The sequence below is a fragment of the Bolinopsis microptera genome, chromosome 9 (assembly GCF_026151205.1).
Source record: "Bolinopsis microptera isolate Bmic1 chromosome 9, MBARI_Bmic_1.0, whole genome shotgun sequence".
NCBI lineage: Eukaryota > Metazoa > Ctenophora > Tentaculata > Lobata > Bolinopsidae > Bolinopsis > Bolinopsis microptera.
The window spans coordinates 11568268-11810146 of NC_087080.1; the positions used below are offsets into that span (position 1 = coordinate 11568268).

The window sequence follows — 241879 nt, forward strand, 5'->3', positions numbered from 1 at the left end:
GTTCTAGGTTTCTGATCATAACTAGTGGATAAGTGGATGGTTAGAATTTGGTTAGAATTTGTTGGAGTCACGACTATCTCCGTTTCAGTGTAAGCAAATTGAACAATTTTACCATTTTTGTACCATAATCTCATGCTCAAGAGCGTGCCTTTTTCGTGTTTATATCGGTCGTTTAAAAGGTTGGTTTAAAAGGATTAAATAATACCATATTTGGTCAATGGAAGTAGTTTGGTTCTAATACTGTGTAGATTAATTCAAGAATAAAAGTAGAACCAATCGCTTCTATTAACATATGCCTATGGTGTTGTTAAATCGTTTTTGAACATTTTAACCGACAACAAATTTCGAATCACCAACACAGTACACAGCGACACACAAAACCCATGAACATAATACGAAATACGAAATAGAAGTTTAAATTATTGAGTTAGGTTCAGTTTACTGATATTATAAAATGATACATCTTTTGTATATAATGGAGCATTTTCTTTTCTAAACGCATTCTGATGATTTCAAGTTGATGAAAAAGTAGAAGTAGTGAAGTAACATAAACAAACTGTCATACGTTGTGTGACCCGCCGCGCACGAAGTGCGCGGCTCCCCCTGTATCGTCAGGACGATAGTGACAAGTGAAACGACCGTGGGGGTCGCAACGTGATACAATAAACAAATAGGTCTGCAGATTACCAAGGGGATGCTTCTTTTTTCTGGAGTGTGCACAGATGACGACACTACCCCAGCCTCCAAACATTTCTATTTCTAACAAATAGTTCGATTCAGTACCAAAATTATGAACCCAAAGATTACGGGACTACCTGGCCAAAATATCATCGAGGTCATTCCGCCATTCATTCTTAGAGTCTATAAGTATAAACACTAGTGACTAAGCCCAGGTAAGGTTCAGTTTCACCACGTTACGTCACGGTTCTGCGTCCTCTAGCAAGGGTGTCACTGTCAGGTGAACTTTCAGCTATCTGCCGATAGCTATAGTGATGTACGGTTGGGCATAATTATTGACGGATGTTACTCGTCTAAATTTCTTCGAGGCAAGTGCTACGAAGTAGCGCGCGCCGGGCTAGTCCATTAACAATGGACAAGCATCAAGCATAGTTCATAGTTAGGCCGGTAGAATTGAAAATGAAGTCACTATAAATGAAATGACAATAATAAGGGTCACGACGTGATCTGATACAAGCAAGTGCTACAAAGTACTACTACTAGTAATAATAATAATTTGCCATTTGGTCGACCGCAGTCAGAAAGTTACTGGGCCGCGCTCAGCCTGTCATTCCGCCAAATCTTTATGTTAATGAACATAATCAATAATAGCCTGGGGTCCTCAGGTAAATTATGAACCCAAAGATTACGGGACTACCTGGCCAAAATATCATCGAGGTCATTCCGCCATTCATTCTTAGAGTCTATAAGTATAAACACTAGTGACTAAGCCCAGGTAAGGTTCAGTTTCACCACGTTACGTCACGGTTCTGCGTCCTCTAGCAAGGGTGTCACTGTCAGGTGAACTTTCAGCTATCTGCCGATAGCTATAGTGATGCACGGTTGGGCATAATTATTGACGGATGTTACTCGTCTAAATTTCTTTGAGGCAAGTGCTACGAAGTAGCGCGCGCCGGGCTAGTCCATTAACAATTGACAAGCATCAAGCATAGTTCATAGTTAGGCCGGTAGAATTGAAAATGAAGTCACTATAAATGAAATGACAATAATAAGGGTCACGACGTGATACAAGCAAGTGCTACAAAGTACTACTACTAGTAATAATAAGAATTTGCCATTTGGTCGACCGCAGTCGGAAAGCCGATTTCCCTGTCTAATTGCATTTCGGCCACGGTCCTTTCGGTATACAGATTTCCCTGCAGTATAGTCGGGACGCAACCCCAGTACAGGCATATACACTCGTGTTATTTTCGCAGCTCTAATGAAAGCCACTACTATTTACACCATGGTTTGGTAATTCAAATTGATTCACGATGTCGCAATCCTTTGCATCTCGCCGATCTGCATACTGTGGTTGCTAAAAGATGCGCGGCGCAGCCCAGTGGCAGTAGTGCATTGCGCTACAAAAAACGACTATTCATAACCTTTAATTTAACATTTTTGCTTCGCAAAAATTATGAACGAAAAAAATCAGTGTCGTATTTATAAGTGTATAACCTACCAAGACGCGCGCCGAATCAAATTTTGTACTCGACTCGTACCGTTATGCAGAAACAAATTTTTTATGGATCAGTGGTGCACCCGTTAATATCGAATTCATGATTTTGGTATTACCAGGAACAAAGAGCATATAAGTATAATTGTAGTTTGATTTTTTTAAAGATATTCGCGGCGCGGAAATTTAATTGACGATGTCAATTCATCGCAGCTCGGCGCGGCACAGTAGGGCAATTTTGAATTTGCCGATCTAGCGCGAGAAGCCTCATTGATCAGTGCGCGGCGCGGCACAGTAACGCATTGTAGGTTTACATGTTACAACCTACCAGGACGCGTGCCGAGTTCATGGACTCGTCGACGGTCCTGTATATGTATATAGTAGAGGCTCTTACGGGCATTGTCTGCTCGATACGTTAGGGACCCCAGATACACCTTACTAGACGTATTTTTGACCGTAGAATCGATTAAAAGTGGTTTCAAGATGATTGGACTGATTGTTCTGGGGGAAAATCGCAAAAAACCGATTTTTGGGCCAAAAATAGACCAAAAAACCATGTTTTTTGATATTTTGAGCAAGTTAATTTTGTTGGCATATCGGCAAAACTTGCATAAAGATAGCTAAAAGACAGCCGCACAAGATTGTATAAAAATAAAACAAATCCCTCTATTTGTTCTGAGGTAAAAATCCAAAAAAGTGGTAAAAATTTTGACTTTTTTGCTTGAAGTTTGAATAATTTTTTGCAGTTGTATTAAATCAACCCAAAAATAGTCACATCGTGTTTGCCTAAATTGTTCCTTTCCGAGAAGTACCCACTTCATATACTTTATCGAAGTTTGAATATTTTCACTCCGCAAGCGTTTTTGCCAAATTTTCGACGCGCACTACGCGCAAAAGCATTTAGTTGTTATCAATTGGCACCCGCGCGTTCATCATAAATTTCAAACAGATATAACTCAGCGAGATTATGTCCGTTCTAGCTCATATTTTCACACTAAATAGAAAATAATGTGATCTTATTGCTGACAAAATATGAATATGATTACTCTATTTGCCTTAGAGTAATAGACTGTCAAAGTTTAAAACGCGCATTGGTATAGCACGTGACTAATAAGGCCAAATTTATACTTCTTAACATATTATCGATCCTTAGACATCATACTATTGTGTCCAATTAGCGGTTAGGTCTCTAAACTCGTAGCAGAAAACACGTCTTTTTGCCCGTAAGAGCCTCTACTAATATGCAATATGGAACATATATTTTACGAGTATCAGTATCACCCGTTAAAGTAACACATCGCGCTACAAATAAACCGGAAATCTCCGCCAGCTGTTATACTCAAGTTTGGGCACCCTATTGTCATCATTAATAATTGACCTCCACAGCGCATCACACAATATATCCCTGCGATTAGTTTTATCATGTTATTGGTTATATTATCTTTAATTCCAGCAATAAATGGCACGGTTTTCAGTTATTTATTTTTAATTTCTCGTTCAATTTGATTGGCTCGTTCAATTTGATTGTGGATTGGCTCGTTTTTTGTTTTTGTAACTGGGTAATCGATGGTAATTTGGTATTAAAAGTAATCAAACCACAAATTCGACAATAAATCAATAATATTAAATTATGAAAACGTGTACACTATCGAATAAAAAATAAAAAATATTATTCATCATATCAATAAGATCAGATTACATGTTGGTGTCTTCTACGTTTTCAGTATGACCAAGATTACTATACTGATTGTTCGCTGTGGAGTGAGGAACATTGGCAAGTTCAATACTGGGAGCAGCTAAATTCTGCACAGTATCAACCACTAAAACCTTAGTCTCCAGCGACAAGCAGTTTTCAGCAATGTATACTGTGGGTTGTTTGCTTTTCTCACTAAGAGGATTGTCTGGTAAATTATATTTCATTTTCTCCCACATCAGCTGCACAAAGTTATCGTACAGTAGGGGGTTGATAACTGAGTTAATCGGAAGAATGACAATAGAGAAGGCAGCATACCAAGGGGAAGCGTCAACAATCCCACGATAATGAAGAAAGCTTGTGCACACAAAAGGAATCCAACACAGGAAATCTGTGAAGATTATTAATGAAACTTTTTTTGAAGAGCTCTGTTCCTGTTTACCAGGAATTTGTTTGCCTTGCTCTGGTTGTTTTTAGTCTTTGCAGCTGTAGTTGACTTGGCTGATCGCACTGACAGAGAATGAATGAAGATATAGCAGGCTGTAATGACAGCAAAGCAAATAATGTTAACAGACAGAATAATTGCAGTGTAGGTCCATTGTGGGTCGTCAGGTGTAACAAAGTATTTGAACAAGCAAACCCCGTCATTACCGTAGAAGTGCAGTTTAGTAGGCTTCACTCCACCGTAATCGTTAGTGAACATGCTCTCAATCAGCCTCCTTACTGTCGCCCACGTCATACCACTGCGTACATTGAAGGTATGATAGTAGCTGCTAATGATATTAATGTAGTGCTGCTTGGATGGGGCTCCTACAAATAATGGCTGATCTGGATAGTGCAGTCCATTAACGAAGAAATCTTCTTGGGATGGAAGAAGGGGGAATATTGCTATGAATAAGGAGATAGAGATCATTACTGTAATGGATATAACCACTTTTACAGTTTTGAACATTGTTAAAGATTCATTCCCTGTTATCCGTCTGACGGTGAAGGCTCTGTTCAGACTCAGATATGTCATGGCAAACAGTGACACCTGAGACCCGAATGAACTTATAATACCGAGTGTTGCGCAATTGTTACTGGTGAGCCAACTGTATCTTGTCCTGCAATATGATTCTCCGATCTGAACATTTACAATGGCGATCGCCACCAAGTAGGATCCGACGAGGAAGTCACCAAAAGATATCATTAACACCATTGTTCTGTTGATTAGTTTTATTGGACTTTGGCAGCCTTTTATATCCGTGATGGATCTGAAAATGATGACAAGATTCAACAGAATAGCTGTGGATCCTATTAACCAAGCAAAGAAGGATAACACTCTACTTCGTATTAATTTATTGTCCATTTTCGATGACCCTGAAGTTTGATCAACACATTCATCAGAGAAATCTGAGCAGTCAATACTGCCATCCCTCAGGCTCGTTATTGGTATAAACTCTCCATTCCCACATTGAAAGTTATTTACACACTTTACCTCGTCTGACCCGTCACCACAATCATCCACAAGGTCACAAACTTTATCATATGTTATACAAAATCCATTATCACATGCGAAGAGATCACTAACATATCTTCCCTCTCTTTGTCTTGCAATTGTCAGATATGAATTGTTCGCCAGAGTAAAGAATCGGTTTATTTTTATGTTGTGGCATGAATCATGAAGGACTCTTTTGACAATACATTCAGCTTTTTGGCAGGCCCCTAAACAACTAAGATAAACATACATCTCTCCATAAACATGTCTGCAGTCATACTTGGTGTTATTTGGTCGAAGTATTGGTTGAGGTAACACTCCAAACGGCATGTCCACAGCAACATATTCGTCTGTATATCCGGGAGAAATCTGTCTTTCCAGCTCATGTAAACCCGGAAGAATATGACCAATTCTTAGCCCATCTTTGTTCCGCAAGACACTACTAAAAACGTCAATTTTAGATCGAGAAGCTTTGCAGACAGAGCTCTCGTCTGGACACGATATTATACCATCACAGAGGTTGCTAAACTCAACTAACTGTTTGTTCTGACAGAGAAAAACCTCAAAACACGAAGCGTCCATCTCGGTGTAACGGGTTTTCCAGCCATATCCACAAGACTTCCACTGGGAGGAGTCTTCATCAACTCCATTCTGACAATCTTCAACTCCATCCATTACCCAAGACATCGGAATGGTTACCTCTTGTGTCCGTTTGTAGGACATTTTCCGCTGGCAACTTATTTTCGTCATTAAGCACAGTTCTTTGCTCTCATCAAGCCCTGAATTACAATCTTCATGACCGTCACAGAGTTGGTGTTTGTGTATATGACACCCTCCCTCGGCGGTTACACACAAGTTCTCAATTCCATCATCACACAAGTCAGTTCCCTTACAGAGAGCGTACTTTGACACAAATGAGGCATAACCCTCAACATTGCAGACCAGAGGAGATTCTAACGCATGAGAGCAGTTCAGCTGGTCAATGTAGTTGCTGCATACTTCGAACCTGGGATTGGGGACAGTGCACATATTTCCGGGGACAAGCGCTATCTTCCTCGCACCCAATAAATCCGAGTTTGTGCAATGTTTTTCTGATGAGCATTCCTGTTCGTCAGCTGCCAAAGGTACAACACAATCTATAAAACCGTCACAAATAGCCGCTGGTGGTACATACCAATTTGAGGAGTCTCCTATTTGATTTCCCATCCTTTTACTGTAGAACGTATTTTGACATATTGTGCCGGAGAACGAGGCATTGGTTGTGCACTCTAGTTCATCTTGACAGAGCATGCAGTCACAGTTTCCATCACACAGTTTATGGGAGTCTACTTTGTCCATGTAGCTGTGTTCGCACCAAGCTGTGTCATTGGAACAGACCTGTTCATCAATATCCGTGTTGAGGCAGTCTTTTATACCGTTACAGGCATACCGTCTTATTTGAGATCTTCCACCTAGATGTCGTAAACGTCTTCCCCATGAAGTGCTGTAAACCTTAGAGCAGATGAACGCTCCACATACCATCGGAGCCTCCTGAGGTATTCGTTGTTCTTCACACAGTGGAAACCCGCAGAACTGATAGTAAGAGGGATCGTTCTCACAAACGTCAGTGAATCCCAACTCGTTGCATATTTTGGGGTCGGTTTTGTAGGTCAAGTAAGTTGTGTTGGAGTGGGCGCATTTAATTTTGAATTTTCCATCGGTTTTACAAACTTCTTTGAGGTATCCTCTGACACTGATTATTCGACAGTCAGAAACTGAAATTAATAAGAATATTGAATGAAAAATAGTTGTTTTTATAACTTACAACTTTAGTTGGCCTTCAAACTGGTTTGTTGCCGTTCAATGACGGATTAGTGTGTAAAATATCCGATCTACCAAGAAAATATAAAAAGGAGCGTCAATTTTGCGATTTATTTGATCATTTTGTTTCAGGAATTAGGATTACTATTAGTGCACTCTTCGTGGGCAAAGAAAACTGCAAAAAAAAACAAGAAGGTTTTCAACTTACTTTGTGCAGCAAGCGATGAGTCACTCAAACAAAAAGCCCCAGAGATGAATATAACTGCTGCCTGGAGCCACATATTTTACATTAGCTCATCTGAAGATATAAATATAATACAATTTATGATGAGGAAATATTAGTACTTTATAGTATACTCCAGTAGCATAGAGGTGTTGAGTTTGCACTATGATGTATAGAGTTTTTTGCTATACTGGATATGGTCAAATAGGTCATTGGTAACTCAAATCACTGAGGGCCGCATGTTGTGTCGTTAGTCCCAACCCTGTGGAGCCACGCCCATATTTCATATCAGGTGCGTACATGGGAAATTTTTAACTCAGCTTCTAAGGTCTTAGAGACTCAAAATTGAGTTTAAAATGACCGCAATGCACATGTTTATATTGGTACTCATGTGAAGGTCATGAAAGCCCTAAATGCTTATTTTTGGAAAAAATTCAGAAAAACTGATTTTCACTTGGGCGCAAGTTAAACATCTGCTCTAGAAATTAAGTGAAATTAAGTATGAAGTTCAGTGTGTACAACGTTTATATAAATGCAGGATCCTTTGTACGGTCATTCTGCATCAGAATTGTTAAGGTACGCAATTCTATAACTAGTTTCAACCCAAGGGTGCAAAACTTCTAAATTATCCCCAGGCGCAAATATATGACTTCTCTATCTCAGCTTCTGAACGTCGTAGGGGCCTTTCTTTGAACTTGCAAACTAACTAAGTGGTCGTTCACATATTACGCAATCAATATTTCAGCAATTTTTACCCCCTCCCCCCTCTCCGTGATCAAACGTAATCAAAACCTACCCCCCCTCAATATCTTTTGATAAAATTTTCAGAATCAACGTAGAATTGCCTGATGTCCTTCAGTTTTGGAGTGGAATTTTGAGTTAGTCCTTTAAATTTGGCGGCCAAATTCTGAAATTTGCCGGGCATTTTTCAGAATTTGGCCGCCAAAAGAACTAAACTTGGAAACTAAACCCCCTCCCCCCTCTGCTGATTACGTAATATTTGAACGACCCCTAAATTAAAAATAACGAAAATAAAATAATAATTGATGCAATTTCGAATTGCACAGAAACTGGCTTACCACATGTAGTCATGTACACTATGTATGATTGGCAAAGAAAAATTACTCTTTTTATTGTCAAAGCTTACAAATCTGAGTCAGGTGTGTTCATTACCAGGTTTGTCAGCTGCAAATAATTTACTACTGTATTAGTATATGTGGACACGTTCATTGAAGTTTGAGGATATTGGTAAATTTCTAAAATAGCGTTTTCGACGATAGTGGCTTAATTTTAGAATCTATTAATCTAGCATGTTCATAAGTTCTGAACATTAGCCACGTGACCCATACTCCCATATGCACCGCTCAGAAATAAAATGTATTGCTTTTAGGCACTATAATGTAAAAAATGTCACATTTTTGTGACATTGTTTACCATAGCTGCCCGATCAGCATTTTTTGGTCTAAAATATAGTAGATTAGGTCAATATAACAATTATGATTCAACATTGGTTAAAGGGCAGTGATCGAACGGCTTTAAGGCAATATTTCGTAAACTTTGTCACACTCAGAATACGAGAACTCTTTTCTACTGTGAGGTGTCCTCAAAACCCTTTCAACTCATTATTTGATGGTTCTTCTGCCAATCATAGCCCTAAAATATGTTGTTTTAAAAAGTTAGCAAATATATACACTTGGTTATTGGGAAATGATGTAAATTCTGTCACATAATATGGAATTTGATATATAATCATTTATATCTGATTTTGGTTCGGAAGGCGGGAAAACTCTATATAAGGACGATACACGGATACAGTTGATTCAAGTATAGGGCAGTTGATGTAAACATCGTCACAAAATGATACGACATCGTAAATAGGTCACATTTTGCGGGGAATCTCTATATAAGGACGATACAGGGACACAGTTGATTCAAGTATAGGGCAGTTGATGTAAACATCGTCACAAAATGATAAGACATCATAAATAGGTTACATTTTGCGGGGAATCTCTATATAAGGACGATACACGGATACAGTTGATTCAAGTATAGGGCAGTTGATGAAACATCGTCACAAAATGATACGACATCATAATAGGTTAAATTTGGAAACAATGATTATAGAATGAAATAGTCTGTGATTAACATAATATTACGTACATTATAAAATGGGCAGGGGTTTTTATATTTCCTCTGTATTAATCTTTTCATACTGTAATTAGGACTGTTCACGTGCCCCTATTTTGAAGAACCATACCTCAGTTAAAATTCAATTTTCTTCCAGGAATTATTGGTTGATTATTGTTCAGCAAATTAGAACTCAAGTTTAACAATGCTGAGTTTAATTTTACTAAGTTACTGAAATGTGACGAAATTCACTTTTTCTGCCCCAACAGTATTATTTCAATGTGATGAAAAATTGGCATGGGTTTCTACATTTCTTGTATAAATCCATTCCAACTATAATAAGGACTATTGATATGAAAGAAAATGTATCTAAATTTTAAAATGACGTATGTGACGAAATTTACATTTTTTGCCCCCTATTTTGAAGAATCATACCTCGATTATGATATAATGTTACTTTATCACCATATTACCTATGTCGATAAACTAGTTATTTTGCCAACAAATAGCAAATAAAGTTATCATATTTTTTTGTGACGAAATTTACAAATTTTTACCCTGTTCAGGTGTTGAAATTTGTCCAATGTTAACATATCACTGCCATATAATAATTTATATGACCGGCGTATGGTTGAAATATTGTTAATTGATCCATAGTACGTAATATAGGGTGTTTAAGTTGGTATACTAATATTTACTCAATTTCACACATGTTGAGATATCATACAAATTTATGTGACTAAATTTACCTATTTCTGCCTTCTGTATTTGTATTTGCCTATAACAATGAAATATGTGAACAATTCCAAACACATTCAGCTCACAAAATAATGCTAGATTATTCGGCATTTCTTGTCAGGATGTCATAAACATCCCTCATATAAATTTCTTAAATGTGTGACGGAGTTTACATGATGCTACCATTTAACGTAAAAAGTCGCTAAATATGTAGATAATAGTCATATGCAACTATCCTATAAATTGGAAATTCGAAAATTTGGTCAAACACGGCAACAAGGGGTCCATATAAACTCTGTCACGTTTTTATAGTGTGACAAAGTTTACAACTCACTGCCGGCCGCATTTAAGCGATATCTTATCGTCTGATAAAGATATCGTTATGCGACAAAGTTTATCTAGAGGATGAAACGATTATCCTAACCATGAAGGGTTTATATAGTGTCATAGTGTGACACATTTTACATCATCGTGCCATTCAGTAGGGTCACTAATATTTACCAATATCCTCAAACTTCAATGAACGTGTCCATGTATATTTGTGAAGGCAACAAAATCAAATATATTATGGAACTAATGGCAATGCCAATTCTGCTGTTAGGAGAGAAATCATTGAATCGATTTAACGATCGAATTTAAAAGGAAATTTGAGCAGGTGCTTGTTCACTGGGCCGCGCTCAGCGGCAGCCGGCCATTCCGCCGAATCTTAGCCTGGGGTCCCCAGGTAAGTGCTTGTAGATTAGCTAAAATCATAGTGATATTTCAATAAAATGACATTATAAATTTTGTGAATAGGTAGCTGGTAGAATACTACTCTAACAATAGCAATTAAATACAGGTGGTTCTGCCAACCACCTCCTTTATAGAAACTTAATTAAATAGTCAAATCAACGCAGTAGAAATAGAATGACCTCTAATAAGGATTTCGCAATATCGACCATGACGTCACGCTCTGAACAGGTTTCTGACGATTTCGTTTTTTCTCGAAACCACGTACAGTAAAACTCCAATTTACTATTTTCTTTTCCCGCAAACTGTACGGTGAATCGGGTTTTTAGTGTACGTAGGACGTTAAAAACGGTTTGTGTGGGGCATGATAGATTTTTGAGCTTTTAAGTTGTCAGAAAACAAAATGTAACAAAAAGTAACATCAAACATGTACTCTCAGATTTTTTTAGTCCGAGATACCATAATTAAGTACATGTTTGATCATTGATGTTAATTTTTTATGATGCATGAAGGTTTAAACAGTTTTTAATGAATTTCTAAAAACTAACCACTATATACCCTGTGTTCCTTTATTATAGGTAGTTAGTACATAAATGTGGCCATTGCAGTTAGTTTGAGCTCAAAGAGAGGCCCCTACGACGTTCAGAAGCTGAGATAGAAAAGTCATATATTTGCGCCTGGGGGTAATTTAGAAGTTTTGCACCTTAGGATTGAAACTAGTAATAGAATTTGCGTACCTCAAACTCAATTTTGAGTCTCTAAGACCTTCAGAAGCTGAGATACAAATTTCCCATGTATGCACCTGATATGAAATATGGGCGTGGCTCCACAGGGTTGGGACTAGCGAGACAACATGCGGCCCTCGGTGATTTGAGTTACCAATGACCTATTTAACCATATCCAGCAGCAAAAAACTCTATACATCGAAGTGCACACTCAACCCCTCCCTGCTACTGGAGTAGTATAAGTACAATTTGTAACTTACGTAAGTAAATAGAAAATCGGTTCTTTTGCGATTATAGTCAAAACGCGACAACTAGCGCTGGATGGCGACAACTAGCGCTATCCAGCGCTAGTTGTCGCCATCCAGCGCTAGTTGTCGCTATCCAGCGCTGGATAACGCTGGCCAGCGCAAAATATATATGTTCGATAATTGTCGCTATCCAGCGCTAGTTGTCGCCATCCAGCGCTAGTTGTCGCCATCCAGCGCTAGTTGTCGCTATCCAGCGCTAGATGTCGCTGGCTATGCGACACTGTCGCACGCGATAGTTTGCGATGGCCAGCGCTGGCCAGCGCTGGCCATCGATATCCAGCGCAAAATTTTTGCGCTATTACTCGTCAGCCAGCGCTAGCCAGCGCTAGTTGTCGCTATCCAGCGCTGGCCAGCGCTAGCCAGCGCTAGTTGTCGCTATCCAGCGCTAGCCAGCGCTAGTCAGCGTTAGCCAGCGTTAGCCAGCGGTAGCCAGCGCTAGCCAGCGCAATGTATCAAAATCATATATTACTCGGATGATGATTAATCACTTAACACTCGACTGTCACGTGACTTTTTAACCCATTCTCTGACTCTAGCTGGTTCTGAACGACTTTTCGAAACCCTAACCCTCTAATTTGATCCCAACCCTAATCCTAACCCAATCCTTAACAAAAACATATGCTGAAACCCTAACAATAACGAGAAATTAGACTAACTTCCTTATACGGACATATCACGTGATCGATACATGTACAGTTTTTCGCCAATGCAATATCTCGTCAGGAGAGCATTTTAACCCTATGTCATGGGCCCATGGGGGTTGATTCGGAATTAGCGTCCGAAAATACATCGATTGAAGTTTCAAGTTGGTTACAACCATCGTGGGCCCTTTTAGAACAATCTCGAAGATCGACTGTAGAGTGATTTAGCACGCTCGATATTAGTATTACTCGTCAGCCAGCGCTGGCCAGCGCAATATAGTTGCGATATTACTGAAATTACTCGTCAGCTAGCGCTGGCCAGCGCTGGCTAGCGCTGGTTAGCGCTGGCTAGCGCTGGCTAGCGCTGGTTAGCGCTGTATAGCGACAACTAGCGCTGGATAGCGACAACTAGCGCTGGCTAGCGCTGGTTAGCGCTGGCTAGCGCTGGATAGCGACAACTAGCGCTGGCTAGCGCTGGCCAGCGCTAGCTGACGAGTAATAGCGCAAAAATTTTGCGCTGGATATCGATGGCCAGCGCTGGCCATCTTTTAGTTTTGCCGCCTATGGCGGTCGCGCGCTACTGCAAGCGAGAGGGCTCTGGTTAGAGCAAGCCAGCGCTGGTTATCGCTTAGCGCTGGCCAGCGCTGGCCAGCGCTGGCCAACGCTAGTTGTCGCTATCCAGCGCTAGTTGTCGCTATCCAGCGCTAGTTATCGAACTGTTTTCTGCGATGGCCAGTTGCGCTGGCCATCACAAACTATCGCGTGCGACAGTGTCGCATAGCCAGCGACAACTAGCGCTGGATAGCGACAACTAGCGCTGGATGGCGACAACTAGCGCTGGATGGCGACAACTAGCGCTGGATAGCGACAATTATCGAACATATATATTTTGCGCTGGCCAGCGTTATTATATCCAGCGCTGGATAGCGACAACTAGCGCTGGATGGCGACAATTAGCGCTGGATAGCGCTAGTTGTCGCCATCCAGCGCTAGTTGTTGCGTTTTGACTATCGCAAAAGAACCAGAAAATCTAATAACAGTATCGACAGGAATAACAGTACAACATACAAATTAGGAACCGACCGGATATCCTTCTAAATCCGGTTCCGGTCTTTTCTAATTGGTGAATCGGGTTTTTAGTGTACGTAGGACGTTAAAAACGGTTTGTGTGGGGCATGATAGATTTTTGAGCTTTTAAGTTGTCAGAAAACAAAATGTAACAAAAAGTAACATCAAACATGTACTCTCAGATTTTTTTAGTCCGAGATACCATAATTAAGTACATGTTTGATCATTGATGTTAATTTTTTATGATGCATGAAGGTTTAAACAGTTTTTAATGAATTTCTAAAAACTAACCACTATATACCCTGTGTTCCTTTATTATAGGTAGTTAGTACATAAATGTGGCCATTGCAGTTAGTTTGAGCTCAAAGAGAGGCCCCTACGACGTTCAGAAGCTGAGATAGAAAAGTCATATATTTGCGCCTGGGGGTAATTTAGAAGTTTTGCACCTTAGGATTGAAACTAGTAATAGAATTTGCGTACCTCAAACTCAATTTTGAGTCTCTAAGACCTTCAGAAGCTGAGATACAAATTTCCCATGTATGCACCTGATATGAAATATGGGCGTGGCTCCACAGGGTTGGGACTAGCGAGACAACATGCGGCCCTCGGTGATTTGAGTTACCAATGACCTATTTAACCATATCCAGCAGCAAAAAACTCTATACATCGAAGTGCACACTCAACCCCTCCCTGCTACTGGAGTAGTATAAGTACAATTTGTAACTTACGTAAGTAAATAGAAAATCGGTTCTTTTGCGATTATAGTCAAAACGCGACAACTAGCGCTGGATGGCGACAACTAGCGCTATCCAGCGCTAGTTGTCGCCATCCAGCGCTAGTTGTCGCTATCCAGCGCTGGATAACGCTGGCCAGCGCAAAATATATATGTTCGATAATTGTCGCTATCCAGCGCTAGTTGTCGCCATCCAGCGCTAGTTGTCGCCATCCAGCGCTAGTTGTCGCTATCCAGCGCTAGATGTCGCTGGCTATGCGACACTGTCGCACGCGATAGTTTGCGATGGCCAGCGCTGGCCAGCGCTGGCCATCGATATCCAGCGCAAAATTTTTGCGCTATTACTCGTCAGCCAGCGCTAGCCAGCGCTAGTTGTCGCTATCCAGCGCTGGCCAGCGCTAGCCAGCGCTAGTTGTCGCTATCCAGCGCTAGCCAGCGCTAGTCAGCGTTAGCCAGCGTTAGCCAGCGGTAGCCAGCGCTAGCCAGCGCAATGTATCAAAATCATATATTACTCGGATGATGATTAATCACTTAACACTCGACTGTCACGTGACTTTTTAACCCATTCTCTGACTCTAGCTGGTTCTGAACGACTTTTCGAAACCCTAACCCTCTAATTTGATCCCAACCCTAATCCTAACCCAATCCTTAACAAAAACATATGCTGAAACCCTAACAATAACGAGAAATTAGACTAACTTCCTTATACGGACATATCACGTGATCGATACATGTACAGTTTTTCGCCAATGCAATATCTCGTCAGGAGAGCATTTTAACCCTATGTCATGGGCCCATGGGGGTTGATTCGGAATTAGCGTCCGAAAATACATCGATTGAAGTTTCAAGTTGGTTACAACCATCGTGGGCCCTTTTAGAACAATCTCGAAGATCGACTGTAGAGTGATTTAGCACGCTCGATATTAGTATTACTCGTCAGCCAGCGCTGGCCAGCGCAATATAGTTGCGATATTACTGAAATTACTCGTCAGCTAGCGCTGGCCAGCGCTGGCTAGCGCTGGTTAGCGCTGGCTAGCGCTGGCTAGCGCTGGTTAGCGCTGTATAGCGACAACTAGCGCTGGATAGCGACAACTAGCGCTGGCTAGCGCTGGTTAGCGCTGGCTAGCGCTGGATAGCGACAACTAGCGCTGGCTAGCGCTGGCCAGCGCTAGCTGACGAGTAATAGCGCAAAAATTTTGCGCTGGATATCGATGGCCAGCGCTGGCCATCTTTTAGTTTTGCCGCCTATGGCGGTCGCGCGCTACTGCAAGCGAGAGGGCTCTGGTTAGAGCAAGCCAGCGCTGGTTATCGCTTAGCGCTGGCCAGCGCTGGCCAGCGCTGGCCAACGCTAGTTGTCGCTATCCAGCGCTAGTTGTCGCTATCCAGCGCTAGTTATCGAACTGTTTTCTGCGATGGCCAGTTGCGCTGGCCATCACAAACTATCGCGTGCGACAGTGTCGCATAGCCAGCGACAACTAGCGCTGGATAGCGACAACTAGCGCTGGATGGCGACAACTAGCGCTGGATGGCGACAACTAGCGCTGGATAGCGACAATTATCGAACATATATATTTTGCGCTGGCCAGCGTTATTATATCCAGCGCTGGATAGCGACAACTAGCGCTGGATGGCGACAATTAGCGCTGGATAGCGCTAGTTGTCGCCATCCAGCGCTAGTTGTTGCGTTTTGACTATCGCAAAAGAACCAGAAAATCTAATAACAGTATCGACAGGAATAACAGTACAACATACAAATTAGGAACCGACCGGATATCCTTCTAAATCCGGTTCCGGTCTTTTCTAATTGGTTATTTCTAAATCATCAAGAGACTTGAAACCATCATACGTTATCAGTAACATGCTCAATCATCAATGGGTGCTAAAAGAAATTTGTAACTATGAGTGGTTGTCGTAAAACAATTTTGGATTTATCTCCTCTATTGAACTGAAAGCTTAGGCTCATAGTAGTCGGGTGCCGCGCGACTTATCGCTCGGTCGACTTATCGCGACTTATCGCTCGGTCGACTTATCGCGACTTATCGCTCGGTCGACTTATCGCGACTTATCGCTCGGTCGACTTATCGCTCGGTCGACCGGCTTTCAGAAGAAAGACCGATAATAGAGTATGGAATGGGAGAGCCACATGTTCACGAGATTTGCCTAATTGTTGCGTAAATTTTATAGTGTTACCTTGCAGCACAGTATTGTTTGACCCATTGTTTTATGAACGATTATGTTATTAAGGCGGTAGCCAAAACTTTTGTGTGGCTCGAATACGTACATGGCTAATCAAGAAGTGTGGCATCGCGGGAACTAGCTACTAAGTGAGTTGGCAATGCACTCGTTGTTAGACTGAAAGCTGTAAAAGGTTAAAGTCATAATGACTAATGTGCTGTAAGATGTAAACATGTCCATATTATGCCATGAGTATTCCTACTTTCCTAGAAGTGACCCAGAAGGCTGGAAGGTAACGTACATGACCGAGAATGATACGATGATGCCTGTAGCCACATCTTTTACATTAGCTCATCTGGTGATATAAAAACACTCAATTATAATGAGGAAATATTAGTATTTTAGTAGCACAATTTGTAATTATTTTGTTCCTAAAATTAAATAGAAGATCCAACAAAAGTATCGACGATTCGACAGCAATAATAGTACACAGTACAACGGGTACAACATACAAAAATTATAAAAAGTTATTGATAAATGATGCAGGAGATCATTGGGGAAATATTCAACATTTGGGATCGTACTATACGGAATACGGATTGTATAACTAAATATAAAAATGTTGTTTTCAAGTTCCTGGCTCAGAGTTCAGGAATGAAACGATAACCAACCTTAATGAATATTATTCATATTTAGTTACTTAAAACTTACTCATTTTAATAAAGTAAAAATGAGGCAATATCGATACGTTTTACAAGCTTCAATCATACTGACTGTCCTAATGTCGATTAAAACGGTGTCATAGAGGGCTATATGCTCTGAAAATGACAAGAACAATACAGATCACCGACTCCACATGACAAAAAAGGAGCTTCAATTGACCATATGGTGCTGTAACCAGAGAGATCACCTCAGTTCTTTCCGTCCACATGAGGTGTCAACTAAATGAAAAAGCGAACTTTCAGTGTCAAATTCATGCCAAGTCACGAAACTGTCATCTTCATCCGGCCACAGCTGGTCAATTTATCCATTTTCGGTATAAAAGGAGTAAGAATTAACGTATGATACTATCGGATAAAACCGGTCGGAACAATAATATAGTTTCTCGATGAAGAACGACAGAAAATTATAAAATGATAAGAAATATTCCTTATTCTTATGGTTGAACAAGGTTGAAGGTTCAGACACAAAATGCAAACGAACCTCGGTTCGTAGTTTTAATGTGATATAAAGTTTAGTGTAGTCGTTATACGTTCCCGCCACATAGAATTAGAGATCAGAGAACTAATAGCACTGTAGTCTGGCATTAACGGCACTGTAGTAGTGAACTAGTAGTGAACTAGTAGTGAATGAGTAAACGATAAATGTTGCTGTCCGGCACAGAGTTTCAGCTTCACGCTTATAGCAACATCTCAAAAAGAAGTATTATAATACTAGCAATGGTATGAATGGTTGTATAGCGGAACTAGCAGTGGTGATATAGAGGTTACTGCCTTAGATGTTAATTCTCAACCCATTAAAACTTAGGTTTTTTTTGGAAAAGATATAATTTGAGCTGTTGAAAAATATCAGGTTGACTCTCAAAGCAAGAACAATGAAACACACTGCATAAGACTAAAAAGAAATTTCATTTGACCAGGTGCTCTAAATTTGAGATTGAGCGATATAACTTCGGTCTTTTTTGTTCGCAAAGTACTGAAGGTACCAAGGTAGTGAATGAAATCGCGAAGTTATAATGTCAAATTTGTGACCAAATTGAAGACTTCCTGTATTTTATAACATGAGCTGTTATCTAACATTCAAATGCCGACAGTACGCGATAAATATATCTATTTTCGGTATAGAAGAAGAAACTAGAAGTATACGGGTGAAAGAAATGTAACCTGAACTATCAATATTAAAGAAATAAAGATACAGTATACCTGTAAGAGGAAGCTTTTAACAAAACTTAATGCATATTGCATAGCTCTACGTAGCTTAACACGTGGTTTACACGTGGCTGTGACATCACTGCTAATAGTGGTTAACACTTGACTGTGACGTCACTGCTAATAGTGGTTAACACGTGGCTGTGACATCACTGCTAATAGTGGTTAACACGTGGCTGTGACGTCACTGCTAATAGTGGTTAACACGTGGATGTGACGTCACTGCTAATAGTGGTTAACACGTGGCTGTGATGTCACTGCTAATAGTGGTTAACACGTGGCTGTGACATCACTGCTAATAGTGGTTAACACGTGGCTGTGATGTCACTGCTAATAGTGGTTAACACGTGGCTGTGACATCACTGCTAATAGTGGTTAACACGTGGCTGTGACATCACTGCTAATAGTGGTTAACACGTGGATGTGACATCACTGCTAATAGTGGTTAACACGTGGCTGTGACGTCACTGCTAATAGTGGTTAACACGTGGATGTGACATCACTGCTAATAGTGGTTAACACGTGGCTGTGACGTCACTGCTAATAGTGGTTAACACATGGCTGTGACATCACTGCTAATAGTGGTTAACACGTGGCTGTGACGTCACTGCTAATAGTGGTTAACGCGTGACTGTGATGTCACTGCTATTAGTGGTTAACACGTGGCTGTGACATCACTGCTAATAGTGGTTAACACGTGGATGTGACATCACTGCTAATAGTGGTTAACACGTGGCTGTGACGTCACTGCTAATAGTGGTTAACACGTGGATGTGACATCACTGCTAATAGTGGTTAACACGTGGCTGTGACGTCACTGCTAATAATGGTTAACACATGGCTGTGACATCACTGCTAATAGTGGTTAACACGTGGCTGTGACGTCACTGCTAATAGTGGTTAACGCGTGACTGTGATGTCACGTGCTAATAGTGGTTAACACGTGGCTGTGACGTCACTGCTAATAGTGGTTAACACGTGGCTGTGACGTCACGGCTAATAGTGGTTAACACGTGGCTGTGACGTCACGGCTAATAGTGGTTAACACGTGGCTGTGACGTCACTGCTATGTCTAGTTTATTGCTAAACAGCAACTTAAGAGAAAGGATAAAACAGTAATTGCAGTAGAGCGAATCGAATGATACAATTTCACTTTTAAAAAAGTGCGGAAAATTGATATTGTTGTTTTTCAAGAATTCATTGCCTACTTCTAGGTCAGTCGTGCAGGAGTACAACATACAGATTCCAGCTGACAACCCAGTACTGATACATGATCAGCACTGAGGTCTCACAGATCATAATCAGTGTTATAAAGAGTAGCTGAGAGTGACATGAAATGGCGGCTCACTAGAGACAAGTGTCACAACAGAGGGTAGGTGAGAGAAATGGCGCCTCACTAGAGGAGAATAACCCACCTCGCGGACAAAGGGGAGTTAATCGTAGGTAGGTACACATAACAAAAGGACCTCATGACCTGTACCTGGTCCCTTAGTCCCTAGTTACCAAACTACTAGTCATTAGACTGTGTGAACCGGAACTGTGCTACAAAGAAAGGTTATGCTTATATTAATGTGAGACAAGCTTTGGTGGTGTCATTATGTCGGGAAGAAATTAGGGGATCAGAGTCCTGATTCAAATTCTGTTCGTCCTTCAGTTTTTTTCATTGCGCGACACGTGGATATAGGATCTCAAAACACGTGGATATAGTATCAGACCACACAATATGAATAAGTCAACAAAAATAGACACATTAATAATCATATTATCATCAAGTCGCTCGTTATCACAATCAATAATACAAGGTAAATTTGATCAATAAATCTGCAACTTTCAATCTCTTTGAATTACGTCATTTAATTAAACTAACGATCAGGCCCGTAATTCATATTTATGAGGAATAGAGGGAAACCTTTGCATATTGTCGAGGGATACAACTTACAAGAGGACCATTCAAACAATAATTTTTAAAACAAACTATGCATGAAACCCCATAAATAATTAAATAAATTACATAATATCTTTTAAACTTCTAACTTTCCAGAATAACCATTATATTGTTACCGTTTACTGCAGCTAAAAGAATTGAGAAACGTCACAATCGTAGCCGAACAACAAACAATCCACCTGATACCTGTCCTTATACCCCACCAACAAATCCCTATCTAGAGACCGGAAGTACGACTTCCACATTACCTCCCTGGTGCCTCCATTGCTAGTAGGGTTACTGTGAGCCTCAAACCCTGTGATATTGAGACCGTGCTGTCGTAACACGTACAAATTGTCGATATTCAGGGTTTCAAACTTGACTATGGAGGAGTAGTGGGAGTAACAAGGAGCACACCACTTCTCGTATACTGCCCAGTGCATGTCACGCTTGTTGTCATAGATAATGGCTTTTGAGAACTCGAGGAACGTGGGACCAAGGGGATTTGTAAAGGGATTATGTGAATCTTCAACGGTGAGGTGTCCAGATTTAACTAAATCATCTGCCTCGGCTATCATTACCTCCCTGTGTTCTGATGAGATATTAGACGGTATGGCCCGGTATTTTATCTTTGCAAATCTGCCAACTTTGTTGTAGTAAACCTTCTTGTCGGCTGCTTGTATTTTGTCCCTGTAAGCACTGACAACACGCTCGTAAGGGTGACGAACTACCACAAAACTCGCTAAACTGGTCCTCTGAGAATTATCAGAAATGTATCAAGTTTACGAAGTAAAGAGTCAGGGAGTCAAAACAAAAAATAAGTGTGTATTAAATTGGAAACATTTCACAGTTTAGCGACTAAATAGTGGAAAACAATGTAAAACACTAACTGTGTCAGAGTCTACGGCAGGGTGATTGTACCGTTGTAGCTTGTTATGTAGACAGCTTCCTCTAGCCCCCTCTAGTTTATACGATTCACACTCCCTGGAAAACACAAGACATTCGTTTTAAACGATGCATTTTAAAAGGAATACAAAATTTCATGGTTTTCCAGTTTCAATTTTGTTTTAAGCGTTGCACAATGTATGCTTGTTCGACAATTGGCAAAATCTTGACGAAACTAAATTTCACCTGTCGATGCCAGTGAGCCGAGTGAGATATTTTTTCCAATTACTACTGCCTGCTTTGTATATAGGACACCAACCCATTTTGTAGTCACTGTCGGATTAAGACAGTTAATCAGTCAATGTTATAACATATAAATGAGTGGTATCGTTATTTTTTATCTAAGGGTTTGTTTGCTACCATCTTGCTCGAACTTGCAATTCAAAACCATACATTTTCGTCACTATATCGACTCTACCAGGTGAAGACGAATGGCTATAGAGATGATAGATCTAAAAGTTGAAAGTTATAACCTAAAGACGTGAAAAGCAGAAGGTTTTCTTGTCAATTCCCTTCCTTGAAGATGTAGTAGGTTACAAGTTCTTCTTACTAACTCTCCTCTCTGGTCCATAACGTGTGATATCTGGTTTAGCTGAGAGAAAACTCAACTTTAAATTACATTATGTTTTAAATTTCTACCACCTCTTATTCTTTCCTTAAAACATTCTTCATGTTTTTCTGAAACGCAAATCAAGGATTCAAACCATGTCAATAGTTTTGTTATAATTTTGTATATATATTTGTACTCTGTATTCCAACCGAACGTAATACATATTTATGGTTCCGATTAATGATAACAGATTTATTGGCGATATAAGAATTGCTCTTTATAAAGCAGAAGCTAGGAATTTCAAAGCCGATGTAATTAAAAATAACTAGGCTTATACATTTTCAGGAACTCCGAGTTCCTGCCAAAGTTGGCCGACATTCTTCACGGACCATAGTCTCCGAGTAGTCACGTGTTCCCCGCTTTCAGCTGGAACGTTTGTATTTTCATCGCGGAGAAACGATTTGTTGATCCGATCGTAATTCCCCTTTCCATCTGCATCTGAAGTTTCAGCTTGATGCTTCACGATGATTTCTTTCAACCTGATCGGCTGGATTGGTGTATTTTTTGAAAAACTTTCAGGCCATCTCAGTTTAATGCAAATCAAGAAAATGACAAACAAAGTAATAAACAAGGCTTTAGTTCTTTTTGAAATATCCATCATCAAACATGGTAAAGCAAACGAACACAATACCAATCTGTTTATTATAGATATTTAATGTTAATTGCGATGTATTCATTTAATTGATTGGCTTGTTAAACCATACAATACAGCGTTTTTGTTTGGCAGCAGTTCAGTTGTTTTCATTTGGTGTACTTCATTTATCAACACTTAATAATAAATACAGCGATTACATTATTTGGTCATTGCAATGATACTGTCACAATGATGAATATAAATCCATCTCCCCAGTTTTTTAATTATATCGGATGTTAAATTAAATTTCAGGCGGTGCCAGTGGAAAATAAAATACATAGCGAGCAAAGGACAAAAATTCAAAAACATGAAATCATGAAAAAAGAAGCTTTAAGTTAAATAACAAAATAGTTGTTGACGACTTTGGCAGATTTCAAACTGATGCAGTCATAAAAAAGGTCTCGGGATGATATTTATGTTAGAAAATCAAAGCATATCACTCAAAGATGTATCAAACTCGTCAAAAATAAAATCACATTTCCCCCCACAATTCCTCAAATCGTTCTTATATTCATCTTAAAACTAACTCTTGACACAAGCAATCGTGTAAAGTAAAGGATGGGAGTGTCAGTGTCCCAGGCCCCTCCTCAGCAGCAGTCCTATCAAAGCATAATTAAACCAGCCCTTTGAGGGAACCATTCTCAAATATAATGATCATTGAAGACTTATCAAACAAGTTTTACTCAACCCACCACGATCCAGTTGTTCGACCAGTACTGTAACCAGTACTGTAACCAGTACTGTAACCAGTACTGTAACCAGTACTGTAACCAGTACTGTAACCAGTACTGTAACCAGTACTGTAACCAGTACTGTAACCAGTACTGTAACCAGTACTGTAACCAGTACTGTAACCAGTACTGTAACCAGTACTGTAACCAGTTATTTAACCGTAGAACACAACCATTTTATTTGTGTCCTGCCCATAACCCCAATCGTTCAGCTTCTGTCGCGATCCCAACCCTTGCAATTTAACTTCTGTCTCGCACCAAACCACAAGGGTTTTGCTTTTGTCTTCCAAACTGTTGGTTGTTTCTACATAACGGAGCACTCTGACTTCTTCTTTTTCTCCGGCTCCCCCAGCTCCAAGGCAATCTCGGCTACTCTCTGAAACACCTCCTCCACACCCTGCTGTTCTAGTGCTGACACTGCTAGGAAGTCTACAGCTCCTGAAAACAGTGGTATTTGTAAAGTTTTACTGGCTCTTAGGACTAACCCCCTACAGCTACAGTATACTAGTATCGTGCCTTGGCACAGAGTGGCTTAGGGTTACTAAGGAGATAAGCACCTCAGGCTATCCCAACACCGGGAGGGATAATCACAAGGAAGGACGTTTGAACCCCCCTCCCTCCAGAGCCCAGGCACGAGCTAAAATTTCATCAAGGTCTTACAAAAAACAAATGCTTGAATTTAGAAATGTTAACACACACCTATTTGATTAGCTATTTCGTCGATATATTCTTGCGATATAGCTCTGCCGCTATACTCACTATTCGTCCACAAATCTACTTTCGTCCCGACCAAAAGCCGTCTTGCTTTCGGACAATACTTATCTAACTGAAGACAACAATTTAATGATGTTGTAGTTAGATAAATTAAGTGTTCTTTATATTGCTCTTTAATGTTTAAATACATCTGTTTCACAATATAATAAACGCTTTGTCACGGATCGTTTGGCGGTTGAAAATAAGATTAAAGGAAATCGGACAATTACAAATAAAAGGGAAAATGGATAGAACCTGCAATCTGTAGCCGATGTACTGATTTAAGTTTTTTTTAAATTGTACATAATTACCTCAGGAGCCCATTTGTTGAGAATATTCTCCAAGGAATCTCTGTCAACCATTGAGAAACACACAATAAAAACATCAGTGTCCGTGTACGCCATGGGCCTTAGTTTATCGTATTCTTCTTGTCCGGCAGTATCGAACACTCCTGCATATTTATTCAATGAAAACCATTTGATTTCTCTGATTTCTAGCAAAAAAGTGTAAGTAATCTCCGCCCTCCACTGGTGGAAAAGTTTTGCAATAGTCTTATAAAATCACAGTCACTCACCAAGGTTTATCCATGTTTGCTTGTACTGAATACCGACAATCTTATTATCAAATATAGTAGGAACGTATGTTTCTTTGTATTCTTTGTTACTGAAGACTCCCACCAACGCCGTCTTGCCTGTGAGAAGACCAAATATTATAATACATTTATAGTATTATCACTTCGAGATGGCCAGGCCTACTCTCATGCTGTCTATATGTGATGATTAGAGCAAGAGACGCGAAATCTCGAGGTTCTGGGATCATTCCCCAGTTGTCCCTGGCTTTTCAGAGTTAATCATCACATATAGACAGCATGAGAGTAGGCCTGGCCATCTCGAAGTGATAATAATAATTAAAATGTTTCGCAGATTGGCAATTGATCGGTGTAGTTGGTGTTGTACACACTGCACTGATAATGATATCACGTTGTACGTGTAATGTAAATATAGTGTGGATAAATGCGAATATATATTCTAAATAACTGATAAAATTATATTCCACACAAAGCATGAAATTGTGCTGTATATGAGTGGTGATTTCGCTCTGAGAATCAGGGTCAGTAGCTCAATTGGTAGAGCAAGAGACGCGAAATCTCGAGGTTCTGGGATCATTCCCCAGTTGTCCCTAGCTTTTCAGAGTTAATCATCACATATAGACAGCATGAGAGTAGGCCTGGCCATCTCGAAGTGATAATAATAATTAAAATGTTTCGCAGATTGGCAATTGATCGGTGTAGTTGGTGTTGTACACACTGCACTGATAATGATATCACGTTGTACGTGTAATGTAAATATAGTGTGGATAAATGCGAATATATATTCTAAATAACATTTATAGTATCTTTATTTACTTGTTTATGTATAACGCAAAGACAAATAAAATGTACGTAAAGGAGGAAGTAAGGAGGGAGTAAGGAGGAAGTAAGAAGAAAAAGTTAGGAGGAAGTAAGGAGGAAATAAGGATTAAGAAAGAAGGAAGTAAGAAGGAAGTAAGGAGGAAGAAAGGATGAAGTAAGGAGGAAGTAAGGATGAAGAAAGAAGGAAGTAAGGAGGAAGAAAGGATGAAGTAAGGAGGAAGTAAGGATGAAGAAAGAAGGAAGTAAGAAGGAAGTAAGGATGAAGAAAGAAGGAAATAAGGAGGAAGAAAGGATGAAGTAAGGAGGAAGTAAGGAGGAAGTAAGGAGGAAGTAAGGAGGAAGAAAGGAGGAAGGAAGAAGGAAGAAGGAAGAAAGGAGAAAGTAAGGAGGAGTTAAGGAGGAGGAAATGAGGAGGAAAGGATGAAGAAAGGATTAAGAAAGGAGGAAGTAATGAGGAATTAAGGAGTAAGAAAGGAGGAAGTCAGGAGGAAATAAAGAGGAGGTTGTGCAATACTCAGTCCACTCAGTCTTCGTGTTGTACACAAAAAAGGATTGAAATATTAGTTTAAACAAATTCTAGTCAGGACATTGTAACTTTGTTACTTACATATTTTCTTATCCAAAAATAGCATTGGAAAAGTTCGTGCATGAGGGTTTTAATCATATCATACAAAATGTATAGATTAGTAAAACTAATGAATTTGACAAGAAGTTAACCATGGTCCATGACCAAACAGCAAACAACATCAGTCATTTCCAAGAACCTAAATCACACTCACCTACAAATCCGTCTCCGACGACAACACATTTTGTGCACTGCATCTACAACTTAACTCTACCACCACTCCGAAACTGACCCTCTACACGTTCACAGAGACACACCAAGTTAAAGCAGCTAGCAGGACTGTACTCTCCCTTATAGTACGGGTATCTAAGATACTATCTTATCTCCCTTTACAAGTCTCCGGATAGGGGTGATATCATCAGAGCGGATATCAGAGGACAGTTCCTTTACATTGCTGGTGTTCTGCAATGGGGGAATAATAAACCACATATAACATATGATAGTGCAATATTGGCAACAGATGACTGGAATCATCGTTTCCGGTAAAGTTGAAAGAAAACAAAACATCCTCCATATTTAGGAAATGACTAACAGTACGCGGAAAACACCAACTATCCCCTGCACGATCTGGCTGCTACACCAGCAGCAGCAGTGCTCTGAGATCTATCTCTCGATCTAATTCTATACAAGCTAATGCAAAACACAAAGGTACACAATTGGACGGTGTACATTGTCCGGATATAAGTATAATTTGCAGGGTTGACTGTCGTGGATCATTATTCCAATCTGACTGGTAATGAATAGGATGTTACTTAGCACTTACATTCGACTCCATCTGCACTGCTATTAAACTATTCTAATTAGTTACACTAAAGTTATTAAACCTATTCTAATTAGTTACACTAAAGCGGAGAAACAAAGCCAATATTGCAGGAGTAAATGTACGGGGGGAACTTGTGGAACTTAGGGGAGGTTTGGGAGTCTGGAACTGACTCTGAAGTTGTAATTTACTGGTTTACAGTGATTACTCTGTGTGGTGTACAGTGTATAGTGTACAATGCAGCAAAAATTTAATAATATGTTATTAGGAATTACTCAATGCTGTACATTATCATAGCAGTGTTAAAATGAACAGTAGAAAGACGAGAAGCTAAAATGTTGAATTGTTAGAAGCAGGAGTCATGCTTTCTATTCCATTATAATTGCCGCTCCAAGATTGTTGCCGCCCAAAATATCACTAACATGATATAGTTGCAAGGGACAGGTTCAGAGCATTGTTGAGCCTGGTCGTTGATAAATGTCATTGTGAAGACGGCGACATTGTAATATCACATAAGAACCATGTCATTACCATGGTAATGACATGGTTACCATGGTAATGACATGGTTACCATGGTAATGACATGGTTACCATGGTAATGACATGGTTAGTGGTTACCATGGTAATGACATGGTTACCATGGTAATGACATGGTTACTATGGTAATGACATGGTTACCATGGTAATGACATGGTTACCATGGTAATGACATGGTAAATGGTAATGACATGGTTACCATGGTAATGACATGGTAATGACATGGTTACCATGGTAATGACATGGTAAATGGTAATGACATGGTTACCATGGTAATGACATGGTTACCATGGTAATGACATGGTTACCATGGTAATGTCATGGTTACTATGGTAATGACATGGTTACCATGGTAATGACATGGTAATGACATGGTAATGACATGGTAATGACATGGTTACCATGGTAATGACATGGTTACCATGGTAATGGCATGGTTACCATGGTAATGACATGGTAATGACATGGTTACCATGGTAATGACATGGTTACCATGGTAATGACATGGTTACCATGGTAATGACATGGTAATGACATGGTAATGACATGGTAATGACATGGTTACCATGGTAATGACATGGTTACCATGGTAATGACATGGTAATGACATGGTTACCATGGTAATGACATGGTTACCATGGTAATGACATGGTTACCATGGTAATGACATGGTTACCATGGTAATGACATGGTTACCATGGTAATGACATGGTTACCATGGTAATGATGACAATATAGATTTCAGGTTCCATTGAGTGTCACTGCCAGATATCACTGTTTGATCACCGCTGAATTCGTTCAAGAGCGGAATCATTAGCACCACTGACATCACTAACAGGGTCATAAGCACCATTGGTGGCAGCCTCACACTTCAGTGTTACATACTGAGGTGGGGTTCAATACACCTCTTAGATCCTACGTTAACTTTAAGTGATCTGCAGTGAACTCTTTATACACCATGCGCGTCATCGGGCCTTTTTATCGTTTGCTTATTTGTCATAAAAATTGCAATGGATTCAATATCCAATCAAATTTATAGTCGGTATTTAGATAAGCAAAAATGTTCATTAAGCTCGAACAGATTGAAATGCATATAAGCACGAGTATTAATCAATCATAAACGTGTATCTTGATTCAATAATATTTAACTGACGATAAAATACTCGAGTCAAATATTCAGTGACGCAAGACAAAAAATACATGAAGGCACAATTATTTTTCCAAACAAAGAGATTATCTTCAGTATATTAAAGTCACTATTGTGACGGTACATTAGAACCAGACAGAAACAAAGTGTGAAGGGCCTGTATCAGCACAAAAATACTTGAGATTGAGGTCACGGTATATATTTGAGGGTGTTTGAAAATTCAGACTGCAGTAATGGACGAATAAGGCAAAGCGCGATGATAATGTGTCGTACAGTTCTGTGTAGAAAGGTGTAGTTAAGGTGTAGTAAAGGTGTAGTAAAGGTGTAGTAAAGGTGTAGTAAAGGTGTAGTAAAGGTGTAGTAAAGGTGTCGAATATAAGCTACGTATCTAAAGCTGTACCTCTCTTAGTTACGAGCGTTCCCGCAATCTGATTTCAATTCAGTCTAATCTTCTTTAATGTTTAATGTTTAAGTCGCTTTATACGCGATACATGCAGTATAGGGATTAGGGTATAAATCAACAAATTTGCATAGTGTTTGTAAATATGATTGACACAAAAACAGGATTATAAGTAGTAAAATACTAAAAAATAAACGAAAAGCTACAAATACAAAGCATAAAATGCGGCTGAAATAGCACAAAACTCACTTTAAGATACGCATTATATCAAATAAATACTAAGATCATAATATAAAATCGGACAACTCTATCTGCTATCTATAACCAAGAGACAAGATCACAAAACTACATTGACACTTATACCCGTCGGCATATTTAGCCATGGGGAAGCCTACACAGGGATAGTTGTATGGGATATGCGGGATGATTTGTTAGGAATCATGTTAGATCATAAGATAAGTGCTGCTAAATTTAAGCTGGCAGCACACGCTTGCCGTGGGAGAGAGAGTTCAGAGAGTCAGGGAGGGAGGGAGACTATAGACCTGATGATTGATGATGCAGTGATATTAAACGTACAAATATGTGTAATAATAATAATAGCTATACTTAGTTACCGATACTCAGATAACAGGAAAGTTGCCAAAAACACGGAGAAACAACTTTATGAGGTACTATACAAAACTGTGAAGGAGAGAGATAAAGAATTAAGGGAGGTTAAAACAGAATGCAACATGTCATTGTAAACTAGTAACATAATAACTGCTGGACATGTAAACTATAACAGTACATTTCGATATACACATGTAACTCCGGGGGAGTATATAAGGCTGTAAAAATGTAAAACTATGTGGATTGAAGGATGTAACTGTCTACAACACTTTAACAATAATGCAGAACTCCAAGTTTCTTGAAGCTCTCTCTCTCCCTCCCGGAGATTCTATGTGTTGACAGTTTGTACACGGTATTTTGACACGCGCTCTTAACTTCGTCCTATATGTGAATATATGCACATTAAATCGGGATATTATTATAACCTAGCGGTCTCATTAAATAGTTTGTAAGGTTATAGTTGAGAGCAGATATAAATCTCAGGCTAGGTTATAATAGATGTAGAAGTGTGACACCGAGGCGTAAACTTCTAGAATGGACTGAATGGAACATGCAGTTATAAATCTGAAAATGATGATTATATAGAATGTAAATGTTTGCCAAGTCCAGGATATAAAAAGTACACAAAACTTGTTGAGGCGTGGAAAATTCCGCGTAAACAACGCGTTCCTCAGTAAAAATGTTAAGCGCAGGGCGGGGCAACACAGACAAACCACTTGTATGTTCTTACCAACCGTGTATTTGAACAATCTGGAAATGTCAACAAGGAAAATAAAGGATATCGACATGACATGGAAGAGCTACTCTCTCTATACACGTATTAAAAGGGACTATTCCTACCGTCTCCCTCTTATTTTGCCTCATCTAAAATTCAAAATACAACAATTAGACACAAAGAAATAGCGCACAATGACACAACACAAGAGAGCAAGAGAAAGACAGAGAGAGAGAGAGGAGTAACAAATATAATAATATACAGTGTTATATAATAAATTTGAGAGAGAGATGGCGGGATGAACATTGAACAGTACGAGAGCGGAGAGAGAGAGAGAGAGAGAGAGAATTAATATTTGATTTGAGTAGGTGACATCGTAATGTCAGTGTAAAATTTCACTGAGTCTTATATCACACGTCACCCTATCACAGATCTACAGTGGAATATATATCTCTCTTTAAATGTATATTTTAGAGATTGTATTCGCAGGATGTATATTGTATATATTATACAAATTAGCTCTGTATGATATGATGAACACTGGGTGTACGATCACGTGATCAGAGTAGCTAGATAAGAGTAAAAGTTATGGTTTTGTCTTGAAACGGGAGCTGGTTAGGTGACAAAATACAAATAACATAATTAACCAATTAAAATATTCAAATATTTTAATTATTTGATAATTAACTTTCAGTACCAAATTAGTTAATTGCTCCCAATGATCCAGATTTAACCGTGGAGAATACTAATATATAAAAATATAATAACTAAGTCTGATGTCCAATTAGTTAATTAAGAAGCTATAATGTATAAACAGACTTTTCCATATTTGAAAGCAATGCAATTGTAAAACGTGCAGACGAAATAACACCAGTTATAAATTGACTGCCTGTTAAACTCAAAAACTTCAAAAAATTCTGTTGAACTTGTTGCCTTGGGTTTTGAGAGGGGAAAAAGGACATTTGACCCCTTCAAAATTTCGCCCGCATCAGTTTCTCATAATGATTTTGGGTTACAGTTATTGTTAGTGCATTCTTTAGGCTAGTCGTCATGTAAGGGCTAGAGCAGGGGATATAATAACCGATTTAGGGTTAGGTATGGGTGTTAGGTTACGGTTAAAGTTTTACGGCTCAATATCGAGCTACTAGGGGTTAAACATCGTGAGATGAGATTTCGACGAAAAATACCGTGCACTGATTGAAAGTGATCTTTAAAGTTATCATTTAAAAGCATCCGCGGAATATTACAGTTTGACATTATGTGCTCAGCTAACTGTTCAAATGAAATCATGTACTAATAAAAAGCATGAAAAATGGATTCCTAAGAGCAAAAGCCAAAAGTAAGTAAAATATTAATAAGTCATGGTTAAGGTGTGCGACGTGCTTGCAATGTATAATACGGGATGAAGAACTACAAAAGCTGATACGAACAGTGTCCGATAAGCTCTCCTATAATAACGCCTCACATCTCTCGCTAATTGTGAAAGTCGTATAAGCTGCCACCTAGAAAGCTAGAAGTAGAAATAGTTGCGGTCCAGAAATATGCAGAATCAAAATATCAGAGTTGCTCAAAAACACTGTTGAACTAAGAGATCGTTTGTATTACAATACGAGGTTAGTACAATAACGAACATGGGCTGATCAGAGGGAACCTGTAACACTGAGATATGTGGATTGCAGCGGGTTTGACATTATCAGCGGTAACATTACACCACTCACTAACCTGTCACAACTCACTAACACTCAACATATCAACCAACTCAACATAGCAACAAACTCAATATATCATTATCAATACATTAACATATCAACAATCTCAACATATCAATACATTAACTATCAACATATCAACATCTTCACGCTCAGCTCGGTTGAACGTTTGTTAACAGTCAATCATATAAATTGACAAAAGGGGTGAAGTCAAAATCGAATATTACAGATAAAAATCATCAGAGAATCAGTGGCTTTAGCATCAAGAAAGAAAGTTAGCAGCTGATTATATATACAGCTGATATAGGTGGTGCAAAATAATATGAAACATTGGAGTACATATTTCAACTTGGGAGTCAAATTTCATGATCACTGATCAGCCTAAGAAAGTAAAAGCCAATGCTCCTCCTCAACCACTAACTGTACAGGCGAGACATTCAGACAAGAGCGGATAGTAACGATAGGGAATCAGGAGCAATGGAATGTGCTCGAGTGTGAGGTCACAGGGCAGTTGGCACGTACAAAAACTATAACATTTCGACACTTCTTGAGCCTCCGGACAGTCAAGTATTATATTGTGTACAATCTCCGAACAGTGCGACTATAGTGTGTACAATCTCCGAACAGTGCGACTATATTGTGTACAATCTCCGAACAGTACGTGCGACTATACTATGTACAATCTCCGAACAGTGCGACTATACTATGTACAATCTCCGAACAGTGCGACTATATTATGTACAATCTCCGAACAGTGCGACTATACTATGTACAATCTCCGAACAGTGCGACTGTTCAGTGTTCAGGTTTTCTTGAAATAGAGCAATTCGGTATGTCGGTATCACCATGTCATGGTTAATGTTTTAGGATACAGAATCGCAATATACTTGTATTTAAATCGTATCATATTAAAAGTAGGCTTTTCTATTTCTTATCTGACGAACCTGTATTTGATTATATCAGATCTCCTTATCTGCAGAAGATATATAAGCTTACTATGTAAACAACCACTCTGTAAGCTAATCAGGAAACAGATACCTGCATCATGTAATTATCATGTGATTAGAGGTCAAGATAACGTTAAAGAGTGAAATATAGCATTAACCATTTCCTGAATCCTGATGGATACAGCTGTGATCATTGAGGTGAAATTGAATTAATTAACATCACACATGGTGAGTTCTAGTAAAAACTCATGAGTAAATATCAGTTATAATTGTTTGCACTTATTTACCTTTATTGATATTAATATTCTTATCAAACGCTTCAGTTTGCGATAAGAGGAAATGAGTTAATAGTGAAGTGGTCTGTGGTGGACCAACACTGGTGATCATCAGCTTGTGGTCCACAAGTGGTGTAGATTCGGTCAATTCTTCCTTTGATGGCGATAAGATCGAATGATCAGTTAATGATTAAGGAATGATGATCAACTTCATCGATATCATCTATATAAGTATAACTGGGTCATCCGAATTTAAACAACTTGTATTTTCTTTCTTCAACCATTCGCATCATTCTGGTTTTCTGATCTTGTCAGCATGTTATTTATATGACAATCAGGCAATCTTAGAAAGCTATTACCAAAAATATTAAAACTCTTTTTAAATTTCAGCTTGTTAATGCAAATGTTTTACAAGTTTACAATTAATCGTTCAAATAATTACAATTCACATTACTTGTTGAATTTATATTTTATGTTTTTTACCAATTAACCATCATTTTATTTAATCCAATAAAATTACCTATAAATTTTGTGACCAACGCACTTAATTGCACTTATAAACGCATTAAAAAATAATGGCTTCGTCAACGCAATTGTAGATCGATTTCTTTTTTATTTATTAAGGGGTCGTTCACATATTACGTAATCACTTTTTGGATGATTTGTAACCCCTCCCCCTCCGTATTCAGTTTTACACATAGCTGTTGTGCCAAAATTACACTACTACTAGCGTAATCCATAATCGTTTGGAAACCCCCCTCCCCCCTCGGCTAATTACGTAATATAAATATGTGAACGACCCCTAAATGCTTTACGTTTTATTTTTAAATTCCTATCATTAATTTTAGCTGATGTGGACTGTGGAGTTACTATAATCCAAAGTACATATAAAATTAATAACGATGGTGATGATATAATTTACCAGAATGCACCCACAAATATGCAAAAGTCAAGTAGAAGAAGCTCGTGCCAAATTTGGAGTACATCGAAAGTTTGAAACGTTACGCCGTCGATACATGATATTCAATTTCATTTTGCATCCTCCAATCATTACATCTGCACGATTTGCAAACTGCAAAGCCAAAGGTATTGCATCATGTTCACTTTAGCTCAGTAACATGACCCAGTGATCGCTAAATTTCATGACCAGTCGCTCAATCTCATGACCAGTCGCTCAATCTCATGAACAGTCGCTCAATCTCATGACCAGTCGCTCAATCTCATGACCAGTCGCTCAATCTCATGACCAGTCGCTCAATCTCATGACCAGTCGCTCAGTCTCATGACCAGTCGCTCAGTCTCATGACCAGTCGCTCAATCTCATGACCAGTCGCTCAATCTCATGACCAGTCGCTCAATCTCATGACCAGTCGCTCAATCTCATGACCAGTCGCTCAATCTCATGACCAGTCGCTCAATCTCATGACCAGTCGCTCAATCTTATGACCAGTCGCTCAATCTCATGACCAGTCGCTCAATCTCATGACCAGTCGCTCAATCTTATGACCAGTCGCTCAATCTTATGACCAGTCGCTTCATTACATGACACACTTTACTAAAACACCTGCTGTAGTGCTGTACATGGAACTCATCGCCAGTTTTCAACTGCCAGTGATTCATCAAACAAAATTCCTTCCAAAAAGCATTTCCGCTTCATGAAATCGCGTGAGTGAACGTAAACTGAGTAACTAACGTTTCATGTGGATGATAGTTTACCAGAATATGGAAGAATATTACCTTCGCACTTATATGTTTCATCATCTGTCGTATTTAAAACTATCGAGCATCGAGCACAAGCTTCGATTGCACAATAAAATTCCTTTTATCTTTTCATATGCACTGCCACTTAACGTGAAATAATATCGCCTGGTCAAAAATTAACAGCAAAGCAGTATTTAATGCATTTAATAGTGATATGATATAATATTGTTTATAAGGAATAGAATATAGATCTACATTATACACGATCCCCTTTTATTTACACCTATTATGGTTTTTTGTTCCATTTGTCGAAAGTTAATCCAAGAAATTTTAATCTCTTCGTTACACAAAAGTCCCCTTTATTTTAGCATTTTTCACGGTTTAATTTAGCTTTAGCCCACTCAAACAATCCAATATAATTACGATAGCTAACATGTAGTAACATGTGGTAAGTTCTCAACAGCAGGAGTGAGGAAACTTGCTAAATAGGCCGGTTAAATTCTCCACTCTCCCTGTCACGTGACTAACTTAAATACGTCCAGTAGGTGATTTAGAGGTAGTGTACAAAATGCATCGATCAAATTTTAATTAGGTTTCAACTAGTTGACGGAGGCCTATAAGATATCTATATTCGAAATAAAAGTGATAAAGCAATAAGCAAGCTCGAGCACTTTCAGTTTCTCAGCTTCAGTATTCATTCCATGAAGGAGATCATATCCGGCTCTCCTTATCTGAGGATATACAAGCTCACTTAGTAAACAACTAATCTGTATAGTAAGCTAATCAGGAGAAAGAGTCATCTGTCATACCCTTGGTATGTAACCCTTATAGTAACCTTAGACTTAGTCTTAAAGAAAAACTTGGGAGTTGTTGAAGACTATAAGTACAATAATTTCTAATTATTAATCTATTCAAACTGATCCAATTCCGTAGCACCTGGTATATCAGCCGCCAGTTTCAGTTATGAATTTGGAGCATATTATTTAATATAGGATCAATAGAATGTTGAACTAAGAGATTTAATGAGTTAATCGTGACGATGACTTAGATTAAACAAAGTAATCTTCTTATTCGGATTTCAACAAATGATCTATACTGTTTCCTTTTACACTGTTATATCATATTCTTGATATAAATCATCTTGATCCAAGTATTGTTCATCTATACAAATTGTTATTTTGGTTTTTCCTAATCTGTACTTTCCTATTTTCACTATTTCACTATTATTTTGATGTGGAATCCTTTTAATACATATTTCTATCTATAAAAAATCAGTCACATGATAATTTGTATAATATTGTTGTATTCATAAGCAATAATTTAGGTATTCCTGATACAATTGTGGTCGCATTTCCGACTTTTGACTGTTCCATTTTATTAGGATTGACTATTTAACTAATTTAGTCTTCTTGGAGATTTGTGAGCCCGTTTTTTTTTCAATTAAAACCTCACTACTGTGTAGAAATTATTTCGTTTAATTTCTAATTGCTGTAAACAAGGATTGGTTTATGATCGATGTAATAAACATTTTGAATACTAAAATCTTATCATATTTTAGATATTCTATTAAAAGAGTACAACAACAGGCGACATGCGGGTGTTTTTGTTATTACTGGGTAAGTTTGTTAAGAGAGTATTTAACAAAGGATTTATTTTAGATAACAATCCTATTATTATTAAAACGAAAATCGTGGTAGTTTCTTATTTGTCCAACCTCAATATAACACAAGGCTTTTCCTGATCGACCAAGTCTCACGTAAGATAAATCTTTCTTAATTTAACGAACTATTTTTCTGTTTGAGTGTCAATCGAGCATTCCTTGTTTTACTTTTAATACGTTAAATAATTTCAGCGATCGCCACCTTGGGCTGGACAGTATCAGCTGAAAGAGAAACCACCGATCAGAACCCAGATGACAACACTGATCAGAACCCAGATGATAACACCGATCAGAACCCAGATGATAACACCGATCAGAACCCAGATGATAACACTGATCAGAACCCAGATGATAACACTGATCAGAACCCAGATGATAACACTGATCAGAACCCAGATGATAACACTGATCAGAACCCAGATGATAACACCGATCAGAACCCAGATGATAACACTGATCAGAACCCAGATGATAACACTGATCAGAACCCAGATGATAACACCGATCAGAACCCAGATGATAACACTGATCAGAACCCAGATGATAACACTGATCAGAACCCAGATGATAACACCGATCAGAACCCAGATGATAACACTGATCAGAACCCAGATGATAACACCGATCAGAACCCAGATGATAACACTGATCAGAACCCAGATGATAACACCGATCAGAACCCAGATGATAACACTGATAAGAACCCAGATGATAACACTGATCAGAACCCAGATGATAACACTGATCAGAACCCAGATGATAACACTGATCAGAACCCAGATGATAACACTGATCAGAACCCAGATGATAACACCGATCAGAACCCAGATGATAACACCGATCAGAACCCAGATGATAACACTGATCAGAACCCAGATGATAACACTGATCAGAACCCAGATGATAACACCGATCAGAACCCAGATGATAACACTGATCAGAACCCAGATGATAACACTGATCAGAACCCAGATGATAACACTGATCAGAACCCAGATGATAACACTGATCAGAACCCAGATGATAACACCGATCAGAACCCAGATGATAACACTGATCAGAACCCAGATGATAACACCGATCAGAACCCAGATGATAACACTGATCAGAACCCAGATGATAACACTGATCAGAACCCAGATGATAACACTGATCAGAACCCAGATGACAACACTGATCAGAACCCAGATGACAACACTGATCAGAACCCAGATGATAACACTGATCAGAACCCAGATGATAACACCGATCAGAACCCAGATGATAACACTGATCAGAACCCAGATGATAACACTGATCAGAACCCAGATGATAACACTGATCAGAACCCAGATGATAACACTGATCAGAACCCAGATGATAACACCGATCAGAACCCAGATGATAACACTGATCAGAACCCAGATGATAACACCGATCAGAACCCAGATGATAACACCGATCAGAACCCAGATGATAACACTGATCAGAACCCAGATGATAACACCGATCAGAACCCAGATGATAACACCGATCAGAACCCAGATGATAACACTGATCAGAACCCAGATGACAACACTGATCAGAACCCAGATGATAACACTGATCAGAACCCAGATGATAACACCGATCAGAACCCAGATGATAACACTGATCAGAACCCAGATGATAACACTGATCAGAACCCAGATGATAACACCGATCAGAACCCAGATGATAACACCGATCAGAACCCAGATGATAACACTGATCAGAACCCAGATGATAACACTGATCAGAACCCAGATGATAACACTGATCAGAACCCAGATGATAACACCGATCAGAACCCAGATGATAACACTGATCAGAACCCAGATGATAACACTGATCAGAACCCAGATGATAACACCGACCAGAACCCAGATGATAACACTGATCAGAACCCAGATGATAACACCGATCAGAACCCAGATGATAACACTGATCAGAACCCAGATGATAACACTGATCAGAACCCAGATGATAACACTGATCAGAACCCAGATGACAACACTGATCAGAACCCAGATGATAACACTGATCAGAACCCAGATGATAACACTGATCAGAACCCAGATGATAACACTGATCAGAACCCAGATGATAACACCGATCAGAACCCAGATGATAACACCGATCAGAACCCAGATGATAACACTGATCAGAACCCAGATGATAACACTGATCAGAACCCAGATGACAACACTGATCAGAACCCAGATGATAACACTGATCAGAACCCAGATGATAACACTGATCAGAACGAGAGCGGCGTATGTCCATCGTGCGGTCAAATGGACTTTAGTCAAGCGACAATGACTTTCGAGAATATGACAATACAGCTAACTGATGTAATGGACATGTCTTCTTTCAATGGTAGTATAGTTGGCATGAGTCTCTGCTCTGAACCAGCAGAAGTAAAATGTGCTGCGTCATGTGGGACTGCAAAGATAATGATGTCGCTGAATATCTCAAACCCCGAAAATATTACCGAATTCATGGCGCTCAACAATATTGGACTTATCGTGAAAGAATGTGTGTTAGAAGAAATGACGTGTACCGACCTTCAGTCTTTAGTAACACAAGAATTAGATTTGGATTCAGGCATGTCTCCGGATGTTACAGTTACAATTTCAAGTTGTGACATAGACACTTGTGACAGCAAAGATGAAAACTGTCCTCAAATGTGCCATTACCCCAAGTACATCTCTGGTGGATTTAAAGAAAGTGAAGGTTTCTATAACCTTGAAAGATATGCTAGATACGCATGTTATCCACAATTCGTTATGACCCCCAACATGGAGGCCTTTATGGGATACTTGGAAGATATGGAGAAACCAAACGTTCAACAAGCTTACAAGGACCTGTCCCATAATGGGGTGTGTTACGAAGGAAAAGCCTATATACCATCGTGTACTCCACGAGGTGAAGCAGGACATTGTGGCTTACCTACTTACATAGAAAACGGTAAAGCAACGTACTTCGAGGGGAAATTCATGGATTCCATGACATACAATGAAACAGAAAATGAAGATTGCGAGGAGGTCGTGGCGATAAGCAGCAGATTACAAGAAGATGTCACGCTCGACATACTGCAGAATTGGTTTGTCGAAAAGAACATATATCTCAACCGTGTCGCAAGGTGTTCAAGAAATCAAGAACAGCAACACGTCGCACAAGTACATGAACAAATGGCACGAAAGAGGTATAATGACGAATACGAGCAGATGGAGCAAATGGAAGAAGAGAAAAAAGAGTTGATAAAAATGATGCCGTGGGCAGCAAGATACGAGTGTGATGAAGATCACGTGATACAGGAAACAATGTGGGGATCCTGGGGATGGTGTCGTAGAGATGGCACATACGAGTTACCAAAATGTGTGCCCAGTTGGGACTTCTATCGTCTAGAGTTTAAACTTGACAACGGTGACGATAAAAGTCTTGTAGACAGGAACGGGAATACATTTGGAGGAATAGTACTTGCCAGACCAGTTTCAGCAGGTGCTAAATATGTAGGCGAGTGGGAAGCAGCTTGTAATGATGGTTTTAACGACTATGCTGCAGGCGCAGTATGCCGACAGATCGCTTATCAAAAAGAAAAAGAGTGCGAAGATTGGGATTGTATTCAGGATGTATGGTATGGTTTCGAACACGGATCTAAGATACAAGCTAACACTAAAATGTTAACTGAAAGCAACAGAGATTACGATTTCGGCTGGACAAAGTTTGGTTGCACGCATGATGATACACTAGTGATAAGCGATAACTGTGACGTAATGCGTTATGAAGATGCAACAGAAGCAATGGGAATGAGGGCTCAATGTTTCGATTTCGATAGATTGGCTATCCAGTGTTTTCAGACTGCTGTGTTGAGTGTGGATGTTTCTATGGGAAAATCCAGAAAGATGGTCACCTGCAGAGCTTGGGCTGAAAAAGAGGAGCACTACATCAAATTGGGCGCCACCTTTGAAAGACTGACAGTGAGCTGGATGATGGACGATAAAGTAATGGATCTCCAGACCAAATACAAGGTGAAAAAAGGAAAATTCGTGGCACAAGCCAGACTTCCAAATATGAAAGGAGTTGACTTCGAGTGTATGAGCTGTGAGGTATACGCCGACGGTGAACTCTTGGGCAAAGAACAACATTGCAAGAGTAATATATCAATCACAGATTAGAAGATTGTAACAAAGCTGACTCGAAATGAACTTATTAGTAAATTATCTATGATAAAAACAAGTAGAACGAGAATTTCAACACCAATTTGAAAATTAAGTAGCTTAGAATTGATGAGTCGAATTTAACTTAAATTTAATATCAATAAAATAAAATACTGTATCATTTTGTTGCGATTCCTTTCTGGTCCGTAAATCAACATAATAATGGTACGATGCTACGTTATCGCGGCGGACATGCTTGATTTTAAACATAATGAAAACAAATGAATTATAAAATTGTAATCGAACAAAAATAAGATGAAATATAAAAACGTTACAAAATAGTCAGCAAAACATGTAGAATAAAGTGACAGCTGGAAAAAACAAGGCTTTTATTCAGTGAATTGAAATAAAAGTACGAAATGTTTGGGCTGAACATTTACTTCATAACTCCATCCAAAACATCAATATAAGTTGTGGAATAAAAGAGGACTACCCCAGTCCACAGACTACTACATCTAAATGAATATAAGATATGATAAAACAAATTAAAACACATCCAATAGGTATAAAATCTATTTCCCATATTCGAAAGTGACGTCACACCACGTGACGCTTCTATCCGGAGGCAGCAGCGAAGTCTACAGTCACTCGGTCACCCTCACTGAGTCCGATTGTAGGAAAGAGTCCTCCTTCAGGTATCGTCATAGAAACGTCGCCGACTTCTAACGAGTTTTTTGTGAAGTAAACCGTCACCTAGGTGTTACTAGGTGTTATTAATATACTTTGGGAATACGTGAAAAGATAAACACGTCATAAATTATCATAAGAGAAAGTGGTCAAAAGAAACAGTCACGAAGCAAAAAGATTAAAAAACTAAACAATTTTCGTAATTTTCATCTCAATATCGCACACACTTTTTCTCAATCAATCTAAATTGTTGTGGCCCACCTTTACCGTATACAACAAGGATTCAAGGAAGATTAGATTTAAAAACTCACCGTTTCTCCTTTTGAAGCGTCGCCATTGCCTCTTGGTATGTTAACTATGTCACGATCAGGAAACCGAATACCGCAACCCATTACGTCCCCCACGGCACAGGTTGGCATCACTGAAATCATTGTTTAAAGATGCATATTGAGCACTGTATTTCATATTTGTTAATCAGTTCGATCAAAAACGTCAGATACCTTACAAGACGTTTTCATAACGTACGAAATGCGACGGTTTTCCCGAAATTTCGCCATATTTTCGGACCGCCAAAATTTCGGTCGTCGTAATAGAATCCGTCGCATTATTTTTAGCTTATTCCAATAATTGTGGCTTCATCGATTCGTTTTGTTCTTGAAAAGTTAGTGATATGATGGTGGGACAAATAAACACAAAATTCCATGATGAATTTAATGTCAAATAATACGTTTTAAATTTACAATAAATTACATTTATGTGCTAACATAAACGTCTTATAAGAGACTAAGTCAAGATAAACAATTTAATACCAAACTCAATAAGTGAAACTGAAAGAGTCGAGCCGGACCCCTTAGAGGAAGATGAAGAAATCGATTTATAAGTTTCATTTTGTTTCAACATGATTTTACCGATTTTTAGAAAAATTTGAATTTCCTTTGTGTCAGAAAACAAAATGATGAAAAATACCCTTATTTTCTATAACGTCCGAAATGTGACGGTTTTTGTTCAATTTCGCCATATTTTCGGACCGCCAAAATTTCGGTCGTCGCAAATTGGTCCGCCACAAAAATGTCTTGTAAGGTAACTAAATATTTTGCTTGGTCACGTGATATAGCTTAGCGCGTTAAGTTCTCATCTGTGTGCGTCGCGCGCTACGCAAACTTCCAGAAATTTTGTGACGCTGGCAATTTACACACGACCAGTTTGAGGTTGCGAAACGCAAATAAGAATTATGAGGAGCTTCTTCTCTTTCATCACTGTATCATTGTGAAAATGATTAAGAAGAGTCATTTCATAGCCATTTAAGCGGGTTTGTCCGTTCGTTCAACAATGATCGTTTTGCAAATACATTAATTAATAAATAAATGCTCATTTTTGCAATTATGCACTTCTAAGTTCTAATTTCATAATTTCATCAATGATTGTAAATGGTTTATTACCCTTCAAATAACGCTACTATATATAGCAAGTAGCTTAACACACCTTTATTGTGATGTCCTTTCTTGTACAGTATACCATCATCAGAATGATAACCACAAGACTTTTTCTTCCAACCGGGAAACTTGCTGGGTTCATGAGACCTGTCTGCTAAACCGACCCCTACTGCTGAGTCAGCCCCACATTCTACTATCTTCAGCTGGGGTGTGGTACTTGTTAGTTGTTACATTCGGAAAACTAACTTCGGGTCTGTGATCACACTCTACAAAAAAACTCAATGTTGTCAAATCTTTCTTAGAAGAATTTTAATACGAAGATTGAGCGAAATGTAACAAATGCAGTACCTGGTAGAAATGGTGCTTAGCCGAAATAAGTCTGTCGAATATGACACTGCACGAATTTGACTCTTTGTTCATTGTATTAGAGATTGCATCTGAAGTTTGATGTAAAAATAAATAATATATCATTAACTGTGATTAAAATTGCAAGTCAGTTACTATCGGATTCTTATAGAAACCTAAGTTATAATTTCCGCCCTTCTCATACTATACGATCATCAGCCATGCGTGATTGGATCTCCCTTCAAAACAAACAATCGTCACCGAAACTTATGATAAATCTGAATGTAACCCCGAGAAATGAAGTGGGTGAGCACTGCAAATTTACACCTCATAAATATAGCTAACCTACCTAGATGGTAAGTGTAAGGGTCAGGGTTAGTGCAAGTAATATAGCTAACCTACCTAGATGGTAAGTGTAAGGGTCAGGGTTAGTGCAAGTAATATAGCTAACCTACCTAGATGGTAAGTGTAAGGGTCAGGGTTAGTGCAAGTAATATAGCTAACCTACCTAGATGGTAAGTGTAAGGGTCAGGGTTAGTGCAAGTAATATAGCTAACCTACCTAGATGGTAAGTGTAAGGGTCAGGGTTAGTGCAAGTTATATAGCTAACAACTCCTACCTAGATGGTAAGTGTAAGGGTCAGGGTTAGTGTAAGTAATATAGCTAACCTACCTAGATGGTAAGTGTAAGGGTCAGGGTTAGTGCAAGTAATATAGCTAACCTACCTAGATGGTAAGTGTAAGGGTCAGGGTTAGTGCAAGTTATATAGCTAACCTACCTAGATGGTAAGTGTAAGGGTCAGGGTTAGTGCAAGTAATATAGCTAACAACTCCTACCTAGATGGTAAGTGTAAGGGTCAGGGTTAGTGCAAGTAATATAGCTAACCTACCTAGATGGTAAGTGTAAGGGTCAGGGTTAGTGCAAGTAATATAGCTAACCTACCTAGATGGTAAGTGTAAGGGTCAGGGTTAGTGCAAGTAATATAGCTAACCTACCTAAATGGTAAGTGTAAGGGTCAGGGTTAGTGCAAGTAATATAGCTAACCTACCTAGATGGTAAGTGTAAGGGTCAGGGTTAGTGCAAGTAATATAGCTAACCTACCTAAATGGTAAGTGTAAGGGTCAGGGTTAGTGCAAGTAATATAGCTAACACTCTACCTAGATGGTAAGTGTAAGGGTCAGGGTTAGTGCAAGTAATATAGCTAACCTACCTAGATGGTAAGTGTAAGGGTCAGGGTTAGTGCAAGTAATATAGCTAACCTACCTAGATGGTAAGTGTAAGGGTCAGGGTTAGTGCAAGTAATATAGCTAACAACTCCTACCTAGATGGTAAGTGTAAGGGTCAGGGTTAGTGCAAGTAATATAGCTAACCTACCTAGATGGTAAGTGTAAGGGTCAGGGTTAGTGCAAGTAATATAGCTAACCTACCTAGATGGTAAGTGTAAGGGTCAGGGTTAGTGTAAGTAATATAGCTAACCTACCTAGATGGTAAGTGTAAGGGTCAGGGTTAGTGCAAGTAATATAGCTAACCTACCTAGATGGTAAGTGTAAGGGTCAGGGTTAGTGCAAGTTATATAGCTAACCTACCTAGATGGTAAGTGTAAGGGTCAGGGTTAGTGCAAGTAATATAGCTAACCTACCTAGATGGTAAGTGTAAGGGTCAGGGTTAGTGCAAGTAATATAGCTAACCTACCTAGATGGTAAGTGTAAGGGTCAGGGTTAGTGCAAGTTATATAGCTAACCTACCTAGATGGTAAGTGTAAGGGTCAGGGTTAGTGCAAGTAATATAGCTAACCTACCTAGATGGTAAGTGTAAGGGTCAGGGTTAGTGCAAGTAATATAGCTAACAACTCCTACCTAGATGGTAAGTGTAAGGGTCAGGGTTAGTGCAAGTAATATAGCTAACCTACCTAGATGGTAAGTGTAAGGGTCAGGGTTAGTGCAAGTAATATAGCTAACCTACCTAGATGGTAAGTGTAAGGGTCAGGGTTAGTGCAAGTAATATAGCTAACCTACCTAGATGGTAAGTGTAAGGGTCAGGGTTAGTGCAAGTAATATAGCTAACCTACCTAGATGGTAAGTGTAAGGGTCAGGGTTAGTGCAAGTAATATAGCTAACCTACCTAGATGGTAAGTGTAAGGGTCAGGGTTAGTGCAAGTAATATAGCTAACACTCTACCTAGATGGTAAGTGTAAGGGTCAGGGTTAGTGCAAGTAATATAGCTAACCTACCTAGATGGTAAGTGTAAGGGTCAGGGTTAGTGCAAGTAATATAGCTAACCTACCTAGATGGTAAGTGTAAGGGTCAGGGTTAGTGCAAGTAATATAGCTAACCTACCTAGATGGTAAGTGTAAGGGTCAGGGTTAGTGCAAGTAATATAGCTAACCTACCTAAATGGTAAGTGTAAGGGTCAGGGTTAGTGCAAGTAATATAGCTAACCTACCTAGATGGTAAGTGTAAGGGTCAGGGTTAGTGCAAGTAATATAGCTAACCTACCTAGATGGTAAGTGTAAGGGTCAGGGTTAGTGCAAGTAATATAGCTAACAACTCCTACCTAGATGGTAAGTGTAAGGGTCAGGGTTAGTGCAAGTAATATAGCTAACCTACCTAGATGGTAAGTGTAAGGGTCAGGGTTAGTGCAAGTTATATAGCTAACCTACCTAAATGGTAAGTGTAAGGGTCAGGGTTAGTGCAAGTAATATAGCTAACCTACCTAAATGGTAAGTGTAAGGGTCAGGGTTAGTGCAAGTAATATAGCTAACCTACCTAGATGGTAAGTGTAAGGGTCAGGGTTAGTGCAAGTAATATAGCTAACCTACCTAAATGGTAAGTGTAAGGGTCAGGGTTAGTGCAAGTAATATAGCTAACAACTCCTACCTAGATGGTAAGTGTAAGGGTCAGGGTTAGTGCAAGTTATATAGCTAACCTACCTAAATGGTAAGTGTAAGGGTCAGGGTTAGTGCAAGTAATATAGCTAACAACTCCTACCTAGATGGTAAGTGTAAGGGTCAGGGTTAGTGCAAGTTATATAGCTAACCTACCTAGATGGTAAGTGTAAGGGTCAGGGTTAGTGCAAGTAATATAGCTAACCTACCTAGATGGTAAGTGTAAGGGTCAGGGTTAGTGCAAGTAATATAGCTAACACTCCTACCTAGATGGTAAGTGTAAGGGTCAGGGTTAGTGCAAGTAATATAGCTAACCTACCTAGATGGTAAGTGTAAGGGTCAGGGTTTGTGCAAGTAATATAGCTAACCTACCTAGATGGTAAGTGTAAGGGTCAGGGTTAGTGCAAGTAATATAGCTAACCTACCTAGATGGTAAGTGTAAGGGTCAGGGTTAGTGCAAGTAATATAGCTAACCTACCTAGATGGTAAGTGTAAGGGTCAGGGTTAGTGCAAGTAATATAGCTAACCTACCTAGATGGTAAGTGTAAGGGTCAGGGTTAGTGTAAGTAATATAGCTAACCTACCTAGATGGTAAGTGTAAGGGTCAGGGTTAGTGCAAGTAATATAGCTAACCTACCTAGATGGTAAGTGTAAGGGTCAGGGTTAGTGCAAGTAATATAGCTAACCTACCTAGATGGTAAGTGTAAGGGTCAGGGTTAGTGCAAGTAATATAGCTAACCTACCTAGATGGTAAGTGTAAGGGTCAGGGTTAGTGCAAGTAATATAGCTAACCTACCTAGATGGTAAGTGTAAGGGTCAGGGTTAGTGCAAGTAATATAGCTAACTCCTACCTAGATGGTAAGTGTAAGGGTCAGGGTTAGTGCAAGTTATATAGCTAACCTACCTAGATGGTAAGTGTAAGGGTCAGGGTTAGTGCAAGTAATATAGCTAACCTACCTAGATGGTAAGTGTAAGGGTCAGGGTTAGTGTAAGTAATATAGCTAACAACTCCTACCTAGATGGTAAGTGTAAGGGTCAGGGTTAGTGCAAGTAATATAGCTAACCTACCTAGATGGTAAGTGTAAGGGTCAGGGTTAGTGCAAGTATATAGCTAACCTACCTAGATGGTAAGTGTAAGGGTCAGGGTTAGTGCAAGTAATATAGCTAACAACTCCTACCTAGATGGTAAGTGTAAGGGTCAGGGTTAGTGCAAGTAATATAGCTAACCTACCTAGATGGTAAGTGTAAGGGTCAGGGTTAGTGCAAGTAATATAGCTAACCTACCTAGATGGTAAGTGTAAGGGTCAGGGTTAGTGCAAGTAATATAGCTAACCTACCTAGATGGTAAGTGTAAGGGTCAGGGTTAGTGCAAGTAATATAGCTAACCTACCTAAATGGTAAGTGTAAGGGTCAGGGTTAGTGCAAGTAATATAGCTAACCTACCTAGATGGTAAGTGTAAGGGTCAGGGTTAGTGTAAGTAATATAGCTAACCTACCTAGATGGTAAGTGTAAGGGTCAGGGTTAGTGCAAGTAATATAGCTAACAACTCCTACCTAGATGGTAAGTGTAAGGGTCAGGGTTAGTGCAAGTAATATAGCTAACCTACCTAGATGGTAAGTGTAAGGGTCAGGGTTAGTGCAAGTAATATAGCTAACCTACCTAGATGGTAAGTGTAAGGGTCAGGGTTAGTGCAAGTAATATAGCTAACCTACCTAGATGGTAAGTGTAAGGGTCAGGGTTAGTGCAAGTAATATAGCTAACAACTCCTACCTAGATGGTAAGTGTAAGGGTCAGGGTTAGTGCAAGTTATATAGCTAACCTACCTAAATGGTAAGTGTAAGGGTCAGGGTTAGTGCAAGTAATATAGCTAACCTACCTAGATGGTAAGTGTAAGGGTCAGGGTTAGTGCAAGTAATATAGCTAACAACTCTACCTAGATGGTAAGTGTAAGGGTCAGGGTTAGTGCAAGTAATATAGCTAACCTACCTAGATGGTAAGTGTAAGGGTCAGGGTTAGTGCAAGTAATATAGCTAACCTACCTAGATGGTAAGTGTAAGGGTCAGGGTTAGTGCAAGTAATATAGCTAACCTACCTAGATGGTAAGTGTAAGGGTCAGGGTTAGTGCAAGTAATATAGCTAACCTACCTAGATGGTAAGTGTAAGGGTCAGGGTTAGTGCAAGTAATATAGCTAACCTACCTAGATGGTAAGTGTAAGGGTCAGGGTTAGTGCAAGTAATATAGCTAACCTACCTAGATGGTAAGTGTAAGGGTCAGGGTTAGTGCAAGTAATATAGCTAACCTACCTAGATGGTAAGTGTAAGGGTCAGGGTTAGTGCAAGTAATATAGCTAACCTACCTAGATGGTAAGTGTAAGGGTCAGGGTTAGTGCAAGTAATATAGCTAACCTACCTAGATGGTAAGTGTAAGGGTCAGGGTTAGTGCAAGTAATATAGCTAACCTACCTAGATGGTAAGTGTAAGGGTCAGGGTTAGTGCAAGTAATATAGCTAACCTACCTAAATGGTAAGTGTAAGGGTCAGGGTTAGTGCAAGTAATATAGCTAACCTACCTAAGATGGTAAGTGTAAGGGTCAGGGTTAGTGCAAGTAATATAGCTAACCTACCTAGATGGTAAGTGTAAGGGTCAGGGTTAGTGCAAGTAATATAGCTAACAACTCCTACCTAGATGGTAAGTGTAAGGGTCAGGGTTAGTGCAAGTAATATAGCTAACCTACCTAGATGGTAAGTGTAAGGGTCAGGGTTAGTGCAAGTAATATAGCTAACCTACCTAAATGGTAAGTGTAAGGGTCAGGGTTAGTGCAAGTAATATAGCTAACCTACCTAGATGGTAAGTGTAAGGGTCAGGGTTAGTGCAAGTAATATAGCTAACCTACCTAGATGGTAAGTGTAAGGGTCAGGGTTAGTGCAAGTAATATAGCTAACCTACCTAGATGGTAAGTGTAAGGGTCAGGGTTAGTGCAAGTAATATAGCTAACCTACCTAGATGGTAAGTGTAAGGGTCAGGGTTAGTGCAAGTAATATAGCTAACCTACCTAGATGGTAAGTGTAAGGGTCAGGGTTAGTGCAAGTAATATAGCTAACCTACCTAGATGGTAAGTGTAAGGGTCAGGGTTAGTGCAAGTAATATAGCTAACCTACCTAGATGGTAAGTGTAAGGGTCAGGGTTAGTGCAAGTAATATAGCTAACCTACCTAGATGGTAAGTGTAAGGGTCAGGGTTAGTGCAAGTAATATAGCTAACCTACCTAGATGGTAAGTGTAAGGGTCAGGGTTAGTGCAAGTAATATAGCTAACCTACCTAGATGGTAAGTGTAAGGGTCAGGGTTAGTGCAAGTATATAGCTAACCTACTAGATGGTAAGTGTAAGGGTCAGGGTTAGTGCAAGTAATATAGCTAACCTACCTAGATGGTAAGTGTAAGGGTCAGGGTTAGTGCAAGTAATATAGCTAACCTACCTAGATGGTAAGTGTAAGGGTCAGGGTTAGTGCAAGTAATATAGCTAACCTACCTAGAATGGTAAGTGTAAGGGTCAGGGTTAGTGCAAGTAATATAGCTAACCTACCTAGATGGTAAGTGTAAGGGTCAGGGTTAGTGTAAGTAATATAGCTAACCTACCTAGATGGTAAGTGTAAGGGTCAGGGTTAGTGTAAGTAATATAGCTAACCTACCTAGATGGTAAGTGTAAGGGTCAGGGTTAGTGCAAGTAATATAGCTAACCTACCTAGATGGTAAGTGTAAGGGTCAGGGTTAGTGCAAGTAATATAGCTAACCTACCTAGATGGTAAGTGTAAGGGTCAGGGTTAGTGTAAGTAATATAGCTAACCTACCTAGATGGTAAGTGTAAGGGTCAGGGTTAGTGCAAGTAATATAGCTAACCTACCTAGATGGTAAGTGTAAGGGTCAGGGTTAGTGCAAGTAATATAGCTAACCTACCTAGATGGTAAGTGTAAGGGTCAGGGTTAGTGCAAGTAATATAGCTAACCTACCTAGATGGTAAGTGTAAGGGTCAGGGTTAGTGCAAGTAATATAGCTAACCTACCTAAGATGGTAAGTGTAAGGGTCAGGGTTAGTGCAAGTAATATAGCTAACCTACCTAGATGGTAAGTGTAAGGGTCAGGGTTAGTGCAAGTAATATAGCTAACCTACCTAGATGGTAAGTGTAAGGGTCAGGGTTAGTGCAAGTAATATAGCTAACCTACCTAGATGGTAAGTGTAAGGGTCAGGTAGTGCAAGTATTATAGCTAACCGACTAGATGGTAGTGTAAGGGTCAGGTTAGTGCAAGTATATAGCTAACCTACCTAAATGGTAAGTGTAAGGGTCAGGGTTAGTGCAAGTAATATAGCTAACCTACCTAGATGGTAAGTGTAAGGGTCAGGGTTAGTGCAAGTAATATAGCTAACCTACCTAGATGGTAAGTGTAAGGGTCAGGGTTAGTGCAAGTAATATAGCTAACCTACCTAGATGGTAAGTGTAAGGGTCAGGGTTAGTGCAAGTAATATAGCTAACCTACCTAGATGGTAAGTGTAAGGGTCAGGGTTAGTGCAAGTAATATAGCTAACCTACCTAGATGGTAAGTGTAAGGGTCAGGGTTAGTGCAAGTAATATAGCTAACCTACCTAGATGGTAAGTGTAAGGGTCAGGGTTAGTGCAAGTAATATAGCTAACCTACCTAGATGGTAAGTGTAAGGGTCAGGGTTAGTGCAAGTAATATAGCTAACCTACCTAGATGGTAAGTGTAAGGGTCAGGGTTAGTGCAAGTAATATAGCTAACCTACCTAGATGGTAAGTGTAAGGGTCAGGGTTAGTGCAAGTAATATAGCTAACCTACCTAGATGGTAAGTGTAAGGGTCAGGGTTAGTGCAAGTAATATAGCTAACCTACCTAGATGGTAAGTGTAAGGGTCAGGGTTAGTGCAAGTAATATAGCTAACCTACCTAGATGGTAAGTGTAAGGGTCAGGGTTAGTGCAAGTAATATAGCTAACCTACCTAGATGGTAAGTGTAAGGGTCAGGGTTAGTGCAAGTAATATAGCTAACCTACCTAGATGGTAAGTGTAAGGGTCAGGGTTAGTGCAAGTAATATAGCTAACCTACCTAGATGGTAAGTGTAAGGGTCAGGGTTAGTGCAAGTAATATAGCTAACCTACCTAGATGGTAAGTGTAAGGGTCAGGGTTAGTGCAAGTAATATAGCTAACCTACCTAGATGGTAAGTGTAAGGGTCAGGGTTAGTGCAAGTAATATAGCTAACCTACCTAGATGGTAAGTGTAAGGGTCAGGGTTAGTGCAAGTAATATAGCTAACCTACCTAGATGGTAAGTGTAAGGGTCAGGGTTAGTGCAAGTAATATAGCTAACCTACCTAGATGGTAAGTGTAAGGGTCAGGGTTAGTGCAAGTAATATAGCTAACCTACCTAGATGGTAAGTGTAAGGGTCAGGGTTAGTGCAAGTAATATAGCTAACCTACCTAGATGGTAAGTGTAAGGGTCAGGGTTAGTGCAAGTAATATAGCTAACCTACCTAGATGGTAAGTGTAAGGGTCAGGGTTAGTGCAAGTAATATAGCTAACCTACCTAGATGGTAAGTGTAAGGGTCAGGGTTAGTGCAAGTAATATAGCTAACCTACCTAGATGGTAAGTGTAAGGGTCAGGGTTAGTGCAAGTAATATAGCTAACCTACCTAGATGGTAAGTGTAAGGGTCAGGGTTAGTGCAAGTAATATAGCTAACCTACCTAGATGGTAAGTGTAAGGGTCAGGGTTAGTGCAAGTAATATAGCTAACCTACCTAGATGGTAAGTGTAAGGGTCAGGGTTAGTGCAAGTAATATAGCTAACCTACCTAGATGGTAAGTGTAAGGGTCAGGGTTAGTGCAAGTAATATAGCTAACCTACCTAGATGGTAAGTGTAAGGGTCAGGGTTAGTGCAAGTAATATAGCTAACCTACCTAGATGGTAAGTGTAAGGGTCAGGGTTAGTGCAAGTAATATAGCTAACCTACCTAGATGGTAAGTGTAAGGGTCAGGGTTAGTGCAAGTAATATAGCTAACCTACCTAGATGGTAAGTGTAAGGGTCAGGGTTAGTGCAAGTAATATAGCTAACCTACCTAGATGGTAAGTGTAAGGGTCAGGGTTAGTGCAAGTAATATAGCTAACCTACCTAGATGGTAAGTGTAAGGGTCAGGGTTAGTGCAAGTAATATAGCTAACCTACCTAGATGGTAAGTGTAAGGGTCAGGGTTAGTGCAAGTAATATAGCTAACCTACCTAGATGGTAAGTGTAAGGGTCAGGGTTAGTGCAAGTAATATAGCTAACCTACCTAGATGGTAAGTGTAAGGGTCAGGGTTAGTGCAAGTAATATAGCTAACCTACCTAGATGGTAAGTGTAAGGGTCAGGGTTAGTGCAAGTAATATAGCTAACCTACCTAGATGGTAAGTGTAAGGGTCAGGGTTAGTGCAAGTAATATAGCTAACCTACCTAGATGGTAAGTGTAAGGGTCAGGGTTAGTGCAAGTAATATAGCTAACCTACCTAGATGGTAAGTGTAAGGGTCAGGGTTAGTGCAAGTAATATAGCTAACCTACCTAGATGGTAAGTGTAAGGGTCAGGGTTAGTGCAAGTAATATAGCTAACCTACCTAGATGGTAAGTGTAAGGGTCAGGGTTAGTGCAAGTAATATAGCTAACCTACCTAGATGGTAAGTGTAAGGGTCAGGGTTAGTGCAAGTAATATAGCTAACCTACCTAGATGGTAAGTGTAAGGGTCAGGGTTAGTGCAAGTAATATAGCTAACCTACCTAGATGGTAAGTGTAAGGGTCAGGGTTAGTGCAAGTAATATAGCTAACCTACCTAGATGGTAAGTGTAAGGGTCAGGGTTAGTGCAAGTAATATAGCTAACCTACCTAGATGGTAAGTGTAAGGGTCAGGGTTAGTGCAAGTAATATAGCTAACCTACCTAGATGGTAAGTGTAAGGGTCAGGGTTAGTGCAAGTAATATAGCTAACCTACCTAGATGGTAAGTGTAAGGGTCAGGGTTAGTGCAAGTAATATAGCTAACCTACCTAGATGGTAAGTGTAAGGGTCAGGGTTAGTGCAAGTAATATAGCTAACCTACCTAGATGGTAAGTGTAAGGGTCAGGGTTAGTGCAAGTAATATAGCTAACTCTACCTAGATGGTAAGTGTAAGGGTCAGGGTTAGTGCAAGTAATATAGCTAACCTACCTAGATGGTAAGTGTAAGGGTCAGGGTTAGTGCAAGTAATATAGCTAACCTACCTAGATGGTAAGTGTAAGGGTCAGGGTTAGTGCAAGTAATATAGCTAACCTACCTAGATGGTAAGTGTAAGGGTCAGGGTTAGTGCAAGTAATATAGCTAACCTACCTAAATGGTAAGTGTAAGGGTCAGGGTTAGTGCAAGTAATATAGCTAACCTACCTAGATGGTAAGTGTAAGGGTCAGGGTTAGTGCAAGTAATATAGCTAACCTACCTAGATGGTAAGTGTAAGGGTCAGGGTTAGTGCAAGTAATATAGCTAACCTACCTAGATGGTAAGTGTAAGGGTCAGGGTTAGTGCAAGTAATATAGCTAACCTACCTAGATGGTAAGTGTAAGGGTCAGGGTTAGTGCAAGTAATATAGCTAACCTACCTAGATGGTAAGTGTAAGGGTCAGGGTTAGTGCAAGTAATATAGCTAACCTACCTAGATGGTAAGTGTAAGGGTCAGGGTTAGTGCAAGTAATATAGCTAACCTACCTAGATGGTAAGTGTAAGGGTCAGGGTTAGTGCAAGTAATATAGCTAACCTACCTAGATGGTAAGTGTAAGGGTCAGGGTTAGTGCAAGTAATATAGCTAACCTACCTAGATGGTAAGTGTAAGGGTCAGGGTTAGTGCAAGTAATATAGCTAACCTACCTAGATGGTAAGTGTAAGGGTCAGGGTTAGTGCAAGTAATATAGCTAACCTACCTAGATGGTAAGTGTAAGGGTCAGGGTTAGTGCAAGTAATATAGCTAACCTACCTAGATGGTAAGTGTAAGGGTCAGGGTTAGTGCAAGTAATATAGCTAACCTACCTAGATGGTAAGTGTAAGGGTCAGGGTTAGTGCAAGTAATATAGCTAACCTACCTAGATGGTAAGTGTAAGGGTCAGGGTTAGTGCAAGTAATATAGCTAACCTACCTAGATGGTAAGTGTAAGGGTCAGGGTTAGTGCAAGTAATATAGCTAACCTACCTAGATGGTAAGTGTAAGGGTCAGGGTTAGTGCAAGTAATATAGCTAACCTACCTAGATGGTAAGTGTAAGGGTCAGGGTTAGTGCAAGTAATATAGCTAACCTACCTAGATGGTAAGTGTAAGGGTCAGGGTTAGTGCAAGTAATATAGCTAACCTACCTAGATGGTAAGTGTAAGGGTCAGGGTTAGTGCAAGTAATATAGCTAACCTACCTAGATGGTAAGTGTAAGGGTCAGGGTTAGTGCAAGTAATATAGCTAACCTACCTAGATGGTAAGTGTAAGGGTCAGGGTTAGTGCAAGTAATATAGCTAACCTACCTAGATGGTAAGTGTAAGGGTCAGGGTTAGTGCAAGTAATATAGCTAACCTACCTAGATGGTAAGTGTAAGGGTCAGGGTTAGTGCAAGTAATATAGCTAACCTACCTAGATGGTAAGTGTAAGGGTCAGGGTTAGTGCAAGTAATATAGCTAACCTACCTAGATGGTAAGTGTAAGGGTCAGGGTTAGTGCAAGTAATATAGCTAACCTACCTAGATGGTAAGTGTAAGGGTCAGGGTTAGTGCAAGTAATATAGCTAACCTACCTAGATGGTAAGTGTAAGGGTCAGGGTTAGTGCAAGTAATATAGCTAACCTACCTAGATGGTAAGTGTAAGGGTCAGGGTTAGTGCAAGTAATATAGCTAACCTACCTAGATGGTAAGTGTAAGGGTCAGGGTTAGTGCAAGTAATATAGCTAACCTACCTAGATGGTAAGTGTAAGGGTCAGGGTTAGTGCAAGTAATATAGCTAACCTACCTAGATGGTAAGTGTAAGGGTCAGGGTTAGTGCAAGTAATATAGCTAACCTACCTAGATGGTAAGTGTAAGGGTCAGGGTTAGTGCAAGTAATATAGCTAACCTACCTAGATGGTAAGTGTAAGGGTCAGGGTTAGTGCAAGTAATATAGCTAACCTACCTAGATGGTAAGTGTAAGGGTCAGGGTTAGTGCAAGTAATATAGCTAACCTACCTAGATGGTAAGTGTAAGGGTCAGGGTTAGTGCAAGTAATATAGCTAACCTACCTAGATGGTAAGTGTAAGGGTCAGGGTTAGTGCAAGTAATATAGCTAACCTACCTAGATGGTAAGTGTAAGGGTCAGGGTTAGTGCAAGTAATATAGCTAACCTACCTAGATGGTAAGTGTAAGGGTCAGGGTTAGTGCAAGTAATATAGCTAACCTACCTAGATGGTAAGTGTAAGGGTCAGGGTTAGTGCAAGTAATATAGCTAACCTACCTAGATGGTAAGTGTAAGGGTCAGGGTTAGTGCAAGTAATATAGCTAACCTACCTAGATGGTAAGTGTAAGGGTCAGGGTTAGTGCAAGTAATATAGCTAACCTACCTAGATGGTAAGTGTAAGGGTCAGGGTTAGTGCAAGTAATATAGCTAACCTACCTAGATGGTAAGTGTAAGGGTCAGGGTTAGTGCAAGTAATATAGCTAACCTACCTAGATGGTAAGTGTAAGGGTCAGGGTTAGTGCAAGTAATATAGCTAACCTACCTAGATGGTAAGTGTAAGGGTCAGGGTTAGTGCAAGTAATATAGCTAACCTACCTAGATGGTAAGTGTAAGGGTCAGGGTTAGTGCAAGTAATATAGCTAACCTACCTAGATGGTAAGTGTAAGGGTCAGGGTTAGTGCAAGTAATATAGCTAACAACTCTACCTAGATGGTAAGTGTAAGGGTCAGGGTTAGTGCAAGTAATATAGCTAACCTACCTAGATGGTAAGTGTAAGGGTCAGGGTTAGTGCAAGTAATATAGCTAACCTACCTAGATGGTAAGTGTAAGGGTCAGGGTTAGTGCAAGTAATATAGCTAACCTACCTAGATGGTAAGTGTAAGGGTCAGGGTTAGTGCAAGTAATATAGCTAACCTACCTAGATGGTAAGTGTAAGGGTCAGGGTTAGTGCAAGTAATATAGCTAACCTACCTAGATGGTAAGTGTAAGGGTCAGGGTTAGTGCAAGTAATATAGCTAACCTACCTAGATGGTAAGTGTAAGGGTCAGGGTTAGTGCAAGTAATATAGCTAACCTACCTAGATGGTAAGTGTAAGGGTCAGGGTTAGTGCAAGTAATATAGCTAACCTACCTAGATGGTAAGTGTAAGGGTCAGGGTTAGTGCAAGTAATATAGCTAACCTACCTAGATGGTAAGTGTAAGGGTCAGGGTTAGTGCAAGTAATATAGCTAACCTACCTAGATGGTAAGTGTAAGGGTCAGGGTTAGTGCAAGTAATATAGCTAACCTACCTAAATGGTAAGTGTAAGGGTCAGGGTTAGTGCAAGTAATATAGCTAACCTACCTAGATGGTAAGTGTAAGGGTCAGGGTTAGTGCAAGTAATATAGCTAACCTACCTAGATGGTAAGTGTAAGGGTCAGGGTTAGTGCAAGTAATATAGCTAACCTACCTAGATGGTAAGTGTAAGGGTCAGGGTTAGTGCAAGTAATATAGCTAACCTACCTAGATGGTAAGTGTAAGGGTCAGGGTTAGTGCAAGTAATATAGCTAACCTACCTAGATGGTAAGTGTAAGGGTCAGGGTTAGTGCAAGTAATATAGCTAACCTACCTAGATGGTAAGTGTAAGGGTCAGGGTTAGTGCAAGTAATATAGCTAACCTACCTAGATGGTAAGTGTAAGGGTCAGGGTTAGTGCAAGTAATATAGCTAACCTACCTAGATGGTAAGTGTAAGGGTCAGGGTTAGTGCAAGTAATATAGCTAACCTACCTAGATGGTAAGTGTAAGGGTCAGGGTTAGTGCAAGTAATATAGCTAACCTACCTAGATGGTAAGTGTAAGGGTCAGGGTTAGTGCAAGTAATATAGCTAACCTACCTAGATGGTAAGTGTAAGGGTCAGGGTTAGTGCAAGTAATATAGCTAACCTACCTAGATGGTAAGTGTAAGGGTCAGGGTTAGTGCAAGTAATATAGCTAACCTACCTAGATGGTAAGTGTAAGGGTCAGGGTTAGTGCAAGTAATATAGCTAACCTACCTAGATGGTAAGTGTAAGGGTCAGGGTTAGTGCAAGTAATATAGCTAACCTACCTAGATGGTAAGTGTAAGGGTCAGGGTTAGTGCAAGTAATATAGCTAACCTACCTAGATGGTAAGTGTAAGGGTCAGGGTTAGTGCAAGTAATATAGCTAACCTACCTAGATGGTAAGTGTAAGGGTCAGGGTTAGTGCAAGTAATATAGCTAACCTACCTAGATGGTAAGTGTAAGGGTCAGGGTTAGTGCAAGTAATATAGCTAACCTACCTAGATGGTAAGTGTAAGGGTCAGGGTTAGTGCAAGTAATATAGCTAACCTACCTAGATGGTAAGTGTAAGGGTCAGGGTTAGTGCAAGTAATATAGCTAACCTACCTAGATGGTAAGTGTAAGGGTCAGGGTTAGTGCAAGTAATATAGCTAACCTACCTAGATGGTAAGTGTAAGGGTCAGGGTTAGTGCAAGTAATATAGCTAACCTACCTAGATGGTAAGTGTAAGGGTCAGGGTTAGTGCAAGTAATATAGCTAACCTACCTAGATGGTAAGTGTAAGGGTCAGGGTTAGTGCAAGTAATATAGCTAACCTACCTAGATGGTAAGTGTAAGGGTCAGGGTTAGTGCAAGTAATATAGCTAACCTACCTAGATGGTAAGTGTAAGGGTCAGGGTTAGTGCAAGTAATATAGCTAACCTACCTAGATGGTAAGTGTAAGGGTCAGGGTTAGTGCAAGTAATATAGCTAACCTACCTAGATGGTAAGTGTAAGGGTCAGGGTTAGTGCAAGTAATATAGCTAACCTACCTAGATGGTAAGTGTAAGGGTCAGGGTTAGTGCAAGTAATATAGCTAACCTACCTAGATGGTAAGTGTAAGGGTCAGGGTTAGTGCAAGTAATATAGCTAACCTACCTAGATGGTAAGTGTAAGGGTCAGGGTTAGTGCAAGTAATATAGCTAACCTACCTAGATGGTAAGTGTAAGGGTCAGGGTTAGTGCAAGTAATATAGCTAACCTACCTAGATGGTAAGTGTAAGGGTCAGGGTTAGTGCAAGTAATATAGCTAACCTACCTAGATGGTAAGTGTAAGGGTCAGGGTTAGTGCAAGTAATATAGCTAACCTACCTAGATGGTAAGTGTAAGGGTCAGGGTTAGTGCAAGTAATATAGCTAACCTACCTAGATGGTAAGTGTAAGGGTCAGGGTTAGTGCAAGTAATATAGCTAACCTACCTAGATGGTAAGTGTAAGGGTCAGGGTTAGTGCAAGTAATATAGCTAACCTACCTAGATGGTAAGTGTAAGGGTCAGGGTTAGTGCAAGTAATATAGCTAACACTCCTACCTAGATGGTAAGTGTAAGGGTCAGGGTTAGTGCAAGTAATATAGCTAACCTACCTAGATGGTAAGTGTAAGGGTCAGGGTTAGTGCAAGTAATATAGCTAACCTACCTAGATGGTAAGTGTAAGGGTCAGGGTTAGTGCAAGTAATATAGCTAACCTACCTAGATGGTAAGTGTAAGGGTCAGGGTTAGTGCAAGTAATATAGCTAACCTACCTAGATGGTAAGTGTAAGGGTCAGGGTTAGTGCAAGTAATATAGCTAACCTACCTAGATGGTAAGTGTAAGGGTCAGGGTTAGTGCAAGTAATATAGCTAACCTACCTAGATGGTAAGTGTAAGGGTCAGGGTTAGTGCAAGTAATATAGCTAACCTACCTAGATGGTAAGTGTAAGGGTCAGGGTTAGTGCAAGTAATATAGCTAACCTACCTAGATGGTAAGTGTAAGGGTCAGGGTTAGTGCAAGTAATATAGCTAACCTACCTAGATGGTAAGTGTAAGGGTCAGGGTTAGTGCAAGTAATATAGCTAACCTACCTAGATGGTAAGTGTAAGGGTCAGGGTTAGTGCAAGTAATATAGCTAACCTACCTAGATGGTAAGTGTAAGGGTCAGGGTTAGTGCAAGTAATATAGCTAACCTACCTAGATGGTAAGTGTAAGGGTCAGGGTTAGTGCAAGTAATATAGCTAACCTACCTAGATGGTAAGTGTAAGGGTCAGGGTTAGTGCAAGTAATATAGCTAACCTACCTAGATGGTAAGTGTAAGGGTCAGGGTTAGTGCAAGTAATATAGCTAACCTACCTAGATGGTAAGTGTAAGGGTCAGGGTTAGTGCAAGTAATATAGCTAACCTACCTAGATGGTAAGTGTAAGGGTCAGGGTTAGTGCAAGTAATATAGCTAACCTACCTAGATGGTAAGTGTAAGGGTCAGGGTTAGTGCAAGTAATATAGCTAACCTACCTAGATGGTAAGTGTAAGGGTCAGGGTTAGTGCAAGTAATATAGCTAACCCTACCTAGATGGTAAGTGTAAGGGTCAGGGTTAGTGCAAGTAATATAGCTAACCTACCTAGATGGTAAGTGTAAGGGTCAGGGTTAGTGCAAGTAATATAGCTAACCTACCTAGATGGTAAGTGTAAGGGTCAGGGTTAGTGCAAGTAATATAGCTAACCTACCTAGATGGTAAGTGTAAGGGTCAGGGTTAGTGCAAGTAATATAGCTAACCTACCTAGATGGTAAGTGTAAGGGTCAGGGTTAGTGCAAGTAATATAGCTAACCTACCTAGATGGTAAGTGTAAGGGTCAGGGTTAGTGCAAGTAATATAGCTAACCTACCTAGATGGTAAGTGTAAGGGTCAGGGTTAGTGCAAGTAATATAGCTAACCTACCTAGATGGTAAGTGTAAGGGTCAGGGTTAGTGCAAGTAATATAGCTAACCTACCTAGATGGTAAGTGTAAGGGTCAGGGTTAGTGCAAGTAATATAGCTAACCTACCTAGATGGTAAGTGTAAGGGTCAGGGTTAGTGCAAGTAATATAGCTAACCTACCTAGATGGTAAGTGTAAGGGTCAGGGTTAGTGCAAGTAATATAGCTAACCTACCTAGATGGTAAGTGTAAGGGTCAGGGTTAGTGCAAGTAATATAGCTAACCTACCTAGATGGTAAGTGTAAGGGTCAGGGTTAGTGCAAGTAATATAGCTAACCTACCTAGATGGTAAGTGTAAGGGTCAGGGTTAGTGCAAGTAATATAGCTAACCTACCTAGATGGTAAGTGTAAGGGTCAGGGTTAGTGCAAGTAATATAGCTAACCTACCTAGATGGTAAGTGTAAGGGTCAGGGTTAGTGCAAGTAATATAGCTAACCTACCTAGATGGTAAGTGTAAGGGTCAGGGTTAGTGCAAGTAATATAGCTAACCTACCTAGATGGTAAGTGTAAGGGTCAGGGTTAGTGCAAGTAATATAGCTAACCTACCTAGATGGTAAGTGTAAGGGTCAGGGTTAGTGCAAGTAATATAGCTAACCTACCTAGATGGTAAGTGTAAGGGTCAGGGTTAGTGCAAGTAATATAGCTAACCTACCTAGATGGTAAGTGTAAGGGTCAGGGTTAGTGCAAGTAATATAGCTAACCCTACCTAGATGGTAAGTGTAAGGGTCAGGGTTAGTGCAAGTAATATAGCTAACCTACCTAGATGGTAAGTGTAAGGGTCAGGGTTAGTGCAAGTAATATAGCTAACCTACCTAAATGGTAAGTGTAAGGGTCAGGGTTAGTGCAAGTAATATAGCTAACCTACCTAGATGGTAAGTGTAAGGGTCAGGGTTAGTGCAAGTAATATAGCTAACCTACCTAGATGGTAAGTGTAAGGGTCAGGGTTAGTGCAAGTAATATAGCTAACCTACCTAGATGGTAAGTGTAAGGGTCAGGGTTAGTGCAAGTAATATAGCTAACCCTACCTAGATGGTAAGTGTAAGGGTCAGGGTTAGTGCAAGTAATATAGCTAACCTACCTAGATGGTAAGTGTAAGGGTCAGGGTTAGTGCAAGTAATATAGCTAACCTACCTAGATGGTAAGTGTAAGGGTCAGGGTTAGTGCAAGTAATATAGCTAACCTACCTAGATGGTAAGTGTAAGGGTCAGGGTTAGTGCAAGTAATATAGCTAACCTACCTAGATGGTAAGTGTAAGGGTCAGGGTTAGTGCAAGTAATATAGCTAACCTACCTAGATGGTAAGTGTAAGGGTCAGGGTTAGTGCAAGTAATATAGCTAACCTACCTAGATGGTAAGTGTAAGGGTCAGGGTTAGTGCAAGTAATATAGCTAACCTACCTAGATGGTAAGTGTAAGGGTCAGGGTTAGTGCAAGTAATATAGCTAACCTACCTAGATGGTAAGTGTAAGGGTCAGGGTTAGTGCAAGTAATATAGCTAACCTACCTAAATGGTAAGTGTAAGGGTCAGGGTTAGTGCAAGTAATATAGCTAACCTACCTAAATGGTAAGTGTAAGGGTCAGGGTTAGTGCAAGTAATATAGCTAACCTACCTAAATGGTAAGTGTAAGGGTCAGGGTTAGTGCAAGTAATATAGCTAACCTACCTAGATGGTAAGTGTAAGGGTCAGGGTTAGTGTAAGTAATATAGCTAACCTACCTAGATGGTAAGTGTAAGGGTCAGGGTTAGTGCAAGTAATATAGCTAACCTACCTAAATGGTAAGTGTAAGGGTCAGGGTTAGTGCAAGTAATATAGCTAACCTACCTAGATGGTAAGTGTAAGGGTCAGGGTTAGTGCAAGTAATATAGCTAACCTACCTAGATGGTAAGTGTAAGGGTCAGGGTTAGTGTAAGTAATATAGCTAACCTACCTAGATGGTAAGTGTAAGGGTCAGGGTTAGTGCAAGTAATATAGCTAACCTACCTAGATGGTAAGTGTAAGGGTCAGGGTTAGTGCAAGTTATATAGCTAACCTACCTAGATGGTAAGTGTAAGGGTCAGGGTTAGTGCAAGTAATATAGCTAACCTACCTAGATGGTAAGTGTAAGGGTCAGGGTTAGTGCAAGTAATATAGCTAACCTACCTAGATGGTAAGTGTAAGGGTCAGGGTTAGTGCAAGTAATATAGCTAACAACTCCTACCTAGATGGTAAGTGTAAGGGTCAGGGTTAGTGCAAGTAATATAGCTAACCTACCTAAATGGTAAGTGTAAGGGTCAGGGTTAGTGCAAGTAATATAGCTAACCTACCTAGATGGTAAGTGTAAGGGTCAGGGTTAGTGCAAGTAATATAGCTAACCTACCTAAATGGTAAGTGTAAGGGTCAGGGTTAGTGCAAGTAATATAGCTAACAACTCCTACCTAGATGGTAAGTTTAAGGGTCAGGGTTAGTGCAAGTAATATAGCTAACCTACCTAGATGGTAAGTGTAAGGGTCAGGGTTAGTGCAAGTAATATAGCTAACAACTCCTACCTAGATGGTAAGTGTAAGGGTCAGGGTTAGTGCAAGTAATATAGCTAACCTACCTAGATGGTAAGTGTAAGGGTCAGGGTTAGTGTAAGTAATATAGCTAACCTACCTAAATGGTAAGTGTAAGGGTCAGGGTTAGTGCAAGTAATATAGCTAACCTACCTAGATGGTAAGTGTAAGGGTCAGGGTTAGTGCAGGTAATGCCCTGTTTTCTGAGAACCGTTACTGAAGTAGCAATGTTGGATAAGGAGAGAGACATATCGAATAGAAGGGCAGCCCCTGGTCGTAGGGTTAGTTGTGGGTACGCCGTCTCGTCTGGGACAAGTAATTAGTAGTTAATTAAAGGTTAATGAGGAGTTAATTAAGAGGTGATTATTTGCTAATTGTGGTTTAGTTAGGTGCAACTATTTATGGAAGTACATTTACTGCTTGTATGTTAAAAATATATTTGTTTCCTTCCACTTACCATATTTCATCTCACAGTTGGAGACAGTCATATCATCTATATACACTGCAACATGCTTATCTGTTAGCTGCACCGTTACTTTAGAATCGTTCTGACAAACTGGAAATAATGACGTTATGTCACGTGGTGTGACGTCATGTCACGCGGTGTGACATAATAAGGTGAGTTGACCAAGGCTGATAAAAAAGAAAAGATCACTGTAACTGCTGTTACCAACTTGGGCACGGTGGAATTTTCGGGAAAACACGTCCAAAACACAACAATTCCCACAAACGAACATTTAGTGGCGCTAATTGAACTGTTACCGATCAACCAGATGTGTGGTGATCACTGATCTATAATGACATTAGGATTAAAATATCAAGATTAGGATTAACAAGATCGTTATTTTAGTTCGTTCAACCAAATCTGGTTTTCTTTGAGACTTTGGTGATGTCCGTGAGCTAATTTGTTTCTTTGTTGCTTTATTTTAGATCAGAAGATCTTATTTTCTAAATGATGATTTTGTGGTATAATTTGCTAGGAAATTAAAATCACTATTCTACAAATCGGGGTTTGATTAAAATGTTTGAGCTTTATCAACTGAAAGTTTATATAAGTGTTAATACCACTTTGATCACCTTAGTTTTGTGATGTACAGCTATGTTAGTTATAAATGGGTGTTAATTGACCGACCAATAAAAAGGTTACCAAAATAAGATATGACTAATTAAATTAGCAGCAATATAGCATAACAATGCAAGCCTTGTCTCCTTAAGCCCTAATAATACACTATTAACATCACGGCAAATACAATTAAGTATAATTAATAACTTAACTTAAAACTAATATTATGTTTAATTTAGTATATCTAATAACTAACTAGGCTGAGAGCCAGATACGCTCCCTTCCCCCGTAACCACTAACAGATCCATTATTTTATCATCGTTAACAAACCCTACTTTAAATCCTTCTCCTAGCTCCACCACGTGTACCTGAGTAATTGGTTTGTTAATTAGCTCATTACTGTAATTAGCAGATATAAGGTTCGCAAGTTAAGCAACTAATTTTAAATTAACACATTACAGAACGAATAAATCATGTCCAGCACGAAGTTCCAACCAGTTATTGAATTAAATTAATTGAAAATCAATTAACAGATCTAATGAACTAGATTTACCGTGAACACGATTTGCGGGAACTCAGCGAAGTTTCTGTTGAAAGTAGCGGTACCGTGAGATTTAGCAGAGTTAGTGAGATAGTAGCCGTCACAAGCCACCTGGTCATCACACTCCCACATGTCTACACACTTCACCTCATACTTCACAGGTGTTGTCTTTGCTAAGGGGGGCTCTTTTCATTAATGTTATAGGTTATACCAACAAGCTATATCTTTACTGTTATCAATTGGAGAGTATTTATTACTCTTAACACATTAATCAAAGATAACGTTTTATTCGAATTAAGTTTACTCGTATCGGAAATAAATTCGATTGATTGATCACGATGGAACCTCTATTTATCTTCAAATATTAGAAATTACTAAAATATGTATTACTTAAACTCTTAAAACACTGTTTTCACAACCTACTAACAAGTTTTAAAGTAGAATCTAATTATTTAATAATTACAGATTATATAAGCAAGGATAATACCCAGTACATACTTTACTGGTAATATACTGGTAATGAACTAGTAATGTACTGGTAATGTACTGGTAATGTACTGGTAATGTACTGGTAATGTACTGGTAATGTACTGGTAATGTACTGTTTACAGGTACGATTTATATTAGCATTTAGCTTATTTATAAGCTGTTTATAAACTGAGCCGTCTGCAAAACACTAATTGAACCGGAAATCAGTTTTCACTTCATCTAAGGAATTTGTAAATGTAATAAGTATGAAGAATCTAATATTGGTAATTATCAGCGCTGCGTTGCTAAGTGCACATTATAATCGGTAACAATTGCAGAGCTATTAAAATTATTAATCTTCCATTTCATGACTTGTTATTTTGCAATAACATTTCAAATTGTTTCCTCATGCCAGCCAAGTGGCCAAGTTGCCCATTTTTGCTTATTATTTATAATTTTTTGTCGGCCGGGTGGTGTAGTGGTATTTCACTCGCCTCCCAAGCGGAAGACCGGGGTTCAAACCCCGTCTGAGGCAGGCAGGCCAGGTCACCAAGCTGTGATTGGTACTGGTAATTATGCTCGGAGGATATGAGTGACGCGATCCCCACTACAGTGTAAGCTGCAGTGTAGCTGTAATAGTCTACCGCCATTCGGAATGAGTGTGAACTTGCTCACTACCAGGCAATCATGATTTCCGCTTGGTACTCATCAGGTCTCTAAGAAAGCCAACAGTTTGCTGATATGCACTGTCATATGTACTTCCTAGAAGCAGCACACGGCCCATTTCGGACTTGCACGAGTTATAATTATTATTTTTTTATAATTTTTCCAATTTTCGTCTTCAATATCTGTGGTGTTTTTTTCCTCAGCAGCTCAGTAAATATTTAACTTCGCCAAGAAAGCTGACTTAGAGAGGCATGTCATATATGTATATATATCTTATATATAATATGTTGGGGATTGGCCCGAAGTGCCAGCCAATGTTTACTCAAAATGTATACCTGGATATAATTGTAATCTATCAAAGGTCAAAACTGACAAAAAATTAAATATTTTAGAAAACTGTCCAAATTAAAGCTTATAATACAATCATAGCTGAGTAGAGCACAGTTAAAAGGGCCTTTAGGATTTGTTAAGTTGTAATCATCCTAATAATGCACTAATTAATATCTGAGTTGTTAGATAGGAAACAGGTCCATAGCTACCAGCTAGCTGTTTAAATTTTGTTAGTTCGACTATTGTCAGTCGCATAGCCCATGCTGTGGTTGCTGGTGAATTATTGACAATTTAACTGTGATAGTGTGATGGTATGCGGTGAAATTTATTCAGTAATGCTTGCCAGCTTGCTGACGTGCCTATGGTATTAAGACGAGGTTGTTATCAGCATTACAGTTATTGTTGCGCTTTGATTTCTTTAGTCTTGCTATATTATTTATCTAATATATAACATTTGGACTCAATAATAACAAATAATATATCAGCTTCTACGCCTTGAACTGTAACTCCAGCAATACAACCAGCTAATACTCTCTTGTAACACTAGCTATTACTTGCCTTTAACTTGCTATAACTTAGCTAAAACCTAGCTATAACTTGCTATAACTTACTATACTTGCTATATAAACAATCCTTTGAACACCATTAACCATCTCCATATCATCACACGGGGACACATCCAAAAGCCAGCAACAGAAGGATGGTTCTCGAACAAGTTGATTATTAGCGGCTAATAACCTCGTCTGTCGGAGTACTGTAATCTAATAATCAGTACAGTCGTTTCTAGTACCGTTATACTGATATACCACCTAATATACTGTATTAGCTGACAACATTGTGTGTTCTGTGCTGTCTTGATAGGCTGTGCTGCTGTTGTTAGGGCGTTTCTACAGTTTACTGCACTTGGAAAGTTGTATGTTTTGGGAATAAGTAGAATTGTAAGTCTGTGAAAGTTATTTTGTAGTTTGCTTCAATTTTATTGTTAATCTGAGATGCGTTATTCAACAACTTTTATGTTTTTAATTAAGGAGGAAGCATTAATATTAATTATTAAATTACAATGCTCATGCTCCCATCGGTCAAAGAACAGTGAACAATGATTCCGAGAAATTTGAGGATAAGGAATTACTTGTCTACATCCATTTCATGTCTAGTCTTTTACTCCTTTGTACTCCTTCAATTAGATTTTCATATAATAGTTAATAACACACTAACTCTGTAATTGCCCTCATCGGTAGCTGAACTTCCCAGCAGTTCAATTATATTTCTACGTTGTGAACATGGTCACTGTTATTGTAACTGTGAGCGTGATTAACAATTATAAGGACTTTTAGTGCTTACATTGATTATTTAGAAGTTTGCCAAGAGTTTCTAATGATTTAAGTTGTTAATCTGATCCGACTATGTAGATGTAAATTTAATTTGTATTCCAGTCTGTACTATTGTTGATCCTATGTGTCTATTATTGTTAAGTAACTTCTTGTGAACTGCCTCCCAGACTAGAGCAACATGGTAGTGTTTGGTAACCCCGCCTCAAATCAAACAGAACAGCTGTACGGTGAGGTGAAGATAGGAGAGGTGGTGACCCCTTACTACGTCAACTATTGGTGAGACATTGTAACTGTCACGTGTTACATGTCACATGTCACATGTCACGTGTTACATGTCACGTGTTAAATGCCACATGTCAAGCTCAGAGCCAGTTTCTTCCTTGCGTTTCCCTGTGCTCTGACAATTTCCGTATTAGAAAAAAGTATAAATATTACAGCAGGCTAATTTTTACAAGCAACTACTTTTCTATACTTACATTTGATCTTATATAACAATATCCCTCAGGTATGCAGGTATTTTGATAAGTTTCCTCCTGACATCAACCCTACTGAACCCCCTAGTTTACCTCTACTACACCAAACAGCGCCCCTCAGAAGCTACAGTTCTCTTCCGTCTCCTCGCCCTTCTAAACCTTCTCACTAACATCTTCAAACCAGCTCTGGTTGCTGTAACCTTAATAAAACCTGGCATAGAGCCCGAGTACAGAGCAGCGGAGGTATGGGAGAGTTTGGAATCAGTTCTACACTCCACACTTTACTTCAGTTCAGTCTTCGTTACCATTCTCCTAGCTGTCAGTCGAGCCCTCAAGATCAAGAACCCTTTCATACAGCTGCCCACAAAATACTTCCTGTTAGCACTGCTAATCTACACTCCCATAACGAGTCTCCTGATAAACTACTGTGTCCTGATGCCGGACAGGGTGTTAGTAATAAAGTCTCAGAGAGTACAGAGTCTGCAGCTTCTCCTAAACCGGTCCGTCTCCCCCCACACAGTCCTACTTCTCACTATCTACATCCTACTAGGAGCCTTCACCCTCTACTTCCTAGCAGGGATTGTGTATCTCCTCCAACACAGACGACAAGGAGCAAGGATTAAGAGCAGTAATAAGAGAAGTATCTATCTGATCCTTGCTATGAACTTTGCCAGTTTCCTCTTCCTCCTCCTCTCCCAAATCGGCATCATCTTCAAATTCCACTTTGGCCACGGCCACATCCCGTGGTTTTATGAGAACCTAGCAATAGTGGTACACTTGATCCTGCCAGTAACCATAGCAGGACTCAACCCTGTTTTGGTGGTGTGTTGTAACAAGAATGTTAGGAAGATGTTGAGGGGGCTGGTGTGTGAGGGGAGGTGTGATATTGAGACTGCGCAGACTAACAATGATGAGGGGAATGGTTTGCGGAGGTTTACTCAGGCTAGAAGGGAGGATACAGAGCTTTGAGAGGGCCGGTGGTACAGGTGGTAAAGGTGGTACAAGTGGTACAGTTTATTGTGCATTTAATCCATCTTTTTGTATAATTTTACACGCAACTTCCCCGATAAGTAAACGCCCAAATATTTGCTTACATGATCGGACATTGTTGGGACGTTTGAGATAACCGTGGACACAGTTCATGAAACTTACTTAAATTATGCTTGATAAAATGTTAGTTTTAACCATTTTACTCTTCACCGTTGACAATAAAACGTTGCAAGTTTGAAACGAAAATTGCATTTTATTGCACGATTTTTAACATGCCTGGCTTAATATCGGCTAACCATTATATTTTAATGATTAAACAATATGTAGACTAAAAATGAGACATCTGGTTTTGAAAAATAAAATTTTTATAAAAAAGGTAAACTTGACTGACAAGATACAATTCATTAATATTCAAAACAAAATTAAGACATACACCAAATTATTACAACAACAATTTATTTTTAACTGAAACATGATTAATCAATGCTTCTGGACTATATAATCGAATCAACTACAGTATGAAATGATTTAGATAATGCAATATTGAACTGCTTATAAATTAAGACTGGTCTTTTTGCTTATTACAAAATCATAAGCGTTTTGATAAATGTATGCTTTGCAGCTCTGTTGAAATAAGAGTATTAAGTACCTTCACGACTATCTACTTAAAATTAGATAGAAATCTGCCCAAATATTAAAATCTGAAAAATAGTAAAGAGGTTTGAATGTTAACAAAGACATTATAGCAATTTCAAAATATGATAAGAACACTACACACAATAGAAATTTCAAATTTGCTAGCTCTTTTCATCAGAATCCACAGAAATCTGATCCACAGAAATCTGATTCACAGAAATCTGATCCACAGAAATCTGATCCACAGAAATCTGATCCGCACTGTCTTCCTCCTCTTCTGATCTCGCAGATAACACAGTAACCTTTCTGCCCAGGAAACTTGATAAATCAGAGTCGTCTTCAGGCACAAAGTTCTCTAACGTATCAAGAGGAGCGGTCTGTAACGACTTCACTGTGTCCAATGGAGCAGTTTGGGCATCTCTCACTGAGAAATTACCTGTACTCTTGTAATTCTCCATATCTCTATCAAACTCATCTTTGAAGGTCTTGTGTCTCTCCTTTAACACAAGACACTCCTTAATGGCGCGCACGCGCACTGAGTCCTGATAGGTCTTCTCCATGACCGCTTTCTTCTGAAGAAGCTCCCGATGTCTCTCTTCACGGTACGAGTCTAGATGGTGGTGGTGAACGGCTTTCATGCGCTCCACGTGTAGTCTGTCACAATCGTCTTCTAGCTTTTCAAGTTCTACTAACAGGATGAGATGTTCAGACCAGTTTCTGTTACAATACCTGTAGGAAGATGTAATTGAGATAAATAGTCCAGAAATATATAATATACATTGAAATTTTAAAGTAAGCAGATTAACATGGATGTAAAACTGACTGTCAGGTGGAAATATTAATCGTTTAAAGGGGAACGAAACAATCCCATCGATTGTTCCAGAGTAAAGAAGTGTTTTAATTGTTCGCAGTAGTCATATCATCGCCACCCCACATACCAGTGCATTTCTCAACAGTTTCCGTCAACAGTGGCAGCTCAGCGATCCCAGTAGTCAGCTGAGTCATGAGAGCATCCTGCCTGCCCAACCAGGAGTGTAGTCGTGTGATAGATGCAGCTGCAGCAGCCCCTCCTCTGCTTGAGACATGGACATGTGGTGTATCTGTTCCCATAGCTGCTGGTACTTGTTCAGCAACTCTGTACCTGAGAGATAAGAGATAAGAGATAAGAGATAAGAGATAAGAGATAAGAGATAAGAGATAAGAGATAAGAGATAAGAGACAAGAGGGTACTTTCAGCTTCAGGGAGCAGATGCGATGTAGAAATCAAGAAACTACTCTGTCGACAAATAAGTCTAAGAAACAAATTCATCAAGACTTCAGCTATTTCTAATGAGAATATCAAAAAGTGTCAAAGTGAAGTGTTGACTCCACTTACCAGTAGAAAGATCAACATCTTCAGGAAAGTCAGGAGTTTCTCTTTCCCACCCCGGAGAGATGCTTAGTTTATCTGTTAGATCTGACTGCACTGAAGTCACTTTATCCAGCAGTGATTTCAGTGAAAACATCGCACCCTTCAATGGTAAATTAGGTTATTTATTTAAGGCGAAATAATTACATGAAATTAAGCTCCATAGGGTCCATACCATCCACGTATAATAGATTTCACTCAATCAAACAGCGTACACTGCAACTGCATTTTAATTGTAAGGCATTCAACGAAGAAATTTTAGAGTGCAATAATACATGACAATTATATTTGAATAATAAATTAGATCTGTTGCTTCACTTCGAAGTATGTAATATAAATAGCAGATTTAAAATTAGTAAAAACAACAAAAATGCTGATTGATAAAAATGTCGTTCCTTCAACCGTTATTCCTATGATTCTTATTAGAGAATGATAGCTTGGACGTCTTAGCCCATTACATGCCACCATTAATTTACTATATCAGTAGGTATGTCACAAAACTAAACTCAATCATCATCATCGCTAAAAGTAGTCTTTTTACCAGCAAACACATCAATTTTAGAAGTCAAAGAAGACAGCTGTTTCTTTGCAAGCCATGAGGGGTGCTCCGCTTTTACAGAAACTTTCTCTTTCTCTTTTTCTTTCTCCTTCTCTTTTAACCTTTTCATAATTTCTTGAGGAGGAAGATCAACTGGTGCACGTTTTTTACTTTTACCAATGTCCCTCTTATTGCCGTCCCTTTTATTGCTGTCCCTTTTGTTGGTATCGTTTGATCGTTTATCTTTGCTTAAATGTTTGGCTTGAATTCCATATACTTCCTCCCACTGCTTCTGTCTTGCTCTCTGACCAGGACGATTTCTCTTTTCTTTAATAATATCGTTTAATACGTTATCACCCTTTTCTGAAAAGGATGACAGTTTGTTTGAAAAGTCATCCTTTTTGGGTTTTTTCTTTTTTGGACTACCGTTCGAAGAGGGAAGCTCCCTTTTTGGTATCGAAGAATTATTTACGGTGTTACCTTCTGCTTGCATATTGTTAGACTCATCCAAAGAGTTCACAAAGTACATAAAAGACGATTTATCTTGAGTCAACTCATACAAAAACCATTCTTTAGTTTGCTCCTGATGGTTATCTGATATTTTGAAATTTTGTTTGACCATTTCAGAAACTACATCTTTGAAATCCAGTACCTTCATATCGTTTATCCGTTGAAACAATCGTTCGACCTTTCTCTGGTTTTTACTCAGCTGTGCTTCGTTGCCTTTCTTGTTTTTTAATAGTTTAATCCGTTTGGTAATTTTCTGAACGAGAAAAACCCTTCGTTTTTTTGCTAACCGCTGCATTGTAACTAAGTGTTTATGTGCAATCTCTGATGGGACAGTGGGAGGTTCAGGGCTGATTTCTGGGTCAGGAGCTTCATCAGAGGAATATTCAGAGCTGATTTCTGGATCAGGAACATCATCTTTACTTTTATCTGCACTCTCTATCATCCTTCTAATGTCTCTTAAAATAGTTTTTGTTGTTAGTCAGATTAATGGTAGATCAGAAAGGCTATTTTAACGAATATATGCATTTTAGCTATGTTATTAGGTTTACTTTGATGCACAATTGGCTAAAATTAGACAATAATACAACATCTTCCCTTATTAGAAACTCAATAAATATATACAAATTCAGCATCAACAACTTAAATTCAAAACTGAAAGAAATTAAAATCTGTGGCATGGAAATTGATTATTGATATCAAGTTAAATGTACAATACAGATAACAGAATCTATAATTCAAGTAAATGATGTGTCAGATTAAATCTCTTATCTTGGTCCAACAGAGCAAGTACGTTATCAAGAAATACTTGTGAAATTCCATAGTATGAGTATGCACTACTATACATAGGGATAAATATTGAATTTACCGATAGATAAATGAAACCCTAGAGAACTAAGCATAATATATTGCCCTATCTGTGAATTGAAAAAACAAACTGAATGTAAAAGCTGATCCCATAGACTAGCATTAAATTGTTAAGGAAGAGATATGACATCATCATTCTCCAAAATCTCAGCACCTCCATTGTTCTTTATTAGATATTCCTCATACTCAGCATTATAATTATCTTTTTCTATCCCTAAACTATCCAGATACCCATCTAAACTAGTTTCCGTACACTGAGCTATAAATCGAATGAAGGGCCTAATGTCTCCACTGTTAGCTATACCTAAAGCTTCATAATATTTGTATCTATCTTGAACCTTGATGATAACTGGAGGATACCCAGCTTGAATTAACCTCAGATTCATCAACAACCGTGAAGTCCTCCCATTGCCATCAACAAAAGGGTGAATGTATACAAGTCTGTAATGTGCGATGGCTGCATATTCAACAGGATGCAGTGACCAGGCCTCATCACTGTTTAACCATCTCACCAGATCCTCCATAAGAGCTGGAACATCCTCAGGTTTTGGAGGAACAAAGTCACCAACATAAACTTGATGTGTTCTGTAACGACCAGCATATTCTGGTTCCACATTTCCTGTAAGAATGTAAAAATGGATACAGCAATAAAGCAAACAGGTCAATGTATTTGGTTCACACACTGCAGTTTAAGCCCACAGAACCTGAATAGCCTCTACACTCAATAAATTGTCATGAAACACTAAAATAAAAGTTACTGTCAAACTTTTTTAGTAAAGTAGTTCTCACCAAGAAGTTTTCTGTGTATAGCTAGGATTGTCTGAATCTCAAGAGGATTATCTGGTGCAAGCATAGTTCCGTTTAAAAAGTGAAGTGCAGCGTCCATACCAATAATCTCATTGTGTTCTCTTATACTCTGTCCACCAATAGCACGACCAGTTTCTAACACACTTCGGGTCATCGACAGTGTCATGGTATTGCCTGTCAATTTGATTTCAAGAATGTTTTACTAACAATTTAATCATTAATCAATAAATATGAACCTACACTATTTATTTTAATCATGGCTGGGCAGCTTCAAATGAATTCAAAAATAAAAATGGTAGTACTTTTTCTTACCTTCAATAGCATTATTGTGGTAAATGAGTTGGAAGTAGAACTCTCTCTTAGCTCGTCTGAATGCAAGATTACTAGGGGCTATCATAGAAAGGGCATGTTTCTTTGCTTCAATAGCTTTGTAGTGTTGCATGTCTATAGCTTTTACTTGGGGGAGATTAATTTGATGCCTCAAAAGAGCTGCTTCATTAGTAGGATCTCTCTTTAGAACTTTTGAATATAAACTATCTGCAGTTACAACATCTTTCTTTTCTTTCTCTAAGAACTCAGCATATTGCACTAAAAGAAATATTGATGAGAAAAGTTTTAAAAATCAATAATGATTCAGATGAAATTTAAACAACTGTACATCCCAATATGACTTATAACATTAGGTTCCTATTGATTGACCAGTAGCAGTTCTTTTCTTGTTAATAACTTACAACTTTGCTTAAATTTTATCATACATACTCAGGATTTCAGGGTGGTTGGGAGCAAATCGTAGAGCTTGACTGTATAACTTATCAGCTCTTTCAATCTTTTTATTTTCTTTCATGCGTTTGGCTGCTTCTAAAAGCCTGGACACTTCAGAGTCCAATGGTTTTACTGAAATAAATAATGATTTGACATAAAATTTTCTAATTTGAACTGTTAAATTTCAAACCGCATTTAAGATATGACTATCACAGTACAATTACAGTTGGAATACCTGGTTCAGGAATAACCACAAAGGGAGTATCCTCGACAATGTAGGCATTGTCGACTTTAGCTTTGTCTGGTTGAATACTTTTGAGAAGATCCAAAGGAGTTGGGACCAGCAAAAAAACAATAGACAGAAGGATAAAAACTATGTGGGGTTGGAATACACTTCTGAGGCCAATCAATATTTTTCCAATCATTAATATAGTATCATCTGCCAAGTCTGTTTCTTTTTCTAAGATGGAAACTTTATCAATATTACCATTAGCTGAAGCTGGGAATGTTTGTGTGGTTAATGTTGTGTACTGTTAATAATCAATCATACACATAATCACTATAGTTGCCAGATCAAGTCTAAATATAGTCAGACTCAATTCTTAAGGGAATGCAAATGTGTGAAACTCCATGTTTCAGTCCTACAAATTAAAATAATTTGTAGAACACAATGTGACAAATGAGTTTGATCAGATCTGGATATATCATATTCAACAAACAAGTAAATTTCAATATAACAAATAAGGTATAGTTATGTAGAAGATTCAAAGTCTTTTGGCAAGGTTCCCCCTCATTTAACCCTCAATAACACATTTCCTGTGCATTTGGTAAAGTCAACCGCATAGTAGGAGATTGTATTGTATAAGATAGTACAACAGGATCCCTCAAAATTTGTATCACTATCATTGTGAGAGTAGATCACACGAAATTGTATTAAATTGCTCATTTACATATAGCCATTTGGATGTCAAACATGGATCTCATTGGAAAGCAAAATAGCAAACCAAAATTGTATTTTGAGTCCCGTTTTACGTTACAGACATTGTAAGCACAACAATAAAAACAAAACATTTATATTAACACGGGGCCAGATTTGTTTTGTAGGTGGCCGATTAATTTACCGATCGCAATCACAACAGCGTTGTTTTCTTAGCTAATGTCTGACCCAACATAAAAAGCATTGTTACGGTCAAAACACTAAAGTAAAAATGGTTGTGTATACAAGAAAATTAAAATTAAAAACAACATTATTACATAGTGAACAAAAAATGCTTTCCAAACTATTTTGCGTGCAGACACATGATAAAATTGAAAATACATAAAATTAATTGAAATTGCTACTTTTAATCCTATGCAAGTTTAAAATAGCAATCGCAAATTGGCGTTAAAAGCAAATTCAATTTCATACATAAAAAACATTTTTACGAGCTGGTAGCCATAACAATTTTTGATGAGTGGCGCGTGCCAGTATTCAATATTACATTACAATTGAATTGATCTGTTACACTGTTTAACCAGCTTTGCGCGCGCGCTAAAAAGATGTATATAGTTTATAGCTGATCACTGTATGCTTCAGATTGGAATGTTAAATCTTTTAAGCGCCATGCTGCATGCACTGCACGCCAGCGACCGAAACTCTGTCAAAAGATGCATCGTACATGTACTTGTTTTACCTGGGGACCTTTTTTATCACGTTGTGACCCCCACGGTCGTCGGTCGTTTCACTATATGAGTATTGCTGAAAGCACAGTGTAAGGCCTACACGGACCGCCTCTATATAGTTTGTACGATACAGGGGGAGCCGCGCACTCGTGCGCGGCATACAACGTATGACTAGGGACCTCAGGCTATCATGTTTATAAACATAGAATAGAGATTAGGCGGAATGACAGGATGAGCGCGGCCCAGTTTACCTTTGTATCACGTTGCGACCCGACGGTCGTTTCACTACTTTATCGTCCTGACGATACAGGGGAAGCCGCGCACTCGTGCGCGGCGGGTCATACAACGTATGACAATGGTAGACTAAATTATACTCAGTTTATTTCTGCCGAAAACCCTATGAAATGTATTAAAGGTAACATACACAATATTTGATATCAATTTTATCAAAGTTTTTATGTAAGATTTTCGAAATTGAAGTTTTGTTTTTAAATAGAAACAAGAAAAGATGTTGGTATCCATGAAACAATCTCGCCACACTCGTCAAACCGGAGATGATTGTAATTTGAAGTGCAGACAAGAATTATCAATATAATCTCTACAACAAATTGTTCATCAGTTCAGTGGAATTTATCATGCACAAGACTAGTTTCACTACGAAATGTTGCAGTTTAAGATTTAAGGTCTGAGCTGAACTTAACTTTCAAAATCAGTAAAATAAGGAAAAACAAGAACTTTAAGGAAATAATTTCCCCGAGGAAGGACGTTTCCGATATCTCATGACGGTGGAGCCACTGGAGTAATGGGTGTTGAGGTAGCTGTAGGCGCGAAGAAATACATCTGCGAGAATAATTAAATAATCAGCGAATTGATTTATATTGATTTAAATATTGTAATGTAAAAACGAGCAACGAACAAAATCGAATGGACCTAAATTACTCAGTAATAAAGGTAAAAGATTTCTCTGATCGAAAATTCATAACCAAAAACCAGTTATCAGAAATCTCTTTCAACGAACCTTGAAGAGAAGAATGAGAGCAACATGTAGCGCGGCGAGAACTCCCGTGATAATGAGAGACAGTTGTTTAGGCTCTTGATCTAGGACTTTCCACAGAGTTAACGTCAATACACCTCCTAGGGGAGTAATTGTTTAATGACTAAGCTTCCTTGTACAGCAAGTAATTATGTTACTATCTCTACTATAATTCAGAGAATTGTTTTTGTTGTTTGTACGAGCGTGCTAAATCACTCTACAGTCGATCTTCGAGATTGTTCTAAAAGGGCTCCCGACAGTTGAAACCAACTTCAATCGATGTATTTTCGGACGCTGATTCCGAATCACCCCCCATGACATAAGGTTAAAATGCTCCCCTGACGAGATATTGGCGAAAAACTGTCTCGATCACGTGATATGACCGTATAAGGAAGTTAGTCTAATTTCTCGTTAGGGTTAGGGTTTCAGCATATGCTTTTGTTATGGATTGGGTTAGGGTTAGGGTTGGAATCAGACTAGAGGGTTAGGGTTTCGAATAGTCTTTCAGGGCCAGCTAGAGAACGGGTTGAAAAAGTCACGTGACAGTCGAGTGTAGAGTGATTAATCATCATCCTTGTTTGTACGACCGCCCACGTGCAAATTAGGTAAAAAGCAAAAGGTTGCAAAGTAACCATGGTAACGAGGGTTATTACACGCACGTGCACGTGCAAAGATTGGCGAACGGCATTTTTATCAGTTTTGTTGATGTTACGTTGTGTTTAGTGCGAGCAACATTTTAATCGGCTGTATCTTCGGAGGGGATGAATACTTTTTGACACGATTAAAACTGCACTGACTGCCAAAGAATATTATTAGGTTCCTCCCTGTGACCACGGGTTTTCTAGTCTTTTATAATATAAGAGACTGCGACAAAGTACAGAATATAACATGTTTACTTTGTTCAATCCCAGTTTGAAATGTGAAACAGTGGCACATATTATGTTTAATCAGCAATTGAGGTGAATTCCTGTTTAACTTACCACTGGTGGCCATTAGACCGAAAATGAGCAGCCATCTTATCCATTCGTAGTTAATACACAGCAACAACTGAAACATTTCATCAGTACAGTTTATAGATTACAGTTATATCTCTACTGATACTGTTCCCCCAGTACTTATACAGTTATACAGTTTACATTGTACATAACTGTGTATTATAGTAGTGTGTATAGCTAAAGTTAGTCCCGTATTTACCCAGATAAGTCAAGTAGATAAGGGATAGAATCCTACCCCGTTCAATTATACGGGCAAATTCAAAAACTCAATAAATCAAGCAACCAATATATACGAACAAGTTGATTGCAAAGAAGGACTTACAGATATGGGAATGAAGAGAGTGAGGCAGTAACCGTATAAGGATAACGTATCAGCTAGTTTTATTTCAGCGCTACTCTTCCTCCACCACAAGTACCCAGATAGCAGTGCTGGTATCACGGTAACGTAGCTGAATATCACCGTACCCGCTATCGAAACTGAACAAGTTGTCAGGGTATTTAGAGAGGAAGACATGTTGAAGTTATGAAATTAAACGTAATACAATTTATAGTTAAATGCTGCGAGAGCATCACAACTGCATCTTGAAAAATTTTTTTAAAAAACCAAGCTTATTTTCAGTAATAACATCAAATTCGTTCCGAACTTGCATTCAATTGAAAAAAAAAGTGATTTCCAATGACTATAGTGCAGAAAATCTTACCTTTTTTAAAGTCGTATTCCCAATCAGTATCTTTTCCAAAAGTGGCGAACCAGTCCGCCATATTACCACTTATAGCAGTTGAGAAGATTAGTGTAATACACACCCACAAGGGCCCGTAGAAGTCGGGTATTGGTTTGAGCTTCTCAATGTAGTTAGAATTAGGAGAAGGAATACAAGCGTACATCAACCTTTCCAATACCTGGGGTGAAAGTTTAGAGATGGTGCTGAACGAGAAGCTGAAACTTGAAACTGTGCAGTGAAGGTCTTTTATGAAGAAGAATCTCTTTAATCTGAACATGCAGTTAACTACTTCATATATAGATATTCACAGAAGGAGGAAAAGTAAACACAAGATCAAATTCGAGAAACATTACCAACCATTGCATCGTCCACGTTGAAATATTGTTGATAAAACTGGAAGGACCAAAAAGCGGTGTTAACTGGGGGTTGCGGATCTTCTTCTTCATCTTCTAACAAATTATTTCCTAACAAATTATTTGTCTCAAATGTTAACTTCGTGTCCGCTTTTGGTTCTGAAAATATAATGATGTTCAGAATAGATTGTTTACTCTAGTAGCAGGGTGTAGTTGAGTGTGCACTTCGATGTGTACTATTTCTGACAACACAGGGTTGTTTGTTAGGTCATTCTAAACCAAAATCGTTTAGGTGGACAATTTGTTTCGCTAGAGACAACCCTACAGGGCAAATTTTCTAAATTACCCTCAGTCGCGTATACGGGATTTTCGTATTTCGGCTCCTGAAGGTCATAGAGACTTAATTTTTAGCTTAAAATCACCGCAATGGCCACATTTATATACAACTTACTAATCAATATATGGTCTAAAATTGTTTGTTTCCGAGATATCTGCAAAAAACTAATTTTAAGTTCAGGCGTAGGCACAAATTTCATCAAATTTGTATCTCCGCTTCTGAAGGTCTTAGAGACTCAAACTTTGACTTAAAATGACCGCAATGCACATGTTTATATTGACACTATAAAGGTCATAAAGGCCCAAAATGCTTACTTTTGGAGAAAAATCCAGAAAAACTGATTTTCACTGGGGAAGTGAAAAAAATGTACTCTAGAAGCTAATTGAAATCGAGTATGCAGTTTGGTGTCTACAAATTTTCTAGAAACCAGGTCCTTTGTAAGGTCATTCTGGATCAGAATTGATAAGGTACGCAATTTCTATCAGTAGTTCCAACCCTAGGGGGGAATTTCTAAATTACCCTCAGGCGCAAATATATGACTTTTGTATCTCGGCTTCTGAACGTTGTAGGGGCCTCTCTTTTAGCTCAAACTAACTGCAAAGGCCACATTTACATACAAGCTATAAAGCAACATAGGGTTTATAGTGCTTAGTTTTGGAGATATTCATTAAAAACTGTTTTAACTTTCGTGCATCCTAAAATAGTAACATCAAACATGTACTTAATTTTGGTATCCCGGGCTAAAAAAGTCTTACAGGCACTTTACTTGCAGCACAGCAAAAGTTCAGCATGAACACATTCAGATAATATTTATGAAGCAACACAATTCAGTTTCAGAAGCTCCTTCCAGCTATCTTGTGTTATCCCCAAATGTATACGTCTAACCATCTCTCTGGTTACTATCATCTCGTTAAAGGCAAGGCTCGACCGGGACCGATTTTTTGGCCGGGACTGGGACTGGGAAAAAGTGCCAGGACCGGGATTAAGACCGGGACCGGAATTAAGGATCGGGATTAAGCCCAGATCCCAGTCTTAACATAAGTTGGGCTCTCTCCAGTACTTTTTGGCTATTATAGCTAATCAACTCCAATCCAACCTCATGTAGTAGAATCTACTTCTAGTTTCCTTCAATTCAGCTATCTCCACTCTAGCTGTTTGTAGCAATCTCTGAATGCTACTTCCTGCTCTATCTAGCTTCCACCAACATCCAATAATTTGTGTTATGCTACTATTAGCACCTGCAAATTCTAGCCCTATTCAGCAACCTCAGACTTGCTCCTACTCTGTTCAGCTATCACCAGCACCTTCAAATTCTAGCACTAATTCCAGCAACCTCAGACTACTTTCTGCTCTATGATCCAGCTAACACTAGCAAACAGTACCCACAAATTTTAGCTTCTTCTAGCTACTTCGGGCTAGAAAGAGCTAGAAAGAGCTAGAAAGAGCTACAATTATAACGAGTTGGTAGTAGCAGAATTAAAGGTAGCTAAAAGTAGATTCTACTTCATGAGGTGGGATTGAAGTTGATTAGCTATAATAGTCAAACAGTACTGGAGAGAGCCCAACTTGTGGTAGTACGAGATAGTTAGATGTTCATGTATAAATTTGGGGATTGAAGTTGTTCGAAGTAACCAGAGAGATGGTTAGACGTATACATTTGGGGATAACACAAGATAGCTGGAAGGAGCTTCTGAAACTGAATTGTGTTGCTTCATAAATATTATCTGAATGTGTTCATGCTGAACTTTTGCTGTGCTGCAAGTAAAGTGCCTGTAAGACTTTTTTAGCCCGGGATACCAAAATTAAGTACATGTTTGATGTTACTATTTTAGGATGCACGAAAGTTAAAACAGTTTTTAATGAATATCTCCAAAACTAAGCACTATAAACCCTATGTTGCTTTATAGCTTGTATGTAAATGTGGCCTTTGCAGTTAGTTTGAGCTAAAAGAGAGGCCCCTAAAACGTTCAGAAGCCGAGATACAAAAGTCATATATTTGCGCCTGAGGGTAATTTAGAAATTTCCCCCCTAGGGTTGGAACTACTGATAGAAATTGCGTACCTTATCAATTCTGATCCAGAATGACCTTACAAAGGACCTGGTTTCTAGAAAATTTGTAGATACCAAACTGCATACTCGATTTCAATTAGCTTCTAGAGTACATTTTTTTCACTTCCCCAGTGAAAATCAGTTTTTCTGGATTTTTCTCCAAAAGTAAGCATTTTGGGCCTTTATGACCTTTATAGTGTCAATATAAACATGTGCATTGCGGTCATTTTAAGTCAAAGTTTGAGTCTCTAAGACCTTCAGAAGCGGAGATACAAATTTGATGAAATTTGTGCCTACGCCTGAACTTAAAATTAGTTTTTTGCAGATATCTCGGAAACAAACAATTTTAGACCATATATTGATTAGTAAGTTGTATATAAATGTGGCCATTGCGGTGATTTTAAGCTAAAAATTAAGTCTCTATGACCTTCAGGAGCCGAAATACGAAAATCCCGTATACGCGACTGAGGGTAATTTAGAAAATTTGCCCTGTAGGGTTGTCTCTAGCGAAACAAATTGTCCACCTAAACGATTTTGGTTTAGAATGACCTAACAAACAACCCTGTGTTGTCAGAAATAGTACACATCGAAGTGCACACTCAACTACACCCTGCTACTAGAGTAGTTATGTTGCAGCTATAATTTACGCAGAATTATCCGTAATTAAGATTAAAGCTGCTTCCAAAGAATCTAATCTAATATTTCAAGACGAGAGACCAATGTAGTTATGTAGTAACAATGTTACTTTTATGTTGGTTCCAACTTCTTAGAGTTGAGTGCTCAACTAAGCTTCTAACGCAATTATGAATATGTGGTCAAATCCAGCTAGTATAAATTTCATAAAAATATTCCATTACCTGGTTCAAAAGCAGGCTCAAAGCTGGAGAATTGTGAAGTAGGAATTGTGGCTGCATCATTGGGGATGGAAGCTACAGTGTTACTGAAGTCTTGGAAATCTATGTTAAACTCTTCACTGTTTAATATCGGGTCTTTGTCCGACATTTCTCCTATTAGAAAAGTGTTGTTTATAAGATTATAATGCTTAGATGTAAGTTATATATTTAGTAACAATGTAATATTACCAGTCATTGTGTAAAACAGACAACATTTATTGCTTTGTTTTGACACGCGCGCAATAACGTATTCTGTCGTGCAGTCTCCATGAAAATTCTAGTCAAATGAAACAAATTCGCGCGTTACATAAATTCATCCATCTCATTAACCTATTAGTCAAGACTATGTATGCACTTGCACACGTATATTATATACAATATACTACACTAAGACTCATTGAAAAACTTAAGAGTGTAAAGAACTTGTGAAACTTTCGCATTCAAATAGGAATAAAATCGTTTACAAGTATGCAATAATGAAGGTGCGGCAGTTCAGGTGCCATCAAAAGATTGAAAATCAACATTACTAATTCAACATTCATCCTTCTAAAACTGCGTTATTAACTAAAAGGCAAGACAGATTCAACTATAGCTGAAATATCTTATGTAAGAAAAACATGTATTCTGAAAATTGATAATATTATGAAAGCAAAAATACACGCTTACGTACATCAAATACAAAAAAAGTCAGCTGAATAATAAAGCACATCTACCCTATAGAAAAACCCTCGGCTCATATAACATTAAATGAAACACTGTGCTGCAAAAATAACTTCCATTCAACGATATCAACTCTGATCATAGCAAATGCTATTAATACAGTAATGATAACGTCACAATCACGAGGTTTGGAATTACTGGTAATCTCTGGTCGGATGCTAACAACAACATTCTTAAAACCAAACTATTTGCATCAAACATATACATATATATTATAAAGAACTTATTTCAAGAAAACCTGTTTACGACATATTTACGACAATTAAGAAAAATAAAAACTCGTTGTAACTCAAGTTAAAGACTTGAGGTACTTCTCCCAATTTTGGGTGTTGCAGTAGCAACAGAACATAAAGCAGTTTTTACAGTATCCGAAATTGAAGGGGGTTGTGTCTTCGGGCCATCTTTTAAGGTATGTTATCTGAAATAACTTGAAATTAGAATCATCATTATAATTAGTGTAACCATGAGCTACCCCTTTGTTAAAAAGAGGTGCACAATTTCAATCTATTGTTTGTTTCAGAGCTCTTCTGGTAAATTTAATTGGTGTGTAACTTGAATTTGGTGATGAGATCAGTGAACCACCAATATTGTGGAGCACGAAACACACAAAATATCGAGGAACACACTCATTAACTAATCGTTTATTAAACTAATTAATTAACTAATTAATTAACTAATTACCCTTCCATGAGACACGTGTTCCCAAGTAGTAAGCCCATGTAGTATAAGATAAAGATGACAACAAGCTAGCGCCGTTACAGCCAGTCCCCCAATAAACAGTATAATTCCACATATTACTAGGATTCCATTGTACTGCATCCACTCTACTACCACAGCACTAGATCTACTGGTCTGCCTGTGGGAGTTAAGAGGTTATTAAGTTATTGAGTTATTAAGTTGGTTATTAAGTTATTAAGTTATTAAGTTATTAAGTGGTTTATAAGTTATTGTGCGGGAGATAATTAAATATGGTTATTAAACGAAATTATTAATATTATCAGGATTAATCAATAAGTGGTCACCTCATGAATGATAATAATAATTTATTAAATCATTAATAGTTTACTACAAGTGAAATATTATCACTTCAATGAAGTTATCACTTGATTTCATGCATCATTATTGGTTACATTAATTAGTTGTTAGTGTTTCTTAAATGAACAAATCCAACAGGACGTGTTGCATAATCCAAGTCTCTTACAAGAAGTATTCTGACTGCAAAGTGCAAATGTATCATTTAAGTAAAGAATAAGTGTCACACCCTCTTCAGGCTATGTGTCTTACAATTATGAAGTAAATGTGTGTAATCCCACACTGCGTATGTAGTGCACGATGGTCAATGCGAATTGTGAGATGTTTCTTTAACTTGTAAGAATAAGGAAGAATAAAAGTGCTAACAATTGGGTTTTAGTGTATAAGGGTGACTTTTAAATGAATGTGTTACAAATTAAAATGTGTGTATACATATTGTACTGTATAGTGTACTGTGTAGTTCAATCAATTTCGTAGTTGTAGTGCTCGTAATAGGACCGTAACATTAGTATACGTGTGCAGTGTGCACTGTGCACTGTGTATAACTAATCTATTCTACATTTTCTTTACACACTTTGTAATCACGTACAATTAATGCTATATATTATGGTAATATAACTATTCTGGATATTATATGGTGTGGGGCTGCCAAAACCAAACTAAATTCTCTTGATATTTTGTACAAAAAAGTAGAAAAAATTGCTCTCAATGTTAATTGGCGTGAACCATCAGTAAATGTGTATCGAGATATGAAATGGCTTCCCGTACATTTAAGGAGACAACTCCATCTATCGACGTATATTCATAAAATCATTAATGAGAGTGCACCGTCATCATGTACAAGTAAATTTGCCTATGTATCTGGAGGCTCACGTGATGCTGAGAGGTGCAACCTTTATATACCCAAATCTAGAACACATAAAAGCTTTTCGTATTTGGGTGCAAAATGCTGGAATTCAACTCCAGTGAACATAAGGAATGTATAATGTACTGCCCAATTTTCACATTGTACGAAATCCTTTAAATTTATGTTGGTATGGATGTAATTAATGGACAATGGTGTTTCATTACTGTATATGAAATTATCCGCTTACCACGCCTGACCTGATGCCATTTTTCACCCTAAGGTCTATACTTCTCTGTATATAAATGTACATAATTCTGACAACAAATGTCAAAGTGGGTATCTATGTAATTTTCGTACTACTTTAATGGTTACCTTCATGCCCACAGTTTAATGTTAAATCTCACTGTACCATATTCATTAACTTATAACTTATTACATACTTTTTTTTTTTATTTTTTTTATCTAGACACTTATTTTACTTCGGTGTATTCCAACAGCCACAATGTTACACAAGTGCAACCAGCCAATTACAGGAAGCCGAAGGATCTTTTTGGCCAGTGACGGTTAAGGTAGTGTGTACCATACTTTCTTCGTCCGAGACTTTGCTGCAATGTGCAGCTCCTCATTTAACCCTCACACCCGATTTCTCGAGTATTCGGCTGAGTAGACCGGGGGGCTGCATAGACCACTCATGATCCTTAGCTGAACGTCGACGACGCTCACCCCACGACCAGGCAGTCAGTGGGTTTCGAACTCGCAACCTAACGATTGTAAGACAGGCGTTCTAACCAACTGCGCTACCTAAACTATATGTTTTGATTCTATGTCCTTAGAAGGGTATTCTTCGAACAGTTTTTGACTGACTTGAATGTCCTGTACAGCAGTTAGAAGCTTCTTTAAATTAATTTTATTCTTATTGTATTGCTGTGTAAATTTAATTCTAATTCTAATTCTAATTCTATAGAGTGTAAAAACGTGACAGATCGCGACCAATGAGGTTATATACATATAATATGTATATATATAGTTCCGTATCTTGATACTTTCTCGGTACTACATGTACAGGTATAGTATAAGGTTTACTATAAGCTTTTACAAAACACATACATTCCATTTACAAGATAACTAATAACTATACTAGTATAACTAAACTTTAGTACACTCTACATAATACTTTATATAATGATATGACATTCGATTGTGGTTCAGAGAGTTTAATTTGGTTACAATGTAATGAAAACCTGAGTGATGAGCTGAAATCAGCTGTAATGTATTAATTATATGTAAAATGATTCCCAATATTACCAGATGTTTTAATTCAATACAGACGTGTTGAAGTGTAAAGAAAATAATGTTAGATTGTACGATGGAGTTGAAGTCTTTGACTTGAACTTTACTATGATTAATGATTCATTTGGTTTGCTCGTTATGGAAAAATTGATTGATACTTTCTACCATTATACATTTAGTAAATGCGATAAAAGTAATAAATACAGTATACATATTACATAACGGGTTCAGTGTCCACTTACCAAACCATGGCGATACATTTGAATATTAAGATGTCCTCGAACATGAGGAAGAAGATGAACATTCTGTGGTTTCTCTCTCCCACACAGTTCCCTAGCCAGGGACAGTGGTGGTCAAACCTGAAACACAAGGAAATATCTTGAGAATATATTTGGTGAGACCATATTATGATGTACAGGGAAAAATCTTTATCATTAGAAATTATGATAGTGTAAAAAACAGGATTTAGATTAACAGGCTGTTTATTTCACAACTTCCACTCTGCACATTCTTGCAGAATTTGCTTCAGTTTACAGGTTTATATCCAATAATCAAGCTACAACATTGCATATAATACATATCACAGCTGCACTGTATGGCTGTACATGATATTAGAAGATCTGTAAACGAATCACGAAAGCGAATTGCTATGGAGCAATGAGAGCAACATAAGATAAATACTGATCTTCTGCAACTGCTAACATTCCTCATGGTCAGCATAGTTTTTATATCATAAGGGGCCATCTACTTAGGACGTCCGGCAAATAAGGAGGGCACAGAATTAACGAAAAAAGTCCCATTTATTTCAACTCTTTGACACTCTGTAAGTTTAGATCCCTGTATTTTGAACGAGAAGTTCCCAGAGCAGCTCATGAGAGCCGAGACACAACTCGCATATTCTCCTACTGTCTTAAAATTTATTCGATTGGATGGCTACCTAAGTACTTAAATGTAACTGTGCTAAACTTGTTTGACACTAAATGTATTATTGTCTATTTTAAGTAACTACACATTTTATCAACAATGAATTTGAGTTGGTTTTATTTATACTCTTAAAAGTAGCTGGAAATCCGGACGTGAGGTGGTTTAGAAAATTCGGACACACCCGGACAGGGGGAGGAGGGTGGTCTGAAAATCTGCGATTTTGGCGGACGTCCTAAGTAGATGGCCTCTAATATAACACGGGATGAATATGATGATACAAACTATAACACATTATAAAGTTAAGTAGGATTAACTGATCAGACCTAAGTAACGAACTGATCTGACATAAGTAACGAACTGCTAAGGAGTAAGGGTCCTACCTTCTGACACATCTGTCGCAGTCACGACAGTGCTTACTGCGGAGGGGCTGGGATTGGTCGCACCATCTACAATAGAATGCGTGGTCTGATTTTATCAATGTTGTGGTGTCTTCCTCGCTGTTTTCCTGAGGGAAGAATACTACTATAACAGATAGAGGTGAAATTAATGAATGGTAAATAACCAGGCAATAATATGAAGTTTATAAAGCACCTTCTAGTTACTGAAAATATGAAATATGAATGTCCAAATATATTGAATTGTAGCTGTTACAGTAGTAAATGTATAAACATTAAACAAATCTCAGATTAAACTCTCATCAAACTAACCTCTACAACAGAAATAGGAACATATCCCGGATTCATGAGGGAGGCAATGTAGTAGGTAACAAAAGTAGATATAACTAATACAGGGAGAAGGTATATCTCTAATGTGTGGTTCCCTGAAGCTACTGCTCTGTAGATACCTTAGGGAGAACCAGGGTTAAGTATTAAATAAATTAATATTTAAATCAAATAATATTTAAATAAATATATAGGTAATGATGTGATAATAATTAAATAGAGTGCAAATGGTAGAGATAACTTGTTTGATTAATTTTAATTTCGTAAAAATCACATCATTTATGATACTTAAAAAATCCCCCATGGTTTGATTGAAAGTTGAAAGTTAGATTACGTACTGCTGTTAGGGTTGAAGCATATTCCTGCTAATACCAATAGGGATAGTAAAGTGTGTCCAACACGAGCAGCTATTCTGTTGTACTTCTTGCGGGAATCTGTAGTCTGGTAAGAATAGATAAGTTTACATAATATATTTATTCGTGTATCGTTCTGATTATTGATGCTTTTACTTAGTAGTTAGTGTACTGGAATCGATCAAAATACTTATCTAATATCTATCTACTAAAACCCCAATAAACTGCAACGTTTGGGGGAAAGCAGGAGCTGCAGCAAATCAAGATTTTGCTTTAATCAAATACTTGATAATACAATATACATACTAAAAAGGGGTGATATAAAATCATACCAGAATTGAACTCAGAAGTCTTATCTAAAAGAACAATAAAACACCTTTTCTGTTGTAGACTGTTCCAGAATCAGCTGCATATCCGGCTTTTTATCCGGTCTCTCCTTAAAGGGGTCCATATCTCAATACCACAGTATAACCGTACAGCTAAGGTGGTGACATTTCATGAGATGCTACGTCATGTCGACTGAAGGTTAGTTGTTTAAAGGCCAAAGGGGTTGTAACACAAACTAAAAACGGGAAAGAAACACTTCCATCCAATCTCACAATTACCCTTTATCTATTTAACTGGTTTTCTCCATTTTTACCCCCATCTACTTCATCCTTCTCGCAAGCTCTGAGGCTTAATAACTAAAAAAACACAAAACATCTTCAAAAATCATGGCATTATACTCAAAAAATTGGGTTTTGGAGTCAAATAAAACAATTGAACTGATAAATAATTAAGAATAATGAATGTTTTTGCAAAAGGTTAAAAATTTAATAAAAATCGGAACATTGCATATTTTAATAAAAAATAATTGTAGGTAGAAAACAAGAAAATCTGATTAATTGAAAAGAATTTGATAAAAATCAATGTAATCGTCTGTAATTTTTCAACCAAATTGGTATCTTAAATACAACAGGTAATTCATTGCCAAGATAATAGTCAGTAAAAATTGTAGATTTAATCAGAAGTGTCACTTAGAATTTCTTTTGGCACACAGTATAGTACCATCATGATAAGATCTTGGTACAAACATAGAGAAAATTAACCAGACCATTCACTGCAGAATGAGAGGTCAAAATTAGGTTAAGTTTTTGTCAAGAATGCTAGAATTAGGCGTGAAATGCCTTCAATAACTAAAATATTGTGAGAGGAGGATATCATTGTCCAGTGGCCACTAAATGTAATATTCTCAGAGAATAGACTCAACAAATGAGTGACAAGGTAAACAAAAATGCAATGGCACGCTTTAACTCCATTTAAGCGTCTATTGATGGCAAGGAAGATGTGTCAGGGTTTAGTGTCCAAAGGGCATAGTTTAGATAGCTGGTGAAGGTTATCAACACCAAGTATGGTAGCAGAAGGAGACCTGCTGAGTATTCTATTGGTAGGAAAACTGATATGTTTAGGATGATGAAGACAAGCATTATAAGTATATCAATAAAACCGCCCAGCTGACGTCCAATAAAGAAAATTAAAGGCCATGTAAAGTTCAGAGTTATCTGAAACAAGAACACCATCCAAGGAAGAGTCAGGCTAAAGCCAATTTTCCGGTAGACTTTAAAAGCAGAAAGAGCAATCATGAAGTAGAGGATACTCCAAACAGGACCAAATACCCAGTCGGGTGGGTGACACAATGGTTTTTTTAGTTTTTCATACCAGTCATCTGGTCGTAGTGCTCCACCTGGTATAGTCATGATGTCTATTAGTGTACCACCTCCCTCCATCAGTAGCAGTAACCCCACGAACACTGCAGCATCTTTCTTATTATTCTGTGTCTTGCCTATATTCTTGTAACCTAATTCTTCTGGATTCTCAACATACATTGAAGCCTTAAATGACACACTAGAAAGTTCAGATATAAGTATTGAAATGTGGATAACAGTACACAGATAAAAAGTTCATTCAGTTGACAGTTTCTTGCAGTTGGTATATGCCTTCTTACCACTTTCTAGCTACTCCAAGTCTCTTAATCAGGCTTGTGATCCACGTCAGTATAAAAGGGAGTATATTAACTTTTGATCTACTTGCAATCGCATGTTACAAATCGAAATACAGATTAGTTATTAACTGTACAATAAAAATAAAATAGTACTTATATTATAAAGTAGACAGAAAGATCTTTTAAAAATATAACTACTGAATGAACAAGCAGAACTACCAGCCAATATTAAGCGTACCATTTTATTTTGACTCATGATCATGTCACTCTTTACACCATCTTCCACCACTCACCAGTCACTCCGATTTCACCGGCAACCTTCCCAGGGTTGATTCACTATGTCAATCCTTCGTATCTCGCCGATCTGCATACGCGGTGGTTGCGAGAAGATGCGCGGCGCGGCCCAGTAGTGCATTGTGCTACAATCCCCAGGGTTGCCACACCCCAAAGGTAGGCAAAGCATCTCAATGCTATCGGCCTCTTGTGAGCTTTCTTAGCTCAGCCTCTCTTAAATACTTTAATACTTTCAGCGCTGCTATATAACAAATAATTTGAGGTATGTGTAATGTTAAACGATAATGTCAAACGATAACTGAAACTGTTAAACGATAACTGACACAGCACAGACCCGAGAAGTCCTGCTTCTCCTTCCACTCTACACAAATCTATAAAGGGAGTCAGACCCAAAAGTCTGAACATTTCCGGTTGGTGATTAAGTTTTTTAGAAGATACAAACTCCTTTTTTCATTTTGTGAATGTCTGGTAATAGTAGTATACCAAGAAGTGGGAGAGGAGGTTCCATGGATACACTCAGTCCTCACCTCAACAAGAGGAATAAAGCTAAGTCAGAAAGCGATACTAGCTCGCCCTTAATTAAGGTGAGCAGAGTAGCTGAAAGTGCTGCCAAGACGAAACACTGGGACCTTGATAAGTGCCCGTGTAACGGCTCGTCTGGCGGCAAAGTCTATTTGATCGACTGTTCGCGTTGTAAGCAGCAGTGGCATGTTGATTGTCTTAGTATGCGGGGGATCTCAAGGCAGGCCATCAACGCCATGGTTGACTACCTATGTCCCTTTTGCTATGTTGCCCCAGTAAGCACTGCCAGGAATAAGAGATCAGACACATGCTTCTCCTGCAGAAACACAACAGTCTTACGACAGGCTAACAGTGAATTTGAAGCCTCAGCTGCTGCAGATAATCTTAATAACATAGGCCTAATCTCAGCATCGCTTGCCTCGGTAGACAGTGAGAAACTCTGCGAGCAAATAGCCAGTCTCAACAGCAACATGGAACGTCTTCAGACTTTTGATCTCCATCTACAACATCTCCTGATTAAAGAAGACGGGTTGAAGTCCCATCAGGCTCAAATGAAAAAGTTAGAAGCAGCACTGTCCTCATCATCCAGCTCTGCCACAGACCCTCTAGCCAACAGCATCGAGCAGCTGAACCAGCAACTTGCACAGCTTCAATCGCATCAAACTGCAGCATCTGAAACACCTGCTTGCACTGCCACTCATGAGCTACTTGAGAGAGTCTCACTAGAACTGAATGAGCATTCCACCCAACTTAACAACTTAAGCAGTCAAATACAGGATTCTAAAGCATCTCCTAAAGCACCACCTGTAGCCCAGTACCCCTCTCCTCCAGTGCAGGCTCCCCTACAACCTGAACAACCTACCCCTCACTTACCACATGATCAGGTACCAGTAACTGAAACCAGGCCAGATTTCATTCTGGCTACTGAATCTGAGAAAATTATTGCCTTTCTTCAGTCATGTTCCTTCAAACAAGAGAACGGTCACTCCGTCACTTCATTTGGCACCCCCTACCACTACATGGGATCCAAATCTTCAGAAAATGTGCCACCAATTCCTGAGGAACTCAAACCATTATTTGATGAAATGAATAAAGTACAAACTGAACATTTTAACAAGAGCTACCCGGATCAGCCCCACCTGACGGCCCCGGTTATCAATTCATGTCTCATCAACAGATATGATGGCTCTGATAGTCACCTGCCAAACCATTCAGACCGTGAAGTGACCATCCATCCAGAATCATCAATACTTACCTTGTCTCTCGGCCAGATCTGCAACATCAAGTTCACTGAATGTGACTCTAGAACTGAATCCTCTCTTGAATGTCATGATCGCTCCCTGTACATAATGAGCCGTAGATCACAAGAAGTTTACAGCCATATGATTGAGCGTGGCTCAATATCAGATGGTATTAGGTATTCGCTGACCTTTCGTGCTGTTAGCTGGACAAATAAAAATTGCACAAGTTTACATGGTGATTCAAACACAGGCTTCTTGCGTTTTGGGTCTGACAAGAGGGGTACCTTTGGCGAACTCATGCCAGGTCAAAAGTTCTGGGCTCCCAGAATTGAAGATATCAACCCTGTGTCCTGCATGGGTTACGCCAATGTGGTGCTCCACTGTGGGATCAATGACGTGAGACAGCCTGATATTAGTTGTGAGAATGATGTTGCTGATTGTTATAATAAACTCAAGCTGAAAATTAAACAAATTAAGAATCTTAGCCCCAGCACTAGAGCTGTTTTTGTTTGTAAACTGCTGCCTACTAAGGACTTAGAGCTGAATGTAAAAGTTAATGCATTTAATAGACTTATTCATTTCGACCTGCTCCCTACATGTAAGGATGTCGTATGTGTTAAAGGTTTCGAAAAGTTTGCCTGCAACTATGGTCTTGCGGATGAACTGTCGAAACAATTCGACAGACATGGTCGACCTGATACACTTCATCTTAACAAGTTAGGGGCAAGAGTCCTTGCTGGACTCATTAAACAATCTGTATTTATTAGGTTAAATGGCGGAGAAGACAGAAGAAAACACATCGGCAAAGTCAATGGACGGCTATACAGCAACGTGGCTAGTGGCCCGCCTGCACTGCAGCGGAGGGGACGGAACGGTTAACAGGTATGGTTAATCGTGTTCAAAAGGAAATTTGTAGTCACTGTCTGAAGAATATTGGATTAGGGCTTCCCCACTTTGAATGTTTTAACTGCAATAGTATTCTCCATGCTAAATGTTTTAATCCTTCCAAAGCGCAAGTTATCAATTCAAACTTTTACTGCAACGAGTGTAAACATTCCATATCTAAAAAATACAATCCTTTTAAAGTAATGACCGATCCTGAAGTCAATGACTGTGACCCATGTATCCAAAAGATGTCCGATGCTTTGGAAAACTGTAGATCCTATACAATTAAAGACTTTAACACACATATCAAACCTTGTTTTGCAAGCAACTGCTCCATGATTTTCCAGAACATAGATGGTAATAAAACAAATTTTGATGCCTTTAGCATGGAACTAAACCGATTAGCCGAAAAATTTAAAATTATTGGACTTGCTGAAACCAATATTGGAATAGAGGAAAGCACTGTTTACCATCTTGAGGGGTACAATTGTTTTTATCAGGACAAACATATCAATAAAGCTAGGGGAAGTGGAGTAGCATTGTACTTAAAGGACGAACTTAATGGAGTTGTAAACGAAGAATTATCATGGGTAACCAAAAATCTTGAAACCCTATTTATTACTATTCAACATGATGAACCTGTACATGTAGGAGTACTGTACCGTCCTCCTAGTGGGGACTCCTCAGAGGCACTAAATGAACTTAGAAAAATAATTGAATCATGCCCAAAAAAGAATGCTTACATACTAGGTGACTTTAACATTAATCTCCATGATGAAAACAGTAAACTTGTTCAAGACTTTGAAAACCTTATTCTAGGTCTAGGTTTATCACCACTTATTTCTACTTCCACGCATCATAAACCAGGATGTAACGAATCGTGTATTGACAACATACTCACCAACAACATAGAAAACTCTATCTGCTCTGGAACAATTAGTACCTGCATCAGTCACCATCATGCTGTATTCCATATATTCAACTCACCCCTAGTCAATACTGAGGTTCATGAACAAAACTATTTCCAGTACTATGACTACTGTGCAAAAAATGTGGACAAATTTGTGGAAGTACTAGACAATGAATTAACTAGTGATGAATCTTATCTCTAGTTATTTGTCTAATAGGAAACAATTTGTAAACGTTTTGGATACCAAATCTGATGAATTACCGGTTGAATTCGGGGTCCCTCAGGGTAGTGTATTAGGACCTCTACTTTTCCTACTGTACATCAATGACATATGCAATATAACTAAAAAGGGTAAATTTGTCTTATTTGCAGACGATACTAATATATTTGTCGCTGCCGATTCGAAAAATAAAGCATACGAATTGGCTAATGAAGTACTACAGGCCGTAAACAAGTATATGGGAGTTAACCTACTGCACATTAATGTAAAGAAGTGTTGTTACATGTATTTTTCTCCCTCTAAACGTAATAATAACGAATTAGATGCCGACATAGATAGCCAAAACTTGTCCATTAATAACAAAATAATTAAACGTGTAAGTCAGACAAAATTTCTCGGAGTAATCATGGACGATAAATTGAGCTGGAAACCACATATATCATCCCTCAACAAGAAACTAAGAAGTGCTTGTGGACGTATCTACCGTATTAAGAAATGCTTACCAGAATCACTATATAAGCAAATATATCATTCCCTCTTTGAATCACACCTAGGTTATGCTATTTCTGTCTGGGGAGGTATTCCCAATAATCAGTTAAAACCGCTATTTATTACTCAAAAGAAGTGTATCAGGATTCTATTTGGAGACTATGAAGCTTATGTAGACAAATTCAAGACATGTGCTAGAGCAAGACCAATTAATTCTCAACGTCTAGGATCTGAATTCTATGTTAAAGAGTCCACTAAGCCTCTATTCACAAAACATGAATTACTTGTTACAGAGAACCTGTACCGATACCGTTGTTTAATGGAACTTTTCAAGATCATTAAGTCACGAGTACCAATTTCGTTATACTACTTACTCAACATATCAAATAGGAAAGATAATCTGTTCATTACACCCTCTCCAACTAATCAATTTATTTATAAATCTGCATGGCTTTGGAACGAATTCCGTAAAGTTGGCCCGTTAAATTTCACCTCCACATGCGGATCTGTCAAGAATTTACTTAAACAGTCACTTCTAAGAGCTCAAAACCGGTATGGAACTGAGTGGTGTGACAGAAATTTCACTGAATTCTGATTATGAAGTGATATTCATTTGCCCGTTATTCCCACTTAAGCACTTACTGACTGACAAGCTTATCTATGAGTAACATGCTTGAATTTAGGTAAACAACATACAACTCATTCCCAGTTACGCTGAGCGCAACCGCCGAATGACACAGTAATATGGGCATGCGCATAGCATTGCGCGCCGATGCTGTGCGCGTTGTCGGCCGAAACTTGGGAAGTTCCCGCTCTAATATTCAGACGACAGTGATGACTCATTAAGAGCACTAATTTCGACCACTTTCCCGGTCGAGCCATACCAAATCAAACTAATTGACCCACGTGTATAGCCAATGTCCTGGCGGTGCTGAGCCGATCTAAAACTCTTCTGTAAACTCTTTTGTCTCTTGTAACTTGTTTATATTTTATATTTAAGTTATACTGTGTACTGTGTACAATAGTTATAGCGTATAGTGTGTAGTGTGTAGTGGTTATTTTGTTGTGACGTGTCACTTTATATTTTGCTACCAACGTCAGCCTTGACTTACCATTTATTGTAATTGGTACAGCATATATCAAAACTAAAACACTGTTTTCGATCTGACGGGTGATGGGCTCTCTCTGATTGGACACGGTTCTAGGGGGTACCCGGGGTACGAGTTAACGAATAGTGTTCGTGTCCTTCCACAACCCCCTCTCATTGTGTTTTTGACGGAGGAGAAGCCTAGTTCATCCGTCTGCATCGCTTAATCGAGTTGAAAATTTAGCCAATAACAAACTAAATTACATGTTATACTGATAGCAGGTGTAGAGTTTATGACATACAAATTCTAAATTTTTGACGGCTGACGATGCACAGGAGGAGCAAAGTGCAAAGAAACTGTCACTAACTGCTACAAACTGCCACTAACTGCCACAAACTGCCACTAACTGCCACAAACTGCCACTAACTGTTACAAACTGCCACTAACTGCTACAAAATGGCACTAACTGCCACTAACTGCCACTAACTGCTACAATCGCGCCCACGCACTGCGCGCGCAGTTTGCAGCAGTTAGTGGCAGTTTGTAGCAGTTAGTGGCAGTTTGTAGCAGTTAGTGGCAGTTTGTGGCAGTTAGTGGCAGTTTTCTGCAGTTGCGCCGAGCCTTTTAGCAATTTGTCTTTGGCGCCTTACATGCCACATGACTTATTGACATTGTATAATTGGTCTAAAAACAATTTTGTATTATTAGAAAATATATGAATTTGGGACAAAATAATTTACTATCGAAGGAAACAAATATTAACTTTTTGACAAGAAAAGCGATTACCAACTAGTACTACAGTTACACAAACACTGCATGGCAATACGATTACAAATTGTTTAAATGTTAAATCCGGGTATCGCTATTAGTATTGTGCTATTGTGCCAAAATTACAATATTATATGGTCAATCGTAATCATTTGCAATTTGGAAGACCCCTCTGCTGATATATGTAAACGACTCCTTATACTAACTTGATTGTAGCAAACCGCGTGATGTTTATTGATCATCAGTTCGATAGGACGATAGTTATGAGAAAAGCTACAAAACTACAATTTCCATTGCCAAAGTTTTAGAACTAAACGCTTGATTGAGGGTTCAGAACTTTATTTGAATAACAGGGCCTCCCACGGATCGAACAGTTTTGTGCGGAGAAAGAAGTGAAGAGAGTACGAAGCCAAAGAGTTCTCCGACAATTATTCCAGCCAGCCTCGCCGCAGCAACGCCAACAGCAAGCAGGGACTTATCCATGCAACATATATAAGTATATACAACGCTGACCCAGAATGGACATGCCACGGTACCACTATAATATTTGCTTCGATTCTCCGTGATACTGATAGCACTAGCAGTAGCAGAATTTGCTGCTTGTAATTCCTGGGCGTTGCTGAACCTGTCATTCCGCCCTATCTGCTATAGACATATTTTTAATCGCCATAATATGTTCAATGTTAAATCAATGTGTTTAACTTAATAAATGCAAAAGCCTGAGCGAGGTTACCCAGGTAAATTAATCTTTGCAAGTTGAATTTGCGTTTCTGAAACTACTCTCTGCACTGGTAATTGTATTTAAAAGGGAACACAAAATGATGTACGTGACCAAAATTATTCCCCGCGCGACGCGATAAGATTCTCTTTCAGCATTCAGTTTCAGTTAATTCTGGGTAATTCGCGCGTAAAATCATATTGGCACGTGTGCGTTTCATGTTCTCAGAATTAGGCAACGGTAAGTTTATAATCTTTAACTTTAACTGTTTGGAAACAGGTGTTGTTATTTTATGCTGGGAATCCCAAAAAGTGCTTGATCGGCCAGTTCATCATTGTGTCTCGCTAAATACTTGGCTAGTTTCATTATGCTTCGACTAATCATCACTGTTGGCTTGGGGATGGTATTCAACTGTTGAGGGCCTACTGTAACAGCCATTAATACGCTTATAGTTTTCAGACAGCTACTAACCGATATCCAATGGGTCTCAGCCATAGAACAATACAGGCTCAATTCGGTGGCTCGGAAAAGTATAATCTATAATATTGAAAGGTTCATGCGCAAATTTACCTAGTTTAGCCGTCATTGATTAGGTACAGACCGACGGAATTGCTCATCAGCAGATCTTGCGCTTCCGCTGCTGTATCGGACGTCTGTGATCAAAGCAGTAAAGTCGACCTCCCATAAATTGACAACAGGATGTCCCCTGATTCTCCTAGGTTTCTGGATAGAAGTCGACTATTTATGCTCAATTCTCGAGCCGATAATAGTCTTGCTTAGATTTTCAGACAATAGTCTTCAGATTCCTGTTGGTTTCATCGGTGTAATTTATTACAAATATTATCTGTTCACCTTAAAGTTAGCAAATTTTGCTTTTCGCAATTGAAACTATAAAAGCGATATGATTAGTCTTGCCAACAAAAGGTGGCTCGAGCTCCATTCCCCCCTACATAAACATTCAGTAGGGTTTTGTGTTCACCCGGCTTATATATCAGGGATATGATAAACACACGAATCAGGATGTCTGGAAGGAGTTTCTAGATGTCATGGACACGTGGTGTGACGGCGCAACAAAGAAGAAGATACTTTAATTTCGCAGTACACGTTCTACCGAGAGAAAAGAGGCTTATTCTCTACTGACGCTGCCTCAAGTTTTAGCCAAGATTCTGACGGTCCAGTCTCTTGGTGGAGCAACTTCGGTTGAGAGGTACCCGAACTACAGAGTTTTCCAATGAAAGCGCTGTCGCAATCGACATCAGCCTCACCCTGTGAGACGAATTGGAGCTTGTACGACTGGGGGATAAACAAAAAAAGAAACCGCCTCACAGTTAACAAGCAGCGAGACCTTATTAATATTATTATTTATGTTATTATATGTATTTATGTTAACACAATTTTGCGTCTTATGAAAAATTCACGAATTAAGGAGCAATAATTTTATTATTATTTGCTTATTGCTATACTAGTGACTTATTTTTATTCATTATTGTTTATTTACTGTCTAATTCCGACAACATAGTTTTATCTCATTGTATCCATTTAAAGTTAAAAACGGACATTAAAATGAACGCTCGGAGCCCGGAGGCATTCAAACGTTTACGTACGGGCGTTGACTTGAACGTAAATGGGCAGACTATTTAACTTTAAGGTTAAACGGATATTAATATATGTACGCTATGCCCTAGCTGGGGCCTCTTCCCAGACTCTCGAGCGTTCAATTTGAATTGGTGTCGATTCAAAATTAAAGTTAATTAAAGTTCAATAAGATAAACTTATCATTGCTGGTTTGATTTTGGAACCTTCTCTAGACCTAGTAATTTTGGATTCGTAAGTTATGTGCGAGAATAGCTTCCCAGTCCCACGTCAAAGTGATTTATAGATTATCCTTATTTTTAAGGGAATCGTTAGGTATTCGTATAAGTTACTTATAGTATAGTTTTATTATTACACGTACGTGACCAATATTATTCCCCGCGCGATGTTATTACAAATTAGATTCTCTTTCACTTTGATCAGTTTCTTTCAAAAACAGATTCGCGCGTCAAATATATTTAGTTTGCGCGCTTTTGGTACTCCCAAAAGTACGTCAAAATGCAATTCTGTGAATTGCATTATTATAAATTTATAGTCATAGGTTATAGGCTCCATGTCATTGTCCACAGGACTGGTCACCGTTAACCTTGTTTAACTTAAACTGGTTGGAAAACGCGGATGTGTTATGAAAAATAATGTTTATCGCTTTGCCATTCGGCCGGTAGAATTAGATCAGAAAATCATGCGGATACCGATAAGACGATAAAACAGTTATCGAATTTTATACCTTTACCTAAGGCTAATGGTGATGCAACGCTAATGGAATACCTTGATCAGAAAGAAGTAAGAACTTTTGCTTTTGGCAAATCTAAAAACCACGGAAATTTTCAGCGACATCAACGCTAAAAGTAAAATCGGAAACGATTTTCACTTCAAGATCTACTTAGAGAAAGGGTAATCTTACTGTAGTGCGACACGAACTGTAATGCGACACGTACTCTAGTGCAAAGTCCGACAAAAACACCCTCTGTCGCACTAGGGTACGTGTCGCACTACCATCCAGGTAGCGTACTCTACTGCGACAAAATATCCTGACTTATTTCCAAGCTCAGGTCACATCCTATCCTTCTTATGGACCATTAAGTGATTCGTCGGGTCGGTTCACGTCACTTATTTCGAATTGATCTTGCGAATACGATTCGTCGGTTCACATCACGTGTTTCGAAGTGATCCACTGATCACAATTCCTTCGGGTCAGTTCAAGCCACGCGTATGCAGTGTGTGATCCACCGTGTAACTCTTAAGCAGCTTATGATCCTCATTCCTATCACACGTATCGTATGAAGGTATATCTCCGATTTGGAAAACAAGTTCATATTCTTGGGCCATATATAAAGTCACGATGATTCTACCAAAGCATCGAACAACATCAACATGTATTCTTCAATCACCTCCATTCCTGGACGCACTACTGGTTCAAGAAACGTTATCCACGACGGATACCGCTACTGCCTGGATAATTAGAAGCGCGACGACAGGACCTACTGGCGATCCACTGCGAAGATCTGCTCCGAACGTCTCAGTCTGATGAACGACACTAGGTACTGTGACCAGTACGAAGACTTATTCCCACCCTCCTACTCCTGCAGCAAACTCTGTCCACACAGCAAAGCAGCATATGAAACGGAAAGCTTCCGATACTGACCTCGAGGTCAGTATCGGAAGCTTTCCGTTTCATCCCTACGAAACACCTACCTAATTGCTGATGCTGTTGGACATTATGAAGCCCTCTTGGATGAGCTCCTTGCTTTTGGAGTCGACCCTCAATCTGTCATGAGTGACTACGAGAGAGCCCTGATCAACGCTGTGGAGACAACCTGTATACTACCAAGAGAGGATGCTTCTTCCACCACAAGCAAGCACTTTGGAGGAAGATGCAGCAACATGACCTAGTCCCGGAATACAACGCAGAGAACTCAGCAGTACGGAAGTACTTTAAGATGATCGGTGCTATTGCCTTCGTGGACCTAATCTTCGTGGACCTAATCTTCGTGGATTGTAATCTTTGATTTTATATTTAACCCCATATTTACTCATACACGACTACACTCTTGTCATTAAAACTTAAAAATGGAAAGTCAAATTTTTATTGCGTAAAGTGTTTTGTCGCACTTTAGTTCGTGTCGCACTACAGTCCAGGTAGCGCACTGTAGTGCGACAGTGTCGGCCTTGAAATTTCTCTGTCGCACTAGGGTACGTGTCGCACTACGATCCAGGTAGCGTACTCTACTGCGACAGTGTCGATCTTGGAGGTTTCGCACTAGGGTACATGTCGCACTAGAGTACGTGTTGCACTACAGTACGTGAACCGAACTGCTGAAGGTAATTCGTTAGAAGGCTTACATCTCGATCCCGGGGTGCGGATAGAAGAAAAACATTATTTATAGTCTTGGACACTTATAACTAGCTGATAGCACAGACTACGTTTTTGTCAGGAAGAATTAGGGTCCGCAAATATGATGTCATTGTCAAAGTATGAGTATTTACTTTGATAGACACCCGGCTTAGTTGTAGTGAACGTACGGAACGTTCACTAAAAATAGTTTGTGAACGCGTTCGCTAAAAGATTTAACGTTCGGAACATAAGGTAAAGGAACGTTAATCAGATTTGAAATATTAACACGTCGACACGCCATCGTTTCCCGCAATTTTACTTGTTCTAGATGAGTTAGAAGAGTTTTAGCGCGCGTGCATGCACGTGTCAGCAGAAAATATTTTAAATGCTAATAATTTAGGTATTTAATGAAAAAATATGTTAGTCTCATTATCGTATAATGGTCAGCATCCGCAATGACTATCAGTACAGCATCTCTACGTAATTGTGTACACTGCATATAGTACACGGAATGAAGTATCGATCATTAACAGATATATGTGTCATCATTAATTATGGATGAAAATACCTTTGAACTATTGAAAGTTGATGATCAATAAACGTCATGCGGTTTGCTACAAGTACAGTCAAGTTAGTATAAGATCTGTCGAAATTCGAGTGAAATTATTTTCATTCCCATACATTCAAAAACTGAGCCAGTAAACCTTATTAATATTTAGACATGATAAGTAAAAGTAACTCCAATCATTCCAATTTTTCGTCTGGTGTATGTGAGATTTTTCCCTCCAAATACTTTACCGGCTGATAAACATTAATATATTTCATGTACACATCTGTTTTCCAAACAGTTTAAGTTAAAGACTAAAGTTACCGGTACGTGACCAGAACTGCATTGAGTGCACACGTGCGAATTTGATTTTACGCACGAATTAGTATTAAATGTTAGACCAAGAAATTGATCTAACACACAACTGTACTTCTCTACACTTCAATGATTGGGCTGATGACTCCAGTGAAAGGGCTGGTGACTCTAGCGAAAGTGCTGGTGACGAGGAGAAAGACCATAAACCAGGGATTCCTTCGGGAGCATGTAAGATTATATCCAAAGTTTGTTCGCCAATGGGGTGTGTCTGGGTGTCAAAGATCTTCAAGGTGGGTGCTACTTATGATGAACTCTAGAAGGATGGGATGGTAATACTCGGTCTGGCCGTCTGGAAGCCCATATAATTCCAGTTCAGAAACCGATTAAGGAGGTGCGGCTACTGATGAGAAGTCTCCTTAAAGTTTATTTGGGTTAGAAACGCCATCTGGGTCCCTACCCTCGCACAAGATTATTTTCAATTTTCTTGTTGTGTTCCACAATTCTACCCATAAGTATACTTACCTTTATGTACATGATATCTTTCTATAGCATATTCTCTATACAATAGTGTTTCTCCTATAATAATATATTGTACATGACAGACATAGAACTTATCCTGACTGTCATCTTTTGCGGACCCTAATTCTTCCTAACAAAAACGTAGTCTGTGCTATCAGCTAGTTATAAGTGTCCAAGACTATAAATAATGTTTTTCTTCTATCCGCACCCCGGGATAGAGATGTAAGCCTTCTAACGAATTACCTTCAGCAGTTCCATAACTTAAGGTAGATACCATACTATACTACTTGTATCACGTCGCGATCCCCACCGACATGTCATTACTTTCTCTAAGTAGATCTTGAAGTGAAAATCGTTTCCGATTTTAGCGTTGATGTCGCTGAAAATTTCCGTGGTTGTTAGATTTGCCAAAAGCAAAATTTCTTACTTCTTTCTGATCAAGGTATTCCATTAGCGTTGCATCACCATTAGCCTTAGGTAAAGGTATAAAATTCGATAACTGTTTTATCGTCTTATCGGTATCCGCATGATTTTCTGATCTAATTCTACCGGCCGAATGGCAAAGCGATAAACATTATTTTTCATAACACATCCGCGTTTTCCAACCAGTTTAAGTTAAACAAGGTTAACGGTGACCAGTCCTGTGGACAATGACATGGAGCCTATAACCTATGACTATAAATTTATAATAATGCAATTCACAGAATTGCATTTTGACGTACTTTTGGGAGTACCAAAAGCGCGCAAACTAAATATATTTGACGCGCGAATCTGTTTTTGAAAGAAACTGATCAAAGTGAAAGAGAATCTAATTTGTAATAACATCGCGCGGGGAATAATATTGGTCACGTACGTGTAATAATAAAACTATACTATAAGTATACGAATACCTAACGATTCCCTTAAAAATAAGGATAATCTATAAATCACTTTGACGTGGGACTGGGAAGCTATTCTCGCACATAACTTACGAATCCAAAATTACTAGGTCTAGAGAAGGTTCCAAAATCAAACCAGCAATGATAAGTTTATCTTATTGAACTTTAATTAACTTTAATTTTGAATCGACACCAATTCAAATTGAACGCTCGAGAGTCTGAGAAGAGGCCCCAGCTAGGGCATAGCGTACATATATTAATATCCGTTTAACCTTAAAGTTAAATAGTCTGCCCATTTACGTTCAAGTCAACGCCCGTACGTAAACGTTTGAATGCCTCCGGGCTCCGAGCGTTCATTTTAATGTCCGTTTTTAACTTTAAATGGATACAATGAGATAAAACTATGTTGTCGGAATTAGACAGTAAATAAACAACAATGAATAAAAATAAGTCACTAGTATTATAGCAATAAGCAAATAATAATAAAATTATTGCTCCTTAATTCGTGAATTTTTCATAAGACGCAAACTTGTGTTAACATAAATATAATAACATAAATACGTATAATAACATAAATAATAATAAGGTCTCGCTGCTTGTTAACTGTGGGGCGGTTTCTTTTTTTGTTTATCACCCAGTCGTACAAGCTCCAATTCGTCTCACAGGGTGAGGCTGATGTCGATTGCGACAGCGCTTTCATTTGAAAACTCTGTAGTTCGGGTACCTCTCAACCGAAGTTGCTCCACCAAGAGACTGGACCGTCAGAATCTTGGCTAAAACTTGAGGCAGCGTCAGTAGAGAATAAGCCTCTTTTCTCTCGGTAGAACGTGTACTGCGAAATTAAAGTATCTTCTTCTTTGTTGCGCCGTCACACCACGTGTCCATGACATCTAGAAACTCCTTCCAAGTAGTAGAATAATATTGATTGCTCAATGAAATAAATGATTACGATTAAAATGTGGTATATAAGTCGTTCGTTTTTGGTGAAGTATTATCAGTTGCCATCATCAACAACAACAACAACAGCTATTCCAATTCCTGACATGGTACTCTTCTGTCTAATGGACGAAATTAATGGACCCACCGCCTCCCGTAAGGTTGCTTAATCGTTTAATAAGCCTTGACACCACCGCTGATTGAAATTCGCGTGCGATGATGTGAACCCTGCTTGATTCAGGGGATGATGTGAACCCTGCTTGATTCAGGGGATGATGTGAACCCTGCTTGATTCAGGGGATGATGTGAACCCTGCTTGATTCAGGGGATACTGTCATTATGCAGTAATGATCTGGTAGACAGGTGTTCGTGGACAGTTGTCCGCGGACAGTGGTCGGGCTATTATCTAGAACATGTAAAATTGCGGGAAACGATGGCGTGTCGACGTGTTGATATTTTAAATCTGATTAACGTTCCTTTACCATTATGTTGCGAACGTTAAAATCTTTTAGCGAACGCGTTCACAAACTATTTTTAGTGGTCTGTACCTAATTAATGACGGCTAAACTAGGTAAATTTGCGCATGAACCTATCAATATAGGGACTGATGAAATCAAGGCAGCTAGTGGCACAGAAATCGAAAGGATTAGTGATTTCATAAATCAGTAGTCAATGACTAGACAGGGTTATTGAAAATTACAAAGAATAAAATGGCGTCTGGACTTGGGACCAGCTCATAGCACAGTTCATTAATGCAATCTGAAAACCATTCTGCTAGCTAAAAGTAAAAAATGATTTTGTTAGGTAAAACGTACTGAAAATTAAAATTAAGATTAAAAATTGAAAACGAACTGAACTAAAAAAAAGAATGACACGTCATGCTAAAATACATATTCCGAAGTAAAATTAATCCCAAATTTTCCCCAAATGTTAAAATACTTGTCGACAAAGATTTCAAATCGTTTGCGCAAGGTGCAGCAATATTAAAACTTTGTCGTGCAAGTTTACGAACTAAATTTTTACAATCCAAAATAAAACTGTTATAAGAACTATTAATACGAGCTAAACGAACTAACTGACTAATAAATTTACCATAATACTGGCCTTTGGGATTATTCCCATCTAATAGGGATAATTAATGACATCAAAATTATAATCGTTCCTCTTGTCGTAAAGTTTTTAAAAAAATTTTCCCTTATAAATATTGATAGTGATAGTAAGACTAATATCTAAAAAGTCAGATTCACGAACTGAAGTATTATTTTTATTCATAATCATCTCTGGAGGATATATTTCACTTAAAACTCGTTCTAATAGACCAAAATCATATATAAGACCATACCATGAAGATTATACTTTTCCGAGCCACCGTTGAGCCTATATTGTTCTAAATCTATGGCTGAGACCCATTGGATATCGGTTAGTAGCTGTCTGATAACTATAAGCGTATCAATGGCTGTTACAGTAAGCCCTCAACAGTTGAATACCATCCCCAAGCCAACAGTGATGATTAGTCGAAGCATAATGAAACTAGCCAAGTATTTAGCGAGACACAATGATGAACTGGCCGATCAAGCACTTTTTGGGATTCCCAGCATAAAATAACAACACCTGTTTCCAAACAGTTAAAGTTAAAGATTATAAACTTACCGTTGCCTAATTCTGAGAACATGGAACGCACACGTGCCAATATGATTTTACGCGCGAATTACCCAGAATTAACTGAAACTGAATGCTGAAAGAGAATCTTATCAGTTATCGGCTATCGCGTCGCGCGGGGAATAATTTTGGTCACGTTCATCATTTTGTGTTCCCTTTTAAATACAATTACCAGTGCAGAGAGTGGTTTCAGAAACGCAAATTCAACTTGCAAAGATCAATTTACCTGGGTACGGTACCTCGCTCAGGCTTTTGCATTTATTAAGTTAAACACATTGATTTAACATTGAACATATTATGGCGATTAAAAATATGTCTATAGCAGATAGGGCGGAATGACAGGTTTAGCAACGCCCAGGAATTATAAGCAGCAAATTCTGCTACTGCTAGTGCTATCAGTATCACGGAGAATCAAATCAAATATTATAGTGGTACCGTGGCATGTCCTGTGTCCATTCTTGGTCAGCGTTGTATAGGTTGCATGGATTAGGATAAGTTCCTGCTTGCTGTTGGCGTTGCTGCGGTGAGGCTGGCTGGAACAATTGTCGGAGAACTCTTTGGCTTCGTTCTCTCTTCACTTCTTTCTCCGCACAAAACTGTTTAATCCGTGGGAGGCCCTGTTTTAACGTTCCTTATGTTCCAAACGTTAAAATCTTTTAGCGAACGCGTTCACAAACTATTTTTAGTGAACGTTCCGTACGAATTCACTACAAGTACAACTAAGCTATAAGGGCAAAATCATCGATTAGAGGCTTTTATCTTAAAGAGTGAACCGGAACGTGAAACAGATCCTATTGCACGGTGGAGAACCAAACTAGCAACTTTTCTATTATGAATACGTTCAGTAGGTGAAATTTATTGTTATTAATTTTTACCTGTCAGAAAAATAACAAAGTAATCTCTCCGTTAGGCGTTCGGGTAGGAGAAATAAGCAAGCTGATAAGAGACAATAAAATTACAAACGTATGCAATTAGTGTGTGGCGTGAGGTATATTTACTTTAATTTTTAGTGCCGACTTTGGCTTCAATGATATCACCGCGCACCGTTAACATACTCATAGTCTGGACAGCACCCTTCTAAATCCGAAAAGTGTCATACTTGTAGTAAATATTTGGTAGAATTCGGTCCAGGACAAGCTATTAAATTTTTTGCTGCGCTCCGGTCTATCACAGCAGTTTTCCTAATACCGTAGAGAAGTTTTTTTTATTAACAAATAAAACTCGATTACTAGACTCCTAGCCTGATACGAACTAAATTAAAAATTGCTCATAATGAACTTATCATCTTATCATAAATAAAAATAAATGCTGTTAGCTGTGAGCTTTTGCTGGTCCCATGAATATAATTCAATGGATATGATATAATATAAATATTCATATACTTGCACATTTACGAGTCTTCTGAATCTATTATATTACATAATACACGACTTCTCATTTCATAATTCATATCAAACATTTATATACTCATGCAGCGAGAACAAAATATTTAGTGTCGAAACTAACACAAACAAGTCATATTGCCGTGTTGTAAAACGGCCGACCGTTTACTACAAGTTAAGTCAAGTCAAATCAAATCAAAACATAGTTTTAAAAAACGTATACGCTATCTGCAACATTTGACATCTAGCACAACGTGCACAGTCTGGTTTAGTCAACAATGTTACCTGGGAACCTCAGGCTATCATGTTCATTAATGAATAGAGATTCGGCGGAATGACAGGCTGAGCGCTGCCCAATAATCAACAATGCAGCTCTAAACGCTGCGGACTTGCTATTATAAAAATTGATGAGCGCTCGATTTGAAATCCCGACGCGCATAAAAACTGCCACTAACTGCTACTAACTGCCACTAACTGCCACTAACTGCCACTAACTGCTACTGTCGCGCGCAAATGCGTGGGCGCGATTGTAGCAGTTAGTGGCAGTTAGTGGCAGTTAGTGGCAGTTTGTAGCAGTTAGTGGCAGTTTGTGGCAGTTAGTGGCAGTTTGTGGCAGTTAGTGGCAGTTTGTGGCAGTTAGTGGCAGTTTGTAGCAGTTAGTGACAGTTTCTTTGCACTTAGCTCCTCCTGTGGATGGTAAGTCGCTATGTTTAATTCGGGACTTTTATAGTCTTGGAGCTCAAAATGTCTCGTGCTGTGGGCCGTATAAGCGGCGCACACCACCGCCCCGCCTTACTGCTTACATTACTTAAGGTTGCAGGGCGGAGCTGGTGCCGTTTGTCTCGGCCTTGAGTGGCGAGTGCTTGCCCATCGAATACACAATTGAAACACTAATTATTTATTCATTATTGGAATTCTACAGTTTCCAAAACGAAGTACGAGGATATATTAACTTTGAGCTTTGTTTTGGCGACTGCTTCAACGATGGGCGAGTAGGTATTTGTTGTTTAGCAGTGTTGAATATTGGAGCAATTATATAATGCAATGTATATCTCCATCATAATATAGGCTAGTGTAAACATATATAATCAATAATACAATCAAATGGTATTAGTAACTCGCTAGATTATAGATGTTATTTAAACACATATGTTTACGTCAATTATTACTAAAATTAATATTCTTTTTGCTAAAATTAATATTCTTTTTGCTAATTTAATATAATTACATGTCACATAATGGATTAGTTGAATGAAACGTGTGCTACAAATGTCTACGCCTCACGCAAAACTGCGTACCGCTTAGTACTTCATGCTTGAGCGGTACTGCGGTTGACAGTGGCGCGCACTCAATTTAATCACAAATAACGAGCGCGCGGTTTTTTGGAATCTCTCCATTATTATATTAATTAGGTCGCAGTGTTCACGGCCTGTACTGCGTGAACGACAGAAATATCTTTTAAATTATTTTGCTTCTGAAATTTTGGCTCTAGAAATTAAGAAATGTGACATGTAATTGTAAGATCAAAGATAACAATTAAATAGATCATGTGCGCGGCGCCTACAGCTGACCTACGAATTTCTGAACAATTTTAAATTGTGGCTGTGTGCGCGGCGTACTGTATATGTGTTTGAAATTGAAATTTGAATTTATTTATGAATATAACATTATGTATTGATTGTTTTGTGGTAAATAAAAATTTTTCTTTCCTAAAAAACCCTTCAAGCTTTTTAGAATATTGCTTGCTCCTCTCACCATTTGTTATATGTTGTATGAACCGCCGCGCACGGGTGCGCGGCTCCCCTGTATCGTACGCGTAGAAACTTTGACATACGTTGCATGCCACTTTTCGCGCGCGAAGCGCGCGCCGCCGAAGGCGGAAAAATCCATAATATCTCTGATATTGACATACGTTGCATGCCACTTTTCGCGCGCGAAGCGCGCGCCGCCGAATCAACTCTGATATTTGGATACGAAACATGTATCAATAGAAACTCCACTATAGTGAAGCGACAGTGTGGGTCACCACGTTACGTGATACAACTCACCGTACCATGATGCGAGAATGGAGAAATTTTTTTAAAATAAAAAAGAGCGCCGCGCATTAGAAGTTGCGTGCCGGATAATGCAGGACCCGACTTAGGTTGGAGGGTTTTATCCGATTTTTATATATTTTTATGGGGTGGTACCATTGTGAAAACTTATATTGTAATAGTCTAGATGGCAGTCGAAAATGGACCTAACACGTCCCCGGTCCCGACTTGCTATAACCAAAGCAGCTTCGACGCGCCGCGCAAACTATCATTTGCATTTTTACTTTGCAGAGCAACGATCTGAAAAGGTTAAAATTGTTAATTAAATTTTACATTAAAAATTTTCGAATGACATAATACTTACCTGTAACCTGCGTACAGGAAAGAAAAATTTAGGGAAGAAAAATTTTTATTTACCACAAAACAATCAATACATAATGTTATATTCATAAATAAATTCAAATTTCAATTTCAAACACATATACAGTACGCCGCGCACACAGCCACAATTTTCAATTGATCAGAAATTCGTAGGTCAGCTGTAGGCGCCGCGCACAGGATCTATTTAATTGTTATCTTACAATTACATGTCGCATTTCTTAATTACTAGAGCCAAAATTTCAGAAGCAAAATAATTTAAAAGATATTTCTGTCGTTCACGCAGTAAAGTAAAGTAAAGTAAAATAAAATTTATGACATCACATCATCACACATGTCTACAAACTATCATCGCACTGTGTGAAAAAATATATAATAAATATTTCCCCACCAACCATATGGTATTAATTCATGTGATCCTTTTGGTATGCCACTTTTATTTGAAAATAAAACTTTTGATAATGGTCCTTAAATTATTTCACCCTTAATGCAGGGACTAGTATATTTTTTCCGACTAGTTGGGGCCTCACAACCCCCCATACCCGAGTGCTTCCCATTCCATTTTTGAGAGTTTGGCTTCTTTTTACAGCTAACATCCTTTAGTTCAAATTTAAATTTTCTGATATAATTGGAGTATTAACCCTTATCTTTATTAGGTACTGAAGATGTCCGAAAATGTTTTACCAATGATGTTATAAAGATTTTGTTGGAATTTTTAAACTCATTCGTTGTCTGACTGTGGGAACTATTGATTCTTGATTTCCCCACCAACATTAATTAATTATCAAATACAATATTTAAAAACAATTTCATCAAAAACATTATCCTATTTTAAAAACTTCCCAGTGGAATAAAAATTTATAAAACGCTTCTTTGCCACATAAGGATGGAACCAAAGATAATTGTTATGTTTCTCTTTATTACTGACATAACTGGCTCCCTCAATTCTTACTAAAACTTCATTAGAAACATTCCAAAAAAAGCAATCATTTGTAATACTTTTAGAAATCATATCTATCTTATATCCTTCTAATTTAATTTTAAAACCTAAAACTGTCACAGAGTTCTTGACGTCCGGAGGGAGTTTGTTCCAATATGGAATAACTCGCTCCGGGAGAAAAGACTTCTGGATATTCTTGACCTTTGTCACACTTTTACTACATCTATTGGATGAAACCAGATTAAGACCTGATCTGCTTGGTCTGAACAAGTCTGAACCATAATCAGTCATACCATTAATAATCTTAAAAGCTTCAATAAGGTCCCCACGTATTCGCCGCTCTGCCAGCGTTGTCAAATTGAGGATTTCCAGTCTACGGCTGTAAGGAAGAGTACCCACCTCATCAATCAGACGGGTAAACCGCCTCTGGACGCTCTCCAGCTCCAAAACAGTCCCCCAACTCCCATGAGCCGCAGGTGGATTCCACAATTGGACACAATACTCAAGATGAGGTCTTATTAAAGCTTTATATATAGCAATCATAACAACCTTTTCTCTAATAACTAGATTCCTTACAATCCAACAAATCATACGATTTGCCTTAGCGATACATGCTTTGATCTGCAACAGCTTCGATGATTCTCCTGTACACCAGCTCCTATTGTGTCTGGAGGTGCAAGACACCAGTTACCTGCAGCTAAAATAAGAGCTGGGTGGGGCTGACTCACATTCCTATCTAGATGAAGTGTTAACAAAAAGCAGCACACAAAAAGCATTCATTAGAAGAGTCGAATTTCTTTGGGGTCAAAATGATGCTCTCCAGGATTTATCCAACTAAACTAGAAAGATCATAAAATAAAGACTCTGCAAACATCTCAGAGAAATAACACCACCGTAAAGATTAAAGAGGGAGGATCCTGGACCCCGAAATCCACCACTTTTCTGTACTTTCAGAGGTACCAATGTGGCAGGAAACCAGGGCTCATGCTGCCGCTGAGCTAAAGCAGTAGAGGGGATGGCGGCTTCTCTAGGATCTAACACGTCCTGAAGCAGACCAACACTATGTCCCAACGCACTGGTGTTGGGATGTCTGCCCCCGGTGCCTGTCCGGGTCAATAAAGCAGTCAAGCATCATGTATGTTATGTTGAGCATTCTCAACCAACAAATGTGGGAACTCCCACAAAACACCAAAACAGATCTAAAGAGACACTTAACAACATTGGAAAAATAGACTGCAATTTGTTTATATAATTTATAAAGCGTATATTATTGCCCACGTTAAGGGGCCTGTTAATAATTTATTAAATTATTAGCTATTTTAGATTTAATAATAATAATAATAATTTGATCTGTTCGTTCCAAAGCAGGGAGCTATGGGTAATAACCCCCAAATCTTTTTCCTGTGCAGATACTTCAAGTTCTATACCATTTACCTTATAATTTAAATTAGGATTGTTGTTAAAATTAATGTGCACTACTTTGCACTTGGCAGGATTAAATTGTAAAAGCCAAATACTTTCCCAAACTTCTAATTCTTCGATATCTTCAGCAACACTACCGTGGTTAGCTGCATTACCAATTAATTTAAGATCATCAGCAAATAACTTTATCTTATTTTTTACAAGGTCAGGCAAATCATTAATATACAGAATGAATAGGAGAGGGCCTAGAACTGACCCCTGAGGAACACCAGATAAAACATTTTTAACCTCGGACCATTGTCCTTCTACAGAAACCCTCATAGTCCTGTCTGTCAGAAAATCTTTAATAACATCTAAAACCTTTCCTTTGACACCAAAGCCTTCCAATTTAGACAGAAGTCTAAAGTGAGGGACTGTGTCGAATGCCTTACTAAAATCAAAGTATAGAAGATCAACCGGGGCACCTTCATCTAAAATGTCAAGAATGTCATCAAATGTCTCTAAAAGATTAGATAAACACGATTTACCCTTAACAAATCCATGCTGATGCTTCGAAATTCGATGTTCTAGAAAATTTAATACATGTGCTCTCACCAACTTTTCATACACTTTGCACAAAATACACGTTAATGAAACTGGTCTATAATTTAAGGGGTCCGATTTAATACCCTTTTTAAACAATGCTACAACAAATGCAGATTTCCACACTGCAGGTAAAGATCCTGTATCTGAACACTTTTGAAATAATTTAGTTAATGCTTCAACAAAATTGTTGTCATAAGCTAGCGATTTCAACAACTTCGGATGAACACCATCCGGACCAGAACTCTTAAAAATGTTAAGCTTTAAAAGTTGCTTTTTTATATCAGAACTGCTGACTTCCATATCATCAATATCATCAATACTCTCATTGTCAGGTCTTAAATTCTCAGTTTTAGGGAGAGGGCCAGGTGGTTCACGCACAAAAACAGAGCTAAAGGCACTTGCGAGTACCTCAGCTGACTCAGTTGAACTATCTGTGCGCGTACCATCTCCTCTATCTAAAGAAACCACACTTGATTTAATTTGACGTTTATTTCGTAAATAAGAGTAAAAAGACTTACAATTCTGCTTTAGATTAGATGTAATTTTCTTTTCATAATTAACTTTAGCTTTAATTTCTGCTACTTCATAAGTATGTTGTTTGCTACTTGCATAACTAAAATTAACATCAGATGGATTAATATCAAACTCAGCCCATGCTTTATCTTTATTCTTTCTCATTCGTTTAAGTGCAGATGTACTCCATGGCAACTTGACAGGTCTGTTGTCAAGATAAACCGAAGCAGTCGGAACAGCTGCAGCAACAGTCTCCAGTTTACCATGTAATTCAGCCCACATATCTTGAACATCATTGGTAGAACTATAATCCCAGTCGATATTTTTCAAACTAAAATTTAGTAACTCTTCAGAGGAAATCTTACCCCATATAGGTTTGATAATCTTCTCTTTTAAACATTTGCTAGTATCCGGCGAAACAACTAGTTCGACAAGTATCCCAACATGATCACTCTTACCAAGCGGAGAAACGATCTTACAACCGTTGACAAGAGCATCATTTGTATATAACAGGACCTGATCAAGAAGACTCTCCTGGAGAGTATCCTTCACAAGCCGTCTTCTAGTTGTCTCGTTGGTGAAATACCAAGTTAAACCACTACCTTACAAGCTCTTCCTCTTTTACACCCTTTTCAATCACTTCATTTCACTCATTCACTTCATATCTTATTACCACAGTATCTGCCAAAACCAACATGGCCCATGTGGAAGGGGGCCTTGACGTTGTTGACCACTTGGCCCTGCATCCCAAGCTGACGGTCGGCCTCCACTCTCTAAAAACATACCTTCAGTGAAGGCAGATTGTCAGCAAATAGCGATGCTAGGGCTTGGTGTGAACAAATCTTGACCTACTTTCACACCTTTGGGACGACTCCCGCAAATGCGAGAGTAATGACCCCGGGGAGGGCCCCATTGGTTTTAGTAGGTCGCATATTTAAAAAAAAAAAGAAAAAAAAAAGAAAGTTAAACCACTGTCATTGAAAACATCCATGAATTTCTGTTGAGTAACTAAAAACTGGTTCTTGCTAAGGACACGTTTTTTTAAGTGTGGTGAAAATGACTTTGAGTGCCATGACACTTTTGACAATGAAAGTAAAATGACTAGTAACTAGAAAGTGTTGCACAGAAATGCCTTCAATCTTAACTGCCCCTGTAAGGAAAATCCATTAGTTAGTTAATATGTCATAATATAGTACCAAGGTAGTGCCAGTTTTCAGCATTTTGGACTATAATGTTTAAAACGCCCGTAAAAAACTGAATTTTGCGACTTTTCTGTTCAAAATTCAGATTATGTCTCAGAATTATTCAAAGAATATTTGGATTGGGGTAGGAATACTTGAACTGTGCTCAAAATAACCAAAAAGTCATTTGTTTGGTAAAATTTCTAGTTTGGTTGAAGGGGTTGTACAAGGCCCATACTTTCGATCAGCTTGTGAATGAACTGTAACAACTTTCAAGAAACGTTGGTCTGTAATAATGTAACCTAGGAAAAACCTATTGTGTGCCTGTATTCAGTAAAAATTTACTCACAAAATTACAATTGAGTTTTTTTACATTGCAGTAGCTAGACAGCAACAAATTAGAACGTTTTTCAATCATACTGTCGAGATTAAGTCTGCTCAACAGCATTCTGTTCGAAAATCAACTTAAGAGTGTGTCAGTTTTCAGTAAAAAGTCATTTTTAGGTCAAATTCATCACGATTAAAAATTCGAAAGAAATGACTCTTTGCTGAATATTGGCACTATACAATTGATGTCTGACAGCATAAGCAGGTTCATCAAGATGATTCTTTACAAAATCTAACGATATTGTGTGTTCTAATTCAGCAAAAAGTCATTTTATAAATAATATTTTTAGCTTAAAATCTTCATAGAAATGACTTTTTGCTGATTATTGGCACGATAAAGTAGATTTCTGACAACAATATCATGTTCATCATGGAAATTTGGGACATACTATTGATGTTTGAAGTTCATTGTGCCAGTTTTAAGTTAGTTATAGCAGGTTATCACAACACTGCTTACAAAGCACAAATTTTATGTGATTTACCATTGGTATATGCCTAGAAAAAGAAGTCATTTTAAGCTGAATAATGGCACACAGTGCAACAAAATTGTGCCACATTAAACAAAAAGGCACACCGCTCCCTCAAACAATATTCTGAACTAAAAGGAGTGCCATTTAGCAGTAAGAATGACTATTTCTGTCAAATAAGTCACTTTTTACTGATTTTCAGGACACATTTGTTGTTTAAATTTTCAGGATATACCTAAACTAAGATTCATATCTGCAACATAAACAATTTGGTGGTTTGAGATGATTAATAATGCTGATATTGACTTACAATAGTTGGTAATTCCCACGCTGGCTGCAGCAGTCACTACAGCTGATTAGTGGCACTCAAATATTATTATCTGTTTTTGACCCCTTTATGAACACATTACTTTTCGAAATAGATGCTTAAACTAACACTTGTACACCCATGGATCAAGAAATAGACAATTTTTGTCTTTTTACATCATTTATCTATATGACTGATATGCTGAATTTGGGCACTCGGGACATAATTGAGTGTAAGCAGTACAGAGTTCAAGCCGTCTTTTAACTGATTAATGGCACCTTCAATCTAAAAGTCAATAAGGTGACTGAAAAAGAGAACTGAAATTTCGATACTTATTTCATCAATTAAAAAAAGATAAATTTCAAGCTGATACATGTGTGACTTTTTGCTGATGGCTAGCACATAGACATGTAAGAATAAGTTTAAAGACACAACCAAACATTATCTTATCCAGAAAATAGCACAGTCACGCCTTGATCTTTTTAATATTTTGACAAAAACCATCAATAGAGCAGTCGTATTCAGATATAAAAATGACTTTTTGCTGGATTCTGTCACTTACTGGAATTGCTAATAATGACTAAAATGCTGAAAACAGTTACTTGCTCCAATCTACTAGTGTTATGTGAACAATATTTGAGCAAAATATGGCGAAATCAATGGAATTAGGTAATTGGAGGTTAAAATGGTTTGCTGATTTTTGGCACTCAGTTTAATTGCTCATAAGTCATATTCTGCTTGAGCGTGGCACTTCGTTTTTTCAAATCACAACTGCTGAATATTTTCACTTCATCCTATGTACAAATGTATGGTTGCACTTTAAAAAGCATTGCGACTTTTTCCTCATTTTGTGCACTCTACTTTGAAAAAGGTGAAATCAGCAACTCACCACACTTAAAAAAAACGTGTCCCTAACAATATTACTATTTATGCTACCAGTTTCCCATAAAACATTTGGTAAATTAAAATCTCCTAAAAGGAGTGTTTCAAAATCATTCCTTTCACTACAGATGCTCTTGATACAAGATATTAACGCATTATTCTGTTCTAAATTCAATGAAGTGGATCTGTAAATACAACAAATACTAATCAGTCCACCTGATGTGTTGATATTAACAGCTAAAGAATCCGGTGCCTTTAAAAAAGAGTTCACTAGTGAAGCATTACAACAGTTTTTAACATAAATTATAGAGCCTCCTCCACCACTTATACTGCCAGTGGAATTGTCAATTCTAAAATCTCTATCTTTTCTAAACATACTAGATCCTTCAATATAAATTTCGGCATCTAATATATCACTACTAAAATGAGTTTCTGTTACACAAATTACCTCAATAGATTTATACATTGATAAAATACATTTTAGTTCATCAATTTTATTAAATAGGCCGTTAGCATTGGTATAAAAAATATTTAACGGCTGGGCACTGCGGCCTCCGCTTTGTCCTCTGTCTTCTCTGGCTCTCTTTTCTTTGCTTCCTCCTTCGTCTTCTCTGTCTCTCTTTTCTTCGCTTCCTCCTGCCTCTTCTTCCTCTCCTTTCTGGCTAAAAAACGAATATGATCTCTGTCTGCCTTGCAGAGGTCCAAGTTGATCCAATAAGTTGACTCTTTCCAGCCCTTACCATGGTCAGCGTAGAAATTTACTGACTCTTCATCTCGTGTCTGGATGATGAGCGGGCGACGGTGATCTGGCTTGTCAGCATCAAGCTTGCCAGAGCGATGGCAACTTATCATGTCGTCCTTCTTAATCTTTAGGGTCTCCCTGCAGAACTTGGAGTCGTCCTCCTGGCGTTGCTTAGAGGTAGTCTTTTTGCTCTCTGGAACCTTGAGCACACACAGATTGAGTTTTCGTTTGTTTCGCTCAAATGTATCAGTGTGCATCTTCATTTGCACTTCCGAAATAACAGTTTCAGAAGCTTGTTCACGACTCATGTCATCGAGAACCTTCTTCTGGGTTTGTGCTGTTACCTCAGAATAGAGACGAACAGCTTTATCAACTGTTTTCTCTGCGCTTCCTTTAATAGCTTCCTTAATCGAGTTAGTCAGGGCTGGGGTCAAATGTTGGAGTTCCTCTTTAATAATAGCCCTGACAGCCCCGTTTTCCTTAGTGTCAGCTGAGGTATGAGGCGCCACAAAACAGTATGGGCACTTCCAGTTTGTTAGATTCAGTAACATCTCGTTTTTAAGGCCAGATAAACCAACACAACTCAGGTGCCAAAATAATTGGCAAGCTTCACATTCAACTGATAGTTCTTCTGACATGTAAACATCACATTGGCAGTATTTTTCCTCTGGCACTGGGACATTATCAGAAGATGAATCCTTAGGGGGACTCGTCTTGACTCCACGTTTTTTTCGTATCGACACCCTCTCGGGTACATTGTTACTTGCCATCCCTGAACTCAAATTATTTGTTATATAGTAGTGTTGAAAGTATTAAGTACAGGCCGTGAGCACTGCGATCTAATTAATATAGTAATGGAGAGATTCCAAAAACCGCGCGCTCGTTATTTGTGATTAAATTGAGTGCGCGCCTCTGTGAACAGCAGTACCGCTTAGAAGTACTAAGCGGTACGCAGTTCTGCGTGAGGCGTAGACATTTGTAGCACACGTTTCATTCAACTAATCCATTGTGTGACATGTAATTATATTAAAGCAAAAAGTGTTTAATGCAATAAAACGACCAAATGACAGTTATAACAGTCTGAAATAGAAAACGTATTAGAAATACATAATCCAATATTCATTGCTCAATAGTCAAGAATACATCATAAAACGGGATTTATAAAACGGCTAATAATAATAATAGTACTCTAAAACATACAAAAAAAAAAACATACAAACTCACCACTAGGTGGAAACGAAACTTGACATCCTGTCCTAAATAAGAGCATTGTTATAAATAATGATATAACAATCTCCCGCCAAACAAACTAATAATTTAAGAAGGATGTAAAAGTTTAACCCAGAGGATTAGTGATTGTTAAAATTAAAAATCTTTAAAAATATATAAAAACCAGCCCATAACATCTGGCAAATATCTTAAGTTATAAGATCAAGTGAAATATAACTGACATGCACACTCAAGTATAAAAGTATAAAATGATAAGGAGAAACGGTAAATTAATATAGCTCACACAGACGTGAAATCGGAAGGGGTTAAAACATATGCCCAAACACCAGAATATTCAGAGCAATAAACAACTATATCTCATAGGAAAACTGATGTCATACCAGGTACACCTCATCCTCAGATAGCCTTAATCACTCTTCCCACCTCAATACAACAAGTCCTCGTGTAATGACACCAATAAGAATTCGAAATAAAGGTATTTCATTGCCCATAACAGTCCAGTCCTTATGGCACAAGAATAAACCCCACCACTTCAGCCGGCTAGACAATAAATGAACACACTATCTGCTTGTGCTTTGACAACCAATGAGGTCTGATGACACAACGCAATTGCTTTCCAGGTCAAAACTGTAAGATCCAGTCCTCAGAACGTGCAGTAAAGTTTCGGGGGAAGCTGTCTTTTTGGTCAAGCAGTCCGCTAGCTGTAGTTCTGTGCGTGTCCAGACAATTCCATAAACTTCTCTAAGGGTCATTTGTTCTTTTATCGATGCTACCTCTCGTCTTAGTTTGAGATCTGCAGCCAAAGACGATGATTGAATATTATCCCAGAGTGATTTGCTATCAGTTACTCCAATGATTGGTAACATATTGTCTTTGTTTTCGTTATTCCTTAGATTTAAGACATCCATCATAGTTTCTCTTAGATTGACAGCTTCATCCAGGCATTTTCCTAAGGCAATACCCTCAGCGTATATGATGGTCTTTGCAACTCTCTCCAGTTTTTTACTACACCATGATAGCGGAGAATATGCATCACCACAGTTGATAAAGATGATATAGCTCCGTGTACTTGAAGTTTTGTCAGGAAGGTTGCTTAATGCAGCATCTGAAAATGCTACTATCCTGAGATCTTCAACGTTACAGGGTGGGATCGAAAAAGATACTCTTAGAGTGTGCTTTTTTAGTCTTTTTACAACATTGTTTAACTGGATAACATCACTGACAACGGGTTTACTTGCCATTAGGCTGCATTCCAATACCAAAAATCGGATATCAGGTCTGGATTGACACGAAATCCATTGCAGTTTCCCTAATAATTGTTGATATTTTTTCTTCTCTGGTTCATTCAATTCATGATCCGACTGGGTTTTTCGGGCAGAGTTTAACTCGATAGGAACAATACCTTCTTGGTATGATATTTGGTCGACTTGTATTTGGTCTTCTTTCTGACTGATATCCCAACCTATATATCTAAACTCTTTGCTCTTCTTTGTACTAAGTTGAAAGTCAGAGCATAGGGCTTTTACCACATTCTGATGAAAATCAGCATTTCCTCCCACTAGGATATCATCGACATGAATCACAAGGAAGCCACTGATTTCTCTATTATGGTGGTAAACATATACAGAAGGATCAAGTTTTAAGGATTTGCAACCATAACTTGCTAGTTTAGTCTTCATTGTGATGAACCACTGTCTAGCTCCATCGTTCAGTCCATAAACAGGCTTTTTGATTTTCCATACTACGTCATCACTCACCCTAAATTCCTTGGGTGGTTTCATTAGCACTGTTCTCTCTAAGTCATTTGACTGAAGAAACGCTGCTCGCACATCAATTGATTGGATGTCCCATTTCTTCCAGTTGCATATAGAAAGACACATCCTGGCTAGACTCTTTTGAGCTGTTGGTGAGTCTGATGGGGGTGCATTGTGTTCTTCAAAGCCGCGGATAACAAGCCGTGCTTTATAGATCTGATTGCCATTTTTGTTTTTTGTTTCCGTGACCCAACGACTGGACAATACATCTTCCTCAGGAAAGTCCATTCTTCTTACTTCATCAAAGACTTTGAATTCCTTCCATTTCTCTAGTTCTTCACTTTTTGCATCTAAATAAAGATCTGAGTTGGTTTCATTGTGCTGCACATACACTTCATAATATATCTGCTCAGAAAAACACCGTGATTCAGCTCCTGCTTTGTCTTCTTTAATCCAATTCATCATATCGAGATCAACACCTTTTGTTTCCCCAGTACTCACATCTACCATGTTCCAGTAATTAGAGAACTTTCCGGTTGATTTTCCTCCTCTTCTAACAACAGTCATGGCATTCCACTTGTTTTGGTCGACATTTGATCCTTGGCAGACATAGATCCTATCACCAGGTCGAACAACTTGTGGTTTTTGTTGGGGAATATGCTCTACTCTGTCGTTTTCTTCTACTGTTAGAAGTTCTGAGCCTACAGTAGAATTGTCTGCTGCTTCATTGTTGTATTGTGTGGTAGCAACAGGGTCATTGCTTTCCTCCTCTGAATCGTCATCATCACTCTCTGATTCTGATAAATTACTTCTTTTACTAACATGACTTTCTGGTTTCGTTTGAGTCATTGGTTTAGAGTTAATTTGGGTTTCCCCGTCTTCTTTAAGGATAACCTTACATGGGTGTACTTTGATGAGTGTTCCTGAGCCAGTTTTAATCAAAACCTGAGTTCCATCTTGGGTGATCACTTTACCTGGACCATGCCATGATTTTTGGTCAAGGCGTTTGTAGTAAACTGTGTCCCCAACACAAAACCTTTGGTGGGTTCCGGTAAAAACTTTGCCTCTCAGGGCTCTTGCAACCCGATTAGAATACTCTGCTTCAATATATGCCTGTCTTGAAATTCGAAGGCTGTTAAGATGATCAGCTACAAGTTGAGATGCTGATTGGTCTGATAAAGCTGGAAGTTTGTTGGCAGAGTTCCCTGGTATATTAGGATTTCGACCTAATACGAGTTGGTATGGTGAGAATCCGAAAATGTTGATCAAAGAGTTTTTTGCATGAACTGCCCACATCAAGGCAATATGAATCGAGCATTTAACATCATCAATGATCTTTTCAGTCATTTCTCCTACTAGTGCGTTGTGACGCTCACAAATACCATTTGAGAATGGAGCTTCAGCAGCTGTAGTTTTGTGTAACACATTGAATGCCTCACAGAAAGCATCCCAGCTATGGCTGTTAAACTCACCTCCGTTGTCGCTCAGTATCTTTTTTGGTGGTCCAAAAAAGGAGATCCAAATCAACATGAACTTTTCCATAACTTCTTTTGCAGTTTTTGATTTGAGTGGGTGTACTGCTGAAAATCTAGTAAGGTAATCAACACAGTGTAAAACCCAAACACCTCGAATCAGCTTAAGATCCATTGAGACAAGTTCATTGAATTCAGTTGCAAGGGGTAAAGAAACCACTGGTTTTGGGGCAGCGCGCCTATGTTTTAAGCAAAATTCACACGATTTATCAAGAAGCCTTAGTTCAGTTTCCAAAGCTGTATCTCTTTTACCAGCATGATCCAACAAGTTTATGATTCTCTCACTTCTAGCATGGGCAAATCTCCTGTGTAGTTTAAGGGCCTTCTTCTTAGTATCTTCTGGTGGGGACATGTTACATGAATCAACAGTATTGATAACGCATGCTTCAGAGCAGAATGTGAAACTCTTAATCAGTGGGAGTGTATAGTGTCCTGTAGAAGTCATTTCAAGTTCAAATAATTTACCATTGATTTCTACTTGATCTTTTTCAAAGTTGATCCTTAGTCCTAGGTTTTTCATAGTCTTCAATGAAAGAAGCAGTGGAATATCGGTGTCAACAACATGAACTTCAAGGATTATCTTTTCTCCACACATTTCTACTGGCAGATGAACCATTTTCATTGCCTTGAGTTTTCCAACTCCGAATTTGAATATAGTCTGTGAATGGAATTCTTTCATTTCATCACGAACTTTCTGATTTAGACTATCAACATAACATGTGAACCATTCTTTTCCGCATACAGTTTTGCAAGCACCTGAGTCTAGGACGGCCTTGTTGACCGTTTCTCCAACTAGCCATATTTCTTCTAGCTCATTGCCAACATTAGATTGGAAAAATATGGGTTTCTCGGGGAGGTCATGATTTTGCTTGTCTGAATCGTTAAAATGCGATCCTTGTTCATCATTTTCTTCTGAAAAGTATGTCTGTCTACCCTGCTGATTGGGGATCGTGTTGCGGTTTCTGATAAGACTTTGGATATCACGGATAAATGGACAATCTTTTATCCAGTGTGTTCTGTCTCCACACCCGTAACACTGTCTGTTAACATCATTTCTGTTGGAGTTCTGATACCTTTGTTTGTTCTTTGGGCAGTCTCTTAGCCAATGGGATGTATCACCGCAGCCATAACACTGAGGTCTTTTATTTCCCTGGTTTTTGTTATTATAAGGATTGCGCCTAAAGCGGTTCCCACTTTGAAAATAAATCTCATCTTCTTCATAACTACTATTCTCTCCATTATAGAAAATTGCATCATCACTTTCCAGAACTTCTTGCTTTACCTTGATGAGGTTATTGGTTGCTTGAGCTTGGCTTGGCCCGTTATCAGATACTCTTAATAAGGCAGCTTTTGCTTCTGCAAGGGACATAGTCTGACATGTCGATTTAGCCAGAAGGTACCGATTAGGGGATAGGTTAGCTGCTGTTAAAAGCTTATTCGCCACAACGAGATCAGGGAGTACAAGTTTCTCGGCCTTCAGCTCATTGAGCTTTTGCTCATACACATGGATGAATTCCTTTATATTCTTGTCTTTTTCCCTCTTCATCTGATCAAATTCATCGAATTTCAACGATAGATTGTTCTCTTCAACATACACTCCGTCAAGAATGGCGATCAGGTCGCTAACCTTTGTTTTGGTGCTATCAATTGCCAATGCAATGTCTAAGGCACTTCCGGACATGTTAAGAACAAGGGCGGCTCCTCTATCATCTTCTGAGATGTCGGTGACTTTCTCCCACAGTTGGACGAGTTTCTTGTATTGCTTATAGTTCTCACCACAGAACTTAGGTGTGTTGGCTTTCCTCGTCATCGTCGTTTCGTATATTGCACACTGCTACCAATGTTTAATGCAATAAAACGACCAAATGACAGTTATAACAATCTGAAATAGAAAACGTATTAGAAATACATAATCCAATATTCATTGCTCAATAGTCAAGAATGCATCATAAAACGGGATTTATAAAACGGCTAATAATAATAATAGTACTCTAAAACATAGTACTCGAAAACATACAAACTCACCACTAGGTGGAAACGAAACTTGACATCCTGTCCTAAATAAGAGCATTGTTATAAATAATGATATAACAAAAAGAATATTAATTTTAGTAATAATTGACGTAAACATATGTGTTTAAATAACATCTATAATCTAGCGAGTTACTAATACCATTTGTTTGCATTATTGATTATATATGTTTACACTAGCCTATATTATGATGGAGATATACATTATATAATTGCTCCAATATTCAACACTGCTAAACAACAAATACCTACTCGCCCATCGATGAAGCAGTCCCCAAAACAAAGCTCAAAGTTAATATATCTTCGTACTTCGTTTTGGAAACTGTAGAATGCCAATAAATAATTAGTGTTTCAATCGTGTATTCGATGGGCAAGCACTCGCCACTCGAGGCCAAGACAAACGGCACCGGCTCCGCCCCGCAACCATGAAGTAATGTAAGCAGTAAGGCGGGGCGGTGGTGTGCGCCGTTTATACGGCCCACAGTACGAGACATTTTGAGCTCCAAGACTTAAGACTATAAAAGTCCCAAATTAAACGTAGCGACTTACCATCGTCAGCCGTAAAAAATTTAGAATTAGTATGTTATAAACTCTACATCTGATATCAGTATAACATGTAATTTAGTTTGTTATTGGCTAAATTTTTAACTCAATTAAGCGATGCAGACGGATGAACTAGGCTCCTCCTCCGTCAAAAACACAATGAGAGGAGATTGTGGAAGGACACGAACACTATTCGTTAACTCGTACCCCGGGTACCCCCTAGAACTATGTCCCATCAGAGAGAGCCCATCACCCGTCAGATCGAAAACAGTGTTTTAGTTTTGATATATGCCATGCTGTACCAATTACAATAAATGGTAAGTCAAGGCTGACGTTGGTAGCAAAATATAAAGTGACACGTTACAACAAAATAACCACTACACACTACACACTATACGCTATAACTATTGTACACAGTACACAGTATAACTAAAATATAAAATATAAACAAGTTACAAGAGACAAAAGAGTTTACAGAAGAGTTTTACATCGGCTCAGCACCGCCAGGACATTGGCTATACACGTGGGTCAATTAGTTTGATTTGGTATGGTTCGACCGGGAAAGTGGTCGAAATTAGTGCTCTTAATGAGTCATCACTGTCGTCTGAATATTAGAGCGGGAACTTCCCAAGTTTCGGCCGACAACGCGCACAGCATCGGCGCGCAATGCTATGCGCGTTCCCATATTGCTGTGTCATTCGGCGGTTGCGCTCAGCGTAACTGGGAAATGAGTTGTATGTTGTTTACCTAAATTCAAGCATGGTACTCATAGATAAGCTTGTCAGTCAGTAAGTGCTTAGGTGGGAATAACAGGCAAATGAATATCACTTCTTAATCAGAATTCAGTGAAATTTCTGTCACACCACTCAGTTCCATACCGGTTTTGAGCTCTTAGAAGTGACTGTTTAAGTAAATTCTTGACAGATCTGCATGTGGAGGTGAAATTTAACGGGCCAACTTTACGAAATTTGTTCCACAGCCACGCAGATTTATAAATAAATTGATTAGTTGGAGAGGGTGTAATGAACAGATTATCTTTCCTATTTGATATGTTGAATAAGTAGTATAACGAAATTGGTACTCGTGACTTAATGATCTTAAACAATTCCATTAAACAACGGTATCTGTACAGGTTCTCTGTAACAAGTAATTCATGTTTTGTGAATAGAGGCTTAGTGGACTCTTTAACATAGAATTCAGATCCTAGACGTTGAGAATTAATTTAAATTAAATTAACATTTGATTACAATAACGCAATGCATGTTTGTTATGTGTAAAGTCTCTCAAATTGGCTTGATTTTCAATTTTTGTATACCATGAGGTTACAAAATTGGTTTACTATCAAAAACGAACATATTAAATGAAAAAATATAGCTATAGATATAAAAAATATTAAATCATATCAGAGGAACCTGATATAACATACCCTAATATATATAAACACCACAACTGTTTCATAAAACTTTTTCTTATCAGTCATTATCATGTCGATCACCCATCACAACATTTTGAACTTCGATAGTACCTCACATGAATTTATCGACAGTTAACTCTCTTTCACTACGACATTCTTAACTTTGTCACACAGTATCACATTTTCATTAGACACCTACATTTTGAGGATCATGTAATTTTCGAATGGAATTTTACCGAATTAAAACCTAGTGTGTGTTTGAGCGATTTGTACAACATTTCTGTAATGTTTCAAATTATATTCAAATGTTCTACCTTAAAATGTTCTTACTAAATACCGTTTAAGTGGCGAGTAACGACACATACGAAGTTAATTTTTTAATTATTACATATACAAATCAAGCGTTTCATTTCAGCCATGCAAAATTACAATGACATATTTTAATATTCTAATAGAAAAATGGTGCTGCAATATAAGTTGCTTAATGTTTGGCCGGATGACAACTAACTAAAAGAGAAAAATAAACTTGATTACATAATAATTAATTCGGCTGAACCAACACATAGCAAAAGCCACATTAACGTTGGGGCCGTCTACCAAATTTGAATGACATACAATAACAAGAAATCAAACATATCATAAATAATTATATATGGATTTTGTTCATTACAATTCCGTCACAACTGTTAGAAGAAAAAGAAGGACAAGCAGATAGGAAATTGGACGGACAGAATTGTAACCAACAAAAACACATTTCTGAGACTAGTCTGGCCAGACTGTATCGGCAGCCCAGAGGTACTTGATCAGATTGGCCTTAAAAGTAGAAATCCGCTCTGACTGCCGGATACATACTGGTAGACTATTCCATTTCAGCATAGATCTATAAAAGAAGCTATTTCGGAAGGCATCCGAGCAGGGCACAGTGGTACTCATGTAAGTTGAAGTATCCGACCTATCAATTATTTGAGCATTGTGCCTAGTGTATCGGGTGCCCTCTGGACGGCATAGGACTATATAAGTAGGAAGCGAAACTGGGATTATGCTATTCACTATTTTATAGAAGGTCATAAGATCGTTATAAATAAACTTCTGCATGACAGGGAGAATATTTAGCTTCTTTTGCTCTGTAGCAAAGTAGTCCAAGTCTGGAGGTAGCTTTGGAAACAAGCGCTTTACATTGTGCACCCCAATTAAACCTGGAGTTTATTGCGACTCCTAAATCTGACTGAGAGGGCACAAAGTCAATATCACTTCCAGAGAGTTAATTAATAAATGTCATACGTACTTATAAATAAATAAAATCACTATTATTAGATGGATAATGTTTTTTGCAAGGGTACCTTGTAGTTCATATTGACATACATTGTGTTGTACTATAATGTATAAATTATAGCATTATTCTCTGAATAGTATGTATACTAGGATGTATATACATCCTATTTCTCCCATCTTGTGTTGCAATCGACAGTATATCTGGATTAATTACCCGAGAAACTCAAAATGTTTATTCAATAAATGCGATATGGATCATACATGGTAATGCTGCGTTGTAAGAATGTATTAAATTGCAACTGATGTATTAAAATAAATCAAATATAAATGTATAGATGATTGCTAAAAAGCACACTTTTTGCTTCATAGCATGCAAATTTGTATCTTTAGCCACATAACAAATGTTATGACCATTTTAAGATCCGGCAGATGCATGATCACGGCACTTAATCAGTGATCAATGGCCAGATTGGTTGGAAAATGCTTATAGGACAGCTACTGAAATGCTATAATGTGAATTTCTCTGATATTAAGGAAACTCACTATCAGTATTCACTCGTGATCAGATCATCATCCCCCAGCATGCTTGGTACCGCCTAATAAGGCTCATTGTTGCACGCTAGCCAATAGCCCATGAGATCATTGATTGGGTGACGAAATAACTGATTAAGTTAAGTGTAATGTTGATAGTCTTTGGATCGTTTTGTGTATTGCATACTTGTATTTATGTTTCTTTTGGACATGATCTGTTCAATAAAGTTTATAATAACATCACAGGAAAAATGGCTAAAATCGAAAGCAGAAATGTCAGTCAATTCCACCAGTTTAAAGGGAAATACGACAAAACACGCAACATGTGTTTACCACAGAACTGTCCGTCAAACTCCGAAACATTTTACACTCCATATCAACACAGTCAGCGAAGAATTGGTTTACAATGTCACTTAACTCCACTGAAGATGAGCTCTGAGACTCGGATGAAGCAGCTTCTCCACTGTATACTTTCACGTAAGAATATTAATACCATCCCAAAAAAGCTTCATGGAAGCCAAACAACCATGTTTCATCCAATCCCCCATCATTTCATTCACATCGAATTGCGCTTTGAGAGAACTTTTAAATTGCAACATATAATATCAGAAATTAAAGTCATTCCATTTTCATTAATTTAAAATCTGTGGAAATCATCCCTAACACCTCTAACACCTCACACAGCATTAATTAACACCTCACAAAGGCTAACACTTCACTTCACAATTAATCACAATAGGCCCAACTATTAAAGGTGTACTTGATGCTGATCGTTACAAACATTACTCTGACCAGGTTCACTTTAATCCATTTTCATCAAAATTCATTTTCACTTTTTAATTCATTTTCACCGAAATTCATTTTAAATGTTACCAACTTTTGATGTAATATTCACCTTTAATGTTATAATATAATACACTTAGAAATATTCTCTGAATACACGATTTTTGTCCTTTTTGAAGCACAACTTGCTTAGTAATCTCTGACATAATCACTCCTAATGAAAGTTGGAGACAATCTTTAATCTTACCTAACTAATCCATTTTAAGTGTTAATTACAGAATATCATTTGGTTATGTATCCTCCAATCTCTTGTAGATCACTTGCATGAGTTAAATAAATTCATTTCGTTAATAATGAATCGCTTTTTCAGTACATTTTGGTCCATGCACTGGTTTACATGAAGCAAACAAATACACAGTCTCTTGAAGACTTGGATGTCCTAGCATTTCTGTAAGTTTTTTTTACTCAAATCATTTAACACAGTCCTTGTCGGATTAATGAAATTTATAAAAACGACCTTAATGTCAACACAAAGATGCATAATTCATTAATTGTTTGATAAACTTAAATTGCTGAAAAAGACTGCATTCTTGATGTTATGTTGTTTATTTGTTGTGAATGATACTTTCCCTTGATATTTTGATAACTCAGGGGTCTAGCTGTAGACATGTTGGAGGACTTCAGTAGTGAGATCTTTCACATGATGGTGGAGCGATATGTTATCCAGTTGTTGCTGTGCAATGAAAATCCAGAAATCTTCCAATGTCATGAATTGTCAAGAATTGTACTACAGATAATGATAGGTGTGAACAAAAAGAAAACAGAAATACTTAAGCAGCTAGATTACAATGCTCATGTTGACGTCAACTCCGAAGAATACCAGAAATATGTAAGATTGATGAAACAAGCTTTAGACTTAGTGTTTATTGAATAACTGTGTGATTTACATTGTACACTGTAACCCCCTGATTTTAATCACTCTCTTTAGATTTGTGTATAGTTATGTTAATTAGTGCATAATAATCATCTAGCATTTTCTCTAAAAATGATATACCTTGCAGGACTCCATGGTAGATGACATGTTCCGTCAGACACAAAACTCTAGGGCTAGACGGCCTCTTCAGCTCTACAAAGTGGAGGGAATAGTGCGCTACAGTGAACTGGTTACTATTTTATTAGAGTTCAGGAGGATAGGAATCTGATAAATTTTTTATAATTTGTCCTTTTCTAAACAGAATAGAAAAGTAGTTATATTCATAGAAATATAAAAGACAGCCAGGATATTAACTTATCAAGTAATCACTAGTCAGCGGAAAAATTAAAAAGCCCTATGCAGCGATGGACTCAAATACTATAACCTTTGAGTGTCGAACACAATTCGAATGATGTATCATTTTATTTTGGAGCTGATTGTATGTTTAACCATGTATCAACCAGGTTCAGAGGGATTGGTTTACAGGCCACCGACAAGCAAGACAAATCATCAACAGTTGTCTAGCAAAGAGGAAATGCCGACAACAGATCCAAGACCCTTACTACTTCACTGGAGAGCAGGACAACTCCTTTCAAGTGTCTTCTAACGCTTCAGCTTCCATCTATTGAACCATCTTATTTAATCTAGCTGTACAATTTTATGATTCGTATCCGATTAAGTTATTAGCTTATTCATTATTAATTGGTATAATGCGGTGACCAAAAGAGCACACAATCACATTTTGACGAGTGCCCGGTAATATGGGCCAATAATTCTTCCAATCTTTGTCTTATTTACTTTTTAAAATTTATCTGGAACGTAGCTCTGTATATATATATTCAAATTGTATAGTTTATTTCTTATACATTATTAAATTACACAGCTCACGTATCACATATAATCATCTACCAACTATCACCTATCACTATCACCAATGAACTATCACAATCACCAATGAACTATCACTATCACCAATGACCTATCACTATCACCAATGAACTATTACTATCACCCATTACATATCACTTATCACATATTATTACATATCACTTATCACTTATTACATATCACTTATAACATATCATCTATCACATATCATCTATCACATATCATCTATCACCTGATATCATCTACCACTTATCACTTATCACCTATCAATTTTCACTAAAATATCTTACAGTATTACTAGTTGTAATTCCAGAGTTGTTTTGAAAAATCATATTTCTGTGCAAACTGCAAAGAACTTTTAAAAATATTATAAACTACTCTGAACTCTTGGCCAACCTCAGCTTTGGGATTACTTCTTATTTGATGGTTTTCACAACATATTATTCGAGATGATCCGCTGCAGTATATTCAATACAGATTTTAATTCTGATAACTATCATGTTTCTACTTTCTTACAAAAGCGGATCATTTCGTTCGAAATGCATGTAATAACGTAACTTTATAATAGGAGGTTTAGATAAGCAATGCAATATTTAATTATAATACTTTTATTAAAAATCGTGAATGGCTCAATTTTTGTTTCACCAGCACAGTTCACTACGCTCTCTCAATTCAAGGATCATTTAAACTTCCGTTTCATGCCAAGCTGCCAAGATAAAATAATTACCAAAAGGCAAAAACCAAAAATTTGTTCGATATTTACATTAATTGAATAAAATTACTTGCTAGTTCTGACTTACGTTTGGCATAAAACTAGCTAGAGATTTATTGTGAATTCATGCAATACCAAAATAATTTATCAGAAAATTGCAGAGAGCAAACCAATTCAGACATTGAGCCAACCACTTTTTTATTTTAACAATGCCTAACCTTATCCTAATATCATGCAATGTTCATGAATGTTTGATCACCAATCTCAAGTATTGTAAGATATACAGGGTGGGCCAAAAGTCAGTACCCATACGTTGGCCTTTATAGCTCAGTCACTGAGTGCCCAATTTGAATACTTCTTTCTGGTATGACTTAGTACCACCACTGGTTCGAGGAATTTGTCAACTCGAAAAATATTCGCGTTCATTTTTTTCAAATGGAGGTTCATTTTCACATTTATTTGATAGTTTGGATAGTCGGATCAAGCTAAATGTTATTGAATTGGGTTTGGCCATTCGAATTACGTTTGTCCTGAAAGAATTAGAACTGTAGCTTCTCAGATGACCGAGATATGAAGCATAACGAGTTTATTCATTACGTGTGATCAGGTGATTGGTTTACCTAATCACGTGATAAGGTGCCCCCGTTAACTACCCCGTTAAACATTATGGGAATTGTTAAGGGTGCCCAATTAAGGTGTCGTGTTACGGTGTCACATAATCACCCAGTCAATATTGTTTACGAGATACAGAAAATGCTAGATAACTTCGTCATTTCTAATCCGTTTTGCCTCATATTTTCAGATCATATGTAACATTTGATAATCTACCGTCTTTGAAAAAATCAGGCGTTCAGTATCTTCACAGAAAACAATATAGGTGTTTTAATATTGAATGGGCGTGGTCTAAAATATTCGAATTTTCAAATTTTGACGACGGAATCCTCGAACCAGTAAGTACAGTATGCCATCTGCAAAGCAACAGCTCTCAAATATAAAACACGGCGGAGCTATTAATGTGTATGGGTACTGACTTTTGGCCCACCCTGTATGTTAACACATAATATCATATTTCTATCCGAGTATACATTAGTTGATGCTATATTAGTACTTTTACTCATTTTTAAGTAGTTGCAAACGTAACTAAATTATATATACATCATTAACTCAATTATAGAAAGTTTGTTAACGCCAATTATAGTTTATTTAATTATAAACTTACTTCTTGACGGTTATATTGTTGCGTTAATATAACTATGTGCAATGTACGAATGAAACTTTTAACCTATAAATTCAAAAAATTCAACGAAAAGTTGTATGATTATCAATCGATTATTTCAGGTAAACTTGCACATAGTTATTGAGCGCTGATGCTACATAAGCATATTTACCAACATTTTGTTGTATCTGTTTTAATCAAGACTTTCGCTTGCTCTTTTTAGATGTTGTATCCAGTACATAAAGGGTGTTCCAAAAGTTATTCTGCAAAAGTTTGGGTTTATTGTGCGCTATTTTTGGTGTATTTGACCACAAACTTGACTGAAGTATAATTACAATAATCCTTTCGCACAAAATCGATCAATCGACAGGTTATTATATAGAAAAACTTCAATTACCATGACCATTGACCAGTGTCTTTCTGCACAGATATCCGAAATTCTATACATATTAGAAATTTTGTGATAGCACGAAGTTCATGAACCATTTTTGAAACCTTATACTCGAATTATTGTTGTCACAGAAATTACTTGTATTGGAGGTAAAATGACAGAAAAATAAGCTCAAACGTTTGCAGGATTACTTACGGAATCCCTATTTTTATTTTTATCTCTGTATTTTAAATTATATGACATATTATATTTGTAACCTGGTATGTTTCTTAAGATTTCGTTCGAACTTAATTTTAGAAAATGAATAGTTTGCAATCCTCATCCAGATCCAAAAAGGGCTTTCACGCTTGACATCATAATTATGATTCCTGGTTTTATCTGTCTACTATGTCTAATAATGTCTATATAATCGGCAAAATCTTATCCTCCTTTTTTGTCCAACAAATCAACTGGTAGAAAAATTTTTTGTAGCTAAGCTTGCGCTTGGGCCATTAAAGTATTTAACTCAGAAAACTTAGCTGTCACTGCCCATTCTGGTTCTATTTATGGATATTGTAATACTAATACCTAATCAATTCGATATGAAAATATTCCTTTTATATTTTCGATGCGCGTACTATGAACATTTTTCTTACTTGATCTTAATATGTTTAGCACCATATTTTAACTTATAGTACGTAGTTTACTTGAATTTAACCTTTTTTTTCGCATTCACTACGATATACATTATTTCCTGAAACGGAATTTTCTGAGTTCTAGAATGAAGGATGTGTTTGAACTTTAAAGACTCGAAAATGTGTTCGATATCATTGCTAAGTTACTGTACTTTCAAGCTGTCCAAACACATTCTTAACATTTTTGTATGCAATTCTTGTTGTATCTTGGGCCTACTTTAAGGTGATTGTAATATCATACCCAGATATTACAATAACCTTTTTACTTTCTTCTTTCTCGCTTATTTTCCTATACGTTGTACCTTATATTTTAAATTGTAATTTAGTTGTATCACGATTCACTGGTGTTTAATTCGTTTTCTCAACCACCTGTTTTATGGAGGGAGATGACTAGTTGCAACTCAAAAACCCTGATACAAATCTCATGTACAATTAGTATACTTGTACATGAGATTTGTAGTATACGAACTTAATAAATAATCCAATTTTCTACACTGTCGCATGATCTTCTATAAGCGAAGTTGTGGTTTAATGAAATTAATTGGTTCGATGTACTGTGTGTATTGTCATTATCAGAAATGGCCACAACATATAAAACTAATACCCACAGATAACACCATGACATACATATTCAATGATCCGATACATGGGACTATGGAACTGAACAGAGTGCTGGTGGGTATTATAGATACTCCTGCATTCCAGAGACTCAGAAATATCAAACAGACTGGAGCAGTGTGTTTCGTGTATCCAGGTTTATAAAAATCTATAAATAGGAAACTAGGCGACTTTAAAAGAATCATCACAGAGAGAGATGTTTGTGCAATTATTATGACTAGCAGGAACCCGCAGAGCATCTCAATGCTATCCTCTCGTGGGCTATCATGGCCCAGCCTCTCTAAAAAAAAAAGAAAAAAGGAACCCGTCTAACCCTAAAGTGGTGTCAAGACTCAAGAGACTAAAATAATTATTACCTATTTAATTCGCGTTTTTGACACCACTTGGGGGTCCAAATTTTGGACTCTAAAACTCCTATTTCTTGGCCAATTTTTTATTTTTTCATGCTGATTTGAAGGCCATTAAAGCATTTGACCCAGTCAAAAAAGTTTCAGTTGTATATCTTTTACGGTTTTTGCGGAAAGTCTTGTTAAAGTTGATGCCGTGGTGTCAGTAAAATGGCACGGATAAATATATATATATTTCATGGCTGGACTTCTACACAATAAAAGAAAGCGGTTGTGATTAGATCTTCGAAAGTCTTTGCATCGTTTATTTACATCAATTCTCAAATTATTTGTTATATAGTAGTGTTGAAAGTATTAAATATATATATACCGTCTCGCTTTATATATAGTAAGATTGTTTATATATTAGCTTAAAACAAATTGATTTGAACTTTTTAACCATGCTGTTTCCCTGGAAACCACGTTGTTTGCCTGGTCATGGTAACCATGTTGTTTCCCTGGTAACCATGTTGTTTCCCTGGCAACCATGTTGTTTCCCTGGTAACCATGTTGTTTCCCTGGTAACCATGTTGTTTCCCTGGTAACCATGTTGTTTCCCTGGTAACCATGTTGTTTCCCTGGCAACCATGTTGTTTCCCTGGCAACCATGTTGTTTCCCTGGTAACCATGTTGTTTCCCTGGCAACTATGTTGTTTCCCTGGCAACCATGTTATTTCCCTGGCAACCATGTTGTTTCCCTGGCAACCATGTTGTGTCCCTGGCAACCATGTTGTTTCCCTGGCAACCATGTTGTTTCCCTGGTAACCATGTTGTTTCCCTGGCAACCATGTTGTTTCCCTGTAACCATGTTGTTTCCCTGGTTACCATGTTGTTTCCCTGGTTACCATGTTGTTTCCCTGGCAACCATGTTGTTTCCCTGGCAACCATGTTGTTTCCCTGTAACCATGTTGTTTCCTTGACAACCATGTTGTTTCCCTGGTAACCATGTTGTTTCCCTGGTAACCATGGTAACCTTATAGGAGCGACACACACGAGGTTTGAACACAGTATTGGTGTTTGTCACCTGGCAGGACAAGTTATTGACAAACTGTCACAACATGCTACTATTACTCCTGTAGATAAGCTCTGTGTACAGGTAACTGTTAAATAATGGGGGGGGGGGGGGGGGGGGGGGTTCTTTGGACCACATAGTTCTATACAGTTAGAAACTTAATGAAATGAAGCATCGTATTTCTCATTTATATCAACAATTCAGAGACGATTCCTTTTTTAACTGCTACTTGTAAATTGAAATGGAACTCTATCCAGGTTGCTGGATTACTGCACGATGTTGGACACGGACCATTCTCTCATCTGTTTGACAACTCTTTCATTCAAGAGATATCATCTGCTGAGTGGTCACACGAACTGCAATCCTGTAGAATATTTGGTAATGAAACATTTACATTCTTTATTTACATAACGAGGACCATTTCCTGGTTTCCTGATTTCCTTGAATATAACGCTATGAAAGCGGCGGCGAAATCGAAGGTTTTATTATTATATTTGTCTTGTTCATTATAGAGTAGAGGTTTTAGTTTCAACTTACACATAACACATTTCAGATCACATCCTGAAAACCCACGAGGAAGTAGCAAAATCACTAAAAGATGCTGGCCTGACAGATATAGATATTATCTTTATAAAAGAGCTAATTAACGCCAAGGATTTCAAGTCTAATAATGTGAGTGATTTAATTAATTGAGGAGTACTAACCTAACCTGAGGCAGTACTCGGCACTAACACCTTAAAATGTTTAGTTACAGTCAATTTAAACATGTATATAAATATAATAATTAAAATTTATGGCCAAGCAAACTGCTGTGAAAACTGCCACAAAGTGGCTCACTTCGACTGGAGAAGAATATGTATGGTCTTCCTCAAATGGACACACCACGACTAAGGAGCCAATCGATATTTTAAATTATCCTGGGATATCAGAGCTTATGCATGATATCAACTCCAAGTTTGGCTGCAAGCTAAACTCATGCCTAGCAAGCATGTACAAGTCTGGTTCTTGTGCAACTAGGTACCACAACGACGACGAGGTGTCTCTTGACCAGTCGCAAGGTATTTATGTAGTTTCATTTGGAGCTGAGAGGACCATCGACATAATTCCAGAAAATGGGGATAAGCGATGTAACAGTAAATGCTATATCACCCCAAAGGACTGTAGTTTGTATATTATGAAACCGGGGTGTCAGGAATATTGTCTTCACAAGGTTCGTGCAGAGAGCTCAGTTAAGGGGACTCGGTATAGCTTATCTTTTCGCTGCCAGATACCGAAGACAGATACAAATGTAGTCAAGGAGCAGATTGCCCGCACTACAATTCCTATGCCGCCCACCACCACCTCAACACCAACCCTTTACTACCGAAATACTCCAAGAAAACCGAAGAGCAGGAAAACCACTGTCCTGTTTGGTACGTCAATGACAAAATTCGTACGGACAAATAAGTTGGGATTCCGGGGAAGGAAAGTAATCAATGTGTCTCAAAGTGGTGCAAAAATTAGAGACATCACTGAAAACATTCATAATTTTCATAAAACTCATGCAGCTGCAGAAGCTGACGATATTGAAAAAATTATATTGAGTGTTGGTACAAATGACATTAAACATTCTAAGTATGGGGTTCAGTTCCTTAGGAAGTATCTTACTGAATTAATTGACACCACTAAGCAGTTATTTCCCGCTGCAATTATAATTATCCAATGTTGTCTTCCTATTAAATGTTTATATTCCTACATAGCAAAGAATGTTCTAGATTTTAATAATCTACTTAAAGACTTATGCCTAAATAATAATTGCGTGTTCTTAGACTGTTTCTCAGTCTTTTTAACTCGAGACTTTAGATCATGTAATGAACTTCTATACCATGATTGGCTTCATCTCAACATGAGAGGAGTAGGTTTACTGTCCACTTGGCTTAAGTTTGTTGTAAACGAACACAGTTTTGACAGGGTTGTAAATAATCTTCTGGGAATTTAAATCTTTGATCTTCTTTCTTCCATTTAATATTTTGATTAAGACGTTGCGCCTAAAATTAAAACTCAAACAAATCTCTGATTTAATCTTTTTCTCAATTTTATGCCTCCCTTTTCAGGTACATTCGGTCACTGTCCATTTTCCAATATGTTAGACAATGAATCGTTTAGACTTAGAATAGGTCTTTTTGCATGCAAAAGGCCTCGTACACAGTCAAGAAATGCACTTATACATATCAACACGTTTATACCTAACAAAATTTACACATTTAAGTCTCCATACACCCCACACATCAACTACAATTATCATAATCATATGTTTCTCTTCTATTCTCTCATCATGACTTACTTTCTCCCAATTTTTCTCTCCACGGTTAGGTCCATGAACACCGTATTCCCCCTAGATTCTAATATTCATTCCTCTCTACTCCTTGACAGCCCACGTTATCTTATACCATTTCTTGCTTGCTCCCACATCAAACTTTTCTTTGTAATTATCTCCTCATGGTTTATAAGAAATGTTCTTCTCCCTGGTAAGATGAATAGAGTCAAGTATTCCAGCCGCCTCAGGCGTCTAGTCTCTTTATTCATTCTTTGGGTTTTCTCTCTTAACTTTCTTTTGATAACTCTTGTTAATCCTTCTATGCTTAATCCAGGTCCCAACTCCCTATCTGTACTCTACCAAAATGTCCAAGGTCTCATTCCTTTCAGTAACCTAAGCTCCTCCCATCCCCTTCTTGATGGTAATAAGATTTCCGAACTTCAATCCTTTGCTAACATAGAGCAGCCTGACATAATTGCCCTAAATGAGACTTGGCTCAAAAAATCTATTTCTAGCAACGAAATCTTTCCTTCTTCTCAATATGAAATCTTCCGCAATGACCGCACGAGAAAGACTCATCCTCAAGATCCTAATAACCCTAAAAAGTTTAGGGAAAATGGAGGTGGTGTTCTTTTGGCTGTTCGGTCTGATCTCGACGCCACTACAACCCGACTACCAGTTAGCCTAGGTGCAGAAATGCTTGCCGTTAAAATTTCTTTTCCTAACAAAGAGAGTATTGTAATCTGTACTTGTTATAGAGTAGGAACTCTTGGGTTACCTAATCATGATGTCATAGTTAGTTATATTCGCAAGCTAGTTTCCAAAAAGAATCCCCCTAAAATCTATGTTATTGGTGATTTTAATCTCCCCCATACAGACTGGCTATCTTCATCCAGTACCGTACCTATTGAGCAATCCTTCATAGATTCTTTCAGTGATCTTTCTCTCTCCCAGTTGATCACATCACCCACCCATAAAAGTGGTAATACATTAGACATTCTTCTCAGTAATTATGATAACACAATCGATAACTTGAATGTCTGTGATCCTCATTCCGTGTGCAAATCTGATCATTTTCCTGTCACTTTTTCAATTAAAAGCTCCTTTTCCCGTAAGAAAACTCCTAAACGTAAAATCTATAATTTTAAGAAAGCAAACTGGGACATGATTAATCGTGAATTATGCTCGATTAATTGGCAAGTCCTAGAATGCCTAGATCCTGATTCGTCTTGGAAGTTAGTTAAAGACTGCATTATGAATTTAGTTGATATACATATTCCTAAAGTAATTATTAAATCAGAGTTCCAACCCCCGTGGTTCGATAGTGAACTTTTTTCTTCATGCCGTAAAAAAGATAGACTCAGAGCTAAATTTAAAATTTCTGGTTCTATTTCTGATTAGTTAAAGTTTGTTACTAGCCGTAAAGATTTTAAGAGGCTCTCATCAGCCAAAATAAGAGATAATCTTTTTAATAGTGATGATCCAGCGCTTATAACTAAGAAGTTTTGGTCACATGTTAAGTATAAATCTAACTCCTGCCGTATTCCTAATTGTGTTAGTTATTCTGGACAGCTTCGGTTCAATCCCAAAGATCAAGCTGAACTTTTCAATTCTTTCTTTTATAACCAGTTTTCGGATCCTTCACTTTATGACACTGACATCTCCTATGTCAATGATGTTGATTTTGATATTGACTTCGATCATCGGGATGTTCGTAAGCTTCTTTCAAATATTAATTCAAATAAAGCCCAGGGACCAGATGGCATACACGGTAAAATTCTAAAAAATTGTTCCGTAGGTTTAGCTTACCCTCTAACATGCATTTTTCGTGGATCCTACAACAGCGGCTACATTCCACAAGAATGGAAACTTGCAAATGTTGTCCCAATATTTAAGAAAGGTAAGAAAAGTGAGGTTGAAAACTATAGACCAATATCCCTTACTTGTTTAGTCATGAAAGTTTTTGAGCGCATTGTTAAACGTAAACTGCTTTCTTTGACAAGTACCCTTCTTGATCCCAGGCAGCATGGTTTTCTAGAGCACAAGTCATGCACAACCAATATGGTTGATTTTTGTGATAGCCTGGCATTGTCTCTTAACGAAAACATTATCAATCATGTTGTGTATTTTGATTTTGCTAAGGCATTTGATTCTGTAAATCATGATATCCTTCTTCATAAGCTAAAGACCTTATATAACATTGATGGTACACTTCTCAAATTTCTTACCAATTACCTTCAAGGCCGTTACCAAAGAGTGGTTATTGGTAATGAGATGTCATCTACCCTCTCAGTTAATTCTGGTGTCCCCCAGGGCTCTATCCTTGGTCCCTTACTTTTTGTATTGTTTATCAATGATATTCCTCTTGGCCTTTCGGATAATACTGATATTGTTTTGTATGCCGATGATACAAAAATCTGGCGTAAAATACATTCATCTTCTGATAATACCAATTTACAAATGGATATAGACTATCTCTCTGACTGGGCACTTAGAAACAAAATGCGATTCCATCCAGCAAAATGTAAAGTGCTTATTGTTTCAGGAAAACCATCTTTATCTCCTCCATTCGCATATAATCTTGATGGCTCTCCTCTTGTGTATGTAGAGTTAGAAAAAGATCTTGGAGTCGATGTTACTCCTAAGCTCAGTTGGAATAGTCAGTGCGACAGAATTTATACTAAGGCCTGCCAACAACTTGGTATGGTCAGAAGAGATGGCCATATTGTCATTGATCAGAAACGTCGCCGGGCGCTTTACCTCTCCCTGGTTCGTAGCCAATTCGAAAATTGTTCCATAATCTGGCGCCCTTGTAATAAATCACTTAGTGATAAATTAGAAAGTCTCCAAAAGAGAGCTATTAAATGGATTCTGTCTGAAGAGGGCCGCAGTTATCCACCTGAGCAATATGTCAAAAAGTGCAAGCTTGTCGACATTCTCCCTTTGTCTCAAAAGTTTGACTTGAATGATCTTATTTTTTTCCACAAAGTTCTGAACAATTTAATTCCTGTATGGCTGCCTCACTATCTCACTTTATATCAGGGCACTTCTCGACTAAGACGTTGCCACCTCGACAGTCTGTCTATTGTGTCATCAATTTTACCTAAGTTAAGTCAGAATTCACACACCTTATGTACCTCAAATAGCCCACTGGCAAAATCATTTTTCTACAGAACTCATATACTGTGGAATGGACTCCCTTTACAGGTAAGACAGATTGTGTCTACAAGTGTTTTCAAAGCTGAGGTCACTAAGCATCTATGGAAATGTTTATTGGATAGTGAAACAACAGCCTAGCCTAGTCTCTTTGCTCCCCATATTATTATTATTTTTGTTTTATTAATTTTTTTATCTACCTTCCTATACTTTCAACATCATATCACACTTCACCCGCACACCTCACACATTAATGACCATATCAGACCTGTATCTAATGTATCTGGAATTTGACGTATTGAAATACCAATTTTGACTATATATCCACAGTTATTCACCATGGATTTGTTTGTTATTAAATAGTTTTTCATAAATTTTTGGATTTAGATTAATTCGATGTAATGGGTCCAAGTTACTGCGGACATAGTTCACTATGTGTTTACCGTGTTTGGGTGCCCATCATATTTTACAGATGGGGGCGATATTTTGAACGATTCTATTTTATATTCATCTATTGCTGTACTCTGTAAAATTTGAAAAGTATTTAATAAAAAAATTAATAACACTAGGGAAAATTAAAATAGTTCCTATCACAGAGCTGGCAAGCACGACCGTCGGCCATAATACCCCTAAGTCACTATTATTTCCGTCATTTTAATTCATCAGAAGTCGTTCGAAGCAGGTTAATTTTTAGTTCAAAATATTCTAATTCAACGTCAAAGATGACAGGAATAAGAAATAGCTTGTATATGGAGATTTTTAAGAAATTTGCACAAATACGTAAAATAACACGCAATAATACGTAAAATATTCGGGCCGTGCAGACTGCAGCTGCGGGCTGGGGGGGGGGGGGGGGGGGTCCGTGCTGTAAATCAATATCCACCCCCGGCTAAAGCTATCTTTGTGGATATTCACGGAGTGCTGCGTGGAGAAGTATAATATACATTATATAATTTATACATATTATTATGTACCGATTGATAGTGATACTGTATTATTGTGATGATATTTCGAAATCAGTTGAGTATCGAGAAGCAACTGCAACTGTTTATATGAACTAATGAACAGCTTACTGTTTATGTCTATATAAGCTAATAATAATGCTTGGTATAGCCAAACATAACACTGAGTAGATCAGAGCTCTGCCAACTGGATTATCGTCAGCTCGAAAGTCAAAACTCGGTAACTATCGCCACACAACAATCAGGTGATATTTTATTTATAAATCCAAGTATTCGGGAGGAGATCTCACATTCGAACAGTTGCTAACCATGTTGTGCCTCTCTACTCTTCTCGCAATACTCGGACTACTCCTCGCTGCGGAGTCATCTGCTGACGAGCCCGGACAAAGACTGGTAGAAAGACGCTACAGGGGATTAAAGTTCGGAGCAACAAACCAGGACTACGTTCTTTTCAAGCCAAGAATGGAACCAGTGCGAGAATCCTACTCGCTGTGCGGATGGGTGAAGAAGATACTGTCTGGTGATGACAAGTTCTGGTTTGCTTACGGAACATCTAGTGATAACAGTGAGATCCGCCCAGAAGATAACGGACGTTTCCGAACGTTCGGCACATGGGTAGATACGAGGAGCAAGGTAACTATCCAGCTAGGAACATGGAGACATGCCTGCTATACGTGGAGTCTCACTACTAGAGCAGCTAGTGTGTACTATGATGGGTTACTTCTAGGATCAATCACAACCCCCTCTGGTAAAAAGGTCGGTCTAGACGGGTATATTGTGCTAGGCAATGAGTTTACCTCATACGGAGGGAACTTTCATTGGCCATTTGGTGGGGAACTGTTCAAGGTGAACCTGTTTGATAAAGAACTGAGTGCTGCTGAAGTGAAAGAAATGGCGGACAGTGGTCTTTGTTCAGAAGTAGAAGAGAAATACGGACGAAGTAGGTATCTAAAATGGGAAGACATGCTTCTTGAGGAGAAATCAGGAAATGTCGCTGAAATTGACGTAGGCTGCGCCCCAGAACTGAAGAAAGAAGATGACGACGAAGAAACCGACATCTCAGAGGACTGTGAATGTGAGCAAGGGAACGAAACAACATTCAACCGCTGGGACCTGCTGCGAGGAGAGAAGTTCTTCAACAAGACGGTCTCTGTGGATCTGGTGGAGGAACTGAAACAGACATGGGAAATTCTAGGTCAGCTTTTAAATTTGTCATTAGTTTATGATTTTATGTGTTGTACTGATTAAATTTATGGATACCATTTCGTAGTATTACAGAATAATTCAATCCATGCGTATCTTCTTCAACTAAATGAAACGAATCCTCAGGAGATTTTGAAGGGGCAACTGTGACGGAACGGTTTATCTCTCACTTCAAATTCTTTGACGACGAGAAAACTTGCAACTGATTGAACTGGACACTCTACAGTGTGTGACATGTAACTGAGGAGCTGGCATCGTGTTAAGATGTGTTAAAGAAGCACAAGAGTGTACCTTTACTAGCCTTTATTATCCATACATTCCATAGTGTTCTGTGTGAACTTATTGTCACGTCGTTTTAACTTTTTGGGTGAAACTCAAAACTCTCATACAAGTTTGTGAACCTCTGCAATGTGATGTTGTACAATATTAATAACTGCAGAGTGCAGATGTATTTGTGATTGAGTTTCTGAGAAGAGAGAGAGAGAGAGAGAGAGAGAGAGAGAGAGAGAGAGAGAGAGAGAGAGAGAGAGAGAGAGAGAGAGAGAGAGAGAGAGAGAGAGAGAGAGAGAGAGAGAGAGAGAGAGAGAGAGAGAGAGAGAGAAGTTTATAAAAATCATCAAGAACATCGACAGATTGAATCAACATCGAATCATCAGTTATTATTATTCAAGCCACTGAAAATATAACAATGTTGTATATACTATATAAGTAATCATCAAGCTTCTTGTTAATGCTCCACAGCCAGAAAATACCACGTACACTCAGTAGTGAGTATATTATTAGCAGTATACACTAAGTATATTGTTAGGCTATTATACCAGGTACATTAGTGTACTGCTATGTAAATTGTAAAGTGTAAACTACGAGCTCATTAATAACCTTTTTTACTGTACTTGTTGTGTTTATCAATTCTCATGTTACACAGCTCTCGTATAGCTACTTTCACCCGATGCAAAGTAACACAATGTCGAATGTCGATACATTACCGCTTTTCCTGATGATTTGCTCAGGTAGAAAGTGGCTTCACAGACATGTAAAGTTCGATCCACTAAGGATGCTTGATATGAGAGTTATCGATATGAGAGTTATCGTGGGTTTTCAAAAAAATATGCCCTGAGATCAAGGATACTTCCTTGATGATAAAATTTGCCAACTATCCGTTATTAATGAATATAAAACTCAAAAAGGAAGTTAATAAATTCACTTTGGAGTGCTCTGCGAACACATGCCACTTTCTGTATACAAAAACGTTTGATATTGGAAGGGGTGATACTTCATAACACAGTTGAAATTTTGTCAATGGCAGCCGATTAGCCGATAATTTATGGCTGCCAAACAAAGATGGTCAACGGTTGAGAGCATTTTTGGATCGGTAGAATTTGCACTGACATTTTGAGTCCGAATTATTCGTATACACAATCACTGAAGCAGCCCACTTTTTACATATTTGACGGCTACTTCGCACCGGTTTTTTGTAGGTATTTTCCAGGGAGTGCGATTACTAAACTAACCGCACTGTTTTGAGAGCACTGACTTTCAGAAAGCCAGTGTAATCGCACTCCCTGTCCGGTCACAAGTTTCATTTAGCCTGGAGGAGGAAAACCGACAAAAAATGCACCAGAAGCGTGGAGTTATACGCAAATCTAATGATTACACCAGCTATTGCACTCGGCTGCGCCTCGTGAAATAACTGCAATAATGGAACTCGGCTTCGCCTCGTTCGATTATCGTATCAATTTGCATTCGGCTGCGCTTCGTGCAATTAATAGTGTAATCGCATTATACGCAGTAAGATTAGCGTATAAAATATTGAAATCCCATCCTTACAGAATCACGAGTGGTTGTTTAAGGGACGTCCAAAACAAAAGAGTTTTCTCTATGAGGTGAATCATCTTTTACTTACTCGATAACTTTTCTATTAATTCCTTATGGACCCCATTAATATTGTATCACTTATGTTAATACCCCATAAAGCAATAAGAATGTACCCGACCCCGCCACCGGCCACGCCTCTAAAACAAAGCATGACAAGAGATAACATTTCAGATAGTGGCAAATGAACGAACTGGTATAGATGTTGATAAGTTCGACTACTTGCTGAGAGATTGTTATTATCTTGGAGTTAACTGCACTCTTGACTGGAGGTACTAATTTAACAATTTATTTGTATGCCAAAAGCAAAAGTAGTGACAATGTGACATCTCTTATTTGAATATTATTGAATGATGACTCATTCATTTAGAGATGATTAAGACTGATATTATCTCTCTATATTATCTGATATTATCTCTCTCTATGATAATCTGAGCTTTGTAAATAAACTTTTCCCCTCAATTTCAAGGAGATTGGTACATATGATGAGGATAGTTGAGAAGGATGGCCAATTCAGGATCGCTATAAGAGACAAGGTACAATGTTAGGCTATGTTAAACCTTGCTATAAGACTATAAGAGACAAGGTACAATGTTAGGCTATGTTAAACCTTGCTAAAAGAGACAAGGTACAATGTTAGGCTATGTTAAACCTTGCTATAAGAGACAAGGTACAATGTTAGGCTATGTTAAACCTTGCTATAAGAGACAAGGTACAATGTTAGGCTATGTTACACCTTGATTTGCTTGCTTTCCCATAATGAATACCGTATTATTTCATCCCTTTTCAAGAAGGAATTTGTTTTGACATAAAACAATATATTTTGCAACAAAATTGTTCAAGGTTTTCTGACGAGGTCATCCATGTTTATCATTAATCAAGTCATATGGAGGATAATTTGGATGAATAGATCAAGCAAAAATCAAAATTAAGTTCATGTATACGATACTTGATTACGTACTTATGAGTCGAGCCTCACATCCAGTAAGTCCAAAAATATTCGTATTTATTAAAAACGCAATCTAGGCTCATCACGTACAATGTACCAATTCATGGCGCAAATTACGGACAAATTACGTATTTACGTAGCGCGCGAAGCTCCTATTCGAATAAAACTATTATAAGGGCTCCAATGTCTCAGCTACCGTACCAGAAAGTGATATCTATTATTACCGCACGTACTGTAAATTTGTAATTATAGTTGGATTTGGCAAACTTAATAACGAAAGTAGAATGTAGCATGCGAGTATTATAATGCATGCAATCTATCTTATGCGTCATAACTTGCAAGCTGCAGAGTATTGTATGTTGCTTTTAACATTTATGTCATCCTGCTGTGCAGTAATGTTACACGCGTACGGGCAGATATAAATAGTCACTAACTGTCTAATAATAACATGTGTGACATTGCTCGTCCATTTAATCTACAATTAACATAATGAAAATAATATCATCTGAAAACAAGCAAACAGCCATTAAATCTACCAGCTTTGTCACACTGGAAACGTTCAGAGGTACACCAATTACACGTCACTGAACGACCTGTTTTTAAATCGAATTTATGTTCAGGAAAAGGACAACGTGTTCAACATGTTTTATTTGAGGATGCATCTACGGAGGATAGCATACCAACATTCCACTGTTGGTGCAGTCGACTTCATGTGAGTTCCTCTATATTCCTCGATTTTTATCTCCTCAATGTTCAAGCTTTAAGCAGCTGCAGTTATAAATAATAATACGACGACAGTAATTATATTTAAAGTCACTATTGTGACGGTACATTAGAACTAGACAGAAATAAAGTGTGAAGGGCCTGAACGGAACCCCTCGGTTTCAGCTCCTTGTTTAACACTGCCGTACAGCAAGGACATTCGCCGGGTATAGAAGAGTCAAGACTGCACTGAGCTGATCTTTTCATTTCAGGATACGAGATGTTTTGAAGCTGTGTAACGATGTGATATTCCCAGATACTCTATTATCAGATACTATCCATCATATAGATAAATATCTGAGACTAAATGACTGTATTCTGGACCTCATATCCAACATGGATCATAGCAACCACAGTCCTAATCATCTCAATCAGGTTTGAGTTGATCAAAAGATGTTTTAAAGATCTCAAGAGATAATCAGTCAAACAGTGGAGGATGTCTAAAATTTTAGTTAACACACATTGATTATCTTATATCTTGCCTTATCTTTCAGTAAGTTTGTGCTTAAGCCAAGCGATGCTGAAAGATTGCATATGAATCAATCATCATGTTTGCCCAGAATTTCTGGGCAAGATAACTGTTATACTCATTCTAGTAATAAGGTGTTTCAGGCTAAGAAATTGATTGGCCGATTACGGACCAGACGATTATACAACATGGTCGCTGAAACCCCTCCCTCAACCGAAGATTTTAAGGTTGGTTATTTGACCAATCTCGTTTAACTTCTTCATGTAACCTGCAGTTATTATAGATTGTAGTAATAATTATAAATTGCTTTGCATTTATTTTGAGATACGGTATAATGATACTACACAGACGAGCTTCCTTCCCTCGATTATTCATTTGACCATGTTATTTTAGATTCACTTTAACAATGAGACTTACCCCTAACCACACTCTCAGGATAAGATAAAGATACTAGGGGAGATAGTTGGGGACGAAAACACCCTCAAAGATCAGATTATTCTCTCTGATCTAAGTCTTAATTTCGGGAAGTGGGGTGCTTCTGGCGACCCGCTGGAGTCAGTACTTTTCTATGACAAACATGGCACCGTGCTCTCTGATAAATTCTATAACGAGGTGGGTAGTGCGGGCGTTCTTAACATTTATTTAATTAAAGGCACGATAAGTGATAACAATGCTTCCGTATTTTAGTTGGAGTGCTTAACAGAAACTATGCACATTTTGCACCTTATTTATTTAGGTTTGGCAGGTAGTTTTACCGATAAATTTTCAGTTCAGTTTATTCTCTCCGAGTTCTTGGAGTCAGAAACAACTTCGCTTTTATTGCACCAGTGAAGATCCAACAATCACAGAGCTAGCTAAAAGGTAAAAATGTATTTCGTCCAATCAGAATATATGCAACTATTTTCCGCAGATTTAAGTGTATCTAATTTTAGATCAATGTAAAGTAAATCTTGAAGTTTATAAGATAGGTTTGTTCTTTTTCTAAGAATTAAAGAATTGTAGATCTTGCCCACAAGATCTGTAAATATTTGACATAATTTATCTCCAGAAAATGTAACGAATGGATCGCCCGTGCGTTTCCTGACGGGCAGTAATCCTTGAAGAGCAGACATTTCTACCTGGACAACTTCGTTTAATTGTGTTATATATAATAATGTGTAAAGTATTATATGATTTCTTAGAGTATTGGGTATGCTGATTTTAATTTTTGTTTTGTCCTTTATTTTTTAGGAGATTATTACTATTATCTATTAACCGTTTATTATGTTTTGATGTATCACGCGCAACAGTATATTTGTGTACATATTATTTTTGTTTGCTTACTAGGCTAGTCTTGGTTGTTTATCTCATGATTGTAAGAATTAAGTTGTTATTTATTTTCTATTTTATTCATTCCTGTAATGTAAATAACGATCCACTCTATTAGAAGAATGATTATATTATTTAACTTGAATTAATGAATTAAATTTAAAAAGATATCTATTATCTATACGACTTTGATGTTGAAGCTGGAGAGTAGCTATTGAAATGATTTTGCTTATTTTTTACTGTTTCTTATCTAATGCAGTACAAATATCACAGATGAAATAGCATAAAGCGACCGTTTTTAGTGTCAACCTTATCTAGCGACTAGCTTTGTTTTCATTAAAATTTTTTAGTATAATTAAGTTGCTAGTTTTGTGCATTGTACGACACTTTACCAGCCATTGCATTTGTATTTAAATTTCATATTATCTCTGCTCTTGTGACGATAGTAACCATTCTTGCTAAGGTAGCAGTTTTATTGTAATATGTTAACTGATTGTGATATGACAGAAAAAGGCGTTATTTTTGTGCAAAAGATAATAATAAATTGCAATTTTCGTTTCATACTATCAACACACACAGTTCTGTAACATAGTTCTGTAACACACACAGTTCTGTAACACACACAGATCTGTAACACATCAGTTACCGTAATTTCGTACTTCGCCGTTGTCTATAAGAGGATTGGATTCAGAGAAGCTGAGTTTAGCTCTCTTAGCTTCTCTCTTCACTCTCCACACAACTATACACCACCAGATCACCAGGACTGTCTGGACGAGGAATGCAAAGGATATGTAGGTGGTTGAGAGACCAAAACTCAATCTCTCTGCTATAACTCCTGATGGGAGGGAGTATTCAAGAGGAGTGTTAAGGGGAGTAGGGAGTAGGGAGTAGGGAGTAGGGAGTAGGGAGTAGGGAGTAGGGAGTAGGGAGTGTTTAAGGTTGACTATATGCCATTAAAGAGAAAGCGAGGAGTGAGGAAGTGAGGTCTCCTCGGACTACATTAAACTAATTCCTTCCTTAAAATTCAAAAGCTTAAGTTTTGCAAACCGGACATAGCAGATCCAATGCAGCCTCCCAGAGGGAAGGAAGCGCAGTAAATAGAGGTGATGTAGTTCTTCACAGCTTGAGGCATTTTCCCAAACTTAACCTGGTAAAATATATCCTTTAGAGTGATTTGAAACGTAGCCTGTTGCATCTCTGTCTAATCTGATCAAAATCATTATCCGTTCTAAATAAGAATCTAAGAAATCTCAATTTACTGGACTATCAAGCTCCGCTATATATTGCTTACCGTGTATATGTCGAACATTATGAGAAGTCCAGGATAACATCCGAGGGGAACCAAAACACCAATAACACCCAGAGCTACAAGTAATTGTGTTTTGGATGCCGTTAATACACCCTGAAAAGATATTAATGCTAAATGCTTATAAATACCGAATTAAGTTTATTAACAATTTAATAATCTTTTATAGATTTAAGTTTTAATAAAACTACAAAAACAAACTAAAGTAAAAGTGACTTGTTCTAGGTAGGTATGAAAAACTTACGGCCATAAAAGGAGCGGGACCTAGGAACCAATAGGAAACAGGGAGAAGGAATGCAGAAGCAGCCATGAAGACGTAGGGGTTGAGTTTGTCCATAAGGTGGCCTAGGACGGGGGCTGTGATGCAGATACCAGCGGTGTTGATTAGGAGAGCAAAGCCAGCAAATGTGGGTCCTGCGTTAAACGTTTCCTGGGAGAGGAGGTAAATCCGTAAATTGTAAATGGTTAAGTTGGTGAAAACGAGTTTAATCGCTGACGGTTTGAATTGAAATAGTCTTCTGGAGATTAGAAAACATGTTGTTTAACGCTAAACCTCAAATTGCAACTAAAACATACAAGTAATTAGATGGAAATACAAAACATGATCCATGTACTCTGTTTCTCATTTCGACACGCACTCTAGTTCGATAACTTAAGATCGCCAGAAATCACCCTGTCGAACTTCTATATTCGGTACGTCGTGTCGAACTAAAGTCCAGGTAGCGTACTCTAGTTCGACAAATGTGATCTAATATAACGGATATTTGATATTACATTAACAGTTATTGTTTATACCTGTACGTAAGGAGAGAGGATCGGAATATAAAAGTTAAATAGGATCATACAAGCCGCTGAGTGCCAGGCTGGGAACCAAACTGTCACTTCCTTCAGTACACTGAAATTAAAAGACTTAAATTCACGAACAATAATCGAACATGGTTGTTAGTTAAATCATAGTCGGTCTTTGTTGATTGAAAATTCAACAACTTTATGGCATTTATATTTTGCGCTATTATATTCAAAATATATTAACAAGATATTAAGGTAATATGTATTAACAAAAAGTAACAGGAAAATGTAAAAATGACAAAGCGGAACTCGAAATGATTATTGACTATTTAATGAAATATCACATAATGAATACAGAATAATTGATAAGCAAACTTATTATGATTAACTCACCTAAACAGGTTCCCCCCATCCTCATCCTTTGTAGTATCCACATTAGTAACCCCAAAGAAGGTTCCGATCAGAACCACAGTTACTGCACATGCTGTCACGACGAAAGACAGGTAAAAACCCCCTGCCTGTAGAGTGTAATGGAATGTGTAACCTTGCATACCTTATCGGACTTTATTTTGTTTCTAACGGGAATTAATTAAACGTTAGAGGCCTTATTAGCGTTCATTATAATGTCCGTTCAAAATTATGTCCGTTCACACAATTTCCGGTCAAATAACGTCCGATAAATATAATTTGGTATATAACAATCACATATTGATTGATACCCAGTTTTTATTTTTCAATTGATGAACTGTATTTTAATGCTTTCTTTAAGGCCGCATTCTGGAAAGTGAAAACAAACATTCATTTATATTTATCGGGAATAGCATGTTAAAAAGTATGTTAAAAAATACCACCTAAAGCCGAATAAAAATAACGCACCTCGTAGAAAACTCCTCCAAGGAAAGGAGAAAAAGCAACAGCCAGATTGAGGGAGGTTTCTATGATAGATGTGGTGAGTGCTATGTTGTTAGGGTAGATCTTCGCAGTTATAGCAAATGCTATCACGTCTATTACTCCACCATTGGCTCCCTGTGAAGTAATATTTATGAACGAGCAATTAAATATGGTAATTAATGTAGTTGATAGTGGCAAGTACATAAAGATATTTGGTATAAAATTGTAGTACGCCACAGTTAAGAGGGGGGGGGGGGGTTCACCCTGATTTTTTTGTGAAACTTGGTTTCGAAATAGCAGTTGTCCAACAAACTAAGACCGGTGACCGAACTTTTGAGGGGGTCCCGGACCCCAACCGCCAAACGGTGCCTGCGGGGCAGCCACGCCCATATTTGGTCCAAATTAGGCCAAATTTAACCAAATACCCTGAACATGCCCAAAACCCAGATTTTAGGTGCTCTACTTGTAGTTAGTGGTCCCCTGAACTCGTATACGAATTTTCATCAAGATTGAACAAAAAATGACTGAGTTATGAGCCAAAAACCATATGACCATATTTGGTCATACGCACCAAATTTGATCAATTTTGGCCCATAAATTGGTCAAATATCAATATTTTTGAATGAAACCAACTTTATATGGAAGGTAAGCCTATACTACACATTCTCTATGATTATCAGCTCAATATCTACCTAACTGTGGATTCTGTGTTCAAATAATCGCAAAAAATGAACAAAATCGCCCATATCTCAGTTCGCGATATTTGCAAAACTGACTTTGCTCAAAACAATAGAACTCAATAGGGTTTCAATATTTTTTCATGAAATTTTCAGAATCAACGTAGAATTGTCTCATGACCTTAAGTTTTGGGACAGAATTTTGAGTTAGGCCTTTAAAAAAATTTGGCGGCCAAATTCCAAAATTTGCACTGCTAAATTTAATGAAGAGATATATGTTAATAGGAAAGGAGAACACGCAATAAATGTACAGTTCGTATGTGACATGAATATGGTCATCACAGCATGTTCTATACGGTGGCCTGGGTCAGTTCATGACAGCACGGTCTGGAAAATGAGCGAAATTTGCAGAAATCTCAGCACTTCATCTGTATCCGGTCGGCTAATTGGCGACTCGGGTTACCCGTTGCGTGAGAGACTTATCGTTCCATTTCTGGATCCAAAATCAGAGGCAGAGAAAAGGTTCAATAAGTCCTTGAAACGGTGTAGATGTGTTATAGAACGAACAAATGGGGTGGTCAAATCACGATGGCGATGTCTTGACAGTAAAAATACGGGTGGTTTGCAATTCAAACCAAAAATTAGTTGCGATATCATTGCTGCATGCGTTGTATTTCATAATTACTGCCGTAATAGGAGAATTCGTGATCCAGAAATTTTGCCACACATTCTTCAAGATATGAGAGAAGAGCAAGCTGAACAATCCCGGCGGGCTGCCCCTCCAAGGCAGCCGAACGAGGCGGAAGAAATCAGAAAAGGAATTAATGTACGGAATAATATTGTTAATGATTACTTTTCTTGATAAATGATAACTTTAAAATCCTTTTTAGAACCCTGAATTATTGTTCAAATTGTTCAATTCAATCAACTTGCAATGAAATTTGGGATATTAAGTAAAAACTTACAATTCTAAGGTTGGTCTTAACCAAACTTAAAAAAATTAGCAAAAAATAAAAAATTAGAAGCAACTTAAGCAAACAAGAAATGCGGCCGCATGGATGGCCGCTCAATTTCCCGATCTGTGATGGCGTATTTATCATATTCCATACAACCTGGGGACGGCCCAGTCTTTACTGTTTATATAAACATGCAAATATGGCGAAGTGACATGCCGAGCGCCGAGCGCCGCCCAGTTAATATAATTCTATATTGAATTTGAAAATCGTGTATACTTCTATGTAACCATATGTTTATTGTTTATGCAACCTGACAAGGATCTGTGCAAAATAGTATTAGTAATACTAACTCAAAATAATAATAATATGCTATTAATTAGTGCCTAGTGTGCAGTGGGATACGTACATGATGAAATTAATAATGGCAATGCACTTGGTTGGTTCAGCGCCGCGCGCCAACAATTATATAATTCAGATTGTCACGCAAAATAACTTTGCGCAGGTAGTCACGTGGGCGATAACAGTGCTCGCAGGCACGTACGGTCGCACACTCGCAGGCACCGTCGCAAAGCTACCATATTAAAAAAAACCTCGATCGCTAACCCTTGTCCTTGACTCTTTTGTGCCTTCGGCACTTTGAGTCATGGATCGGGAAAAATAGCTCTTAAGTTGAAACTAAGCAAAAATCGAAGTAAAAACTTAGTTCAAAAATTTTGCTTGAAAATTTGCTAACTTTGTTACTTAAGTTGGTTTTCGGAACGGATTTTAGCAAAAAAGGGAAACTAAGCAATAATTACTACTAAGTTTCATTTCGGAAAGGACCCCCAGATAGTATTTTATGGTATAAATTTAAAAGTTGTTCGGTATGGTTTACTAATGTCCTCGTAATTAAAATGAACTGTTACCCTCAATAATCGAGACTAATAAATGAGTCTGAATCTTATTTTCAGAATATGTAATATCATTGATATTACATATTTTGAAAATAAAATTCAGATTCTTTAAATAACTGATAGATGCAGATGATAAGAATGACTCTGAACAGTTTCATTTCTAAAGAAAGCACTCAAAAGTGTTTTTTGAGATATGCAACTGTTAGGTGTTGGTGATATTAATTTGAAGATCAGTTTCTAATTACCTGAATGAGTCTAAGGAGGACTATAAGACAAATAAACCACGTGTTAGATGTCACGTGACCTAGGGCAGCACTGAGAAACGTCACCACCGCTAACATACCTGGGGTTGATATTCAGTAATATAATCAAAAGTGTCTCTAATATCAAAATGTTATTCGTTAGGTTTATATTAGTCTGTAAAACAATCTTTGGGGTTAATAACACGATCCCTGTTGTTTTAGGGTTATGATCCATCATCAGGGGTCGACTGAGGGACGGTTTTTGGGCGAGGACTCGGTCGACCATCATAGACTCTATAACACAGACTGTATAATAAAAGTTAAAACTCGGTGCCTTTTAGTATATTATATAGCTGGGTATAAACATTAAACATACCTGTTGATATGAGGAGCATAGTTTTAGCACTGTATTTGTCCAGAAGTTTGCCAGCAATAGGACACACTATGATGTAACACAGAGGTACACATGCCAGAATAATTCCTGAATATTAGTCATAGAGAGTATAGTACGAAAAAATATGGATCGATTTAGTTGTTTGATTGAGACTTCTTAAGCAGCTTTTCAAATTATAATATACAATATGGGCAGATAAACCTAATGTATTAAAAGTAAAGTTGAATTAAACAACCGCTCACCAGTGCTGGCAGCTCCAATGCCTCTGTCCATGTTGTAGATGGGGAGGAAGGCTCCGGGTAAGGTATAAAGAGCATAGGACACAAACAGGGACAAGTTTATCAACACAAATGTACACAACCTGCAAGGTTTTAGGTTTGATGCTTACAAGGTTGGATATCAAATGAAAGATTACAATTTTTGTAAATTGCGAAAGTCGATAAAATTATTGAATGTGGTGAGTGATACCTACAAAACATTCTAAACGTAACTTACTTTTGGAAGGATGATGGTTCGGGAGTGTTTGGTTCACACATACTAACCCGCTCACTTATACTGACCCTCATCGTGGAGCTATAACAAAACTACTACAATTGGTAATATTTACTGAATATTTACTGAATATTTCATAATCACAGTCATGACACGTATAACATATGCAGTGGGTATGAATTTATATTTTAGAACAGTTATTACAGAACAGTCACAGAACCCTAAACAGCAAACATGAAAACATTATGCGAGCCACTAATGTAAAGTATGAAGTATGATCTAATAATTCAAATTATAATTATTTAGCTTCGTCAGAGTTTTGTCGCCACTATACACTGAACGTTTTCTAGATTAAGCCGTTCGTAAATTACTCACAAACACACAATTAACCCACACAATAATTGGGATTATTGCGATTATATGTGCCTGCCTGGTGACCTGGTTAATACGGATTGCAGATAATATTATGTAGGTACTTTCTAGAAAACTTGATAAAAGATAAACTTCAGCTTAGCTGTATTATCTTTAGATATTAATTATCATATAAAATGTGCATGTTTATCATTCTCAATGTTTTAACTACACTGATCACAACTAGTCACAAGGAATACTCAGAAATTCCAACTTGCCCACTTTATGGCGATGGTTTTAATTTTAAACTGAAAAATTTGCAGCCGCAGAAAATGGCGGTTCATTCAAAGCAGGATGAAGTAGGATATTTTTTCCGTAAGTGACAAGAAATGGAACCCGTCTAACTCTGGTACAGATATATACATACCTTACTCGGGAATATTATAGCGGGTTAATTTATGACTGGGAAAATTAATGACCGGGAAAAATATGGCGGACTTTCCCAAAACCCGCCAAATTATCCCGGTCATGTATTTACCGGTGGCCGACCTTTCAAGTTTTTTTTCAGAGGTCAACAAATTTTCAACCGAAATTTCTGTTTTTGTTACTTGTTAAAGAAGTTATTTCAATTTACAGTTATTGATATTACTCAGAAATAGAAAAAAAGACACGTCTATTTAAAGGAAAATAAATCTAAGCAATAATAAGTCAAATCTTCATTAAAGCGTATTCTCATTCTCAAAATCGCTAATGTCCCCGCCATTGTCATTATTGATATCCCCCTGAGCTGCTGGCCGTCAAATTCGAAGTTGTATTGTTGTCTTAACAAGACTTTCATTTTGTCCGCTAATGGGGCTACTGCTCTGAAGGTCAGCCGGAGCTTAATTTCCTGCCCACCGCTTGGTATTGGGGAACGTCTTGGCTTTGCATCTTCAACTGCTCCAGTAATCAATCCACCGTGGACCATGAAATAGTGGCACAGTTTACTCACTTCTAGCGGGATGTGGCCACAAGTTACTTTAACGGGAAAAACTCCCTCTTTCTTTAGTCTACACACTGCACACGAGAAGCGATCAATCTTTAGAGACATTATTATTATAATATATATTATATATTATTATTATTTTCGTTTTCTTCTATAACATATAAATTGTTTTCTTCTCTACGATTCACTGATTCATGGGCAAGAGAAGTGAGAATCACGGTCCACCCTGAAATCTGATTTCTATAACCAAATTGTGATTTTTATAACGAAATTATGGTAGCAACCGCCAATAAAGTGACAGCCCTCCATCCACTGCTTCAAAAGTTTTCTCTAGCACATATGAGACTTCAGGTAAAATATGATGATCACCACCCCCTTGGAACCCCATAATCTGAGTCGGCGGGTTTTTTTATGACTGGTAAAATTTTTGACCGGGAAAAATATGGCGGAAACTTCCAAAACCCACCACTTTATCCCGGTTATAATATTCCCGAGTAAGGTAGATAAATATATATCGTCTCGCTTTATATATAGTAAGATATACAATGTACATGTTTATGATGCTCAATGTTTTAACTGCACTCACAACTTCACAAGGAATACTCAAAAATTCAAACTTGCCCACTTCATGGCGATGGTTTTTAAGATGAAAAATTTGCAGCCGCAGAAATTGGCGGTTCATTCAAAGCAGGATGAAGTAGAATATTTTTTCCGTAATATAAGCGACAAGAAATGTTCACAAACGAGTTAGCAAAGGTATTTATCGTGTTTGAACACAGGCTTACTCAAACATACCTAATAGTAATTAACCGCTGCATCATGCATATCAAAGGTTTTAAACTGAATAAAATTGCAGAAAATGGCGGTTATTGCAAAGCATGACGAAAAATTTCCTTGGAAACTGTGCTCGGCATTTGTTTACAAAATATTAAGGACCTATATCCAGCTGGTACGTGGATATTACCATGAGAGTACGATTAAGGGGTCGTTCACATATTACGTAATCAGCCGAGGGGGTGGGGGGGGGGGGTTTGGTCGTCGATTACGTAATATTGCTGTCAGGATTACGGTTGATTACGGTTGATTATGGAGGGGGGAGGGGGTAAAAATTGCTAAAATGTTGATTACGTAATTATGTGAAGTGTGAACGACCCCTACAACAATGGGCGATATAACTTAAGAAATATCGAGCAATGGTAATCTGATTACGGCTCTGCTCATCATGCAGCTGATAAGGATTTGGTCATGTACAGTGTGAGTTGAAAATAATGTGTGGATTGTAAAAATCGATACATTTTTTTATGAAGGAACAAATTATGAAAAATGAATTGCTATCAGTTCATAAACGTTACAAATTGTATTCTTATATTATTATATATATATTACCTCTTATTTGATTCTAACTCATAATGTGGTTGATTTTTGGCATGAGTTTTCCAAAAAATTGTAAATTCGTCCTATAAATGGGGTTCTCAAAAGAAGTAAAACTTGAGATTGTAAAGACCTATTGGATATGTGGAGCTGCAGTGTTACAAGTGCTCGGCGTCTCCTGCAAAGAAGGGACAAGTCCAAATTCTGCAAGCTCCATGATACAACGATTGTACGGCTTGTGAAGAAATTAGAGACAGGTTGCAGCTTGGTCAAAAATGGTAAAACTGGAAGACCAAAATAAGATCTGTCTGAAAAAAATGTCATGCGGGTAAAGAAATAAATTGGAAAGTAGCCCAAGAAGATCAACCCGAACATGTAAATTTTACAATGAGTAGCAAGCCTTATCATATTGCCGGTTATGTAAGATGGTACAGTGTCGGTGATTAAATTTAGGAAATAAGTAGCCGCCACTTCCCAATTGGTAATTGGAGATAAATCGCGATACCAGGTGAGAGATAAGAACCTCAGCTTCAGTTTCTGCATGCAGTAAAACCCCGATTTACCGCGCCCTGATTTACTGAAAACCCCGATTTACCGCGGTAATTTCTTTTCGCCCAAATAGGGCTCTACATACATAGTGTAAACAACCAAAACCCCGATTTACCGCAAATCCCGATTTACTGCGGTTTTTCTTTCTCCAAAACTCCGCAATAAATCGGGGTAATACTGTATCTGGCTTTTATCAAATCAGTTAACCCTAAAACGTTGCTTCTGAGTCTTGGTCATGATTATTCCAAATTTCACTTGAAATTGAAAACAATATTCAATTAATGATAGTCGCACAAGTCATGCACCCGTTACGTAATCAATATTTTATCAATTTTTACCCCCCTCCTCCCCTCCGTAATCAACCGTAATCAAATACTCACTTTTTGAAACAATTCAGGAAAACTGATTTTCGCTGGAGTGCGAGTAAAAAATCTACTCTTCTAAGCTAAGTGAAATCAAGTATTCATTTCGGGTCTACTAGTACTTTTCTATACACAAGGTCCTTTTTAAGGTCATTCTGGATCAGTATTGATCATGATGAGGTATGCAATTTTATCAGTAGGTCCAACCCTAGAGCAAAATTTCTAAATTACCCTCAGGCGCAAATATAATACGAATTTTGTATTTCAGCCTCTGAACGTTGTAGGAGCCTCTCTTTTAGCTCAAACTAACTGCAATGGCCATATTTATCTACAAGCTTTAAGAGGGGGGGGGGGGGGGGGGGGTCACCCTGATTTTTTTTGTGAAACTTGGTTTCGAGATAGCAGTAGACCAACAAACTAGGACCGGTGGCCAAACTTTTGAGGGGGTCTAAATTTAGCAGGGCAAATTTTGGAATTTGGCCGCCAAACTTTTTTAAAGGCCTAACTCAAAATTCTGTCCCAAAACTTAAGGTCATGAGACAATTCTACGTTGATTCTGAAAATTTCATGAAAAAATATTGAAACCCTATTGAGTTCTATTGTTTTGAGCGAAGTCAGTTTTGCAAATATCGCGAACTGAGATATGGGCGATTTTGTTCATTTTTTGCGATTATTTGAACACAGAATCCACAATTAGGTAGATATTGAGCTGACAATCAAATAGAATGTGTAGTTTAGGCTTACCTTTCATATAAAGTTTGTTTCAAAAATATTGATATTTGCCCAATTTATGGGCCAAATTCGATCAAATTAGGTGCGTATGCCCAAATATGGTCTTATGGTTTTTGGCTCATAACTCAGTCATTTTTCGTCCAATCTTGATGAAATTTCATATACGAGTTCAGGGGACCATTAGCTACAAGTAAGGCACCTAAAAATCTTGATTTTGGGCATGTTCAGGGTATTTGGCTAAATTGGGCCTAATTTGGACCAAATATGGGCGTGGCTGCCCCGCGGGCACCGTTTGGCGGTTGGGGTCCGGGACCCCCTCAAAAGTTTGGTCACTGGTCTTAGTTTGTTGGTCAACTGCTATCTCGAAACCAAGTTTCACAAAAAAATCAGGGTGAACCCCCCCCCCCCCCCCCCCCTTAAAGCAATATAGGGTATATAGTGCTTAGTTTTAGAGATATTCACCTGTCATGTGGGCCGCACTCTCGCTAAATTTTGCCGAATATCTGGATGAATACGGTTCTGGCCGGATATACAGCTTAATATCCGGTTCCGGTCTGGTTTAGGTTGCGTGGCCGCAAATCAACTGGAAATTTCAAAATTTTTCAGGCAAATTGTGTTTAAAAAACTTCATTTGGGGATTTCAGGTAAAATTCCGGGTCCTCACAGTTTGATCTTGCAGACCTAAAAGCATGTCTCGAGATCTGATCCGGTTAAAAAGTATATATGCCGGGTCTTTAGCATAGGATCACAGGGTCTAATATGGCATGAAGTGCACGAAATCGGAAATTTCAAAACTGTTAGGATACATTTTTTAATTTTCTGAGATTTAGCAGCGAGCGGTCGGAAATCTTAAAACTTTTCAGTAAGATTTTAATTCTCCTGTTTGCCACATAACTCGCGGTTCCGGTCTAAAAAAAAGGAAGATTCATTGATATCTGACCGATTCCAGTCCTGCAGCCAAATCCCTAGATAGGTACTCGGTTCCTAAGTTCCTAGTGGTATGTGATTATATCAAATGTGATCAATATGCGTACGCTAAAATATAGATCTATACAACGGAGTACGATCAGTTACTGGGGCACCATGAAAGCCCCTCGTTTCTCCGCAAAGTCTTTCTCATTGTGCTAACTTTAAAGTAACTTTACAACATTTTTATTGTCTGAATGTGAACAATGATGTGAAATATGATGTTGTAAAGTTACTTTAATTTTAAAGTACTTAAATTTGAATTGTCAGAACTCTATCTCAAACTGTAACATAATGAAAACACTACCCCACGGAGTTAAGATAATAGTCATGAAGTAACTTGTTTGAATAGCAAGGTGTTGTAACCATGGTTGTTGTAACCATGGTTACATTCGTACACGAATCTCTGCATTACTCCGGTACCACGTGATTTTCACAGTCTTAATTCTCATACACGTAACATTGTTACCAACAAGAGACTATAGTTTTACCCGTTTTGACGAGGACTATGTTATGACGATCAACAATGAAAGAGTAAGATAAACAGATAAGAAAAAAAGACAAGTTTTCATAACAAGATGATCGAGGATGTTTGATTCATGATTGATTATTGATTATTTGGATACACTCTTCTAATTACGATATATTTTGATAACTTGACCAATAAAAGTAAAGAAAAATAAAAGTAAAAGTCTAATAAGTTACCATTTAAAACAAGTGTTCGCACTCAAAAAAGATTCAAATTGTTGAGGAAGGAAAAGTCAGTTCTCCGAAGAAAAGGTCGAGAGATTATATCACAAATTTAGCCAGTTCAGTGTTACTGTTACATACAGACTACAACTACAAGCCTAACGTTTGGTGCTCCTAGTCCTTGTTTGCCTAGACCAATATTTACTGTTTTATTTGTCACTTGCACCGTTTTTGTTATCGTTTTCTACTTATTCATTATTTACGGACAACTGATACGAGAAGAAATGTGCTTATGATATTTCCTGTTTTAGTACGATTTAGTTGAGTATATAGACATCGGAGAAGTAAAAGTCGACAAATTTGAGGCATAAAAAAGCGTGTTTTGGGATCGTTCAAATATTACGTAAGCCCTCTGATCCCCCTTAGTAAGTCACTTAAAACAAAAGCTTTAGTGTAGAAATTACAAGTTTTTCTAAACCACCTCCCCCTGGCTTACGTAATACACGTATCGATCCCTAGCATGGTACAAATCTATAAAAATGTTAACAATAACAATTTATATTAATTCATTATAATAAGTTATGGACTAACAAAATACACAGCAAACCTAATAACGAATCCGATAACTAAACGAACTAGGTGTGCGAGCCACTTGCTCGACCATCAGTGTCGGATGAATGGTTCTACGATTTCCTCGGCTCATTTATAACAAATCGGTTGGGTAACTTGATTTTTTAATGAGAAAACGTTAGTTTTTATGCGTGAGGATTTGATAGGCCGATAGTATTTACAGCAGGAGGAAACAGAGATAGGAACCTGAACTTCGGTAACCACCACCTGGCTAATCTCTTATCATCAATCAAGCCATAAAACTGTCTCGCAAAATTATACTTATCGTGCAGCCGAGATTTCTTGACATAGATAACAGTAACAAAGGGAATCGAAGGGGTCAACAAGTAAACAGATATCACGACAACGCGAAAACGGAAAAGGTGAAATTGGTCGAATCACCTCAATAAGGGAATCAGTTCGGTGAATTAAATTCCTCAGACATTTAATGATGAAGTTAGGGTCAGCTGTTTTTAGGTGTTAAAATTGTTGCAGTCCCTGGTTACTAATCTAATCTACTGATGGCGGGCCACCTTAATCAAGGAATCAGTTCAAAAACTGTAATCATGATGAAATTCAATCCTAACGACGGTGAAATCCTTTGTACAATCTTCAGTGGAACTGGAAATACTAAAATAATCCTATTTACTACGGTGTTGAGCGTTCAAAATCTTTGATAATCACGCAGATATGGCAAAAGCTTTTTTTAGTGAAAGGTAGATGGTCAACGTTTCAAAGTTCTGACTACATCATATTCAATATGTTCTACCTTTCGCTAACTATGACAGTGCCACTATCATTATAATAAATTATTTGTTACAATTAGTACTAGTTACTAATATAGTTACTATTAGTACTAGAAGCGTTGAAAGTATTAAATACCCTTACACCAAAATAGGGTTTTGTGTCGTCCAGCCCAATTGATTGCGCACTGCACAGCAACTTCAGTGACCATTTTTCTGGTTTAAAATTATTTTTTGGAAAAAATAATACGTTCATTACTCAGCTATTTCTGATTACCAGAACTTTTGAACACTCAACATTAAAAAATGCGATTTATAAATAATGTCCCTAATCAGATATCACATTTTTCAACTATGTTATAATCACTTGTAACTATGGCCTATGCCCTTGCCACTGTCTTTAATAAAGTTAAGGACCTCATGCAATTAGATAACTCTATATCTTCTCCTCATCTCTCTCTTTCCCATCCTCAAAAAGTAGTTCGAAGTCCTCCAAGGTTTGTGGCATGTCTTTTCCAGAAGTTTCCGGGACAAACATGAACACTCCGCAGCATATCATAGCCAGTATTCCTGTAAGGAGTATACATTTAATTTATCTGAAATATTGGAAGTAAAAAAAACCGTCTAATGTAACCGAAGAGACTAGAGAGTCCTCATTGATTCAACTGAAGCTAGAAATCGGCTGAAATTTCAATATTAATATTTTCCCTTACCAACTAAAATATAAGGAACAACAGGGGACACTTCCAGCCAATCTCCGATGAAGGGAGCTATCAATGCTGCAACTCGTGCTGCAGCAGATCCTATACCTGTAGATCATTAGTTTCATTAATCAAAAAACTTAAATTCTAAATTTGTCGGTCGGTCGAATGTATAGAATTATTCTCAAATCTTTACTTACAAAGTTCAATAAAATCTTTACTTCCAAAAAAAGTTGTATTACAATGATATTGGGATTTGTCTCCTAGTTATGGTATACAGTGCTTACCTGAACCCAGATTTCGTATTTTAGTGGGGTACATTTCACTGGAATAAAGATAGATCACAGCCCACAGAGATCCCGTCACCGCCTGAAGGAAGTTATGACGTCACACTATACTACTTATACTTGACCAATTACGTCACACTACTTGAACAATGACGTCACGCAACTATAACTATACCAATGACGTCACAACGTGCAAGTGATATGAATCTCTATGACCACCTTGTACTCAGAATCGGACACTTAGTTACATTTGACCATGCTTAAACTTAACTGTTTAACTTTTGCAATTTACTGTCTAATTGTGTTAATAGTATAATGTTTAATACTTTGAATTTTTGCCCCATGCTCTCACAAGCGTGAGCTGAAACGTTTAACCCAGTTGTAGGGAGGTATGTAAATTCCTCAGGCACATGCATAATTTGCATATGAGTGGGTACTACCAGAGGACGTATAATTAGCCCCGGAAGATGTCGATTATACATCGAATATAGGAATATGATCCAATCATGTTGGAAGATTATTCCGTACTATCCCTATAATACTAAGGGTATGAGTAGTACAACGTTGTACATTGTACAACTATGAAGAGTATAAGACTAGACAGTATGTTCTTATTTTAACCACTATTATCATGCTTTTCGTCGGCAATAACTTCATCCAAATATACCTGCTAGTGTTAGTCAGTAAGATAGATAAGGATTAAAGTCAATAAACGTGTCAGATTCAAATATATGGTACCTTGCCAATGCAGTACATAATCTTTCTGCTGATACTGTTTTCGTAGATCGAGACAAACATACAGATACATCCAATACCAATAGAACCTATAAAGGTGTACTTCCTTCCTATCTTCTCCATCAAGAAGTATGCTACCACCCTCCCTGAAAAAGTTAGCATTTAACAATTATGCCACCATCTTCACAGTGAGTTATTTCAAGCGACGCTGGTACCAGAAGTTTGTTTATTAACAGATCAGTATTGTGGTCTGACAACTAATACTCTAACAGTACTGATAAGACAGTGATAAATTGATAAGAGTGTAACCTGGCAGTTCAGCGAGACCGAGGATAACCGCGTTCACATAAATGTCCCCTGCTAGAGACTTGGCACTGAACCACAACATGTAGTACACCAGAGATGTCATGAACCACCCGAACATGTTGATTAGCATGCATCTGAAGAATGTGGATAATTAGTTGGTGAGTCTGGGTTCAGGGCTGGATTCACATTTTCAGTCTGTCCAAAATGGCACATTGCCAAAAGACCAGTTTTAGTCACCTGACGAGTCGACCTCCGGTGAGTTTGCCCAACAATTCCCTGATGCTAACCTTCTCCTCATCCTCCTCGAACAGATGGCACCCCTCCGGAACCTCCTTCCCGTTCCATTTGGCCACCTTCTCTAACATATCCAGAGCTTTCGCATCCTTTCCTTTCCCCAAGTAGTACCTGAGAGAAAGCATGGTGGTGTTTATTGCGAACTTATTGTGGAATTTATAACAGCATCCGGCATCGTCATAACAACGTCTTCTACTTGTCTATAACAACTAATATTACAGTAAATCGAGAAAGGTTCTCGAATGTTCTGTTGATAAATAACTACATATTTGCTATGGCCTAAGAGCATCATCAGTCATTACTTAATGGGTTGGAATGTGTTTACCACACCTAAGACATTATCTTCCAGAACAATCGTTAATCGTATATATTGTGTGACAGTATATGTTATATACATTTATATTTTATAATATGTTATATGTATACACTTATACAGCTATTTACTTGAAGTTATAGCTCTGTATATATTAACATAATAAAATATTATACATATATTTTGAAAATCAGGCTTTATATATTATAGTAAAATAACTTACCTAGCCGATTCAGGAAGCATGAAATAGCAGATGGGGAGCATGATGGTTGGGGGAAAGGCTAGAGCCAAGGCGTACCACTTCCACGACTTGAAGATCATTCCCCAAATTGCCACAGTTGCCATTCCTGGGAAAACGCTCTAGAGCCTTCAAACAAATATAACTGTTTTATTGACAGGGCAGGCTATCGAAAACTGATAAATTTCACAATATACTTTCTGCAAAGTTGCAGGTTTCAAATCTCAAATATCAAACATGGCTCCATGAAACATGGCTTTGATATAACGTATGAGTACTGACTTTTGGTAGTGTTGAAAATTAACTTCGATCATACTACTTCAGCATCAAGTAGGAAGTTACACATTAAGATTTGTCAAATATGCTCATCAATACCACTTACCAACACTAGTCATAAAATGGAAAGCAGTTCCGACTTTGTTTCTGTACCGAGGAGGAGCATATTCCACCTGAACAGAAAAGAGGGGAGCTTCAGGGCAATAAATAGGGTTTATAATAGGGTTAATAGGGTTAATACTAATCATTTCACGGCAAAAAAGTTTAATGAGATCTATCGAAAACTGATAAAAATGTTCACGCTGTAAAATCATGGTTTTTATTCATAAATAATTACATTACCTCTAAGACGAAAGCTATGAGGAAGAAACCACCAAAAGCGGCCCCATCGAAGAAACGGCAGGCTAGGTAAACGTTAATATTGTTGAAAAACGGGATTATCCAAGCTTGAATGCAGCATATTCCCAAACTTATCATGCACGTCTTTCTCCTTCCTGTAGCAAAATGTAGTTGGAAACTGTCGACGAGAAGATTCAAAACAACTTGCAGCAAGATAGCCTCAAATAATTTGAACGCACCTATTTGTCCTTGTTCAGTTTTTAAATTGGAATCAAAATTTCAACATTTCAACGTTACCTAGCATATCAGAGAGTGAACCGAATATCCAAACTCCGAAGAAAGCCCCAATGAAATATATCGACGAAGCAAAGCTGAACTTCCAATCTTCCGAACAACTCATCTTCATTGTGCTTCTTATAGAATGGCTGGAAGTTTGTTGTAAGTTTGACATTGTACGCTCAGTGTTAGACGACTCAGAGATCAGCTTCACACTCAATGTCCAGTAATCATTTTGATAAGCGTGATGGTGACATGAATAAGCCATTAACATAGTCTTAATTAAAACGATTCAACAAAATTAACCAAAAAACTTACTCTGCATATTCCTCATCAAATTTCCAAAAGTGCCCATTTCCTATCCTCCCGTCCTCTTCTAAAGCCACGTTAGCGTCCACTTGACACGGCATCTTCCCTTCTTCAAATCTAGCGGAGAAAACATTGTTTAAGTGATAACATTAGGTAATCATTACCGATGTCATATAAGTGTAATACCTGGTATTGAAATATTAATTTGTTCATCTAGACCTATATATTCTATGTTGTTTTATTTTGATTTATTCCATCGGCCTTCTCATGTATGTGTTACAATGGGTTCTATTCGTGTCCAATGTTCCCATTGATTTCTGGTTCCCTTCTTGACTTACTTGCAACCGTTTTCTTCAGCTGTACAGGACCATGGAATAGACTTTGCCGTAAAAATGTCGAAGAGAATTCTCCAAGGACCGATAATGGCAACCATGGAGCAGAGGATTATGAGAGATATCTAATGGAGAAATGTTGTGCAATGGACATAACTGTTAGGTATTTTACACATTCTCTTGGTGGCCATTGCCCATTGCTCAACATGTCTCCAGTTAATTATTTGAAGAGTAGAAGTTATTAACTAAAGGCAGCATTAAATATCAGCAGTTCTGAGCGGAGCTCGGCACAATTCTCAGCAGATGTTAGTGGCTGTATTTCAGATGAAACGGCGGACGATTATATTAATATAGCTATCAGTATTCAGTATTCATCATCCAATGTAACTCTATTATTGCAGTGCTACAGCTAATTCTTATCAAATCTGTAAGTCCATTGACTCATCGGCAAGATTTACGAACCGACCAAAGTGTTAAACAATCACGATTAATAATAATATTATGATCGTGAACCCCAGAAACTAAAAAATATGGTGATTGGGTAAGCCAAATATGGTGTTAATCAAAAAATGACTTGCCAATTATTGTTTGAAGTTTTTCTATCGTGTAGATCCAGTTTATTTGAAAATATTCATTTATAAATTAAATCAGGATATTTTATATTTTTACTTACATGCACCCAAGATCGGTGCCATTTTGAGTACATGTCCAGTAGAAGTTATTTTTAGCAGCAATTAAATCAAAAAGGATCCTCCAGGCAGCGATCCAGGCCAATATCGACGCTATCAGCACCAGTCCAATCTGATGTGATATTTTATTTCCATGCAGCTCATTTTATTTATAACAGCATTGTAATCATTTTGATTTTCGCAGCCTTCAGATATGAAAAAATCATAATTTGAGTTGATAACGGATTAACGATTCAAGTTTTGATTAAAAAAGAATACTTTAATTGCATAATCAGTAGTAAATCAATTGGATGATACCTGGAATTTCCCAACCGAACCAAAGTGCTCCAAAACTTCATCGATCTTGTACCTGAGGAAAGGATCGTTAGCCGAAAACGCCGAAAGGGAAAGTCACACTTAAGCCGTTAAGGCTCTTCAATTACTAAATTTGTAATCTGGCAACGGTCACTGCCTAGTTTCTGACACTATCAGTCCACATTTAGCTGGAAACTCTAGAATTACCCTTCCACTAAGTCTGTTTCAGCTGTTATTCAGCAGATATAGCAGCTATAGCAGATATAGCAGTAATCAGTATAACATTGGCAGTCTAGCACGCTCCTAAGAAAGGTTGAAGATAACGTCCTATGAACTCCAAGTAGGAGATTCTTCTATCTTTCCATTTAGTGTTTGAAGTTTCTGGGAACTTTCTTTTTCTAATGAATCGAAAGGTGCTACACTTGGATTCAGCACAATATGTTCACTTTATCCTAACCGTGCAGTATCCAAAAAGCCCGACTTAGTCTTATGGCATGATGGTAAGCACTAAGCAGGTATATGAATAAGTGTTGAATGTCGATCCGCGATTATCCTCAATAATAATACCACAATTTTGTAAATTAATTAATAATAAACCTCAATCTGGCAATGCTATCTTACCAATTCCCTCGACCAGCCGGCTTCTCTCCGTTAGCTGTCTTCTCTCCGTTAGCTGTCTTGGCTACATCGTCATCCTCTTGGGAACCACCCTCAATAGGTTGGTAGCTCGACATAGTTCCACACTTTACAACCTCTACTATTCTTCCTTACTTGCGTAATAAATTGTAATAATAAAATAACTCTTTAGATCTTTCTGCATCCCCGGATATTGAACATCAAAATGCGGAAAACCCGTTGGTTTCAAAAAATTTAAAATTGAGACGTTACAAACGAAATGTGTTCGTTGGAAGCAAGATTAAACGAAGTAAAAGCTTTAAGATGAAGAATGAATGAGAACTATAGGATGTAGTTCTACAAAACATCGCACCAAAATAAAGACGATCAAAATAATGACAGGCACTAAGTTTGACTTTGAGTAGAGCAGTGTTGTTCAATTTGATAAAAATATGTCCAAAATTACACTGTGTTTGACATCTCAACAAAATACGTCAAACTACGAGTCACGAGATCTTTGACCAAATTTACATCAAACTCTTAGGTGTTAAATACGAAGTTAAATACGAAATATTTGTGCTACTAACAGTTCGAATTAGCGCGCATGACATGGACAATTGGACACACATTATCTGACCTTGCTATACTAGACTTATAAATAATATAATCTTAATGTTGCACCTAGGCCGACAAACGCATGGGGTGGAGTGATAATCGGATCAGATTTAAAGAATAGATTGTAAAGCTGTTAAAGACACACAGTCACATTGAAGTAAACACTAAACGCAATCATGCGTCACATTGAAGCTGATATATAAATTGAAACTAATATTTATATGTATTGTAACGGATAAATACGAGCTTTTCATCTATAAGTAGAATTAAAACAAATTCTAGAACATTACTATCAACAAAATATATTTAATCACAGAATTTCCGATACAGATACTAGTAAATCAAGAAGCACAAATATAAATTAAACATGCAATAAATGAATCTGCAATAATATATTAAACTATTTTCACAGCTACAATTAAGCACGTTTATTGAGTATGTGATTGTAACAGAAGGTATACGTAAAATCAAGGCTAAGCAATAAGTCCTGAAATGGACCGCATCAGCTTACAATCTTACATGTTGTTATAGTGTCAGTGGCTCTGGTCCTACAACTACAATTAACAGTATTTAACCAATCAAGCGGTGCATGTGAGCCGAACAGGCCATTGTTGTGGACACAACAAGAAAATTGAGAATAATCTTGTGCGAGGGTAGGGACCCAGATGTCGTTTCTAACCCAAATAAACTTTAAGGAGGCTTCTCATCAGTAGCCGCACCTCCTTACTCGGTTTCTGAACTGATCACTGATTCAATTTCAAACCATGATCAACTTGAAATAATTTAGGGAAACTGTCCGGAAATCTAAGTTTAAACCATATCTATAATTTCTGAAACTTGTGTGCAAACTGCAATGTTAACACGAATTAGGGGAGTTACTAAAGGATTGAGTGTGGGTAGTTATAGTTATGTAGGCCACCCTTTATGATGTTGATATAGAGCCAGAGAGGTCCTTATAATCCCTCTCCATCCTAAACTGGACTCTTACTTTCTTATTAATATGCATACATCGATTCTAAATATACAATTGACATACATTCTGACATTCATATTGTATGACTAATGACTGATGGTAGCCATGTACAGTGTACAATGATTGTACACATGGCCTGGAAACCGCTTATCTGACCTGCTCATCACCACAGGTTGTATGATTATAACATATAGTCATAACTCATATACAATGTTTACGCTTTTTATAGAGCTGCAATTATTTTCTTTGTCTTACACTCGGCTACGAAAATTGAAAGCAATAAATTCATTTAAAGCCATGATCGTCACTTTGATTTTACTCCAAAATTAGGATTCCAAACTATGAGCAGCCCTAATAATAATTTTAAACGCCAAAATTTATTAGCAGTTGAGGACAAATTGCTGAAATAATCCCCTCCATAAAATAGCATATAAAGTGAATAAGTCAAATATTAAGCAACATTTCTACACGGGAGGTGATATTTCTGAAACACAGCGTACTGAAGGACTCCATAAAGATTAGGAAGTCCGGTAAATTGGGGGTTTCAAACGCACTTTTATACAGTTTACACCGGCAAAAATGCAGTAAACAATCGATGCTTACTCTGCCGTCATATACCGGGTCTATTGATATTTCCCTCAAGTTGTACGTGTCAGCTATTGGAAATCTTATCGCTATTCATCGTGAGCCCACAAATAACAGGATTGTAAGCCTTCCTCCTGAAGGGTGCACGATAAATCAGAATTTTCGAGTTATCAACGGCAGATATACGTTGTACGTGTTCGTTCTAGAATAAAAACATAAATAGTGTTGAGTGCGGTGCATTAACATCTCACCCCATGCAAACGTCTCTAAATCTCAAATTGATTTATTTCTATGCAGTATCCGTGATAGAATCGTGTTCCAGGTGTCACCTTAATGATAATCAATTATCGGAAATCCGATACAAAGGAAACCAATCAACTTAAAAAGAAAAGCTACGCTATCCTGATCAACTAACTGGAGTAACTCGAACAATTATTGTAAACCGGAAAAAATAACACCTTTCATAAAATATTTACAACAAAATGTTCAACATTTTACCTTTCAAGTACATATAAAAAGATCATTCATAAAGCTATAAGACAGTGTAATCCGGTGAGTATTTACTCACATTTTAAACCACAATTTACTTCTGAGTCTTGACTCATGAGCCGAGACTCAGGGTACAATTAGGCTCAGATTTCTGGCACGCTAGCTCAAACGTTTGGCTCAATGAAACTAATTGTCTTGACTTAGCGGATCTAATTCTTAACTACACTAGCCCAGCCGGCAAAGTTGGTTGGATTAACGTTGTTTTAAGGTTGGAATTTACACTTTCCAACGTTGGGTTTGAAACGTTGTGTAAAAGTTGATTAAACGTTGCATTACCAACGTTTGAAATGAGTTAGCTGTAAAAGGTTAATGTAACGTTTTTGCTACTACGTTGTATGTACGTTATCAGAAAAACTATACGACAACGTTGTTATTGAAACGTGTTAATAACGTACTTGAAAAGTTCGTTGGATAAACGTTGTAATTTACACTTTGGGTTTGTAACGTTGTATACAAGTTGATTAAACGTTACATTACCAACGTTGGAAATGAGTTAGCTGTAAAAGGTTAATGTAACGTATTTGATACAACGTTGTATGCACGTTATCAGAAAAACTATACGACAACGTTGTTATTGAAACGTGTTAATAACGTACTTGAAAAGTTCGTTGGATAAACGTTGTAATTTACACTTTGCAACGTTGGGTTTGTAACGTTGTTTACAAGTTGATTAAACGTTACATTACCAACGTTGGAAATGAGTTAGCTGTTAAAGGTTAATGTAACGTTTTGGTACAACGTTGTATCCACGTTATCAGAAAAACTATACGACAACGTTGTAATGAAAACGTAACAGTAACGTAACAACCATTGATCGCATTAAAAACACTTGGTGAAGCTTAAAATTTCTATAAATCATACAAATGAAAACGTTGCAACAAAGTTAACACATACGGGCCCATACCACACTTTTATTTTAGGTTATATTTACAGACAAATTATGAGAGAAATTATTTTAAAGTGTTCCACTAAGCAGCGAAAGCTAATCAAAACAAAAATCAGAGTAAGCTTTTAAGACTAACTTTAAATCTAAAACATAAAATAAAATTAAGAGGATAGAGCTTCTTTCAAATATTTTATCTTTCATCTACACTTATAGACCAATCCACTTAGTATTACATTAAAGTAACAGCAAACAGCGATCTTGGTTTGTTGCGGCCAGTTAGTCATCATAAAAGTTTCAGTTTCAGTTTTCTTTAGTGTCTGATTACAGTTTCAGTTTCGGCCGATTTCTGAAAATACATTGTGAATGAAGTGGAGGAATAAAAGCCGGACAGCCCGAACCTCTAGTGCCGAGTTTAAATGTGCAGCTTTTTGTAGAATTTATTCGACTAGTTAAAGAAAGTTACTTTTTTTTGTAACTCTTAAATATATGGCGCTAAGAAGGTTTGGTGGTAATTGTAAATTCGGAAGTATAAATAACTTACATAGTTGTCGACAACTGACAAGCTTCACAGCTATAGTGATAGACTTCCTTGTCAAATGTCAATCATCTTGTATCTGCCTCAGAACGATTCGGTATGGAATCACTGCTCGGGTCAACTTTAACTTCTCCCATTGCATCAAACAGAAGTAGAATTTTAAACTGAAACAGTACAATTAAGTCAAGCAACCCTTACTTCTATATAATAATAAGAACTGCATATTTTAGATTCGACTGTTAATAACAGTCAAATCAAAAAATTTGTTAATTCTAGTTCTAATATAAAGCCACAGACTTCATAACTTACATGCGACAGCATCTGTTACTCATATGGTTGATAGTTGTGCTTCATGTGCTTGTTGCAGTTGGTTCCAACAACTTCAAAGTCAGAGGAAGGATGAAACTTGCTCTCTTTTACAGTTTCGCGGCTGTTGAAGAGACACTTTCGCGGCACTAGACTGTCACTCAAACATTAATTTTGTGCCTGATAAGTTGTGCTATGGGATAAACTATTTAGTATCAGTATCTACAACAAGGCTAGGGTGTAGGAATGATTTTCTTCATGGGGGGGGGGGGGGGGGGGGGGGGGGCAATTCTTAATATTTTCGGCTCATAATGATCAGGGTAGCAAGAAACCTGAACAAAAGTAGTTACCAGAAAAAACTCATTCTCGATACGTAACTCTGAAGGCAGAGCTCCTGCTTCCGAGATCGTATTACGAAGGGGAGGCCTGCCTTCCGAGATCGCATTACATAAGGGAACTCGAACCCTCGAGTCCAAAATCGTATATCAAGGGTAGGTGCGGACTTCAAAAACCGAAAAAATATTTTCGGCTCATAATAATCAGGGTATCACTATCATGAAACATGAACAAAAGTAGTTTCCAGAAAAACTTTGAAAAATTTTGACTTGGAAAATTTTTGGTAAATTAAACCGAAAAAATATTTGACAATTTTTCCCTAAACATTTTTAGAAGCCTAAACAAAAATTAGCCCTTTTCTGCCCCTTGCCCAGATTTCATGGGGGGGGGGGGGGGGGGGGGATGGTCCCCCCGCTTCCTACACCCCAGATCTACAATCAATTTAAAAATGTAGAATTTGAACTTATAAAATATAATATATGACAGCTACCTACCTATGAGTATGTCACCTAGGTTGAGATTCGTTAAGCTTTGACAGGGCCATCACATTGTGTGACCACCCCACAGAGAGGAGATCTCTCTGTCATTCCTCCAGCAAAGCAGCGAGTTTGAGTTTTGAGGAGTGTAGCCCCTGTTGGGCGGTGTATCCGGAAGAAATAGCATGAACTGGGTGAGCTGCGATTTGAAATGCTCTCGGTCGCCGATGGAATTCAAATGGCAATTCAAACAGCTAATTACTTAATTTGGAAAGAAAGATTAAGAAGCCGACTATAAACTGTAAGCCTAGCAAAAGGAACAGTAGAAGTTTGAGTAAGCTTGGTGATGGTTACTGGGCGGCGCTCAGCCTGTCATTCCGCCGAATCTCTATTCGCTATTATGTTTATGAACATAATAGCCTGAGGTCCCCAGGTGGCAGGTAAGGTGATGGTGCTGTAGATGTGTCGATTAAGCATCAAAATGTATTAGTTTATGTTAGATTCATACAAATAATAGCTAAGGTGAGACAGAATATTTTATTACAGTCAATAAAGTTGGCATACGATGTAATAATATGACGTAAAATGATACGCATTGTTAACACGAAACAAACCGCGCAAAATATGAAATGATCTACAACCAAACCACATACAGATCGACGGCGACACCTCAGATGCGCGCAGAATTTTACAAGTTCTGCACGCCTAATTGCTAATATAATGACAACGACTATCACGTGCGCGCGCCAAACACCACTCTGGGCGGGATACAATAAATAGTAGAACAATTACATTGTAGGCAGTAGGGAAATTTGATCGTGCGTGGTGTTACCGCGGCGAAATTTTTGTTTTAATGTTCAAGCTTTTGCATTTTTGATTTTGCATCACTTCAAATTTTTTTTTCTACTTAAGCTTTTGTCTTTGACTAAATTATAATTGTTTTAATTTCCAAAAAAATTCCAATCATTTTGGGCATCTTTTAAAAGTTTTTCCAAAATTTTGACAAATTAAATGAATGATCCGTAAATTATTACTTGTTACTAATACAAAGAATTCTACGAGTCACGAGTATCACCCGTAAATTGTTGCATCATGTAATTGTATCAGTATGATGTATTCACCATGTATACGGATACCAAATCACAAATACATATTTTGAATTCCCGTTCGCCAAAATTTTATTTTTGTTTTTAACCGTAACGGGTGATACTCGTATGTCATAAAATATTTGTTTCAAATATCAAATATTAGCATTGCATTGCCATTAGTGATTACAGATTAGACCGTTGTAAGTCGACACGAGTCCAACTTAACTCGACGCGCGTCTTGATAAATTATATACAACCAACAACTTACATTTACAATTGTGAATTGCGTGCTAACACTAACAGCTAAATCCACTTAACATTCGAATTTCGAAAATTTTCTAAAAGTGCCCTCACACTGACAGTTTATTAATATTTATATTAAATCTTTCTGAATCGATGTATCTAATCTTTAAACGCTGATTTCAGATTTCGAATAATATAACCGCACGCGACATACGGTAAATCACTTCTTTGCACCTTGGTGAGATCAAATATTTGATATCAAATATTTGATATTGCCGAAAATCTGTCTCGATCACGTTGCACGTGATAATGATACGACATATAATTATGACTATATAATATATGTGATATGGAAATTGGAAGTTAGTTTAATAATTCTCGTTTAAATGTTGAATTATAAAGGGTATTATTGATAATGTCAATGATAGTAACTGTAACATGTAAAAAGCCCGATTGCTCACGTATTGCGCGACCGCATTTCTTCCGCTCAATTCCGAGCTTGCTAAACTGTAAACAACACTAAATCATTTCAGCTTCACAGTCAATTTTCAAATTTGTTTTCTAAAACTAAAAGGTTATCAGTGATCAGGCAATGGCGCCCTAGTATAGCGAACTTGAATTCATTTAAAACATTATCGTCGTTAACCGTTAACAAAATAGAAATGAATATAAGTTTTTTAATTTGGTGCAATAATACGGCTTTTAGTTTTACTATATAACTAGTAATAGTTTTGTAGTAGTTCGCTCGCCCAAAAATTATCACTTGACGCGCGTTGGTTTTTAATTTTACAGTTTTTCAGACGAACAAAATAGTTTTACATTAACTTTAAATTAGAGTTTATGTAACATTGTTTTTGTCTAATCCCAACCATAACCCTAATTGTAACCCGAGCCGCTACCAGTACCACCAAATCGCTCGCCCAAATTATAAATTTTTTTGTGAAAAGGCCTTGAGGCCAGGGTTCGCAAGTAATTTGATTAAATTCGGTGTATTTTTGGACGCTAATCCCGAATCATCAATATGATTATGACCATATAATTTAAACATTAAAGAAGTTGGTCTAATTTTGGATCAGATAATTCAGATTAGATCCGGAGCCACTTAGAGCAAAGTCTTAGAGGTTTAATAAGAATTACTTGTAATTGTATTGCATGCATCCCAGATGCCAGATCAGAGTGGTGTTTGGCGCACGTGATAATTGTTTACATTATATTAGGCGTGCAGTTCACATAGCCATGTGTAACTGTATACGCGTACTGCGTGACGCGCTGCAAGCGAGAGGGCTCTGATCTGGTTTGTGGTTAGAGCAAGCTAGGCGTGCAGAACTTGAAAAATTCTGCGCGCATCTGAGTGCTGAGATGTCGCCGTCAATTTGTGGTTTGGTTGTATTTTGTAGGTCAATTCATATTTTGCGCGGTTTGTTTCGTGTTAACAATGCGCACTTCTTAACTCATATCATAAGATTATTGCATTGTATGCCAATTTTATTGACTGTAATATGTTTCATCGACTCATCGTCTGTCTCATTGCTCATCTTAGTTATTATTTGTATCTAACAGTAACATTAACTGATAAATTTTGATGCTTACTCGACACATCGGTAATTTATTAAGTTTGTTTCACTAAAGTAACACTTATATTGACGATTGATCCGCTCAGTCGCTCAGATGACTAATATGCTGTATTAATGAATTAGAGTAAATTGTAACCCTATGGAAACCTGCGTAATAACAGTCGTCAAGCACCAAAAACTGGTTGTTATGCCTGTACTTAATTAACACAAAATAGCCTCCTTCTATATAGTTATACACATAATTATAGGGGAGTGGTCTATATTGCGAAGGAGCAGACTTTTGTCGACATCGTAGGACCGTCGAGCCACCTCATATATCCAAACCCGATTACTTATTCCCTACGATATTTTTGCCTTCGGCAAGAGCAGGGAAAAAAATCACGTGACAGTCGAGTGTAAAGTGATTAATCATCATCCTCCTTAAACTTTGAATAGCTAGCGTTGGTTAAAGGTTTTCTTTTTAACGTTTTAAAACGTTTCCGCTTTTACGTTTATTTGAAGTTATCTTATTAATTATAAGCAACGTTGAAAATTTAAACTTTTTATGTAGATTGAATATAAAATGTTCTTAAGCGTTAAATAGCTAACGTTGGTTAAAGGTTTTCTTTGTAACGTTGCGAAACGTTTTAATTGAGGTTATCTCATTAACTATAGGCAACGTTCAAAATTCAACTGCATTTTAACGTTGTATGTAGGTTACATATAAAACGTTGTTAAAACGTTAAATAGCTAACGTTGTTTTAAGGTTTTCTTTTTAACGTTGCGAAACGTTTATTATTTTACGTTAGATCAAGTTATCTTATTAACTATAAGCAGAGTTTAAAATTCAACTACATTTTAAAGTTGTATGTAGGTTACATATAAAACGTTGTTAAACATTAAATAGCTAACGTTGTTTTAAGGTTTTCTTTTTAACGTTGCGAAATGTTTATTATTTGACGTCAGATCAAGTTTACCTTATTAACTTTAAGCAACGCTCAAAATTCAACTACATTTTAACATTGTATGTAGGTTACATATAAAACGTTGTTAAACGTTAAATATCTAACATTGGTTATAGGTTTTATTTTTTACGTTGCAAAACGTTTATTATTTGACGTCAGATCAAAGTTACCTTATTAACTATAAGCAGAGTTTAAAATTCAACTACATTTGAACGTTGTATGTAGGTTACATATAAAACGTTGTTAAACGTTAAATATCTAACGTTGGTTATAGGTTTTATTTTTAACGTTGCAAAACGTTTATTATTTGACGTCAGATTAAGGTTACCTTATTAACTATAAGCAAGGTTTAAAATTCAACTACATTTTAACGTTGTATGTAGGTTACATATAAAACGTTGTTAAACGTTAAATATCTAACGTCGGTTAAAGGTTTTCTTTTTAACGTTGCGAAACGTTTATTATTTGACGTCAGATCAAGGTTACCTTATTGACTATAAGCAAGGTTTAAAATTCAACTACATTTTAACGTTGTATGTAGGTTACATATAAAACGTTGTTAAACGTTAAATATCTAACGTTGGTTTTAGGTTTTATTTTTAACGTTGCAAAACGTTTATTATTTTACGTTAGATTAAGGTTACCTTATTAACTATAAGCAACGTTCAAAACTCAACTACATTTTAACGTTGTATGTAGGTTACATATAAAACGTTGTTAAACGTTAAATGTTTTCTTTTTAACGTTGCGAAACGTTTATTATTTTACGTTAGATCAAGGTTACTTTATTCAACGTTGAAAATTAAACTGCGTTTTAACGTTAAATTAACGTTGCGAATAAAACGTTTTGGAACTTTTCAACGTTGGTGGTGCAACGTTTACCTAACTTTAAAACAACGTTAAATCCCAACGTTGGAAAGTGTAAATTCCAACCTCAAAACAACGTTAATCCAACCAACTTTGCCGGCTGGGAGATTACAGCGGCTGATCATGCTCACATCATAGGAATTCATAAAGCGAGTATATAGGTACTCAGATCTAGTGAGTCTGCGGCCTGTTTCCTATCAACTGTCGGTAGATGACCTGTTCGATTACATGACGCTCTATTTTGACGCAAAGAATTAAGAAGGAGTAAATCGAAGAAATCATTGCGATCACAAGACCAATGTTGCCCGCCAGGCATTATAATAATACAAAGATAAGCAAACTGAATGGTTGCCAGCATTAATGAAAGAAGCTGCGTTTGCCGTCAGTAAGTTTAGCACGGGAAATAAATGTAACGGAATGTAATAATATGTATTTACTACGGCTTACCCGCTTACTAACAGTAACAATGTATGTACTACGGCTTACTTACAATCGCATGAAATTATTATTATTAATACAAGAAACATACAACATAGCAGAATATTCACTTAACTGAACAGACAAGCGCAACCACACAACGAAATAGAAAATAGTATAATAGGGCACAACTAAAAGTTGGCATGCTCTGATAAGTATAACTGCTACTAAACACAGCTATACCGATCCTTTGTCGATCATCAAAATCACGTGAAGCACTGTTAGCCAATACAAGACCACAATACAAGCGTACTGTCCTGAGATGTTTATCTTTTGTTTAGCTTTGTTAATTAGACCAAGACGAAACGTGAACTCGTTAGCTTTTCTTGCTCAAAGCGATTTATCAACGGTTGTCACCACTGTAGATGATGCTTAAAATATTTGGCCTTCATTACATTTTTGTACTATAAATACATGCGTTTTGGGCCACAACCTTTTCCAGAGTTTCGCGGTCGTTCCAATTTTTGTATTTTGGCACAGGAAGGTCGTAGAGACTATTCCAATATGTCAAAATGTGCCTAATGACTGACTTAGTGACTGACTGAAGGCGGATTCAGCGTCCGAGTATTGATGCACTGTCTCCATAAAACTCTATCCGCCATAAGTCCGCCCATTTGTCCATTGCGTATTCATATTGAGAGCCGTGTCAGCTCGTAATCTATCAACATCATAGCTGCTCATGTTCTCCGCACCCGATGAGTTGGTTCCAAAAGTAGCAAGCGGTTCGCGACTAGTTCTGGGTGCCGGTGAATATGGCCTGCTAGTCGCATCCTGCGCTTTTGGATCTTCATGATTGCTCTCGGTATAAGGCTGTCATAGACTTATTTGTTGGTTTTGTGCTGCTTCCAGTCTACATTTAGTGCCATCCTAAGCATTTTAGTGTAGCAGCCCGAGCGTGCTATAAATCACTCTACAGTCGGTCTTCGAGATTGTTCTAAAAGGGCCCCCGACAGTTGAAACCAACGCCGCTCGATGTATTTTCGGACGCTGATTCCGAATCACCCCCCATGACATAAGGTTAAAATGCTCCCCTGACGAGATATTGGCGAAAAATTGTCTCGATCACGTGATATGACCGTATAAGGAAGTTAGTCTAATTTATCATTAGGGTTGTTTGTTTGTTTGTTTATAGAACCCGTCCCAATCTCGTATCGGAAACTGACGAAACTCAATTTTGAGTGTGAATACGGGTGGTACCTGCAAGTGTGTTCATTAAGCATGAAGTGATTAAGAGTGATTAATCATCTACACTCGATTGTCACGTGACTTTTTCAATCCGTTCTCTGGCCCTGAGGCTGTCGAACGACTATTCGAAACCGTAGCACTCTAATCTGGTCCCAACCCTAACCTTAACCCAATCCCTAACAAAAGCATATGCTGAAACCCTAACCCTGACGAGAAATTAAACCAACTTCCTAATTATACGGTCATATCACGTGATCGAGACAGTTTTTCGCCAATATCTCGCCAGGGAACATTTTTACCCTATGTCATCGGGGGTGATTTCGGAATCAGTGTCCGAAAATACATCGAATCAAGTTGGTTTCAACTGTCGGGGGCCCTTTTAGAAACATTTAGAAGATCGAGTGTAAAGTGATTTAGCACACTCACAATCTATGCCTAAAATCTTCATGTTCGGTAATATGGCCAAATAATGGTTATTTGGCTTGATGCAAGTCACAATTTCTTCGATTTTATTCGTTTCCGCCTATGAAGGTCCTAAAAACTATTCCAGTACACCAAAATCTACCTAATAGCCACATTTATATACAACTTATCAAGCAACATATACCTATATTTCATTTTCTGAAATGTGGCCGAAAGACGGATTTTTGGCGAGCGAACGATGCAAATACTCACAAATGGCTGCTAACTATAAAGAAGATCATAAAGACTCATAAGCAATATACAATTTGTCCCAATATGACTTACTGTGTGTCATAGCAGAATCATTGTTATGCCTTTCTGAGGTATATATTCTTATAGAACCGAAAAGGTTTTAGCCTTTAGGCCTCGAATTTTCTGCCTTTCTATAACTCTATAAGTTTAAACAGAAACTAAAACCTGGTTTTTATAAGAGAAATAAAGCAATTTTACCTCTGTTTCTAGGGAACTGATTGCAGTTGCTATGGTGGTATGGCAACAGAATTTAAAAAACAGCATCAGTCAACAATTAAACCTTCTGCCTTTATAGTTATATAGTGTTACCGCCTACTTTTTATAGCAGACAAATGGATAAACAGTTATTTAAAAATTAAATCAGTTGAAGACTTACAAACTACTTTAACAAATACGACTGAAAGTATAAAGGTTCTATTATTTCCAACTAAATGATTTGTCCTAATCTAGAAGATGATGCACACGTATTTTGTTACAGATCGTCGTGAAGACAATTAGATTTGTAAATTTGTTCAACAATCCCCAAATTTCCTTCCACTTAAAGATGTTTCCTAAGGTATTCGGATTCCTAATATGTAATAATAACATCAACATTCAACCCTGCAACAGCAGTGTCTGCGAACCTTGCCGTACGACGCAGTTTCCTGGCTCGTTCATATAATCAATTATAGTAATTCTTGGTGCAAGACCTTTGAAACAGCTTGGCCCAGGGCCCTGTGCGTGATGTTGCAAGTAGCTTCTCTATAGACCATAAAGGTGCGAGTAATTTATCATTTCTTCTTTCACGCTGGTGACTTATCTCCTATCTGATAAATACGACGATATCCGTAAACAATCAATTGTAGTATTTAACTCGGTAACGCGATAACAAACATACCTTGCGTGAACAGACATTATTTTGAACGGGCATTATAAAGCGAACGGACATTAAAATTAATGCCAGGGTCTCTTATAGAGTTATAGCGTCCAATTAATGTCTGTTCAAATAGATTCCGATAAGGTAAACAAATGATAAACATCTCAGGACAATATGCGTGTGTCCTGGGATTGGCCAATATATAATGCACCACGTCATGATTTTGATGATCGACACGGGATTCATGGTAGCTGGGTTCAATATTAATTACCGGAGGATACCAACTTTTAATTGTGCCCTATTTAATCCTTTTTTGTATCAAATTAGAGCGAAAATTTTGGCTCACGGCATGTAATCGAACAGGTAATCCACCGAAAGAGTAGAAACACCGCAGACTCGCTATTTTTTTATAGATCTGATTATATATGCTTCGTTTATGAATACGCGTACCTATTATATTTGAGCATGATCAGCTGCTGTAATACAGTGTAACTGTAGTCAAGACTTAGATCCGCTAAATCAAGACTTAGTTTCAGTGAGCCAAAGGTTTAACTTTAAGCAAGTAAGCATGAAATCTGAGCCAGTAATCCATAAATCTGAGTCAGCGGGGCTACTAATTCAGTAATTCAACAGCCGCGCCACTCATTAACCTTCGTAGAGCATTAGAAAATCACTAGTTTTAACTATCGAATGAAAAAAAAAATGTTTATCTCAGGCACGCGCCATACGTTTTGAATAGACGATTATCCAATGGGAAAATACAGATACGAAATACAATAACGAATACGAAATAGCGCATTTTTACTTGAATCACTGAGTGAATAAGTAGCTTATAAGGGGTCTTTCATAAAAGTAAGCCAGTGCAACCCAGTAATTATTTATACTTACTGGATTGCACTGGCTTAAAATGTGAGCTTATAAACTCACATTTGAAGCCAAATCTACTGAGACTCCGGGTACAATTATTTTGGCGCTGATAAGTTATCTGTTATCACTTATCAGGATTTTAGTCATTTCTGACCTGCTCCCTGGAAGTCGTATGTTTCAACTTTCAAGGTCTCAATCGTTTCTTCTTAGAAACACTTATATATGTAATTGTAACCAATAGAAACTAAATTTGTAACAACTTGTGACTTATTCAAGGTTTTTAGATATCAAATTTTTCCGGTAAAAGCAATTTAGTACAAAGTTAAACAAGGTATTCGGGCAATGGTATATGATGGTCACAACTAGCAAACGGAAAACACTATACTGATACAAACAGAAGTTGAGATGAAAACGTATCAATAGTCTAGTGACGATCTGAATCCCCAAGCATCTTTGTAACATGACCGTCTTTCACTCGCAAGGTATCAGGGACTTAGAATTTATAGATACGTATAATGAACAAACAGGTAAATTAATATAACAGCGTTATTATTCGGCGTGATAGTGGACCTTGCTTATCGGACGTGATTTGGGTATTGTAGCAATAATTGTAACTGTAACAATTATAATAACCAATAAGATTAGAAAGAGTGTACTCAAGTTAGAATGGAAACAAAATTTGTAATAACTTGTATTTTGTAACTTGTAATATCCGGACCGGAATATTGTTTATTAGTCGCATTGTTGTAATGTTTATTGTTTCTGGGGTAAAATTTGTAATGTTCTCGTTTATTGCGACTTGTAACTTGTTTAAGGTTTTAAGATATCAAATTTTTCGCCGGTTAAAGCATTATATTTATAGTCAACGGTATAAACTTAAAAAGATATTCGGGCAACGGTATATGGCGCTCACAACTTTATAATACAACTAGCAAACGGTCTATTAATTCAGCGGCAATCTTTACCTCAAATTGTACAGTACGTGTTTTGTAGATCCTACCGCTATTTATCTTAAACAAGTCACAAGTCTTAGATATAATGATATGATCATCACCGTTGATATCGCCATACAAACAGAAGATAAAATGAATTTAAGGTATCAATCGTGTACTGTCTAGTTTCTAGTGTATCTTACAGTATCTTTGTAAGATGACGTATAATCGGGCGACCCTCTTTTCTGGTATCATGGACTTAGATACGTGATGGACAGTGAACAAACATGTAAATTAATAAAGTAGCGTTATATTGCGGCGTGTTATAATGGACTCATCTAACACCTTATCGGACGTGATCGGACGTTAAAAAATCACTTTCGAAATTTACTAGAAAATTATTGATTTATTTTTATTTTCAATTATCTTTGCTCTAACTTTCTCGATTAAATGGTTTCTCATGAAATAAAGGTTTATTTTTGCCTACGATTTTTTAGAGTCCTGTTTGTGTATGGAATGCTATTAGAATTTAAGAAATCATTTCGGGTATAAATTATAATAACAGTGAAGAAGCAAATCAGCATCTAACATAAGGTTATATATTTTAATCATTGGCAACTAATTTCGGGTTTAATCGATCATCGTTATCTTATGATACGATTTCTAGGCAATTCTAGAACATAATATACTAGTTCTTGTCCACATAATATTACGTAAACAGCCTAGGAGCAAGGGTCTGGAAAAGTAAAAATCTATATAACAAATAATCTAAGGAAGCGATGTAACAGAGCCAATAAATTTAATGTTGCCATGGGTGGCAATAAGTGCCTCTAATTTATCTCAACCTACTAGTTTTACTGGCTCTTAACACATAACGTTCCTAATTTTGTAAGCAATTTTTAAAGACGTTACCGGTTACTGCATCCCGACTTTTAGGGGTTCTCCCTGCCAAAACATAAATACAAATTTAATTTGTTCCTATTAGATTGACCGTGAAACACTTTAATCGAATACAGTTTATTCAAATGATAAATATAAATATAAACAATTAATAAATATAAACAATTAGTTCTTGTATAACACCCTAACGGAGACCAGGTCACTGTCTGATGTTGTAGCTGATATTGTAGCTGACTTTGCTGAGTAGGTATAAAACAAACATGCCTATTAGGAATAACAGGTTAGTTTATAGTGAACAACACTTCCCCCAAACTTTCCTTTCTTGAGTTCCAACCTGCTTGCAGAGAATAAAACCAAGGAGGAAATAGTGGAAAAGTTCTTCAGGATATGGATCACTATATTTGGTCCACCAGAAAAGACGCTTTGTGATAACGGGAAAGAATTTTGTAATGATGATTTTGTGTCTATGTGTCAAAATCTTAATATAGACATGAAGACTACAGCTGCTTTCGCCCCATGGTCAAATGGTGTGGTTGAGCGACACAATGGTTTGCTGGCAGAAATGGTTGAGAAAATCAAGAAAGACACAGGATGTAGCTCTGAAATAGCTATCTGTTGGGCAACGAACGCTAAAAATAGCATGGCAAATGTCCATGGATTTTCACCACAACAATTAGTATTGGGATATAATACGTACTGTCCAGGTCTGGATGACAAACATATATCGGTCAGTCAGATTGAAAACGTGACATCAAGCAAAATTGTGGCAGATAACCTGAATGCGATGTACGAAGCAAGATCAGCTTTCTTAACAGCTCAAAATTCAGAGAGACTCAAGAGGGCATTGAAAGGAAGAATATACAAAGCCTATGAGACAAAATATTTCATTGGAGATTCTGTATACTATAAAACAGGAGATAAGCACTGGAAAGGACCAGGAACAGTAATTGGTCAATATAAAAAGCTTGTTTTGGTGAAAACAGGGGGTTTATTTGTGAGAGTTTACCCTAACAGACTCATCCTGAAAACAGATGCAGACAAGATGCTAAATGATGATGAGCGAAAAAGCATTGATCAGCAAGAAGAAACTGAAAATGAGGAGCTAATTGTCCAAGATAGATATAAGAAGCAAGACACAATAAACTCAGCAAATGACAGTGATAGTTCATCTGATGAAGAAGAGGAAGATGATAAACAGGATGAGACACAGTTGAATCAGAACCAACAAAGTATCCCTGAACAGATAATTGAAGAAATGATTCCTCAAAAATCTGCTGAGATAGATCAAACTATTCAAGAAAAATCATATTCACAACAGTCTTCCAGGCAAAATACATCTCAAGAATCTGAAGAATGGAAAATGGTTACCAAAGATGCTAAAAAAGACAGATTTGTATTGAAAAGTGGTGATGAAATCAGATACAAAGAAAAACAAGACGATCCGTGGAAAGAGGGTACTGTTCTTGGAAAAGCAGGAACTGTTAATGGAGTTAACAAAAACAGATACAATATCCAATCTGAAAGTGGAAAAGATCTATCTATTCATGCTGATCGAATGCTGGATTTACAAAAGAAAACAACAACAAATATTCTATGCATTCAAGAAGATTCAGAAGTACTTTTCACAAAATACCCAGATGCTGAAATCGTCAAGAAGATCGAGTGTGCAAAGAAAACTGAATTGGAGAACTTTAAGCATTTTGATGTTTATGAAGAAATTCCTAAAGACAACATTGATCAAGGAACATCAATTATTAGCAGCAGATGGATTATACAGGAGAAAGATTGTGGAAAAGTCAAAGCCAGGATTGTTGCTCGTGGATATGAGGAAGGAGAAATGTTGTTTGTTGATGCACCAACAGTTGACAAGACTTCTTTAAGAATCATTCTGACAATAGCAAATATGAAGAAATGGAAATGCTCTTCTTTAGATGTCAAATCTGCTTTCCTTCAAAGTCATCAATTAGATCGCACAGTCTATCTCAATCCTCCTAAGGATATCAGAAAGAAAAACATTGTGTGGAGAGTAAAGAAGCCAATCTACGGTCTCAAAGATTCAGCAAAGAACTGGTATTGTTCATTGAAAACAGAACTTCTGGCTCTTGGATGTGTTGAATCAATCCTTGATCCAGCAGTGTATTGCTATTATTATAATGAGGAGCTCAAGGGTCTATTTATTTGTCACGTAGATGATTTTCTTTATGGAGGTTGTGGAGATGAGAAGTTTAAAAACAATGTTATTGATAACATCATACAGAAATATGACATTAGTTCAAGTCATGATATATCTGTCGATTACATTGGCCTGAAGATAGATCAGATGGATTCTGGCATCAAGATTGATCAGAAGAAGTTCATCAACTCAATAGATGTGGAAAAAGTGTCTGACATGAAAAACAGAAAGATTACTGAACTGTTGAGTGACACAGAGAAGAAAGTATATCAAAAGTTGTTAGGCAAAGTGAACTGGATTGCGCATCAGTCACGCCCTGACTTATCTTTTGATGCCTTCAACTTTTCTTTATTGGGTCAAAGTCCAACTATTGGTGATTTGAAGAGAATGAACAAGATAATCACAAAAATCAAAACAGGACTAGAATATATTTGGCTCCCACAATTGGACGAAAACTGTTTACAGATTGTGGCATTTTCAGATGCCTCACTGGCTAATATACTGCCAGAGAAAATAAACAGTGGAGAAGGATATGTAATCTTTATCTCTGATACTACAGGGAATTCTTGTTTAGTCAATTGGAAAAGCAAGAAAATTAACAGAGTTGTTCACAGTACAGTAGCAGCAGAATGCTTGAGCTTTGTGGATTGTTTGGGAGATTGTACTTATGTTAGGAATCTTATAGAAGAAATTCTATACAAAGACCCCAGAGCAGAGAAAATACCTATCAAGATGTTTGTTGATAGTTCACAACTAAAGAAAGCAATAAATTCATCACATCTGGTAACTGAAAAATTGCTTAGAATCAATATAGCTGAAATTAAGCAATTAGTGCAAGATAAAAGAAGAAGATTTCAGTTCACTGGGTTAAAACTGCTCACATGATAAGTGACTGTTTAACTAAAACAGGAGCATCCAGTGAAAAATTGTGTGATGTGATAGAAAACGGGTTTATAAATATTCATGACTTGATTGAAGAAGAAAAGAAGCATGCCTCAAATTAAAAAAATCAAGTTTAAGACACGGCCCATGCCCAGGGGAATATGGCCTAAAACTAAGGCCCCTGAGAAGATCTTCGCTGAGAAAATAAGAAGAACCAAGAAGAAAACTTTTATTTAATTTGTATTTTGTATTCCCCTCAGTAAGTCAACAAATCTATAGGCTTCGCACGCAGAGCGTTTGAATCCTTTCGTGTGTTTCGAGCGGGTGTCCGCTAGGATTAACGCTGCACTTTAGCTAGTTTCTGTAGCTAAAAATAGATTTGATGATTTACACTCTTTTTGTAGTATTTTGACTCCCCATTTATTGATAATTTCATGATATATATCACCCTTTACCCCATATAATATGAATCGATTTAGGCCTGTTTTTTGCTCATTTGTCGTAAAAGTACAATTGAGATGAGTTAAAATTATTGTCTAATATTCCCTTAATATGAGTAATGTAATTCACTTCAGTTTTTGTTACTGTTTTTGTCTAGTGTCAGTGTTCCTATGTTTTGTGATCAGTATTGTAGAGTTTACTAATAGGATGTGCTTATATAGGAAAGTTAGTCAGTACATAATATACACTATGAATATGTTTGTTTCGCCACTGATCACGGGATTCTCCCTAAACGGCAAGAGTTTTTACTATATAATATGTGTATTCACTGCCATTATATCGTGTTTTTACCCCTCACATTTTACACTGCATTTCATTTCACACAGCATTTCACATTCACTGTCATTCATACACTGTCACATTTTCACTCATTCTAAGATTTTAAATGTTTGCTAGATTTTGATAGATTTCATAATTCACTCATCACATTTATGGTTATTCATTGCTGTAATATTTTCATATTTCACTCACTCATTCAGTTTCATAACTAGAGTTATCAGATCTTGAGCGTTACCATCCATCACAAGTTGATCAGAATCAAAATTCAAACTTGCTTTAGCATTTTTCAGTGTCACTTTGGAAATCAGTAAAGGCACATCATTTTCTACAATATTTGCCCTGATATATACTTCTTTTCCACATATCCTGGTAGGAAACAGTTTGGCAATATCAGATTTCACTACAGCCCCATCACCAAATCTAAATGTACACTTACTATCTTCCTCTTCAATAAGTTCTTTTTCTTTTTCTTTTAGGCTGTTTTCATATACTTCGTACCATTTCTTACCGCACACTGTCTTCGCGACGCCGGAGTCTATTACCTATACCCAAGTTTTTCGTGTCTGAAAATGCATTGTAAATCAGATGTTCATCATCTATTACCAACTCATGATCCAGTTTCAGAATAGGAGCTGGCTGTTTGTTCTTGTCTGGACATTCTGAAGCCCAATGATATATTGATTTGCATATCGCACAAACTGATCCATACTTATTCAGTCTACGGACGCTCTCGTTCTGGCTTTGTGATGTATTGTTTGTTTGACTTTTACTGCTTTGTTGTTGATTTCTTGGATTAAATCTTGAGTCATATCTTCCTCTTCTTGATTCAAATTGTTCATTCAAATGCTTAATTTGTTCATGGGATCTTCCTCTATAACCTCCACGAGATCGAAAGCTATTTCCACGGGGACGATATCTGTTGTATCCTTGGTTTTGGTAGTAGACAGTTTTATCCTCATCATCTTGGGGTTCGTCCCAATCACTATCATAGTACTCATCTTCATAATATTCCTGAGTTTCTTCTTGATACATGATAGGTTCTTCTTTAACTTTGATTTTAGGAGTAATTTTGGATTCACTAGATCCAATCTCCATGATACCATCAGACATTTTTATCAAAGTCTTTTTCATGCTTTCAAATGTCATACTGTCTACTGATGTTCTAGCCAACTTTTCTTCTTTTCCAAGATTAGCTCCTTTTAATAGGTTATAAGCCAACACCATGTCAGGAATCATAATTTTGTGCTTAGCCAGCTTTCTTGTAAGTGTCTCTGCTTTGATTATATAATCCTTCATAGACTCTTTACTCTTGTCCCTACAAAGATTGGCGTATTCCTCATAGTCTCTTCTTCCCTTTTTAGACCAAATTTCTCATGCAGAGCTGTTAGAATTATGTTTAATCCAGGAATTATTCTTTCCTTGTTACCCACAGTAACTTTCTTCTCAGGAAACTCTTTCATCTGATCATCAAAATATTTCTTAATGGCTGCATCTCTATCTGCACCAGTAACTTCTTCTCCAACTCCTGCCATTATATCCAAATTAGGATAGAGTCTATCTTCATCCATGTCTAGTATTAAATCACAAGCCTGATTGTTATCTCCAGTTGCTTTATCCAATCCCAGAATTACTGCAGATACTATGTCACTATCCGTATTGGTCTCTTCGATTGTTCGGAGCCATATAATCAACATCTTTTTATATCTGTCATAGTCTCCATTCCACTTAGGAGCTTTTATCTGCTTGACCATACCTGTGGGAGAGGGTTACGTGACAATGAAAATGATGGTGTGTGACGTTACCAATGTTCCTGCTACCAATGTTTAATTTGCTCCTATTAGATTGACCGTGAAACACTTTAATCGAATACAGTTTATTCAAATGATAAATATAAATATAAACAATTAATAAATATAAACAATTAGTTCTTGTATAACACCCTAACGGAGACCAGTCTGATGTTGTAGCTGATATTGTAGCTGACTTTGCTGAGTAGGTATAAAACAAACATGCCTATTAGGAATAACAGGTTAGTTTATAGTGAACAACAGTTCTCCCTGCCAAAACATAAATACAACCATTTTTCTTCCTTAAAATATTCCCATACGTTTTATTTTTTAAAGAACAAATAAGGGTGAATAACTTGTCAAATGAATAACTTGCCAAGCTGGATCGCAAAACTTCAATATATTGAAATTGGGTCAAGTTAATCGATCGCTTACCTATACACGCATTTTGTTGGAATCTTAAGACTTCATGAACAATTATGTTGTTATAGCTTCATACTTATAAAGTTGTAATATTGAATACTCTACTTCAATTATGCTCATCACCAGCTCAACTATAGCCTCAGCCATCTTGCCCATCTAATAGTAATTGCAAATCCTTCTGAGATAATTCTAGGTTTATAGACATTTTGAATTGTCAGGAAACTCAGCGTAAGACATTACGCAAAAAGGATGGTGTAAGTTAATTGTCGTGTTAAACGCAATAATCGTTATATAAGGAAGTTTTATATTCTACGCTGTTGAATAATTCAACTTGGGAGTACTTAAAGGCTGCAAATGTAGCGAATTGTCCAGTTTAATTGCGGGTTTGTGTCTCCAAATTTGCTGCACATAAAAAACTTTTGGGCAAGTGCGGAATCGAACTATTTACAAAATATTACCGCACCGGGACCTACGTCTTACATGAATTACCTCTGACACGAAATACTATTATTAATAATATCAACGTTTAACATCCTAAATTCTTTGGTTCTTTACAATAGTCTTTACCGATAGTCAAAATTCGATATTTATCGCTAATCGCTATAATATGACGTTAGCTGGTGCTGAGCTTAAAAGCGGCAGTTAGCGACATTAGCGCTAACTTAAACTATTGTAAGCATAAAAGGCATGTTCGTAATCATAAAAGGACATCTCATATAAACAATGTAAGCACAAAAACAAAGATTCAAATGCCTCCTTGAGTTAAAAGAATATTCAAAAAATATTGTAATAAATACAAATAAAATATTCTATGCTATAGACAATGAATACAACACGCCTATACATAAGTACAAGACAGACCCCCTTTATATGATGCGGTTTTTTATTGCGGCATTCTTTCAAAACATCGCTGTAAAGGCTTACCATGGCGAAGATGATAATATAGTATAATTATTATCAATTCCTCGTAAATTGCATTCTCATCCGTTACAGAAATACTGAAAGTAACCTTTACAGATAATAGTGTCCTACCTACCACTAGCACATGTGTACGGGTTTATATCAGAGTGTATAGTATTATACGTTGGAGGGAGTATCGGCTATTTTCGAGGTCAGCATTTTAATATATCTGCGAGGAAAGTTTCCAGAATTTAATTTAGGTTTTAGACTTGTATTAACCGACTCAGATGTTATAATTTCTTATGGTTATAACTTTATAATAATGAAAAAATTATTTTTAGTTTCACAATTTTTAGTTTCCCCAACATTACCACTCAACTTTCCACGATGAGTCGATGACCCTCATTGACCTCTCCCACGCACGAGAAGGGTACTAACACTGTAACAATTATAATAACCAATAAGATTAGAAACAATGTACTCACGTTCTCTTTGGCTCTACATTGCTTGGTTTTTCCTCAAGTTCCTCACTGTTCAACTTGTTCTCGATCACTGTCATGGTGTAATGTTTGGTATCCGCGATCTTGTACGTGGACTACAGTCTTAACGATTGAACGGAACAAAAAACCTGACTGAAATGAGCAGGTGGTCAAAGAGGTGGTTTACACTATCAAGGAACACAGTAATTCGAGGAGGCCCTTAAGTCGCCATCGTGTGATTCACTGATGATAAAATCAACTTTAATCACAATGTTGCCATAAAATCTAATCTTTGCCATTTACCCATTTACCATGGAGTCTTCTCCTATGTACGATGAATATGAAGCAAATTTAAAGTGTTAAATATTGCGGTATTGTGATTGGGGGCTGATTGTATTACTTGTTCAGTGCCAACCGTAACGAGTATTGACGTTAAAGATTAGAATAATATGGTTATCAGTAATGACTTATTTTCCAACGTGGTCGTGGTTGAGCACCATGATCAAGGAATCCGTTTATTTGTAAGAAATGGAGTAAGAAAATAACATTTGTCCTGTTCTTATTCCTGTAATTCCTGTAATTCCTGTAATTCCTGTAATTCCTGTTTCTGTTTTTTGCTCCCCTTCCTCTTCCTCTTCCTGTTCTCCAGGCCTAGTGTTTAAAACACGATCAAATATAACAAATAAAATGAAGTGACAGGCTGAGCACCGTTCAATCTGGGGTGACGCGTACATTTTTGAATTCGTTGCAATTTACGACACGTAAATCGTAACGGTCTGTGGCGTAACGTTGGCTGTTGGTGCCCCCCCCCCCCCTCCGCTAAAAAGGGCCCCCTGTCAGCGCCCCTCCCTAAAATTGAAAATATTAAGATTACGCCACTGGTAACGGTGCATGCTCCTTTTACAGCGCAAGCTACATGTATGTACTATGTAGTATGTACATAACAACTTCTTTCAAATATTGAACATAGGACTGAATGACTCATATTGAGTGATAAATGCCATTATACCAATTGAGTATAACTTAAGTTGGTAATTAACTTATTTATATTATAAATTGTAATTGTTAATAACCGCCAACAAACCCGAACCGAGCGTGCCCTGCTAAATAATTTTAAGCACTGGAAGTGCAAAGTGGAACATCGAAATTTTGCGAAAGTTGAAACTCCCCAACTTGCATGGAATTTTATACTTTTAAATTATAATTAATTCCTAATTACCACCACATTGCACAATATAGACATGTCATAGGCCGGGACCCGAATTAAAGTACTTTCATGACGAGTTATCGGCGAAATTAAAAACTGTTATCACGTGCATGACATATAATAGCCGTATGAGGAAATATAAAGTCGGTTTAATTTTTTGGTTATATATAACCTAAGCACATTTTAAAAACTTTCACTTTTATTTTAAAAACTTTCGCTCTGACAAAGCATAGCCATAAGTCGTCACCAATGAAATCAAATTTCAATTTCAAAATATTAAAAGAAAGTTAAGAATTTCACCAACAGAGGTCGTTCACCAACATGTAGTTGTTAAATCTCAATTTTCACCTCCAACATCGACTTTTAAGACTTTTTCCATAAAAATAAGCCTTTCGAAATACTCTCGACTCTCGACTCTCGACTCTCGACTCTCGACTCTCGACTCTCGACTCTCGACTCTCGACTCTCGACTCTCGACTCTCGACTCTCGACTCTCGACTCTCGACTCTCGACTCTCGACTCTCGACTCTCGACTCTCGACTCTCGACTCTCGACTCTCGACTCTCGACTCTCGACTCTCGACTCTCGACTCTCGACTCTCGACTCTCGACTCTCGACTCTCGACTCTCGACTCTCGACTCTCGACTCTCCACTCTCCACTCTCCACTCTCCACTCTCCACTCTCCACTCTCCACTCTCCACTCTCCACTCTCCACTCTCCACTCTCCACTCTCCACTCTCCACTCTCCACTCTCCACTCTCCACTCTCCACTCTCCACTCTCCACTCTCCACTCTCCACTCTCCACTCTCCACTCTCCACTCTCCACTCTCCACTCTCCACTCTCCACTCTCCACTCTCGACTCTCGACTCTCGACTCTCGACTCTCGACTCTCGACTCTCGACTCTCGACTCTCGACTCTCGACTCTCGACTCTCGACTCTCGACTCTCGACTCTCGACTCTCGACTCTCGACTCTCGACTCTCCACTCTCCACTCTCCACTCTCCACTCTCCACTCTCCACTCTCCACTCTCCACTCTCCACTCTCCACTCTCCACTCTCCACTCTCCACTCTCCACTCTCCACTCTCCACTCTCCACTCTCCACTCTCCACTCTCCACTCTCCACTCTCCACTCTCCACTCTCCACTCTCCACTCTCCACTCTCCACTCTCCACTCTCCACTCTCCACTCTCCACTCTCCACTCTCCACTCTCCACTCTCCACTCTCCACTCTCCACTCTCCACTCTCCACTCTCCACTCTCCACTCTCCACTCTCCACTCTCCACTCTCCACTCTCCACTCTCCACTCTCCACTCTCCACTCTCCACTCTCCACTCTCCACTCTCCACTCTCCACTCTCCACTCTCCACTCTCCACTCTCCACTCTCCACTCTCCACTCTCCACTCTCCACTCTCCACTCTCCACTCTCCACTCTCCACTCTCCACTCTCCACTCTCCACTCTCCACTCTCCACTCTCCACTCTCCACTCTCCACTCTCCACTCTCCACTCTCCACTCTCCACTCTCCACTCTCCACTCTCCACTCTCCACTCTCCACTCTCCACTCTCCACTCTCCACTCTCCACTCTCCACTCTCCACTCTCCACTCTCCACTCTCCACTCTCCACTCTCCACTCTCCACTCTCCACTCTCCACTCTCCACTCTCCACTCTCCACTCTCCACTCTCCACTCTCCACTCTCCACTCTCCACTCTCCACTCTCCACTCTCCACTCTCCACTCTCCACTCTCCACTCTCCACTCTCCACTCTCCACTCTCCACTCTCCACTCTCCACTCTCCACTCTCCACTCTCCACTCTCCACTCTCCACTCTCCACTCTCCACTCTCCACTCTCCACTCTCCACTCTCCACTCTCCACTCTCCACTCTCCACTCTCCACTCTCCACTCTCCACTCTCCACTCTCCACTCTCCACTCTCCACTCTCCACTCTCCACTCTCCACTCTCCACTCTCCACTCTCCACTCTCCACTCTCCACTCTCCACTCTCCACTCTCCACTCTCCACTCTCCACTCTCCACTCTCCACTCTCCACTCTCCACTCTCCACTCTCCACTCTCCACTCTCCACTCTCCACTCTCCACTCTCCACTCTCCACTCTCCACTCTCCACTCTCCACTCTCCACTCTCCACTCTCCACTCTCCACTCTCCACTCTCCACTCTCCACTCTCCACTCTCCACTCTCCACTCTCCACTCTCCACTCTCCACTCCCCGTTCTCGACCATAAAACATTGACTATTCAATCTTAACTCTCTAGACTCCATTCAGATTACTCTCCAGTCTGCATTTACCTGTTTACCGTTCCTCTATTTCATCGATCTGGATCTTTTTGGAACAGAGCCAAAAAAATTAACAAAGTTGAATCGCTGGAACAAATAAGCTTAACAAATTAAATTTGTAAGCTTTATGAACTAATGGCAACCAATAATGAGCATTTTGCTCCTTTATAAAAAAATGTATTGTTTTTTTAAATCAGGACATTATTTTTGAAACACCCTTTATATTATATATTTTAAACAAATATTGTACATGTTTTACCCGTGAAGTTACAATTGGGGTTTTTAATTAAATTGTTCATCAAACCCATTTAGGGAACGTTGAGTGTTAAACTTAGCCACGTGCATGATACTGATTGTCCAGTGTAAAGTGATGTATCATCATTCAAAAACATTTTTTAAAGGTAAAAAGTAAAAATTGTTCAAAATTTGGGCCCAGGCTATTATGAGTAGTATCATGGTGTGCACATTTCACACCCCTTTTGAGGGGTTTTTCGAGGCACCGTATTTGACGCGACACGGTAATTAATATGTCAATCTACCAAATTTTAAGCCGGAGGTTACAAGTTCGAATTTCAGTCAAAGTCATCCGTTCAATCGACAAAAATCTAGTCTTATAACAGTTGACTAATCGGGCACATTTATTCATCAAACCCTAATTTAATCCATTCGGGTGGTGTAGTGGTAACACGACCGCCTCCCAAGTAGAAGGCCCGGTTCAAATCATGGTATTACTATTTGGGAATTTTTTCATCTCCTTATTTTACAAAAATGAGACCCAATATTTGAGAAAATTAAATGTAAAAATCTTCTCTGATCAGCTGTTCCATCTTATAAATGTAAACAAGTTCTCCAGAAAGTTAGCCTCAACTTAACTTATAATCCTCCAGAGGGCATAGGTGACCGACATGGTGTTTGTTATCTTTCACTACTCCCGAAATTTCACCGCCGTGGCCAATTGCAATAAAGTAGTGACAGAGCTTGCTTATTTTTAATGGAACGTGACGTGGGTTCTTTTGCGATAGTCAAACGCGACAACTAGCGCTGGATGGCGACAACTAGCGCTATCCAGCGCTAGTTGTCGCCATCCAGCGCTAGTTGTCGCTATCCAGCGCTGGATAACGCTGGCCAGCGCAAAATATATATGTTCGATAATTGTCGCTATCCAGCGCTAGTTGTCGCCATCCAGCGCTAGTTGTCGCCATCCAGCGCTAGTTGTCGCTATCCAGCGCTAGTTGTCGCTGGCTATGCGACACTGTCGCACGCGATAGTTTGCGATGGCCAGCGCAACTGGCCATCGCAGAAAACAGTTCGATAACTAGCGCTGGATAGCGACAACTAGAGCTGGATAGCGACAACTAGCGCTGGATAGCGACAACTTGAACTAGCGCTGGATAGCGACAACTAGCGCTGGCCAGCGCTAGTTGTCGCGTTTTGACTATCGCAAAAGAACCGGAACGTGTACAAAATAATTTGTAAAGCAATTCATGATAGAATACTAGTGTTCATTAATTGTTTGATGAATCATATTTATAACTTACTATATTGATAAGTTGATAGTAAATTGATAAAGTCTTAATTAAGGAAAATACGTATAAAAAAAATTTGGGGAAAATAATGATGGTGACTTAAATTTTGATAGTCCGAACATATGGTGTATGGTGTTTTTCGAAAAACCAGCGACTTTCGTACCATTTAAATATGTCTCGTAAGGTATACAACGACAGTTCAATTTTGATACTAGCATCTTGGTAAATTATAATAAACCTGCAACCGTGCACACTATTATACATATTGATATAACACAGTTTTTGTAATGCAGTGACTGTGTTAAACTTAATTTGTTGTATCTCTATAATTTGCCGTAGGGTAATATGTAGATACAATTGATCAATGAGTTAACACAACAAGATGCAACTACAAGGGCAGGTATCTCCCGCAAGTTGAGATGGCCTGAGGTGCTTATCTCCGTTTCAGTAACCCTAAGCCACATTCTGCCGAGGCTCTATACTAGCTGTAGGGGGGTTAGTCCTACGAGCCAGAGAGTGTGTATCACCAGTCGAAGCTGTACCAAATCACAGCTTGGTATGTGGCCGACTTGCATCCGACCGATATGTCTGACTTACTTATTTATGTTTATTATATTTGTTTAAATGTGGATACTAAGGCGAAAATACCCCAACAAGAATTGCGCCGGTTAGCGGACGCTAGATTTCCATCAACCGTAGTGATTGTCATGCCTTTTAAAATTTAAAATTTAAATTAACGATAGTTTCATGTTGGTCAAAATATTAAATAATGGTTCTTTATTCACCATTCTTGGGGCGCTACGGAACACAAAATGGAGGGGTTGCTATTGTCAATTAGTCAAATTTAAAAAGTTAAATGACCGGACACCGTAGCGCCTGCGCCTGTGTGGTGATATGCAGTTAAAAGTCGTGAAATCCGTAGTAGGTAATACTAATGCAACTCATAATAACATTTATGGTCCATTTCGTATAACAAATCAAGCACTCACAACAAAACGAGAAGTTAGTATGTTGTACCGCATCATGATCAATGATCAATTAAAGAAAAGCGTGAGCTACTTAACACATGTCACATGTAATGTATAAAATCCGGGAAATCGCGTGTTATCTAAATCAATTGGCGCCGCGCGCAATCGGAAGTGTAATTCGATCAATCGTCAAATCGTGCAAACGTATGCGGAGGGTAACCATGGCGACTACACCATAACTGCTCTGCGCGCAGAGAATATGCATTAAAATAACGTATGCGGAGGGTTATGCATGTTTTGCTTTGTGACACCGTACGAAAAACTTAGCTACCTACTATACCCATTCTCAATTCCTTCTGCACTTCTATACATCTTATGCCTTTTTAAAGAAAAAGACAGTTGATGTAAAAAATGAACAAAATCGCCCGTATCTTCGTTCGTGATATTCGCATTTCCACGCTTATAATTGTAGGAAGCCGATTTTATATTTAGGCCTCCAAAAACATTTGGCGGCCAAAATTCGAATTTTGCATGGCATGGCAAATTTTGAAATTTGGCCGCCAATTTTTGTTTAAAAAAAAAATTGGCTTCCTACAATAAGGTGGAAATGCGGTTTAGAGTCGATTCTTTTTAATTTCATACAAAAATTTTGAAAACTGATTGAGTTATTTCAAATTTAATGAAATCAATTCCGCGAATATCGCGAACGAAGATACGGGCGATTTTGTTCATTTTTTGGGTATTTTCGCCTTAGTATCCACATTTAAACAAATATAAAGCTATAACTTACAGAGAATTTGTAATTTGGCCTTACCCTTCATATAGAGCTAGTCTCATTCAAAAATATTGATATTTGACCAATTTATAGGCCGAAATCTATCAAATTTGGTGCGTATGCCCAAATATGGGGATATGGTTTTTGGCTCATAAATCAGTCATTTTATGTCCAATCTTTATGAAATTTCAAATTCGAGTTCAGGATACCATTAGTTACAAGTAAAGCACTTAAAACCTGGGTTTTGGGCATGTTCAACTGCTAACTCGAAATCAAGTTTTACAAAAAAATATTCATTGCCCCCTCCCCCCACCCCTCACTCCCACCCCCCCCCCCCCCCCCCCCCCATCCCCCCTTAATACATAGATATACGTTTTCCGTGTTAGATTTGCCCCAATGTTCCTTACATTTATTAAAATTGTATCCATTTATAATTGTCTCATAAATTTATGAATAGAATAGAACACAACTTGGGATAACGTTAAAATTCAAAATGAATGTAATATAAGTAATAAGTAGGAGTAAATGTTTCAAATAAACTTTCACTTTATAATTCAATGTTTTAAATATTAAGTAAAAATAACAAAAAGAAAAAATATTTGCATAATATCTTTAAAAATTATGATCGAAACACTTTTACTAACTTAAACCACACTAAATAAAAATGTACAATATTTTAAAAGTACAATGTATAATGTTATTCCAAAGCACTTTCCATGAAAATTAAAATGTTTTAGAAACTTTCAAATTAGCAATTGTTTAAGTCATAAATGAAATGTATTCAGAAACTGTTACATGCTAATTAAAATAAGAGATGATATTTGAAAAATTATTATCATGTATCTTTTTTACTGTGCGGCACTCAGCCTGTCATTCCGCCGAATCTCTATTTGTTTAATATGAACATAATTTATAGCCTGGGGTCCCCAGGTAAGTATTTTTCATTTTAAGATTGTTTGGGTGACGAGAAAACTAAATTGAAATAATTATAACGAAATAAGTTTGAGGTCACGATAAAATTCTAAATAACTGAAATTATGAGTTAAAACAACTGATAATATTCAAATAATGTATAACATTAATCACAATAAAATATTACACAATTTGATATGAGTTAAAACAAATAATGATATGCAAATAGTTAATAACACTAATAATTAACCTATAATTTTAAAATTTATGTGTTATAAAGAACAATAAATTAAAATTCTACTGCAAATTAAATTTAAGGTCAAGACAAAATACCAAAAACCCAAATATTAGTTATATTAGGTACCTGGCACGCTAATCCCAATGCGCAGCGCTCTTTTCGAGCTTCTCGCATTATATTATAACTATAAGTACAGTGAGAGTATCGAGTAATAAACTGGCAAGCTAGGTAAGAATATATTAGTTATAACGTACTAACGTATAAGTAAATTAATGCTATTAAATGATATACGTGGAGTTTTCAGCAAACGTATTTATCGCCAAAAAGTCACGTACTTTGATTTTCAGTGAAGGACATGATATGCAGATGTTGGTTAGCTATTAATTTAATTTAGCGCGACTTGTGTAAATATCACCGCTTTGGTAATCTATTGTCCTCTTGAATTGTCCCTCAGTTATCTCGTATTTATTTCCCCTCCTGTTTTTCCACGCCATGAACGACTCACTGGGATCGAGATCTTTTTTCATTTTCGTACTCAATTTTTCAGCGTCTCTTTTAATCTAAGTTTGAGATTCTTATTAGTAAAAATGTATAACTTTAAAGGCAACAATCAGGTGATAAAAACTTGACAACTTATAGTTATAGCTGTAAATTAACGTGAGCATTTGGCCTGTTAATATTAATTTTATGGCCGAGTGGCTCAGTTGGTAAATCTTCATGCTTGCTAATCGCGAGGTACCAGGTTCGAATCCCAGCTGAGCTACCAGCCATGTGCATGGGGTGAGCGCCGTTGACGCTCAGTTAAGGATTCCGAGTGATATATACAGCCCCCGGTCCACTCAGCCGAATACTCGAGAAATCGGGTGTGAGGGTTAAATGAGGAGCTACCCAATCCCATTGCAGCAAAGTCTCGGGCGAAGAAAGTATGGTACACAGTACACACTACCTTAACCGTCACTGGCCTAATGCACAATTAAATCTTTCGGCTTCCTGTAATTGGCTGGTTACACTTGTAATGTGTAACAATGTGGCTGTTGGAATGTCCGAAGTAAAATAAGTGTTAGATAGATTTTTAAAAATCTTTGTCTGAATTCTAAATGATCTTACCAATTTCGTAATCCTTTTGTTAAGGTCTGCATTTGTACCTTCATTTGCCATCCATGATGTCATTAAAAGAAACTGCCCCACACGCTGTAGTGTCTTTTCGATCTGAACAATTGGTTTAATAAATTTTTGAAAAACTACATTATGTATCTTTTTCGAGAGCTAAGCTCATCTTACTATATATAAAGCGAGACGATGTATATATATATACCTGCTACCTTATCCCCACGTCATGTTATAGGAACCATGTTGTAAAATACATACCCTTTAGAGTGGCGAGGCGGGTGAGACAGAACAACAGTGAAGACACTAACTTCTTGGAGCGGAGAGAGGTCTATACACGTTACCTTCTAGCCCGAGGTTACCATTCCAGTATTATAGAAGATGCCTTTAACAAATTTAGTGATATAGCTAATAGGAAAAACTTGTATACCCTTAAAGACAAGGATGAGTCGACTACCTGTTTAATACCCATGGTGATGGATCAAAATCCAGCACTTCCCAACATGGGGGGGGGGGGGGGGGGGGGGCATTATCCATAAGTATAAGCACCTTCTCAATCTTGATCCGGCCCTGAAGAAGCTGGTACGTGCGGACAGTGTATTCGTGAGTCATCGAAAGAATCAAACTATCGGTGGTATGCTTCATGTACACAATAAGTATCGTGCTAGTGGAACTTTAAACTGTGATAATGAGAGAGAAACAACTGCAAGTCAGATCCAGGAACCAGACTCCGAAAGTCTAAGGGCGGTTCCCGGGGTTGTCGACCCAGGGTGCCATGCTTGTGGTAAATGCTATGTTTGTAAGCAAAATTTCCTGTCCCCCTGTTCCAACTTTAGTAATCACCATTCTAAACAAGTTTTCTCTATAACTAAGTATATATCTTGTCAGAGTTACAACCTCATTTATTTGATGGAGTGTAAGACTTGTAAACAGTCGTATGTCGGTTATACTACCTCAAATCTCCCTAAGCGATTCTCTAACCATAAGAGTCACATAAAGAAAGGTATAAGAAGTTGTAAATTAGTTAACCATTTTTAGATATTGATCATGGTTTAAATTTTAGTACCATAGCCTCCTATAATTCCTCACTTAGTAAGCACCTTTCTGTCATTATAGTAGACGCTTTAGTATTTGAGCCTAATATTGGTAAATCAGACAAAGAAAAGGCTATGGAAGCTAGAGAGGGGTTCTACCAAACCCAATTGAAAACCCTTGGACGGTTTGGGGGTATGAACACCCTTGATAGTAACCATATATACTTTTTAAGTCTCCGGAGCTTAGTTTTAGTTTTTGTATTTGTAGATTTTATTTAGTATATATACTAAATAAAATCTACAAATCCAAAAACTAAAACTAAGCTCCGGAGACTTAAAAAGACTGTAAAATTTATACTAAAGTAAAAATGCTTTACGCACGTCTCTGGAATAATGGTATATATACCATTATTCCAGAGACGTGCGTAAAGCATTTTTACTTTAGTATAAATTTTACAGGTTTTTTTTGTGACTTTAAATGATTTTCCGAGAATCAGTTATCAGTATTTAGATATGAGGTAAGATAAGAGTATATTTTTAACGGCTTTCAGTTTCTTTTAAAAATTTCCGTTCATCAGATTTTCCCACTGCTTTTAGTTTGTATTTATTCTCAATTGTATATGATTTGTATTTGTTATAGTTGCTTTAATGATATAATTTCTCAGAATTGATGTAAATAAATGTTGCAAAGACTTACGAAGATCTAATCACAACCGCTTTCTTTTATTGTGTAGAAGTCCAGCCACGAAATATATATATATGGATCCGTACCATTTTACTGACACCACGGCACCAACTTTAACGCGACTTTCCGCAAAAACCTTCAAAGATATACAACTGAAAATTGTTTCACTGGGTCAAATGCTTTAATGGCCTCCAAATCAGCATGAAAAATCAAAAAATCAAAAATTGGCCAAGAAATAGGAGTTTTAGAGCCCAAAATTTGGACCCCCAAGTGGTGTCAAAAACGCGAATTAAATAAGTAATAATTATTTTAGTCTCTTAAGTCTTGACACCATTTTAAGGTTATACGGGTTCCTGCTAGTATAATAAAAGTAATACTGACATGGTACCTTACAGTTCAGAATACATAAGTAGACTAGTTTCAGAAACACTTTTACGAATTCTACTTAAGTCGACCATACACTTAAGTGCCATTTAAACGTTTTTTCGGAAAGGACCCCCAGGTATAAGATCCTCTCAAATCCTTAGGTACAATTTCAGTTTTGGAGAAGCATTTAAATATGTTTCAAAAGTAGCGATATAAGCTGACAACAGAAGTCTGGAAACAGTGTTTAAACTAAAGGGTCGTTCACATATTACGTAACCAATTTTTGGTCAATTTTTAACCCCCCCCCCCTCCGTAATCAGTTTTACACATTGACATAGCTATTGTGTCAAAATTACACTAGCGTCATCTTTCCAAACCCCCTTCCCCCTCGGCTGATTACATAATATGTGAATGACCCCTAGTATTACTATTAGTATTACTGGATTACTACGTATAAGTCTTGCACTGACCTCATCCAATAAGCAGAGGTGGTCACTTGTAGTTCGGAGTGTAACAGCGTACTGGTTTGAGAGTAGGGCCCAGTACTTTAATATCTGAAATGAGGTAAAATTTGATTTCTACAAACAAATTACATACTAGCACATTATATTTGGGTAATATTAATTAGATTTTGAGTAGATTTTGATCAAATTGAACACACGACATTTGTTAACGTAATAATTACCTTAAAATGACAAATCTTAATGTTTTTCCTTGAGGCTAAGGTACCCTTGGTGTAGTAGCTTCGAACTTCTCCATTTCCGTTTAAAGACTCTATCATAGCTTCAGATGGAGTGACGAGCACAATATCTTCCTGAAATTAAATAATCAAGGACTTCTTATATTCCTATTAGTCAGAAAGTAATTGACCAAATACTTATAAATCAATTAGCAAAAATTAACTGGAAACTTAAAGACTATTTTCATCATTTCTTAAACCTTATGAAAAGCACTGTTAGAGGTTCAGATGACTATTATAAGCTTGCATAATTAGTCTAATTATTATAATTAGTCTGCGCTTTATCATTCTAAACTAAATCATGTACATTAGTAAAATAAGTATAACTCACCCACCCCAGCGAGTCCTGTGGCTGAAGTTTAGTCATGTGGTCCATAAATGTGAGTAGTTCCTCGAAGCAGTTCCTAGTGTCTCCCTCGCTCGTTGTTTTGAGTTCTCGAAGCTGAGATAAGAGCTCATCTTTATTGAAGATTATGGAATTTCAAGTGTCAGTATCAAAAGAAATAATTTTACAATTGTGTACTATAATAATCAAATCTAATAAAAAATTAAGCAAAGGAACGGAATTAAGTGTGATTGTGGACAAAAGTGGTACTGGCGAAAATAATAGGAATTTATTTATAATAGGACTAGTATTACTTGTTGGAGATAAAAGTGTAGTTTCTCGGTCATTCTTATGTGGCTTTGAAATACTTCCTCGTCATGCCGGGTCCTTGAATTTGGATCCAAAAAATCATTGTCTGATATTACTTTCTGTGGACTGGATGTTAGAAAATATACAAGTCTCAATGGATAAGTAATTTGTATTTTAAACTTAGTTTAAAACATGAGGATACAGCTGTTCTGACTAAAAACTGTATTGTTGTTGGTAGGTTTTATATTCACCGTTATAATTTTGTCGTAGGTGACTTTTAAAGTGTGACTGAAATTGATCCCATTATCTGGTACTGGTAGTGGTAGGAAATCGTTTGCCGGGTCTGTAAGTTTATTCAGATATTCTCCTATCTCTTTCCATTGGAGCTTGGATCCGCTGGTCTGGACAGTCTGGAGAGCGGGAAGCTGCTGAAACTGGTGAAGAAAACTAATTGGTAATTATAATTAATTAGTAATTATGAAAACTTTAATCTATAAAGAGCGCTTAATTTAAGTCAACCCAGTTTTAGAAGATGCTCTGTTCAAACAAAATGTTTAAACTTGTCTTGCACCTTGATTTGTGAAAGTTTGTTTAGTTTGCCAGTTGGGTTGGGTGCAGGATCGTCAAAAAAGATTTGAAATTTGTGGTCGATATTTGTTTTAGCTTTTTAATGGGGGTTTTTTATTTTAATTATTGGAAGCATTGACATGGTAAGGTAGGTTGGGCTGAGAAATTTTCAGTGCTGACACGCTGACAAAACAAAATGTAATTTTTAGATCTTTAAGAAGGATCACATAAAAATAAAATTGTGAATATAACCTCACGTAGCGGTAAAAAATAATAATTTTCTAATAAATTTGGTATAACTTACATAGAAACGAAGAACCAAACAAAGCATCCCACTTTGTAGTTTGCATTCACTTTCATCGATCAACTGAGAATCGAGATGTTATGATGAATTGAATATGGGATCTTTCACTTGTTACGTAAGCCAGCCTAGGTAAGGAAATGAGAGTTTGGCAAGACGCTTTAACACTATACTTATAGTTATTTTTAGTGGCTTACAAAGGGGTAGGGGTTTAAAATGGCTAAAATCTGGCTTACACAATACACAATTTAATGTCGAGAAATTTGTATTTTCCTTAAATGATTAGCTTAAATCAAATAAAAAATGTTTGTTCCTTAATTAAAACAATAAAATAAATTACGCAAGTAATCAAGAAAAAACACTAACATCCGTCATATGTCCAGTTATTTTTCTTTGAACCTCAGGCTTATCTTTGCTATCAAGTCCGAAAAGTTTCGGGGTATCCACCAAAATGTTCTGAAAAATGCTCCAATTATTAATGATATACTTATCAATCTAGTATAGCGTCAAGCCTATAAAGTATGTTAACCTAGTATGTTAACCTATAAAGTATGTTAACCTATTCTTTCGTGATACTGCATCGCATTGTGCAGCCCATATTTGCGGCTGCGCAGTCATAGAAAATACGAACGGTTGACGGTAGACCATATGAATTTTGCTTTTATTTTTCGAAATTGTTGTTAATGGCGTAACAAAATCATTTCGTACCTGACTACGTTTTATGAAGTGTGATAAGCCTTGGTGATTAATCTCGATTGGGATTTCCATGCATGCAGATAAGGTGCTGAACAAACCTGAGATAGGAATTTATAGATGCTTTACCGAACACAAAATATATAATTACATAGCCAGCCAATAGAATTTCAATCATTGATACGAAGGCCATGTCAGCCTGCAGTACTTGTAGGTTTTTCTGACAAACAACCAATCAACCTTTAACCAATTTCTGCACTTCAATCATCCTAGCTCTATGCGAATGATAAACAGTAGGATTCGTATGGTTTGGGTTCGTTCACATATTACTTAATCAGCTGAGGGTAGAGGGGATTTCCAAATGATTACGCGTAATTTTGACACAATAGCTATGTGTAAAACTGATTGCGGAGGGGGGAGGGGTTAAAAATTGTCCAAAAAGTGATTATGTAATATGTGAATGACATCTTAACAGTAACTGAATTGTATAAAAAATGGTTCGCATTATCATTGATTTCATTGAAACAAATAATTAACTTACCAAATAAAAGTCTAGAAGTTACATATGGCATGACGAGATGATTCGCTGTTAAATGACGAGTATATAACGTTAGTTTCAAACTCAAAGACCATTTAAATTACAAAGGGGTCGGGGCATAAGTCAGTAAGGGTAGATATAAATTTCGATTGTAGTTGGAGGCAATGTCCTTTCAACATTAAATTGCTTATAGTTTCACTCGTTCTGGTAAACATGCTAGCAAGTCCATTTTTGGATAATGCAATAGCTTATTAAAATATGAGTTGAGGCATATATGCCTGGATTAATTGATATATGGAATGATCACTTAATGATCATTAATAAGTGATCTGGAATAAGTGATACGAAACGAAGTTAAGATAACGGTGACAATTTGTTGATTTTGTCGACAAAATTGATTCAAATTAGATAGTCCAGGTCGTCAGATCACGATGAAGCCAAACCACCTGAAGCTTAAACAAAAATAATGGACGCGGAGCAAGTGATTTCCCCCGAAAAATAACCATAAAAACTACTATTTTGGAAAATTGCTTTGCAACAATGAAGCAAATCAGCAATTTAAATAAGCAAGTAAAGACGTGAAAGTTATGGTCTAGGTTGAGGTTCAAGGGTAGGAACTAAAATAAACTTCGACCAGCGAGGACCCAGTTTCTACTAAGCTATAAAACGACGTGCTAAAATCTCAGTAGCACAATTCCAGTGGCTCCTTCCACTGGTTGTAAGTTATTGTTGATCTGCTGAGCTTGCAGAACTTGTGCACAATCCTGCATCTGTGCCTATTTAAATCCCTGTAAATTGCTCAATTAATTGTTCGACCCGCCTTTCGGAGATTATTTGTGCGTAATTATTATTACGTATTGTATGGAGGGCAATGATCCGACTTGTTTGCGAAATTTTGAGCTTTTCTCAACCTTAATTTGGTAATTGTTGTCGTCACTTTGCTTTTGACGTAATATGACAAAGTGAGCTATTATTTCCAAACCATAATTTAGATCAAAGTTGTTGATGCTGTAAGTTATTATATAGTTTTAAGTTTAGAAATTCAAAATAATTGATAAAATCTGGTTCACACGCTTGAACCCTTTGGTAGCTCAGCTTCATTTGATAAAGAAATATCCGGAAAATATTCCCAAATTTTCCATTGATGACCATATGCGATGATATGAATATGTATAAGGCACCTTTCAATTCTTGTACAGGTAGAGTACGCGTAATCAGGTCCATGATTTGAAATACATTTTAAATTTTCGATTATATGATCGTGCAGTGCGATTCTATTCAACCTATTTGACTGAATGATAAATGAATCGAAATTTAAATGGTGCAATGAAAATCATACCACGCACCAGACAGTCTTAGCAAACAATTGTTGCACAACTTCGAAAATCAAAAGTTACTAAAAAATTCACTGATGTAAAAATTAAAAAACCTTGACATTCAGTAATATATCTATATTATATTTTAAACTTGACGAAATCTCACCGGCAACGGGGACAAAAACAATGAAAATTAACCAAAAAATTACCCCCTTGACGTAACCAATTTTAGCTCACAATTGGGGCTTTTACTAATTCGCTCGCCCAAAAATTATCACGTGACTTTGGTTTTTATGGTTTTGCAGCCGAACAAAACGGTTTTTACACAAACCCTAATCTCAACCCTAACCCTAACCATAACCCCAAAGCTATCCATAACCCTAACCACAACCCTAACCCTAACCCTAACCCGAGCCCTAAACAATCAAATTCGTGATACGTCACGTACCGGTACGTAGTAAGTAATGCTCAAATATCATTGATTAATGGGCGCAGGCGAATGAAAGGGTTCCCTTACTATAGTGCGAAACATACCCTAGTGCGAAACCTTCAAGATCGACACTGTTGCACTATAATACACTACCTGGTTCGTAGTGCAACACGTACTGTAGTGCGACAGAGAATTTTCAAGGCCGACACTGTCGCACTACAGTACGCTGCCTTGGACTGTAGTGCGACAAAAACTTTGTTACAAGGGGAATTTTCCAGCCGTCAGGATAGAGTCCGTGGACAGCTTCACCAACTGTGTGAACAAGTTAGGCGAGGTGCTAAAGGTACCGCGAGCAACAGGATGCCTCATTGCATGGCCTTCGTCCGTGCGTGCCATCTTAGCGAGGGATTCCTGCTGACAGTTGAGTTTTGACACGGCTTCAAGGGAGAGGGGCCCAACAGCGTCAGCAATTAGGTGTTTCGTAGGGAGGTCAGTATCGGAAGCTTTCTATTTCATGTTCTGCTTTCCTGTGTAGACAGAGTTTGCTGCAGGAGTAGGAGGGTGGGAATGAGTCTTCGTAAGCTGGTCACCTTAGTGTCGTTCGTCAGATTGAGGCGTCCGGAGCAGGTCTTATCAGTGCTAGTAGGTCTTATCGTCGCACTTCTTATCCAGGCAATAGCGGTATCCGTCGTGGATAAAGTTTCTTGAACCAGTAGTGCGTAGAATCATCGTGACCTTATATATGGCCCAAGCATATGAACTTGTTATCCCAATCAGAGATATATCTTCATACAATGCGTGTGATAGGAATTAGGATCATTACATATGCTGCTTACGAGTGACTCAGTGGATCGGGTCACGAAATCCTCTCCAAACCTCCACGTGGTGTGGCCTGGTTGGCACTAACGGATGGTGTGCTCTCTTGTTGAGTACGAAGGTTGGGACTTGCCAACTCGAAGTTCCCATAGGAACCAGGAAGTCAACACTAACAGCTACCAAGCACCAGGAAATTTCTCTTTTAGATATCAGGTTACAAGATAGTACACGCACAAATGATGACACGTTAGACACAGATACCTAGCTCTAAGAGCTATTAAATCACCAGGAAATTCTCTCTCAGCTTTCAGGTCCCATCGAAGTCACCCACCACAGAGCTCGGGATTCCAATTCGCTCATTCGATAGCGAGAATTCCTGGCACTTCTTCCTCCAGTAACCACTTTTCAGGTCTTCTCAGCTAGACAGCTAAGGGCTCATCTTGAGGCCATCACATTTAACCTAGGATTAAAGGACCGGGTTAGCTTTGCCACACTCTTCATTGGAGTGTGACTGGACGCTCTACAATCATCTCGTAGCAGCAGAGTTTGACTGACACCCTTACTGGTTCTAATCAGTTTCTACAGCGGAAGATCTGAACGCTCGAAAACAGTTCATCTCGGACATCCTGCAGTAGAGATGCTTTATCACAGCCTATCCCATTACACGGGGAACCCTTAGATCTACAGTACCCTGGTGGACAGTATAGCTCACTAAAGCATAGCGGACCTCTAATCTCTATAGTTCTGAGACGCAAAGCTAACTGGACCAGGAATAAACAACAATGCAATGCTTCGAGGATGCAAATAGGACATACAACTTTTAACGAATGCATTACTCAAACTTTGGATTCAATTTGTTAGCTCGACGTTACATGGTAAGAATACAGGACAGACAATCCTCCTTCAGGTGCATTGAGGAAATCCGCTATTTGCGTTACACATGGCAAGTATCTGGACTAATGATAACTTAGGATCCCCATCAATCATTAATTCCTCTCAGATTCCCAGGCTGCATTTATAGCGCTTAACAGCACCAGTTTTAACTCCAGCTTCGTTCTGAACATCTCATACCAACTCAACTCACTAGGTATTCACATCGAGTAGAACTTAGATGTTCCAGGACATGCAGGAGTATACGGTAAAGAACTAGCGGACGAATTCACAAGGGACGATCAATCCAACAACATCCCCATAGGACCAGAACCCTTCCTCCCAAAATCACACTTGAGATGTTCCTCAACAAATATAAATACAGTAACTTTAATTTTTCTGGAACTCACATCAAATGGCTAACATGGCCGCTGTCAGGATAGGTCACAGCCCACTAGTTTACTTTCAGAACGTGGCAAACAACATCAACTTCGAGACGCAAGATTGTGAACACTTTTCAGGAGAAGCAGAAACATCCCATGTGCACCTCCTCGGCAAGTGCATCCAGCTCATGACGCTCAGAATGAGGATAATTGGTAAACCCCTACGGAGGATCTTAACAACAGTAAACTCAACCATATCTTCAAATTTGTGGAACAGTCGACACGACTGGATAGGGAAAACTCTTCTAGGTAACCTCCTATAGCCTTGGATTCTTCACCAGGAACTTTCGCTAAATCCCACACTAGGAACTCAACCTAGGCCAATCTCCACATAGAGACATATCTCCCAGGCTTTGACCTTGCTCGGAAGTCCCTTGTCTGCCCACAAAAGTACTACAACGGAAGTTGGTTTGCTCTGAGCCAGGTAGCGACCGCTTCAAGACTCCAGGGGTAGGTTGCATTGATATTTATTATCTGGGGTGCAGCTGACAGGAGTTGCATATTCTGGGGGCACGGCGATAAGACCTCCCTCTTAAAGTAGGAGGCCAGAAACCGTTGACCAGAACAGAGAGAAGAGAGAGAGAGAGAGAGAGAGAGAGAGAGAGAGAGAGAGAGAGAGAGAGAGAGAGAGAGAGAGAGAGAGAGAGAGAGAGAGAGAGAGAGAGAGAGAGAGAGAGAGAGAGAGAGAGAGAGAGAGAGAGAGAGAGAGAGAGAGAGAGAAGAGAGAGAGAGAGAGAGAGAGAGAGAGAGAGAGAGAGAGAGAGAGAGAGAGAGAGAGAGAGAGAGAGAGAGAGAGAGAGAGAGAGAGAGAGAGAGAGAGAGAGAGAGAGAGAGAGAGAGAGAGAGAGAGAGAGAGATATCACTTTAAAATACATGACGTGAATTGACGAATCGGGTCCACAAGAAGGGCACTCTAGTGCGAAAGAGGATCTGACCTGAACTTGAAAATAAGACAGGATATTTTGTCGCACTAGAGTACGCTACCTGGATCGTAGTGCGACACGTACTTTATCGCGAAAGAGGGTGTTTTTGTCGGACTTCGCACTAGAGTACTTGTTGCACACTATACTATTACTAGAGTACGTGTCGCACTACAGTACGATTACCGTTTAAAAGTGCTCAGACTATCGCAAATCGGAATATTTAAAATAAATTTAAAATAGCTGGTATTTTTGTTCAATTTTCTTAACTTTTAATTGGAAGTTACAATTACAAAATACCGCAACTAGCATATTTTTGTACGAGAGTTATGTTGAAACCATAATATGCCCTGAAATAATAAGTTTTCGAACATTAAATAAATAAATCCGAAAATTATGAACGGATTACGGAACTGCAATAAACATTTTTGTCTTCATGAAGACAAAAATGTTTATCTATAATTTGAAACATTTATTTTTATGTTTTTCACAACTTTTACTCGAAGAATTATCTAGAAATCAGAAATTTTACAAAAAATGAAGTTTCCTCTAAATCTAAATTAATAAGTTCAAAATAAACAGTGCCCAACATTTGAAAAATCAAAGTTAATTTTTCAACAGAACATGTTGTTGAACCACATTTTAACCGTATGATCCAGGTTCAAATAAATAGTATTTATATTCCTCAGTATATTCAATGACGTAAACAAAATTTTTCTATTTTATTGTCTTCAATGGACCGTCATAAACACAATAGTCTTGAGCTGCAGAAACGATTGTCGCCCTGACAATGCAATATTTAAGCACTGCAAACAAAATAGCTATCCATACAGAATGTCTTTCATGAATAAATAACCTTTGACCTTTGTTACCATTATGTCTACGGAGTCTTGCTCAAATGAGATATATATCAGGTAATGAAGCGTACTTATTATTTTCCATACCAATCACGTCATTCTTAACTAATTTTCAGATCAATTTTTCAGAAGTCTAGTTTAGAATAAAGTTTCTAGTTTAGAATAAATTTCTAGTTTAGAATAAAGTTTCTAGTTTAGAATAAAGTTCTAGTTTAGAATAAAGTTCTAGTTTAGAATAAAGTTCTAGTTTAGAATTAAGTTCGCATAGCAAATTTGACCACTAACTCTCGGGATTTATTTTTCGAAATTTACGGAATGAAAACGCAGTTGTTAACAAAAGACAAATATACGATTTCTACAATACGAGTTAAATAACAACAATCGTCCAAAAAATAAACGTTCAGAGTTCAGACTGTATACAAAATCATTCAAAGCAAAAGTTAAAAACCAAAATGACAAATTTAAAAATAATTCATAATTTTTAATACACAAAATTTTTATCAGATTAAAAGACGATAGTATGAAATATAATTCAATATGTTGACAGTAACCTGCCATGAATAGCACAATATAATTAAAACAAAAAGCGCCCAATATTTAATAATATCATTATCATTGTATTGTCGCCTCAAAAATAAAATATAACAAAAACCTAGACATCAATATCATTGTTTTGTAGAACCCAACTGAAATTATCAAAAAGCAGCATCATTTGAGTATCAATAAGCACAGCAATTGATAAATAACTGCTACAAAAACTTAATATAAGTTAAAATAAAACCCTGCCATGATGCTTGTCAAAATAAATATTGAAATCATAGCTCCCAATGAAAAACATGAAATTTGGGTGCGACATTAGTATGACTGTTTCAACCTTATTCCACAGTCTCAAGACATTACATAGTTTGTCGAAAAAAATTTGATTTCGAAATCAAATAAGGAAAAAAGATAAAATAATTTAACTTATCATCTACACTATTTTATTGTTTGTTTTTTAGCCCTATGGATCTGTTTTGCTATTCTGTCAATTCTTGTTTTCCAGAATTTCACGGCATCAAAATTACTAGTACTACTATTCAGCTTTGAAATGATTTCCTCCGAGTACTTCTCGGCCTGGAATAATTCTTGTTAAAAACTTGGTAAAATAAAATAAGGGAAATTGATGACTGTGGGATAATTTTCCTAATCGTAGTTACAGGTTTTCAAGTCATTCACTTATTATGCAGCAACTTAAGAGTCACACTGACCTTCTCGATTTCCTTGTTTATGTCAGCATAGCGATCCTTTGTGGACATCAGCAGGGTCTTAAACAGCAACTTGGTCAGCGATTTGAATATCATCGTCGTACTCGTCTGAAAGGAAACAAATTAAGAAATGTATTTTGACGCTCGGTACTCTAACTCACGTAGAAAGAGGAAATATAAATAATCTATAAGTTGGGTCTGAAATTTTAAGCTTAATGGAAATCTGTTTTGCCCAAGCCAATGTGTGCAACTATATGATAACTATTTATTACGAGGTATTGATTCTGCAATTCTTACCATGTTGTTAAGGACTCCTTTGTTCGACGTGACACCGAAATCAACTTTAAGCTTATCTATAGCCACTTTTCTCTCGTTAACAAAGCTAGTGTATTCGACTAATATCTGAAAATATAAGTTTTGCTATATCAAAATAAAAACTCCCTCTCTAAGTATAATGAAGATTGAAGATAGTTCAATGAAAACAAATTAACTGTCATTAGTAAGTTAATAATTTCTGTTTTATTATGACATTTCTCACGCAGAAGCCGTTACTCAATTTCAAGTCTAATTAGAAAACATCAGAAACATTCAACACAATAACATAGTCAAACACCACCTAATCAACTAAATAATTATTGTATAACGGTAATGACATTTTTTCTCACTTGGTTAGTAAAATGTTTAAAAACCTGATGATGACAGAAATATATCCCTTTTTTTTCTGGGGTGTCGTTGGTGTAGTATTTATGTACGGCGTTAGCTGTGTCATCAAGTTTTATCACCATTTTTTTAAACACTTCTACCTTCATTATGTCTTCCTGTGATTTAGTAAACTTGGTAAACTAACTAATTTAAAGATAAGTTAATAACTTGGTAAACTAACTGATTTAAAGATAAGTTAAAGGCTAAATTTACTGATTGACACAATATCACGGATAATTCATCTGTTATGATGCAGCATTTTATTTCATATCTTTATTCAATGATAAAACATGGGCTTTAGTTCTCACCCAGTTTTGTTCATCTTTTTCTACAAGGTCTGTGAGATGCTTCATCAGCTGTAGTAGCTCGCTGTAGCAGTCGTAATTCTTTCCATCCTTCTTCTTTACAGCGTTTTTCAACTGAAGTGTTATCAATAAATATCGGGTAATAACGAGGTCTGATCGTCATCTTCTTACAGCGTTCGATGTCTGTGCGAAGGTAAAATGGTGAAATCCTCTGGATCAGGCAGAGGTCAAGTATCGGGATTACTTCATGATAACATAATGTCCCATATGATGCATAACGTGATCAAACAGTTAGCTTTTGAACTTTCATGCTAGTGCATGAAATATCGGGTAAGGAAATAATCCGGTAAATCGGAGTACCCGGTAAATTGGAGGACCGGGTAAATCGAGGTTTGCTAAAACTGCTGTTCACCTCAAGACATTACAGTGCAATCTCCTCATTTGTCATTTGATAATAAATTTTAAGACCACTCTCGTTAAAAAATACAATATTGTTAACGAACCAATTTAAGTACAAACATGGGATTTACTAAATTATTTGTTTATAAAATCAATTTTTAAAGTCTACCTGGTAGAAATGATTGTGCAGCTTCTGGATCAGGTCTGCGTGTTGATCGAATATCTGGTTTGGTGCATTACTTCTTGTGTCAATATTTATCGCTTTCATTTCCTGTCAAGAACCGTTGTTAGTACTACAGTTATTAGTAACTTCTCTCAGCTTAAAGAGGGCTATTTTTCCATATGATTATTAATTAAAGAAATGATACACAATTTATTAATTGTTTTAAATGAATTTCCGTAATTGATTATTATAATTGTTGATAAGTGTGACTTGGAAGTAAACTGTCATAGAATTCTACTGCATTTCGTATACGAGAGTACGAGGTACAATTCTACTGCAGCTTCCATAACTTACACATTCAATCTCACTGTAGATGGTGGAATAGTCAAAATTCTGACTGGAACCCGGCTTCGTTGGGACCAATTTATCCCCAACCTTACTCATGTAGTCACTGATGTCAGCCCACCTCAGTGCAGCTCCAGCCACTGATATCTTGTGGAGTGATATGGGGCCAGTGGTTTGACCCTGAGGGCTGCTTGAGGAGCTTTGGTCATCATGAATGTCTGCCTGGAAATATGCCTAATTATTTAATTTTAAAATTACAGTACATCAAAAGTGAAAGTATTGAGGAAGATTCGTTCTTCTATTCTTTATTTGCTTAGTTCTTTATTCAGTTATTTATTTACATTTTTGATTATAAACTTAAAATTGTATTTTTGACTTAGTGCTTACGTATAGATCATATAGCCAGCACTTCTGCACGATCTTACGCTTTGCATCTGCGCTAATGTAGCAGTCAAACTTGTGGCCACAGCCGGATCCAGTTATACTGGATAAAGATGTCTCTTGTCTCTTCTGAAATGATATTATCAGTAAACTCAAATCTTCCTCCTCTTTCCAGAATCTTTCGAATGAGTCATCTATAAATGCTTTTAACACTTATCAAAATACGATAAGATCAACATACTGAAATTAAGTTACATTTCTGATTTCATTTACCTGTCTCTCGGCTCCATAGTTATAAAGTCCCTTCCTCAGTTCCACTACTTGTCGAGAGGGGCTGTTGCAGTGTCCACTATCCGTCGCTAGGTCACATTTACTGTCACTGTACGCCTGGGTAACAAGGGGTTTAATAAAAATGATCTTTTATACAAATATTCAATTCAAATTTACAATTTGTTTGTTGATTAATATTAAGATAGCTATGGAATCATTTCATTACGATGAGTATTTGTGTCTTGTGCCTTGTGCCTTGTGGTATTGTGCTCACATTTTTGAAACGTTTTAAGACCTCGTTTCTAATGCCATCCGAGATAGTGAACCTCCCGTTAAGGTGCATTCCAAACAGCTCTGTGCTGTTCAGTGCATACGTTGTCCCGCTGTTTCCCACTGTGCTCTGGAAAATATTTGTCATTAAAAAGTGTGAAATAAAGGGCGTAGAAAAATAAAGCTAAATTAGTAATTCGTAATCGGTAATTTCATCAATTGTAAAACGAGAAGAAAAAGGATACCATGTAAAGATTAACATGAGATTGCAGGTGGTTACTGCAGGTAGAACTAGAAGAGGACTGAAAGTGCATAATGTTGACAGTGAACAAGAAATTAGATAAGCACCCTCGAGGTAAATGGTGCCATGTGGTTGGCGTCCCAGTCAAAATGAAAGTGTGAATATGGGATAAAACAAGGACTGACTGTGAGTGAACTAAAAGTGAACTAATTCCTATCAACTAAAGCGAAACTATAATTATCTTGAGAAGGGTAGCTACCGGCTACACCTACCTCACATCCTCTATTCTTAGGGTTCCGTAACCTGCTACAGTTAATCAATAAATTATTGCAACTCATTGATTAATTAATTAATTGATAATTACAGCTCACCGTTTGTTGTAGAATGTGGGATTGTTGATTATAGCTCACGTGTCTTATACAGTAACTCTCTCGTGCTACTAACAGAATCACTGCCAGTCCTGAAAATTAGATTGTTAATACGGTAATACTAAGGATGGTTCTTCGTAGCTGGTCAGCTGGTCCTAAATTGAAGTAAAAGTTTGTCATAGAATTTGGGTACATGAGCGGATTATTGAAAGATAAGAAGCATTGCATTTGTCATTTTTCTTACCGATCAAACGTCTTCCAATGTGTTGGGCCATCTCTCAGTTCTCTCAGTCTCACTATAATTCGCCAATTCCTTTCGAAAAGGGCAATATTATAAAATAGGAAAGAAGATAATAATAAGTAATCCTCGGGTTAATCTGAAACCCAAAATTACACTAATCCATTTCTCCGACCAAAACTTGATCTTATAAAAAATTACGGCAGAGCCGCAGAGGGAAAATATCGAGGGATTAAAACCCTCTACCCCCAACGTTTAAATACTTTCAATGAAGGTTAAGTGCAAAACACTTCAAGAAGTTTGTCGCATTAGACTTTTAAAATATCAAATGCGGACAGAAAGTTATTTTTTCTGTCACAAAAAAAATCAACCGTTATCGGTTATCCACGTCCAGGCACTAAAGATCAAACACAGGAGATGAAATTAAACGACTCTATTTATATATTCAAAAGCTCTGTGACAGGTAACCTCCCTAAATTCCAATTTGTTAATCGTTGACCATCATATTTTAGTACTTCACCGTTTTTAGGATGTGATTATTTAACGCATCTGCAAATTGTGCACGGTCTGCAGTATTTACTTAGTTAATACTTCTACTCATTCGTCTTTTAGTATAACAAAATCTTCGCTTACGCCCATTAAGGAAACAAAAATATTATTTGAAACGGTTAACGCCTATGAGAAGAATTTTGTATATCGCAAAACAGTTCAGACACTATTAGTATTACTGACTAGTGAGAAATAAAAACAAAAAACTAAAAGTCATGCAGATAACTTGGCTCGCTATAGTGGGGCCACTGTGTCTCGAGATGATTGTGCCTGAACTGACTGGAACCTTGACACTTTTATATACTTCTCGAACCAAGAACCCGGAATTTGGTGATATGATGATGTTTTGAGAGGTATAAAATCAAATTAGCAGTTCTAGAAAGTTGTCTAACATTAACTATCGTTTTTTTTTCAATTTGTCTACTGAGTAGCGTTTATTTGGCCACGAGCTTATCCATGGTATGTTTCAACTTGTGCACTGTGCAGTGCCGCCATATATATAACAGTACCACTAGTCACTACCTTTGTGACGTTTCACTTATATACGTCATTTTCCGCAGCTGTGACGCAAAAGGGACAACTTTATATCGACTTTTTCTTCTTCGCGAAATTTCGTCAACATAACTGATGATGACTGATGAGGTGTTTGTCCCTTTTTAAACAGATCACCATATTTTATTCTGACTACCTGGAGCCGGAGGATATCTAGAGACGGTTAAAATTCAATAAATATAACCATTGTCAATTATTTAAATTGTGAAAGTTTGGTTATATCGAGTTCGGCGTAAAAATTGTAGTCAGTGAATGATCACAGAATTGGCAATTAAATAGTATTACTAATTAGTGTCCAATTACTAGTTGTAACTACCGCCCTTATCCCGAAGTACTAGGTATCGGCCCGAAAGCAACCCTAAGAGATTTCTAAAGAATGTAATAAACGTAATAAACCTTATTACAATTCGTAAGCTGTGAATGAAAGGAAAACACTGGTAACGGTACTCCACTCTACCAATAAATGTGTGTATGTGTGTATGTGTTTGTGTACGTGCGTGTGTGTAATTTCCGAACAGCTCAATCAAGAAAACGGTAAGAGTTATGGTACTGGTTTTTTGAATTGAGCCGACCTTATTAGTATTACGTAAATGCAGCACTGTGGCACTTGTGGCACTATCATGCGGCACTTGCGGCACTATCATGCGGCACTTGCGGCACTAACATGTGGCACTTGCAGCACTAACATGTGGCACTTGCGGCACTATCATATTATGTAACTTGCGGCACTAACATGTGGCACTTGCAGCACTATCATATATAACATGCAGCACTTTTGGCACTAAAATGCGCACTTGCGGAACAAATATTACATTAAAATAAAGCTCTTTTAATCTTTTCGTATTTGGCGGAGTCCAACTTGCAGAGGTTTAGCTCGTCAAGAGAGAACTCGGGGCCAACGGAAGGATCAGAATGGAAGCCCTCGATGACGCAGCCAGCAGAGCAATAAACACTACCAGGCATCTTAAAGATGCAAGAGCAGCAGCCATTTCTTGCGGCATACTTATGTAGAAGAGTTTTAAAATAATCTGTAACTTACTATACTGTACTAATGTAATTTAATCGATAGAACTATCAATTTACCATACTATTACTATTTACTATTGAATATTGATTATTCTATAAATAATTATACTATTGAATATTGTAATTATGTTAAGTAGAAATAATTACTTAATCGCACCATATATATAGTGACAGGACTATATAGTGACAAGCACTTTATAATGACAGTTGATATTTGTCACTATATAGCGTGCAAAACGCATTTTATAGTGACAGGACTACACAGTGACAAGTTTATCTTATATCGACTTTTCTTTACTTTTCAGTTTCACTCCACTCTACTTCTAGTTTACTTTTCTTTAATTCTACTTTAGTTTTACTACACTTTACTAATTCTTTAACTCCACCTTCTTTAATTTAATATTACTTTACTGACCTTGCTTTATTTTATAATTTAATTCATAAAATAAAATTATTTCATCCAGTTTTTCACTGTCTGTTCATGAAGCACCAGTCGAGCCAGACAGCCAGGATCAACACAAGTCCAGTAGGTTTTGGTGACTCCATCAGTTCCGTTCCTCTTTTTGTTTAAGGTGTAGCGTTGACCATCCACGAGAGCGTTGGTCCTTTCCTCGCTTACCAGTAGTGTATTCAACAGAAGGAGTAGCCATGATTGATATGGCTTGTCCTTCATTGAGCCTTATATATACGAGTACCACCACAGGATAACTAGCTCCAACAAGTACTCATGAGAGAGAGAGAGAGAGAGAGAGAGAGAGAGAGAGAGAGAGAGAGAGAGAGAGAGAGAGAGAGAGAGAGAGAGAGAGAGAGAGAGAGAGAGAGAGAGAGAGGGAGAGAGAGAGAGAGAGAGAGAGATAGAGATATATAGAGAGAGAGAGAGAGAGAGAGAGAGAGAGAGAGAGATAGAGATATATAGAGAGAGAGAGAGAGAGAGAGAGAGAGAGAGAGAGAGAGAGAGAGAGAGAGAGAGAGAGAGAGAGAGAGAGAGAGAGAGAGAGAGAGAGAGAGAGAGAGAGAGAGAGAGAGAGAGAGAGAGAGAGAGAGAGAGAGAGAGAGAGAGAGAGAGAGAGAGAGAGAGAGAGAGAGAGAGAGAGAGAGAGAGAGAGAGAGAGTTACATTTCATTGCACCCCAAAGATTTGAAGATTTGAGTGGAAGAACAGTGCAGAAGGACTTAGTGGAAAAACTGAGTGTTAGATGTGAGTGGAAGATTTGAGTGGAAGGACAGTGCGGAAGATCTAAGCGAAAGAACTGAGTGGAAGAACTAAATGGTTGAACTGAATGGGTGAACTAAATGTAGAACTGAATGAAAAAACTCAGTGGTGGTAGTTGGAACTGAACGATAGAACTGAGTGGACGAACTGAGTGGTAGAACTGAATGGAAGATTTGAGTAGAAGATTTGAGGAAAGAACTGAGTTGAAGAACAGAGTGGAAGAACTGAGTGGTAGATCTGAGCGGAAGATTTGGGTGGAAGAACAGTACGGAAGATCTAAGCGAAAGAACTGAGTGGTATAACTGAATAAAAGAACTAAATGTAAGTACTGAATGAAAGAACTGATTGAAATAACTGAGTGGACGAACTGAGTGGTCGAATAGAGAACTGAATGGAAGATTTAAGTAGAAGATTTTAGTGAAAAAACTGAATGGTTGAACTGAATAAAGAACTAAGTGGTAGAACTAAGTGGTAGAACTAAGTGGAAGAACTGAGTGGTAGATCTGAGTGGAAGAACAGAGTGGAAGAACAGAGTGGAAGAACTGAGTGGTAGATCTGAGTGGAAGAACTGAGTGGAAGAACAGAGTGGAAAAACTGAGTGGAAGAACAGAGTGGAAAAACTGAGTGGAAGATCTGAGTGGAAGAACTGAGTGGAAGATCTGAGTGGAAGAACTGAGTGGTAGATCTGAGTGGAAGAACAGAGTGGAAAAACTGAGTGGAAGAACAGAGTGGAAAAACTGAATGGTTGAACTGAATAAAAGAACTAAGTGGTAGAACTAAGTGGTAGAACTAAGTGGAAGAACTGAGTGGAAGATCTGAGTGGAAGAACTGAGTGGTAGAACTGAATGAAATAACTGAGTGGACGAACTGAGTGAAAGAACTGAGTGGTAGATCTGAGTGGAAGAACTGAGTGGAAGAACAGAGTGGAAAAACTGAATGGTTGAACTGAATAAAAGAACTAAGTGGTAGAACTAAGTGGTAGAACTAAGTGGAAGAACTGAGTGGAAGATCTGAGTGGAAGAACTGAGTGGAAGAACTGAGTGGTAGAACTGAATGAAATAACTGAGTGGACGAACTGAGTGGTCGAACAGAGAACTGAATGGAAGATTTGAGTAGAAGATTTTAGTGGAAGGACTGAGTGGTAGATATGAGTGGAAGAACTTAGTGGAAGAACATCGAGTGGAAGAACTTTAGAACTGAGTGGAAAAACAGAGTGGAAGAACTGAGTGGAAGAACCGAGTGGTAGATCTGAGTGGAAGAACTTAGTGAAAGAACAGAGTGGAAGAACAGAGTGGTAGATCTGAGTGGAAGAACTGAGTGGAAGAACTGAGTGGTATATCTGAGTGGAAGAACTGAGTGGAAGAACAGAGTGGAAGAACTGAGTGGTAGATCTGAGTGGAAGAACTGAGTGGAAGAACAGAGTGGAAAAACTGAGTGGAAGAACAGAGTGGAAAAACTGAGTGGAAGATCTGAGTGGAAGAACTGAGTGGAAGAACTGAGTGGAAGATATGAGTGCAAGAACTGAGTGGAAGAACAGTGCGGAAGATCTGAGCGGAAGAACTGAGTGGAAGATCTGAGTGGAAGAACTGAGTGGAAGATCTGAGTGCAAGAACTGAGTGGAAGAACAGTGCGGAAGATCTGAGCGGAAGAACTGAGTGTAAGAACTGAGTGGAAGAACAGAGTGGAAGAACTGAGTGGAAGAACTGAGTGGAGGAATAGAGAGAAGATTTGATTGGTAGAACAGTGCGGAAGATCTGAGCGGAAGAACTGAGTGTAAGAACTGAGTAGAAGAACTAAACGGAAGCAGCACTATTGAAGAACCTCTGTTTTGTTTTCTGAAAATCTAAAAGCCGATCTTTTGATAATATATTAATTTGTTATTCGAATTATTTTATGTTAACTTTTAACATAACAAGAATTGCGCCGGTTAGCGGACGCTAGATTTCCATCGACCGTACTCGTAGGCATTGCCTTTTAAAATTTGAAATTACAATTTACAAAAGCCATGTGAAGGAATGGTTGAAATCCGTATCACAATGCTGGCAAGCATAACCGTTGCCCTTATATTCACAACACTATGTACCCCCTATACTATTATATCCCCTTTATTGTTTTCCAGGCATTAAGACTCATCGAAAGTAGTTCAGCAGGTATATTTAAGTTCAAAACATTCTAATTCAATGTTAAAGATGACAGGAATAAAAAATAGTTATGTGGAGGTTTTTAAGAAATTTGCGCAAAATACGCGCCAGCATGTTATACGAAATTAGGTAAAAAACCCAAAATCGCCATATTCAGGTGCCTTAAAAACCATGTTAAAATCGAGTTAGAGATCTGAAACTTTGCAGAGCGTCTAGACCTTGTCCAAATCGACTGTAAAAAAAATTTCATGTTGCAGGAGTATCGGGAAGTGGGTTTTCTGGAACCCCTGTTTTACAACAGATTGTCGTGAAGCTATATATATATCACCTTAATAACACCAGAATGTGTGTGTGTGTGTGTGTGTCTGTCTGTCTGTCTGTCCGTGTGTAATTTCCGGTCGGTTATACAAAAAAAACGGTAAGAGTTACGGGACTGATTTTTTCGGTATAGTGTCGACAAAACTCTGATGAAGCCCATAGGAAATTTTTTTAAAAATCGGCCGGTGGTAAGTGGTTTAATTGATGGTTTTGTACCACAAAATATGTTACATAAAATGGCTTGAGAAGAACGGCAAGAGTTACGGGGCTAGCTCTCTCTCTCTCTCTGCATAATATTATTTAGCGTATATATTACATGGCGTATATATTACATGGTCATATAATACTATAAACTTATTAGGGGAGGGAGTGCTCAAACGGTCTGTTTGGACTGTAGAGAGAGTTCATACTTTCATACGACAATGTAATGCATGTTCACAAATATGATAGGCTGGTGTGGTGCATGGTGTTAAGGGTTAATTTCTATTGATTATTGATTAGGAATTACTATCTTTTAAGCATACTATTGGATACGTGAGGGCACTCCGAATAGAATTGCTCGCCTAATCCGGGTTTTGACTCAGCGGGTAATTACTCCTACCCTTTTTAACTGCGGCAGTGAAATCCCGGCCGTAGGCCGGGTTACACTAGTATATATATATATATATATGTATAGACGCTTTTGCAGTAAATTGTAGCCTACATTTAAGTGTCCGTAGATTCAAAAGTATAAAAGATACAGTCATTTCGAACCACAGGTTTTAAAGATAATTGTTTATACTTTAGTTTACATTATATTGAAAAATAATTTATCGTCATCATCATCACTTGATGACGTCATCAATTTAAGTGTTTTTAAAACTTGATTTTTGACAAAATAACAACTTTTCAAATCGATTTTAAAGCATTAAGGAGTAATTTTATTCAAAATCTGAGGACATTTTCATCTTAGATAATTGTTCAAGCATTCTGAAAATCTACCGGAAAGTTTTCCTACCTTGCTCCTTCATAAAGATATTCGCTATTGAAGTTTGTGCTTTTTTGAAGAATAATTTTATAAAAACACAAAAGTTGTGAATTAGTATTCTCTGGTGTTGGGCCATCCCTTGGGTTGTGGAGCTCAATTTTGCTTCCTAAAGGTCTAAATTGTGTTATAGGCTAGTTTTAAAGTTGAAAATCGAAAAGTTGCACACGTGGGGACACGCCCAAATTGATTTAAAATAGCTAAAATCACTAAAAATTGTTATTTTCACGATTTTTACCAACTTTGGAGTCCCGTTGTGATCCAAGTTCTTTTTGAAATCTTCTGAAACTTTTCATGCTTATCAAACTATATATTAAATAACACTATGCAAAAATTTATGGTGATTCAATAATTTAAGCGCACGCAACGTCCGCTCAAAGTTTGCACGTGCGAAAGGTGAGAATTTTGCTCATTCGTGATTTCGAATATATTCTGCTTTCCCACGATATTAAAATGGCATTATATATGAATTTAATGCCAACTTGAATGAGTAAAAAGTGCTATATTCAGTCTGTTATTGACAGATATGCCTACCTAAACACAAGGAAACGTTTTCAAAGGTAAAATTTCGAAATCGTTGAAATTACCTCCTTATTAAGTTTCGACTGTGTAAATTATCCTGACATTATAATCAAAAAGAGATGATATTTGACCAAAACCCATAATCATGGGTAGAGTGAACCGCTGCCAGTGTCTCTCTTTTCCAAACAAAAGAAAATGATATTAATTTGAGGAACCGTCCGCAAATGCAAATTGATACCGAGAATGAAATCGGTCGCTCGCTTTTCCCATTCATTCACGGCTTACGTATTGTAATAAAGCTTATTGAATGGGAAAAGCGAGCGACCGATTTCATTCTCGGTATCAATTTGCATTTGCGGACGGTTCCTCAAATTAATATCATTTTCTTTTGTTTGGAAAAGAGAGACACTGGCAGCGGTTCACTCTACCCATGATTATGGGTTTTGGTCAAATTAGGTAATCATAATGTAACTCATAATAATATTTACGGTCCATTTCGTATAACAAATTAATCGCTCGACAATAATGTTCAACATGATATCAGCATCATAATTTGTTCAACAAAGGATGATCATGATAATGAATTACTTTGCACTCGACTGTCACGTAACTTCTTCAACTCGTTCTCTAGCTGGCCCTGAACGACTATTCGAAACCCTAACCTATTATTTGATATATTAATTCCAATTTTAGAACAATCTCGAAGATCGACTGTAAAGTGATTAAGCACGCTCGTTCAACAATATAATTATAACGGATTATTAATAATCTTCATTTAACTGATTGGGATCTGAGTTCTGACACATGTAATTTTGCAATGATCTTTCTAATTTCTAATTTCTAATTTCTAATAGCATTATCGGGAGCCAAGTCGGTTGTTGCACCAATAACTCACAACAAAACGTGAAATTAGTATGTTATACTTGTAGTTGTACTTGTAGCGCATCAATGATCAACATTATTTATATTAAAATCCATTTAAAATAACAGAATAAATTATTGTAATTACATACGTACGCTGACCCATGACCGTAACTGTTATGAAAACTTCAGTCAGCTTGGCGCCGCGCATTTGAAAGTGTAATACAATCGTCGAATCGTGCAAACGTGTGCGGAGGGTAACCGTGGAGATGACACCATTACTGCTCCGCGCGCAGAGAAGATGCATTTAAATGGTTATGCGGAGGGTAATGCATGTTTTCCTTTGTGACACAATTCATGACTCACGTGACACGAAAAACATACCTACCCACTATACCCGTCCTCAATTCCTACCACTTCTAACCATCTATTGCCTTTTTAAGGCGATGGAAAAAATTCATTAGTTCTGAAATTAACAGATTTGGTACCCGCTAATACAGTTATAATAGCTAATACAGTTGTTAATAGTTCTTACTGAATAAAATACTCATATTCTGGAATAATGCTGACAATAAATTGACCGGTAAGGTAAATGGCAATAATTGAACTTATCATTTCCAATTACAATAAAAACTAAACAAAACCTAAATTTAATCAAAAATCATTCCTTGTCATCAAAAATAAATGATTTCGAAAATTGCAAAAATTGTTACAAATAATTTAAAATCGTAAACTTTAACCAACACATCAAGTAATAATGAATTCAATTGAAACAGTCAAACAAAAAAACTGTTCAAAATAACAAGTTATCAAAATCTAAAATAGAAGAAAATAAGATATTTTTCAGTGCGACCCAGCGCAAGTACAATAAGTCCCACGCAATTTTTTGCAAATAAAATATTTCCGGCTAAGTTTGAAAACTAAATACTAATACAACTAAAAAGTAGGGTAAATTTTTGCTTTAAAATACGGATTGCACCGTGAAATACTAGGAAACAAATCTCAATATGGATCGTTCTGGAAAAACTTATAAATCATGATTTCGCATTATCTGGCCCTAATTCCACTGTAGTTATACCCGTACACATAAATAAATTCCGCTATTCAGTATTCATACGCTAACTGGTAGTAGCTTAAACCTAGAAACTCAAATAAATTACTAATACTAAACCTAGCTGAAGTTAGATAAAATGTTCAGGCTTTCAACGAATATGACTTTCCGAACAAAACTAAAACTCAATTCAGAAATTACTTGAATCGCAGATCAAAAGAGTACTTTACGCTTGTTGCATTGTTCTCTTCCTTTTTGCTGCTTTGATTCTTTTACGCCAATAATTCTCAGCATTGATGTCGATGGTGATATCTTCAAATCTGTGATCTATGTTTTTTGTAGCTGCAGTAACCTGTTAATAATTTATCAAATTATGATTATAATATAATCTTACAAAAGAGGACAATATTTTAAATAATTATAAGCATTCTCACAGTAAGAATGAAAAGAATTAATTTTATATAAAACCTTATTTCCCAACCAAAATGTATATTCATTATTTGATTTATCAGCATTTAAAAAATCATCATCAATAAACATGATAGGTCCACTAACCAAATTATTTTCGATGTTTATGTCGGAAATACGACCCTGTGGATCCGACATGAGAAGAGTCTTGTACAGGAGACGTGCCATGGTAGGGAAGATTTTGCGCTGAAATAGGTAGCTGTTAGTGGAGGCATGTACATTCTACATTTTTTTCCCTGCTCTTGCCGAAGGCAAAAAGATCGTAGGGAATAAGTAATCGGGTTTGGATATATGAGGTGGCCCGACGGTCCTACGGTGATGACAAAAGTCTGCTCCTTCGCAATATAGACCACTCCCCTATAATTATGTGTATAAAAGGAGTCTATTTTGCGCGCGCGACGCCAGTTATGTGTTAATTAATTACAGCCATAGCAACAAAATTTTGGTGCTTGACGACTGTTACACAGGTTTCCATCGGGTTACAATTCACTCTAATTCATTAATATAGCATATTAGTCATCTGAGCGGATCAATCATCAACATAAGTGTTATTTTGGTTAAACAAGCTTAATATATTACCGAGTGATAATATTCAGCAAGTCAAAACAAATTAAATTATGATATCAGCTGATAAACTCGTGGCTGATTATTTAACAGTTGATTGCAGACACTTTATAATGGTAAAAAGCGAAAACATATAGTTGAGAAAAGATGTTACTTTACATTTACATTCAAGAAGCAACTAAGATCAAGATTGTGGTATGCTTTTAAAGAATCCTATATCAAATCAAAGGCTCGATAATCGATGGTGCTGTAGATGTGTCGAGTATTCGAGTAAGCATCAAAATGTATTAGTTTATGTTAGATAATAACTAAGATGATACAGACTATTTTATAACAGTCATTAAAGTTGGCATACGATGCAATAATATGACGTGACATGATTGATGATACGCATCGTTAACACGTAACAAAATTGCGCAAAATATGAAATGATCTACAACCAAACCACATACAGATCGACGGCGACACCTCAGATGCGCGCAGAATTTTTCAAGTTCTGCACGCCTAATATAATATAAACAATTATCACGTGCGCAAAACACCACTCTGGGATAACAATAAAGTAGAACAATTACACTGTAGGCAGTAGGGAAATTTGATCGTGCGTGGTGTTACCGCGGCGAAATTCTTGTTAATTGTACATTTTACATTGTATATTGTGCATTGTACATTGTACACGAGTTAACCCGAGTCCCGAACCAACTTTAAAAGTATAATGGTCAAAATATCAGGTCCCTAAATCTAGAAACTCACTTGAATTAGTGTTTATTTATTTACTCATATATCATTTAAATATATTTATATATATTAGTTAAATATATTTATATAGTATTAAAAGCATCTAGTAAACAAACCATGTTATAAAGCACTCCCGAGTCGAGCGAGTTCTCTAAATTTATCTCATATTTCGGACTACTGCAAAGTGCGGGTGTGGTAATGCACTCTGATTTTATTTTTTGCATAATATTGTCTTTCATCACAGCTCTGTCGTGGATGAATGTAGAGTATTCTACCAAGATCTAGGATTTCAGTTCGTTAGTATTGTGTTTTTTGTAATTAATTAATTGATCGTAAATAGGTTTAAGTTTCAATCGCGGCTCCCAATTCTACAACGAAAGATGATAAAAACAAACTTTTCATAAGCTGACATACCCTCCGATGACAGAAGTGGACTGTTTGACTAGGTCCATACATACTCGTTGTGAAACTATCTCTTAACGTGCTGGATATACTTATTTTAGAAATGTCCTCCTGAAAATAAATTTAATTAACCACATGCAATCAACGAAATTTATTTTGATGGGTTAAAGATCTATTTAAAGAAACATTTATAACCTCAAAAAATATTAATAAAATCAGCACATAACATGATAGAAAATAGGTATGTAGTGCATTTAACGTTAATGTAAAAGTGCAGTTTGCTTAGAATATATAACATGAGTAAAGCTTGTTTCGTGCATTAAGTAAAGAAAAATATTGACTACATGCAAACACTCCTCCACTGTTAGGAAAAAATAAAGCACCACATGCAAACACTCCCCCACTGTTAGGAAAAAATAAAGCACCACATGCAAACACTCCCCCACTGTTAGGTAAAAAATAAAGCACCACATGCTGCTTAAAAAGGCTTTCGTTTTATAATTATCAATAACAAGTTAAGGGGGCAGGGGGGGTCTTTTTGAAATTTCTCTCGAAACTGATTTTATAGTTGTTTTTGATAGAGGGGAGTGATATCTATCTGCTGCTTTTAGTCCCATGGAAAAATATTGTTCCTAGCCGAAGTTATTGCCGGTCAAAGGTCAGCGCTCATGTGTAATTGTATTGCGCGAGCGATTTTCAATCGCGCGCCCTGAAAATCGAGTTTAAAAATCTATCTTCTCCTACATTTTTTAAGCAATCACCTTGAAACTTTTAGGATATGTTCTAAGGACAATTCGATTTTGAAAATCTTGGACCTCGTTTTTTGACGATTTTTCAAGGTCCGGGATTTTCAAAATTGAATAAAAAAAATTAAAAGGCCTATCTCAAAATTCTGATCGACCAGAAGTTTCTAAATGGTCGTTAGAACATATCCTGAAAGTTTCAAGGTGATTGCTCAAAAAATGTAGGAGAAGATAGATTTTTAGACTCGATTTTCAGGGCGCGCGATTGAAAATCGCTCGCGCAATACAATTACACATGAGCGCTGACCTTTGACCGGCAATAACTTTGGCTAGGAACAATATTTTTCCATAGGACCAAAAGCAACAGATAAATATCACTCTCCTCTATCAAAAACAACTATAAAATCAATTTCGAGAGAAATTTCAAAAAGACCCCCCCTGCCCCCTTAAATGTGGAATGCATTAAGTTACATTAAATTTGGTGCTGCGAAAATGGTCATTCCAGTTTTTTGGCATACATTTTGTAAAACACATGCAAATGCAATTTCATCCTTTTTACTTGCAATTAGTCTTACAGTGTTATTTGTCGATCCTGTTAACCCTGGTCCCTATAAATATTCTCCGTAATCATTATTGTAATCAGTAACCAACAATATCTGGGTAATGCCTTGAACAACAACATTATTGACATTATTAACATTTTGAGACATTAACTTTAAGCTTCTATAAACTCTGTTAAACTTTAGACAAGTGTGGAATCGGGGAACAATTACAATGATTACAATGATTACAATGATTACAATGATTACAATGATTACAATGATTACAATGATTACAATGATTACAATGATTACAATGATTACAATGATTACAATGATTACAATGATTACAATGATTACAATGATTACAATTATTACAATTATTACAATTATTACAATGATTACAATGATTACAATGATTACAATGATTACAATGATTACAATGATTACAATGATTACAATGATTACAATGATTACAATGATTACAATGATTACAATCAGTACAATTTAATTGGCTCGATACAGAGTGACGGAGCGAAAAAATACATCAATATTGGATGAAACATAGTTTCTTATATTTTATTTACGTCGGAGACGTAGGTTAACTGATGGGCTGTTCCAAAAAAGTTTTAAGAACGGTCCTCGACGGGATTTGAACTCGCAACCTTTGGGTCATATGTAGCCCAATGCCCAAAGTAACTATCGACTTAAAAACCTACCCAGTTTTTGTCTGCTGGCAGTGCTGCTTGTAGTTCGGAGAGAGAGTTCATGAAATCCAACAAAACTTGGAAGCAGTCGTGTTTATTTCCCTCGTCATCTTTCGCGTATTTCAGCTGCCAAAGTTGCACGTGATAATAATTAATTTGTAAAATGACTTTATCTACTCATTGCTTATAAGTGAACAAATTATTGACCAATTCGTTATGGTTAAATTGCTTACATGATGAAAGTTAACATGCATCTTTTGGATTAAGCCGGCGTGTTTTCGGTAGTACTCATTCACGATCTTTATATTGCTACTGCTTATATCCCCGATGTGCTGCAAATAAAGAAAGATTTGTTAAAACCGGGTTATGATTATAAACTTCTAAGTTTACAGGCTCAGAATATAATTTACGGAGTTTTCGAAGCAGTTATTATTAGAATTAGAATTAAGAATATGGAAGGTTAAAAATCGTTATACCCAAACAGTGACCAAATCCAAACTTAATAAGCATAACAACACATTAATATTTAATCGATTAACCAAAACTCGACAAACTAAGACTCGACACTTACACAATCGACAATTTCGTCATAGATGTTAGGATAGAAAATGTCAGCTTGGTCAGTTTTAACAGACAATAGCTTCTTTCCGACATTCCCCATGTACTTGCTGATATCTGACCACTTTAATTCTGGTCCCTGGACCACCATGTTGTGCAACGAAGATGTGTGCGTTTCAACCTGCAAAAATGTCTGATTCAGGAATGATTTGAAATTTGGTTATAGATGGCCCATGATGCCTTGAAAGATATCATTGCCATTCATAGGGAGATGAGAGAATTAAGGCTTATATTCTTCATCAAAATTATAAAAAAGGGAGCATCAGTTCCGATGAAACTATGACACGTAAAATCGGACTTAAACTAGAAGTATAAAGAAGGCTAACATAGAAGTCGAATAGCCAGCATTTTTCCTTGATGGAATTCTTTTCGTCTTCTGACAGAGAGCACTGGAATGTGGTCGTGAGACAGGGAGCACCTGTCGTTGATCGTTTCTGCGAGAGAATTAAGTTAGCTATACAGTTAAACAAAATCCCACCTACAAAATTATTTAAATCAGGAGTAGTTAGAGTCTGAAACTTCGCGACTAAATCTTCTTGAACCAACAAAAATAAAAAAGATAAACTATTTTGTTCAAAACGTACAGAAATAGTACTGTCAATATCGTTTCCCAAGGTGGTGCCCCAGTCTGTTACACTGTTGTAGGATAGCCCGTTGTAGTGATAATCATAGTTGTTCTTGAAATTTCCCTTGTGTCTCGCTATCAGTATCTCGTGTTTGGTACACCCGTCCTCTTCCAGGGCTAGCTTGCAGCCGACATCTCCGTAAGCCTGGATATAGATAGTTATAGAGGCTTCAAGACTCGTTTATACACAAAATATCCGGTATTATGAATACGTATTGGAGGCATGAGAATGTCCCTGTAACCCAGGCACAATGCACATCGAGTAATCGACATTACACGACTTATCAGATACTAGTGTAACCCGTGCCTTCGGCCAGGACTTCACTATCGCAGTTGAATTGCAAAAGTATAAACGGTGCAAAAGCATGAACTCGCCCAGTCGAAACCGGCCGCATTATACTTATAGTCAGTTTAATTCTGAGCGCCCAACACGTATCCAATAGTAATACTTAATAGGCAATCTTGCAGCTCCTGGCTCTACTGCCAAATTACCTAATTATATACCAGAGCTGTAATTAGAGGAGCTGTAAATGAGGAGGGGGGAGAGAGAGTGAGAGAGAGAGAGAGAGAGTGAGAGAGAGAAAAGCTTTGCTTATTGGCTTCGTCAGAGTTTTGTCTAAACTATACCGAAAAAACCAGTCCCATAACTTTTAGCGTTTTCTTGATTAAGCCGTTCGGAAATTACACGCAAACAGACAGAAAGATACAAATTTTGGGATTATTAGTATAGATAAGCTTAATTTTGAGTATTTTAAAGAAAAAGCAAATTTTCTCACCTTTTTTAATTTCTGTTTGAAGGCATCCCTCGCAGATTGAGAAATAGCGATGGGTCCCTCGAGGTGCAGTCCAAAAATCTGTGCTGTGTTTAGTTTGATTGTTGTGACTTGGTTTGAAACTGCGTGATCACCGCGACTAATCTCCTGCTGGGTTAGCGGAGATTTTAGTGATGAAGATGGCGATGAAACTGAAAAACAGATACTTTTTTGTTGCTATTGCAACTCTATTATTTAATGGTAAAGACGGCGGGATAGTTTCACAATACCGTTAATTTTGCTTAATGTGTTTGTACGGTCCTCTTAAAGTCTTAAAGCCGTAAGACTGGTACTGATTGTTCTGCCGTAAATCAACTAATTCAACTTAATTAACTATTTCAACTCACAGAATTCCCCTTTCTATGTCCATGATGCCTGACGTGTCTAGCTTCGGTGTTTTGTACCATCGCTAGGATCATTGTAACCCCTGAAAGTGAAAGTGAAAGTGAAATGTCAACTTAGTTTATAGTCAGTAGCTCTCGTACAACGTGATTCCGTTTAGTACAATTAACGGAACGGTTTCGTTGGAGCCGAGTATTTATTATACTTTAAGCCATTTTCATAGTTTAGAAGCGGCACTTGAGAAATGTTAGTAAACAGCTCATGTGGTCATATGCCAGAATCTAAAGTCGAAATGCTAAAGCTTTTCAAGTTGTTTGAAAGCAGTTACTCACCTAGGATCGTCTGCGTGATAGATCGCGTCATGATACTTTTTATCTTCTGCTTGGACTAAGAGGGGATACACGTTAGAAATTATCTCGATAGTTGATAATAATCTTAGATTAGATTAATTGCATATGCTTTTTGATCGAAATCCAGTTAAAAAAGACAAAGTTCTAGGTACAATAACAGATAAGGTAAATGTATCGGTACAACTTTGTGGATGAAGATAAGAAATCAACTTTCCAATTTGGAAGAAAAACTGCACCTTTGTTTGTGGGACCTTATAAATGCAGCCTACTTAATTATTTGGAACACATGACACTGATAATAAGTCAATTTCCTCGAAAGTGAATGGTGACTCTATAGTTATTGGAGATAACACTTCCGAAAAACGGGCGTGGATTTTGATGAAAACATTGTTAAAATTGTATTAAAATCTGTCCAACCCAAATGACATCATAGGCAGTTCAGTGACCTTCTAGCGCACCGTTTCCACACAAAAGAAATCATTTTTAGAATACCCATCTTTGTAATCGAGCATTTCCTGGTTAAGAGTGCAATTTCGGAAAAAATAATTTTTTGGTTGAGACGCTATAATTTAGCTAATTATTGAGATAGCAAGCTACAATTTTTCAAAAAATATTTGTTTGTACTGTTCTACATGGGTGTTAAATTTCATTACCGTATCTCAAAAGGCTGGTGTGTTATAACCTTTTAAAGTCAAAAAAGCTGAAATTGTCCTTTCAGGCTCATTTTGATCAAACGTCAGTCAGGGAACATAGTGTTGTTTTTTATGCTTGACATGAAATTGGTCTCTGAATTCTGGCGCAGTTTTTGATGACCTCAAAAAGTGTTTACTCATTTTTATTCAGATCTATTGGACCTCAAAGTTAGAAAAAAGGAGTTATAATATTTTTATTTTTTGTCGTAAAAATGTTTCTGAAACCACAGAAACGAAGCTTGGACTCCAATTTTAGTTGAAAATGATCCGCTTCAATGTGCTCTAAAACCCTGTAATGGTTAGAAAATCATTCTGGTGAACAAAAATCGTGTATTTTCCCCCCTGGGTGATCGTAAGATATTTGGTATGTTTGCCCCAAACGTCCAAAATTACTCGATTTGGGGCTAATAGTAATATATTATGCTGGAGTTTTTAACAGATAAGACATGCTAAAACGCTGGAGGTCCTAGCGTTCATCTTAATGTCCGTTCAAATAAAGTCCGTCCGTTTAAGGTCCGTCTTGTAAAAGTTTACACTGAAATGTAGGACCGAGGTGGTCAAATAAAAACTGTTTTCAAAAAGCAGGTATTACTGATACGATGCTTTAAGCATGGAACATGGAATATTTAATGCACGATAACCCATTTAAGGAAGATGACCTACTTTAAGGAAGATGACCTGTGATATGATCATCAAATCTGGTCATATTTCGTATGAGTTGTTTTTACACAACTTTCATAATCATAGACACTGATCTACAGATATTTTGACATTTTTTACTGCTTAACGACTGCCGTTCTTGCTCATTGTATGAAAAATAATTTACAAAATATATGCTAAAATTTTAAAAACGCAAATAATTATGTCCATTCATTTTATGTCCAGTCAAATAAGGTCCAATAAGGTATATTGTAGTATTAGCATAATCATTTAGAAACGTAATATATGAATGCATCATAAAGTTTATAGTTATACGGGCACAAAGAAGCATTATTAGCAATTGTGTTTTACGCTCCTACACAATTTGAACATTTCCGTGTCTAATTCATTGAACCACGTCGGATTAAATATGTATTAAACAATTTAGTAAGTTAGCTCTTGATGTACGCTGTAGTTCGGAACTTAAACCAAACTCTTCTCATAACTATAAACATGCATCACCAGTGTTGCAGAGCAAAAATTGTGTCTTTCATTTGTAAAATTTTTAGTGTAAATTAATTTATCAATTTATCACTTGTTATACACTTATTATGTATTATAATAAAACCACTTCTGTGAAATGGTTATTTTAACTATACATATTTGAACTTAATATGTATTGATTGTTGGGTATAAAATTTTGTTTTGTTGTTTTATTGTTGTATTATTATAATAAAATAATACCTTGGCTTAGATTCGTGCCCCGCACTCAAGTACTCAGCCGAGGTATTATTGTATTATAATTTTTTCCGCAGTCGACAACAATCTTAGAATGGAACAACAACGGCTAAGTAAAATACTGGCTAAATATCAAGTTAAACGACCAGAACCAAGAAACTTAAAAATGAAAGTAAAACCTGAACTGATAATAATTTTGTGTTCAAGCTGGGGTATTTAAAGTAGTTCTGACGATGGGCGTAGCACATTGCTCAACAGCTTCAAAATAGCTGGACAATTCTTTGTTCACAATAATCAATTATATGAATGAGATTGTGACGATCATGATGACGGACACTATTTAAAAGTAATCCAGATAAATTACTATGATGCAAACTTCTTTTGAAACAAATAATTTATAACTCCGCTTCATTGCATAACTGTTTCGCAAAAAAGCAGATCAAGTTCTATGAATAAGATAACATAGCGACTGTTTTCAAAGAGTTAGTCAACTATATTAGACATTGATCGCAGTTCATCGTCAAATTATTGTGTAACTAAATCTATAGTGATGTCACTCTCGCACTCTCGAACGGTTTTTTACGCCCGTACAAATAAACAAAATGCCGAATGGGAAACTTGATGCGAAGAAAGCCGGGCCACTATCAAGTTGTCCTTCACTCGATGATTTGAGACTTGTATTGGGGATCTGGCAGGGGTGTAGGAGGATGATGATTAATCATTCTATACTCGACTGTCACGTGACTTTTTAAACAGGCTCTCTAGCTGGCCCTGAATGGCCATTCGAAATCCTAGCCTTCTAATCTAATCCCAACCCTAACTTCAACCCAATATTTAACAAAAGCATATGCTGAAACCCTAACCCTAACGAGAAATTAGACCAACTTCCTTATATGGTCATATCACGCGATCGTAAACGGATTAAACGGATTAAAAAATAGAAAGTTTATAGCAGGACTGCCAAAAGCTGCATCATGTCCAAATTTTGTTAGCAGATGGGTATCAATGGCGAACATAACGCCGTAGGCGAAACTTTTTGATGATTTTGCTTGTGCAAAAGGCCTAGCTGAGCAATTTGTCACCAGAAATCATTTTCAAACACATTTTCAAGAACGATGCAATGATACGGTTTTATATCCAGTAAGATTTTAGCTCTGCTGTGCCCCCCCCCCCCCCTCTCTTCCTACACCCCTGGGATCTGGCTCGTAGGACTAACCCCTCTACAGCTAATATTACTATGTATTATAGTGCCTTGGCGTACGGAGTGGCACCGGGTGACCAGCACTTATATGTGAACAATGACTGTATGTGATCTGACGACTGTATATAATATGATCTGTACATGATCTCGCGATCGTTCACTTATTACGTAACTTTTCTGTGATGTCCGACGCTTGTATCAAATTCAGCCTAGTAATTGCTCATTTACAGTAGTGACTCAACTGTTGAAGCCCTTGTAAAAGAGAGACAAACCCTGCAAGCTGCACTTAACTGTAACAACCAAGTTTCTGACAGAACTCAAGTCCGTACAAGGATCAACAGGTTACAGAAAGACATCCGTAAGCATCTCAAGAACCTTGCTGACACACGTGCCGATGACATCGCTCGAACCATCATGTCAACAGATGACACAAGGCAGATGTTTGAAGCTGTGCGTACTCTAGCTGACACTAAGCCCAAATCTACTATCAGTGTCCACAATGAAGAAGGTAACTTTGTTGCCACAGATGCTGGTAAAGCTCAAGTGATCAGAGACTACTACGAAAAGCAGTTCACGTGTGAGGATGAACCACTTCAAGCATTTATAGGGGATGGACGCTGCCTAGACATACCCATCACATGTGATGAAGTAAAGAAAGCCGCCCAATCTCTCAAGAACAACAAAGCCACTGGTCCAGATAAAGTCTACAACGAGTGGTTGAAAAATGCTGGTACAAAATTCTGGTCAAAATATGCCGAGATCATCAATAGCGCATTGGAGACCAATTCATTTCCTGATGTTATAGGTGAAGCCATCATCACCCCCTTACCGAAACCTCGCAAACCAGCTGGTCCTGTCACTAGTCTACGACCTCTATGTCTATCAAATGGTGCTCGTAAGATATTATCCATGATTGTACTGAAGAGAATTGAAGACAAAGTTGATGCTTTCACTGGTAGCACGCAGGCGGGGTACAAACATGGTAGAAGTTGTGGTGATCTAGTGTGGGCTGAGCGGATGTTGATATCGGTTGTCACGCGTAAACACTTCCAGTATCACAAGATGGGCATAGATATGTCTCGAGCATTTGACACAATCAAACGCCAGACTATACTTGACCTTCTTGTCAAAGCTGGATGCACAGACGACGACCTCAGGCTAGTAAGACTCCTCTTAACCAACACCATGCTCAAGGTCAGAGTGGAAGGAGAACTATCTGCTGTATTCGAGAGTCTTCTTGGGTCCTTTCAAGGTGACAGTCTCTCCGGCAAGCTTTTCACTCTTGTCCTAGCAGGAGCTCTTATAGAACTACGCCATCGACTAGCAGAGTCTCCCCCACACATACCCAATCCCCCTATTTCAAAAGAAGGTATGCCACTGGAGTCAGCGTATTCAGATGATTGTAACTTCATGAACGTGGAAAAAGAATCCTTAGAAGCTATCCTACCAATAGCTAAGGAAGCCTTCAAGGAGTTTAACCTGTTCATTAACACAGAGAAAACAGAATTTACCCATGTTTTCCTCGCTCCTGTTGGAGAAACAATCCCTGGTCGTGATGATACCATGTTACGTGGAAATGAAGATTGGCGGAAGAGTAAGATTCTTGGGTCATTGTTGTGTAGTGAAAGTGATATAGCTGCTCGATGCATTGCTGGGAACAATGCCTTCTATAAGTTCACCAAGATCTGGTCTCAGCAGAATATCTCCGTTACCAGAAAGATAGCAGTATACGAAGCCCAAATTGTATCAATCATCATGTACAATTGCAGTAGTTGGTGTCCTACTGCAAAGTCACTAGAAAAACTAGACATTTGCCATAGAAAACACCTTAGATCATTACTGAACATTTATTGGCCTCATGGAACAATATCCAATGCAAACTTATACCTAAGATGTAACTCAGTTAAGCTATCAGATCGTGTCCCTAAAGCAAGGTGGAAGCTCCTAGGTCATATCTTGCGTAGTGCTGATGACTCCCCCGCTGCATTAGCGTTAAAGTTTGCTGTCACAACAAACTGTAAAGGGCGCGTCGGTGCGCATCGTAAGAATTTGTTCAAGATTATTGTGAATGATTTGACCCGTAGAGGTTTAAAACTTAACTCTTTGAATGATCTTAATAAGCTTAAGATATTAGCCGATGATAGAGTTGCTTGGAGAAACAAATTTTAACTCTAGCTGTCTTGATCTGTACTGATCACCATTTTAGGATGACTTGATTTCTTCTAGGGGTTTTGAATATTTTAATGGTGTAAACAGTTTCTTAATAATAATTGCTCATTTGCACGCGTAATTATAGGACAATTCACGAAATTGAAAGAATGGGAAAAATGCTTCTGTGGAAGTCTTTTGTAATATAACTACGTAATCACTATGTGTAAATTTCTTGAGAGGTAAAATAATTGTCTTGTAATATTAATAGGGCCCTTTTATTAGAATTCATGATTGTGAAATGTAACGGCTCTTTCGTCCGAAAAGTATGGGATTGTTAAAAGTTGACAATGAGCATTATCAATTAATATTAGTTTCTTGAATTACGAAATAGTGACATTTTCGAAATACAGATTTTTAGAGAGGTCCACGCCGAATATTTAAATTTAATGATTTATAGATGACGGATTACTCACAGTGCTGGTAAGCACGACCGTGGAAGTATATACCCCTATTGCTCAATTTGATTTTTATTAATATTGCTTAGAATTCGTTCAGCAAGTTTAATATCAAACAAATTTGAATGGTTAATCTCCGTCTCCGTGGAAAGTCGTGTTAAAGTTGATGTCGTCATGGTATCAGTAAGATGCAACAATGCAACGTATACAATATGCATATACCTTATCGGACCTTATTTGACCGGACATTAAATGACCGGACATAATTATGAACGTACATTAAAATGAACGCTCGAAGGCATTCAAAACCATCTAAATTTTTTCATCTTTTTTTTTGACGTTTTTAAAATTTTAGCAGATAATTTGTAAATTAATTGTTCATACAAAGAGCAAGAAAAGCAGTCGTTGAGCAGTAAAAATGTCAAAATATCTGTAGATCAGTGTCTAATATGATTATGAAAGTTGTGTAAAAACAACAGATACGAAATATGACCAGATTCAATGATCATATTATATCATATTGATGATCATATCACATGTGAATTGTGAAGGTAAATAATAACTCCGAAGAAGTGAGATAAAGAAAAATCAGAAAAGCAATGAAAAGTAATGTAGATTGTAGAGTGCAACCCAGCTTTACCTCTCTGCAGTAGTCAGTATTGATATATAGATCGATATCATTGGCTTGATAAAAATTACAAAAACTGCTAAACCTGCAATTTTAAGCTTTTAAACGCCAATGCTCAAAGGAATTATATTGTTTGTATCTTAATATAAAATGTCCGATGAACTAATAACTTAATAACTACGTCTCAAAGACAATTTTGCAGTATTTAAACAAAAATGTTTTCAGACAACGTCACTGTAATGGCGAGGCCCCTGCCGTCTCACTCCCCACTTGTAATACTCATTTACCTGTGCAATCTATTGCGTCGTGGCGTCACAGGAATAGTGACGTCACTAATTGACTAATGTGACGTTGCTGATTGACAGAAATAACGTTTTTAACCTTAAAGTTTATTTGAATTTTGAAATAAAAATAAAAAATTGTTACTGGGAATTATAGCTCCCATCTTGGATGGGATGAATATTAGGATAAATTGCATGCCTGTTGGGCAGTTCGGCAAAAGTTTGTAAATTTTCGTTGAGTTCAGAAATAATTCGGTATTACAATTTTCCTAATTTTTAAAATGTTATCGAGTACAGTTTGAGAAAAATAGAAGGTAGTACAAAACATGTGACAAAATTTTCAATAATGAATACTTTATGATTTATGAACATTAGAATTAGTTGAGCTCATTATGATAGTCGATAAAGTTATTTTTACTTTATCGGCTAAAAGTCCGGTAAAAGTTCGGTAATTGCTTTAAAAAGTTCGTGAAAAACTATGAATTGTGCATTAAATTGATGATGGAAGAACTTCCTCATTTAGTCAATAATGGGGCACGCCTTGAAAGGTGCAGTTAAATTTACAACTAGTGGTTTTATAAGTGCATACTCTTAAAAAATACGGTTGTAAAATGCAACAGAAATAATGGAATAGCAGAATCTAATAATTCATTCACTTTCAGCCACTTCAAATTTAAGTAAAAATGGCATATACATACAAATGAATATACCTAAATGGACAAAATAAATATTCCTCTAATTTTTACGGTTCTTGTACCGGGTTTACCCTTTATTTCCGCTTCCTGATCAAGAAACCACTTAAAGAGTAGTTGAATGCCGAACATCTATTATTTCATTACATATGGGCATTTGATCATTTTAAAATTGGCAAAAAATTGTAGTGAACTATAACATAAAATTTCGGGTGCAAGGTTTAAGGTGGAACACGAATATATTTAAACGATGCCTATGATTCGACGGAAGTGGTTTCTAAGAAAAACGAAACACCAATCTTTCAAAAGAAAGGTAAACTGTTGTACTGAAAATATGTCTTGGAGCCCATGCTTATATATACTTAACTAAGTTAAACATCCACTTGATTTCCAATCCAATTTTTCTAATTTTTCTTTCGCCCCCGATTTTTATCTAAATTCCGCGATGTCAGATCACCGTGTCTGACCTATTTTTCTATGGTATTCAAGCCAACTATTTTTTTCTACGTCACCGCCGATTTATGCAACGTCGTATGTACTAATGCTATGACGGGACCACGGGTGAAATCAGTGATATGGTAAGAATTACCACCCACTTAACGGAATATATATTTCAGAAATAAAATCAAATTACCGCCTTGAATCGGGATTTCTGATTTAATTAAATTTCCTTGCATTCGGTCATGAAGCGTTTAATACTTGTAGTTGTAAGTGATAGTGGGATCTATATCACCGCTTCATGAGTTCAATGGTAAAAAATAAACCATTTATCACTTATTACGATTATAAAAACGAACCTTAATTTTTACAAGTAGCTGCATGGATCGGAATGTCATGCTCTTGATACGAGATGGGGACTATTTGTGACGTCACCGCGTGACGAAAGCCAAGTGGGGAGCAACTGGGTTAATCCTTTGAAACAACTTCTTTTGCTTTTGGTTTCATTTTCACCGTGTATGATCTATTTTTGTATGGCATCATCACTTACTTCCACTATGAACAATTTATATCGTCACTATTACGTGCATGATCGCTATGTTGCCCCCGCATATTCTGCAATCCATTGCAATGATTTAAAAAGTTGGTTTTTATTTTCGAATTTTTCTAAAATGATCTCGAATGCTCCTCTAGCTCTAGTGAGAGGAACTGTGAGCTCTGTAACGAGGAACTGTGAGCCCTGTAACGAGGAACTGTGAGCCCTGTAACGAGGAACTGTGAGCCCTGTAACGAGGAAATGTGAGCCCTGTAACGAGGAACTGTGAGCCCTGTAACGAGGAACTGTGAGCCCTGTAACGAGGAACTGTGAGCCCTGTAACGAGGAACTGTGAGCCCTGTAACGAGGAACTGTGAGCCCTGTAACGAGGAACTGTGAGCCCTGTAACGAGGAACTGTGAGCCCTGTAACGAGGAACTGTGAGCCCTGTAACGAGGAACTGTGAGCCCTGTAACGAGGAACTGTGAGCCCTGTAACGAGGAACTGTGAGCCCTGTAACGAGGAACTGTGAGCCCTGTAACGAGGAACTGTGAGCCCTGTAACGAGGAACTGTGAGCCCTGTAACGAGGAACTGTGAGCCCTGTAACGAGGAACTGTGAGCCCTGTAACGAGAAATTGTGAAACCTGTACGACATACGGCTTAGTTCAGACCTCCGACCAAGTTGTAGACGTAGTTTAAAGC

The 241879-nt window shown here is 37.7% G+C and overlaps 17 protein-coding genes and 1 long non-coding RNA gene across 22 annotated transcripts; 3 read left to right on the forward strand and 15 right to left on the reverse strand.

Moving 5' to 3' along the window:
- Positions 1-3778: 3778 nt before the first annotated feature.
- Positions 3779-7443, reverse strand: LOC134820611 (G-protein coupled receptor GRL101-like). The gene is made up of 2 exons (XM_063831112.1): positions 7352-7443; positions 3779-7097 (listed from the first exon to the last, which is right to left on the reverse strand). Exons 1-2 carry the CDS (start codon positions 7422-7424, stop codon positions 4270-4272), a joined length of 2901 nt encoding a protein of 966 aa, XP_063687182.1. The 5' UTR covers positions 7425-7443; the 3' UTR covers positions 3779-4269.
- Positions 7444-20611: 13168 nt separating this feature from the next.
- On the reverse strand, positions 20612-21978 carry LOC134821395 (carbohydrate sulfotransferase 9-like). The gene is made up of 2 exons (XM_063832136.1): positions 21958-21978; positions 20612-21217 (listed from the first exon to the last, which is right to left on the reverse strand). Exons 1-2 carry the CDS (start codon positions 21976-21978, stop codon positions 20612-20614), a joined length of 627 nt encoding a protein of 208 aa, XP_063688206.1.
- A 613-nt stretch (positions 21979-22591) lies between these two features.
- On the reverse strand, positions 22592-26580 carry LOC134821298 (cell division control protein 42 homolog). Its single transcript, XM_063832020.1, has 5 exons — positions 26326-26580; positions 24710-24826; positions 24447-24586; positions 24082-24208; positions 22592-23820 (listed from the first exon to the last, which is right to left on the reverse strand). The coding sequence occupies exons 1-5, from the start codon at positions 26366-26368 to the stop codon at positions 23687-23689; spliced, it is 561 nt and encodes a 186-aa protein (XP_063688090.1). The 5' UTR covers positions 26369-26580; the 3' UTR covers positions 22592-23686.
- A 14256-nt stretch (positions 26581-40836) lies between these two features.
- LOC134821294 (SPRY domain-containing protein 3-like) lies at positions 40837-117924 on the reverse strand. 2 transcript variants are annotated; one of them, XM_063832013.1, is made up of 10 exons: positions 70556-70693; positions 70119-70321; positions 64299-64459; positions 64002-64113; positions 63140-63238; positions 62836-62988; positions 43260-43348; positions 42961-43114; positions 41790-41899; positions 40837-41544 (listed from the first exon to the last, which is right to left on the reverse strand). In XM_063832013.1, exons 2-10 carry the CDS (start codon positions 70288-70290, stop codon positions 41407-41409), a joined length of 1188 nt encoding a protein of 395 aa, XP_063688083.1. In that variant the 5' UTR covers positions 70291-70321; positions 70556-70693; the 3' UTR covers positions 40837-41406. The 2 variants fall into 2 exon arrangements, with proteins under 2 accessions (XP_063688083.1, XP_063688084.1); XM_063832014.1 differs by lacking the exons at positions 70119-70321; positions 70556-70693 and adding an exon at positions 117896-117924.
- Positions 70885-72168, reverse strand: LOC134820816 (serum response factor-binding protein 1-like). Its single transcript, XM_063831450.1, has one exon. The coding sequence runs from the start codon at positions 72076-72078 to the stop codon at positions 71095-71097; it is 984 nt and encodes a 327-aa protein (XP_063687520.1). The 5' UTR covers positions 72079-72168; the 3' UTR covers positions 70885-71094.
- LOC134820815 (protein adenylyltransferase Fic-like) lies at positions 72236-74575 on the reverse strand. Its single transcript, XM_063831449.1, has 5 exons — positions 74305-74575; positions 74067-74201; positions 73620-73895; positions 73290-73481; positions 72236-73119 (listed from the first exon to the last, which is right to left on the reverse strand). Exons 1-5 carry the CDS (start codon positions 74492-74494, stop codon positions 72611-72613), a joined length of 1302 nt encoding a protein of 433 aa, XP_063687519.1. The 5' UTR covers positions 74495-74575; the 3' UTR covers positions 72236-72610.
- LOC134821397 (protein YIPF1-like) lies at positions 76509-82222 on the reverse strand. The gene is made up of 7 exons (XM_063832137.1): positions 82078-82222; positions 78839-78993; positions 78461-78659; positions 78082-78236; positions 77745-77811; positions 76750-76865; positions 76509-76571 (listed from the first exon to the last, which is right to left on the reverse strand). Exons 1-7 carry the CDS (start codon positions 82220-82222, stop codon positions 76509-76511), a joined length of 900 nt encoding a protein of 299 aa, XP_063688207.1.
- On the reverse strand, positions 82413-117922 carry LOC134821297 (palmitoyltransferase ZDHHC12-like). Of its 2 annotated transcripts, XM_063832019.1 has the most exons (8): positions 117895-117922; positions 88378-88519; positions 87987-88089; positions 87634-87770; positions 87307-87431; positions 86245-86361; positions 83515-83689; positions 82413-83251 (listed from the first exon to the last, which is right to left on the reverse strand). In XM_063832019.1, exons 2-8 carry the CDS (start codon positions 88450-88452, stop codon positions 83123-83125), a joined length of 861 nt encoding a protein of 286 aa, XP_063688089.1. In that variant the 5' UTR covers positions 88453-88519; positions 117895-117922; the 3' UTR covers positions 82413-83122. The 2 variants fall into 2 exon arrangements, with proteins under 2 accessions (XP_063688089.1, XP_063688088.1); XM_063832018.1 differs by lacking the exon at positions 117895-117922 and having other exon boundaries at positions 88378-88538.
- A 431-nt stretch (positions 117925-118355) lies between the features above and the next one.
- Positions 118356-123699, reverse strand: LOC134820905 (uncharacterized). Its single transcript, XM_063831551.1, has 2 exons — positions 123660-123699; positions 118356-123516 (listed from the first exon to the last, which is right to left on the reverse strand). Exon 2 carries the CDS (start codon positions 123442-123444, stop codon positions 118909-118911), a length of 4536 nt encoding a protein of 1511 aa, XP_063687621.1. The 5' UTR covers positions 123445-123516; positions 123660-123699; the 3' UTR covers positions 118356-118908.
- A 3976-nt stretch (positions 123700-127675) lies between these two features.
- Positions 127676-129907, forward strand: LOC134821296 (uncharacterized). The gene is made up of 6 exons (XM_063832017.1): positions 127676-127902; positions 128165-128220; positions 128579-128658; positions 128860-129097; positions 129270-129371; positions 129646-129907. Exons 1-6 carry the CDS (start codon positions 127677-127679, stop codon positions 129808-129810), a joined length of 867 nt encoding a protein of 288 aa, XP_063688087.1. The 5' UTR covers position 127676; the 3' UTR covers positions 129811-129907.
- A 3769-nt stretch (positions 129908-133676) lies between these two features.
- LOC134821291 (deoxynucleoside triphosphate triphosphohydrolase SAMHD1-like) lies at positions 133677-148108 on the forward strand. The gene is made up of 13 exons (XM_063832011.1): positions 133677-133816; positions 135047-135162; positions 135336-135456; positions 135632-135750; positions 144525-144578; positions 144742-144839; positions 145037-145103; positions 146137-146228; positions 146491-146653; positions 146891-146974; positions 147183-147359; positions 147517-147608; positions 147796-148108. The coding sequence occupies exons 1-13, from the start codon at positions 133681-133683 to the stop codon at positions 147839-147841; spliced, it is 1365 nt and encodes a 454-aa protein (XP_063688081.1). The 5' UTR covers positions 133677-133680; the 3' UTR covers positions 147842-148108.
- Positions 141745-142989, forward strand: LOC134821295 (C-reactive protein 3.3-like). The gene is made up of 2 exons (XM_063832015.1): positions 141745-142687; positions 142822-142989. The coding sequence occupies exons 1-2, from the start codon at positions 141802-141804 to the stop codon at positions 142899-142901; spliced, it is 966 nt and encodes a 321-aa protein (XP_063688085.1). The 5' UTR covers positions 141745-141801; the 3' UTR covers positions 142902-142989.
- Positions 148109-148579: 471 nt separating the features above from the next.
- On the reverse strand, positions 148580-154797 carry LOC134821293 (MFS-type transporter SLC18B1-like). The gene is made up of 11 exons (XM_063832012.1): positions 154699-154797; positions 154446-154564; positions 154186-154290; positions 153813-153910; positions 151027-151176; positions 150544-150668; positions 150157-150256; positions 149606-149791; positions 149347-149457; positions 149103-149202; positions 148580-148890 (listed from the first exon to the last, which is right to left on the reverse strand). The coding sequence occupies exons 1-11, from the start codon at positions 154767-154769 to the stop codon at positions 148694-148696; spliced, it is 1362 nt and encodes a 453-aa protein (XP_063688082.1). The 5' UTR covers positions 154770-154797; the 3' UTR covers positions 148580-148693.
- Positions 154798-162310: 7513 nt separating this feature from the next.
- On the reverse strand, positions 162311-195004 carry LOC134821116 (solute carrier family 22 member 15-like). Of its 2 annotated transcripts, XM_063831781.1 has the most exons (15): positions 194915-195004; positions 191396-191542; positions 167446-167497; positions 167133-167260; positions 166137-166244; positions 165840-165967; positions 165546-165697; positions 165310-165376; positions 164913-165036; positions 164320-164487; positions 164086-164216; positions 163780-163922; positions 163042-163123; positions 162767-162862; positions 162388-162623 (listed from the first exon to the last, which is right to left on the reverse strand). In XM_063831781.1, exons 2-15 carry the CDS (start codon positions 191467-191469, stop codon positions 162490-162492), a joined length of 1587 nt encoding a protein of 528 aa, XP_063687851.1. In that variant the 5' UTR covers positions 191470-191542; positions 194915-195004; the 3' UTR covers positions 162388-162489. The 2 variants fall into 2 exon arrangements, with proteins under 2 accessions (XP_063687850.1, XP_063687851.1); XM_063831780.1 differs by lacking the exons at positions 191396-191542; positions 194915-195004 and adding an exon at positions 168064-168208 and having other exon boundaries at positions 162311-162623.
- LOC134821218 (uncharacterized) lies at positions 171613-173738 on the reverse strand. The gene is made up of 4 exons (XR_010160992.1): positions 173337-173738; positions 172510-172686; positions 172207-172364; positions 171613-172011 (listed from the first exon to the last, which is right to left on the reverse strand). It is a non-coding gene; the product is annotated as an uncharacterized LOC134821218 (long non-coding RNA).
- Positions 195005-199192: 4188 nt separating the features above from the next.
- On the reverse strand, positions 199193-205129 carry LOC134821398 (uncharacterized). The gene is made up of 9 exons (XM_063832138.1): positions 205121-205129; positions 204758-204820; positions 204138-204320; positions 203892-204005; positions 203584-203694; positions 203199-203327; positions 202984-203067; positions 200467-200530; positions 199193-199200 (listed from the first exon to the last, which is right to left on the reverse strand). Exons 1-9 carry the CDS (start codon positions 205127-205129, stop codon positions 199193-199195), a joined length of 765 nt encoding a protein of 254 aa, XP_063688208.1.
- Positions 205130-212848: 7719 nt separating this feature from the next.
- LOC134821399 (uncharacterized) lies at positions 212849-216600 on the reverse strand. The gene is made up of 11 exons (XM_063832139.1): positions 216570-216600; positions 216329-216417; positions 215721-215846; positions 215450-215563; positions 215183-215305; positions 214805-215017; positions 214457-214558; positions 213892-214002; positions 213571-213699; positions 213179-213283; positions 212849-212989 (listed from the first exon to the last, which is right to left on the reverse strand). Exons 1-11 carry the CDS (start codon positions 216598-216600, stop codon positions 212849-212851), a joined length of 1284 nt encoding a protein of 427 aa, XP_063688209.1.
- A 9427-nt stretch (positions 216601-226027) lies between these two features.
- LOC134820714 (uncharacterized) lies at positions 226028-232760 on the reverse strand. Of its 2 annotated transcripts, none has more exons than XM_063831245.1 (12): positions 232710-232760; positions 232383-232462; positions 232000-232143; positions 231183-231368; positions 230925-231032; positions 230552-230719; positions 230214-230312; positions 229993-230106; positions 228004-228102; positions 227706-227870; positions 226375-226473; positions 226028-226171 (listed from the first exon to the last, which is right to left on the reverse strand). In XM_063831245.1, exons 1-12 carry the CDS (start codon positions 232738-232740, stop codon positions 226046-226048), a joined length of 1419 nt encoding a protein of 472 aa, XP_063687315.1. In that variant the 5' UTR covers positions 232741-232760; the 3' UTR covers positions 226028-226045. The 2 variants fall into 2 exon arrangements, with proteins under 2 accessions (XP_063687315.1, XP_063687314.1); XM_063831244.1 differs by having other exon boundaries at positions 232000-232146.
- Between the last annotated feature and the right edge of the window lie 9119 nt (positions 232761-241879).

What these genes read in the sequence shown, in the direction of transcription:
- LOC134821116 (XM_063831780.1), bottom strand. Translation starts at nt 168,176, where the DNA reads ATGTCGAGCTACCAACCTATTGAGGGTGGTTCCCAAGAGGATGACGAT. An exon ending in CCGGCTGGTCGAGGGAATTG is followed by an intron (nt 167,498 to 168,063) that starts GTAAGATAGCAT and finishes TCCTTTCCTCAG; the next exon opens with GTACAAGATCGATGAAGTTT. An exon ending in AATACGAAATCTGGGTTCAG is followed by an intron (nt 162,863 to 163,041) that starts GTAAGCACTGTA and finishes AATGATCTACAG; the next exon opens with GTATAGGATCTGCTGCAGCA.
- LOC134821294 (XM_063832013.1), bottom strand. Translation starts at nt 70,290, where the DNA reads ATGGGAACAGATACACCACATGTCCATGTCTCAAGCAGAGGAGGGGCT. An exon ending in AACTGTTGAGAAATGCACTG is followed by an intron (nt 64,460 to 70,118) that starts GTATGTGGGGTG and finishes AGCCCCCCTTAG; the next exon opens with CAAAGACAACACCTGTGAAG. An exon ending in TCCCGCAAATCGTGTTCACG is followed by an intron (nt 64,114 to 64,298) that starts GTAAATCTAGTT and finishes CCAATTACTCAG; the next exon opens with GTACACGTGGTGGAGCTAGG.
- LOC134821296 (XM_063832017.1), top strand. Translation starts at nt 127,677, where the DNA reads ATGGCTAAAATCGAAAGCAGAAATGTCAGTCAATTCCACCAGTTTAAA. An exon ending in TCTCCACTGTATACTTTCAC is followed by an intron (nt 127,903 to 128,164) that starts GTAAGAATATTA and finishes TAATCACAATAG; the next exon opens with GCCCAACTATTAAAGGTGTA. An exon ending in TTGGATGTCCTAGCATTTCT is followed by an intron (nt 128,659 to 128,859) that starts GTAAGTTTTTTT and finishes TTGATAACTCAG; the next exon opens with GGGTCTAGCTGTAGACATGT.
- LOC134821398 (XM_063832138.1), bottom strand. An exon ending in CACAGGACTCGCTGGGGTGG is followed by an intron (nt 203,328 to 203,583) that starts GTGAGTTATACT and finishes ATTTAATTTCAG; the next exon opens with GAAGATATTGTGCTCGTCAC. An exon ending in TTAAGATTTGTCATTTTAAG is followed by an intron (nt 203,068 to 203,198) that starts GTAATTATTACG and finishes ACCTCATTTCAG; the next exon opens with ATATTAAAGTACTGGGCCCT.
- LOC134820905 (XM_063831551.1), bottom strand. Translation starts at nt 123,444, where the DNA reads ATGACGAGGAAAGCCAACACACCTAAGTTCTGTGGTGAGAACTATAAG.
- LOC134821293 (XM_063832012.1), bottom strand. Translation starts at nt 154,769, where the DNA reads ATGAGGGTCAGTATAAGTGAGCGGGTTAGTATGTGTGAACCAAACACT. An exon ending in TTGGAGGAGTTTTCTACGAG is followed by an intron (nt 150,669 to 151,026) that starts GTGCGTTATTTT and finishes TACACTCTACAG; the next exon opens with GCAGGGGGTTTTTACCTGTC. An exon ending in CATTGGATCTGCTATGTCCG is followed by an intron (nt 148,891 to 149,102) that starts GTTTGCAAAACT and finishes CCCTCCCATCAG; the next exon opens with GAGTTATAGCAGAGAGATTG.
- LOC134821295 (XM_063832015.1), top strand. Translation starts at nt 141,802, where the DNA reads ATGTTGTGCCTCTCTACTCTTCTCGCAATACTCGGACTACTCCTCGCT. An exon ending in ACAGACATGGGAAATTCTAG is followed by an intron (nt 142,688 to 142,821) that starts GTCAGCTTTTAA and finishes ACGAATCCTCAG; the next exon opens with GAGATTTTGAAGGGGCAACT.
- LOC134820714 (XM_063831244.1), bottom strand. Translation starts at nt 232,740, where the DNA reads ATGACGCGATCTATCACGCAGACGATCCTAG. An exon ending in TATCACGCAGACGATCCTAG is followed by an intron (nt 232,463 to 232,709) that starts GTGAGTAACTGC and finishes TTTCACTTTCAG; the next exon opens with GGGTTACAATGATCCTAGCG. An exon ending in TAAACATCGAAAATAATTTG is followed by an intron (nt 226,172 to 226,374) that starts GTTAGTGGACCT and finishes AATTATTAACAG; the next exon opens with GTTACTGCAGCTACAAAAAA.
- LOC134821291 (XM_063832011.1), top strand. Translation starts at nt 133,681, where the DNA reads ATGACATACATATTCAATGATCCGATACATGGGACTATGGAACTGAAC. An exon ending in TAGATAAGCTCTGTGTACAG is followed by an intron (nt 135,163 to 135,335) that starts GTAACTGTTAAA and finishes AACTCTATCCAG; the next exon opens with GTTGCTGGATTACTGCACGA. An exon ending in GTCCTAATCATCTCAATCAG is followed by an intron (nt 146,654 to 146,890) that starts GTTTGAGTTGAT and finishes AAGGTGTTTCAG; the next exon opens with GCTAAGAAATTGATTGGCCG.
- LOC134821298 (XM_063832020.1), bottom strand. Translation starts at nt 26,368, where the DNA reads ATGCAGTGCACAAAATGTGTTGTCGTCGGAGACGGATTTGTAG. An exon ending in GCAAACATGGATAAACCTTG is followed by an intron (nt 24,587 to 24,709) that starts GTGAGTGACTGT and finishes ATAAATATGCAG; the next exon opens with GAGTGTTCGATACTGCCGGA. An exon ending in TCAACAAATGGGCTCCTGAG is followed by an intron (nt 24,209 to 24,446) that starts GTAATTATGTAC and finishes TGTTGTCTTCAG; the next exon opens with TTAGATAAGTATTGTCCGAA.
- LOC134820815 (XM_063831449.1), bottom strand. Translation starts at nt 74,494, where the DNA reads ATGATTGGAAAAATATTGATTGGCCTCAGAAGTGTATTCCAACCCCAC. An exon ending in TGTGGTTATTCCTGAACCAG is followed by an intron (nt 74,202 to 74,304) that starts GTATTCCAACTG and finishes TATTTATTTCAG; the next exon opens with TAAAACCATTGGACTCTGAA. An exon ending in CAACCACCCTGAAATCCTGA is followed by an intron (nt 73,896 to 74,066) that starts GTATGTATGATA and finishes TATTTCTTTTAG; the next exon opens with TGCAATATGCTGAGTTCTTA.
- LOC134821297 (XM_063832019.1), bottom strand. Translation starts at nt 88,452, where the DNA reads ATGGACCCCTTTAAGGAGAGACCGGATAAAAAGCCGGATATGCAGCTG. An exon ending in ATGCTTCAACCCTAACAGCA is followed by an intron (nt 87,771 to 87,986) that starts GTACGTAATCTA and finishes GTTCTCCCTAAG; the next exon opens with GTATCTACAGAGCAGTAGCT. An exon ending in AAATGTATCGCCATGGTTTG is followed by an intron (nt 83,690 to 86,244) that starts GTAAGTGGACAC and finishes TAACTCCCACAG; the next exon opens with GCAGACCAGTAGATCTAGTG.
- LOC134821397 (XM_063832137.1), bottom strand. Translation starts at nt 82,222, where the DNA reads ATGTCGGACAAAGACCCGATATTAAACAGTGAAGAGTTTAACATAGAT. An exon ending in TGAGCCTGCTTTTGAACCAG is followed by an intron (nt 78,994 to 82,077) that starts GTAATGGAATAT and finishes TTATATTTTCAG; the next exon opens with AACCAAAAGCGGACACGAAG. An exon ending in CTCTCTTCATTCCCATATCT is followed by an intron (nt 77,812 to 78,081) that starts GTAAGTCCTTCT and finishes GAAATGTTTCAG; the next exon opens with TTGTTGCTGTGTATTAACTA.
- LOC134820816 (XM_063831450.1), bottom strand. Translation starts at nt 72,078, where the DNA reads ATGATAGAGAGTGCAGATAAAAGTAAAGATGATGTTCCTGATCCAGAA.
- LOC134821399 (XM_063832139.1), bottom strand. Translation starts at nt 216,600, where the DNA reads ATGGCCCAACACATTGGAAGACGTTTGATCG. An exon ending in CATTGGAAGACGTTTGATCG is followed by an intron (nt 216,418 to 216,569) that starts GTAAGAAAAATG and finishes TCTAATTTTCAG; the next exon opens with GACTGGCAGTGATTCTGTTA. An exon ending in ACTATGGAGCCGAGAGACAG is followed by an intron (nt 215,306 to 215,449) that starts GTAAATGAAATC and finishes ATATCATTTCAG; the next exon opens with AAGAGACAAGAGACATCTTT.
- LOC134821395 (XM_063832136.1), bottom strand. Translation starts at nt 21,978, where the DNA reads ATGGACCAGAGAGGAGAGTTA. An exon ending in TGGACCAGAGAGGAGAGTTA is followed by an intron (nt 21,218 to 21,957) that starts GTAAGAAGAACT and finishes GATAATTCTCAG; the next exon opens with AGGACCAGTTTAGCGAGTTT.
- LOC134820611 (XM_063831112.1), bottom strand. Translation starts at nt 7,424, where the DNA reads ATGTGGCTCCAGGCAGCAGTTATATTCATCTCTGGGGCTTTTTGTTTG. An exon ending in CTCATCGCTTGCTGCACAAA is followed by an intron (nt 7,098 to 7,351) that starts GTAAGTTGAAAA and finishes TATTAATTTCAG; the next exon opens with TTTCTGACTGTCGAATAATC.